We start from the raw sequence: 288,358 nt of genomic DNA, 5'->3' as shown, positions 1-288,358 counted from the left end.
GATGGACAAATGGTCGGACGGACAAATGGTCCGACGGACAAATGGTCAGAGGGACAAATGGTCGGACGGACAAATGTTCGGACGGAGAAATGGTCGGACGGACAAATGTTCGGACGGACAAATCGTCGGACGGACAAAAGGTCGGACGGACAAAAGGTCGGACGGACAAATGGTCAGAGGGACAAATGATCGGACGGACAAATGATGGGACGGACAAATGATCGGACGGAAAGACTGCCGGACAGACAGATGGAAGAAAGTTGGACGAACGGATAGTAAACAAATATACCATGTCCGATTCAAGTTTAAACTCAATTATGAGGCGCCTCCTTTTTTTAGCCGAGCCCGAATAGAGTGCCTCTGTGCGACACTTCTTTGAAGAGAAGTTTTTACAGGGCATGCAAATGCAAATTTTGCCCATGAATATTCCACAAAGGAATAGGGGCAAACTTCCCACATATCAATAAGTGCAGTCCGATTCAAGTTTAAGCCCAATGATAAGGAGCCTCTTTATTATAGCCGAGCCCGAACGGTGTGCCGCAGTTCGACAACTCCTTGGAGGGAAGTTTTTATATATGGCATAGTACCTAACTAATGTTGCCAGCATTAGGAGGGGAAAACCACCAGGGAAAAGTTTTCCAGTGGTCTCGCCAGGATTCGAACCCAGGCATTCAGCATCATAGGCGGTCTCACTAACATCTGCGATACAGTATCTCACAAATGTCGCCACCACCAGGAGGGGATAAAAACCACTGAAAATTTTTATCAGATGTTTTCGCGAAGAGTGGAATCCAGACCTTCAGTGTCAAAGACGGACATGCCAACCTCTGCGCTATGGTGGCATCCGATTGAATAGTCAGACGGACATAAAGGCGAATAGACAGACAGAAGGACATATACCCATACTGACGGGCAGAGAGAAAGAAGGACCTAGGGACATACGGACGAAAAGGAAAATACGAAAACTGGTCCAATGGACAGGTGGTCGGAAGGACAGATAAAAGACCACCAGGTCTTTAAAAGACCACCATGTCTTTATAAGTCCACCAGGTCTTTATAAGACCACCAGGCCTTTATAAGACCACCAGGTCGTTATAAGACCACCAGGTCTTTATAAGACCACCAGGTCTTTATAAGACCACCAGGTCTTTAAAAGACCACCAGGTCTTTAAAAGACCACCAGGTCTTTATAAGACCACCAGATCTTTATAAGACCACCAGGTCTTTATAAGACCACCAGGTCTTCATAAGACCACCAGGTATTTATAAGACATCTAGGTTTTTATAAGACCACCAGGGCTTTATTAGACCACCAGAACTTTGTTTTAGATCACCAGGACTTTATTAGACCACCAGGTCTTTATTGGACCACCAGGACTTTATTAGACCACCAGGTCTTTATTGGATCACCAGGTCTTTATTAGACCACCATATCTTTAAAAGACCTGTCTACTGTTTTACTGTCTACTGTTTGAGAGCCGAAGCTAAAGATATCTTCAATAAACCATATGACAGCTATATCAACACGAAACTGTCTCCGAGTGTGCAGTGGCTACAGAACCTTTTCAAGTGGGACGGCGAAATGGACAGACTGACGCAAAGTTGGATAGATGAAATGGTAGACGGACAGACAGAAAAACAGACAAGGGCGAGAGGAGAGGTGGACGGACTGGGAGGTGAATGGATAGAGAGGTGGACGGGAGAAGATGTGAACGGATGGAGAGGTAGACGGACGGAGAGGAGGACGGACGGAGAGGTGGACGGACGGTGAGGTGGACGGACAGGAGAGGTGGACGAACCGAGAGGTGGACGAACCGAGAGGTTCACGGACGGAGAGGTGGACGGACGGAGAGGTGGACGGACGGAGAGGTGGACGGACGGAGAGGTGGACGGACGGAGAGGTGGACGGACGGAGAGGTGGACGGACGGAGAGGTGGACGGACGGAGGGGACATGTGGACGGACGGGAAAGAGAGGTGGACAGACTGAGAGCAAAGCTGGGGGGACGGAGAGGTGGACCGGCGGACGGATCGACAGACTTACTGACAAATAAGGCGGAAAGACAGGCAGGCGGACATACAATGACACAAACAGACAGACAGGCTGACAAACAGCTTTAAGTCTACGACTGTTTCTTGTGAATTACATTAATTTAAGTCTTCTATATGGAGCCCCTGTTTGGGAGCCGAAGCTAGAGATGTCTTCAAGAAACCATATGACAGTTATAACAAGACGTGACTGTTTCCGAGGCTGTTATTTCTACAAAACCGTTTCAATGGACTGACAAATGGACGGAAGGACGGAACGTTGGATAGACTAAAATGTAGAAGGACTTTCTGTCCGTCCAGACAGACAAATAGCCGAATGGAAAGTTGGACGGACAAACAATCAGGCGAAGAGACGGTCAAACGGCCATTGTCTGGATGACCCTCAGGCACTTGGGCCTTAAAGTGAGTGTCAGAGTTCACATCTACTCCCAACAACACTTTATTTGATCCCCATATTCGGTACTTATGTCATGGGGGCAGGGGGTGGTTAAATTGTCGTATTTGCTGTTTATTGGAGGATTTTGGTATGAGGCTTCCCACTAGACACTTGGCATCAAAAGTGAATATGAAATTTGCGCTCAACTCCCTTTAATTTTGGCACCATATCGCCGTGGTTTTTAAACAGAGAATTTTTATCAGGTATTTTGAGGATGTCGTTTCTCACACTCTTGGGCCCTAAGGTGGATGTTTTCCAATTCCTAAATACCTTTCATTTGAATCAAGGACTGAAAAAATATTCTGTAAAACATATCAGTTAAGGGGTTTCAAATTTTCAAATTCCTACCCATATTCTAGTTTTTTCCCTGAAAAATCTTCTTTCAAATCACTGTGTCACCCATTTAATCTAATTTTCTATGTCCTTGTGCAATGAGTAGTACATACACCAAGTATTTTGTAATATTCCTGCTGAGTTGTTTTGTTTTGTTTTGTATCGCTGTTCGGCGTTTAGCTCCTAATGAATGACAGCATTCTTCTACAATGGAAATAACGCTGTGATATATCCCATACTATAAGCATCACAACCGCCAAGCTATTCCTAGCCATGCCATACATTAGAGGTTTTGTCATCGTCATCATCATCATCAACATTATGTCAGTCTGTCTCTGCATCTGTCTTTCCCCTTAAGCACACACACACACCCACACACACACAGAATCAATGCTTGCATGTTCAATTTGGATCCATACAGCTCTTTGGCGTTGCCATTTGCCCCCTGCCTTATACCGTGTTCCAAAAGTTAATACAATTTCAATGAACTCTAAATAGTTGCCACTCCCACAGAAAAATCTCATTAGAAGTAGTTGGAACAGTAAACACAACTTGGAGAGGCAGGCGAAGAGGATCAATGACAATGGCAACGATGCCATAGTCATCGCTGTTGTAAGCTTTGCCATAACTTTCGCTAAAATATCTCCTATTTTGTTTTTTGCTTTTCGCCCTGCCCTGGTTTGTGTCTCTGGTTTTTGCTTTGTTATAACCCATAAACACCCAATTGAATGAACATCCTTTGGATGGCTGTGGAATTCCTTGGCGAACAGCTAAATGCTATAAGCTTTTCATACATTTGGGGAACATTAATGCATGGTTATGCACTGAGAGAAAAAATGGTGGAGGAATTTAACTTGGAAAAAAAATAAATTATTAACAAAGATGTCTTCCACAAAATAGAAAATGCAATGCAAATGCAAATTGCAAATTTTGCCCATGAACATTCCACTAAGGAACAGGGGTAAACTTCTCACATGTCAAACTTCTCACATATCCTTTTTATAGCCGAGTCCGAACGGCATGCCGCAATGCGACACCTCTTTGGAGAGAAGTTTTACATGGCATAGTACCTCACAAATGTGGCCAGCCTTAAGAGGAGAAAACCACCGCTGAGATATTTTTCTGATGGTCTCGCCAGGATTCGAACCCAGGCGTTCAGCGTCATAGGCGGACATGCTAACATCTGCGCTAAGGTGGCCTCCTCCTCCGCAAAAATTGCTCCTTTAGAAAATGACGGTCAAGAAAAGAGGCTTCTTCTATGAAGTTACATATGCAAGACATATGCTTCAAATGTTTTTTTTTTTCAGTGTGAAATTTAACGAGGGTTAGGAAAGAAAGTTCATTTAACTAAAAAAATTTACAAAATTTTTAAAAACGATTTTTTTGTAGAAAGATTTGACTACTTTTTTTTACTGAAAATTCCGACTCGGACCATAAATGAATTAAATGTGGAAGACTATAGTAGAAGTCATTGGCTAATATTGCAGTCCATTCGGATAATAATTGCGCATTGTAGGGGCTCAAGAAACATAAACGGTACATCGGTTTTTATGGAAGCTGTATCAGGCTATAGACCGATTCAGCCCATAACATAACACATTTGTTGAAGATCATGGGAGAAGCCATTGTACAAAATGTCAGCCAAATCGGATGAGAATTGCGCTCTCTAGTGGCTCAAGAAATCAAGATCCCAGATCGGTTTAAATGTCAGCTATATCAGGTTATTAGCCGATTTGCACAGTTGTCAAGATTGCAGATCGGTTTAAATGTCAGCTATATCAGGTTATTAGCCGATTTGCACAGTTGTTGGAAGCCATAACAAAACACTTCGTGCAAAATTTCAGCCAAATCGGATAAGAATTGCGCCCTCTAGTGGCTCAAGAAGTCAAAATCCAAGATCGGTTTATATATCAGCTATATCAGGTTATTATCCGATTTGAACCACACGTAGCACAGATGTTGGAAGTCATAACAAAACACCTTACGTGAACTTGCAGCCACATCGGATGAGCATTGCGTCCTCCGATGAGCATTGCGCCCTCTAGAGGCCAAAGAAGTCAAGATCCCAGATCGGTTTATATGGCAGCTATATCAGGTTATGGACTGATTTCAACCATACTTAGCACCGTTGTTTGCGAAACGTTTTCCTGAGAGGGACGAATGGAGTGCGGATGGTGTGCTTGAGGAGGATGAGACCTCGATCTACCCAGATGGGTGCAAGATGGATTCAGGGATTGGATTGAGGTCTACTCTGATGCACTCAATATCAGAATGTCTCTAAGACTGCCGGTCGAGTGTACGGTCTTTCAGGCTTACCGCCCTCGAAACTCAGAATTTATGTGGACAATATGGCGGCGCTCAAGGTCTTGGGGTCGAGGATGGTGAGGTCGAGATGCGTGGCGGACTGTTTGGAATCCCTGGAAAGACTCCGGGCCCACGATGTGAGGCTGACATGGGTTCCTGGACATGAGGGGACTCCAAGAAATGAGAGGGCGGAAGAATGCGCCAGGAGGGGTTCGTCTGCGCCGGGCGGACCAGTCATCGGTCTTGCCTACGTGCCATTTGTCGAGCTACTGAACACAGTAGATGGGATGGCCAAGGTGGCGCCGCTGGCGAGGTGGGATACGGTAGATGGTTGCCAAACAGCGAAGGCGCTATGGCCGGTCATCGACCGGAGGAGGACGAGGGAGTTGCTAGCGTTCGATAAGAGGTCGATGATTACTTTGACAGGGGTCATAACCGGACACTGTGCCATAGGCCGCATGGCGGCGCGCATGGGCATACCGCACAATGACTTCTATAGGAGTTGCCTCGATGAGGATTAGAAGGAGACTATTGAGCACTTTCTTGCTCCGTCGTAGGTAGGTCCGTGCTTACGTAGGAAAGGGTGGCTCTTCACCTCCCACTCTGGTTTCTCCACTTCTCCTGTCGTTTTCGAGCGACGCATTCAACTCAACCTAACCTAGCACAGTTGTTGGATGTCATAACAAAACACCTAATGCAAAATTTCAACCATATCGAAAGTCATTTCAGCCAAATGGTGGAAGTCATAACAAACAAGTAAAAGCGTGCTAAGTTCGGCCGGGCCGAATCTTATATACCCTCCACCATGGATCGCATTTGTCGAGTTGTTTTCCCCGCATCTCTTCTTAGGCTAAAAAGGATATAAGAAAAGAGTTGCTCTGCTATTAAAACGATATCAAGATATGGTCCGGTTCGGACCACAATTAAATTATATGTTGGAGACCTGTGTGAAATTTCAGCCAATTCGAATAAGAATTGCGCCCATTGGGGCTGACGAAATAAAATAGAGAGAACGATTTATATTGGATCTGTTTCGGGCTATAGACCGATTCAGAACATAATAAACACGTTTGTTGATGGTCATGAGAGGATCCGTCGTACAAAATTTCAGGCATATCGGATAATAATTACGACCTCTAGGGGTCAAGAAGTCAAGATCCCAGATCGGTTTATATGGCAGCTATATCAGGTTATGAACCGATTTGAACCTTATTTGACACAGTTGTTGAAAGTAAAAATAAAATACGTCATGCAAAATTTCAGCCAAATCGGATAGGAATTGCGCCCTCTAGAAGCTCAAGAAGTCAAATCCCCAGATCTGTTTATATGACAGCTATATCAGGTTATGGACCGATTTCAACCATACTTGGCACAGTTGTTGGATATCATAACGAAATACTTGGTGCCAAAAATTCATTCCAATCGGATAAGAATTGCGCGCTCTACAGGCTCAAGAAGTCAAGACCCAAGATCGGTTTATATGACAGCTATATCAGGTTATGGACCGATTTAAACCATACTTGGCACAGTTGTTGGGTATCATAACAAAACACGTCGTGCGAAATTCCATTTCAATCGGATAAGAATTGCGCCCTCTAGAGGCTCAAGAAGTCAAGACCCAAGATCGGTTTATATGGCAGCTATATCAAAACATGGACCGATATGGCCCATTTACAATACCAACCGACCTACACTAATGAGAAGTATTTGTGCAAAATTTTAAGCGGCTAGCTTTACTCCTTCGGAAGTTAGCGTGCTTTCGACAGACAAACGGAGGGACGGACGGACAGACGGACGGACATGGCTAGATCGACATAAAATGTCACGACGATCAAGAATATATATACTTTGTGGGGTCTCAGACGAATATTTCGAGTAGTTACAATCAGAATGACGAAATTAGTATACCCCCCATCTTATGGTGGAGGGTATAAAAACTTCATGTAAAATTTCAACCAAGTCGGATAAGAATTGCGCCCTCTAGTGGCTCAAGAAGGCAAAATCTCAGATCGGTTTATATTGCAGCTATATCAGGTAATAGACCGACTTCAACTATACTGAGAGCAATTGTTGGAAGTCATAACAAAACACTTCATGCAAAATTTCAGCCAAATATGATGAGAATTGCACCCTCTAGAGGCTCCAAAATTGGTTTATATGACAGCTATATCAGGATATTGACTGATTTGAACCACACTTAGCACAGTTGTTGGAAGCCATAACAAAACACTTCGTGCAAAATTTCAGCCAAATCGGATAAGAATTACGCCCTCTAGTGGCTCTAGAAGTCAAGATTCAAGATCGGTTTATATGGCAGCTATTGGTTGCCCAAAAAGTAATTGCGGATTTTTTTAAAAGAAAGTAAATGCATTTTTAATAAAACTTAGAATGAACTTTAATCAAATATACTTTTTTTACACTTTTTTTCTAAAGCAAGCTAAAAATAACAGCTGATAACTGACAGAAGAAAGAATGCAATTACAGAGTCACAAGCTGTGAAAAAATTTGTCAACGCCGACTTTATGAAAAATCCGCAATTACTTTTTGGGCAACCCAATATATCAAAACATGGACCGAAATGGCCCATTTACAATCCCAACCGACCTACACTGATAAGGAATTTTTCAAAGTGATCCCGTGATGAAAATAGGGTACCACATTTTTTAATACCTAAAGGGGGGCCGACCCTCCCCCTTACCCTAATTTTAAGAAACGCCACATCTCGGAGATTGGTATTGTGATTTAAGCGAAATTTTGTAGGCCCTCTTATAGTAAGCTAAAAACAAAAATTTGGTATCCTAGGGGGGCGGCCCCCAAAACCCACCGAATATACACAATCGCGACAATTTTGAACTAAAATTAAAAGTAGTTACGAGTATAAAAAGTATCCGATATCCAATTGTGGTAGCAAGTATTTGGGGGACCACCCCTAGCCTTCAAACACGCCTAAGTCGGACATATTTATCGACCATGGCAATGTGGGGAGGTCACCGCCTCCCCATGTCCGCCTATGACGCTCAACGCCTGGGATCGAATCCTGGCGAGACCATCAGAAAAAAATTTTCAGCGGTGGTTTTCCCCTCCTAATGCTGGCAACATTTGTGAGGTACTATGCCATGTAAAACTTCTCTCCAAAGAGGTGTCGCACTGCGGACTAGGCTATACAAAGGAGGCCCCTTATCATTGAGCTTAAACTTGAGTCGGACTGCACTTATTGATATGTGAGAAGTTTACTCCTGTTCCTTAATGGAATGTTCATGGGCTAAATTTGCAAATTTCCAAAAGAAGGCGCAACGAAGCGGGCCCTGTCCAGCTATTTTTCTATAACAAAAATTTTTCAGCAAAGAATTTTGACAAAATTTTCTATAGAAACAAAAATTTTGGAAAATCCTTTCGCAAATATTACAAAAATCATATATCCCCCAAAATGTTACTCATCATACCTCCCCTTGCTAACATGCAAGTTTCCAATATTCGACTAGGATGTGTAGTCAGCATGCAAGCAAAACAACATTTGCCAGTTAGCAATAGTCAACAATGCTTAAGTACTTGCAGGGTGTTTGCTTTCATGTTCCAAGTTCATGACATGGAAACATTCTTTTTGGTGAATGGCGAAAGGAATGCTTTCGACACTAAATATTCATTTCGGCATCTTAATGTAGCTTCGGATTCTTCTTTGTGTAACGTTTGCACTCCAACCCTGGTCGGAGGAAATCATAATTAATGCCAGTAACAAACACACATTCTGAGATCGGAAATGAAGTGCTGAGGAACGCATTATACAAAGCTTTGATGGGCTATCATGATGAGCATGTAATGCCATGAGTATAATGGTCAAGGGAATACCAATAAATTGCACAGGAAAAAAAGGAAAGAAAATGCCATCTATGCAGTATGGAACTTTTGGTAATGGCTAATACAGCCGACACAGCATTGGAAATTTAAAGATGCCCAATGGGATAGAAAAGCATTCTAGCCGATTGAAATAATTCTTAAAAAATACAGGACACTAAAATCCGCCTAAGGAGGATATAGAAAAACTGCAAGAGCGATATAGGAGGGAGTAAAAAAACAGAAAAAAGTTCGATGGAAATCCACTTTTTATACCCACCACCATAGGATGGGGGGTATATTCATTTAGTCATACTGTTTGTCACACATCGAAATATCCATTTCCGACCCTTCCTATATATTCTTGATCAGCGTAAAAATCTAAGACGATCTAGCCATGTCCGTCCGTCTGTCTGTTAATATTACGCTGCAGTCTTTAAAAATAGAAATATTGAGCTGAAATTTTGCATAGATTCTTTTTTTGTCCGTAAGCAGGTTAAGTTCGAAGATGGGCTAAATCGGACTATATTTTGATATAGCCCCCATATAGACCGATCCGCCGATTTAGGGTCGAAGGCCCATAAAAGCCACATTTATCATCCGATTTTGCTGAAATTTGGAACAGTGAGTTGTGTTAGGCCACTCGACATCCCTATTCAATTTGGCCAAGATCGGTCCAGATTTGGATATAGCTGCCATATAGACCGATCCGCCGATTAAGGGTCTTAGGCCCATAAAAGCCACATTTATTATCCGATGTTGCTGAAATTTGGAACAGTGAGTTGTGTTAGGCCACCCGACATCTCTATTCAATTTGGCCTAGATCGGTCCAGATTTGGATATAGCTGCCATATAGACCGATCCGCCGATTAAGGGTCTTAGGCCCATAAAAGCCACATTTATTATCCGATTTTGTTGAAATTTTAAACAGTGAGTTGTGTTCGGCCACTCGACATCCCTATTCAATTTGGCCAAGATCGGTCCAGATTTGGATATAGCTGCCATATAGACCGATCTTTCGATTTAAGGTTTTGGGCCCATCAAAGGCGCATTTATTGTCCTATGTCGCCGAAATTTGGGACAGTGAGTTGTGTTAGGCCCTTCGACATCTTTCTTCAATTTGGCCCAGATCGGTCCAGATTTGGATATAGCTGTCATATAGACCGATCCGCCGATTAAGAGTCTTAAGCCCATAAAAGCCACATTTATTATCCGATTTTGTTGAAATTTGGGACAGTGAGTTGTGTTAGGCCCTTCAACATAGTTCTTTAATTTGGCCCAGATCGATCAAGATTTGCATATAGCTGCCATATAGACCGATCTCTTGATTTAAGGTTTTGGGCCCATAAAAGGCCCATTTATTGTCCAATTTTGCCAAAATTTGAGACAGGGCGTTATGTTAGGCCCTTCGATATCTTTTTTCAATTTGGCTCAGATCGATCCAGATTTAGATATAGCTGCCATTTAGACCGATCTCTCGATTTAAGGTTTTGGGCTTATCAAAGGTGTATTTATTGTCCTATGTCGGCGAAATTTGGGACAGTGATTTAAGTTAAGACCCTCAACATACTTCCGCAATATGGCACAGATCGGTCCAGATTTGGATGTAGCTGCCATATAGACCGATCTCTCGATTTAAGGTCTTGCGCCCATAAAAGGCGCATTTATTATCCGATTTTGCCAAAATTTAAGACAGTGAGTTGTGATAGGCCCGACATCTTTCCTCAATTTGGCTCAAATCGGTCCAGATTTGGATATAGCTGCCATCCATGTCATTTATGGTTCAGATCGGTTTATTTTTAGATATAGCTACTAAAAAGATCAATATTTTGGAATACACAATTGAGCAATGACATGTACTTAGTATTTGGTCCAAATCGGAACATATGTCGATATAGCTGCTATGGGGTATAAGGTACACATTTTTCACCGGATTTTTGGGCGTAAAAATTCAAAATCGTTTTCAAGGCCCACAACGCTGTAACTCCTTCATTTTTTCGAATTTTTAAAATTTTTAATCATTCCGCAGTTCGAAATTCGAAGACAATTCGTATAGTGAACAGAATTACTTGCAATTTCACATTTTATTTTTTTTTGCATTTTTTTTTTTAGCAAAGGCTAACCCCTTATGAAAATTTGCAATTTTTGATGCGAAAAAATTTTTTGAGTTGAGTATACAGTATTGAAGCTAATGGCAAAAAAATCGGTTTAGAGCAACTCCTATGTTTCTTCTTCAAAAAACAAGCTCAAAATCGCATAATTAATATTCGAAAAATGCTGAGAAAGTCAAAGTGAGTTTGAAATTGCTGTAAAATCTTATGTTTTTCGAATTTCAAAATTCTGAGAACACCGTTGGATTCGTGAAGAAAATCTCTTTCCGTAATGGTGATGGTTGAAGCAATACTTTTTTCTATTTCCTTGAAAACTTTTCGAGTATTGCTTCAAAATCGCATAATTAAATCCAAAAAATTCAAAAAACCAACGTGGGTTTGCAATTGCTGTAACTTCCTTAGTTTTGCAACCTTCACAATTTTTTAAGAAACCGTTGGATTTGTGAGGAAAATCTCTTTCCGTTTACAATACTGCAAAATTTTCTATGAAAAACATCGCAAAAACCAATTTTTTTTGGCGTAAAAATTCAAGGTCATTTTCAAGGTCAAAATTGCTCTAACTCCTTAATTTTTTCGAATTTTGATAATTTTCCAGCATTCCGCAGTTCGAAATTGGAAAACGATACGTATAATAAACAAAATTGCGTAAAATTTTACATTTTATTTTTTTGGGATTTTTTTAGCAAAGGCTAACCCCTTATGAAAATTTTCAATTTTTGTTGCGAAAAAATTTTTCCAGTTTAGAGCAACTCTCATGTTACTTTTTCAAAAAACAAGTTCAAAATAGCATAATTAATATTCAAAAATGCTAAAAAAATCAAGGTGAGTGAAGAAAATCTCTTCCCGTAATGGTGCTGGACGAAGCAATACTCCTTACTGTTTCCTTAAAAACTTTAGAGTATTCCTTCAAAATCGCATAATTCATATCCAAACGAGCAAATATGTTTAAACTGTATACATCTTAATCTGGGAGCTACATCTTAATCTGAATCGATTTTGATCAAACTTCTTAGTTATTGTGGTAGGCATCGAGGAAAGTGTTGCATTATTACTGTAAATCAGACGAAAATATATATGGGAGCTATATCTTAATCTGAACCGATTTAGAGCAAACATTATTAATATAGTAAAAATCGTCTAAAAGAGCAAGATGGGTCAATAAATGCGCTTGCAGTGGCTGCAGGAGTGAAAATCGCGAGATATATACACATGAGAGCTATATCCAAAACTGAACCAATTTCTATGAAATTCATCAGTAATGTCGAGTGTCATAAGAATATCCTTGCTGCCAAATTTCGAGAGAATCGGACGAAGATATATATGGGAGCTACATCAAAATCTAAATCGATTATTGCCAAATTCAAAAGGATTCGTCTCTAGGCCGAAAAACATGTCTGAACCAAATTTGAAGATGATCGAATGAAAACTGCCATCTGTAGTTTGTACACAAAATAAGATGGACAGACAGACGAACAGACAGACAGACGGACATAGCTAAATCGAATCAGAAAATAATTCTGAATCGACCTATATACTTATCATTGGATCTATCTCTCTTCCTTCTGGGTGTTGCAAACAAATGCACTAAGTTATAATACCCTGTAACACAGTAGTGGTATAACCAATAAAACGTGTTAAGTGCAGAACTTTGGATACCCACCACCATGGATTTATAAATCATCCTAATTTATTCTAACTCCACTACGATATCCATAGTTATATCTAGCAAATAAAAAAGCGTAAAGTTCGATCGGGCCGAACTTTGGATACCCACCACCTCGGGTATATATGTAAACCACCTTTTGTCATAATCCGGTGAAAAATGCATAATTTATGCCCCCATTTCAGCTTTAGCGAAACCTGGGCCGATTTTGACCACATTCGACACGAATATTGAGTGGTCTAATAGGTACAAGTCATTGTTCAATTTTTCAGAACAAAATATTGCTCCTTTTGGTAGCCATATCCGAATATAGACCTATTTGAACCATATACGAACACAGATGTCGAAAAGCCCAACATAAGTCACTGTGTCAAATTTGAGAGAAATCGGATTATAAATGTGCCTTTTATGGGACCAAGACATTAAATCGATACATCGGTCTATATGGCCGCTATATCCACATCTGAACCGATCTGGGCCAGATTGAAGAAGGATGTCGCAGGCTCTAACACAACTCACTGTCCCAAATTTCGGCAAAATCGGACAATAAATGCGCCTTTTATGGGCCCAAGACTTTATATCGAGAGATCGGTCTATATGGCAGCTATATCCAAATCTGGACCTATCTGGCCAAATTGAAGAAGAATGTCGAAGGGCCTAACACAACTCACGTTCCCAAATTTCGGCCACATCGGATAATAAATGCGTCAATTATGGGCCCAAAACCTTAAATCGAGATATCGGTCTATATAGCAGCTATATCCAAATCTGGACCGATCTGGGCCATATTGGAGAAGAATGTCGAAGGATCTAGCTTAACTCACTGTCCCAAATTTCGACGACATCGGACAATAAATTCATCAATTATGAGCCCAAACCCTTAATTTGAGAGGTCAGTCTATATGGCAGCTATATCCAAATCTGAACCGATCTAAGCCAAACTCAAGAATAATGTTGAACGGCCTAACACAACTCACTGTCCCAAATTTCGGTGACTTTGAATAATAAATGCGCTAATTATGAGCATAAAACCTTAAATCAAGAGATCGGTCTATATGGCAGCTATATCCAAATCTGAAATGATCTGGGCCATATTGAAAAAAAAAATGTCGAAGGACTTAACTTAACTCACTTTCCTAAATTTCGGCAAAATTGGACAATAAATGCGCCTTTTATGAACACAAGGCCTTTAATCGAGAGATCGGTCTATATGACAGCTACATCGAAATCTGGACCGATCTGAGACAAATTGAAGTATAATGTTGAACGGCCTAACACAACTCACTGTCCCAAATTTCGGATAATAAATGCGGCTTTTACGGGCCCAAAACCTTAAATCGAGAGATAGGTCTATATGGCAGCTATATCCAAATCTAGATCGATCTGGGCCATATTGAAGAAAGATATCGAAGGGCCTTACTTAAATCAATGCCCCAAATTTCGACAACATCGGAGAATATATGCGCCTTTTATGGGCCCAGGACCTTAAACCGAGAGATCGGTCTATATGGCAGCTATATGCAAATCTGGACCGATCAGGGCCAAATTAAAGAAGGATGTCGAAGGACCTTACACAACTCACTGTCCCAAACTTCGGCGAAATTGGACAATAAATGCTCCTTTTATGGGCCAATGACCTCAAATCGAGAGATCGGTCTATATGGCAGCTATATCAAGATATAGTCCAATATAGCCCATCTTCGAACATAACAACATATAGACATAAAAAGAATCTGTGCAAAGTTTCAGCTCAATATCTCTATTTTTAAAGACAGATTTCAACAGACAGACAGACGGACGGACATGGCTAGATCGTCTTAGATTTTAACGCTGATCAAGAATATATATTTTACAGGGTTGCAAATGGATATTTCGATGTGTTGCAAACGGAATGACTAAATGAATATACCCCCTATCCCATGGTGGTGGGTATAAAAAGGGGCTGGTCTGGATCATATTTTATTCAGGTCCCGAGAACTCTTATACAAGAACAGTTTCAACGAAATCAAGCAATGAATCCGCTTTTGTTGGAATAAAGACCCTAAACAGCAACATCGGTCTATATGGCAGCTATGTCTATATAGTCTGATCTAGATCATATATGGGTGGGATGTCAGGAGGCTTAAAACAACTCTCTGATTAAAATTTTAGTGAAATTGAGAAATAATTAAAGCTTTAATGGGCTTCAAACCCTTTATCGGCAGCTATACCCAAATATAGTACGATCTGAACCATATTCGAGTCAGATTGCGGGAGTCTTAACAACTCTCTGATTAAAATTTGAACGAAATCAGATAATTAGTAAAGTTTTTTGACCCTTAATCGGTAGATCGGTCTATGTGACAGCTATATCTCAATATAGTCGGATCTGAACCATGCATGAGTAGAATGTCGCGTCGCATAAAACAACTCACTGTTTTAAATTTCAGCGAAATCGGGTAATAAAAATAAAGCTTTTAGGGGCCTCAGACCCGAAAAAGACAGATAGATCAGCTTTTATGGGCTTTAGGCCCTTTATCGGCAGATCAGTCTATATGACAGCTATATCTAAATATAGTCCGATCTGAACCATCTTGATATCGGATATCGGAAGGCTTCAAATAAATCACAGTTTCAAAATTTTGCGAAATCGGGTCATAAATAAAGCTTTCATGGGCTTAAGACCCTTTATCGGCAGATCGGTCTATATGGCAGCTGTATCCAAATATGGTCCGAACTGAACCATACATGAGTCGAATGTCGCGAGACTTAAAACAACTCAATGTTTCAAATTTCAGCGGAAACGGATGATATATACAGCTTTTATGCGCTTCAGACCCTTTACCGGCAGACCGGTCTATATGGCAGCTACATCTAAATATAGTCCCATCTGAACCATATTTGGATTAGATATCGAAAGGTTTAAAATAACTCACTGTATCGAGTTTCAGCGAAATCAGGTCATAAATAAAGCTTTCATGGGATTTAGACCCTTTATCGGCAGATCGGTCTATATGGCAGCTATATCTTACTATAATCCGATCTCAACCATATTTAGGTACGATATTGGGAGTCTTAAACTAACTCACTTTTTCAAATTGCAGCGAAATCTGATAATAAATAAAGCTTTTATGGGCTTTAGACCTATACCCGGCAGGTCGGTCTATATGGTCCGATTTGGTCCGTTCAAGAACTTTACCTGCGCGCTGTAAAGAGACGTATCTGTGCCAATTTCAACTCAATATCTCAATTTTTGAAGGCTGTAGTGTGATTACAACAGACGGACGGACAGAAACAAGGACGTCGTTAAATTGCCTTAGAATTTTACGACGATCCGAAATATATATACTTTATAGGATTGGAAATGAATTTTTCGAGGTGTTGAAAACGGAATGACTAAATGAATATACCCCCTATCCCATGGTGGTGGGTACAAAAATTTTTTTTTACCAAAAATTTGAAAACATGTAGCAGTTGCTTAGAAAATTCCAAATTTTTTTTAATAACGCAGTCCTTTCATACTCACCACCATAGCATGGGGGCTTACTGATCTAGTCATTCCGTTTGTAACACCTCCAAATATATGTCTAAAACCCCATAAAGTATATATCTTGATCGTCTTGACGTTCCGAGTCGATTTAGCAATGTCCGTTCGTTTGTCAAAATTACGATAGCAGTCGAACGCGTACAGCTAGCCGCTTGAAATTTCGTACAGATACTTAGTATTGATGTAGATCATTGGGGATTGCAAATGCGTCATATCGGTTCAGATTTAGATGTAGCTCTCATATAAACCGATCTCCTGATTTGACTTCCTGAGCCCCTGGAAGCCGCAATTTTTGTCCAATTTGGCTGAAATTTGGCACATAGTGCTCTGCTATGACTTCCAACAATTGCGCAAAGTACGGTTGAAATCGGTCCATAATCTGATACTGCTCCCATATACAGCGATCACCCGATTTGACTTCCTGAGCCTTTTCAAGCAGCAATTTTTGGCCGATTTGGCTAAAATTTGGCACATAGTGTTCTGCTATGACTTCCAACAACTGAGCTAAGTACGATTTAAATCGGTCAAGAATCTGATGTAGTTTCCATGTAAACCCATCTCTCGATTTGACTTCTTGAGCCCCTAAAAGCCTCCATTTTCATACGATTTAGCCGAAATAACTTCCAACAACTGTGCCAAGTACAGTTTAAAACCAATCTTCCGATTTGACTTCTTGAGCCGCTGTAAGCGTCAATTTGGATCTGTTTTGGCTGAATTTTGCATATTGCGCTCTGTTGCGACTTCCAACACCTGTGCCAAGTACAGTTCAGTTCTCGCGATTTGACTTCTTGAGCCCTTACAAGCCGTAATTTTTGTCCGATGTAGCTAAAATTTTGAACGTAGTGTTCTGTTACGACTTTCAACAACTGTGCCAAGTACGGCCAAAATCGGTCTATAACCTGATATAGCTCCCATATAAACCGATAGCCCGATTTGACTTCCTGAGCCCCTGGAAGCCACAATTTTTGTCTGATTTTGCTGAAATCTTGCATGTAGTGGTCTGTTACGACTTCCAACAACTGTGCCAAGTACGGTCGAAATCGGGCTATAGCCTGATATAGCTCCCATTTAACGGATCTCCCGATTTGACTTCTTGCCTTCCTTACAAGCCACAATTTTTCTCCGATTTTGCTGAAATCTTGCATGTAGTGACTTTCAACAACTTTGCTAAGTACAGTCCGAATCGGTCCATAACCTGATATAGCTCCCATATGAACCGATCTTCCAAGCCGATCTACAAGCCCCAAGTTTTGTCTGATTTGGCTGAAATTTTACATGCGGTGTTCTGTTACGACTTCCAACAACTGTGCCATATGCAGGCCAAATCGGTCATGAAAACCGATTTCTCGATTATCCTTGTTCGGTTCCTAGAAGCTTTAATTTTTGTTAGTTTGACAGATGTTTGGCATGTATAATCCTAGTGGTGGGTTCCCAAAATTCAGCCCGGCCGAACTTACCACGATTTTACTTTTTAAATTTAAGGGATATTTTGGGACCACCTTCCCTTGCTGACCAAAGTGCATGGGAAATGTCTCCCAAAAGTCAAACTACAATGGTCATTCGTTCAAAAACACACACTCTACCCTTTTTTCATAAACCAAAAAACTTCAAACCAAAAGCATACAAACAGACAGCAGCAACAACAACAACAACACCAATAGCATTACCACTTAAGCCAACCACCATGGGGAGAATTAATCCGACATCGTTTGTCGTTGTTTTCTGTAGTGTAAATTAACCATCTATTAAAGCCAAGTCAACAAGGCAAGCAAACAGCAGACATTAAAATTTTATTGAAGCTCAGCATACAAGCCATTGAAGGATTCATATAAACACAAACACACGCACACACACACACACGCACACACACATAATATAAGATTTCATACATGTATGGAATGGCCATGGGAAAGAAAAGTCAGGCCAGTCAAAAAGGCAATTGTAGGAGGAGAAGAAACGAAACGAGGAATGAAAAAAATTATCTGAAACGGAAACATAAAGTAAGTACACACATAAAGTTTAAGGCAACACCCGTGATTTTTGTTCTCATCCATGGCACGATTACTTCCACTATCATCATTGCCACCATTTCCGTATCCGCATATTCGCCTTAAAGGCGAGTTAAGTTTGCTTAAGCATCAAAGGTTTGTATGTGTGTGTGCGTGGCGGTATCAGACATTCCAAAAGAAAAAAGGATGAAATTAACAAAATGAGAGATAGGCGAACAGAGAATTCGATTATGTAACATTTTAAACACCTAAAGGAAAAATCAATTATTGTATCAAGGAGATGAGCCAGCAGCTGAGTTTGTAGGTTGGGTAAGAGTGGCAGTCCTTTATAGACTCACTTAGACACATTTAAGTCCATTGTGATACCACAGTAGCGACAGACCAAGGCTTCTGGCGGGAATCGAACCCACGACCCCTGCACTGGTAATCCAAGCACCCTACCAACTCTGCTACTGGGGCACCTAAGCTGAGTTTGCAGCGAGCCAGTAATAACAGAGAGGGGGGAAACGGATTCACTATGGACAAAATCACTATGGACAAAATCTGCCTAAATGTGTCGGATTTTGGACTAGCACTATAACCTAAAGGTTCTTAGGAACCTTTCATAAGAGCCTTCCTTATGAACCTTAATACCTTTCATAAGAAATAGCCCATATGACATAACATATATATATCTATGTATTAACGCATTCACAATATATGTATAAGAGTGTGTATGTGTGCTAGAGCGTACGTCTTCCAGGATGCTGCGTTGAGCGTTTCCGCCCACCACTATGCAAGTCAAGAATACTAAATGTCTCAATACTCGTACACCATTTATTTGTTGGCTCTTTATCTCTTGCCATGTACGTATGTATGTCTATAGCTTCCTCACTCTCTCTCTCTCTCTCTCTCTCGCCCCCAGTCTCTCGACAAATGATTCCAACAGATATGGGTGGCATTGTGGTGCTTTTTATTATTGTATCGGAACCTAATCCCAATGGTAACATAATAAAATTACTTATCTATTGATTGGATTTATTGTATTACCCACTTCCCAAAAAGGAAGCTAATGCTTGGAGGCTGTAACGCTTCGCTTGGCAATGACATCCCAGAAGGGGTTGAGAAAACATTGAAAAAAATATATACATGCCTAATATGTCGATTGAAATATGAATGAGTTAAATGTTGTGTGTCTTAAAACCATTAACCATAAACAAACTGCCCTCTATGTTGTTTAGGACCCCAAAAAAAAAGGGGCTGATGTTATTGATGTCCCCTCTCAAGCGCATAGTCTTCTTTTGGCTTTTGATTGCTGTAACGACCGAACTACTTTGCTTCGTGTTAATGGGCCAACTCTTAATTCTCCCAAGAAAAGATGGCAAAATTGTCGTACAGAGAGGCTAAAGAAATAAGGGCTAAGACATAAGGCGGCTTACGGCATTACACCCCAAATTTATACTTCAGAAAATTCAGGAGGAGGGGAAATATTTTAGGTGGGGTTACAAACAATTTCAACAGATTTCATGAATTTCATGAAATTTTCTATTAAAATAAAATTTTAACAAAAAGAAGCCAAAGCATGCTAAGTTCGGTCGTACCGAATCTTGCGAACCCACTACCACGAATTCTGCTAAACATTAATACAAAACAAGTAAAAAGGCGTTAAGTTCGGGTATATATGTAAACCACCTTTCGTCAAAATACGGCGAAAAATGCATAAATAATGCCCCATTTAAGCTATATCGAAATATGTTCCGATTTTGACCAAATACTAATTAGTAAAAGACATTGTTCAATTGTGTATAACAAAATATTGGTCTTTTTAGTAGCTATATCTCAAAAAAAACCGATCTGAACCATATACGACGCAGATGTCGAAAAGCCTAACATAATTCACTGTGTCAAACTTCAGTCGGATTATAAATGCGCCTTTTATGACACCAAAACCTTAAACCGAGAGTTCGGTCTATATGGCAGCTATATCCAAATATGGACTGATCTGTGCCATATTGCAGAAGTATGTCGAGGGGCTTAATTTAACTCACTGTCCCAAATTTCGGCGACCTCAGACAATAAATGCATCTTTTATGGGCCCAAAACCTTAAATCGAGTGATCGGTCTATATGACAGCTATATTCAAACCTGAACCGATTAGGGCCAAATTAAAGAAACATGTCGAAGGGCCAAACGCAACTCATTGTTCCAAATTTCAGCAAAATCGGATAATAAATGTGGTTTTTATGGGCCTAAGACACAAAATCGGCAGATCGGTCTATATGACAGCTATATCAAGATATAGTCCGATATAGCCCATCTTCGAACTTAACCTGCTTATAGATAAAAAAAATTGTTGAAGGGCATAATTGTATTCTACATACCAAACTTCTGCCAAACCAGCATAAATTAAAAATTCTGGGAACCGAACAAGGATGATCCGCAAACCGGTTTACAGGAGAGCTATATCAGGTTATAGACTATTTTGGCTGACACGGGATAACTACGAGCACCACATAGGCTGGAACTTTGAGCTCCGACTTGCGGGCGCGTCCACAAGTTGCGGATGGTGGAAAGCTCTGTTTCTATACGGAGTAGCTGCAAATGCGGCCGCGGGCAGTGAGCGATTTTCGAGAGGAGAGTCTGAGTGAGGAGTCAGGTGGCACTGGCTCTTAATTAAATACTCAGTGCCAATGATACTCGAGATGACAAGGCGAGTTATTGGCGCCTTCAAATAACCAATGGCCAACATCAGCGTCTGTCCCCAGGTTAGGGGTGGCTGGAGGCGAGAGTTAGATCTTAAAGCAAGTGGCTCACCACAACAAGGGAGACATGTGCAACCCATGCGGTTGGGGCGCTGGGCCAGTAACCCGCCCCGGAAAACTATGAGAACTACTATGAGAAACAAAGGAATAGTAAAAACGAACCACCACCGCATAAAAGCCAAATTCTTCAACATCAGCCTTATTTGTGCCCATGGCCCGACGGAAGACAAAGACGAGCAGACCAAGGATATTTTCTACGAGCCCCTAGAGAGGGAATATAACCGTTGCCCCGCCCATGATATTAAAATCCTTCTGGATGATTTTAATGCGAAGATAGGGAAGGAAGACATTTTTGGTTCAACAGTCTGAAAGTTTAGCCTCCACGAGATAACGTCCAGCAATGGGTTGAGTCGCATAGATTTCGCCGCGGCAAAAAACATGGTAGTTAGTAGCACCAGATTTCAACATAAAAATATTCTCAAAGCAACACGGCTGTCACTCGATCAAAACACCAGAAACCAAATTGATCCCGTTGTGATAGATAGAAGGCATTCATCCATCGTGTTAGATGTACGATCTATCCGTGGCGCGAATATAGATTCGGATCATACCTTGTTGCAGCAAAGGTTCGCACACGTTTGAACATGGCGAGGAAAGTACGATCTGACACTGCACGAAAGCTGGACATTGAAAAGCTGTAAACACAACAGATGGCAGCGGCATACTCCACTCAACTAAGCCAACTGCTTGATGAAAGCACTCCTTGTTCCGATGATATAATGGCGCAATGGCACTCCATGGGTACCGGAAGCCTCCTCCAAGAAACCCATAGGACGACCAAGAGTATCGAGATGCTACTGAAGCCAAGAATGCGGCATATAGACCAACCCTGCAATCAGACGCAACGCGACGCAATCTGGCTAGAGAAACGCATACCCGATGATTGGAACCCCAACATTTTATGTTCCGTACACAAGAAAGGAGACACGACGGAATGTGCCAGCTACAGAGGAATAAGTCTGCTCCCCATCGCATACAAGATACTCTCGAGCGTACTGTGTGAAAGATTAAAACCTAAAGTCAATGAGATAATTGGGCACTATCAATGTGGCGTTAGACCGGGTAAATCTCCCCTGGACCAGATATTCACACTGCGAAAAAGTCCCGAGAAGGACAAATCAACACATACCTTTTTTTGTTGACTACAAAGCCGCCTTCGATACTCATTTACGTTCAAAGTTATTTCAAGCCATGTCTGAATTTGGTATCCCTCGAAAATTAATAAGACTCTGCAGGATGACACTTGCTGATACGCGTTCCTCAGTAAGAATAGGAAAGAATCTCTTCGAACCATTTAATACCAAACGAGGTTTCAGACAAGGAGACAGCTTTTCGTGCAATCTCTTCAATATCCTGCTGGAGAAGATTATACGAGATGCAGATGTGAATAGATATGGAACACTAAACACAAGCTACTCGCCTATGCCGACGACATCGACATCATAGGTTCACCAGAAGTAGTAACTGCAGCCTTTGAAAGAATCGAAAGAGAGTCAATGAAAATGGGTCTGTCAGTAAATGGAGATAAGACGAAATGGATGGTACAATCGAGCAGATAAAGAAAATGGAGAAAGTTGCGAACCACAACTTTGAGATAGCCAGTAACTTTATCTACCTCGGCTCTGCCGTAACCGAAACGAATGACACCAGGTTTGAGGTAAAGCCAAGAGTAATACTGTCAAATAGCTGCTACTTTGGACTAAGTAAGCAGTTTAGAAACAAGGCCAACTCTCGACAGACGAAGATTACACTATACAAGACACTGATACTTGTGAAAGCAGATAAAACCGTGCTAGGAGTATTTGACAGAAAGATTCTTCGTAAAATATATGAACCAGTTTGCGATAATGGAGAATATAGGCTACGTATGAACCACGAGCTATATGACGACGATAGTCGAAGATAGACGACTATAGTTATACGCATCAAAATACATCGGCTGCGTTGGCTAGGTCATGTTGTTAGAATGGATGAAGAAGCTCCAGCAAAGAAGTCTTTTGTAGGCAAACACGGTGGTACACGCAAATCGGGAAGACCAAAAGCCCGATGGAAAGATCAAGTGCTGGGAGACACCTCGAATCTTGTTGTTAGAGATTTTAGAATGAGCGCAGAAGATCGGGGCGCTTCGAACGCTATTCTACGTTCGGCTAGTGAAACAAATATTCTGTCATAACCAATTAAAGTAAAGTAAGACTGTTTTGGACAGTATTTAGCACAATTGTTAGAAGTCGTAACAGAACACTTCATGCAAAACTTCAGTAAAATCGGATGAAAATTGCGGCTTCAAGGGGCTCAATAAGTCAAATCGGGAGATCGGTTTAAATGGGAGCTATATCATGTTAAAGACCGATTTGGACCGTACTTGACCCAGTAGTTGGAAGTCATGCAAAATTTTACCCAAATCGGACAAAAATTGTAGCTTCCAGGGGTTCAAGAAGTCAAATCGCGCGATCGGTTTAAATTGGAGCTCTACCCAAATCTGGACCGATATGGCCCATTTGCAATCCCCAACGAATTACATAGGCTAGCTTTACGCGTTCGACCGCTATTGCGATTTCGACAGACGGACGGACATGGCTATTTCGACTCAGAATGTCGAGACGATCAAGAATACAGATACTTTATGGGGACCTAGATCAATATTTCGTAGTGTTACAAACAGAATGACTAGTTTAGTATACCCCCATCCTATGGTGGTGGGTATAAAAAGGACTGATAATCGGACCGCACTCATGATATGATAGAAGTAGCCCCTGTTCCTTAATGGAACGATCATGGGAAATTTAGTATAGTTAGAATCTTAATCACCACCATTAGCGAAGCCACCCCAGATTACTGGGGGAAGGGGGGCTAAATACCTCTGCATATCACTAAAATGAGAAAAATTTATCAAAAACAAGGAAATTTTTTAATTTTTGGGGGTGGGCTTAATCTATACCTGGGGGGAGCTAAGACCACTCTCAGGGTCCTTCTACGGTTATAAACACCATTGTACTTAAAGGCTGGGAATGAACATAGCACATTCCTTGTTTATTTGTGGCATTCTTGTTTGTTAGTCTAGCAACTGGTTTACCGTTTGAAGCATTACTTTCGACTACAATTGCTAAGATACCTACACCTGCTGAAGTGGGTTGAGGTTTGATGGATCTCGACGGCTCATGACTCATGGGTTATAACACTCATGATTACTTGCAATGATTTTTATACCCACCACCGAAGGATGGGGGTATATTCATTTTGTCATTCCGTTTGCAACACATCGAAATATCCATTTCCGACCCTATAAAGTATATATATTCTTGATCAGCGTAAAAATCTAAGACGATCTAGACATGTCCGTCCGTCTGTCCGTCTGTCTGTTGAAATCACGCTACAGTCTTTAAAAATAGAGATAATGAGCTGAAATTTTGCACAGATCCTTTTTTTGTCCATAAGCAGCATAAGTTCGAAGATGGGCTATATCGGACTATATCTTGATATAGCCCCCATATAGACCGATCCGCCGATTTAGGGTCTTAGGCCCATAAAAGCCACATTTATTATCCGATTTTGCTGAAATTTGGGACAGTGAGTTGTGTTAGGTCCTTCGATATCCTTCGTCAATTTGGCTCAGATCGGTCCAAATTTGGATATAGCTGCCATATAGACCGATCCTCAGATTTAGGGTCTTAGGCCCATAAAAGCCACATTTTATATCCGATTTGGATGAAATTTGGGACAATGAGTTGTCTTAGGCCCTTCGACTTCCTTCGTTAAATTGGCCCAGATCGGTTCAGATTTAGATATAGCTGCCATATAGGCCGATCCTCCGGTTAAGGGTCTTAGGCCCACAAAAGCCACATTTATTATCCGATTTTGATTAAATTCGGGACAGCGAATTGTGTAAGGCCCACCGACATCCTTCGTTAATTTGGCTCAAGTCGGTCCAGATTTGGATATAGCTGCCATATAGATCGGTCCTCCGATTTAAGGTGTAAGGCCCATAAAAGCCACATTCATTATCCGATTTTGCTGAAATTTGGGACAGTGAGTTTTGTTAGGCCCTTTGACATATTTATTTAATTTGGTCCACATCGGTTCAGATTTAGATATAGCTGTCATATAGACCGATTTCTTGATTTATGGTTTTGGGCCCATAAAATGCTCATTTATTGTCTGATGTCGCCGAAATTTGGAACAGTGAGTTAAGTTTAGCCCCTTGACATACTTCTGCAATATCGCACAGATCGGTCCAGATTTGGATATAGCTGCCATATAGACCAAAATCTATGTTTTAGGTTTTGGGGCGATAAAAGACGCATTTATTGTCCGATGTCGCTGAAATTTGACACAGTGAGTTTGGTTAGGCTCTTCGACGTCCTTCTTCAATTTTGCCCAGATCGGTCCAGATTTGCATATAACTGCCATATAGACCGATCTCTCGATTTAAGATTTAGGGCCCATAAAAGAGGCATTTTTTGTCCGATTTCGCCGAAATTTGGGACAGTGCTTTGTGTTAAGCTTTTCGACATGTTTATGCAACTTGGCCTAAATCGGTCCAGATTTGGATATAGCTGCCATGTAGACCGATATCTCGATTTACAGTCTTGGCCCCATAAAAGGCGCGTCTATAATCCGATTTCACTGAAATTTGATATAGTGACTTATGTTCGGCTTTTCGACATCGTGTCCTATATAGTTCAGATCGGTATGAGGTATATGAGTATAAGGTATGAAATTTTCACCGAATTTTGATGAAAGGTGGTTTACATATATACCCGAGGTGGTGGGTATCCAAAGTTCGGCCCGGCCGAACTTAACGTCTTTTTACTTGTTTTTTAAATTTTAGTTCATGGGCAATACCAAATTACCTAAGGAAACAAGCATGCCACACTATCTCCGCCCAAGCAAGCTAGGCCAGTTCATCTTCTTCCCATAACCTCCATTTGGCAACGCACAAACTTAGAGATTGGCTACTCCTTTATTATGAAATTAAAACTAGGAAAATTTTTTTATTTCTATTAAATTTTGACTAATCGCTCTTCCAAAATTTTCTAAAGAAATGCCAACTCATTATTTATTTCTCCAGCACCAACATTTCCTTTTTCCATAATGAATAAATTTTTCTTTAAAAATTTCCTAAGGTAACTGACCTCCTGCTTTTCCCTATACACCCATCCACCTCCACATTTCATTATGCAAATTTGTAATGATCCTTGACTCCAATTTCTGCTAAGGATATGATGATGATGATGAACCAAAACACACACACACACACGCAAAAAACACGAAGCGAAAGTGGCAAAACAGTTTCTTTTGTTATTCAAAAGTTTGTCATTGTTTGTGGTAAACGATGCAGTGGTAATTAACGTCATCATATTCAAGATGCACTTGTGTTCAACAGGCCATGACACAGTGCCATGTTCGCAGAATGATTGCAACATATCTGCAGTCAGCAAGACTACTCCACCAACCTTCTTCCAACTACTATGGGAGGTGCCAGCCAGCCAGCCAACTGAGTACTGCTTTTGCACCAGGATATGAGAGTAGAAGTAGGCATATTTGCCAAGGTCTGATGCGAGTTGGTTGTTGCTCAAGGAATTGGCAAAGAAAAAACACAAACAAGAGAACAAGCGAATGGGAAACACCTGCAGCAATCACAGTTTCACATTTGTGCTGGGTACTGCTGGGTCCTTTGTATTTGCCATGCACACACACACACACACGCACAGCCGCATATATATAAGCGTGGATACATTGTTTGCCTTGGTCTTTCATAATTAAGGGAAACTTTTTGCAACAAAACATTCTTCTCAAAGTCATCCGTATTGTTTTCATGACATAAGGTGATTGCTTGCCACAGTGTAGCAGTTCAGCGAAGAGCAGGTGATGATACGAGTACACTTGTAGGTGGTGGTGGTAGTGGTATTTTAAACGGTATTGCCACCAAACATCAAGGCAAGGTGAAGATTTTGCTGCATTAAGCATCAAACAGGCGATTTCACTGTATTTTGGAATTGTCCCCAGCAAATATGGACCATGTGAATCGATGCTTCGGTTTTCCTTTTAATTGTTTGGTGACCTGGACAGTATCCATGATTCCCAAGCCAAACTTAGTAAGTTTCTCCCAGCGTTTCAAAATTTCTCATCTCTTCGATAACTTTCAAAATGCCTTTCAAAATTTCATATTTTTCCTCTTAGACTCCATAAAAGAACAGCGGGAAGACTTCACGCACATCAAGGAATGCTATTTGATTGATTTTTGCGGGCCAGACATGGGACCCAAATTCCATAGCAGAGCCCGAACATCATGCCGCTGAGCGACTTTTCTTTGTAGAGAAGTTGTAAGCCTCCCAAATAACTCCATCATAAGTGAGGGGAAAACCATGGCTGAGAAATTTCCTCTAATGCTCCCACCAGGACTCGAACCCATGTACTCATACTCATAGAGGGACATGCTAACCTCTACACAGGCAGGTTGGAGTTCAAATGAAATTATTATACCATCCCCCAAAATTTGTTTCAAAACTTTTCACCATGGCAACCCTGTTCAATAAACCATCAGAAGATGTTGGTGATGCTTAAACATTGGACTTCTTATGAAATTGCTGACAATGTCACATACAAACCCCTACTCCCTCCCCCACTTCAACTGCGACAATCAGCAAATCTGCAAAGACAACATTGGCAACAGCTGCAACCTCAAGTTTTGCGACCACCCAGCCAGCGTTGATGATGAAGTTGAATCTTCTCTATGCCATGAAACTTCTCTCCATCTGTGCGACCATATGAATTTGTGTACGCAGCCAGAAACATGACAAATAGAATGCAACAATGAGGAAGATTTTAATTAGACACACACACACACACACACACACACACTCAAACACACACTCAAACATACAAAGCTGCCTTGTTGTCTCTGACTTTTTCTAAGGCAGCGTATTGCAGTCTTGTTTCATACCTCCTTTATGAGTTGCAACAGTTGGTGTTTTGAGCGAGGTCACAGTTGACTTTCACTCTTTGGTGGTGGTGGTTGCCCTGGGGGGAGGTGAGCCTAAGTTGCATCGCCTAGCATGCAGGTTAATGAAGCTAATTCTGATGTGGATGCTAATGATGATGTGTTGATGGTACTGTAAATGTTTTCATAACTAATGTGTCCTGTGGTGAATGCATAATTTCAGGCAGGAGGTCATTTGAACTCAGTAGGCGGGCATGTCACGGCATTTAAGCACATCGGCTAGATGTAATTCATGCAAGGACAAAAAAAAACGAAAAGTCAAGGATGATAGTTTGGGCTAATCATAATTGTTATGCATTGTTTGGCAATGGAAAACCCGCAAACAAATGGGAATTTCTTTTCATGCCCACCACCATGGAATTGAGGGTATACTAATCAAGGCATTCCGTTTGTAACACCTCAATATATTGATCTGCGACCCCATAAAGTATATATTGGGTTGCCCAAAAAGTAATTGCGGATTTTTTAAAAGAAAGTAAATGCATTTTTAATAATACTTAGAATGAACTTTAATCAAATATACTTTTTTTACACTTTTTTTCTAAAGCAAGCTAAAGGTAACAGCTGATAACTGACAGAAGAAAGAATGCAAATACAGAGTCACAAGCTGTGACAAAATTTGTCAACGCCGACTATATGAAAAATACGCAATTACTTTTTGGGCAACCCAATATATTCTTGATTCTTGTCTTGACATTTTAAATCGATCTGTCCGTGATGCTGATGCTATAGCAGACTTCCATAGGTGAGAATCCACCAAACAACCGACACCCATTGTAGAGCACTTGGACTAAGCCTCTAACTCCTTCCTATCGAATTGAGGCAGGACTAGAGCCTATTTAGTCCTCTTTTCACCCTCTCTTCAATGTTTTTTTCTTCAGCTTTGTTTCTTATCAAAAATCACTCCCAAGTACTTGGCCTCCGGGGACCCAGGTCCCCTAAAAAACACCCAGCTTTCTATTCCTGGTCGTTCTGGGGTTGGCCTTCGCCCATCCAGATAGCTTTTTCAACGCCCTCTAAAGTGGCAAATAGCCACCAATAATGATAAGGACTACGCTCGAACTAAGCCTCTAACTCCTTCCTATTGAAATACGACAGGACTAGAGCCAATTCAGTCGTATTTTCACTCTTCTCAACGTTCCTTCTTCCGCTGAGTTTCTTGCCAAAGATAACTCTCAAGTACTTGGCCTCCGGGGAAAGCGGCAGCTCCAACCCATCCAGTACTGGTCCCCTAAAAAACGCCTAGCATTCTATTCTTGGTCTTTCTGGGGTTGGCCTTCGCCCATCCAGATAGCTTTCTCAACGCCATCTGAAAAGCACATAGCCAGCCATCAGGATAAGGACAGCATCCGATTTCCTGTTGCAGTGTTTTTTTCGCAGATACTGCATCAAGTGCAACAATTCTCAATCCCACCGCTGGTGGAGAAGCTGCGACTTCATGGACCCCATTCTCCGACTCCACCACAGCAGGAAAAGCGCTGGCCATCAATCGTCCTCTAAGGTGGAAGTAGATCAAGGAGTTCAATCTCTTCTCTAGGTCAGGGTAAGTCCTCTCATGTCAAAGAATCGCTCCCTAGTTGAGTCTGATTAGTCCACTCTCACTCTGTGCCGAATTCGCTCTTACCGACAAACATATGACAGGCTTTCTTGACTTGGCTATGACTTGTTCTTAGCTCGCGGGTGCTCTTCACTTGGCTCATCAAGACTTAAGGTCCAGGTTCATTATCTTCTCTGGTTCGGGGTAAGTTCTCTCGTATAGAAGAATCTGTCCCTAGTTGGTTCTGATCAGTCCAATATCCCTCTGTGTGGGATTCGCTCTTACCGAAAAACCTTTGATAGGCTGTCTTGAGCTATGCCTTTTTCTTACCTCGCGGGTGCCCAACACTCACATCAAATCCAGGGCTCAGATTCAATCTCTTCTATAGATCAGGGCAAATCCTCTCTCCCTCTGTGTCGGATTCGCTCTTACCCACAAATCTATTACAGGCTTTCCTGCCTTGACTATGACTTGTTCTTACGTCGCGGGTGCCCTTCACTTGGCACATGAAGATCCAGGGTCCAGGTTCAATCTCATCTCTAGGTCAGGGTAAGTCCTGACCTAGTCATGTCGCAGTACCGACAATCCCATAACAGGCTTTCTGTGGCTATGACTTGTTGTTACCTCGCGGTTGCCCTTCACTTGGCGCATCAAAATCCAGGGTCCATGTTCAATATTTTCTCTAGGTCAAGGTAAGACCTCTTTATTCGAACAATCACTCCCTAGTTGAGTCTGATTAATCCACTCTCCCTATGTGTCGGATTCGCGTTTACCGACAAACCTTTGACAGGCTTTCTTGACTTGGCTATGACTTGTTCTTACCTCGTGGGTGCCCTTCACTTGGCGCATCAAGGTCCAAGGTTCAGGTTCAATCTCTTCTCTAGGTCCGGGTAAGCCCTCTCATGTCGAAGAATTGCTCCCCAGTTGAGTCTGATTAGTCCACATTCCCTTTGTATCGGATCCGCTCTTGCCGACAAACCTTTGACAGGCTTTCTTGAGTTATGAGTTGGTCTTACCTCGCGACTGCCCTTTACTTTGCACATCAAGATCCAGCGTCCACGTACAATCTCTTCTCTAGGTCAGGGTAAGCCCTCTCATGTCGAAGAATCACTCCCCAGTTGAGTCTGATTAGTACACAATCCCTCGCCCAACAAACCTATGACAGGCTTTCTTGACTTGACTATGACTTGTTCTTCCTGGGCTATGTAGGTCCATGTTTTTATATAGCTGCCGTACAAACCGATCCTGGATCTTGTCTTCTTGCCTCTAGCCTTCTTGACTTGGCTATGACTTGTTCTTACCTCGCGGGTGCCCTTCACATGGCACATCAGGATCCAGGGTCCAGGTTCATTATCTTCTCTAGGTCGGGGTAAGTCCTTTCGTATAGATGATTCTCTCCCTAGTTGAGTCTGATTAGTACACTCCCCCTCTGTGTCGGATTCGCTCTTACCGAGAAACCTATGACTGGCTTTCTTCACTTGACTATGACTTGTTCTTAACTCGTGGGTGCCCCTCAGTTGGGACATCAAGATCAAGGGTACTTTGCCATGTGAGAACTGAACCTCCATGATCATGTGGACATTCTAACACGATTTAGCCCTGTCCGTTCTGCTGTGGAAAGCACACTAACTGTCGAAGGAATAAAGCTATGTGCTTGAAATTTTGCACAAATACTTCCTGGGCTATATAGGTCCATGTTTTTATATAGCTGCCGTACAAACCGATCCCGGATCTTGTCTTCTTGCCTCTAGCCTCTAAAGGGCATAATTCTTATCCAATATTGGCTGAAATTTTGCACCAAGTGTTTTGTTTTCGACTTCCAACAACTGTGCTAAGTATGGTCCAAATCGGTTCATAACCGGATATAGCTCCCATATAAAAAGATCTCGGATTTTGACTTCTTGAGCCTCTAGAGGGCGCAATTTTCAACCGAATTGGCGTGTTTTTTTTTCTAACTTCTAAACAACTGTGCTAAGTATAGTCCAAATCGGTTCAAACCTGATATAGCTCCCATATAATCCGATCTCGGAACTTGATTTCTTGAGCCTCTAGAGGGCGCAATAATCATCCGATTTGGCTAAAATTTAGCATCAAGTGTTTTGGTTTGACCATAAAAAACTGTGCCATGTATGGTCTAAATCGGTTTACAACCTGATACAGCTCCCATATAAACCAATCTGGGATCTTGATTTCTTGAGCCGCTAGAGGGCGCAATTATTAACCAATTTGGCTGAAATTTTGCATGAGATGTTTTGTTCTAGCTTCTAACAACTGCTGCAATTATGGCCTAAATCGGTTCATTACCGGATATAGCTCCCACACAAACCGATTTCGAATCTTGATTTCTTGAGCCGCTAGAGGGCGCAATTATTATACGATTTGGCAGAAATTTTGCATGACGTGGTTTTTTGGCTTCCAATAACTGTGCCAAGTATTGTTCAAATCGGTTCGTAACCTGATATAGCTCCCATATAAACCGATTTTGGATCTTGAATTCTTTAACCGCTAGAGGGCGCAATTATTAACCGATTTAGCTGAAACTTTGCATGATGTGCTCGGTTTTGATATCCAACAACTGTGTTAATTTGGATCTAAATCAGTACACAACCTGATATGGCTCCCATATAAAACGATTTCGGATCTTCAACTCTAGAGGGCGCAATCATCATCATCCGATTTGGTTGAAATTTTGCATGAAGTGCTTTGTTCTAATATTTTGGCGAAATAGAAAAGCACATCCGCTTTAATCAACATTAAAATGGTTGTCATCCGCAGCTGTGTTACCTATGCACACTAAGCCAATCCCTTCCGTACTACAAAGGCCTTGTATGTTTCTTTTTAAAATTTAAAAGCTTATATGTCTTAAGTCCCCCAGAACAATGTAAATCGTACAATATCAACTTCTTCCTTTTAATTGGGCTCTTAACACCTCTTCAACAGATTTACTCTGTTTCGATTACATCGAATTTTAATCTGCCAAATTCCCAGAGAAAGATTTGCACATGCAGAGATACAGATTATCTTTTGGCCCTTAAAGGAATTTCTGGTTGTTGCAAATTTTTGGCATTCTTTTATTTCGTATATTCCTATGGCTAACATCTCACTGGAATGTAATCTACATTTTTTCTCCTTTGATGCTGATGCTGATGCTGTTGTTGTCTTGTTCAAGATTCCTTTAGAAAATTGTAAAAAAAAAGGCCAACAAATATTGCAAAAGGTCTGAAGTGCAATTGAAAGCTAAAGGCAATCAGGACAATGGTGATGATGATGACGTTGACGATGTCGATGATGAACATGATGATGATAATGTTATAGTAAATTCAGCAATGAAGATTTTCGTTTTTTTTTCAACTCCTTTTTCCAAAAGTCCGAATTAAATGTAAAGATTATTTTTCTTCAACTTCAAGTTGACTCAGACACTTATGCCAAGTGTACTGGCGAAATGGATAAATGGAAAGACCAATGGACAGAGCACTGCCGAACGAACTCTCAACTCTAACCATTTGCCCTCGTATGGCTATGGAGGAGCTGCACTAGGGCACTTATTCTCAGTAACAACCAACAGAACATTCACTCAAAAGGCAACAACTAACTTTGAAGGGTTCTTCTCATGTAAAAAAGAATTTTAAATGTTTTTTTTTTTTTTGGTGAAAATGGGCTTACAAAAGTTTTTTTTTGCTACTTTCATGCAATGGTCACGGCACTAGAAGTTGGGTTAGTATATTTGGTGAATTAAAGGATTTGTAAAATCAGGAGTTAAAAAAATCCGTATAGTTAATCAGAATCAAAAGCATATGACCCTAAAGTAAGCAATACAAAGTTTGCCTCTATATCACTACCAATACCGCAATATACTACCAACACCGCAATTACTTTCTGGGCAACCCAATATTTAGGATTAAAGGACTTCGACGAAATTAGGAAATTTTCCGAGTTTGTTCTTTTGGGTGCAGCCCATTACGTTTCTTCAGTATACCCCGTGCCGGCGATATAAATGTAAAAAGATGTCGAGTTTGCAGCACTAGGCACCACACCCTGCTTCATGGTGTTCCCCAGTTGGTGGGCGCGCCAGGTAGAGTAGTGCCGATAAAGGTTGACTGACTCAGACAGGCAGTAGATGGTTACAAAGTCCGGGAGGCTGATTTAGCATACCGTCAGGAGACGTTTAGTGAGCCCCCGGTGATAGTCCGGATTTATTAGACTCAACATTGACGGGTATCACAACAACGCTCGCAACAGAAGGTCTGCTTCCCGCACTCATAGAAAAAAGTTTGCTGAAAATGGCAAACACTGTCTGCTGAACATTGGTTGTTAATTTTGCTGCTATTGTAACAGTAGTTCTGCTATTACAACAGTAGTACTACAATTTCTGAGTAGCAGGCTGAAAATGCTGCTTCTTAATTATGAAGGGGATGTTGGAAGAAACAAGTAAAAAGGCCGAATCTTGGAAACCCACCACCATGGATTCTGCTAACAATGGATGGACGGATGGACGGACGGATGGACGGACTGACGGATGGATGGACGGACGGACGGATGGATGAATGGACGGACGGACAGACATATGGACGGACGTATGAACGGACGGACGGACGTATGTACGGACGGATGGACGGACGGATGGACGGACGGATGGATGGACGGACGGATGGACAGACGGACGGATGCACGGACGGATGCACGGACGGATGGACGGACGGATGGACGGACGGATGGACGGACGGACGGACGGACGGATGGATGGATGGACGGACTGACAGACGTATGGACGGACGTATGGACGGACGTATGGACGTATGGACGGACGGACGTATGTACGGACGGATGGACGGACGTATGTACGGACGGATGGACGGACGTATGTACGGACGGATGGACGGACGTATGTACGGACGGATGGACGGACGGATGGACGGACGGATGGACGGACGGATGGACGGACGGATGGACGGACGGACGGACGGACGGACGGATGGACGGATGGACGGACGGACGGACGGATGGACGGATGGACGGACGGACGGACGGACGGACGGACGGACGGATGGACTGATGGACGGATGGACGGACGGACGGACGGATGGACGGATGGACGGACTGATGGACGGACGGATGGACGGACGGATGGACGGACGGATGGACGGACGGATGGACGGACGGATGGACGGACGGATGGACGGACGGATGGACGGACGGATGGACGGACGGATGGACGGACGTATGTACGGACGGATGGACGGACGTATGTACGGACGGATGGACGGACGTATGTACGGACGGATGGACGGACGTATGTACGGACGGATGGACGGACGTATGTACGGACGGATGGACGGACGGATGGACGGACGGATGGACGGACGGATGGACGGACGGATGGACGGACGGATGGACGGACGGACGGACGGATGGACGGATGGATGGATGGACGGATGGACGGACGGACGGACGGACGGACGGATGGACGGATGGACGGATGGACGGACGGATGGACGGACGGATGGACGGACGGATGGACGGACGGATGGACGGACGGATGGACGGACGGATGGACGGATGGACGGACGGATGGACGGACGGATGGACGGACGGATGGACGGACGGATGGACGGACGGATGGACGGATGGACGGACGGATGGACGGACGGATGGACGGACGGATGGACGGACGGATGGACGGACGGATGGACGGACGGATGGACGGACGGATGGACGGACGGATGGACGGACGGATGGACGGACGGATGGACGGACGGATGGACGGACGGATGGACGGACGGATGGACGGACGGATGGACGGACGGATGGACGGACGGATGGACGGACGGATGGACGGACGGATGGACGGACGGATGGACGGACGGATGGACGGACGGATGGACGGACGGATGGACGGACGGATGGACGGACGGATGGACGGACGGATGGACGGACGGATGGACGGACGGATGGACGGACGGATGGACGGACGGATGGACGGACGGATGGACGGACGGATGGACGGACGGATGGACGGACGGATGGACGGACGGATGGACGGACGGATGGACGGACGGACGGATGAACGGACGGATGGACGGACTGACGGATGGATGGACGGACGGACGGATGGATGAATGGACGGACGGACAGACATATGGACGGACGTATGAACGGACGGACGGACGTATGTACGGACGGATGGACGGACGGACGGACGGACGTATGTACGGACGGATGGACGGACGGATGGACGGATGGACGGACGGATGGACGGACGGATGGACGGACGGATGGACGGACGGATGGACGGACGGATGGACGGACGGATGGACGGACGGATGGACGGACGGATGGACGGACGGATGGACGGACGGATGGACGGACGGATGGACGGACGGACGGATGGACGGATGGACGGATGGACGGACGGACGGACGGACGGATGGACGGATGGACGGACGGATGGACGGATGGACGGACGGATGGACGGACGGATGGACGGACGGATGGACGACGGATGGACGGACGGATGGACGGACGGATGGACGGACGGATGGACGACGGATGGATGGACGGATGGATGGACGGATGGACGGATGGACGGATGGACGGACGGATGGACGGACGGATGGACGGACGGACGGACGGACGGATGGACGGATGGACGGATGGACGGACGGACGGACGGACGGACGGACGGACGGACGGACGGACGGACGGACGGACGGATGGACGGACGGACGGATGGACGGACGGACGGACGGATGGATGGACGGACGGATGGACGGACGGATGGACGGACGGATGGACGAACGGAAGGATGGACGGACGGACGAATGGACGGACGGACGGATGGACGGACATGGCTAAATCGACTCAGAACGTCGAGAGAATCAATGATATATACACTTTAAACAAGTAAGAGCGTGCTAAGTTGGGCCGGGTCGAATCTTACATACCCTCCACCAAGGATCGCATTTGTCGAGTGCGCGGTATCTCTTTTTAGGCAAACAAAGAATATTGAATAAGAACTGTTATGCTATTGGAGCTATATCAAGTTATAGTCCGATTCGGACCACAAATAAATGCTGAACATTGTAGAAGTCATTGTGTAATATTTCAGTTCATTTGGATAAAAATTGAGCCCCTACTCAAGAAGCAAAATCGGAAGATCGATTTATATGGGAGCTGTATCAAGCTATTGATCGATTCAGACCGTATTAAACACGTATGTTGAAGGTCATGAGAGAAGCTGTTGTACAAAATTTCAGTCAAATCGGATGAGAATTGCGCCCTCTAGAGGCTGAAGAATTCAAGACCCAAGATCGGTTTATATGGCAGCTATATCAAAACATAGACCGATTTGAACCATACTTAGCCCAGTTGTTGGAAGTAATACCAAAACAGCACGTGCAAAATTTCAGTCAAATCGGATGAGAATTGCGCCCTCTAGAGGCTCAAGAAGTCAAGACCCAAGATCGGTTTATATGACAGCTATATCAAAACATAGACCGATTTAAACATACTCAGCGCAGTTGTTGGAAGTGATACCAAAACACGTCGTGCAAAATTTCAATCAAATCGGATGAGAATTCGCCCTCTAGAGGCTCAAGAAGTCAAGATCCAAGATCGGTTTGTATTTTTTTAGTGATCGCTCCTTTTAGTTCGGTTCCACAAAAGGAACTAGTTCCGTCCCACAAAAGGAACTAGTTCCTTTTTCATTTTAATTTTAATTCTTTCATGGAACTAGTTCCGAAAGTTCTTTACTTGGATAAGTTCCAATGAAATAGTTCCATCAGGTACTACCCAACTCCAGTCAGCGAAGTTTTTTTGGGCCCACGGCGATGGTCCGTACTTTTGAGGTGGATTTCGAACGATGGCATGAAAAACGGGCCCCAATCTTTGCCAATATGTTACCATCTCCCAAATAGAGCACTCGATGGAGATGAGGTTTAGGTTTTCCATCCTACGACGAAGAGAACACTGATTCGCAGAATTTTGCTACAGTCCCATAACGACAACCCATCGATCCTGTAACAAATCGATGCTTTTGTGACCCACGACCTCACCAGATATGTGTGTGTGTTCTGATCCAATTATTGAAAACCCCATAATCGGATTCCCGTATCCTATGGCCGATCGGGATGTAAGGTCAAATGAACTGATCGATTTGAAAATTGCAGGTGACGTCTTCGTTTACCTAAGGAAAAAAACTGGTAAAATATCTACCATTTGAGATCGCGTTGGGATATATCTTTGAACAGTTGCCTCCCTCTCAGCATTTCGAAATTAGTTCGCGCTGTCAAGTCTTGTGATCCGATTTTCAATTTCCTACAAAAAAAGTGCGCTCGAGGTCTACAACATCTCTTCTGGTTTCGAAGATTTTGCTACTTCTATTTTTTTTTGTTTTTTTGATTTTTGGACGATATAGGCTCTGTAGTTTACGATTAACGATTTCTACAACATCACATAGCTTTGAAACTTCAAATGCCAACAAAAGGAGATATTTAATTTGTTTTTATTGAATCAATATTTTTTGCCTCTTGGCACTCTATAAAATTAAAGTTGAAACGCATTTGCATATCGCCCTCATCACCTTTAGTTGAATATTTGGATATTTGCATACAAAATGGACTGTGATTCCCATTAAAAAAAAAAGCAAAATAGAACCTCAGCAGTCGACTTTGTCGACCCATAGTCTTTCACTTACTTGTTTTTAATTGTATTAATTCAATTTAACTGCATAAAAAAACGACGCTCCTTTTGTAATATTTACACTTGAATGTTTTTTGTGATTTCGGCAAATTGTTTGCTTCAGCAGCAGCAGCAGCAGCTCTAGGACCACTCAGCCGGCAACATAACAAAAAACCATCCACTGTTTACTTTAGTTTCAACATTCTGCTGCACTTGGTTTTCAACTCAAACGGAACGAGGCAAAGTGAATAGTTTAACAGCATGCCACCATTAGGGCAAATGAATTGCATTTACATCTCAACACTAGCCAAAAAATTTTTGAAAGCAAAAATATTTAGCAAAATGTTAAATGGCCGAACAAAGCATTGCATAGACGAAAGCCCTTAAAACGAGGCATATCATGTGAAAGTTATTCGGTCAAAAAAAATGTCAGACCCACTGAGCTATATATAAACGTGTGTAGGCCATAGAACAGCAATGCCCTGTACAGCACTGTACACTACACAGCGGCGGAATTCAAAAACGTTATATGGGGCCTTGTAAAGCCCAACCACAAAACCAGATTACAAGGGTAGCAAGAGAGCACCAGCAAAATTTCTTTGTTGTGAGTGGGCTTAAACTTTAATAGGACTGCACTCATTGATATGAGAGAAGTATCCCCTGTTCCTTAATGGCATGTTCATGAGAAATTTAGTAGTAGTAAAGTGAACATGGACATATTGTAATGTCCCAGAAATTCTAGCAAGGGATTTCTGTAATTTTGCTCAAATAATTTCTAAATGAACACAAGTGTCAAATGAGAACAACAGAAGTGTAGGTAGATAAACTACCACTTTCTCTAGGAAAGGATACTAAAACTAACCATTCCACGAGCGAAGAGTGCTAAAACTAACCCTTGAAGGGGGAAGGGGACTAAAACAACCCTCTCTATGAGGGAAGGATAACATATACACTTTCACCGTGGGCAGAGCACTAAAATTACCCTTTCCCCTAGGGAAGAGTATTAAACTATCTTTCCCCGGGGAAAGCGTAAAACAACTACCCTTTACCCTTGGGAAAGATACTAAAATTACCCTTTCTCCGAGGGAAGGGTACTAAAAATACCCTTTCCCCTAGAGAAGGGTACTAAAACTGCCCTTTCCCCTAAGAAAGGGTACTAAAACTACCCTTTCCCCTAAAGAAGGGTACTAAAACTGCCCTTTCCCCTAGATAAGGGTTCTTAAAGTACCCTTTCCCCTAAGAAAGGGTACTAAAACTACCCTTTCCTCTAGGGAAAGGTACTAAAACTGCCCTTTTCCCTAGGGAAGGATACTTAAAGTGCCCTTTTCCCTAAGTAAGAAAACTAAATGTACCCTTTCCCCGAAGGAAGGGTACTAAAACTACCCTTTCCCCTAGAGAAGGGTACTAAAACTGCCCTTTTCCCTAGAGAAGGGTACTTAAAGTATCCTTTCCCCTAAGAAAGGGTACTAAAACTACCCTTTCGCCGAGGAAAGGGTACTAATACTACACTTTCTCGAGGGAAGGGTATTGAAACTACTCTTTCCCCGAGCGAAGAGTACTAAAACTACCCTTTCCCCGAAGGAATGGTACTAAAACTTCCTCTTTCACAGGGGGTATGGTACTTAAACTACCCTTTCCCATGGTAAGGGCACAAAAACTACGCTTTCCTGAAGGAAGGGTACTAACCCTACCCTTTTCCCGGCGGAAGGGCAATAAAACAATTCTTTCCGCGAGGGAAGGGTGCTAAAACTACCCTTCTTACGAGGAAAGGATACTAAAATTACCCTTTCCACGATGAAAGGATACTAGACTACCCATTCCACAAGGGAAGGGGACTTAAACTAACCTTTCCTCAGGCAATGTTAGTAAAAATATCCTCTCCCAGAGGGAAGGGTACTAAAATTACCCTTTCGGTGCGGGAAGGGTACCAAAACTAATCTTTCCCCGAAGGAAAGGGTTTAGTTCCCTTTTTCCGCGAGGAAATGGTACTTAAACCACCCTTTCTTCGAGTAAAGGGAATTTAAACTAACCTTTCCACGAGGAAAGGATATTATAACTACCCTTTCCAGAGGAAAGAGTAAAAAAACTAGCCTTTCTCCGACGGAAGGGTACTAAAACTATCTTTTCCCCGAGGAAACGGTACTTAAACGACCCTTTTCCCCGAGGAAACGGTACTTAAACGACCCTTTTCCCGAGGAAAAGGTACTAAAACAAACCATTCAACGATAGAAGGGTACTAAAACTACCTTTCCCTAAGGGAAGAGTACTAAAACTAAACTTTCTCCGATTGAAGGGAACAAATACTACATTTTCTCCGATTGAAGGATACTAAAGTTACCTTTCCAAGGGGGAAGGGTAATAAAACTACCCTTTTCCAAAGGAAAGGGCACTAAATAAAATAATAATAATAAAACAAACCATTTCACAATGGAAGGGTACCAAAACTACCTTTTCGCGAGGGAAGAGTACTAAAACTACCCTTTCCCCGTGGGGAAAAAACTAAAACTACCCTTTCCCAGAGGGGAAGGTACAAAACTGTCCTTTCCCCAAGGAAAGGGTACTAAAACTACACTTTCCCCGAGGGAACGGTACTAAAACTACGCTTTTGCCGAGGTAATGGTACAAGGCTACTCTTTTCCCCGAGGAAAGGGTACAAAAACTACCCTTTGCCCGGGCGAAGGGTAAAAAACCTGGTCCTTTTCAAGGGAAAGGTATAAAAACTATCCTTTCTGCAAGGATACTAAAACTACGATTTGCTCAAGGGAAGGGTATTTAAACAGCTGACCTTTTTTCCGGGGGAAGGGTAATAAAACTGTCCACTACCAAAGGAAAGGGTACAAACACTACCCTTTTCCAAAGGAAAAGGAACAAAATTCATCCTTTTTCAAAGAAAGTTTACAAAATTTATGCTTTGTCTGTCCTAAAGGAAAAGGTACTCTAACTAACCTTTCCTTTATGATTTAATTCAGTTTAAATGCACGATTACTGGTTTAAGTGTTTGTCCATATTGACATGGAGCGGATTAATAACCGTACTCTTTTTTCAAACTGAACGATTTTTCAAACTACCCGCTATGCAAAGTATGGCCAATCCACATTTTACAGTAGCGCAGTTGTTGTTTCGCTATCGATGGTAAAACAACAGTGTAAAAACTGTCAATAAGAAACTAACGATAAGAAAGAGGGGGATTGTAACGCAACCGCGATGTAAATACGAACAGCGAAAAATACGAACAGTGTAAAACGACCAAATTTCTGGTGTGAGAACGACCAAAATCAACGAGGCGCCAGTCTTTTTACACCCTGCGGTAACTAAGTTAAGAGTGCCGACGACGAGAGTGTTGAATTGTATGATCGTGGTATGAAGACAACCGTCAACCAACAACTGATGATGAAGGTAACAAGTTGCGGTATGAGAACGACCAGCAACATCGATGATGTGAATGTTGTACATCAATGTTCAGCGACCACGGTGTAATAACGACCAGCGGCGGCAGCGGTTTTACATCCGATGACGGTAGAAGGTAAGCATTGCAGTGTAAAGACTGTCAGCAACTTCCCCCTAGACTAAAACGTTATAACTATCTAACGAGATTGTGAGAATTATTAGAATATAGAATATTCAATCAGGCAAACTCTGATAAGAGCCTTCCTGATTCACGTTCTAGGTGCGTCTTTTGACTAATGTGTAGCCATATACTTTCTTTCAAACCTTTGGTTGCCAATTACTCGTTATCTCCACATACCATAAGTGGAGGTATGGAATGGCGCTATCTATTGGGTTGCCCAAAAAGTAATTGCGGATTTTTTAAAAGAAAGTAAATGCATTTTTAATAAACTTAGAATGAACTTTAATCAAATATACTTTTTTTACACTTTTTTCTAAAGCAAGCTTAAAGTAACAGCTGATAACTGACAGAAGAAAGAATGCAATTACAGAGTCACAAGCTGCAATCCGCAATTACTTTTTGGGCAACCAATGTCTCTTCGAAAACTTCGAATAATCTCCACCAAATACTCCGGCATTCTGAAATTTCTCTTGAAAACCTGCAATACATCACTGTTTTCTTTGAGTCCTCTACAACGTACGGCATGCTATTGGGTCAGCAAACAGAAGGAATAAAAATGAAGTTGTTATGGTTAAGAATTACAAAAAAAAAACTGGCCCAAACACTGGCTTTTATGGTTACAGAGACGTGACTCATTCACGGCGTGTAGAGGCATTAGGACAAATGTGTGCAAATAGATGCAAAAGTACACGCAACAATGGGCAACAAGCTTGCTGGTATGGTTTCACTACCGCGATTTACTTACGGCGTAACGGAGGCACTTGCGTATCGTAACGTTTGTTTAAATAAACGAAAAGTAGGCGAAAAAATGGTTTAAAGGCTCCCGTGTCGGCGAAACCCCGGCAAAATATGGGCTTTAATGGTTACAGAGAGGTGACTGCATCATTGTAGCACTAGAATAAAGCGTGTGCGTCGACGGACAGAAAATACGTCCAACAATATTTCAGCTCTTGCCTGTGAGCATCTCCAGAAAAATCGCTAGCTGTTATGGTTACAGATACGTGATTCAGTCACAGAGTGATAGATGCACTAGGATAACGGGATGTTTGTAGACAGACGAGAAGTACAAGCAAACATGTGTGTAGACGAACGAAGATCAGCCGAAAAAAATCGTTCAGGGGTCCCCAAACACTAGCTAATATGGTTACAGAGACGTGATTCAAACACGGCGTGACAAAGGCACTTGCGTTTCAGGACGTATGTTCAAATAAAAGAAAGGTACGCCAAAAAAATGGTTCCGCGGCTCCAGTGTCGTAGGAAACCATACAAAACCCTGCCTTTAATGGTTACAGAGAAATGACTGGATCACAGCGTGATTGAAGCACTAGAATAAAGGGACGTATGTGTCGACGGACAGAAAAAACGCGAAAACATCAGTTCAGTGGTTGTTACGTGTGAGCATCTCTGAAAAACGCCAGCTGTTATGGTCGCAGAGACATGATTCACTCACGGAGTGATAGATGCAGTAGGATAACGGGATGTTTGTAGACAGGCGGGAAGTACAAACAAAAATGTGTGTAGACGGACGAAGATCAGGAGAAAATAATCGTTCAGGGGTCCCCAAACACTGGCTAATATGGTTACAGAGACGTGATTCAATCATGGCGGATAACGGGATGTTTGTAGACAGACGGGAAGTACAAGCAAAAATGTGTGTAGGCGGACGAAGATCAGGCGAAAGAATCGTTCTGGGGTCCCCAAATACTGGCTAATATGGTTACAGAGACGTGATTCAATCACGGCTTGGTAGAGGCATTACGACAACGGACGTGTGTTTAGACAGATAGAAATTACATGAAAAAATGTCTTCTGGATCGAAAGGATAAATGCACTAGAATAACGGGATGTTTGTAGACAGACGGGAAGTACAAACAAAATTGTGTGTAGACGAACGACGATCAGGCAAAAATAATCATTCAGGGGCCCCCAAACACTGGCTTATATGGTTACAGAGACGTGATTCAATCACGGCGTGACATAGGCACTTGCATATTGGGACGTGTGTTGAAACAAACGTAAAGTACGCACAAAAAATGGTTCAGCGGCTCGTGGAACACCGGGAAAAACGCTTGCTGACATGGTTACAGGGACGTGATTCAATTACGGCGTGACAGAGGCACTTGCATATTGGGACGTGTGTTAAAACAAATGTAAAGTACGCGCAAAAAATGGTTTAGCGGCTCGTATGTCGGAGGACACCTTGCAAAGCCCTGGCTTTAATGGTTACAGAGACGTGACTGGATCACCGCGTAATTGCAGCACTGGAATGAAGTGAGGTATGTGTCGACAAAAGTTCAGGGGTTCTTGTGTATGAGTCTCTCTGAGAAAAACGCTAGCTGCTATGGTTACAGAAACGTGATTGACTCACGGAGTGATAGATGCACTAGTATAACGGGATGTATGTTACAGACGGGTAGTACAAATAAGAATGGCTCAGTGGTTTCTGTGCGAAAGGGATAACGGGCTTGTTATGGTTACGGAAACGTGAGCCATTCAAAACATGGTTCGGTGGCTCGTTTGTAAAAGGAACACTGAGCAAAGCACTAGCTTTTATGGTTATAGAGCCGTTATTCACTCACGGCGTGATAAAGGCGCTCAGCAACTTTTGTTCTCGCAATGTTTATAGTGAGCTGCTCTATGTATAGTAGGAAGCTACTGCAAGTTACTCGTTATCTCCACATACCATAAGTGGAGGTATGGCATAGCGCAACCTATCTCTTGGAAAGCTTAGCGTAATCTCCATCAAATTCCTCAAATTGAAATTCCTCCTTGAAATTCCTCACGAAAGCCTGCAATATATCACTGTTTACTTTGAGTCCTCTGTAACATAAGGCATGCTTGTGGGCCATCATATAGAAGAAATAAAAATGAATCATGTCGCATTTTGGGAAAATCATATTTTCTATAAAACCAGAACGTATTGTAAATGTTTTCAAGGCCTTAGGGTGTGAGTCCCGTTAGTTGTTTTGTTGGTCAGCTGCATCATGTCCCAGTATGCATGTGGCCAGAGAGCATCATATATGGTTAGAGTTTTACCATTTCCGCACTCGAGACCACTCATAGAGGCAAACAAATGAAAGAACGCAGGGGAATGGAACAAAAAATGTGCATTGGACAGTAGCAGTCAGCAAGCACGGCAAACATCCATCTGCGATAATTGTGCAACGCCAACAAAATGTTTACCACCAAACCAAGCCTCCCCTCCACTCTTCAAAAAAAAAACGAAAAAAAAACAACACCAGCAGTGAGCTGTTGTTGTTTTTTTTTTTTTTTGTATTATTTTATGCCAAATATTTTGTTGCCTATCCCATTGAAAATTCGTTATTTTCTCTCCATTCCTCACTGGGGAAAAGCAAACTCGAGGTCTTAATTAAATTGAAATTTATCACATAACGTTGCAATGGAAAACAGCTTACAAATGTATGCGTGCAAGTTGTATGGGCGCAACGGCTGCATAAAATGGGAATTATAGCCGGATATTGGGCAGCTGTGGAAATGTTACATTCCAATGAACACAAGGCGTGTAACAAAAGCAATGCTGATTGTTTGTTTAAAAAAATTAATCCAATTTTGTTTTCCTCAGCTTGATTTTAAAACTTGCATGGCTGCTTCTCCTTGGATGCTGAGAGAGCTGCAGGTGCCAAGAATAAATAAAATTTTCATTTGCTTAATGAAATAAGAGACAAATATTTGATTTACTCATGAAACCCTTCGACTTTTGTAACCGCCAAGGATACAAAATATATATGAAAAATGTTGGCTAAAGCGAAAGTGCGGTAATGCTAATGTTAAACAAGGTATGGCAACACTAGACAATAGGAGTTGGTTGCGAGGGTAGTCGCATAGCTATTTCGTTTGAAAGCGCACGGGGTTATTGTCATGTAGGCGTGGATCCATGCTATTGGAATGGAATGTGGGTCAGTCTGTATGGCCTAAATAACACCTATCAGGCAGTTGCCAAAATCCCGTTTACGACTGCACATACATGCAAGGTCCGTAATAGTAATTTGTTTTTTCTACTGACAATGATTTGAAGAGGATGAAATTCAATTTCTAGTATATTTTTATTGAAGGAGAGCAGTTGGGAGTCGGGACAAACGTGCTCAACTCCTAACCGAACTCCGACTGCGGCCTCAAAACCTCTTCTCCGCAGACCGGACTTATACAAGGAACGCCCGACAACAAGGCGCCCGCTATATATCCCAAACACCATTCGTTGTCCGCACCGAAAACTGACCACCAACGCCCATCAGAAGTTCCCGATCAACTATAAATCGACTACCGTGGGTAACAGCTCCGACTAAAAGTACCAACAAGGGGGCCTGGACTAGCGAGGGACTCGCCATCGTGATTACTCCAACCGAGCCCGCTTCAACGCCCACCAAAAGTTCGTTATCAACTATAAATCTACTGCCGTTGGCAACTGCCCCCACCAAAAGCTACAACAAGGAGCTTTGAAATTACAAGGGCTCTCCGTCTCTCTCCGGCTCTACAGCCGAACGCTCATAAGCACGATCATACTCCCCCTACTTCACATTATTATACCCATATTGGGTTGCCCAAAAAGTAATTGCGGATTTTTTAAAAGAAAGTAAATGCATTTTTAATAAAACTCAGAATGAACTTTAATCAAAAATACTTTTTTTCTAAAGCAAGCTAAAAGTAACAGCTGATAACTGACAGAAGAAAGAATGCAATTACAGAGTCACAAGCTGTGAAAAAAATTGTCAACGCCGACTATATGAAAAATCCGCAATTACTTTTTGGGCAACCCAATACATACACAAATACATTATTATCAACTCTCGATTGTAATTAACTTGAGTAAACACTTAAGGTTTGCTGGTCCTTAAGTTGACCCTGGAGACGACCAATATTACCTCAGCTTTCGACAAAACTACGTTACAAGTGGCGCCCGAGCAAGAACCCGACGCGAATACGCACTGCGGAAATTCCGAACCTGGAGGATCCGAGTTTGAGGGGTCATACAGACCGATCACGCTCTCTCACCAGTAGCGAAAACGCTTGAGGCATTACTCCTCCCGAGCCTCGTAGGAGAATTTCCATTCGCCAAGCATCGACATGGATTTCGAAGATTGCATGGCACAACAACTGCTTTGCATGCCATTACCGCAGACATTTGCCGTAGCTTCAATCAGCCCAGGCCATGTGATAGGATGGTCCCCGTGGCACTGGACCTATCGAAGGCATTCGACACGGTCCGCCATTCCAAACTATTTGAGGACATCGCCAACACGTCCCTCCAACCAGGCCTGAAACGCTGGGTCGCGAATTATCAGTGTGGTCGCCAGTCATTTGTGAAATTTAGCGATAAGAAGTCGAAGCACCGTAGTGTGTAACAGGGAGTTCCCCATAGCGGGGTGATATCTCCGGCACTGTTTAAGCTCTTCCTATCCTCGTATAAGCCGGAACGAGCTTGCTTGCCTATAAGAGCTTGACGAGAACGACAACAACAACAACCCGATCCTGCCGCCAACAAGGGAAGGTCGATAGTGGCAAAACCGAACCTTATTCATGTTTAGGCCCAGAAACACTCAACTGAATTTAATTACTCAAACGCAAGCAAATCCTTGAAAAGAGACGAGAATTAGGATTGGCCACAGAAGGTTTTTACATATCCGAGCCAAAAGAATTCGAGCGCCCTCCGAAAAGTTACTACGAGACTTGGAAGATGAAGTAGAAACTGTGAAAATTATTGTGATGGACGTAAGAAGCATCCCAGAAAGACAGAAATATCGTCCCGGCACGGGATAAATATGAGCACCACTCAGGCTGGAACTTTGAACTCCGATCTGTGTGGTGTTCATTAGTACCACGAGAAGCTTAGGTTCGACCTGCAGGGCGCGTCCGGAGGTAGGTGATAGTGAAATGCTATATAAGGAGTAGCTGCAACTGCAGTCGCGGACAATCAGCGATATGAAGCGGAGAGTCTCAGTGAGAAGCCGTGCAGCACGAGCATGATGCTCGCTATGACAAGGTGCCTTTAAATAACCAATGGCAATCATGTGTAACGTGGTTTTGTCTTCGGCTGAGCTGGACCAGTAGTCGTCCAGGGTTTAACCTTAAAGACCCACAAACCTTAAATAATAACACCCTTAAATATTCCTTTCGGTATACGCAATCTAGGTTTTATTAATAATATTCTTCAGTTTGCACGATGGTGTACTAAGCTCTTAGTTGCAGTGCGTTGACTGGTGTCAGCCAGTGCGGCGCTACTGGCCGTAGGTGTCAATTTCTGGAGTTGAACCACTGGGTCGGGTCGTCTTGTTATTCGGTAGATTTCTTGGGCGTGAACCTCGGCCAGCACAACTATTCTGGTTGGGCACTGTAAAGAAAAGAGCAGAATTAGGATGGAAGCGAATGAGACGCGTAGGAAAGCGGACGAGTCGCGTTGGGAATCGGATCGCGTTATGAAGCGAACGAGTCGCGTAAGGAAGCGAATGGATCGCGTAACAAAGCGAACGAATCGCGTTGTGAAGCGAACGGATCGCATTACGAAACGAACGAGTCATGTAAGGAAGCGAACGAGTAGCGTTGGGAAGCCAACGGATCGCGTACGAAGCGAACGAGTAGCGTTGGGAAGCGAACAGATCGCATTACGAAACGAATAAGTCACGTAAGGAAACGAATGGATCGCTTTACGAAGCGAACGGGTAGCGTTGGGAAGCCAACGGATCGCGTACGAAGCGAACTAGTCGCATAAGGAAGCGAACGGATCGCATTACGAAGCGAATAAGTCACGCAAGGAAACGAACGAATCGCTTTACGAAGCGAACTAGTCGCTTTGGGAAGCGAACGGATCGCATTATGAAGCGAACGAGTCACGTAAGGAAGTGAACGGATCGCTTTACGAAGTGAACGAGTCGCTTTGGGAAGCGAACGGTTCGCGTACGAAGCGAACTAGACGCGTTAGGAAGCGTACAGATCGCGTTAGGAAGCGAACGAGTCGCGTAGGGAAGCGAACGAGTCGCGTTGGGAAGCGAACGGATCGCATTACGAAGCGAACAAGTCGCATAAGGAACCGAACGAAACGCGTTACGAAGCGAGCGAGTCGCGTTGGGATGCGAACGAATCGCGTTAGGAAGCGAACGAGCCCGTTGGGAAGCGAACGAATCGGGTTGGCTGATGAGATCTCAAGGACTTCGGAGTGAGCGAGTGGCATGCGAACCATGCCACAATTCTAATGATTTCGACAGCTCGAGCGTCCACATCCTCAGAAAGGAGTGACATTAAGTACAGACTGTCCAATGAACCAAGTGAGAAATATATTCCACTTGTCTTGTTAAAAAAAAAGTCGAATAACGACATTCAATGTGATCACCTGTGCCAAGATATAAATGCCCAAATTCTCCCTTCACTGGTCACGATTCATGAGGGAATGCATTGAAGTGGCTTAGAATGAAAAGGTCGAGGATGTCTACACGGTACGAATTCCGTTCCGAGGCAGAGAAATTTGTCCTTTTTAAGCGTCATGCACGCGAGCTCAAATTCAACCGAAGACAACACAAGTTGATAAAGTAGGATGAATTCCAACTAGAAAAGCCGCATACATGTCATATGACATATGAGAGTAAAGAAGCGTACTCCCGTTCCATTCACTGTTGGCGATGCAAGCAAAAAGGGTCCTACCGATGGCAAATCCGGGCAAGTAATGAGTATGTGGCTCCTGTGTCAGAAGGACGCAGCAGGAAGAGCACGCGATGATACCGAGATAAACATATATGCAGGCTATGAGAAAATCAACAAAGCAAAACTGCTTTGTTGATTTGCGCATGGCCTGCATATATGTTTATCTCGGTGTCATCGCGTGCTCTTCACGCCGTGTGTAAATCACCAAAACAGTCAGCGAACGAGGACACAGTGGCCCTTGTATCTGGGGGACACTGGGAAAATGTCTGCTGTTATGGTTTCTACACGCGGTACGATCACACGCAACGTAATGAAGACACTACGTGACCAAGAGGGTCACGTAGTGGTCTCCTATCGCTGAGAGACACCCACACTCGCAGAAGTTAGTCCACGTTTGCTGGATCTGGATGATTCGTGGACTGACCACGCGCCGTTACAAGGATTTTTTACTCCTTGCACTGTAGCTTTAGATATTTCCTACCACTTGGCATTGCATACGAATGTTAACAATAGCTCTGCAGACGCCAGAGGAGAGTCCACAGCCAAGACGAAGAAGAAGCCAAAATTTACCTGATCTGTGGCAAGTTAAAAACAACTCCAAACCGTTACTTTGAATCGTTCGTCCCCTTAACTTGGCGTCATCATCACCCTCCTTCAAATCCATCATCAAGTAGAGCAACTGATTCGTTTTTTTTCATTTATTTAAAAGTTCATCAAAAATATATTTCAAGGATACTAAACTCAACTCCTTATGTCCAGGCCACACGTTTTCGACCAAATTTCGGCCTCTCTGCTGTCTCCGAGGTAACCACCCGCAATGAACGTTGAGCATCTACACGCTGATTGACCAAATCTCTTGGTGAGTTAGGCATGCTCTCCCAAACATCCAAATTCAAATCTTTGAAAGTATTGGAGATGTTATGCTCGTATCGTTTCTTTTGGGAAGCATTTAAATTGCAAGTATCATTGGGCAACTTCAAAGCACTATGAGACTCATGACATATGCGGGAGGGAGGAGCACAGCTACGTGATGAGTCCACGGTATCACAAGTCGATGAGTGACAACTGCGTGGTGAACAAGCCGTGGTGGCATGACAGCATTCGGTTATATGATCAGCTTGAGAGACAATGCAAGCACGTGGTGACTCCTCTTCCTCCTTGATCAACTGTTTTAATTTTTCCCCTGTATTTTCAATTGCATTCAAATGGGTGGAACGTATGTCAAGCAATTCACTTTCGCGCTGCAATACATCATTTAACACTTTGCCCTTGGAATTGCGTTCCAGATTCAGCAAGTCCTTGAGTTCTTTATAACGCTCAGAAGTTTGAGTTTGCCAAAGATCCTCACAGCGATGTAGATTATATTTGGCCTCAGACTCATACATGGCATCAATCTGGGTTAGGGTGTACATCTCCGAGTCCAACTGCTTGGAGAGTTTCTCCTTGAAGTCCAGCAAAGTCTCGGGTTTGCAGGCCTCCGGCAACATTCTCTCCAAAATGCTGATACACAATTTTATTTGATTGCGAAAGACCTCGGAGCGTTTGCGCATGAACACCTTAATTTTGGTCAAATTATAGGCTCCTCCAAAATCGGCCTTTTGTTGCATGACGGCATAACTCTCATCCAATAGCTCGATTTCCTTTTCCAATTCCTCTATGTTTTCGCGCAACTTGTGCTCACTCTCCTTTAGAGTTTCACTTTCCTTTTGACGCTCCTGCAATTGTTCCATATGCATTTCCTGCAAGGCACGGATTTCTCGTATCTCCTTTTCACGTATCTGCTGGCGTTGCTTGTGCAACTCCTCGGCACGATTTTGTTCGGCCTGCAGGCGAAGATCTCTCTCCTTGGCCTCGATTTCATCTTTTTCCTTCTCCAGCTGATTCTCCACCTGCTTGTCCAACCAACTTAGTTTGGCTATAACCTCATGGTCATTTTTCGATTCAAATATGAGATTGGCATCATCCACTCCATGGCGCCATTTGCCATAGAGTTTGGCTTCAAGTTCCAATTTTCTGCGAATGGCTTGTTGCTCTTTAAGATTCACATTGATCTTCTCTAAGGTTGAGGTGCTAAGAGCTCGAGTTTTGCGTGATCTTTGTTTTTCTCTCAATTCCACATCGTATTGCTCTTTTTCTTGGTCGAAAAGCAAGGCTAGTTTTTCCTTGCGTTCGCTTAGTTGTTTTTGCTTCTCTTTTTCCTGTTTGGAGCGCTGCAGCTTTTCCTCTGCCTGTTTGTAATACTCAGGCGTAGTCCAATTCTCAAAACGCGAGGTGACTTTACCCCAATGATCGAAGTATTTATTGACGGCTTGGGTACGTTCAATGTGCATGTGCTCCATTTCGCGGCGCCGAGCGAACATGGCCTGTAAATGTTGGGCTTTCATGGTTGAGGAGGGGTTCTGAAAAGGGGAAAAAGAGGGAAAATGACGATAAATAAAAACAACAAAATTTTTTCAAAAAAAAAAATTTTAAATTACGACAAAAATTTAATAGGGCGAACTTTCCCTGCAACAGGGAAAATACCCCAACATCCCATAACCGGTTCAGGGAACAAGTTATAGATATTACGCTCATGATGAATACTAACTTAGGTAAAATCTCAAACAGTGCTCCTTCTCCGACCATTGCATGATACGATTTTAGATTGACCACGAGATTGGAAGCAAGAAGTTCAGGGAATACATGAAAATTTGAGGTGCTCTGGGGTCCTATATCGCAAAAGCACTGGAGTCAGACGTGGATCTCATAGAATTCCTGAACGAAGCCTTTCGGAAGGCATTTTGAGAACGGGCACCACCGCATAAGATCAGGTGGTCAACAGAAATGAAAACAAACAAAACAAAGGACTGGGATGAATATCGCAAAACCCTGAGCAGGTTTCAGAAGGAGACGAAAATCAGTCCCTGTATGGAAGTGGAAGCCACTAGCGTCACATCTGCGCTATGTTCTAATATAACTAGAGGCTGTTGAGCACGAAATAGGAAGGAGCAGGCCTTAAAACCGGCAGAAGTTCCGGAAACATATGCAGAAGTGGGGATCTATATTGGACGCAAGGGAACTGGAGTCCGAAGTGGATCTCATAGAATTTCTGAACGAAGCCTTTGGAAAGGCATGTTGAGTAAGGGGACCGCCGCATAAGATCAACCAGTCATAGTGCTCAACAGAACTGAAGGGAAAAGAACAAGGCAGAGGACTGGGACGAATATCGAAAAACCCTGGTCAGATTCAAGAAGGAGACGAAAATAGTTTCGGGACCAAATTCTGTGGAGAATTGTAAGCCATTTGTGCAACATCTGCTCAATGTTCTCACTAAGGCAACTAGGAGATGAGCATCTGATAGGAAGGGGGAAACCTTGCAACTGGCAGAAGTTCAGGGGGCATATACAAAGGTCCCCTATCGGACGCAAGGGTAGTGGAGGCCGAAATGCATGCCATAGAATTCTTGTACGATGCCTATCAGAAGGAAGGCGTATGAGAGCGGAAACCGCCGCAAAAGTAATGATGGTCAACAGAACAAGGCAAATGACTGCGACGAATATCGTGAAACCCTGGGCAGGTTCAAGAAGGAGACAAAAAGCCCTTCCTAGGCGAAATTCTGTGAAGAATTGTAAGCCGCAGTGAATCCCATAGAATTCCTAAACGAAGCCTTTCGGAAGCTAATGGGACAAATGTTCTGTCACAGCCAATTAAAGTAAGTAAAGTAGGCATTCGGAAGGCATGTTGAGAACGGGAACCGCCGCATAATACTCGTATCTACAAGTTATGGTGGGCAATAGAACTAAAGGAAATAGAACATGGTAGAAGACTGGAACGAATGTTGCGAAACCCTGGCCAGGTTCAAGATGGAGACAAATAGGCTAATATAAGACGTTTGAGCACGAGATAGAAAGGAGAAGGCCTTACAACTGACAGAAGTTCAGTGAACATATACGTACAAAACCTTGTGTCCTCTACGGTCCTGTATCGGACGCAATGGTACTGGAGTCCGAAGTGGATCTCGAAGCACGAAGCCTTTCGGAAGGAAAACATGTTGAGAACGGAAACCGCCACAACCATTCATGGTGGTCACCAGAACTGAAGGAACTCAAGAAGGAAAAGAGAACAAGGGAGAGGACTGGGTCGTATATGAGAAGTTCCTGAGCAAATTTCTATAGGGAATTGACATTTGCTCAACGTTCTCTCTAAGGTTCCCGCCAAGCTCCCTGAGGGGGGAAGATGGGACTTACACCGAGAGCAAAACAAGATATGAAGAAGGAGGCCGTATCATAATAAGGGAAAGACCAACTGGGAAAAGTTCAGGGAACATATGCAAAAGCAGGAGTTCACTTTGGGTCCTTTATCGGACGCAAGGAACTGGAGTCGACCGGCCCCCATCAGGAAAAAACACAAGACAGAATACTGGGTCGTATGCCCTGAAATCCTTGTCAGGTTCAAGAAGGTCACAAAGAGAAGTTCCTGGGCGAAATTCTGTAGGGATTTGGCATCTGCTAAATGTTCTCCCAAAGGTTCCTACCAAGCTCTCTGAGGAAGGAAGGTGGGACTTACAACAGGAGCAACTAGAAGGCGGTTGCACATGATATGAAGCAGAAGGCTGTATATAAATCAAGGAAAGACCAACTGGGAGAAGTTCAAGGAACATATGCAAAAGCAAAAGTCCACTGGGAGCCTTTTATCGGACGCAAAGGAACTGGAGTCGCCTGTGGATCTTGTTACGGATTGCCTGAATGAAATCATTCGGTTGGTATGTCCTGAATGGATACCACCACATAAGACCAAAAATTTATGGTTAATACCGAAACTAAAAGTACTCTAGAAGGAAAACAGGGGGGTTTTCAAAAAGGCGAAGAGACAACGCCGAAAAAGGGCAGGGAAGAATATCATAAAGCCTTGGGTAGGTTCAAAAAGGAGACGAACGGCAGTTCTTGGGCAAAATTTGATGGGAAATTGGAAGCCAATAGTGTGGCATCTGCGCAATGTTCTCTCCAAGGTATACACCGAGTGCAATTAGAGTACGAGATAGGAAGGAGACCGTATATAAATCAGGGGAAGACCAATGGGGAGAAGTTGAGAGAACATATGCAAAAGCAGGAGTCCACATGGGACGCAAGAAAACTGGAGTCTTCTGTCGATCTTGTTACGAAGTGCCTGAACGAAACCATTTGGATGGTACGTTCTGAATGGACACCGACATATAAGACCGAAACGTCATGGCAGATACTGAAACTGAGAGCCCTCAAGAAGGAAAACAGCAGGATTTTAAAAGGTGAAGAGACAACTCTGCCCAAATCTGGGATGAATGTCGTGGAGCCCTAGGTAGGTTCAAGAAGGGGAGTGGAGAGGAGTTCCTATGCGAAATTCTGTGGAGGGTTGGAACGCACTAATGGGGCATTAGATTGCGAAAAGTGTTCTCTAAGGATCCCAGCACACCAAGTGAAAATGGGTCCTAAGGTCATGTGGGAGAATTTCAGGGAACTTATGCAGAAGCGGAGGGACGCAGTAGATCTTGTTACGGAGTGCTGAAAGAAGCCTATCGGAAGAAATGTCCACAAGGTATAGCGCCTCGTAAGACCAACCAGTCATGTTAGACACCGAAACTAAAGTTACTCAGAAAGGAAAGCAGAGGGTTTTTAATGAGACGAAGGGAGAGAGAAGACAAGTCCGTTGTGGACCTTGTTGCGGAATGCTTGTGGGGTGGGGCGAATATTGTAACCCCTGACAAGATTCAAAAAGAAGACTAGGAGAACGAAGAGGATTTCTTGTGCGAAAATCTGAGGAGAATTAAAAGGCACTAGTGTGGCATTTGGGTTGCGCAAGGGGCTTTTTAAAGCCCCTTTAAAGCTCCCCTAGAAGGGAGGATGGAACCTACATCAAAAACAATCAGTAGACGATGGAACTATTGTTAGAGATAAATCTTCCAGGCAGTCAGGATAAAGTTGGCCATTAAAGCAAGCAATACCCACAGGAGCTGTTTCTATGGAAAATCTCATAAGGAAAAATTTAGCCTCGGCCAAAGAAATCATACCGACACTATGGCACGAATCCCTTGGTTACTCTGCCTGTAAAGAAAATTCCTGGCAAGTCTATCATGCTTCCACATCCAAGGTTATGGAAAGAAGTCAGAAAGTTTCAAAGTGCCCTCTACCAGAACGCCAAGCTTAATGAATAGGAAAAGAGGGACTTACACCTAGCACTTGGTGTAAGAGACCGAGACGGTAGAATTGTTGATGAATACGAATTTTTAGACAGCTGCGTTTAGTTTAGCGAGCAAAATTTCGCAATGCTTGCAAGAGATGCTTCTTCGAAAGATAGTGTGGGCAATACAAACTCTCCAGCCATTTTAATTGGCCAGAGCGGTCGAAAAAAACCCAGTACTTCCACACGTTCTCCTTGGAATTACTCAGCCATGACCGGAACGAGTTTTAAGGACAAGCCTATCATGGTTCCACACACCAAGGCCATGGAAAGACGTCAGAGTGGTCTTTATCCCAAGAATAGAAAAATAAACCAACCACGACAAAGGATTATAGGCAACGTCATCGCCAGTGTGTTGAGTAACACTGGAAAGACTGATAGACCTGAAGGAGACGGAGGGACTGACACCGAAGAACTTCAATGGGGCACAAAATACATACCTCAAGGGTAGGTCGGGGAAAACGGCCCTAACGAAACCATCCCGGCATTACTGCAGGAATCCTTCAGAGTTACTTTGTCATGACTGAAAGGAATTTCATGGCAAACCTGTCGTGGTTCCAAGACCATGAATTCTTTAACCCCCCCAGGAAGGACAAAAGAAAAGAATTATGAAAACCCTGGAACGAGTGATGAACCTGAAGGAGAGAGAGGGACTGACGCTGAAGAACTTCAATGGGGCACAATATGCATACCTCAAGGGTAGGTCGGGGGAAACGGCCCTCCACGAAGTTGTACGTGCATTCAAGATGTCTCTCCGCCTGAAATAATACCTAACAGCGATCATTCGTAGGAGTTTTCAACAACGTGGATATAGGTTCCATAGTAACCGGTCTAATCCGCACGTGGGTAAGGCCGGGTTATCAACACGCAATTGGGACATTGTGTGATCTTTTGGGTTGCCCAAAAAGTAATTGCGGATTTTTTTAAAAGAAAGTAAATGCATTTTTAATTAAACTTAGAATGAACTTTAATCAAATATACTTTTTTTACACTTTTTTTCTAAAGCAAGCTAAAAGTAACAGCTGATAACTGACAGAAGAAAGAATGCAATTACAGAGTCACAAGCTGTGAAAAAAATTGTCAACGCCGACTATATGAAAAATCCGCAATTACTTTTTGAGCAACCCAATACTTCTACACGAAGTTGTGCGTGACCTCAGTATGTGTCTCCGTCTGAAAGAATACTTCACTGTTGTCTTTCTGGATTGTGTAGGAGATTTCAAAAACATGGATATAGGATCGATAGTAACCGGTCTGATCCGCACGTGGATCAGGCCGAGTTAACAACACGCAGTTGGGACAAAGTTGTCGAAGAACCCGAAGTACTTAGGCCTAGCTGAACTTGAAGAGAAATGCGGAGGAAGGAATCCGGAGACACTGTAAATCTACTACTGCAGGTGGATATTAGGTAGAAATTGGGCGGTTAACCCCACATAGCCATTGCGAGAACTGTGCTGACGAAATACCAAGGTATAGTCCTTGATTAGAAACTTTGCTGAAAGAGGAATGCGGAGAAAACAAGTAAAAAGGCGTTAAGTTCGGCTGGGCCGAACCACCTTTCATCGGGTGAAAAATGCATCATTTATGCACCCATAGCCGCTTTTCGAAATATGGTTCGATCCAAATTCGGCACGGATATTAAGAGGTCTAATATATAGACCAAGTCACTGTACAACCAAATATTGATCTATTTATATTCAGCTATTTATATTCAAATATAGACCGATCTAAACCACATATGACACGTATGTCGAAAAGCCTAACATAAGTCGCTGAGTTCAATTTCGGCGCAATTGGATAATAAATGCGTCTTTAATGTGCGCAAGCCCTTAAATCTTGAAATCGGTCCAACTATATCCCAGTCTGGACCGATCTGGGTCAAATTGAAGAAGTATGTCGAAGGGCCTTACACAACTCACTGTCCCAAATTTCGGCGAAATCGGACAATAAATGCGCCTTTTATGGACCCAAGACCTTTAATCGAGAGATCGGTCTTTATGGCAGCTATATCCAAATATGGACCGATCTGGGCCAAATTGCAGAAAGATGTCAAAGGGAAATCAGACAATAAATGCGTCTTTTATGGGCCCAAGACCTTAAATCAAGAGATCGGTCTATATGGCCGATATATACAAATTTTGACCGATCTTGGCCAAATTGAAGAAAGATGTCAAAGAGCTTATCATAACTCATTGTCCTAATTTCAGCGAAATCGGATAATAGATGTGGCTTTTATGGGCCTAAGACCTTAAATTGGAGATTGGACAACAAATACGACCTGACTTTGATACATCGACTCACAGACGGACGGACGTGACTAAATCGAATCAGAATGTGATTCTGAGTCGATCGGTATACTTATCAATGGGTCTAGCTCTTCTCCTTCTTAGCGTTGCAAACAAATGCTCTAACTTATAATACCCGGTACCACAGTGGTGGTGTAGGGTACAATTATCCATTCCAAAATTTTCTAGAAAAAACAAAATATTGCTTAAATTTTCATGAAAAAAAGTTTTTGACAAAATTTTCTAGAAAAACCTTTTTCAAAACCAAAAGCCTGCCACACCATCTACATAATCGCAGTGATTACGCAACATCAAGAATTATTTCCATATGTAAAAACAAAGCAACCGTTCTTATGCTCTCAAATTTCCAAACCTTTTATTCAAAACTTCATCTAAGCCAAAATTGTATTCCTTAAAAAAATGTTACTTAAGCCTTCCAGTTGGACCATTTCTTGATTTCGGCATACAACTTGTTGCCAGGGCATTCAGTGGAACCCACTTGACGATGACCATACAAAGTGTAGTTGGAGGCAACATAGCCTTGGGAAACCAACCAGGCAATCAATTCCTTGGCCTTGGACACTTGAGTGGCAGTGGGAGTGTAGTCGTTGTAGTTGCCAATGAACATAATGCCATAGGATTTGCTGTTCCAGTTGGTGGCATGGGCACCCATAACACCGGCACCACGACCCTCATAGATGTTGCCATCGGCACCAATGCCATAGTTATAGCCAATATCGGCCCAGCCCAAAGAGTTCATGTGGTAGTCTTGCATGTTGCGCATCTGAGCGGAGCAGGTGGCCTTGGTGTTGCAGTAGGCTCCAGCAGAGTGATGGATGACGACATAGCCCAAGCCCTTGGCTAGGTAAGACTTGGAGGTGGCAGCACGACCGCCCCATTCGGATTTGGAGACAATGCTAATGCCCGAAATGCCAGAGGCAACTGTTGAGAAAAGCACAGAATTTATAACAGAATTCAAATTTCAACACATCCAACTTACAGCAGAAAAGAGCCAAAACAGCCAAGAAAGTCTTCATTGTTTTTTAGTGAATGCTAAAATCAATATGATCCTCAGTTTGGCAAATGCCACAACTTAAATACCTTAGATATGCTGGCCAAATTATCAAGAAATTGCCCAGAGTTCTGAAGATTGTGATTTCGGAATTTTTATTTTAATTAATCCTTGACAAAAACAGTCAATTTATCGCTAACAGTTTCTACTTTAATCTTATTTTGCTTTTTCAAAACAAGTTACGAAGACAGCCCTCCTTTCAATGTGAGTGAGTGAGAGCCAAGCAGCAGGTGTAAAAGTGAACGTCATTACACTTTCCTCTTATCTCAGCGCTTCATCAGTTAATTTGGCCAAGTGTTCATTGTCTAATGAATGGATTGAGTGGTTATCTTAGTATAGCCAATATCTTCCATACTAATAGTACTACTATTCATATTGGACTTTGTCATAGCAGTTTAGTGGAAATAAAAATTCCTACGCCTTCTGCCAAGCAATATGACAACAATAGCTTTTAAATTGGGAAGATAAAAAATTGGTCGCATGCCGACAACTTTTAGAGATTTTGTGGCAGTACTACTGCACGAATATCTGATAGAACTATCTGTAGTACAGCTAGTTTTAGCCCATAGTCTTTGATATCCGCAAACTAACATAAAAATATTGGTAATTTCTTTTCTATTGCATTCAAATACTACGGCTCATTTAAAGCAGCCTAAAAGTATGCTATAAGTTCTTCATTGTATACACTAGTAAAACAAATACCTATTTAATACAAAATTTGAAAAAAAATTTTCTCTAAAGACAACATTTTGGAGAAATTTTCTTTAAAAGCTAAAAAAAAATTAAGACTTAATATTGAAAGAAATTTTCCATCTAAGCAAAATTTCCGAGCAAACTTTCAAAAAAATATTTTCTAAAGAAAAAATTGTCTTTGACGTCTTTGACGAAAGTTCCAAAAAGTTTAAAAAGCAATTTTCTACAAAGACAACATTTTCAAGAAATTTTCTTTAAAGACAAGGTTTTTATAAAATTTTCTTTAACAATTTTTTTTTTATTAATTTCTCAGCTATATCTACATACCGTTGGATCTGTGCTATATTGTTGAACGACCTTAAGACCCTTTGTCGTGAAATAGGTCTATATGGCAGCTATACCTACAGTCCTCTGATATGGACTGCGTTCGGTACGGATGTCGAGTGGAATAATACAGACCGCTGTTAACTAATTCATTTAAATTGGGTAATAAATGCGACATTTATGGGCTTCAGACCGTAATCGAAGTTTCATCTATATGGCACCTATGTCTAAATATAATGGGATACGTTCCATTTTCAACAACAACATCAAGTTGAATTTTCCTTTCTTAAGGGTAAGGGAAAAGAATCTACCTTCTCTCAAGGGAAAGGATAATAAAACCAGGGAAAAGGGTTATAAAACTACCCTTTCTCAAGGGAAAATATAATAAAACTACCCTTTCTCACGCCAAAAGGTAATAAAACTAACATTTATTTAGGGAAAGGGCAATAAAACTACACTTTCTTAAGGGAAAGGGTAACAAAGTACCCTTTCTCAAGGGAAAAGGTTACAAAACTACCCTTTCTTTAGGGAAGGGTAACAAAACTACCCTTTCTTTAGGGAAGGGTAACAAAACTACCCTTTCCTTAGGGAAGGATAACAAAACTACCGTTTCTTTGGGGAAAGGGTAACAAAACTACCCTTTCTTTAAGGAAAGGGTAATAAAACTACTCTTTCTTTTCGGAAAGGGTAGTAAAACTACCCTTTCTTCAGGGAAAGGGTAATAACTCCACCCTTTTTTCAGGGAAAAGATAATAAATCCACGCTTTCTTTAGGGAATGGGTAATAAAACTACACTTTATTTAGGGAAAGGGTAATAAAACTAACCTTTTTTGGGAATGGGGAAAAATTACTATTTTTTTTTGGGAAAGGGTAATAAAACTACCCCTTTCTTTAGGGAAGGGTAATGAAACTACACTTTCTTTAGAAAAAAGGGTAATAAAACTACCCTTTCTTTAGGGAAAGGGTAATAAAACTACCCTTTCTCAAAGGAACAGCTATTAAAACAAACATTTGACTAGGGAAAGAGTAATAAACCTACCCTTTCTTTAAGGAAAGTGTAGTAAAACTACCCTTTCTTCAGGGAAAGGATAATAAATCCACGCTTTCTTTAGGGAAGGGTAATGAAACTACACTTTCTTTAGGGAAACGGTAATAAAACTACCCCTTCTTTTGGGAAAGGGTAATAAAACTACCCTTTCTTTACGGAAAGGGTAATAAAACTACCCTTTCTCAAAGGAACAGCTATTAAAACTAACATTTGACTAGTGAAAGAGTAATAAACCTACCCTTTCTTCAGGGAAAAGATAATAAATCCACGTTTTCTTTAGGGAAAGGGTAATGAAACTATACTTTCTTTAGGGAAAGGGTAATAAAACTACCCTTTCTTTAGGGAAAGGGTAATAAAACTACCCTTTCTTCAGGGAAAGGGTAATAAATCCACGCTTTCTTTAGGGAAGGGTAATGAAACTACACTTTCTTTAGGGAAAGGGTAATAAAACTACCCTTTCTTTACGGAAAGGGTAATAAAACTACCCTTTCTTTACGGAAAGGGTAATAAAACTACCCTTTCTCAAAGGAACAGCTATTAAGACTAACATTTGACTAGTGAAAGAGTAATAAACCTACCCTTTCTTCAGGGAAAGGATAATAAATCCACACTTTCTTCAGGGAAAAGATCATAAATCCACGTTTTCTTTAGGGAAAGGGTAATGAAACTATACTTTCTTTAGGGAAAGGGTAATAAAACTACCCTTTCTTTAGGGAAAGGGTAATTTAACTACCCTTTCTTTACGGAAAGGGTAATTAAACTACCCTTTCTTTACGGAAAGGGTAATAAAACTACCCTTTCTCAAAGGAACAGCTATTAAAACTAACATTTGACTAGGGAAAGGGTAATAAACCTACCCTTTCTTTAAGGAAAGCTAAGGATACCAAAAATAAATCTTTCTTGAGGGAAAGGGTAATACAACTTATTTGGCGAAAGGGTAATAAAACTAACATCGCTCAAGAGAAACGGTAATAAAACTACCCTTTCTTTACAAAATGAGTAATAAAACTACAATTTCTCAACGAAAAGGGTATAAAACTACCCTGTCTCAAGGGAAAGGGTACTAAAACTACCCTTTCTTTAGGGAAAGAATGATAAAACTTTCCTTTCTTAAGCGAAAGGGTAATAAAACGATCCTTTCTTTTGGAAAAGTGTAATAAAATTACCCTTTAACTACTCTTTCTTCAGGGAAAGTATAATAAAACTACCCATTCTTTAGGGAAAGGTTATAAACAACCCTTTATTTAGAAAAAAGGGTAATAAAATTACCATTTTTTATGGGAAGGGTAATAAAACTACCCTTTCTTTAGGGTAATAGAACTAACCATTTTGTAGGGAAAGGGGTATTAAAAAAATACACTTTCTTTAGGGAAAGGATAATTAAATAAAACTCTAATTTCTTTATGGAAGGGTAATGAGACTACCCTTTCTTTAGGGAAAGGGTAATAAAACTACTCTTTCTTTGAGGAAAGGATAGGTAAACTAAACTTTGTTTAGGGAAAGGGGAATAAAACTACCCTTTCTTTAGGAAAAGGGTAATAAAACTACCCTTCCATTAGGGAAAGCGTACTATAACTATCCATTTTGTAGGGAAAGGGTAAAAAACAACTCTTTCTTTAGGGAAAGAGTGATAGAACTTAGGGAAGGACAATAAAACTACCCTTTTTAAAGGGAAAGGGTAATAAAACTACCCTTTTTAAGGGAAATGGTAATAGCACTATCCTTGGCCATGGGCAAGGGCTAGTAAAAGTACCCTCTTTCAAGTGTAAGTCTAATTAAACAAACCTTTCAGGAGCGAAAGGTAACAAAATTATCGTTCTATTCCTGTTGTAACTATCATGTTCGAAGTTCCCTTTCCATTTTCTTTTTTCTGTTTTAGATTTTCCCCTAGGTACTTGACCTTTTGAGAAAGCGCCAGAACCGGTGACCTGGAAATGACAAATTGCCTTCTTATGGTGAACATTACCAGCCCTGGCTTTCTGGGAATTTTTGCAAAATTCTATGAAAATGGCAATGAATGAAAATGACTCAAACAATGTCGATTTCCATGGAAAATGAACAATAGGGGACTTTTTCAAGAGTGTCACTCGGACAACAATATCTAGGAAACTGATGCTATTGAGGTCAACATTTAATCTATGAGTAATATAGAGCAGCATGTCAGCAAATATTTTCCTAAAATTTTTTCTTTTATTTTAAGGCATATAAAACCCCCTTTGGTTTTTTTTTTAAATATAGAAAAATTGCACAACAAAAAGAATGTATTGATGACTTAAGTGATTCGTATAGATAAGAAAAAATCGAAAGCCCTCAGGCATCTTATATTGTTCCTGAATATCAAGATATGATGAACATATGATGAAGATTTTAGGTACTCAAGAATTTTAAGAGGGTAACGGGTTTATTTGGGGCCTATGTCTGTTCCTACACTTGCGTGTATTTGGTGTGAGTTTGGAAATCTGTTTATATGGGAACTCTATACACATATGAACCGCGATAAACCTTTTTGCATTTCCCGAAGACCTACATCTATAAGAAGTTGGGCAATATTTGAGGTAGATATCTTGTTTTTTTATTCCCACGTTATAGTGATTTTTTCAGATGGACGGGCGGACCTGGCTAGGTCGTCTGTCAGCATGTCAAGCTGATCAGGAAAATATACACCTATATCTATGATTGGTATGTCATAGTGTTACAATTGAAAAGACGAGATACGTATACTCTCCATTCTATAGTGGTGGGTATACCCAACACCATAACTCTTTCTTGAACCAAATGTTGACGCCAAACCTGATCTTTGTCAGATTTCCCCTCAGTTTTCAAGTTTCAAAAGCTTCTAGGATAGACAAAATACCGTGGCTACCCTTTCACCCCTTCTTCATGGACATTTTTAAATAAATCGTTTTTTTTTGTCTCTAGTTTCTTAAAAAATTTCCATAGTAGATTTTTCATCTGCATTTTGTGTTAACTGACCATGGTGTTCAAGCACTTTCACAAATCACCGATGCATAGCAATCGCTAGGGATTCTTAATATCTGAGTTGGGGTATTAGATAGGGCATTGATTTGTTTAATCAAATCAATTTTTTCCAATGGTCAATTAAAATAAGCACAAACAGCAAAACAGCCCTGCTGCTATCAGTCATTTGTATACAAAAATAAAAATTTTCTTCAACCACTACCAACCAAAGCCCATGGTATTTAAACGGAGGTGCAGCAAAACAGCTCATCAAATTGTCCACAGCATTCTTTAGTAAACAAACAAACATGAAAGCTTTCCTAGCTGTCTTGGCACTATTCTGCTGTAAGTTTGAAAAAAAATCTACAAAATAAAAATCAGAAATTTATTTTTTATTTTTATGTTTCTCTTTTTCAGTGGCCTCTGGCATTTCGGGCATTAGCATTGTCTCCAAATCCGAATGGGGTGGTCGTGCTGCCACCTCCAAGTCTTACTTAGCCAAGGGCTTGGGCTATGTCGTCATCCATCACTCTGCTGGAGCCTACTGCAACACCAAGGCCACCTGCTCCGCTCAGATGCGCAACATGCAAGACTACCACATGAACTCTTTGGGCTGGGCCGATATTGGCTATAACTATGGCATTGGTGCCGACGGCAACATCTATGAGGGTCGTGGTGCCGGTGTTATGGGTGCCCATGCCACCAACTGGAACAGCAAATCCTATGGCATTATGTTCATTGGCAACTACAACGACTACACTCCCACTGCCACTCAAGTGTCCAAGGCCAAGGAATTGATTGCCTGGTTGGTGTCCCAAGGCTATGTTGCCTCCAACTACACTTTGTATGGTCATCGTCAAGTGGGTTCCACTGAATGCCCTGGCAACAAGTTGTATGCCGAGATCAAGAAATGGTCCAACTGGAAGGCTTAAGCTATATATGTACCTGATTTTTTTCTAATATCTTTATGAGATATGAGAGATGATAATAAAAGTATTGAGATATAACGAAATATGTTTATGGGATTAAGGTCATACTTTTATTTATGTGTGGCAGTTGAAAGGGAAAATAGCCTAAAGCGACTGAAGGCAAATTGACATTTCCCCCTATACATTTCATTGAGAAACAAACATAAGCTGCCCAAAATCCCTACCTAAGATCCAAAAATCAAAACAGAAAGTGATTATAATTGCCAATACTTCCAATAATTAAGAAGTTATTATACACAGGGTAGCTGACACGAAATGTTACCAAGTTCACATTGGTATATCTGGCATGCTAGAAACGATAGCTTCATGATATTTGTTTCATTGTCATCTCATTATATTGCTTACAAGCCCACAAAAGAAGATATGCTTGATGGAGTTCAAGTTTGACTGGAAAATCACAACCGGCTATTGTTGGGGAACTCAAACACCTCAAAGTGACAAATCTATAATGATACTAGTAACGTTGCCAAACGCCGTGGTGGCGTTTCACAAAACTGAGACAACAACTGAAATGGTTCGGCGAGAGAAGGCTCAAAGAAATCCACGCTGCACAGTGGGATAGAATCGAAAAAAAATTTAAAAATCTGCCGTTTGAGAGTGGATTGAGATAACTCTTTACTTACTTACTTAAATTGGCTATGACCGAACATTTGTCCCATTAGCCAAACGTAGAATAGCGTTCCAAGGGCCTCGATCTTCTGTGCTCCTTCTAATATTTCCACCACCAAGTTTAGAGGTATCTCCCACTACTTGATCTTTCCATCGGACTCTTGCTCGTCCCGGTTTCAAAAGACTGCTTTGCTGGGGCTTCTTCATCCATTCTGACAAGATGACCTAGTCAACGCAGCAGTTGTGTTTTGAAACTTTTTACTATGCTATCGTCTTCATACAGCTCTTGGTTCATACGACGCCTATACTGCCACATCTCAAATACTGCCACATCAGCTTTAGAGAATACCCAAGCTTCGGAGCCATACAACAGCATGGGTAATATCAGTGTCTTGTAGAGGGTAATTTTCGTCCGTTGAGAGGAGGTTTTACTTCTCAGCTACTTGCTCAATCCAAAGTAGCATCTGTAAGCCAATATTATCCGTCGTTTTATTTCAAAACTGGAGTCATTTGTTGTGGTAACGGCGGTAATGAGGTAGATAAAATTGCTGACTATCACAAAGTTTTAAGCCAAGTTTTCAGGATTAGGCGCGAAAAACAACGAATGATATATGGTAACAAAGAGGGAGCTCTGAACACTCCAAAACTATGTGGCCAAAGGTAGACTTTAAGAGGTCTACCGCTTTGCTGTCACTGACTAAAACAGACATCTCAGTCATTGTGTCCGTCATGGCGGACCACTGTCTAATCGGAAAACATGCTGACAGACTGAAGTTTGCCAGCAACGACTTTTGCAGAAGCTGTGAGGACATCGAAGAAGAAGAGACTATAGAACACCTGTGTGCTTGTGTGTCCCGCACCAGCAGTCAGAAGGTTCTCATTTCTTTGTCTTCTTCTGTTTCTGTGATATCACAATGGACGAAAACGTTTAAGTGAGTCTGATGGCAGACTGCCACTTAAACCTAACCTATCACAAAGTTGTAGTTCCCAACTTTCTCCATTTTCTTTGTCTGCTAGCGTTTACAAACCTTTCTACTCCTCTGTAGTTGGCATACACCATCTTGTCCGCTTTCTTGTATACGGGGCATAGTATGCTGAGGTTCCAATCTGATGCATACGCTTTATCAGCGTGTCGCCCCCGGTCTTAAACAGTTCAACCGGCAACCCAGCAGCTCCTCCTGCTTTACTGTTTTTAGGTGGGTTACTGGACTTCGCTTTGATTAGAACTAGGCGCTTGAAATTTTGCACCAATACTTCTTATTAGTGTAGGTCAGTTGGGATTGTAAATGGACCAAATCGGTCCATGCTTTGATATAGCTGCCATATAAACCGATCTTGGGGTCGTACTTAACACTGTTGTTGGAAGTCATAATGAAACACGTCATGCAAAATTTCAACCAAATCGGATAGGAATTGCGCCCTCTAGTGGCTCAGGAAGTCAACATCCCAGATCGGTTAATATGGCGGCTATATCAGGTTATGGACTGATTTAGACTTCACTTAACAAAGTTCTTGGGAGTCAAACCAGAACACTTCATGCAAAATTTCTGTCAAATCGTTTAATAGTTAAGCCTTCTAGCGGCTCAAAAAGTCCGAGATCCGAGATCGGTTTGTATGGGAGCTATATCAGGTTTTGGACCAATTTGAATCATTTTTGGCACAGTTGTTGGAAGTCTTAAAAATACACGTCATGCGAAAATTTCAAATTGCAAAATTTCAGCCAAATCGTTTGAAATTTGCGCCCTCTAGAGGATCAAGAAGTCAAGATCCAAGATCCCTCCAAATGCTGGCAACATTTGTGAGGTACTGTTCCATGTAAAAACTTTTCTCCAAAGAGGCGTCGCACTGCGGCACGCCGTTCGGACTCGGCTACAAAAAGCAGGCCCCATATCATTGAGCATAAACTTGAATCGGACGTCACTCATCGATATGTGAGAAGTTTGCCCCTGTTCCTTAGTGGAATGTGGAATGGGCAAATTTTGTATTTTTGTGTTTGTATTAGACCAAGCTGTAGATGTTTGATAGTAGAACAAAACATGGCACGCGATAGCTATGAGCACCACACAGGCTGGAACATTGGGGTCCGATCTGTGTGGTGGTCATTGCTGTCACGAGAAGCTTGGCTGCAAGCTATCGGGTGCGTCCACAGATTGCGGATAGTTGAATGCTCCATACGGAGTAGCTGTAACGGCAGTCGCGAACAATCAACGGTATTGAGCGGAGAGTCTCAGTGAGAGGCCGAGCGGCACCGACTCTTGCACAAATATTGAGTGCCTATGATGCTCGATATGACGAGATGGGTTATATTTATTTTCTTGGAATATTTCCTTGGAATATTTATTTTCGACAATTAAAGACCATGCTAACTTGACTAACAGTTTGACAATATAAGTGCCTTTATCTGAATCCCATATGATCTTTATTGGTCTACGAATTTAAGTTTGGATGTAAGGTGTACTCCATTCTTAAAATACTTCATTTCAGCCCGATATTCTCATGATGTCTGATTTAGTGGTGTTTTCGGGGGAGAGGTTGCCCCCCAGATTACTGGCCCTGAAAAAATATCAGCATCGTGCTCTTCTCTCAAATACCATTTATTTAAACCCCATATTGCCATTGGCTTAAGAGTACACAGAATGAGGCGTCCCTCAAACACATGGCCCCAAAATAGGCTATCAAATTCGTTTTCTAATCTCAAATACCATTCATTTGAGCCACATATTGGCATGATCGAAAATTTTTTTCCCTTTGGGGTGTTTTGGGAAAGGGGTGATGCCCTAAATACATGGTCCTACATTTGGATATCAAATTCGTATTCTACTCCCAAACGCCTTTATTTGAGCCCCATATTGCGATGGTCAGCAAAAAAATGCTGATTGTGGGGTATTTTGGGAAGGGGGTAGATCCCCAGAAAATTGGTCCCGAAAGTGGGTATCAATTGTTGCTCTACCCCCCAATACCTTTCATTTAAGCTCCCGGAAAATATATCAGCAACGTGCTCTATTCTCATATATCTATATATCTTTTATTTGAACCCCATATTGCCATTGCCCTCAAAATTGGATATCAAATTCGTTTTCCAATCTCATTTAAACTCCTTATTGCAAAAGTCAGTAAATATGTCCGGTTTGGGGTAGTGGCCCTAAAAACTATGAATATTTAGTTCCACTCTCTTTAAGACCCAAATTGTCTTGGTGAGCAAATACGTCCTATTTGGGGGTTTTTATGGTGGTGGGACGTCCGCTAGACAGTTGGCCCCTAATGTTGATATCAGATACGTGGTCTACTCCCACATACCTTTAATTTGAGCCCCATATTTCCTAGTCGGCAAACATGAACGGCTTGGGGGTTTTTGGGGATGGGCGGCCACTCAGTGAGTTGGCCTTGAAAATATATATCGGATTCGTGTTCCACTTTAAAAACCCTCTTATTTGTGGCTCATATTGCAGTCAAAAAAATACGTACTATTTGGGTGGTGTTGTGGGGGTGTCGTGGCCCACGTGGACACTTTTCCCGAATATTGATATCAAATTCGTGCTTTACTCCCAAAAACCTTTTATCTGAGCCCCATATTGCAATAGTCGTAAATTTTTCTCCTTTGGGGGATGTTTTTGGTGAGAGGCGGCCCCCGAAACATTTGAGCCCATATTTGGATTTCAGATTCGTATTCTACATTCAAATACAATACCTTTTATTTAAGCCCCATATTCCCATGGTCAGTTAATAAGTCTAGTATGGGGGGTGTTTTGGGAAAGGGGTGTACCCCCAAAAACGTGGTCCCACATTTGGATATCAGATTCGTAATCTACTCGCAAATACCTTTCATTTGAGTCCCATATTGCCATGGTCGGTAAATATGTCCGATTTAGGGATGTATTGGTGCTTGGGGTGGTCCCCCTAGCACTTGGTCTGACAATTGGATATCAGATACGTTTTCTTACCTAAATACCTTTCATTTGAGTCCCATATTGTCGTGATTGGTCTAAAGATATGTTTGGCAGGTTTTAGGGTGGGCCAACCCCCCTAGGTACCCCATCCAAAATTTGGATACCAAATTTTTATTTTTAGGGTACTATGTGAGAGAACACAAAATTTCGCTTAAATCGCACCACCAATCTCCGAGATCTGGCGTTCTGAAAATTAGGGTAAGGGGGAGAGTCAACCCCCCCCCCCACCCTTTCCCCCCTTTAGATATTAAAAAATGTAGTACCCCATTTTCACCACGGGGTCATTATGCACCATCTGTGAAAATTTCAAGAAAATCGGTTCAGCCATTTCTGAGTCTATAAGGAACACACAAACATACAAACAAACACAAATTGATTTTTATATATAAGAGGAGGCTACCGTAGCGCAGAGGTTAGCATGTCCGCCTATGACGCTGAACGCCTAGGTTCGAATCCTGGCAAAACCATCAGAAAAAATTTTCATTTGTGAGGTACTATGCCATGTAAAACTTCTCTCCAAAGAGGTGTCGCACTGCGGCACGCCGTTCGGATTTGGCTATAAAAGGGAGTCCCCTTATCATTGAGCTTAAACTTGAATCGGACTGCACTCATTGATATGTGAGAAGTTTGCCCCTGTTCCTTAGTGGAATGTTCATGGGCAAAATTTGCATATAAGAGATGTCCAATAAGACGAACAGACAGGCGATCACAATAACGATTCACAAAGCTATTTCTAAGGTAGTTTTATTACGCCTTACACACAATGATGATACTAACGCGTTGATGATGTTCGTTACAAAATTTATTTATAACGTAACAACCGATTCTAGCTTTCTTTTTTTAATTAATTAAAAAACAAAAATGAATTAATTCAAGTACTGAGTGGTTAATTAAAATGCCAATTATGTTAAAAGAAAATCGCAATACAAGTCGCATAAGCCTTATCAAGTAGTAGGTAAGGTAGGTCGCTCAATCACGTAATTAAGACATTGACATGACATTGCCAATGTCATGCCAATTGTGTTATGTGAAAAACAAGAAACAAACAATAGCCTAGTCCGTTTAAATGTGTCTGGGCATGATATGACGACAAGTTTGTGGGAATTTTCCGATTATTTATGAATGTTTCTGGGGAACCACCGTGAATAAAAAATCATACCACCCACAAGAATGTCAAAAAAAGAATATCAAACAAAATTGTCAACAAAGAGTACTTTTGTTTCGTAAAATTTGATAAAACGTTTATATAAATACATTTTGTTGAAATCTTTTCCAAATTTTAGGGTTTTTAAAAATATGTTTGTTTTTCAGCGGTGGTTATCGCCTCCTAATGCTAGCGACATTTGTCAGGTACTTTGACATTTAAAAACTTCTCCCCAAAGAGGTGTAGCACAGTGGCACGCCGCTCAAACTTGGCTATAAAAAGGAGGGTCGTTTAGCTTAAACTTGAATCGAACAACAATCATTGATAAGTAAGAAGTTTGCCCATGTTCATTAATGGGATTCATGGTCAAATTTCGCATTTATTTGTTTTCAAAAACAATTTTGAGTGGAAAATGAATTAAGAAATACATTTTTATAAAAACTTTGTCTACAATATGGTTATTTGCCTATGCTACTAACAATGATTACACTCGTAAGCATTCACTTTCTGGAAAATATGATCGCCATCTAGCGATCCATAGCTGAAATGGAGTACATTTATCTGTGAAGATAAACCAAGCAACTAAAGTCTAGCCATACACTTCTTCTCAAACTGTGTACACAAAACACATAGAAGCCATTCGAGTGTGTTCGAAAACAACACTAGACAACACAAAATTTTACTTCTAGAGAAAAAAAATGTTAAAAATGTCTTGTGAGGATACACATTTCCCGGAAAACTCATCAAAGTACAATGCACAGTGGGAGAAGATAAAAAAAACTATTAAATGTCAAAGAGATATCCCTCTCTTTGAAATTTGGAATCGTTAGAGCTGAAGTGTGGAGGCCACCGTGGCGCAGGAGTTAGCATGTCCGCCTATGACGTTGAACGCCTGGGTTCAAATCCCGGCGTGAACGTCAACAAAATTTTCAGCAGTGGTTATGCCCTTACTAATGCTGGCTACATTTGTGAGGTATCCTGCCATGTAAAAACTTCTCTATTTAGTGGTGTCGCTATGCGACAGGCCATTCAGACTTGGCATAAAAAAAGGAGACCCCTTATCATTGAGCTTAAACTTTAATCGGACTGCACTCATTGACATGAAAGTAGTATCCCCCCCCCCCCTGTTCCTAAATGGAATGTTCAGTGGAAGGATTTCTGTAGTACCATTTCTTGAAATTGAAGGTGCTTTCCATGATGTAAAACCAACGTCAATCATGAGGGGGATGGAGTTATTAGCCAATACTAACTTAGGAAAATGTAATGTTGGGATCTGTTGATCTTAAAAGATAGGTCAGCAGAGTAACACCTCAAGAAGGTGTACTGTCTGCTCTACTTTGGAACATAGCCATTAACAATATAAAGATTATTGTTTCTAAAGAAAAAGGTGTAAAAATGGTATTGTATCCTGATGGTGTCGCTATTGCGATAAGAAAAAAGTTTCCCTGCGCACTTAGATGTACACTTCAGGAAGCTCTACGTGCGACAGTGATTTAGTGGTCTAATCATAAGTCTGTTTAAGACGGAAGTTGTTCTTTTTCGGCAGGAAATACAAGTTACCAACAGTGGCGCCTGTCTTCTTGGGAAGAGAGAATGATCCATTTACTGAAAACGCAAAACATTTTGGTAAAGGTTGTTCTACTACTGTTCAATACTCAGCCGGATCCAAAGGATGACTTGTTTGTACACAATAGCCGCACTGAGAACGACACCATCCAATGCATTGAGTTTAATGCCACACTTAATGCCTCTGGACATTGTGTTAAGACAAATTGCTGCTTACCAGAACCTAACCTAAACATAACCTAAACCCAAACCTAAACCTAAACCTAAACCTAAACCTAAACCTAAACCTAAACCTAAACCTAAACCTAAACCTAAACCTAAACCTAAACCTAAACCTAAACCTAAACCTAAACCTAAACCTAAACCTAAACCTAAACCTAAACCTAAACCTAAACCTAAACCTAAACCTAAACCTAAACCTAAACCTAAACCTAAACCTAAACCTAAACCTAAACCTAAACCTAAACCTAAACCTAAACCTAAACCTAAACCTAAACCTAAACCTAAACCTAAACCTTAACCTTAACCTTAACCATAACCTTAACCTTAACCTTAACTTTAACCTTAACCTTAACCTTAACCTTAACCTTAACCTTAACCTTAACCTTAACCTTAACCTTAACCTTAACCTTAACCTTAACCTTAACCTTAACCTTAACCTTAACCTTAACCTTAACCTTAACCTTAACCTTAACCTTAACCTAAACGTTACCTACACCTAACCTAAACCTAAACATAACCTAAATATAAACTAAACCTAACCTAAATATAAACTAAACCTAACCTAAATATAAACTAAACCTAACCTAAATATAAACTAAACCTAACCTAAATATAAACCTTTTGCAAAAATTTTATTTTGATTGATCATTATATGCAAAAAATTCAAATTTGCCCATGAACATTAATTTAAGAACCAGGAGCAAACTTCTCACATATCAACGAAAGCTTTCCTATTCAAGTTTAAGCTCAATGATAAGGGGCCTCTTTTCTATAGCCGAGTCTAAACGGTTTGTCGCAATGCGACACCTCTTTGGGGAGATGCTTTTACATGGCATAGTACCTCACAACTGTCGCCAGCATTAGGAGAGGATAACCACAACTGAAAAAAATTTTTTCGTCTGATGTTCTCGCCAGGATTCGAACCCAAGCGTTCAGTGTCATAGGTAGCCATGCTAACCTTTACGCTACGATGGCCTCCCATTATATTGCCATGGTTGGTTAATAGGTCCTGTTTTGAATGAGGACATTTTACCCCGAATATGGATATTAAATTCGTTCTCTACTTCCAAAAAATTTTCCTTTAAATCCTTCATTGCCAAGGCCGTAAAATAGGTACGGTTTGGGGGTATTTTGTGGATAGGGTATTTTATGGATAACCAGACACCTACCCCTTAAAGCAAATATATGAGCCCCATGTTAGCATCGTCGGTGAAAATAGTCCCATTTGGGACTTTTCCCAAATAGCTATCTCTTGAGCCCTATCTTATAAAGGTCGGTAAATATTCGGTTATGAATCCCATTTTGTCGTGACTGGTATATTTACCCATTTGGCTACTTACGAGGATAGGACGACCCCCTAGGCACCCCATCCGAACAATGGATATAAACTCTTTGGATATTAGGGTATTGGGAAGTGGGATGGACTCTCAGACGCTTCCACCCACATATGGATATCAAATTCGTACTCTACTCCCAAATACTTTTCATTTGAGTCCTATATTGGTCATGGCCATGGTCGGTAAATATCAGGGATTCGGAACAGGCCGGGGCGGAGCAAAGCGGGAGCGTAAACGGAAGCTGGGTGGCCGGGGCGGGATTGAGACTGGAAAACGTTGCAGTGCGAATCTTTAGCCCCGGCCTCCGCTCCGGTTTCTTCGAATCTCTGGTAAATATGTACGGTTTCGGAGTTGTTTTGCGTCTGGGGCGGGCAACCCGACGGTTTGCCCTGAAACTATGTAAATATTAAATTCGTTCTTTACTCCCAAATGCTTCCATTTGAACCTCATATTGTCATGGTAGGAAAATAAGTTATATCGTAACATGTAATATTTTCAATGCGATATTTCTCTCATTTCAATGAGTGCAGACCGATACAAGTTTAAGTTCAATGTTAAGGACTAGGCATTAAAAAGGGGGCCTCTTTAATGCCTAGTCCAAACGGTGTACCACAGAGTAGAAGTTTTAACCTGTCAGGATACCTCGCAAATGCAACCAGCGTTAGTAAAATAAGTTCACTGTACCTAAAATTTGGATATCAGATTCGTTTGCCACTCATAAATTCCTTTCATTTGAGTCCCATATTATCATGATGGGCAAAGTAACCTAAATACCTGGATACACATTTTGGTGTCATATTCATATTCTACCCCCAAGTACCATTCACTTGAGTCCAATATAGTCATAATTGTCTAATATGCCCATTTGTGAGTTTTTTAGGATGAGGCCATCCCCATGGTATCTACTACCCCATCGTAATCTACTACTGAATACCTTTCATTTGAGTCCCATATTAACATGAATTTCCAATATGTCTGTAGGAGGATTTTGGGACCAACTTTTTTAATATCGTATTCACGTTCTACTACTCAATACCTCTCATTTGATACCCATGTTGTCGGTATTGATTCTCTTTCGATTTTTGGTGTTGTTTTTGTGGTAAGGGGGAGGGTCCTCCCCCTTCCGATATCAAACAATTTATATAGCCTATATTTACCTCCGGAGGCCACCGTAGCGCATAGGTAACCAAGTCCGCTTATGACGCTGAACGCGTAGGTTCGAATCCTGGTGAGAACATCAGAAAAATGTTCAGCAGTTGTTATCCCCTCCTAAAGCTGGCGACATTTGTGAGTTACTTTGCCATGTAAAAACTTCTCTTCAAAGAGATTTCGCACACCGTTCGGACTCGGCTTTAAAAAGGAGGTCCCTTATCATTGAGATTAAACTTGAAACAGATAGCACTCATTGATATGTGAAAAGTTTGCCCCTCACTGAAATGTTCATGGATAAATTTCCAGATTTATGTTTCCTTTCAGACCAGCCGACACAATTTGTGAAAATTTCAAGAAATACGGTTCAGCCGTTTTGGATTCTATATGAAACAATTAAACTTACAAACAAACAATAAATCAAAAAACACCGATTAATTTTTATATATTGGGTTGCCCAAAAAGTAATTGCGGATTTTTTAAAAGAATGCAAATGCATTTTTAATAAAACTTAGAATGAACTTTAATTAAATACACTTTTTTTACACTTTTTTTCTAAAGCAAGCTAAAAGTAACAGCTGATAAGTGATAGAAGAAAGAATACAATTACGGAGTCACAAGCTGTGAAAAAATTTGTCAACGCCGACTATATGAAAAATCCGCAATTACTTTTTGGGCAACCCAATATATATATATATATATATACTTAGATAAGATTTCAAAATTTCTTAAGAAAATTTTGTCAAAATCTATTTTCTATTGAATTTGAATTTTATTTCAATAGAAAATTTTATCAACATTTCGACAAAAACAGTTTTCTTGTTTTGTTCTTCTTTATAGTTAGGGGCTTTCCCTTTCTACTTATTATCTAACCCCCTTACCTTGGTGGTGTTGTTCCTTATGCCACTTTATGTCTTAGAGTGGCTTTCTTGGAATTGATGTTTTCTGAGGAAGCCCCCTGAATGAATGTATTTATGCGTTTTTCAAAAATTCGTCGCATGTTTTTTGTATTCTTTTCTTTTGTGATTCAATTCACCCCAAGGTATTACGATTTGACCACTGCGCTTTTGTCAACATCAAAAAAACAAAACAAGTAAAAAGGCATTAAGTTTGGCCAGGTCGAACTTTGGATACCCACCACCTTGGGTGGTGGGTAAATGGAGGATGGTGGGTGGGTAGTGAAAAAATGCATAATTTATGCACTTATAGCAGCTATATCGAAATATGGTCCGATTTGAACCAAATTTGGCACAGATATTGGGTGGTCTTATAAATACAAAACAAGTCACTGTTCAAATTTGGTCTTTTTAGCAGCTATATCCATATACAGGCCGATCTGAACCATATAAAACACGGATGTCGTAAAGCCTAACATAAGTCTCTGTGTCAAATTTCAGCGAAATCGGAAAAGAAATACGTTCTTTATGGGCCCAAGACCTTATATCGAGAGGTCGGTCTATATGGCAGCTATATCCTAATCTGGACCGATCTGGGCCAAATTGCAGAAAGACGCGGAGGGGCCTAACTCAACTCACTGTCCCAAATTTCGACGACATCGGACAATAAATGCGCCTTTATGGGTCAAAAACCTTAAATCGAGAGATCGGTCTATATGAAATCCATATTCAAATCTGGCTCGATCTGAGCCAAATTGTAGAAGGATGTCAAAGGGCCTAACACAACTCACTGTCCCAAGTTTCAGCAAAATCAGAAAATAAGTGTGCCTTTTATGGGCCTAAGACCCTAAATCGACGGATCGGTATATATGGCAGCTATATCCAAATCTGGATCGATCTGAGCCAAATTGTAGAAAAATGTTGAAGGGCTTAATACAACTCACTGTCCCAAATTTCGTCGAAATCGGACAATAAATGCGCCTTTTATGGGTCAAAAACCTTAAATCAAGAGATCGGTCTAAATGGCAGCTATATCCAAATCTGAATCGATCTGGGCCAAATTGAAGAAGGATGTCGAAGGGCCTAACACAACTCACTGTCCCAAATTTCAGCAAAATCAGATAATAAGTGTGCCTTTTATGGGCCTAAGACCCTAAATCGACGGATCGGTATATATGACAGCTATATCCAAATCTGGACCGGTGTAGGCCATATTGCGGAAAGATGTCGAGGGGCCTAACTTAACTCACTGTCCCAAATTTTGGCGAAATCGGACAATAAAGACCCCTTTTCTGGGCCCAAAATCTTAAATCGAGTCTATATGACAGCTATATCCAAATCTGGACCGATCTAGGCCAAATTGCAGTAAGTTCTTGAAGAGCCTAACGCAACTCGCTGTCCCAAATTTCGGCGACATCGGACAATAAATGCGCCTTTTATGGGTCAAAAACCTTAAATCGAGAGATCGGTCTATATGGCAGCTATATCCAATTGTGGACCCATCTAGTCCAAACTGAAGAAGGATATAGCCCATCCCCGAACTTAACCTGCCTAGGGATAAAAAAAGAATCTATGCAAAGTTTCAGAACAACATCTTTAATTTTAAAGACTCTAGCGTGATTTGAACAGACAGACGAACGGTAGGACATGGCTAGATAGTCTTAGATTTTTACGCTCATCAAGAATATATATTCTTTGTAAGGTCGGAAAGGGTATAAAACAAGTAAAAACGAGCTAAGTTCGCTAAGTTCCGAATCTTGGGAATCCACTCAAGAAGTCAAGTCGGGAGATCGGTTTATATGGGAACTATATCAGGTTAAAGACCGATTCGGGCCGTACTTAACACAGTTGTTGGAAGTCACACCGGAACACCACATGCGAAATTTCTGCCAAATCGGACAAACATGGTGGCTGAGAGGTGGCTAGAAGTCAAATTCGGTGATCGGTTTATATGGGAGCTATATCAGGTCATAGACCGATTTGGACCGTACTAGGCACAATTGTCGGAAGTCATACCAAAATACGATGTGAGAAATTTCAGCCGAATCGAACAAAAATTACGGCTGGTAAGGGATCAAGAAGTCCAATCCGGAGATCGGTTTATATGGGAGCTATATCTAGTTTTAGACCGATTTGAACAGTACTAGGCACAGTTATTGCAAGTCATAACAGAACACCACATGCGAAATTTCAGCCAAATCGGACAAAAATTGTGGCTTATAAGGGCTTAAGAAATCAAATCGGGAGATCGGTTTATATGGAAGCTATATCTGAATCTAAACCGATAAAGCCCATTTGCAATCCCCAATGATTTACATCAATATTAAGTATCTGTGCAAAATTTCAAGCGACTAGGGAAGCGACGGAGGGAAGGACGGACATCGCTAGATCGATTCAGAATGACGAGACGATCAAGAGTACATATACTTTATGGGGTCTTAGACAAATATTTCGAGGTGTTACAAACGGAATGACTAGATTACTATACCCCCATGCTATGGTGATGAGTATAAAAAAAAACAATGCCCATGCCAGCATTTAGTTTCTTGTTGTTCGGCTCATAGTGTCAAGCTTGCGGACATTTGTTCGATAAACAGCAAAACAAGTTAAGTCTATGGTGATTTTTGAATTCATTCATCAAAAGAGTCCAACAAAACAAAAATCACCATTTCATTCAATAATCTATGCAGATTTAACACACACACATACATATGTATGTATATGAGTTTTGTTGAAAAACACAGCCTGTGTTATTAAAAACGATCAAAAATTAATTCTGCTTGAATTTTAATTAACAAAATATCGAGGAAAACAACAAAAACAAGTGAGTAGAGGCAATTGCTATGGTGACGGAATTTAAAATGCTTTGGTAAAGACAAAAAAGATTACAATAACTAGCATAGGGGGGTCATTATTTGGGTCAATAATCCAGAAGGGAATGTCATTTAATCTGGGGAAAAAATTCCCCTTTAAAGTTGCAGCAACGTTTATTTAATTGGTGCCATGTAATAATGGCTCGAGGGAAAGAAAAAAAAACACAGAGAATTTTTTTTCATTTATAGGCAATTATATATAATGATGGAATGCAAGGGGAAAAAACTACACCGAAAGAAATATAAGAGACTATTATTTAAATTTAGTATCCTCTGTTTCTAAATGTAATGTTCGTGGGCAATTTAGTTAGTTAGTAGTATTATTTAAAAGTGTTTTTGTATTTATGTTAAGTCGTCTAAAGGTTCATTCCCTGCAAACATTTTTGATCGCCAAACAATCTTCCATGAATCTTCTAGAAGAGGATTACCATCGCGGACGAGCTGGTCTAAGCGTCGTAGACGATTCCCCCGCCGTGAGGAGTTGTGTCATCAGGACGTATCTTCTGAAAGAGCGTTCCGCTAAACTTCCATATGAGTTGCCAAAGAGTAAGTCAGAAGAGTCTTGGAAGATCTTAGAATCTCGTAGTATTCGTGTGGGCGATTGTTTTGGAAGAATAAATAAATTCCTCTTCTAAAAGAGTTGCGCATTACTCGCCTGGACGAGTAACACATAAGTGTTTTGGAATATTTATTAATTATTGTTCCAAAAGCATTGTGAGTTATTCGCTTAGAAGATCTAAAAACGCATATCAAGATTAGTTGTTCATCAAAAACGTAACAACTACGAAAAAAACTCATAACAAGTAAAAGCATGCTAAGTTCGGCCAGGCCTAATCTTGAGCACCCACCACCGTGGATTCCCCTAAAAATGTACCCTTAATAACTGAATTATTATACCCACTACCATAGGATGGGGATATACTAATCTAGTCATTCCGTTTGTAACACCTCGAAATATTGATCTAGGACCCCATAAAGTATATATATTCTTGATCGTCTCGACATTCTGAATCAAACTACCCATGTCCGTCCGTCCGTACGCTCCAATTCAGTCTATAACTAGATATAGCTCCCATATTTGAGCAGAATCCATGGTGGTGGGTTCCCAAGATTCGGCCCGGGCGAATGTTTTGGTCACAAAAAGTCATATCAGGACTAAGGGAGGCCTTTAGCCACCATATTGACCGATTCGGATAAAACTTGTCACTGTTGTTATAAGTCATAAGATAGATTTTTGGCCCATATTTAAGCCAAATCAGGTGAACATTTTGGCTTCTAACGGCTGAAGAAGTAAAATCCAGGGATCGGTTCATATGCGGGATATGCCCGTTTATAGACCGATTCGAATCATACTCAGCATTATTGTTGAAAGTCTTAACCCATGTCTTTGATCCAAATTTCAGCCAAATCGGATGAAAATTGAGGCTTCTAAGGGCTCAAAAAGTCAAATCCGGGAATCGGTTTAAATGGGGGCTATATCCGTTTGTAAACCGTTTCAGATCATATTAAGCATGGATATTGGAAGTCATAACACAAGTCTTTGTTCCCAATTTCAGCCAAATCAGGTGAAAATTGAGGCATATAAGGGCGCAAGAAGTCAAATCCGGGGATCGATTTATATGGGGGCTATGTCTGTTTATAGACCGATTCAGATAATACTTAGCATAGATGTTGGAAGTAAAAACACAAGACTTTGTTCCAAGTTTCATACAAATCGGATGAAAATTGCTCCAGAAGTCAAATCCGGGGATCGGTTTAAATGGGGGCTATATCCATTTGTAAACCGCTCCAGATCATATTAAACATGGATGTTGGAAGTAAAAACACAAGAATTTGTTCCAAGTTTCATACAAATCGGATGAAAATTGAGGATTCTAGGGGCTCAAGAAGTCAAATCCCGGGATCGGTTTATATGGGGGCTATATCTGTTTGTGGACCGATTCAGATCATACGATTTTCATCCGATTTGACTGAAATTTTGTGCATAGTGTTCTGTTATGACTTCCAGCAACTATGCCAAGTAGGGTCCAAATCGGGCGAGCACATGATATAACTCCCAAATTGGTCAAGAACCTGATATAGCTCCCATATAAACCGATCTCCCGATCTGACTTCTTTAGCCCTTACAAGCCTCAATTTTTGCCCGATATGGCTGAAATTTTACACATAGTGTTCTATTATGAATCCCAACAACTGTGCGGGACCAAATCGGTCGAGAACATGATGTAGCTCCCATATTAACCAATCTCCTGATCTGACTTCTTGAGCCCTTACAAGCCACGATTTTTATTCGATTTGGCTGAAATTTTGCATATAGTGTTCTGTTATGACTCTCAACCACTGAGTCAAGTACGGTCCAATTCGGTCTGTAACCCAGGACTTCCACATTTTAGCAGAATCCATCGGTGGTGGGTTCCTAAGATTCGGTCCGGCCCAACTCAGCACGCTTTTACTTGTGTTTTGATATAGCTGCCATATAAACCGATCTTCAGATTTGACTTCTTGAACCTCTAGAAAACGCAATTACCACCCAATTTGATTAACATTTTGCACGAGATGTTTTAGTATGACTTCCAACAATTGTGCCAAGTATGGCTCAAATCGGTCTATAACCTGATATAGCTGGTCGATCTACCGATTCGACTTCTTGAGCTTCTAGAGGGCGCAATTCTTATCCGATTTAAATGAAATTTCGCACGTGGTATTCTGGGATGACTTCCAACAAATGTGCCAAGTATGGTTCAAATATCTTTCTATGACTTCCAACAGCCATGACAAGTATGCTCCAGATCGGTTTATATTCGAAAAAGTCATTCAAAGAAATTGCCCTAATCTCATATTAATATTTTCGTATTTTTTCCTAATCAAAATTTTTTCAGTGTATAAAAAAATCTGTTTACATTGGATGATGAAAGCAACAATAAAATCAGCAACACAAAAGTAAATCACCCATTTATCTGTAGCGAGATGCATGTATAGATTGGATTGGTCTTTTTCATGATGACCATCCATTTTAGTTTTTCCCCTTTTGAATGAAACTTATGGCTCGTTTCTTCGGCTCTTCATGCCACACCTCTGTAAACAAATGAAAATATTTGAAACATTTTAAATAAACAAAAATATTAATAAACAATTTGTTGCCGGGATTCACCAGATCTTATGAAACGCAATTGTGTCTATATATTAGCTTAAGGGGTTTAGCAAGGGGAATATTGAAACAAGTTTGGATACCCACCACCTGTTGTATATATTTTTAAACACCTGCCTCGATGGATATGTTCCGATACAGACCACACTCTGCACGGACCTCGAGTGGTCTTGTATATATAATTCACGGTTCAAGTTTGTAAAACAGAATATTGATCTTTATGGCAGCTAAGTCCAAATATAGACCGATCTAAGCCATATAGGGCACGGAAAGCCTAACTTAGGTCACTATAACAAATTTCCGCTAAATCGAATAAGAACTCCCATTTAATGGGCTCAACGCTTTTAATCGGGAGATCGGTCTCTAAGGCATCTATATCCAGATATAGACCCATGCACAGTGGGATATAATCGGAAAAAAATAGTAAAAAAAAAAACAAGTAAAAGCGTGTTAAGTTCGACCGGGCCGAATCTTATATACCCTCCACCATGGATTGCATTTGTCGAGTTCTATGCGCGGTATCTCTTTTTAGGCAAACAAAGATTATTGAATAATAACTGTTATGCTATTGGAGCTATATCAAGTTATAGTCCGATTCGGACCATAAAATTGCGCCCTCTAGAGCCTCAAGAAGTCAAGATCCCAGATCGGTTTATATGGTAGCTATATTAGGTTATGTACCGATTTGCGCTATACTTAGCACAGATATTGGAAGTCATAACAAGACACCTCAGCCAAATCGGACGAGAATTGCGCCCTCTAGAGGCTCAAGAAGTCAAGACCCGAAATCGGTTTGTATGCCAGCTATATCAAAACATGGACCGAATTGAACCATACTTAGTGCAGTTGTTGGAAGTGATACCAAAACACCACATGCAAAATTTCAGTTAAATCGGACGAGAATTTCGCCCTCTAGAGGCTAGAGACAAGAAGTCAAGACCGAAGATCGGTTTGTATGCCAACTATATCAAAACATGGACCGATTTGTACCACACTTAGCGTAGTTGTTGGAAGTGATACCAAAGCACCACATGCAAAATTTCATTCAAATCGGACGAGAATTGTGCCCTCTAGAGACTGAAGAAGTCAAGACCCAAGATCGGTTTGTATGCCAGCTATATCAAAACATGGACCGATTTGTACCACACTAAGCGTAGTTGTTGGAAGTGATACCAAAACACCACATGCAAAATTTCAGTCAAATCGGACGAGAATTGCGCCCTCTAGAGGCTAGAGACAAGAAGTCAAGACCCAAGATCGGTTTATATGGCAGTTATATCAAAACATGGACCGATTTGGCCTATTTACAACCAACCGACCTACACTAATAAAAAGTATTTGTGCAAAATTTCAAACGCCCAGCTTTGCTCCTTCGAAAGTTGGCGGGCTTTCGACAAACAGACGGACGGACGGACATGGCTAGATCGACTTAAAATGACATGAATATATATACTTTATGGGGTCTTAAACGCATATTTCTAGGTGTTACAAACAGAATGACGAAATTAGTATACCCCCATCCTATGGTGGAGGGTATAACAAGTAAAAGGGTGCCGAATCTTGGGAATGCGAATCTTGGGAGCCCACCACCATGGATTCTGCTACAATATGGAAGCTATATCTGGTTATAGACCGATGCGAACCGCACTTGACACAGTTGTAGGAAGTCATAATAGAACACTATGTGCATAATTTTTGCTAAATCGCATAAAAATCGCTGCTTGTAATGGCTCAAGAAGTCAATTCGGAAGATCAGTTTATATGGGAGCTATATCAGGTTATGGACCGATTTGGACAGTACTTGGCACAGTTGTTGACAATCATAACAGAACACTATATTCAAAATTTCAGCCAAATCGGATAAAAATCGCTGCTTGTAATGGTTCAAGAAGTCCAATCGGAAGATCGGTTTATATGGGAGTTATATCAGGTTATGGACCGATTGGGACCGTACTAAGCACAGATGTTAGAAGCCATAACAGAACACTATGTGCATAATTTCAGCTAAATTGGATAAAAATCGCTGCTTGTAATGGCTCAAGAAGTCAATTCGGATGATCGGTTTATATGGAATGATTTGGATTGTACTAAGCACAGTTGTTGGAAGCCATAACAGAATACTATATTCAAAATTTCAGCCAAATCGGATAAAAATCGCGGCTTGTAATGGCTCAAAAAGTTTAATCGGAAGATCGGTTTATATTGGAGCTATATCAGGTTATGGACCGATTTGGACCGTACTAAGCGCAGTTGTTAGAAGCCATAACAGAACACTATGTGCATAATTTCTGCTAAATTGGATAAAAATCGCTGCTTGTAGATCTGAACCGATATGGCCCATTTCCAATCCCCAACGACTTACATCAATAGTAAGTATCTGTGCAAAATTTCAAGCGGCTAGCTTTACGCGTTCGACCGCTATCGTGATATCGACAGACGGACGGACGGACATGGCTAGTTCAACTCGGAATGTCGAGACGATCAAGAATATTTATACTTTGTGGGGTCCTACAGGGTGGCTGATGAATATTGCTACAATGATGAATATTGCTACATTTTTTTTTCGGTGTATGGAATACATTTTTCTTTTATTCATGTTAAATTAAATTATTAAATTAATTATTAAATTATTATTAATTAAATTAATTAATTAATTAATTAAATTAATTATTAAATTATTATTATTAAATAGAAAAAAAGTTATTACATTTTTTTTTGGTAGCGGCTTTCATCAGCCACCCTGTAGATCAATATTTCGAGGTGTTACAAACGGAATGATTAGATTAGTATACCCATCCTATGGTGGTGAGCATAATAAGCCATTTGAGAGCTGACAGAGATAACTCTTTGACCTTGAAATGTTTAAAGCTAAGTTGTTATCAAGATCATGTGCAAAATTTCAAGGCCTTAGGTGCCGTAGCGCCTATTGGCAGAGCCCTAGATTAGGCCACATCAGCATTTCGCAAAATTGTTTAGGCTGCCAAATCGTCATTTGTCTTTTTTTGCTGGATAGTGCTCAAACTCTATAAACTATAACAGTGGGATTTAGGCCCAACAGCTAAGTCCTTGAACCAACACTTGCCTGATATTTCAAATGTGTTTCAGTAAATTTAACCCAAATCACTCTGAAACTTTTTGGTTAATTTCTAGTTTACCGATTTCTCATGATTTATTATACCCTCTACCATAAGATGGGGGGTTTACTAATTTCGTCATTCTGTTTGTAACTACTCGAAATATTCGTCTGAGACCCCATAAAGTATATATATTCTTGATCGTCGTGACATTTTATGTCGATCTAGCCATGTCCGTCCGTCTGTCCGTCTGTCCGTCCGTCCGTCCGTCCGTCCGTCCGTCTGTCTGTCGAAAGCACGCTAACTTCCGAAGGAGTAAAGCTAGCCGCTTGAAATTTTGCAAAAATACTTCTTATTTGTGTGGTATTGTAAATGGGCCATATCGGTCCATAACCTGATATAGCTGCCATATAAACCGATCTTGGGTCTTGACTTCTTGAGCCTCTAGAGTGCGCAATTCTTATCCGATTGAAATGAAATTTTGCACGACGTGTTTTCTTATTATATCCAACAACTGTGCCAAGTATGGTTCAAATCGGTTCATAACCTGATATAGCTACCATATAAACCGATCTTGGGTCTTGACTTCTTGACCCTCTAGAGGGCGCAATTCTTATCCGATTGGAATGGAATTTCGCACGACGTGTTTTGTTATGATACCCAACCACTGTGCCAAGTATGGTTCAAATTGGTCCATAACCTGATATGGCTACCATATAAACCGATCTTGGGTCTTGACTTCTTGACCCTCTAGAGGGCACAATTCTTATCAGATTTGAATGAATTTTTGCACGAAGTATTTCGTTATGATATCCAACAACTGTGCCAAGTATGGTTCAAATCGGTTCATAACCTGATATAGCTGTCATATAAACAGATCTGGGGATTTGATTTCTTGAGCTTCTAGAGGGCGCAATTCCTATCCGATTTGGCTGAAATTTTGCATGACGTATTTTATTTTTACTTTCAACAACTGTGTCAAATAAGGTTCAAATCGGTTCATAACCTGATATAGCTGCCATATAAACCGATCTGGGATCTTGACTTCTTGACCCCTAGATGTCGCAATTATTATCCGATATGCCTGAAATTTTGTACGATGGATACTCTCACCACCATCAACAAACGTGTTTATTATGGTCTGAATCGGTCTATAGCCCGATACAGATCCCATATAAATCGTTCTCTCTATTTTACTTCGTGAGCCCCAATGGGCCCAATTCTTATACGAATTGGCTGAAATTTTACACAGGTCTCCAACATATAATTTAATTGTGGTCCGAACCAGACCATATCATGATATCGTTTTAATAGCAGAGTAACTCTTTTCTTATATCCTTTTTTGCCTAAGAAGAGATGACGGGAAAAGAACTCGACAAATGCGATCCATGGTGGAGGGTATATAAGATTTGGCCCGGCCGAACTTAGCACGCTTTTACTTGTTTTTCTCATATTAACGATGCCAAAAGTGACAAACGGCCCTTTGTAGGAAATAATCGCTTACACGTTCAAAAACGTGCAGATTTAATCCTTAATGTCAAGAAGCTGCAATGTTATAGCTTAAATACTGGACTCCTTTTCATCTGGATGTAACAAACAAAATCCCCTTTGTTTTAATTCCGTATACTTTTGTCATAGTATTGGTGTAGCTTACAAAACCACCTCTCATGTCATAGTGGCTGCAAGCAAGATTTCTCTTCACCCATGCGTAAAATTCATTGCCTAATATGGATAATAACCTACTAACTCTTGAAGCTGTTTTAAAAAAATCCCCTTAAATTCTGTCAAAAAAGTTAATAATTGTTTTTTATTTAGTTTTTTAATAAAAGAAAAAACACTATAAGCATACTTTCCGCTCCTCAAATTGGCCACGAAATTCAGCAAAAACAACCTAAGGTTTCGCTGCATGGATACTGTTAAGGTTCATGTTTATCAACAAAATCAAAAGCATTGTCATAATGATGATGATGATAATGATCATCATCATCATGTGAACTAAATACTTTTGCAAAAAAAATATTCCAAAGCTCATTTAAAAAAAAACACGGCCGGGATTCACATATTGGTAATGCGTTTTTTCTCGATTTTTTTCGCACTCCTATTTGTACGAGCCCAAGAGTTCTTCCCCGTTTATTTTGAAAGTAATTAGCCTTTACACCAGGTGATAAACGACGAGTCAAAAGACACCATTCACACAGAGATACAATAGCCGTTTGGATTGGTCGTTTCATGATAAGCGCCAAGGAATGTATGCATGTGTGCGAATAGTTGGAGAGGTTGTGTGATTAAAAACTAAACATTCGCTATGTATGAACACAGCATGCAAACGTGAGTATCACCACAACAACAACAAACGTTGGTTCTCAATATTTTCTTTAATGTTTGATGCACACTCTCTTTTTCTTTGAGTAAATTCTTAGCTCTCAGAGACATACATTTTTTTCTCTTTCATCATGGGTATTTATCGATATCGATAACTTGTATGGTTGCCAGCATTTAGGTATAAGAATGATTGAGTGGCTGAAGTTAAGTCGAAATGAGAAATATAACAGACCAATTTGCTTTGTTATATTATATTATTAGCTGGATAGGGCCCGCTCCGCTGCGCATTTTTTCACTCTTTCATTTACACGGTCAGAAAATATGTCCTGCTTGGAGGTGCTAGTACGGCCTTTCTGATATTTGGCCCCAATGTCGATATCATATTGGTGCTCTACTCCGCAATACCTTTCATTTGAGCTTTGTATTGCAATGGTTGGTAAATATGTATGGTAGGGGATATTTTTGGGGGTGAGGTGGAGCCTCATATATCAGATTCGTGCTCTAGTCTCAAACCATTTTCATTTGTGCCCCATATTGTCATTATTGGTTTATATTTCCATTTGGCGGGCTTTGGAGACGACCACACTAAATATGGCTTTCTGTTTCTGTCTTGATTTAAACTTCAAACTCGAGGCCAAGGGTTAATTAGATTTTTTTAAATCGTTTTATTTAAATCAATATTTTGTCCTTTTTCATTGAAGGACATCATCGGGCATAGAGAACGTAAAAATATTAAAACAAAATCGTGGAGTCTATCTTTGTGCCGATTGTCGCCTTAACAGTTGACTTTGTACGTTGTATTGCTGTCCTATTCTATCCTGATCGGCCTTCACATATTTTTTTTAAAACCTTTTTCTTTTTTTGGTATGGCGACTTTCTGTGTACTTAGACCAAATTTTATTACCATATTCATATTCTATTCTTCAATACCTTTCATTTGATACCTATATTGTTTCGATTGGTCCACTTTGGAATTTGGGTGGAGTTTTTGGGGTAACGGGGGAGGGTAGACCCCCTTCCGATATCAACAAATTATAACGAATATTTCTCCCTCCTGACCATATTCGTAATTTACTCCCGAATACCTTTCATTTGAGTCCCATATTGTCATAATCGTCCAATAAATCTATTTTAGGGGGTTTTTGGGTTTGGGGCGGCCCCCCAGTCACTTGGACCCAATTTTTAATATGAAATTCGTACTCTACTCCTAAAAACTTTTCATTTGGGTCTCATTTTGTCCCGTTCAGTGCACTTTAATTTTTGGATAGTACTTTTAGAGTAAGGGGGAGGGTCCGTCCCCCTTCCGATATCAAAAAATTATATAGCCTATGTTTCCTTCCAGACCAACCTACACAATCTGGGAGGGGGAGTGCCTCTGACACATCCTTTCATTTAAGTACAATATATTATCGGTCGTCCTATGTGACAGTTTGGTATTGTTTTTATTGGGAGGAGAGGGTCGGTCCCCCCGACGCTAAGACCCTAAAGACAATTTATTTTAGTTTTTTATTGTCGCGATCTACATGTGCTGCTGAACGACAGGACGTTACCCAGATACTTGAATCATTATACCAACAGAAGATTCGAGCTCTACTAACATACTCTACCCGTTTGAACAGCACGTTCCATTGAAGGGTATTTAGTTAGTGCGCCTGTCCCAAATGAGTATACCAGATTCGTAGTCAACTCCCAAAGACCTTTCATTTGATGCCCATTTGGTGACGTTGGACATGCATGCCCGTTTTGGGTTTTTTTTTAAAGTTGGGCAGGCCCATGGGTGACATTTTAATGCCAAGTTCGTACTCTACTCCTAAAAAACTTTCATTAAATACCCATATTGTCCCAATCGGTAAACATGTCCATTCGGGTGGGTTATTAGACCCCAAAATTGTATACCATTATCGTGTTTTTGGGGTACCATAAGGTGGCATGCAAAATTTCGCTTAAATCTGTGCACCCATCTCCGAGATCTGGCGTTTTTGAAAATGGGGGTATGGGGGAGGTTCCGCCCCCACTTCGGATATCAAAAAATGTGGTGACCCTTTTTCAATCGAGGGCTCAACCTCTACCATCTGCGAAAATTTTATGAACATCGAAAGGTATAACGAATCTGACATAGAAATGTGGCTTCATGTACCTAGGGGTCATCCCAGCCTCTAAAACCAATGATCAAGATAAGTTAGCACTCGATTGCGAGGGTTTTAGAAGAATGGTATCAACCAAACTTTTAAGAATTGAGGACTAAACATCCTAGATCAAGCATCAGTAAAGTAAGAATTCGAGAAGTGGTTTACGATTAGCCATAAAAATTTATAAGAATGTGGACCAAAATAAGTAGGACATCCAGCGAGCTGTTCAAATACAAACAGAATGCCTATGTCAAGGGAAGATCGGTGGAGACTGCCCTGCACGAGGTTGTGCAAAAAATAGAAGAATCCTTCGGTGCCAAAGCGTACACCCTGGCGGTATGCATTGACATCAAGGGGGCTTTAAACAATGTGGGACCGACACACTGATCCAATCCTTAGACCAGTACAGGGTTGACCCGGTCCTTAGAGACTGGATAAACCATATGCTAAAGAACAGGTGGATAAATTATGTGTCCCATGGCATAAATATAGGAGAGAAAGTGGCACAAGGCACGCCACAGGGGGCCATTTTATCGTCACTACTATGGGTGAACACCATAAATGACCTATTACGGATGCTGACGGAGGAGGGAATTGAACTCGTTTGCTACGCAGACGATGTTATAATACTTCTAAGGGGTAAGGATCCGAATGAGCTATGCAGAAGGACCGAAAGGGTCTTGCATATGGCATATGACTGGGCTAGACTCAGAGGTCTCAATGTTAACCCAGAGAAGACTGAAATATGGTTGTTCACGAGGAAGACGAAGTTGGGCCAATTTAACGCACCATGTTGCCTCAATAAGACGATTTCGATAAGGTCAAATCCTTAGGTATGATCTTGGTTAGGAAACTGAATTGGAAGTGTCACATTCAGGAGAGTACTGAGAAGGCTCAAAGATGTTGGGCACTATGTAGCGGGGCCGTAGGCTCGAAATGGGGTCTGAATCCGAGGATAGTCCACTGGCTCTACAGGAGCGTGTTTGGACCAATAATTACTTACGCCTCAGTAGTTTGGTGGACTGCTAAAGAGAAAAAGTGCAACATAAGGACCATACAACAGGTTCAGAGAACATGTTGTCTTGGCATAGGCGAAGCGATAAGGACCACGCCCACTAGGGCACTGGAGACTATTCTACATATTCGACTCTTTGACATACAGATTAAGTGTGAAGGAGCCACTGCGGCTATGAGACTTAAGGCGATGGGAGAATGGATTGAGGTTAAGAGCATACCATCGCGGTATAATCGAGGCGACGATAGGCACCCTGGAAGGAAGGGAAGAGGTTTCCGATCGGATACTTGAGATGAACCTTGAAGTCGAATGCGAGGCACTGCTACCATCGACAGAGTCTTGGATTGACGGAACCCTAGTATTGCCATCTTAAAGATCATGTTACACGGATGGATCAAAGCTAGAGGACAGAGTGGGCCTGGGGGTCTATATTGAGAACCCAGGGACTGAGATCTGTTTTAGACAGCCTGACCATAATACGGTTCTGCAGGCGGAAATCCGGGCTATCACGGAATGCGTGAAGTGGTGTGGTGCTAACGCGAGGACGTCGAGTGTGAACATCATTACCGACAGTAAAATTGCCACAAGGGCAATAACAACCAGGACGGTAAGGTCACAAACAGTCTTGCAGTGTAAGAAGGAGATTAACGCCTTCTCTGAGGATGGCAAAATCCATATCGTTTGGGTGCCGGGCCATAACGGAGTAAGGGGAAATGAAAGGGCAGACGATTTGGCGGTGAAGGCCAGAGGACGTTAATAAATATGGTTAACCTGAAGCCTTTCTGGTCGATGGTCGTCCGAGTTAAGAGAGTGGGCGACGAATGCGCATGCAACATTGTGGAACAGCGAAAGGGTCGGTAGGACGGCGAAAATTCTATGGGGGGATTCAGATCGTGAAAAGACGAGGCTATTACTGAAAGAAGTAAGAAGGAGGTCAGTATAACTTTTGGTATCAAAACGGAACGCATAGGACTACGAGGTCACTTATGTAAAATCGGTGCCGCTAGTGCTAGCATGTGTAGGGCATGCGGGGAAGATGATGAGACGTTGGAGTATTTCCTTTGTGGAAAAACGGTCAGTAGGAAGGTGAAAATCCTTTGGGGGGATCCAGATCGTGAAAAGACGAGGCTATTACTGAAAGAACTAAGGAGGTCAGTATAGCTTTTGGTATCAAAACGGAACGCATAGGACTACGAGGTCACTTATGTAAAATCGGTGCCGCTAGTGCTAGCATGTGTAGGGCATGCGGGGAAGATGATGAAACGTTGGAGTATTTCCTTTGTCATTGCCCGGCTTTCGCGTTTAACAGATACCGGCACTTAGGTGGAGACAATACCAGACAAGAACCAACTTTGGGGAGTGGTATTGAAAACAATTAAGGATTTTGTTAGTAGCACGGAATTCCTAACGCAAAATTTTCTTTTCTTTTATCTATACCCTCTTTTCAACCTAACCTAACCTACCCAGATTTTCCAAAGTTCGGAAAAGATATTTTAAAATTCATACCACTTACAGTCAATATCAGAACTTGTACAGAACTTAGTGGGATCACTTTGTAACATTATTTAGTCCCTTGACATCCATGGTTATGTTCTGCACTCTTAAAGAATACACAGAAACGAATTTTGAGTTATCAACGGCTATTTATTCAGTAATTAACTTGGTATTTGTATATTGGAAGAACCTACTAAAAATTTAGGTCAGCCCACCAACCTACCTAGAAAATGAAAACCTTCCAATTTTGGTGAGAACCTACCAAAAACGGCTTAACTTGTGGTTTTACTTTATCATTCTTTGGATATGTTTTGAAATTTTTATTTTTGTGTACAAGCAAATCGGCACACTCTCATTCACACTTTTCTCCAACATATTCAAAGTTCCTAAAAAAAAGCAACACCAAAGCAAGCTTGTCACATTTAAGCAATTGTAGTCAGTCCCCAGTATATAGCACACCCCAATTTGAAAAAAAAATCAAACTAATTGATCCATTAACACCTTTCATAATAAAGGGGATTCTTGAACTTTAGTTAATTTAATGCTAATGAGTTTCCCATTGGAAACAATTTTTTGGTTATCGGGTGGTGCGGGTACGGGGTCTTTTCCTATATTTAGCATAATTTATGGAACAGTTAACACGTGTAGAGCAAGAACTACAAAATCAATTAAACAAATTTATGATAACGAGCTAGAATAAACAGCCAACGCGATGAGGAACACAGGCTTGCAAATTTATAAATTGGTGATATTTTGGAGTCAATTCATAAGGCAATTCATGTACAAAGTCGAAACTTTATATGGTTGCGGAAAACGGCTGGCAGACTTTTCTTCTTTGTTCGCGAAATTTGTCATCGCTTACATTGTTTAGATAATAGATTTTAAAGTAAAGCAAGTCAAAACGCATTAAGTTCGGCCGTGCCGAACTTTTGATACCCACCACCTTGGATATATTAATTATCAAAATTTATTGTAACACTACTATTGGATTGCCCAAAAAGTAATTGCGGATTTTTTTAAAAGAAAGTAAATTTTTAATAAATCTTAGAATGAACTTTAATCAAATATACTTTTTTACACTTTTTTTCTAAAGCAATCTAAAAGTAGCAGCTGATAACTGACAGGAGAAAGAATGCAATTACAGAGTCACAAGCTGTGAAAAAATTTGTCAACGCCGACTATATGAAAAATCCGCAATTACTTTTTGGGCAACCCAATACATCCCAATAGTCCGATCTTAATCATATTTGGTTCAGGTGCCGAGAAGCTCTATACCAAGATTATATTTCGGACAGCCCTTGTATTGCATCTGCCAACTGACAGCTCCATCGTTACCCTTGCCATTTTTGAGGTTATACGTACTCAGAATGTTTTGACATACGAGCGCAATTTGCGTTGTTTACAGTAACTTGAAAGATTGATCTCGCCCAAAAAAATAGAATTAAATCGTAAAAACTTTCCTCCGATTATTTTTACAACTATTGACGTGGATTAACTCAACAACAGTGCATCTGTGAACTCAAATCAATTTTTGCCGATGAAACTCCATCAAGGACCATTGATGCTGTGCGATAACTGTGACCTCTCGTGAGATTGAGACAATCTTAAGCATTAGTGGGACCAGCATAAATTCAATATTGCATGAACATTTGGCTGTCAAAAAAAATTTGTTCGCGTTGGCTCTCACACAATTTGTCAATCGCTCAAAAAAGGCTCGTATCGATTGGTTGAAAGAAATGTTCCAAAAATACGATCGCGGTGCTTCGAAACATGTCTATGACATCGTGACAGGTGATGAATCACGGATTTACGCGTATGAGCCCGAAATTAAACAAGAACTTCCAAGCAAATGATCGCCTGTTTTTTCGGAAAAAACTGGACTGGTCGCAATCGTGCCACTAGAACAACGCAAAACAGTCAATTCTGGGTGGTACACAACAACACATACACAAGACGGATCACTCTTCACCACGACAATGCGAACTCTCACACATCGGCTCAAACAACTGCATTTTTGAGCACTCAAAACCTAGATTTGATGAGTCTACCGCCGTATAGTCCTGACTTGACACCGAATGACTTCTTTTTATTCCCGTACGTAAAGTAAAATGTGAGTTGAAGGTTTTTCTACACCCGAAGAAGCGGTTAATGCGTTCAGAATGCATGTTTTGGAGATACCCCAATCAGAGAGGCAAAGGTGCTTCGACAATTGGTTCAACGCGTGTATAGATCTTAAAGGGGGCTTATTGTAAAAACAATAAAGCGATTTTCGATGATTAATATTAGTTTTTGTGTTCTCTAACACCGAAATACAAAAGGCAACCTCCGTGCAAGTAACAGTTCGAAATTTCAGCGAAATCGGTTTAAAAGTGCGCCGCTCATGTGATTAAGCCCTAATATGGATGATCGATCTTTATGACAGCTGATCTGGATGTCGGGAGTCTTAAAGCAACTCACTGTTTCAAATTTCAGCAAAATCGGAGAATAAATAAGCCTTTTATGGTCTTTGGATCCCAAAGCTGAAGACTGATCTCTATGGCAGCAATATCTAAATATGGATCATTTTCGGGACAGATGTTGGGAGTCCTGATACAACTCACTGTTCGAAATATCAGCGAAGAGGGGTAATAAATACGCCTGTTATATGCCTAAGACCTAAAATCGACAGATCGGTCTATATGGAAGCTGTATTCACATATCTTCTGATCTGGACTATTTTTGGTTCGGATATCGACCGGTCTAATAAAACTCACTGTTCTGAATTGCAGCGAAATCCGGTAATAAATGCGCCTTTTGTGGTATTTAGAACCTAAGGCTAATGATCGGTCTCTAAAAATAGCCAGATCTGGACTATTTTTGATTCGTATATCGGCGGGCCTAATAAAATTCACTATGCCAAATTTCAACGAAATCTCATAATAAATGCGCATGTTATAGGCTTAGGAACTTAAATCGGCATATGGCAGCTATATGTAAATATGGTCCGATATGCACCATATTCGTGTCGGATATCGAGTCTCCTAGTACAAAGCACTGTTTAAAATTTCAGCAAAATCGGAGAAAAAATGGGACTTTTATGTTCTTTAGGCCCTTAAGCTGAAGATCGTTCTCTATGGCAGTTATATCTGAATACTGCCTGGTCTGGATCATTTTCGGGACAGATATTGGGAGTCTTAATACAACTCACTGATCCAACATTCAGCGAAGTCCATTCTTTCCGACGCAAGTCCGAAGTCCAACTTTCCGACCTGGACCATTTTTGGTTCGGATGTCGATGGGCCTGATAAAATTGAAATTCTCTACGCCGAATTTCAGCGAAATCGGGTAATAAATGCGCATGTCATAAGCCGATATTGAGTCTTGACTTCTTGAGCTTCTAGAGGGCGCAATTCTCGCCCGATTTGACTCAAATTTTGTACGTAGTGTTTTGATATCAATTCTTTTCTAAGCTCTTAGAGACATTCAATAATCTTTTTGTCATTCTGGACTTCTGTAAGGGCTTGGTGTGGCTGGTAAGGTGGAACTGAGTAGAGCTGGCAAATTATCGATAATAATAAATATCGATAGTATCGATGTTATCGCTAATTTCCCATCACCTATATTTCAAACCAAAACGAGAATAAAAATCAGGAGATCGATTTATGTAGAAGCAATTTAAATGCACAGACCGAATAAAACCAAATTAAATAAAGTCATGAAGAAATCATGGTACAAAATTTTAGCCCAATCGGATGAAAATTGCGCCCTCTACAGGCGCAATGTACATTATAAGATACATTCAGTGTCGAATCGCGTATTCGTATTCAGTTTTACAAAAACTTAAGCTTTGCCGATAGTATCGATAGGAAAAACATCAATCGATATTCAGACAAAACTAACAAGTAAAAGTGTGCTAAGTTGGGCCAGGTAGAACCTTGGGAACCCAAAATTTATACAAAATAAATTTAGTTGAAGGGCATAATTTTATTCTACATACCCAACTTCTGTCAATCCAGCAAAAATTAAAGCTCTAGGAACCGAACCAGGATGATCGAGAGACCGGTTTACATGGGAGCTATATCAGGTTCTTGACTGATTTGAACTGTACTTGACGCAATTGTTGGAAGTCATAACAGAACACTATGTGCAAAATTTCAGCCAAATTGGATGAAACTTGAGGCTTCCAGGGACTCAAGAAATCAAATCTGGATTTCGGTGTATATGGGAGCTCTATCAGGTTATTGACCGATTCGGAACGCACTTGGCACAATTTTTGGAACTCCTAACAGAACACTGTGTGTAAAATTTCAGCCAAATCGGATAAAAATTGCTGCTTCCAGGGTCTCAAGAAGTCAAATCGGGAGATCGGTTTATATGGGAGCTATATCAGGTTACAGACCGATTTGGACCGTACTTGACACAGCTTTTGGAAGTCATAACAGAACACTGTGTGTAAAATTTCAGCCAAATCGGATGAAAATTTCTGCTTCCAAGGGCTCAAAAAGTCAAATCGGGAGATCGGTTTATATGGGAGCTATATCAGGTTATAAACCAATTTGGACCTACTTGACACAATTTTTGGGAGTCATAACAGAACACCATGTGTAAAATTTCAGCCAAATCAGATGAAAATTGCTGCTTCCAGGGGCTCAAGAAATCAAATCGGGAGATCGGTTTATATGGCAGCTTACTCCAAATCTGAACTGATATGGCCCGTTTGCAATCCCCATCGACCTACATCAATATTAAGTATCTGTGCAAAATTACAAGCGGCTAGCTTTACGCGTTCGACCGCTCTTGTGATTTCGACAGACGGATGGACTGACATGGCTTGATCGACTCAGAATGTCGAGACGATCAAGAATATACACTTTAGGATCCTAGATCAATATTTCGAGGTGTTACAAACGGAATGACTTGGTTAGTATACCCCCATCCTATGTTGGTGGGTATAAAAATCGATAGTGCCACTGATATTTTGCCAAATCTAGAACTAATTCGATGGGCCCTAGTCTAGTTTATGTGACGTGTTCGCCCCATTTTGGTTCTCTCTATCCCTCTCTTTCTCCCTCTCTCTGACCCTCTCTCTGACCCTCTCTCCGTCCCTCTCTTGCTCCCTCTCTCTGTCCCTTTCTTTCTCTCTCTCTTTCTCCCTCTTTTTCTCCCTCTCTCTGTCCCTCTCTTTCGCCCTCTCTTTCTCCCTCTCTTTCTCCCTCACTCTCTTCCATCTTCATGAGCACGTACTTTGTCCACATTTCAAAGTTCTCTATCTCTACTTTCATTTTCACTCTCTCCTGTTTCATTTCTGTTTCCAAGCCAGGTATTATATATACAGCGGGTCACGCTTGTTGTGACGCCTCTCCCAATCCATTACTCCCTCTCTTCCTCCCTCTTTTTCTCCCCCTCTCTCTCTCTTTCATCTTCATGAGCACGTGCTTTGTCCACATCTCACACTCATCTCTCTACTTTCTCTACTTTCGTTTTCACTTATTCTTATTTCATCTCTCTCTCAATCCATTGCACTTCATGTAAGATGATAATATCGATCTTGTTCTCTTCCATTGAATCCGCAAGTGCATCTTTTTTTAATAAAAGTTGGACATTCAAGATGCAGATTTTTAATTTATTTGCGGTGGTCATCAACTTTGAAAGAGACCGTTTTTATCCTTCTTGGTTTTCTCAGAATAATTGAAATTTCTAGCCCAGCGTTTTGGGTTTGCAAATATATTTTTTTATATTGTGTGCGTCGCTCTCCTCAAGATCTGACGCTCACATCCTGCCGACGCTATCCAGCCAAACAACAACCCGGCCAAAGAATAACAAGGCAGCATTATACTGTTACTGTCTGCTGGATTTTCCTGTATACTGCATTCGTAGACTCAGTAACACTATGTCACTCCAGACCGCAGGATGGATTGCTTGACGTGCAACTTCTGATAACAAACAATCTTGGGAACCTACCATAGATTCTGCTAAAAATTTACACAAATGGACTTAGTTGAATGGCTTGACATGTGCCCTTTACGTTAGGTTAGGTTGAATGGGTTGCCCACCAAAAGTAAGTTCACTCGGAGGCCAGTTGGGCCCATTGTGGTACCCTAGAGAGAGAAAGGGAAGAGAAAGAAAATGTGAGACCTCATACTAGAGGTTATACACGAATAAAAGGAAAAGACAGGAGGAGGAGGAGAGAACCCGGGCGGGGGTGAAGAACCGCCCGTTCCTACGCAAGCACGGATCCACCTACGTCGGAGCTTGTGGCTGCCCCCGTAGGAACCATTTTGTTCCCTCAACAAACCTCAGGAGACATACCAGAGGTACGTTTGCAAGTTCACCCAGATCACAGAGGAAACGGCTCCCCAGAAAGGAGAACCTACGTCTCTCGGAGCTTGTAGCTCCCCCCGTAGGAACCATCCTGTTCCCTCAACAAGCCTCAGGAGACATACCAGAGGTACGTTTGCAAGTTTACCCAGATCACAGAGGAAACGACTCCCCAGAAAGGAGAGCCTACGTCTCATCCTCATCAAGACAACTCCTACTGAAGTCATTGTGCGGTATCCCCATGCGCGCCGCCATGCGGCCTATGGCAATGTACTCATCGACCTCTTATCGAACGCCAGCAACTCCTTCGTCCCTTTGTGTACTAAAGGGTGATTTTTTTAGCTATTATCTTTTTGGAAACACTGGTTTAAACAGCTCACGCACGTTCCGAGTTTTGTTTCACTGTCAAATATCTTCAGTTTGGTCTATAATTTAACCATGAATCGTCTTACCAACGAACAACGTTTGCAAATTATTGATTTTTTTTTTAACAAAAAGCGTGCTCTTTTAGAAAGTTCATCGTGCGCTTCTTCCATTTAACGGCGAAGTTCATTTTTGGTTCAATGGGTTCGTATATAAGCAGAATTTTCGATTTTGGAATGAAGCATTGCAAGAGCTACCAATGCATCCAGAAAAAGTCACACTTTGGTGCGGTTCATGGGCTGGTGACATCATTGGACCGTACTTCTTCAAAGATGATGCGAATCGTAGCGTAACTATGAATGATGTGCGCTATCGTGAGTTGATATTCAACTTTTTTTGGCCAAACTGCAAGAGCTTGACTTGCATGACAGGTGGTTTCAACAAGACGGTGCCACATGCCACACAGTACGCGTAACAATGGTCTTATTGAGAGACGAGTTCGGCGAACATTTTATTTCATGTTCGGGACCGGTCAATAGGCCGCCTAAGTCGTGTGTTTTGACGTCTTTAGACTATTTTTTGTGGGGCTATGTTAAAGCTCATGTCTATACAGACAAGCCCGCTTCAATTGACGCATTGGAAGACATTATGGAAGCATTTATACGTGAGATACCGGCCGAAATGTTGGAAAGAGTATGTCAAAATTAGATGGACCGTCACGGTCAATATTTGCATGAAATAATCTTCAAACATTAAATTATAAGGACCGTACTATCGATCCAAATAAAGATTTCATGCATTTTTTTGAATTTTCTTATTTTTGAAAAACTTTCCTATAGCTCTTTAAAAACCACCCTTTACTTGTTTTTTATTGTTTTCGACACAAGATAATGACTTTAGTTAATACTACGAGTATGCTTGACTTCAATGATTATTCCTAAATCAAACACTCTTTAGTTTACTCAAAAAATCACTCACTCACTCAAAACATACTCAATGGGGGGATGGACTTATCTCTAGTTAGATGGCTGCTTATAATGAAAAAATTATCGTTTGCGGAGACTTCTCTCGAGCAAGATTAATGATAATATGTATCGTTAGTGGAAAGAAATCCCCTTTTTAGCAAGGCCTTGACATTAGATGAAAATGACCACAATGTTATTCTTGAGACCAAACAGAACATGGTAGGCCTGTGCAATAAACAACAACTAAAAACAACAGCGACTATCTTCATTTCATTTAGCCTGTTGTTGGCGAATCAAAACAAAGCAGAGCAAAGAGCATAGTAACGTAACTAGCAAATGCCTATCATTTAACGTAAACGACGATAACGCCGCTGCCATATGCCATAGCCGATATGAGAGCCACTGGCGTACCCACCTACCTACCTACCCATCTTTAGCAACAGCATTTTTATAAATATTTGAATTTCCGACTCATACCAAACATTTTACTTCCGAATTCGCAAGCAAACACAGTTTCGTTTTCAGTTTCGGAATCAATATACAACACGCCGATCGACATCGTCCGTGAACGCAGTATTAACATCAGAACCGATTTCGATTTGTCTTTAGTTTGTTGTTTGTTTCTCGCCTCGTCGTGTATCAGTATCATTTTAAGTACGCTCACTGGCGCTCTCGAGTACCAGAGTGTCTGCCAGCCTGCTTGCCTCCCTGCCAATGCTAGACTGGTTTAGTTTAATTAATCAAATGACATAGCGATTAACAACAGTGATTTTTAGAATATTGTTTCAATTTTATAAAAGGAAAAAAAAAAGAAATAAAACAAAAATAATTGCCATTATGTATGTAAATTAAATTAAAACAAAAGAAAAAACAGACAACTGCGCCACCAAAGATAAAAACAACGCCATTGTATTGCCTTTCAAATAAGCTGAGAGCCCAAACAGTACAAAAAAAAACAAAGCAAAACCAATTGCACACAGCACTTTATATAAAAGGAAGTCAAAACACCATTCTCAGAGATCCTTATCTCTCACAAAACTATACTTACCATATTAAAGCACTGACAGTGTGAGAGAGAGAGAGAAAGAGAACCAAACAACGAATTTATAAAATAGTTCCTAATTTAACAAAACTACCTACAACAAATCCTCTTTATCAAAATAACGGCTTTTAACGCCTTTCAAGTAGTTCCTATTAAAATCGCGCTATAGAAAAACGTGTTTTTCATAATAGAAATCACATTTGATGTGTCAATAGTTTATTAACAGCAACAATTTGCAAAACAAGCCAGTGAAAACTCACAACTATTGCACACATACACACATTAACAATTGCAACAGCTGTAGCAGCAGCAGCAGCAGTGCACAACAATAACAACAACTGCGACCACCATTCATTAAAGTGCGCGTAGTAATATGTCAGGCTTGGGCTTAATTCTGTTATCGATGATGGGTAAGTTGAAAATAAATACTCATAACAACAACAACCAGCAACACTCTGTCAAAATCGTTATCAGTTTAAATACCTCTAACAATAACAACAACTAGAAAATAAAACTATGGTGATTAAACGACTGCATGTTACTATCAAATGTTATACTACAATAAAAAAACAAAAATTTTAGGGAAAATTCCATAGAGTCTAGAATAATTGAGTAGTGCTTTACCTACGTCAATATATTATTTGTTAATTGATAATCATATTCGGTGGCTTTTTATGGCATAAAATTACGGCAAATCCATGAGTAAAGGATAATTTGGTAAACAATTAACAATTAGAGAATAAATATCAAATTGCATGACAACATTATGTAAGTTAGAGTAGGTTTAACTGGCAGTCTGCCAACAGATTCACTTAAACGTTTTCGTCCATTGTGGTACCACAGGAACAGAAGAAGGAAGATGCCTTCTAGTTCCTACCGTTGAACCATCCAGATCGCTTTAAAAAGCCCAATAACTTGCGAATGTTCACATCCGCTAAATCAGACAGGTTCTTAAAGAAAAGATTTTCGGCTCAGACACAATTTCCCTAATGGCCTCCGACGAATGCATATCAGTGACAACCTTTTCTGGCGCCACATTGTCCATTGGATACTTTCCCAGGAAATGTGTATCAACGAATAGTTCTAGTGTTTCCTCACTAGACATTGTCCATACATTCTCTGACTTCTGAATATACCCCACCGTAATAGGTCTCAAGAACAGAATCTTCCTTAGCCTAGAGGCCACAGATGTATCCTCCAAGAAGCTGCAGAATTCTACCCAGCATTTGTTCTGAGCCTTTCTAAGCTCGCCCTTATATTTTTGTAGCTTAGCCTTATAGATGTCCCAATCGTGTGGTACTCTTGTGGCTATTGCTCTGTTGAAGAATTTTGTGCAGTCCTTCCTTAGACCAACCTGCTCTGGAGACCACAGTGGCGGTCGCTGTTTGGATAGACATGCAGAATTTGTGCCGAAATTTATCCTTATCCGCCTTTTTTCTGTTTAGCCGAGGGACCACTACTTCGGTATTTTCCCCAAGGCTAAAACTTATATAACGATGATCAGAGAAGCTGTGGTCATCCAACACTTCTCAGTCGCATATTCTTCCTCTTATATCTTCCGATACAAAATGCAAAATTTGCCCATGAACATTACATTAAGGAACAGGGGCAAACTTCTCACATATCAATCAGTGCAGTCCAATTCCAGTTTAAGCTTAATGATAAGGGCCTCCTTTCTATAGCCGAATCCGAACGGCGTGCCACAGTGCGACACCTCTTTGGAGACAAGTTTTACATGGCATAGTACCTCTCAAATGTTACCAGCATTAGGAGGGGGTCTGATGTCAGACAAATCTGCACAAATTCTGAAGTCTGCCGACAAGATCTTACCGAATTCTGTTCGACATTCTGAGGGAATTTTTGTTCCGACAGTTCTGAGAGAATTCTGTACGATTTCTGACCGTCTTTTCATATGGGTTTTTTTTATTTTTTCCGACAATTTTTTATAAAATATGTTACTGTTCTTTAGCCTTGACTCTTTCGATTCAATATTGGGAATCTCTGATTTTTACCACCACCAAAATTTATTTGCAATCATTTCTGTTTGTACAATATCTTATCAGAGTGTTAATTAATACTGGTAACTATGCTGAAATACAAATAAAATTTGTCGTTGCTTGAGATAAGAAAGTGCGTGAATAAATAATAGTATGAACGCATAATTGTCAATACGCGCAACAATTAGAAAAAAAGGCAATGTATGACATGTTGAATTTTGGGAATGTCAATGTCGACTTAAACCAATATACAACAAGGGATGGGTAAAAAGTTCAAATTTTTCGCCATTCGAATAGTTCTGTTTGTCAATCGCACATATCACAAAACTATACGATCCACTTGTGCCAAAAACTACCAGCTAGCAGTTTTAATTGTCTACAAAAGTTGAGTCAATATTTCTTGACCATAATGTTTTGTTTACATTTATCGCTAGTACTTTAATGTTTTTGTTTGCCATAAGGCAACAAATTGTTACTTTGTAATTTTAGCAAGCAAATATCAAGAACTTACTCATGGGAATTAGTGGTATATATTTATATGAAAATAAATTAGGATTTAATTGCATAATTTTTAATTTTGCGAAAACGTTGTACATGCATTATTGATAAAAAAAAATCTTTCGACTTATCTTAAGGTGTAAACGACCCATTAATTTTATGTGGGCACCTGATATGTAGCTATCACAAATTATGCTGAGAGCATGTTAGACAACAAGCAATTACAGATACCTTGCACAAACAAAGTAAACAAAATTTAACAAGTAAAAGCGTTTTAAGTTCGTGCGTGGTAGTTGAAGGGCATAATTGTATTCTAATATACCAAACTTCTGTAAAACCAGCTAAAATTTAAGCTTCTAGGAACCGAACAAAGGTGATCGAGAGACCGGTTTACATGGGAGCTATATCAGGTTATAGACTGATTTTGACCGTACTTGGCACAATTGTTGGAAGTCGTAACAGAACACCGCATGCAACATTTGAGCCAAATCGGACAAAACTTGCCGCTTGTAACGACTCATGAAGTCAAATCGGAAGATCGGTTTATATGGGAGCTATATCAGGTTATAGACCGATTCGGACTGTACTTAGCACAGTTCTTGGAAGCCATAAAGCAACACCGAATGCAAAATTACAAACTTACATCACTAAGACGTATTTGTGCCAATACGATCAAGAATATATATATATATATATATATATATATATATATATATATATATTGTACTTTTGGGGGTCAAGCTTAATATTTCAAGGTGTTACAAACGGAACTACTAAATAAGTATACCCCCATTCTACGATGGTGGGTATAACAATGCCTTAAAAATTATTATTAAACGATAAATGCCTGCATTTTCTTCGATATGTGTAAAAAGTCATCAATATCAAAAATGTCTCGGGCCGATAATAAAATATCGAATTTTATACACGGATGAAGCTACTTATTACGTTAGTGGGAAGCAAACAAAAACTGGGATCACGGGATTCAAGAATGGTGGCCTGTTTGGCATGGCATGACATATTTCTTGCCATTTCATTGGGCACAAAAGTCAAGGGGATTTTCTCTTATCGTTTACACTTCAATTCTCACCGTGCCTTACTTGTATCGGCGTTTGTTTTGATGGCTATAAAACTCAACATTAAAGGCTAAGCAAATAAACAAAAACACACAAACAAACTCACATGCATACGGTATGTACATAGGTACAGGTGTATGGTAAATACAAGCCCCCATAATATAAATCATCTTATGATAAAGAGTAGTCAGTCTAAGGTGATTAAAATACTAAGGAGGAGCAAGAGAGAGCGAGAGAGAGAGATAGAGAGTGACACTGCGGAAGAATACCTAAAGTGGGGAAAGAGAGTATAAGTGAATTAAAGTAAACAAATGCCATTTTCATCGTAGGGAAACGCCACTATAAACTGCACATCGCTTAATAAGGTAAGAAAAAATTAACTTGCTGCACAAAAAACGGTAGCAAATTTGTTGTATGTTACTGATAAAACAAATGTCCCAAGTCTCAATAAAAAGAACAAACATCATAAATTCTATCGCAATTGCAATGAAAACATACGATTGATGGCTTATCTCGATTGATGGCTTATCTCTTGCTCTTCACTCCAAATGCGGCAATTTTGCTTATTTACGTAGCCATTCAACCAGAAATGAGCCTCATCGCTGAACAAAATTTGTCAAAATTTTAACACATTTCGAACCGAACACTGATTTTGGTAATAAAATTCAATGATTTGCAAGCGTTGCTCGTTAGTAAGTCTATTCATGATGAAATGTCAAAGCATACTGAGCATCTTTCTCTTTGACACCATGTCTGAAATCCCACGTGATCTGTCAAATACTAATGCATGAAAATCCTAACCTCAAAAAAATCACCCTTTATTTATGTTAATACAAGTGACACATTAGATTGCAGCTCAAGTAGTGGTAGGTCGCCACCTGCACATCAACTACACATCGTGACATAAGGTAAATACCCTTTCTGCAGTTTAAATTCAGCAAAAACAAAAAATAAATCGATAGCAAATGCGTATATTACCACAAATTCAAGTGGCTATAATCTCAATAAAATAAACAAACATCATAAAATGTACTGCCATTGGGATGTTCAGATAAGATTGGGTGATCAGTAGAAGTGACGCATTAGAGTTGGGCTCAAGTATTTGTAGTACAACAACAATTGTGTTTTCTATAAGAAAACTTCAATTCAGCCTAGCTGAATTGTGTTTTTTATAGGAAAACTTCAATTGTATAGGAAAACTTCAATTCAGTCTCGCTGAATTAGTAACACTTTGCGTCAGCTTAACTGTACTTACTGATTTTAAAATGCAATTATCAACCCTCATGGTATATAAGCGCATAAAAACTTACACTGTATCACGATTCTACAATGCGTGATGTATTACAATTAAACTTTAATGTGTTTAAGAGATAAACCAGTTTTAATTACCATCAACTAATAGTAAACAAGTAAAAGCGTGCTAAGTTCGGCCGGGCCGAATCTTATATACCCTCCACCATGGATCGCATTTGTCGAGTTCTTTTCCCGGCATCTCTTCTTAGGCAAAAAAAGGATGTAAGAAAAGATTTGCTCTGCTGTTAGAGCGGTATCAAGATATGGTCCGGTTTGGACCACAATTAAATTATGTGTTGGAGACCTGTGTAAAATGTCAGCCAATTCGAATAAGAATTGCGCCCTTTGTGGGCTCAAGAAGTAAAATAGAGAGATCGATTTATATGGGAGCTGTATCGGCCTATAGACCGATTCAGACCATAATAAACACGTATATTAATGGTCATGAGAGAACCCGTCGCACAAAATTTCAGGCATATCGGTAATAATAATTGCGACTTCTAGGGGTCAAGAAGTCAAGATCCCAGATCGGTTTATATGGCAGCTATATCAGGTTATGAACCGATTTGAACCTTATTTGACACAGTTGTTGAAAGTAAAAATAAAATACGTCATGCAAAATTTCAGCCAAATCGGATAGGAATTGCGCCCTCTAGAAGCTCAAGAAGTCAAATCCCCAGATCTGTTTATATGACAGCTATATCAGGTTATGGACCGATTTCAACCATACTTGGCACAGTTGTTGGATATCATAACGAAATACTTGGTGCCAAAAATTCATTCCAATCGGATAAGAATTGTGCACTCTAGAGGCTCAAGAAGTCAAGACCCAAGATCGGTTTATATGGCAGCTATATCAGGTTATGAACCGATTTAAACCATACTTGGCACAGTTGGTGGGTATCATAACAAAACACGTCGTGCGAAATTCCATTTCAATCGGATAAGAATTGCGCCCTCTAGAGGCTCAAGAAGTCAAGACCCAAGATCGGTTTATATGGCAGCTATATCAGGTTATGAACCGATTTGAACCATACTTGGCACAGTTGTTGAATATAATAACAAAACACGTCGTGCTAAATTTCATTTCAATCGGATAAGAATTGCGGACTGTAGAGGCTCAAGAAGTCAAGACCCAAGATCGGTTTATATGGCAGCTATATCAGGTTATGGACCGATTTGAACCATACTTGGCACAGTTGTTGGATATCATAACAAAACACGTCGTGCAAAATTCCATTTCAATCGGATAAGAATTGCGCCCTCTAGAGGCTCAAGAAGTCAAGACCCAAGATCGGTTTATATGGCAGCTATATCAGGTTATGAACCGATTTGAACCATACTTGGCACAGTTGTTGGATATCATAAAAAAACACGCCGTACAAAATTTTATTCGAATCGGATAAGAAGTGCGCACTCTAGAGGCTCAAGAAGTCAAGACCCAAGATCGGTTTATATGGCAGCTATATCAAAACATGGACCGATATGGCCCATTTACAATACCAACCGACCTACACTAATAAGAAGTATTTGTGCAAAATTTCAAGCGGCTAGCTTTACTCCTTCGGAAGTTAGCGTGCTTTCGACAGACAGACGGACGGACGGACGGACGGACGGACGGACGGACAGACGGACGGACATGGCTAGATCGACATAAAATGTCACGACGATCAAGAATATATATACTTTATGGGGTCTCAGACGAATATTTCGAGTAGTTACAAACAGAATGACGAAATTAGTATACCCCCCATCTTATGGTGGAGGGTATAAAAATATACAAATGGTAATTTAATACTGTTAATTATGTCATGATATTGATTTCGCACATAAGATAAACCTCATTCAATGAAAACCAATAGCAGTTTTCTTTTAAAGGATATCTGTTTAAAGGGGAAGAGTGAAAGCAATGGCAGTTACAAATATGTTTGTAATAGACTATCATTCAACTTTTTTTAAATATAAAAAACATAAAACATATCAAAAAACATGCTATTAAATGGAGGCCTTTTTTGAAACAATTAAACCACAAATTTATTATAAAGTGGCCATAACTCACCTAAGTCTTGTTTTTTGGTTTTTCATTGAAAACCACATACAGCGGTCAAAAAAAGTATTCATCATTAGCAAAATTGATAATAAATTCACTTATTTTGGGTAATTGAAGAAAATTTAAAGTAAACAAATAATGCAGTTTTATGCAATAGTTTATTTTTCGTAATATGTTTTAAAATAAATTCAAAAAATAAATTTAATTAGCGCACAAAATGCAATTTTATATAATAACACCAAAAACAGAACAAAAAAAGTATTCATCATTGATGTGCTATCATCAAAGTCAAATTCAAATATTATTTGGGAATCCCCCTTTTCTGTTTTATTTAGTAAAGGAGGCTTTGCCCTTGACAGCAAATATTTAATTTCATTGAAAATATAGTTTTTGTCAAAATGGGTCGTAAGCAAAACGAGGTTTCTGATGAGGTAAAAGTTTTGATAATAAAACACCACAGGAATGGTTTAACTCAAAAAACTATCAGTGAAATATTAAATAGACCATGATCTACTATACAATCCATCATTAGAAAGAGGACAGAAACGAAAACTGTTGACAATAAACCAAGATCTGGTCGACCAAAAGCACTTTCAGTTGGAGATGTGCGTTGGCTAGTGCGGCAAGTTCAGAAAACTCCGAAGACAAATGCGACCATTCTTTGTAAAAACACTATGGAATATTTAGGGAAGGAAGTTACTACACAAACAATTCGAAATACACTCAAAAGGCATAGTTACAGAGGAAGAACTGCACGTAAGAAGCCCTTTATAAATAAAATAAACCGAGTGAAAAGGCTAAACTTCGCAAAAATGTATGTAAAACAGCCCGAATCATTTTGGAAAACAGTAATTTTTGCAGACGAGAGCAAGTTTAATCTTTTTGGGTGCGATGGAAAGGTCATAGTGTACAGAAAACCAAATACAGAGCTTGAAGAACGAAACACAGTTGCTACTGTAAAACATGCTGGAGGTGGTTTAATGGTTTGGGGGTGTATGGCGGCTTCAGGAGCGGGAAATCTTGAAATTATTAATGGAGTAATGGATCATAAGTATTACATTGACATTTTAAAGAGGAATTTAAAAGATAGTGCTGTAAAACTTGGGCTTGGTAATAACTTTCAATATTATCAAGATAATGACCCCAAACATTCTGCTTTAAATACCAAGATGTGGATGCTGTATAACTGCCCCAAAGTCATTAAAACTCCTCCTCAAAGTCCCGACTTGAACCCAATTGAACATCTTTGGGAACATCTCGAACGCAAATTGAGAACGCGCAATTTTTCGAGCAAGAGTCAAATGCAACAGGTGATAATGGAGGAATGGACTAATATAGACCAAAATATAACCGCTAAATTAGTCCAATCGATGTCAAACCGTTTAAAAGAAGTTATAAGACGCGGTGGTCGAATAACAAAGTATTAATTTTTTTAAATTATGTTATTTATTTTTTTGTTTTTTTGCAATGATGAATACTTTTTTTGTTTAATTTTTTGTGTTCAGCTGTAAAATGGCCCTTTTTGTTCCAATAAATACTATTTTTTTCTTTAAAAACAATGAAATTGTGTACATATATATCACACAAGCACTACTGCATCATTAGTTTAATATGTTTTTATTCCAATTGTCTTTTGTAGACTTATTAAAAAAAAAAACATTGAATGATGAATACTTTTTTTGACCGCTGTACATAGTTGTGTGGTCATATTATTTTAAGTTGACAATTGAACATAAAAATTGCAAGGCATGACAAACATATCTTGAAATCAAACCTTATAACGACCGGTTTAACTTCGTTTGACATTTAGCAAATAAAAAAAAAAAAAAACCAAAAAAAAAATCCCCCTTTGAAAAATCACCTCATTTGATGTGCCGTCTAAACAAATATTTTTATATATAAACAAAAACATTTATATAATTTTATATTAAATATATAAACAAAAAGAAAATATAACAACAAAAGATTAATGTGACAAAAATAAATGCAAATAAGAATCACACAGATAGCATGTTGTGTTGGTCAGTGAACTGATATGATCACCATGAATTTCTGCAAATCATTCTAACTTAAACTCATAAAATATATCTTAACGATGAGCAGTAGAAGAGGTCCAGACACTCAAATTATTATACAGTTATGGTTTTGGCGCCAGCTGTCAATGAAATACTTTCCATTTAGCTGATGGCTAATATATTCAAATTGATATTGAATATATGTATAAATTATAAATTTATATTATATTTTTTTCTTTTTCATTCATGAAAAAATTACTGAAAATTTTAAGACGTCTAGGAAACGTCTACCTAGGACGTTTTTAGGAAATTACTATTTTTTGACATAAAGTGAGTTATGAAATTAAAATAATATCAAAGCGAAAGAAGGTAAGGTTAGGTAAGAGTGGCAGCCCTTTAGTGGCACAGTAGCGACAGATCAAGGCTTCTGTCGGGAATCGAACCCACGACCCCTGTACTGGTTGTTGTAGTTGTAGCAGTGTGTTATACACTGAGGCGGCAGCCCTTGCCGATGAAGATGTCCATCGGGTCAATCCGGTACGTACAACCGCCTGCCATGGGATTGCCCCTGTACTGGTAATCCAAGCACTCTACTAATTCGGCTACCGGGGCGCGAAGGAAAGAATTTGACCTTTTGTATACGAAAGGCAAAAAAGATCCCATTTTGTAGTCCTCAAAGGGATAAAGAAAAAAATTTTTTAACCATGTTCTAACTGGTATATCCATGAAGCTAAATAGAATTGACAGTTACATGATATTTGTTTTTTGACAGCTCATTAAATTGTTTTCAAACCGCCAAATGATGTTGGTGTTGATTTTACTTAAAACTATGGTTATTCATGAAGGTTATGGTCATGGTAATTCATGAAGTTCAAGCTTAATGGTGTGATTGCATAATATTTGGCTGAACAATAACAACGTGATATTGTTGGCGAACTCAAACACCTCAAAGTGAACTAAATGTTTGTTTATCGCACTATAAATCGTTACAGTATTACCAAACGTCGTTGCCAAACGTCAAGACTAAATCGACTTAGAATTTCAAGACGGTTAAAACCTTCTATTGTTGGCGAACTCAAATACCTTAAAGTGAACAAAATGTTTGTTGAACGCGCTGTAAATGGTTACAATAATAAAGGTATCGTTGCCAAACGCCAAGGCTAGATAGACTTAGAATTTCAAGATGATGCGAAATATCGCAGATCAATATTTCGAGGTGTCACAAACGGAATGACTAGATTAGTATGGCCCCCTATGATGGTGGCTATAAAAAATATGACAATATGGATGCGCTGAAGAAAGCCAAAATACAGGCAGATATCAGTCGTGCAGCTTGCAATTCGTTTTCCGAGGGAAACAAACCAATTGCCACGGCAAACGGTGATCATATCGAGCAAAAGAGGGTTTATTCTGAAATTGAGATGGCTTCCCTATTTCTGAATACAAAAACCACCCTCGACTGTCGCAGATCTCTCAACGAGATGGCTGAACAGTTCAAAATCCACCTGTTCTAGGTGCCGGGCCATAGAAATATCCTTGAGAATTGTAAAGCGGATGAGCTTGCGAGACTAGGAACAATCCTACACACTCCAGGGATACTGGAATCTGTGGGTATGCCTCCAGCCCCGAAGGACAACGAATGATAGAAGGTCACAAAGAGGGGGCTGTGCACATTCCAAAACTATATGGCCTAATCTAGCCTAGAGGAGTTCTACTGCTTTGCTGTCTTTGGCTAGAACAGATGTCTCAGTGATTGTGTCTGTCACGGACACAATGTCTCAGTCATTGTGTCCGTGACAGATTGAAGGTTGCCTGTAACGACTTTTGCCGAAGCTGTGAAGGCGTCGAAGAAAGAGTCTATAGAATATCTGCTGTCTGTGTGTGCCCCGACTGGCAGTCAGAAAGAGTTCCACATTAGGTTCTCATTTCTTTGAGAATTCGTCTGATTTAGCAGATGTGAACATTCATCCTGACAAACTGAAGATTGCAAGTAACGACTTTTGCAGAAGCTGTGAGGACTTAGAGGAAGTATAAACTATAGAACACGTACTGGCAGTCTGAAGAAGTTCCACTTTAGGTTCTCATTTCTTTGAGAACTTGTTTGATTTATCGGATGTGAACATTTGCATATTATTGGGATTTTCAAAGTGTTCTGGATGGTTCAACGGTAAAAACTAGAAGGCATCTTCCTTTTTCTGTTCCTGTGATATCACAATGGACGCAAACGTCTATGTGAGCCTGATGGCAGACTGCCACTTTAACCCAACCCAACCTAAGATTACTTAAACACATTTTATCGTTTGAATTAACGAACATATTACACTATCGACTATCTTTAAAATACCATACACCAACCCTATAAGTGGAAATTGCCCATTACCACTATATGGACGCTAAATATAATTCTGAACCAATTTTAACAGACTTTGGCAAAGGTTTTTAGCTGCACACATGAACATACTTTACATTTTCCTTAAGTAGGAATTATGAGGAAATATCAAATACTTTTAACTTTCCTATAACAATTCGTTTAACAATTTTCTGAAACCTCTTTTACCAAAACTAACAAGAAAAATATACGAATTGATTTCAAGAAGCTTTAAACACTACATGATTTCTCAAAGCTCATATTTGCATATGACATATGACTAGTTTATGAGTGCAGTTTGCGAAAAGTATAACTATATTTTTGGAAAAAATATACGAAAACTTTACCGTAAAGCTGCACACATAAACCTTACTTAAATTTTGTAGAAGAAGAAGATAAAAGAAAAGAAATGATGTTTGTAGTTCCCCTATATCAATTCGTTTCACATTTCTGAAGGACTATTACATAATCACCAACAATATATTTTTTATTTCGGGAAAAATTTGGCAAATGCCAGTCCATTAAGCTGCACACATAAACATGTTTTACATTTGGCGTAAGTAGAAGTGAATAAGAATATAATGACTCTTAAAGCTCTTTTGTATCAATTCGTTGAACATTTTTTTTAAGTCATATTTTTGTGGAAGTAAACTGGTTGTGGAAGAAAACTGGTAGTTAAAGTTGCACACATAGACCTAACTTACATTTGGTAGATGTAGAAGGTAAGTGAAAACAAATTCTGCTTATATTTTCCCCACATCAATTCGTTTTTCATTTTTGATAAGCTATTAAATTGACATCAGATATTAATACAAATAAAAAAATACGAATTGATTTTGAGAAGCTATAAGCATTACCTGTTTTCTCAAGGCTCATTTTTGCACATGAAGTATGATTTGTTTATGTGTGCGGCTTTTCCGAAAAGAGTTACAATATTTTTAGAAAAATTTGCAAAAACTAGTAGCTAAATCTGCACACATTAACTTAACTTACATTCGGTAGAAGAAGATTAGGGAAAACAAATGCTGCCTATATTTTTCCTATATCAATTCGTATGCCATTTTTTGGTATGCTCTTAAATATTAATCAAAAATTATTTCTTTATTTAACCAAAATTTCAGCAAATGCCAGTCTACTGAGCTGCACACATAAACAATTGCTACATTTGACGTGAGTTAAAGTCATGCTGCATTTAATGGTGCTTATCATTCTTTCATATCAATTCGTTTAAAATTTTTCAAAATAATTATTTATGGAATTTGCAAAAAATGTTAACGAATTGATTTTTCGAAACTATTAACACCAACCTTCCATTTACACCACATGTATTATTTGTTAATGTGTGCAGCTTTTTTCACAAATTTTGCAATATTTTGAGGAAAAAATAAGCAAAACTAGTCATTAAAGCTGCAATTTGCTTAAATTTGGCATAAATAGAAGTTATGAGGAAATATCACATACTTAAAGAAGCTCCATATCAATTCATATAACACTTTTAAAAAATCTATTTGAATGGAAATAAAATATATAATAAGAATTGATTTTGAGAAGCTATTAGAATTTAGGGTTTTCTCGAAGCTCATTTTTGTATATGACGTATGATTGGTTTATGTGTGCAGCTTCTGTGAAAAGTATTACCATATTTTTGGAAAAAAAACTTACGAAAACTTGACATTAAAGCACACATAGACCTTACTTACATACACTTGGTAGAAGTAGAAGATAAACAATAATAAAATAAAGCTTATAGTTTCTCTATATCAATTTGTTTGTCTTTTTTGAAGGACTATAAAATAGTCATAAAAAAAATAATTTTTTATTTCGGGAAAATGTTGGCAAATTCCAGGCGATTTAGTTGCACACACAAACATACTTAACATTTGAAGCTAGTGGAAATTATGAGGAATTCAATAGTGCTTATAGTTTCCTTACATCAATTCGTTTACCATTTTTTTTTTAACTATTCTTGAGCAATGTTAAAATTGTCTTTAAAAATGCATGGTTTAATTTTGGTTAATGCGGACTAATACTTTTCGATAAAGCTGCACACATCAACATATTTTACATCTAACGTAAATAGAAGTTATGGGAAATTAAATAATGCTAATAGTTTACCTATATCAATTCGTAAAACACTTTTTCAACGTTTATGTAGATGAATTGATTTAAGAAAACTATAAGGTTTATATGTTGTCTTAAAGCATATACTAACACACAATGCATGATTTTTTCATGTGTGCAACTGTTTGCGAAGAGATTCACATTATTATAGAGAGACCGTCATATATGCATTTAATTTTGGTTAATGCGGACTAATACTTGTTGATAAAGCTGCACACATCAACATATTTTACATCTAATGTAAATAGAATTTATGAGCAATTAAATAATGCTAATAGTTTACCTATATCAATTCATTAAAAACTTTTTTTAAAATTTATGTGGATGAATTGATTTAAGGAAACTGTAAGGTTTATATTTTGTCTTAAAGCATATACTAACACACGATGCATGATTTATTCATGTGTGCAATTGTTTGCGAAGAGATTCTCATTATTATAGAGAGACCGTCACATGTATTGCATTTTCAAATATTTTCTATACTGTTAATAAAATATATTTATATATTGTATTGAATAACTTTGCCTTTGCCTGGCAAAAGTATAATGCCATAAGTATTTAACTTCAACACTTAAACAATAAGATCATTTAAAAACATGTGTAAATAAATATATTTTTATTTTGTGTAAATGTCAGAAAGCGTTCAACCCTATAATTAATCCATGTGTTTTCAATTGCCTTTTTTTATCAAAATAAAATAATGTTTGGGTAATTCAAGAACACATGTGAGTACTTGTAAATAGGAAACGGTTTTAAGCTGAAATTTTTCGATTGATCCAAGGGGCAAATCTAATCACGTTCTATAACTTTGTTAGCAATTTTCCATAGAATAGTTAGTTTTTTAAAAACCTTTAACAAAGCCATTAACCTTTGTCATTTTTTTTTTTGAATTCTAAGAAAAAAAACAACATATCACCTGAAAAGTGATGTTGTTGGTTAAGTTGTATAATTACAACTCATAGATTATTGTTGTAAACTAAAACTATTAAGGCATGACTATGATGTGGCATGGCATAGCATTACTTTTCGTGGAATAGAATGGAATAGTATCAAACTAATTTCTATCAATAAATAGTTATTCCCCCCATCGAGAAAGGGGAAATACTATAGAAATAGCAATTTTTGAGTTTAAACTAAGCAACACTGAACAACGTTAAACACACAATGGCCTTTTGAAAACATTACTCAACAAACTAAATTTTGTAAAGAATTTATAAAAAAAAAATGTTTTCATACCTACGTTACCTAATAGTCCAAATTTTCTAAAGCATTTATAACAAAAAAAAATTGTTTCCATACCTACCTTTGGTCAACACCACAATAGATTTAGATTTGATATTCAAATTGAAATATGCTCGAGTTTTGATTGTCTGTCTGTCTGTCCTTTTATCAAAACAAAACTCCATAAACTCTGGCTGTTAATGGATGGAGGTGAGAATGACGTTGCTGATGATGATAAATGTCCCCGGTGTTCTCACTTATACAATCTATGAAAAAATAGTAGAAACCAAAGAAAAAAAAAACCAGTAGTTAAAATGCTAGAATTAATGTTTATACAGTCAACGGTCAATTTGAATGTTTTGAATGTGTCGTTTATTTATTCAAATCTCCCAAATCTGCATTAAATCTGCTTTGGAAAAAAAAATAACTTGGTAATTGTTTATGACACAACAAACCAAAGCAAAGCAAACCAAAAGTATAAATAAAATTGTTATTTGTTATAAATATTCAACAACTTTTTGAATATTTCCATAAATATGCCATTATTAAAACCATAAGCATAGAGATATCTTGGTATGTATGTAAATTTGTGAACAACGTATGTATGTTAATACTGACGTCAAAACAAATGACACATAAATTGTTTTATACTACATTCAAAAAAGCAGTCAGTAGTTGGTTGATTATTAAGAATACAGGGTGTTAAAAGTGTCATTAGTCATACACCTGCTTTCGTGGATGGTGGTTTAAGAGTGGCGTTGGATTTTTTTTCTGTGCAAAAATCATTTTGTTAAAACATAGAGCCATGTGATGGACGTGTGAAATATCGAATCATAAAGGAATTGTTATTAAGAAAATATACAAAATTGCAATTTTCAAACAATCAAACCGAAAGTAGTGTTTATACTTCATTACAACTGTAAGTATCAAACACAATGAAATATAGTGTGAAATCAAATAAAAATAGAGACTTCTTAGGGCTCAGTGTACTAGTCGTTGAAGCTGCACACCTAATCACATTTTACACTTGCCATAAGCAGAGGATGACAGGACAATCTTAAAAAACATTTTTTTCAGATTTACAAAAATTGGCTGACATATTGATTTAGAGAAAATACTAGCATTTCATCTTTATCAAAGCTTCTTTTTTACAGAATGTATGTTAGGAAGAAAAACTAGTCGTTAAGTTGCACACATAAACAGTTCTTACAATTGGCGTAAGTTAAAGTTAGGATGACACAAATGGTGCTTCTTCCTCTTCTATATCATTTCGCTTACCAATTTTCGAAATTTTCTTAAGTGAATTTTTAAAAGATAGGAAAGAATTGATTATTAAAAACCACAAGCATTTTACCTTTTCCCAAAGCAACCTTTTTCATATAATATATGTTTGGTTCGTGTGTACATCCTCTTTGACCAGTATTGCCACATTTGGAAGGAAATGTTAGCAAAAACTCGCCTTTTCAATTGCACTCATAAACACTATCGTACACTTGGCATAATGAGAAGTTATGAGGAAACAAATGCTGCTTATAGTTCTTCTATATCAATTCGTTTACCAAATTCGAAATTATCTTTTGTGAATTTAGAAAAGATTTAAACGAATTGATTTTGAGAAATCACAAGCATTCTACATTTTCCCAAAGCTTCTTTTTACACATAATGTGTGTTTGATTCATGTGTGCATCTTATTCGGCCAGTATTGCCACATTTGGGAAGAAAGTAAGCAAAATCTATTGTATTAGTTGCACACATAAACTTATCTTACTCTTGGCATAATAAGAGATCAGGAGGAAACAAATGGTGCTTATAGTTCTTCTATATCAATTCGTTTACCACATTTCGAAACTATCTTTTGTGAATTCATAAAAGGTTTAAATGAATTGATTTTGAGAAACCACAAGCATTCTACATTTTCCCAAAGCTTCGTTTTACACATAATGTAAGTTCGGTTCATGTGTGCACCTTTTTTGGCCAGTATTGCCACATTTGGGAAGAAAAGTAAGCGAAATCTAGTCGTTTATGTTGCACACATAAACTTATCTTACTCTTGGCATAATGAAAAGTTATGAGAAAATAAATGCTGCTTATAGTTCTTCTATATCAATTCGTTTACAACATTTCGGAATTATATTTTGTGAATTTATAAAAGATTTAAACGAACTGATTTTGAGAAACCACAAGAATTCTACATTTTCCCAAAGCTTCTTTTTACACATGATGTATGTTTGGTTCATGTGTTCACCTTATTCGGCCAGTATTGCCACATTTGAGAAGAAAAGCAAGCAAAATCTAGTCGTTTTAGTTGCACACATACTCTTGTCATAATTAGAAATCAAGAGGAAACAAATACTGCTTATAATTCTTCTATATCAATTCATTTATCACTTTTCGAAATTATATGTAGTGAATTTATAAATATTAAACGAATTGATTTTGAGAATCTGTTAGAACTAAAGTTTATCTCAAAGCTTCTTATTGCACATAATGCATGTATGGCTAATGTGTGCAGCTTTTTCAACTTTAAGTGTCATATTTGTAAAGAAAAATAAGTTAAAACTGGATTTAATGTTGCACACATAAACATACTTTGCAACCGCCATTAGTAGAAAGCAAGATAAAACCAATTCTGCTTATAGTTTCTCCACATCAATTCTTTGACAACTTTTCTAAAACATTTTTTACCTAGTATCTTATAAACTAGTCAAACGAATTGACCTTAAGAAACAGTGAAGACTAAATTTTTTCCCAAGGCTTCTATTTCCGCAGAATGTATGCTTTGTTCATGTGTGCAGCTTCTTGGACTAGTATTGCCACATTTGGGAGGATAAGTAGGCAAAAAAGTAGTCGTTTGAGATAACTAAACAAAAACTAGTAGTTCAAATTGCACACATAAACATATCATACACTTGACATAGCAAAAAGCCAAGAGGAAACAGGTTTTGTTCATATTTTCTCTATATCGATTCGTATAATAATTTTCGAAATTATGGTTAGCTAATGTATAAAACAAAATTTAAACGAATTGATTTTACGAAACTATTAGCATTAAATTTCTCTCGAGGCCCCCCAATTACTCAAAATGAACATTTGGTTCATGTGTGCAGCTTTTTTGACTAGTAATTTACCCATATTGTCATTGTTGAGAAAAAATAAAGCAACGACTGGACATTAAAAGTGCACACATAAACATATTTACAATTGGCGTAAGTAGAAGCCAAGAGGAGACAAATTGTGCATAAAGTTTCTTCATATAAATTCGTTTACCACTTTTTCTATTTATCCTAAGAAAATTTATAAAAAAAAATTTAAACCAGTTGATTTTAATAAACTTTAAACAACAAAGTTTTTCTCAAGGCCTCCATTGGCATGAAATGTATGCTTGGTTCATGGGTGCAGCTTCTTCGGCTAGTTTTGCAATATTTTGGGAAAAGTAAGCATAAATAGTCTTTAAAGTTTGCACACATAAACATAACTTACACTTGGCATAAAAAGAAGCTAAGAGGAAACCAATTTTGCATATAATTTCTCTATATCAATTCGTTTGCTACTTTTCTACATTATGTTTTACAAATTTATAAAAAAAAATATATAATAATTGATTTTATTAAACTGTAAGCAATACAGAATTTCTCAAGACCTCCATTGCCACTAAATGTATGTTTGCTTCTTGGGTGCAGCTTCTTCGACAAGTTTTGCAATATTTTGGGAAAAGTAAGCATAAATAGTCTTTTAAGTTTGCACACATGAACCTAACTTCCACTTGGCATAAATAGAAGATAAGAGGAAAGAAATTTTGAATATAGTTTCTCTATATCAATTCGTTTACCACTTTTCCACATTATGTTTAACAAATTTATAAAAAAATAGAAGAATTGATTTTATTAAACTGTAAGCAATAAAGAATTTCTCAAGACCTCCATTGCCACTAAATGTATGTTTGCTTCTTGGGTGCAGCTTCTTCGACAAGTTTTATCAATTTATCAAAAATTTAAACCAATTGATTTTAATAAACTGTAAACAATAAAGTTTTTCTCAAGGCCTCCATTGGCATGAAATGTATGCTTGGTTCTTGGGTGCAGCTTTTTCGACAAGTTTTGCAATATTTTGGGAAAAGTGTGCATAAATAGTCTTTTAAGTGTGCACACATAAACATAACTCACACTTGGCATAAGTAGAAGCTAAGGGGAAACAATTTTGCATATAGTTTCTCTATATCAATTCTTTTACTACTTTTTTAAATTATCATTAACGAATTTATCAAAAATATAAACGAATTGATTATATTAAACTGTAGGCAATAAAGTTTTTCTCAAGGCCTCCACTGACACAAAATGTATGTTTGCTTCTTGGGTGCAGCTTCTTCGACAAGTTTTGCAATATTTTGGGAAAAGTAAGCATAAATAGTCTTTCAAGTTTGCACACATAAACATAACTTACACTTGGCATAAATAGAAGATAAGAGGAAAGCAATTTTGCATATAGTTTCTCTATATCAATTCGTTTACTACTTTTCTAAATTATCATTAACGAATTTATCAAAAATTTAAACGAATTGATTTTATTAAACTGTAGGCAATAAAGTTTTTCTCAAGGCCTCCACTGACACAAAATGTATGTTTGCTTCTTGGGTGCAGCTTCTTCAACAAGTTTTGCAATATTATGGGAAAAGTAAGCAAAAATAGTTGTTAAGGTTGCACACATAAACATAACTTACACTTAGCATAAAAAGAAGCCAAGAGGAAACAAACTTTGATTAAAGTTAAAGATTAAATCGATATTTCAAGGTGTTACAAACGGAATGACTAGAGTTGTATACCCTCCATCCTATGCTGGTGGGTATAAAAATATTGTTTTCTTAAATTTCTCTGGTACTTTCTTGTAATTTAGCTGTATAAAAAATCTTGCTCAACAGCATTGTATATACTTTGTGCCAAAATTATATTTTAAATGCATAGATAAGGTGATTGTTGACATTTTTTCCAAACAGTTTATTGGTTTATTTCATTATAAACTCTCGCTTTTGTATATTAGTGTCATAAAGTTTTTTTTTCCCATTTTTCAATCTTTTAATCGACCAATCAATAAAAAAAATAAACATTATTTACAATGGAATTGTTGTGGTCTAAACAAAAAACAAATGCCATTCAAATAACAAACCATCTTTTATTGATAACCACAGATTTAGCGCCAAATTTAAATTTTTCCATTGTTAAGGGCTTCCAGCATGATTTGTCGGTTTTTATTTTTAAACTTGTTTGGCTTATGCGTTTTTTTGTTGTTGTTGTTGTTTGAACAACAGCACATTAGACTAAAAATAGCTATGTCAGCTTTAAATTTTGAGTGACATGTGTGCACTAGTTTTTGTTTAACGTGAATATTTAAATTAATGAGTTTATTTTTGGCATATGCAAAATATCTTCAGATTATAGGCTACATGGGTTATGGCAGCATGTTTTTCTATTGGATTATTGAATGTTTTTGGTTTTTTTTTTCCTTCCTCTTGAACTCTTATGTTAAATGAAGATGGATTTGTAATGTGTTTATGGTAGGTTGTTGACATTATACATATTCACCTTCAACCCTGCGCAAATTTGAATTCAAGCTTTGAAAATATAGACAGTTTCATTTTGCAAAAAAAAAAAATTAACAAAAAATAAAAAAACCAAATCCAGTTATAACTGGCTAAGGGGAATATGAGAATTGGTTTTAACTGGTTATGGATCTTGGAGATAAATGTGAGGAGGTCTGCCAACGATGATAATTTAGCGCATTAGACGTTGTATATATGAGGAAATGATGACATGATGACTGGGATTGCATCAACACAAACAAAAAACTTAGAATTTCAAGCTTTCAAAGATGATTTCTCCAATTCTTTCCAGTAATGTGTAAATGAAGGTATTTTATTGAATATTTATACTAATTGAAAACAAAAAATGATAAAAAAGTTTATCAAAATTTCTATAAAAAAAATAAAAATAAATTAAAAAAAAAAAAAATTTTTTATAAAAATAAAATATTGGAAAAAAATTTTTTTAAAGACAATTTTTTCTAACATTTTTTTATGAAAAATTTAGTCAAAATTTTTTTTTTATAGAAAATTTTGAAAAAAAAAATTTTTCTATGGAAAATTTTGAAAAAAAAATTTTTTCTATAGAAAATTAAAAAAAAAAAAATTTCAATAGAAAATTTAAAAAAAAAAATTTCTATAAAAAATTGAAAAAAAATTTTTTTTTCTATGGAAAATTTAAAAAAAAAAAAATTTATACAAAATAGCTGGACAGGACCCCCTCCGCTGCGCCTTCTTTCACTCTCTTATTTTATCTGAGCCCCTTACTGGCACAGTCAGGAAATAAGTCCTGTTTGGGAGATATTCTGCTCCAATGTGGATATTATTTTCGTGCTCTACCCCCAAATACCATTCATTTGAGCCTTATATTGCTGTGGTCGCTAAATATATCAGATAAATGCAAATTTTGCCCATGAACATTCCACTAAGGAACAGGGCCAAACTTCTCACATATCAATGAGTGCAGTCCGATTCAAGTTTTAAGCTCAATGATAAGGGGTCTCCTTTTTAAAGCCGAGTCCGAACGGCGTGCCGCAGTACGACACCTCTTTGAAGAGAAGTTTTACATGGCATATTACCTCACAAATGTTGCCAGCATTAGGAGGGGAAAACCACCGTTGAAAATTTTTTCTGATGGTCTTGCCAGGATTCGAACCCAGGCGTTCAGCGTCATTGGCGGACATGCTAACCTCTGCGGTACGGTGGCCGCCATATATCAGATTCGCGATCTAGTCTCAAATACCTTTCATTTGAGCCCCATATTGTCATTATTGGTTTATATTTCCATTTGTCGGGTTTTAAAGGTGGGCGCGGCCCCCCCCTAGATATACCACCTTAAATAGGGATACCAATTTTCCGTTTTGGAGTTTTTATAAACAAACTAAATTTGGCTTAAATCGCCTCACACATCTCCTAGATGTCCCAGAAACACTTGGCCTTAAAACAGATACCAGATTTGAGCCCCTTTTTCTCATAATCGAAAAATATGTCCAGTTTGAGTGGTATGTAGAGTGGGGTGGCCACCCACGCACTTGCAAATTGCAAATTTTGCCCATGAACATTCCACTAAGGAATAGGGGCAAACTTCTCACCTAGGTAGGGGGTTTTGGGGGGTGTGAATGTCAGATTTGTACAAACCCAATCGGTAAACATCTCCGTCCGGGTGGGTTTTGGGATGGGGCGTCCCCCCAGGTTATTTGACCCCCAAATGTTAAACCATTTTTATGTTTTTGGGCTACCATAAGGTGGCATACAAAATTTCGCTTAAATCGGTGCACTCATCTCCGAGATCTAGCGTTTTTGAAAATTGCAGTATGGGGGAGGGCCCGCCCCCCCTTCGTTTACTTGGTCAAAATTGTATTACTCAAGAAAATTTTTTATAAAAAAATATTGTCAACATCAACACGAAGGAATAAATTTTTATATCAGATTTGTACTCTACTTTTTAATACCTTTCATTTGATACCCATATTGCCCAAAGCGGTGAAAGACTCCTGTTGGGTGTTTTTGGGGTTGGGGGACCCCCCGAACACTTTGGGCGAAATTTGTATACCAAGTTCGTACCGTACTCCTTAATACCTTTCATTTGATACCCATATTGTCCCAATCTGTAAACATGTCCGCCCGGGTGGGTTTTGGGATAGGGCGTCCCCCTTTATTAACCTCAAGATGTTATATCATTTTCATGTTTTTAGGGTACCAAAAGGTGGCATACAAAATTTGGCTTAAAATGGTGCACTCATCTCCGAGATCTAGCGTTTTTGAAAATTGCGTTATGGGGGAGGGTCCGCCCCCCTTCGTTTACTTGGTCAAAATTGTATTACTACAATATATAAAATTTTTTATAAAAAATTTTGTCAACATTTTCTTTCAATTAAAAATTATTTTTATAGAAAATTTTGTAAAATTTTTATTTTTTTTTTTGTTTCCATAGCTTTGTTATGTGCAAAGATAACATCAAAGATTCCCCCTCAAAATTGAAATAGCCTTCGATTATGTTTAAAATCGATAACGACAAACATTTAAGATATTTAATGCAGTAACATATGATAAAATAAACTTTAGTCTTATCGTTGTTCCACACATATCAAACCATTTGCCAAGCAACATCAATAAAAGGGGATTTTAAGTGAATTTTCTTAGAATTTTTTGAAAACTTAACGGAACCATATCGACCATTATTGACAAGGGAAGATTTATATTGTTGTTAGGTGGCAAATAGCAAGTTTGTTGTTTGTAGGAAATGACAAGTTTTGTTGCCTTTTATCTTAATCTATTTATGCTTTAAGTTATTTATATACACGGTATGTATTTCTCTCTGAGGTGGCCGGCCTTGCTTATAGGGGGATTTTTTGTTTGTTTGTTTTTTATTTCCCTAGAAATGTTGTGCATGCTGTTGATCAATGAATAATAAATGAATCGCTAATCGTTAGAATCTTAGTTTACAATAACGGTTATTTGTTTGAAGGCGTCTAAAATTATTTAATTGGTATTAAATTTAACACAACTAGTGCATAGCAATAGAACGGGGGATTTTTATTCATCAAAAGAGCTATTAAATTTAATCATTGCATTTTAATGAAACAGAAGCATTTTCTAAAACAACGTTCAAACTTAGATATTAGATGAGATTGTTTAATAGCTGTCATTATTGAAATCAAACTGCTGTATTTATAATGTGGATTAAAATTGGAAATGATGACAATTAGTTTTAAGGTTTAAAAAAAACAAAATTTGCCAAAAAAAAACTTCGACGAAATTTAAAATAAAATTTTCACATCATTTTTTTTCGACAAAATTAAAAAAAAAAATTTTTAAATAATTTTTTATTAAAAAAAGTTTCACAAACTTTTTGAGAAAATCAAAATTCGACCAAATTTACACAAACCGTAGTTGAAGTTGAAAGGCATAGTCTTACTTTACGTACCAAGCAAAATTCAAGCTTCTAGTAGCATTAGAAGGCTAATCGAGAGATGGGTTTATATGGAAGCTATATCAGGTTATAGACCGATTTGAACCATACTGGGAACAATTGTTGCAAGTCATGACAAAACAATATGTGCAAAATTTTAGCAAAATCGGAAAACAATTGCTGCTTCTAGGGGCTCAAGACCCCAAAACGGGAAATCAGTTTATATGGGAGCTATATCAGATTATTAACCGATTTGGACTATACTTACTACGAAGTTTGGAAGTCATGAAAATCAAATTTACACAAACCGTAGTTGAAGTTGAAAGGCATAGTCTTACTTTACGTACCAAGCAAAATTCAAGCTTCTAGTAGCATTAGAAGGCTAATCGAGAGATGGGTTTATATGGAAGCTATATCAGGTTATAGACCGATTTGAGCCATACTGGGAACAATTGTTGCAAGTCATGACAAAACACTATGTGCGAAATTTCACCCAAATCGGATAACAATTGCGGCTTCTAGGGGCTCAAGACCCCAAATCGGGTAATCAGTTTATATGGGAGCTATATCAGATTATGCACCGATTTATATCATATCAGGCATATTTGTTGAAAGTCATGACAAAACCCTATATGCAAAATTTCAGCCAAATCGGGTAACAATAGCGGCTTCTAGGGGTTCAGGACCCCAAAACGGGAGATCGGTTTATACGGGAGCTATATCAGGTTATACAGCGATTTGAACCATATTTGGTGCAATTGTTGCAAGTTATGACAAAACACTATGTGCAAAATTTCAGCCAAATCGGAAAACAATTTCGGCTTCTAGGGGCTCAGGACCCCAAATCGGGTAAACAGTTTATATGGGAGCTATATCAGATTATACACCGATTTATATTATATTTGACATAATTGTTGGAAGTCATGACGAAACCCTATGTGCAAAATTTCAGCCAAATCGGATAACAATTGCGGCTTATAGGGGCTCAGGACCCCAAAACGGGAGATGGGTTTATACGGGAGCTATATCAGGTTATACAGCGATTTGAACCATATTCGGTGCAATTGTTGGAAGTCATGACAAAACACTATGTGCAAAATTGTAGCCAAATCGGACCACAATTGCGGCTTCCAGGGGCTCAAGACCCCATATCGGAAGATCGGGTTATATGGAAGCTATATCATATTATACACCGATTTGAACCTTACTGGGCATAATTGTTGCAAGTCATGACAAAACACTATGTGCGCAATTTCAGCCACATCGGATAACAATTGCGGCTTATAGGGGCTCAAGACCCCAAATCGGGTAATCAGTTTATATGGGAGCTATATTAGATTATACACCGATTTATATCATATCAGGCATAATTGTTGAAAGTCATGACAAAACCCTATATGCAAAATTTCAGCCAAATCGGGTAACAATAGCGGCTTCTAGGGGTTCAGGACTCCAAAACGGGAGATCGGTTTATACGGGAGCTATACCAGGTTATACAGCGATTTGAACCATATTCGGTGCAATTGTTGGAAGTCATGGCAAAACACTATGTCCAAAATTGTAGCCAAATCGGACCACAATTGCGGCTTCCAGGGGCTCAAGACCCCAAATCGGAAAATCGGTTTATATGGGAGCTATATCAGGTTATACACCGATTTGAACCATACTTGGCAAAACTGTTGGAAGTTATGAAAAAACACTATGTGCAAAATTTCAGCCAAATCGGAAAACAATTGCGGCTTCTAGGGAATCAAGACCCCAAATCGGGAAATCAGTTTATATGGGAGCTATATCAGGTTATGCAAAGATTTTCACTATACTTAATACAATTGTTGAAAGTCATGAAAAAACATTTCATGCAAAATTTCAGCCAAATCGGACAACAATTGCGGCTTATAGGGGCTCAAGACCTCAAATCGCGCGAACGGTTTATATGGATGCTATACCAGGTTGTAGACCGATTTGAACCATACTTGGCACAATTATTGGAAGTCATGACAAAACACTATGTGCAAAATTTCAGCCAAATCGGATAACAATTGTGGCTTCCAGGGTATTAAGATGTCAAATCGGGATATCGGTTTCCATGGGTTATAGACCGATTTGGACTATACTTACCACGAAGCTTGGAAGTGCTAAAAAACACTACAGGGAAAATTTCAGCCAAATCGGATAGCAATTGCGGCTTCTAGAAGTCCGTGAAGTCAAGTGGAGTGACCATTTTATATGAGAGCTATGTCCAAAACCAAAGCCCATATGGCCCATTTGCAATCCAAAACGACCTACACCTGCAGCCTGCACAGTTGTCTCGGATACCATGTGCTATTGAAAGATCACTTATGGAGTGGTGGTGAGGAATTGGCCTTCGTGATACCCTAATTTCGTGCAATATAGACCCATCTCGTTTTCTTCTGGCGCTAGTGACCTCTACATGGAATGTATGGGAATAACAGTCAAGTCCGGTACTGTAATCCGCAACGACCTAAACCTGCAGCCTGCACAGTTGTCTTGGATACCATGTGCTATGTAAGGATCACTTAAGGAGTGGTAGTGGGGGATTGGCCTTAGTGATACCGTGATTGCATGCATATAGACCCATCTCGCCTAGCGCCTGGTGCTAGTGACCTCTACATGAAATGTTTGGGGATAGCAGTCAAGTCCGGTGCTGTCGAGATAGAGCTATACAACGGGTACATACCGCCAGTTGGTTATATCTCAAATTAACAGGACCGACACCACTAATATCGGCCATAATCTCCTGGTTCTAGGGACTTTAATGCGCATCACGTTTCAAGCATTCTCCCCTATGTAACGACCAGCGGGGATAGCTTTGCCAGAGCCGATTGAAGGCTCCACGTTTTGCAAGATGCCCCCACTAGGATTAAGAAGAATTGAAGCAGCTTGCCTCACATTTCCATTGCATCCCCTTATCGCCTGAGTAACGTGTCCTGATAAACCGTCATTTCTTTGGAATCAGTTCACCTCCCCATAATACTCACCATTGACCAACCACCCGACTTCATAATCTCTAAACGCCGGACGTTTATCAATCAGAAGTAGGCCGATTAGGTTGGCTTCAGAGAATACACTAATCGCCGCTTCAGTGAGCTGACATCCCTCTCAAATATGCTAATTGGCAAGAGGAGATTCCGCGGCACCGTTAAAGCAGCAGCCGCTGCGGCCCGATTTCCCAGCGCAGGCAACGATACTAGCAGAAGTATCGACCATCAGACAAATGTCACCTGTTTAACTGTCCAGCAAGACCTACTCGACTCAGACCATGATCCCTGTGGATGCACCCCACCTTAGTCGCAAGGTTCCTGGAGTTGGATATTCAACAGAACCAAGCAGACGAATGATAGAACATACTACACTGCTACAACAACAATTTACCACAAGAGTTTTCACACTGCGGCACAGCGTTCAGAGTTGTCTATAAAAAGGAGCTTCCGTATAATTGAGCTAAAAATAGAATCAGGCAGCACTCATTGATATGTGAGAAATTTGGACATTGTTCCTAAATGCAAATTTTTGGGTTTCCTCAACAGTCGTTATAACTTATCGCTGGCATTGATGCCAAGGAGTTGATAGGCAGGTAAACTGACGCCGTTTAGGATTTTTAGTTCCCTATTCAATTTTCTTATACGAGATTTAGTTTAACAATCAAATCCCTATTGATTCCTACTCGATTCCTTCAATACCTCGAAATCAGATTTTTTTTTTTCATAAAATCAGTTAATTTCGCTAAATTTAGCACACGGTTAATCCATTTTTTCTATATAAATGTTAGCGTCTAAAAGTATGCTTTAAAAATTAAAATAAGCGTATACTAACCATTTTTAAATCACCAAAGCCCACAATCAATTTTCCCACCACACTTCACAAATGGTTATCGGTTATTGTGGTGTATTTACAAAATGAAGCGAATAATTGAAAATTATCGAATGGTTTATATTTCTTTCGTTTTTCGCAATGAAAATCCGTATTCTTTCGTGGTTACTTTTTTTAGATAATAGATTTTGAGACAAAAAAACTTGCTGATGTCATTTAAAAAAAAATCTCAAACTACATATGGTAAAGTTTTAACAAAGACATTATGTTATCATTGCATAGGGTTTAAAAACATTAACCACCGTAAACATGCAGTTTTCCACTGTGAATCACCAACATAGTACAAGCTTTATGTCTTAAAAAAAACAATTCTCAACATTTTTACCCACCAATGCTTTAATTTTTCATTCTCCATCATTCATTTATTTTCAGGTCTTGGCCACCAAATGCAACCACAACATTCAGGCATAGTCACAAGGGCAGAATGGGGTGCCCGTAGCCCCAAGTTAGTGGAACATTTTCCGGGACCAGCACCATTTGTGATAATACATCATTCATATCAGCCGGCTGCATGTAACACAAATGAAGATTGTCGCAAAGCCATGCGTGCCATGCAGGACTATCATCAATTGACTCATGACTGGAATGACATTGGCTATAGTTTTGCCATTGGTGGTGATGGCATGATTTATGTGGGTAGAGGTTTCAATGTCATTGGAGCACATGCACCCAAGTACAATGATAAGAGTGTGGGAATTTGTCTAATTGGTGATTGGAGAAGTAAGTAGAAATGGAATTTTCCACATGCAAACATTGGCTAACATATTTTTCTTTCGTTTTCTTCTTGCAGCTGAAATGCCTCCCCCACAAATGTTGCAGGCTGCCAAAGATTTGATAGCTTTCGGTGTGGCCAAGGGCTATATACACCCCCAATTTAAATTGATGGGTCATCGTCAGGTACGAGACACAGAGTGCCCGGGTACTCGTCTTTTCAATGAGATATCAACGTGGGATCATTTTAGCCCCAAGCCCAATACCACCGAAAATGAAGTCAATTAATTTTTTTTAATTGCACTAAGCCAACACCCACCTCCCAAATATATATTATTAATTAATTATTGTATTAGTTAAAAAAATTTGTAATTATTGTATGTAAGATCTTGTTTTTTAAGTTAGACAATACATGAATTAATTCAATAATTCATGTTAATATACCAACATGCACAGATGTCTGCAATGTTTTGGGATGTGTGCATGATGGAAAGAAAATATATGTATGATTTGTAAAATAGAAAATTTTAAAAAAAATTGCTTGGAAAATTTTTTTATCTTTGCAATAAGGACGACATTTTTTATTCTACTAAAAAAATTTTCAAATTTTTCTGTTCAATCGAAAAATTTTCCTAAATTATTCTCTTGGGGCCTCTAATCAATTGGCGGAACCATAATTCCTTACAGTCGGAGGAGTTTTAAGGTTACAGCGATCCAAGAAACAAAGCTGAATGAAAAGTTGTTGTTAGTTGTCAGGATTGTAATGTGCGGTTACGTTAGGGGAGGTTGAAAAAGAGGGTGCGGGATTTAGACCGAGAATTAAAAAACGCATTTGCCATGTTCGACTTCCGAAGTCTAAGAGAGAACGCCAAAACCCTTGGGAGTATTTTGACGAGTGACGGAACCTGGACATTCTAACTGCTAAAGGATGCAACGCACTTCACAAGGCTGCAGAGTTTGATCCTCGACTGGCCCTAGTTCCGGAGTGGAATTCCGTTTTGGAGTGAAAATCCCTTTGGGAGTGAAAGTCCGATTGGGAGTGAAAGTCCAGTTGGGAGTAAACGTCGGATTCGGAGTGAAAATTTGATTCGGTGTGGAAACCTGGTTCGGTGTTGAAATCTGATTCAGGGTAGATTCGGATTGGTAGGCTGGTTCATAGTGGGAGTATAGTTCTGAATGGGAGTCCGGTTCGGAGTGCATGTCCGATTCAAAATGGTAATCCGGTTCGGAGTGGAAATTCGGTTCGGAGTAAAAGTCCAATTTGGAGTGGAAGCCAAGTTCGAAATGGAAGTCCGGTTCGGAGTTCAAGTGCTGTTGGAAGTGAAAGCCCGGTTCGAAATGGTAATCCGGTTAGGAGTGGAAGTTCGGTTGGGAGTGGAAGTTCGGTTCGGAGTGGGAGTTCGGTTCGGAGTAAGAGTCCGGTTCGGAGTGCAAGTCCAGTTCGGAGTGCAACTCCGGCTCGGAGTGCAATGCCGGTTCGGAGTGCAAGTCCGGTTCGGAGTGCAAGTCCGGTTCGAAATGGTAATCCGGTTCGGAGTGGAAATTCGGTTCGGAGTAAAAGGCCAATTTTGGGTGGAAGTCAAGTTCGGAATGGAAGTCCGGTTCGGAGTGCAAGTGCTGTTGGAAGTGAAAGTCTGGTTCGAAATGATAATCCGGTTCGGAATGGGAGTCCTGCTCGGAGTGGGAGTTCGGTTCGGAGTGCGAGTCCGGTTCGGAATGCGAGTCTGGTTCGAAGGCGAAGTCGCTACGTAGCTACGTCTAAGTCCCCAGAGAAATGCAAGGGAGGCGGGGTCAAAGTTTTTAAATTGGAGAATTTATCAAAGGATGGTTCGAAATAGGAGCAAGCTTGCTCAAACCCAGTTGAGTGTGAGTATATTTCGGATTGGGAGCCCGATTCTGAGTGGAAGATCAATTCGGAGTGAAAGTCGGGGTGGAAGTAAAAGTCCGACTTGGAATGATTGGTTCGGTGTGGAAGTCCGATTCAGTGTGGAAGTTCGGTCAGGTTTGGAATGGAAGTCCGCTTCGGGTTGGTAATCCGATTCGGAGTTGGAATCTGCTTCGGAATGGGAGTCCGGTTCTATATGCCATGGCACTGTCTGTGGATGTGGACATGGTAACAGAAGGAATGATCGTCTATGCGGTGAATTCATTTGAATTCTACACGTAGACGGGACCAGATGGCATACTGCATGCTACGATACAAAGCCGTAATCTATGCCACTCCTAGAGGTGGTATTTAGCAGATACTTTTTGCTGAACTATGTACCGATTTGATGGCGGGAGGTTAGAATGTTTTTCGTCCCGAGTGGCGAAACCGTGCCACTATTTGCCCAAGAACTGCAGACCAATAAGTATCTCACCTTTCCAATCTTTCACTGGTATACACAGAACTGGTACTTCCCTATAAAAAATCGAAATCTGGATATTTTCAGGTAACCTGTCTTGGTTGGCTTTGCTGCTTCTAGACTGAAAAAAGAATGTAGAAAAAGGGTCAGAGAGGTAAAAGAAAGGTTATATTCCTGTCGCAACTTGATACGAAGTGTTGTGTACTAAGAACGGGGACTGTACAATGGATGTTTATGGCGGTGGTTCGGCCGATTCTCACTTATGAATGTTTAGCAAGGCATCATGCTTTGGACAACTGTGCCTTCCGCAGAATTATCGAGCCTCCAATACAATATACATGGAAAGTCAATCGGAGCTGAAGGTCCTGGAGTTTTAGGGTGAGACTGGTAAGGAAATGAAAAGAGTTTCTTCGAACCAAGGAGAAGGTGTCGGGCTCTGTTGGGTCCGGGGCCTGCAAGAAGTGGCATGGAACGTGGTGACCAATAAGCTAGAAAGAAATGTATCAGTAATTAGTGTCAATGGTGATACTCCACTGTGCGGAGCTATTTGCTAGGGTGGACGCTTTCAATGATTACCACGAGAATTAAGCGTGTAGCAACAGCTACCAGTTGCCTTTTCTTGTTGTTGTAGCAGTGTGTTGCACACTATGGCAACAGCCCTTGCCGATGAAGGACATCATCGGTTCATTCCGGTACGTACAACCGGCTGCCATGGGATTGTCGCGATAGGGTTCTGCCGTCGATTAATGCATCAGTGTTTCGCACTCGATCCCAATTGACCTCTGAGGCATTCAATCCGAAACCTCTAGAGTTCTGTATCATTCATCTGTGGTCACATCGATTATCCGCACAACCTGAACTTATCTTCAATCCATTCCCCTATTGTCTTAAGTCTCTTATGATTGTTTAGGGCAGTCTTTTTAAATGTGCTTTTGATATTATCCACTTCCCTTAGCAAGCAGGCAGAACGGCGTGCCGCAGAGTGACACTTCTTTGGTGAGAAGTTTTCAAATGGCAAAGTACCTCACAAATATCGCCGCTGAAAAATTTCCTGATGTTTCTGATGAATTTATTATTTACGTTATTATTCCTCGCAAAGGGGGGGAATTGTAATTAGATTTTTTTTTTATAATTTTTTAGCTGTATCACCCTGTTAGGCAATTAAAAAAATCTATAAGCACCTAAAAGTGTGCTTTGATTTTTTTTTTTTTTATTTACACCACTTAAATGCACTTTAAAGCCCCACACTTAATTTCCCCCTCAAAAAAAAACTTTAACAATGGTTATCGGATTATCAATTGTGATTTGAATCAACAGATTGTGTGGTGTGTTTATAACCAAATTATTCCTTTACAGTTAGGACATAGGGTGGGGGTGGGCAGGCAGGTTAACAAAAAAAATCAAAACAAAAAACAAACGAACAATGTATAAATGAATTTTACCGCCCCAGCATAACAAAACAACTCATTTGCATTCACAGTGTGTGTGTGTGTGAGTGAATGAGCGTGAAAAATAAACAAAGAATAATCGTTTTTTTTATCTGTTTGGGTTGACTACTACTGCTGACTTCAGATGAAATAAATCGATATATCGATGATGCGAGCGGCGGCCGCGACGTTGAATTGCGGCAGTGAGATTTTTTCTATGCAAATAGGATATTGGTGCCATTGAATACTTTTTGCCATTAGCTGCTGCTGCTGCTATTGCTGCCACTGCCACTTGTATAAAATGTCAAATGCAAAAAAGATACGAAGACAAAATACACCGCAGATGATAATAAAGGGGAGATGGATGGATGGCGATGGTTTGGCTGCTGTGTTGCCAGACAAAAGAGACATTCAGGCAATCGACAATCAGACAGGCGGCGGACGGACGGACAGGCAGATGAAAGCACAAACGATCAGATATGCAGACATCGGAGATATTCAATACGAAGAAATAAAAAACAAGTGCCATAGGAACAAATCAATCGAAAAAAGAATATAAACCGAACGAAATTGAAAAGCATAGACGGACGACTTTGTTGAAATGTCCAATATTCGAGCCGTGTCTATATAGCTGTTCCTATTCTGCTTTCGCTAAACACATTTTAATCACAAAATATTGGCAAAAAAAATTGGAGAAGAATATTTGCCTAAAAGTGTATAAAATTGGAAATAAATAAACCAAGGCATCATCAACTTCATTAACTTCACCACAAACGTCAAAGCCTACGCGAACGCCTTCGCTTGCAGCCATCAAAATGGGAATGGATTTTTTGGATGAATGGTTTTTATCACAAGGCAAGTATGTATGAATGTGCCACAACGAATGCTGGCGAAGGTTAGCACAACAATTTATCAGCAATAGGCCAACAAGTTCCCCCCTCAAATGAGCCGCCTGCTCAAGAGTCGTAATAAACACCTTACCCACCTCTCGTAAGGAATTGCCGAGAAAAAGCCCAGGGTTCATGGTTCATGTGGCGGTATCTTGGATATCTATCTTAGAAGCAGAAAGATGGTGATAAAATGTTAATGCGCATAATTTGTATGAATTGCTGCTTTTCTTTTTATAAGAGCATTGTTGGGGGTGTGGGAAGGTGTCTCTATCAATCAGTATTCAAATTTTGCTCCGAGAGGAGTGAGGGGGGAATTTTTCTTTGTAAAGAAAATTGAAATGAAAATAAATCGGCTTGCGTAATTGAAATCGAATTTGAAAATTTTTTTTGCAGTAATTGGCAGTCATTTCTTATTGATTTGTTAGAAAATTTGCATTCAACTCAAAAAAAAGAGAAAGCAACAAAGCAATAATAAAAAAAAACAAAGTGCTTATAAAAAAGGTCTTTTGACAAAGGAATAGGCTGTTGACTTGAGACCTTAAAGTGGCAACTGCGCTGACATCTATTGTGGGATTTGTAAACAACAAGAAGGGAAAATACGCCTACACTCCTATCTATACATGTGTACATACATACATACATAGGCTGGCGAAAACAACAAATCACATTGGCCTACACAGTTTGTTGATGCAAATAAAGGTAATAAAATAATTAATGCTAATTGGAAAAGTGAAAGTTAAAGACGACAGCATATAAAAACAAAACGGAACCCAGTCCTAACATAACCTTCAACGAAAACAAAGAGCATTAGCAACAAATAATGGATGCTTGGTATATAGAAATTCGCAAGAAATGTATATCGAAAATGAATATTGAATGCCAGTATCATATTGAGTTAGTATGTAAGTAAAATTACAATTTCTTTCATCATAACTGGGACAATTTACTTTACCTAACGCCTTTGCCTCTTTAATTTGTCTCCAAACGTATAAGAAATGTCTGACTCTCATAACAAAGAGTTTATTGAGCTAAAATTATATCAGTAAAAAACCCTTAATACATTTGCAAATTATCTCAAAGCCCGCGGTCTTATATTCCATGTGCATACACAATAATACGCAATAAGGTGTGTGTGTGTGTATTTATTCATGATGCATAGCTGCTTCGCACTTTTGTCTCAACTGTGGATTAGTTGTTGCTGTATATACCTCAATGCATATTAAAAACAAAGTTAAAGAGTTCCTCTTTCTTTCTCTATCTCTCTCGCTCTCAAGAGGAGTGAGAGAGGGTGAATGAGTGACGTTGGGCTCAAAAATCACAATATGCTGCTTGTTAGGATTTCGTGGTATATTAAGGTGAGTTTTCTGTTAAAACTTCTATGGTAGGACTTCATACAGAGGTGAAGTAAGTGAAGCCAACAACCATTGATATGCTCATTCTACAAGACGACACAGTGTTGCCAAATCGAAAAATCTTGGAAATAATTCTGGAACTTTTGAGCGGATAAATTTAATGTACTTGGGTGGTTATTCGATTAATATGTTAGGTTAGGTTCAGTGGGATGCCCACAACCAAAGGTGAGTTCACTCGGAGGCCAGACTGGCTCATTGTGGTGCCCCAGAAAGAAAGGAAAGTGAAAGAGGATGTGAGACCTCGTACTAGAGGTTATACACGAATAAAACAAAACAAGTAAAAGCGTGCTATCGTTGGAACCACCACCATAGATTCATCTAAAAAATTATACAAACTTAATTTAGTTGACGGGCATGATTTTATTCTATTGTACATACCAAACTTCTGTCAAACTAGCAAAACTAATGCTTCTTGGAACCGAACAAGGATAATCCAGAGACCGTTTTACATGGGAGCTATATCACTGATTTGGACCGTACTTGACACAGTTGTTGAAAGTCGTCACAGAACACCGCATGCAAAATTTCAGCTAAATCGGACAAAAATTGCGGCTTGTAAGGGCTAAAGAAGTCAAATCGGGAGATCGGATAATATGGGAGCTATATCAGGTTATAAACCGATTTGAACCGTACAGTTGTTGGAAATCATAGCAAAATTGTAGCTAAATTGGACAAAAAATCAGTGTTGTTATGGCTCAAGAAGTCAAATCGGAACACCGGTTTATATGGGAGCTATATCAGGTTATTGACCGATTTGGACCGTACTTGGCACAGTTGTTGAAAGTCATAGCAAAATTGTAGCTAAATTGGACAAAAAATTAGTGTTGTTATAGCTCAAGAAGACAAATCGGGACACCGGTTTATATGGGAGCTATATCAGGTTATTGACCGATTTGGACCGTACTTGGCACAGTTGTTAGAAGTCATAACAAAACACTATGTGCAAAATTTTAGCTAAATTGGACACAAATTGCAGGTTGTAAGAGCCCAAGAAGTCAAATCGGGAGATCGGTTTTTATGAGAGCTATATCAGGTTATGTTGAGCTTATCATTGAGTTTTAATTTAAAACGGGCAGCACTCAATTGATATTGTGAGAAGTTAGTTTCCCTCTAATTTGTTCCGCTCAACTCGTGAGATCGGTTTATATGGGAGCAAAATCTGAACCGAAATGGCCTATTTGCAATCCCCAACGACCTACATCAATATTAGGTATCTGTCCAAAATTTTAAGCGCCTAGCTTTTGCGCGTTCGACCGCTATAGTGATTTCGACAGACGGACGGACGTATGGACATGGCTAGATCGAATCAGAATGTCGAGACGATCCAGAATATATATATATACTTCATGGGGTCGCAGATCAATATTTCGAGGTGTTACAAACGGAATGACTACATTATTATACCCCCATCCTATGGTGTTGGTTAAAAAAAATAGGTGGAATGGAGAACCCCAGCGGGGGGTGAAGAAACACCTATCCCCACGCAAGCACGGATGTACCTACGCCGGAGCTTATGGCACCCAGCGACGGAACCATCCTGTTCCTTCAACAAATCTAAGGAGAACTACCAGAGTTACGTTCGCAAGTTCACCCAGATCACAGAAGAAACGGCTCCTCAGAAAGGAGAGCCTACGTCTCTGCAGACCCGGACATGAACACAGCAAGTGCTCAATAGTCTCCACTTTATACTCATCGAGGCAACTCCTACAGAAGTAATTGTGCGGTATTCCCATACAGTCCAGAGCGCCTTTGCGGTATGGCAACCATCCACCGAGTCCCATCTCGCCATCGACGCCGCCCTGGCCTTTCCCACTACTGTCTTCAGTAGCTCGACAAAAGGCACGTAGGCAAGACCGGTGACTGGTCCGCCACAGTGCCCGGTTATGACCCCTGTTAAGGTTCTCATCGACCTCTTATCGAACGCCAGCAAATCCCTCGTTCTCCTTCGGTCGGGCAACCATCCACTGAGTTTCATCTCGACGCCCTCCTGGCCATCCCCTCTACTGTGTTCGGTAGCTCGACAAATGGCACGTAGGCAAGACCGGTGACTGATCCGCCCGGCACAGATGAACCCCTCCTGGTGCGCTTCCATTTCCTAGAATCCCATAAGTCGTCACATCGTGGGCCCGGAGCCTACCCAGGGATTCCAAACAATCCGCCACACATCTCGACCTCAACATCTTCGACCCCAAGACCTTGAGCGACGCCATACTGTCAATATAAATTCTGAGTTTTGAGGGCGGTAAATCTCTTACCAGAATTTCCCTTGCAGCCACTGGAATGGCACAGACCTCTGCCTGAAAGATCGCACATTCGTCTGGAAGTCTCAGAGATATACCGATATTGAGTGCGTCATAGTAGACCCCCAATCCAGTGCCTGTCTCCATCTTGGAGCCATCGAAGTCTCCTCCTCCTTAAGTACAGCATTCTCCCTCCATTCATTTCTACCAGGAAAACGAATCGCGAATGCCCTCACTATAATCGGCTCTGGTGCCAGATAGTCGGAGATCCTGCACAATCTACCCTCCTCATCCATAACACCCCGAACTGTGGCCGCAACCATCCACCTTCAGCATGACGAGCTCCCTCAGCCTATTTCTGGTAGCCAATCGTGAAAACCTCTTAGTGACCCGTCCATTATCTCGCTGAACGTCGACAGAAACCTGTCTCGGACCAACAGCACGACGTCGTCCGCATAAGCGATAATCCTCGTGCCGTCCCCACCGAGATCCATCAGGATTTCTTTAATCACGAGGTTCCATATAATCGGCGAGAACACCATTCCTTGGAGCGTTTCTCTGGTCACCCGCCTTCTGACCACACTTAAGCCCAGGTTAACATTAATAATACTGCCGTTAAGCATTTTTTGGGTCCACTGCGAGATTATGGGGTTAATCCCCGTGAGGTCCAGTGCGGCGACTATTGATCCTAGAAGGCCGCCAAAGTGTACTCCTTCTGTTGACTACCTCGTGAAGGTTTTTCACCGACCTACCTTTGTGCGTTGTGCCCTACTGAAGTTTTCCAGTGTCAGTCCCCCTCTCACCTTCAGGTCAAAAAGTTACAGAATTATTTCCAAGGAAATTGTTGTTGTTTTACATTTTATTCAATGCATATTAAAAACGCAGAGTCATTATTTCTCTTTTTCTCTCTAGAGAAGACAACAATTGGATGAGTAGTCAAGTTTTGCTTAAAAATCACAGTATGGTGAGTTTTAAGGTGGCGTGGTATATTTTAATATATACAATTTGTGGTTAGCTTTCTGTGGTAGGGTTTCATATGAAAGTGAGGTAAATTAAGCCAACATAAATTAATATGATCCTTCTGCCACAAGAAAATTGTTGTTGCTTTACTCTTTGGTTTCAAGTGTGTATTATTTGTTGCTGAGCATTCAATTCATATTACAGTTAAAGAGTTTCTCTCTCTCTCTTTCCCTCTCAAGGGGAGGTCACAATAAAATGACTAGTGTGCTTGTGCTTAACAATCACCGCATTGTTGGAGTTAGGGTGTATGGCACGGAACTATATATAGGTGAGTTTTTGTTAAACTTTCGATGGTAGTCTTTTATGCGGAGGTACTCCATTAACTGTTAACTAATATTAAGATGACAAGATTAAGTGACAAAAAAATGTTAGTGGTCCAGGTAGTTAGTTCTTTAAATAATTTTTTTAATGGAATCGGAAACTTTTTAGACCCATCAGCACTGTTATGACTGTCCGTTTTTGAAAAAGTCTAGCCTCTGAAAATTTAGTACATATTTTATATAAAGGGTGATTTTTAAGAGCTATAGGAAAGTTTTTCGAAAAAAACACATAATATTCAGAAAAATGCATGAAATCTATATTTGAATCGATCGACCGTACTGTCCATATAATTTAATGTTTGAAGATTATTTTATGCAACTGTTGACCTTGACTGCGTTTCAAATGATCGATCAGCTGAGTTTAAATTTGTCATACTCCTTCCAACATTGCGGCCGGTATCTCACGAATAAATGCTTCAATACTGTCTTCCATTGCGTCAATTGAAGCGGGCTTGTCCATATAGACATGAGCTTTAACATAGCCCCACAAAAAATAGTCTAAAGGCATTAAATCGCTCGATCTAGGCGCCCAATTGACCGATCCCGAACGTGAAATAAAATGTTCATTGAACTCGCCTCTCAATAAGTCCATTGTTAGGCGTGGTGTGCGGCATGTGGCACCTTCTTCTTGAAACCACATGTCATGCAAGTCAAGATCTTCCAATTTGGCCTCGATGGAAGAACCGCGCGATGAACTTTCTTAATAGAGCATGAGTTTTGATAATAAAATTCAATAATTTGCAAACGTTGTTCGTTTGTAAGACGATTCATGGTTAAATTATAGACCAAACTGAAAATGTTTGACAGTGAAACAAAACACGAAACGTGCGTGAGCTGTTTCAACTAGTGTTGCCAAAAAGAGACGAGGGTTGCCTTTTTTGTATTTCAGGATTAGAAAACATAAACCAATATTAATTATCGAAAATCGTTTTTGCATTTTGCCAATCTGATTGAAGTATCTCCAAAATATGCATTCTGAACGCATCAATCGCTTCTTCAGGTGTAGAAAAACGTTGACCCCTCATTTTATATTTTACGCACAGGTATAAAAAGAAGTCATTCGGTGCCATGTCTGGACTATACGGCGGATGACTCATCAAATCGATGTTTTGAGTGCTCAAAAATGCAGTTATTTGAGCCGATGTGTGAGAGGTGGCATTGTCGTGGTGAGATGGCATTGTTGTCGTGAGGTGGCATTATCGTGGTGAGTTGGCATTGTCGTGGTGAGATGGCATTGTCGTGGTGAGGTGGCATTGTTGTGGTCTTGGGCGGTTGGTTTTCCTGATTTCTTGAAAGACAACTTGCAAACAAATGATTGTGTACAACTCAGAATTGACTGTTCTGCGTTGTTCTAGTGGTACGATTGTGACCAGTCCCATTTTTCTGAAAAAACAGGCTATCATTTGCTTGGAAGTGCTTCGTGGGCTAGCAACTTTTGTTGGATTTGGCTAATCTTGAAACACCCATACAGTCGGCTGCTGTTTATTTTCGGACACAAACGCGTAAATCCACGATTCATCACATGCTACGAAGGCACAGACGTGTTTCAAAGCATCGCGATCGTATTTTTGGAGCATTTCTTTCGACCAAACGATACGAGCCCTTTTTTGAGAGATTGACAAATTGTGTGGGATCCAACGAGAACAAATTTTTGTGAAATATTGAATGTATGCTGGTCCCACTAACGCCTTAGGTTGTCTTAATCTCACGTTAGGTCACATGACAATCTTGCAATAGCAGTTGTCGGCATCAATGGTTTTTGGAACAACAACTGATTTTGGAAGACCACCACGAATTTCATTTTGGGGTGAACTACGACATCGGTTGAATTCACCATACCATCGATTAACACTGGTCCTTGTTGCAGCTCCATCGCCAAAAATTGAATTAAGTTCATCCACGAAAATGTTCACCATTAAATTCCATTTTTTGGGCGAGATGAATCTTTTAAGTTACTGTTAACAACACAAATAGCGTTCGTTTGTCAAAACGTTCTGAGTACGTATAACCTCAAAAATGTCAAGCTTTACAATAGAACTGTCCGTTGGCAGAGTTGTCCAATCCCTAAATATAAGAGGCAAACCTCGTATTACAGTGATCAAGAATATACATATGTACTTTGCAAGGTCAAAATGTGTTCTAAACTGACTATTCCATCCTATTATGGTGGGTATACAAATCTGCGGCACGATTAATGATCTTTTCTTTCGAATTCCTGTTGAAATAAAAAGCAAAACCAAATTCTTCAGGAATTGAAACTGGTATGTATGGTATTTAATTCAAACAAAGAAAATAATAGCGATGATAGTCTTAATAATATTTTATGCCAATGAGCTTTTAAATCATTTTTCTATAGTTAAATATTTCAGGTGGCCATAGGTTATAAATGCTTATAAAGACAGTGACAACAGAAAAAAAAGGAAAATTATATTTATTTTATCCTAAAAGAAATTTCTTTCGTATTTGGCGGTAAAGAAATTGTTTCCCCTAATAAATTACCTTCAAACCAATAAAGGTTTAATACAAAATTTCTATGACATCATATCACAAACTATTAATTAAGAAAGAAAAAAAAATTAATTCATTCTATAAAATTTTCAGCAAAAATATTTTTTTTTTTCAAAAACTAGGTCACTGTCAACACCTGCTTTGTGCTCCGTGAACAATAAAATCTAAACAAGAACGATACAAAATTTCATTCCAATCCAAATGAGAATTTGGTAGTCTTCAGCTCGATACTTATGCAGTGTGGCGTAGTGTTTATCTTGCAGCAAGAAATTAAAGAAGATGGGCTGGGGGGAGGAAGTGGGCGAAATACAAAGTTTCCTTGTTAATGAAAATTTTCAAAAACGAAATAATTTAAAGAAAACAAATGCGATTATTTCAAATAAACAATGTGAGGCTATTTTCAAAGTTTTCACAAACTAAAGCAATACCAGCAACAACAAAGAGCAAGATTTTTTCCAAAAACTATTTATCCAGACTACAAGTACTACATGTACCAGAAGAAGGATGTTTGAAAAAAACAATCACAAACTCGTACATTTTAAAACTGGCACTATATTTTCTTGAATACATGTAGAAACAGACAAATGTATGTACAAATGTATTAAAAATGAATTATAAGGTTGTGCTGGAAAATAACACCGGTATTCACAAAACTTAATGTAGATTTCAAATAGGTTTATTCGACAGATTTTCTTTATAGAACTTTCAAATAGACCTATTTTAAGGCTTCAATCGGTTTTTTGAATACGGCCGTAAGACTCTTTTGGAAACATTGTATTAAAGGAGTGAATATACCCACCACCGAAGTATGGGGGTATATTTATTTTGTCATTCCGTTTGCAACACATCGAAATATCCATTTCCGACCCCATAAAGTATATACATGCAGCGTAAAAATTTAAAACGATCTAACCATGTCCGTCCGTCTGTCTGTTGGAATCACGCTAAAGTCTTTAAAAATAGAGATAATGAGTTGAAACTTTATATACATAGATTATTTTTTTGTCCATAAGCAGGTTAAGTTCGAAGTTGCGCTATATCGGACTATATCTTGATGTAGCCCCCACTATAGATCGATCGGCCGACTTAGGGTCTTAGGCCCATAAATGCCACATTTTTTATCCGATTTTGCTGAAATTTGGGACAGTGAGTTGTGTAAGGCCCTTCGACATACTTCTTAAATTTGGCCCAGATCGATCCAGATTTGGATATAGCTGTCATATAGACCGATCCGCCGATTTAGGGTCTTAGATCCATAAAAGCCACATTTATTATCCTTGTTGAAATTTGAGACAGTGAGTTGTGTTAGGCCCTTCGACATCTTTCTTCAATTCGGCCCAGATCGATCCAGATTTAGATATAGCTGCCATATATACCGACCTCTCGATTTAAGTTCTTGCGACCATAAAAGGCGCATTTATTATCCGATTTTGCCAAAACTTGGGACAGTGAGTTGTGATAGGCTCTTCGACATCTTTCCTCAATTTGGCCCAGATCGGTCCGGATTTGGATATATCTGCCATATAGACCGATCTCTCGATTTAAGGTTTTGGGCCCATCAAATGCGTATTTATTGTCCTATGTCGTCGAAATTCAGGACAGTGAGTTGTGTTAGGACCTTCGACATACTTCTTCAATTTGGCCCAGATCGGTCCAGATTTGGATATAGCTGCCATATAGACCGATCTCTTGATTTAAGGTTTTGGGCCCATAAAAGCCACATTTAATATCCGATTTTGTTGAAATTTGGGACAGTGAGTTGTGTTAGGCCCTTCAACATAGTTCTTTAATTTGGCCCAGATCGGTCAAGATTTGCATATAGCTGCCATATGGACCGATCGCTCGATTTAAGGTTTTGGGCCCATAAAAGGCGTATTTATTGTCCGATGTCGCCGAAATTTTGGACAGTGAGTTAAGTTAAGCCCCTCGACTTATTTCTGCAATTTGGCCCAGATCGGTCCAGATTTGGATATAGATGGATCTCTCGATTTAAGATTTTGGGCCCATAAAAAGCGCATTTATTGCCCGATGTCGCCGAAATATGGGACAGTGAGTTGTGTTAGGCCCATCGACATTCTTTGGCTCAGATCGGACCAGATTTGGATATATTGGGTTGCCCAAAAAGTAATAGCTGACTTTTTAAAAGAAAGTAAATGCATTTTTAATAAAACTTTGAATGAACTTTAATCAAATATACTTTTTTACACTTTTTTTCTAAAGCAAGCTAAAAGTTACAGCTGATAACTGACAGAAGAAAGAATACAATTACAGAGTCACAAGCTGTGAATAAATTTGTCAACGCCGACTATATGAAAAATCCGCAATTACTTTTTGGGCAAGCCAATAATTACAGGGACATTTCAATTCTGAATGCTATTCCGAAGCTATTAGAGAAAATTCTAACTGACACTATTTCACATCAAGTCTCTTCTATATTGTCTCCCTACCAACATGGTTTCGGAAATCGAAATCGACGATAACAAATATTTTGGAATTTACTTGTTTGGTCAACGATGGCTTTAGGGAACGCTACCAAACGGATTCTATATATACCGATTTTAGTAAAGCATTTTATAAAGTCAATCACAACCTTCTGTTAAAAATAGATGTTAAATAGATCTTATTGGTTTCAGTCCATCTTTACTAAAGTGGATCAGATCATATCTGACTGGACGTACTCAAAGTGTTAAATTTGGTACTGCAGTTTCCAAATCAATTGTTGTCTCTTCTGGTGTTCCACAGGGTAGTCATCTTGGCTTTGTGCTGTTTTGTTTGTTCATAAACGATCTCCCTTTAACTTTAAAGCACTCGAATATTTTGATGTATGCAGATGATGTAAAGATCTTCAGATCAACGAGAGACTCTGATGAACAGTGTTATCTTCAGTATGACCTTGATACTCTTTACGAATGGTGCAACCAGAACTTTATGGAACTTAATATTTCCAACTGGAAACACATATAATTTTCAAGAATAACCTCTCTTAAAACTAGCTACTTTTTGGGTTCCTATCAACTTGAAGTAGTCTATAGCTTTAAAGAACTTGGATTTCTTCTAGACCAACGCTGAAACTTCCGTCAACACATCTCAATGGTTGTAAACAAAGCATGTAGTGCACTTGGCTTCATGAAACGCTGGAGTAAATAACTTAATGATTTCTCTGTGATGAAAAACTTATATACGTCGCTAGTCAGAAGTAATCTCGAATACTGTTCAGTGGTATGGGATCCGTACTACAATATTCATTCTGATTTGATAGAATCGGTTCAAAAACAACTTCTATTATTTTGTCTCCGTCGAAATGGGTGGCACAGAAATTCATTACCTTCGTATGAGTACCGATTAAATCTTATAAAGCTTCCTACATTAAAAGATCGTAAAACCATGCTAAACATTACGTTTTTGACTAAATTAATTCATGGTCAAATAGATTTCTGCTTTCTTTTGAGTCGAATATTCTTAAGCGTTCCTATCAGACCTACCAGATATTTAGATCTTTTAAAAATTTCTTATTATAAAACCAACTATGCCAATAATGATCCTTTTCGGCACCAATGTTATGAATTTAATCAAATGAAAGATTTAATAGACCTATCTGAGAATCGAGAAAGTTTACAGAGGTAAATTAAATTATTTTTAAATTCTTAGGTTAATACATTTGTAAATATATTGTTATTAGTCTGTTAGGGTATTTATTATCTATAGTCTTAAATAAAAAAAGAGCTTATTGGTTTGCAACAAAATAATAGCTTATAGAACTCACTATTTAAAATTTCATTCAAATATAATCAAGATGGAGAATAAAACCATTTCTTTTAATACAAATGTGAATGAACTTCGTTACACCCCAATATTATCGTAGTGCTTAGAAATGGCATGCCAGAAGGCTACAACCGCCAAATATTTGCATTGGAAAAACAAATGCCATTCTTCTTCTCCTTCGTATGGCACAAACCAAATTTTCTTCTTCTTATAGAGACCATACGGCAAAAATAAAACACAGTTGCATCAAACAAACAAAAACTCAGAGAACTTTTAAGAGAAACCAAGAGATCATATACACACACGACAATCGTCGACAAAGAGTAGCACAAAGACCAATAAAAAATTCCGGAAAATCTCTGGGACGGAAATATAGAATTTTTTCAGCAACAATCAAACACACTCTATGCTGATGCCCAACTATACTGGTGAGATGAGAAAGAAAATTAAGCACACAAGAATCCAACGTTGGCCATTTGTTGATTGTGGCGGCTGTGGCTGCTGACGATGTTGGCCAATTTTTCACTTCAGTTGATTTTAGATCGTGGAACGAATTTGTCTAAACACAAATCTATGTATTTATTAAACGTTAGTGCGTAAGGTCGAAAATTAGAAGAAAGAAAAAATGGAGAAAAATCAAATAGGAAACCGAAGAAGAAGAAAAAGATATAAAGAAGATAAAGAAAAAAGAAGAATAAAATGAGGAATAACAGCAAAGTTTTATTGAAGAAAAACCAAGTGATCATATGTGCAAATTAAATAAATGGAAAATTCAAAGAAAAGTGCTATGCAATGAATAGTTGAATAAATGGAACAAACTTCTGAAAGATTGGAACAAATTTTCAATGAAAGAAGAACAAAATTCAACAAGATTTTACATATATATAGAAACACCCAAGAATTTCAAAACCAAAAATAAAAATAATTTTTTGAGTTCCAAAAGCAAAAAAGTTGAAAATCTCAAGGATAACAATCACAGATTAATGACCATGATTGGAATAAAAATTGTCAAAAATCCAAAAAAAACAGCAACAACAACAAAAACAAAATTATCAAGAAAATCAAAAACAACATACAGCGCAGAATGATCTCGAATATATGAATTGGGTGGGTGACCATGTAGGCTGTTATAATAAAAGAGAAATTACAAAAATTTGCATATATGAAATATCAAGGATTTTCCCTGAACCTGGTGAATGACCATCATCAGTTTTTGTATTTTGTATACAGAAGTCCCACAACATTTATTATATATACAAAAAAAAATTACAAATGAATTACAAATAGTCATAACACTCAGAAAAAATGGTTGCTTGGTAATCATAGGCATTACAATAGACTTTTAGTTCGATCGAACTTATATAAGTTTGTAAATCAAAATTGAATATCGTTAGCTTAGTTTGAGCCAAATCGGATATTAGGCCACTTAACATATGATCCCAAAAGGTTAAATCGTACTAACTGGGTGTCATGTTGAAAGATGGACCTACATATGTGAACCTTACTTGTTGCATATGTTAAAGGGGACAATATAACATGTTATTCTTCAAAAACTAAAGACGGTCACCTTGTTTCCAATGATATAGAATAGATTTATACGTACATATCCTGATCCTTTTTCCGCGACTCTATATATTGGGTTGCCCAAAAAGTAATTGCGGATTTTTTAAAAGAAAGTAAATGCATTTTTAATAAAACTTAGAATGAACTTTAATCAAATATACTTTTTTTACACTTTTTTTCTAAAGCAAGCTAAAAGTAACAGCTGATAACTGACAGAAGAAAGAATGCAATTACAGAGTCACAAGCTGTGAAAAAATTTGTCAACGCCGACTATATGAAAAATTCGCAATTACTTTTTGGACAACCCAATAAAATATGTATATTACCCACATATTACAAATTCATTGCTTTCAGATGAAAACTGCGATCAATATGGACAATCAAGACGTAACAATATATAATTTAAATTAGTCGATATAAAAACAAGTAAAAGCGTGCTAAGTTCGGCCGGGCCCTGTATCTCAATGGAATGTTCATGGCCAAATTTCTATTTGCCCTTTGGCTTAAGTGACACTTCACACTCATTTGGCTTACTTTCAATAAATTTTTCAATATACTGGCTTGAAAAATTGGTCCACACAGTTTAAATGCCGCACTAAAGTTCAATTCAATTATTTGGAGCACTCTCACTGGCAGGATTGTTTATGCCGTTTGCTCTTCTAATCATTTTAAACGTGCCATTTCTCAAGGGTTTTTATTGGAAAGCGTAATACTATTTTGCATCATTTTTATAGCCACCACCGAAGGATGAGGGTATATTAATTTTGTCATTCCGTTTGCAACACATCGAAATATCCATTTCCAACCCTATAAAGTATATATATTTTTGATCGTCGTAAAGATCTAAGACGATCTAGCCATGTCCGTCCGTCTATCTGTTCAAATGATGCTAAAGTATTTAAAAAAAAAGAGATATTGAGTCGAAACTTTGCATAGATTCTTTTTTTTGTCGATAAGCAGGTTAAGTTCGAAGATGGGATATATCGGACTGTATCTTAATATAGCCCCCATATATACCGATCTGCCGATTGAAGGTCTTAGGCCCATTAAAGCCACATTTATTATTCGATTTCGCTGAAATTCGGAACAGTGGGTTGTGTTAGGCCTCTCGAAATCCTTGTTCAATATGGCCCAAATTGGTCCAGCTTTAGATATATTGGGCTGCCCAAAAAGTAATTGCAGATTTTTTAAAAGAAAGTAAATGCATTTTTAATAAAACTTAGAATGAACTTTAATCAAATATACTTTTTTTACACTTTTTTTCTAAAGCAAGCTAAAAGTAACAGCTGATAACTGACAAAAGAAAGAATGCAATTACAGAGTCACAAGCTGTGAAAATTTTTTCAACGCCGACTATATGAAAAATCCGCAATTACTTTTTGAGCAACCCTGCCATAGCTGCCATATAGACTGATCTCTCGATTTAGGGTCTTGGGCCCATAAATGGCGCATTTATTGTCCGATTTCGCTGAAATGTGGGACCTTGTCCAGATTTGGATATATCTGCCATATATACCGCTCCCTCGATTTGGTATAGCGAGTTCTGTTACGCTCCTCGACAACCCTGTTCAATACGGCCCAGATTTGGATATAGCTGTCATACACACCGATCTGGCGATTTAGGGTTTTAGGCCCATAAAAGGTGAATTTAGTAACCGATTTTGCTGAAATTAAGCACAATGAGTTGCGTTAGGCCCCTCGACATTCGAACCGAATATGGTTAAGATCGGTCTATATTTCGATATAAATGCCATATATATCATCTCTCAATTTAAGGTATTGGGCTGTAAATTGACACAGTGGCCTGTGTCATTATAGTACAGATCGGCCTATATTTTGATATAGCTCTCATATACATATACCAATCTCCCGATTTAAGTTCGTAGGTCCATAAAAGCTGAATTTTTATACCATAAGCCACTACTGTGGTACAGGGTATTATAACTTAGTGCATTTTTTTGCAATACCCAGAAGGAAGAGAGATAGACCCATTGAAAAGTATACTGATCGACTCAGAATCACTTTCTGAATCGATTTAGCTATGTCCGTCTGTCTATCATTTCGTCTGTATATCTGTCCGTCTGTCTATCTGTCCATCTGTCCGTCTGTCCATTTTGATTTGTGTACAAACTACAGGTCGCAATTATTGTTCGATCGTCTTCAAATTTGGCACATATATTTTTTTTTTTTTGGCGTAGAGATCAAGAAGACGAAACAATTGGCTCAGATTTGGATATAGCTCTTAAATAAATGTAGTCCTGATTTGCAGTAATAATGCAATGAAATGGTTATTTGTTAACCGATTCTCTCGAAACTTGGCAGAAAGGATTTTCTCTTGACTCTCGACATTACTGGTAAATTTCATAGAAATCGGGTCAGATTTAGATATAGCTCTCATATATATATATATATATATATATATATATATATATATATATATATATATATATATATATATATATATATATATATATATATATATATATATATATATATATATATATATATATATATATATATATATATATATATATATATATATATATATATATATATATATATATATATATATATATATATATTCACTTCTAGAGCCACTGCTAGCACATTTATTAAACAACGCTTTCCTCGACGACTTCCACAATACCTATGAAGTTTACTCGAAATCGGTTCAGATTTAGATATAGCTTCCATATATAAGTTCGCCCGATTTTGAGAAATATTGCAATGAAGTGTTCATTTGTTAATCGATTCTCTTGAAATTTAGAAGAAAGGATTTTCTCTTGACTCTCGACATTACTGGTAGATATCATTAAAATCGGTTCAGATATAGATTTAACTACCATGTATGTATATCACCCGATTTACACCTCTAGAGCCACTGCAAGCGCATTTATTGACCAATGTTGCCAAAATGTACAACGCTCTCTTCGATGACTACAACAATATCTAAGAAGTTTGCTCGAAATCGGTTCAGATTTAGATATAGCTCCCACATATATGTTCATCAGATTTTGGGTAAATTGCAATAATTTCGTCATTTATCAACCGTCTTCATTACAGTTTGAATATATTTGCTCGAAATTTTATGTGTGTTGTTTAATAACTCATCTGAAAACATCCACCGAAGTCCATCAAAACTGGTTCAGAATTAGATATAGCTCCCACTTTGTACTTATAGGGTATATGTGGTGTATTCTAAAGTCGGCACCGCCCGACTTTTGTCTTTCCTCACTGGTTAATCGATAAATTTGGTACAATTAGTTGTTTTAGACACTAACATAGCCTGAATATGGTGGAGATCGGACCATATTTAGATATAGCTGCTATGGGTTCATATATGAAGCATTTTACACCGCATTATGACGAAAGGTGGTTAATATATATATCCGAGGTGGTGGGTATCCAAAGTTCGGCCCGGCCGAAGATTATGCCTTTGACTCATTCTCACTTCTATTCGCAATGGATATGAGTGAAAAGAACACAGTATAATCTTAATCAATGCACAATTTATATTATTAAATAACAAGTTAATAGGTACAATTAAAAACTGTTCAACGCATGCCTTGTTTATCAATCACTTGCCGAGATACAAAAGAAAATTGAATTTCTATGTCAAAAATTATTAAAGCAATTAACACCTGGTTTAAAAAAAAAATTTATAATTCAATACCATATTTAATCGGTAAAATATAGGTCTATATTTTTTCTGTAACAAGTAAAAAGGGATTAAGTTCAGCCGGGACGATCTTTGGTGGGTTTCCAAAGAGCATATCTGCAGATTAGATTATTGCAGCTTTGCAACTCTTTTCTTGACCGACTTAGAGGAATAGTTAAGACAAAGGTCATACCGAGCAAAAGTCAATGGATTCTGAAATTTTGAATACTTCCACACATTTTCGTCATTTGTTCACACAAAAAAAGAATTTGCTAGTAAGAATGTTAACACTTCGTGTCATCCACACCCTGTAGTTTCAAACACAGATGACGTTGCTATTATTATACCCACCACCATAGGATGGGGGCATACTAATCATAGTCACTCCGTTTGTAACACCTCGAAATATTCGTCCAAGACCCCATAAAGTATATATATTCTTGATTGTCTCGACATTCTGAGTCTGTATAGCCATGTTCGTCCATCCGTCTGTCGAAATTACAATAGCGGTCGAACGCGTAAAGCTAGCCGCTTGAAATTTTGACAGATACTAAGTATTGATGTAGGTCGTTGGGGATTGCAAATGGGCCATATCGGTTCAGATTAAGATATAGCTTCCATATAAACAGATTTCCCGATTTGACTTCTTGTGATCCTGGAAGCCGCAATTTTTTGTCCGATTTGACCCAAATTTTGCATATAGTGTTCTGTTATGACCACTAACAACTGTGCCAAATACGTTCCAAATCGGTCTATAACCTGATATAGCTTCCATATAAAGCGATCTCCCGATTTGACTTCTTCCGTCTTTACAAGCCGTAATTTTTGACAGATTTGGCTGAAATTGAGCATGTAGTGTTCTGTTATGACTTCCAACAACTGTCTCAAGTACGGTCCAAGTCGGTCTTTAACCTGATAAAGCTCCCATATAAACCCATCTGCCGATTTGACTTTTTGAGCCCCTGGAAGCCGCAATTTCTGTCCGATTTTGCTTAAATTTTGCGTATATAGTTCTGTTATGACTTTCAACAACTTTGTCAAGTACGTATCAAATCGGTCAAGAACCTGATATATCTCCCATATAAAACGATCTCCCTATTTGATTTCTCGAGCCCTTACAAGCCTCAATTTTCATTCAATTTGGCTGAAATTTTGCATGTAGTGTTCTGTTATGACTTCCAACAACTGTGTCAAGTACGGTCCAAGCCGGTCCATAACCTGATAAAGCTCCCATATGAACCCATCTGCCGATTTGACTTCTTGAGCCCCTGGAAGCCGCAATTTCTGTCCGATTTTGCTAAAATTTTGCACATATTGTTCTGTTGTGACTTTCAACAACTTTGTCAAGTACGACAGGTGTGTGATTCTATTACAGCTTCTCGCCTACAAAAGGATCTGCCAAACCAATTTCATCTTGTGAGCAGATCGTTCGCCTATTGTCTAGGACATTTCTTTCATATGGGTTCCTTGCTACTACTCTATGAGTCCCGTAATAAATCGTCAAGAACAGCCTTCATTCAATTCATAGGTAAGGGGACACATAGATATCTTATCATTGAGGCAATAAAAAGGAGGTCCCTTATCATTGAGCCAAAATTGGAGCTTGAATAGGACTGCAAACTTTGATAGTGAAGAATTATCCCAGTTTTCCAGTTTTTTCCATGGGGGGTGGGCTAAAAACACCCCCAGAGAAGTTTTAGCCGCCCCTCCCCAGAATTTTTTGCTAATTTAATTGCTATTCAAAGGGATTTATTTTTGTCATTTCTCTTTCTTCGAGTGAACCTTTCATTCTGGGTGAATATACATTGCATGAATAATTTCTTTTTTTCTGATTTTTGCACAGAAAAAAAAACTGAGAATATATAAAATTTTATAATTAAAACAAATATAAAATGCTGATGACTCGCAGCCAACAGTTGAACAGCGAGCATATGGGCCACAAACAAAAGTGACAAAGAAAGAGGGCAGGGGAATGAGAATGAAATATTGAAAATCTGAAAACATATCTACGTATGTTCCAAATGGATTTTATTTTTCAATAAAAATGGCACAAAAATGAATGATCGTTTCCAATTTTTTGTTTTTTTTTTCTGATACTCCTTCGTTACCGTTGCTAATGCGGCTGATGCTACGGCTGCTGCTCAAAAGTTATATTCACAAATTTCAAATATATTGCGTTATAACGCCTCCATAAATTTATTTTTGTACAAATTTGTATCGCACATTTTCGTTTGAAAATAAACTTTGCTTTTTTCTAAATTGTTTTTTTTTTGTTTTTTGCTTTCAAAAAAATGTTTGCTTTTATACCAAAGCTACGCTACACATGCCAACGGCTATGCCAAGCAATGCGAGTATTCACCATACGTTTAGAAATGTTGCAGAGTCCAAAGAAATGTCTGTATAACAAAGACTTGTACACTCTCAACACACAAGAAGAATAGACGGGGAGCGTAAAGTAACAGCACTCACGAATGCCTAACATGTCTGAGTGTCGTTGCATTTACATGCAAACGAGGGCAGATCAATGGATATGGGTTGTGTGACAAATTAGCATGCCAAACACAGGGACATTCAATGAAATTGCAGCAACGAGATGTGAGAGTTGACACATAACCTTCGTATAGTGATGATCTCAGAGAAATATGACAAACTGGAGGAAAATATAGACAAAGCCATAGGAAAAAAAGTTGTTAAATTTTTTATAAATTTTTAGAGCAAAAAACAGTGACAAAATATAAATAAAATTTTGACAAAACTTTCCATAAACACCTTTTTAGATAAAATTAGTTATTTTTATAAAAAATAACTAATTTTATCAAAATTGTTTATAGTAAAACCATTAACAAATCTTTCCATAAAACAAAAAATTGAACATTTTTTACACAAACAAATTTTGACAAAAAATATTTTTTTATACAAAAAATCTTTGGAATAATTTAAAAAAAAAATGTTTTCTTACAAAAAATATTTTACAAATTTTTTTATAAAAAATTTACAAAATTTTTCTATAAAAAAATTTACAAAATTTTCTATAAAAAAATTTGCAAAATTTTCAAAAGAAAAAAATGTTGACTAAATTTTTTATAGAAAACAAATTTGGCAAATTTTCTTTTCTATAAACAAAATTTTGACACAATTGTCTATACAAAAATTGATAAAATTTTCCAAAAAAAATTATTTTACCGAAATTTTCTATAGAAAATAATTTTTTAAAAATTTTCTATGGAAAAAATTGATAATATTTTCTATTAAAAAAATTTTCTACAGAAAATAATTTTGAAATAAGATTTTGACAAAAAATTTTTACGGAAAATTTTTTAAAAAATAGGTTTTCTATAGAAAATAATTTTTTCAAAATTTTCTATGGAAAAAATTGATAAAATTTTCTATTAAAAAATTTTACCAAAATTTTCTACAGAAAATAATTTTGAAATAAGATTTTGACAAAAATTTTCTACGGAAAATTTTTTAAAAAATAGGTTTGAAAAATTAAGTAAGAGCGTGCTAAGTTCGGCCGGCCCAAATCTTACATACCCTCCACCATGGATCCCATTTGTCGAGTTCTTTGCGCGGTATCTCTTTTCAGCCAAACAAAGAATAATGAACAAGAACTGTTATGCTATTAGAGCTATATCAAGTTATAGTCCGATTCAGACCATAAATGAATTGAATGCTGAACATTGTAAAAGTCATTGTTTAATATTTCAGTCCATTCGGATAAGAATTGCTCCTCCTCAAAATCAGATGAAAATTGCACCCTGTAGTGGCTCAAGAAGTCAAGATCCCAGATCTGTTTATATGGGAGCTATATCAGGTTATGGACCGATTTGAACCACACTTAGCACAGTTGTTGAAAGTGACATCAGAACACCACGTGCAAAATTACAGTCAAATCGGATAAGAATTGCGCCCTCTAAAAGCTTAAAAGCCATACTTAGCATAGTTGCTAGAAGTTATAAGAAAACAACTCATGTAAAATTTCAGCCAAAGCGGCTCAAGAAGTCAAGGTCCCAGATCGGTTTATTTGGCAGCTATACCAGGTTATTAACCGACTTCAACAATACTAAGCACAGTTGTTGGAAGTGATACTAAAACACCACGTGCAAAATTTCAGTCATATCGGACGAGAATTGCGCCCTTAAGAGGCTCAAGAAGTCAAGACCCAGGATCGGTTTATATGCCAGCTATATCAGGTTATTAACCGACTTCAACAATACTAAGCACAGTTGTTGGAAGGGATACTAAAACACCAAGTGCAAAATTTCAGTCAAATCAGGCGAGAATTTCGCCCTGTAGGGGCTCAAAAAATCAGGACCAAATATCGGTTTATATGGCAGCTATATCAAAACATGGGCCGATTTGGCCTATATACTATCCCAACCCACCAACACTAATAAAAAGTATTTGTTCAAAATTTCAAGCACCTAGCTTTGCTCCTTCGAAAGTTCGCGTGCTTCCGACAGACACAGGGACGGACATGGCTAGTTCGAATCAAAATGTCATGACGATCAAGAATATATATACTTTATGGGGTCTTGGACGAATATTTCGAGGAGTTACAAACAGAATGACGAAATTAATATACCCCCATCCTATGGTAGAGGGTATAAAAAAAGTACTAAAATTTCGGACCCTCCCCCTTATCCTAACTTCAAGAAACGCCAGATCTCGCAGATGGGTGGTGCGATTTAAGCTAAATTTTGTGTACTCTCTTATAGTAAACTAAAATCAAAAATTTGATATTCAAATTTCGGACAGGGTACCTAGGAGGGCCGCCCCACCTCAAAAAACCACCAAATATATTTATAGACCAATCACGACAACATGGGATTCAAATGAAAGATATTTGAAAGTGGAAAACGAAACTGATATTCAAATAAGGAGTCAAGTGTTTGGGGGGCCTCCCCACCCACCAAATACACACCGCTAAATCGGACATATTTACCGACCATGACGATATGGGGCTCAAATAATAGGTATTTCGGAGTAGAGCACGAAATTGATATGCATTTTCGGGACAAAGTGTCTGGGGGTCCTACCCTTCCCCAAAACAAACCCCAAACAGGACTTATTTACTGACCATTGCAATATGGGGCTTAAATAAAAGGTATTTGAGAGAAGAATTCGAGTATGATATCCAGAAGTGATTCAAGTGTTTGGGGGGGGGTCCCCTCCCCCAGTAATGTCAAAAGTCATAAGAAAATCCTTCCTGCCAAATTTCAAGAGAATCGGTAAATAATTGACCATTTTATTGCAAGGCGGACGAACATATATTTTGGAAACAATATTCAAATCTGAACCGATTTTTTTCAATTTCAATAGGCTTCGTCTCCAAGCCGAAAAACATGCCTATAGCAAATTTTAAGACGATCGGCTAAAAATTATGACCTGTACATTGTACACAAATTAACATGGACGGACGGACAGACAGACGGACATAGCTAAATCGAATCAGAAAGTGATTGTTAGTCGATCGGTTTACTTATCAATGGGTCTATCTCTCTTCCTTCTAAGTGTTACAAATAAACTCTTATGTTCTTTCATTAGTCAAGAAGAGACTATAGAACTTCTGCTGTGTGTGTTTGTCCCGCACTGGCAGTCCGAAGGAGTTCCACTTTAGGTTCTTATTTCTTTGAGAACTTGTCTGATTTAGTAGATGTGAACATTCGAAAGCCGTATGGTTTTTTAAAGCGATCTGGATGGTTCAACAGTAGGAACTAAAAGACATCCTCCTTCTCCTGTTCCTGTGGTATCACAATGAACGGAAACGTCGAAGTGAATCTGATGGCAGACTACCACTTTAACCTAACCTAACCTTCGTTGGTCTGTTCTTTTGCTTTCAATCTAACAACCCACCTCGTTAAAGTTATCACTTACATACATACTCATATTTATAGACTTTAGCTTCCGTCACAACCATTCAACACCCATCACCCACCTCGATTTTTTGCCATCGCCATCGCCACAGCCACTGTCTGTGTTAATGTGTTGTATAAACACTCATAAAGATGATTTTTCACAATTTTTTGTTTTACCTAAATTAAGTTTTACACAAAAAAGAACCGAAAACAACAACGACAAAAACACCAAGAAACGACAAATTCGATGATGTTATTATTGTTCGGTGATGGTATTCACATCACAAAATGAGGAAAAGACAATTTTTCCTCGTTCCCACTTACAATAGACTGCTGAGGCTGATGATAAGGAAAAATTGTTGCCAAAAAATATAGAGAAAATCCACTAAAATGGGGAGAATGCAGCAAGGCATGTCTACCACCAACAACAAACAACAACAGCCCCCATTTATTATGGACAAAGGAAATACATACCACCAAAGGCAATGAAATTTTTATGATCAATGATATGATGGCAGGCCAAAAGTCAGAAAAATGCAGGAAAATGCAATTCATTTCATGTCGATGAGAAAACATTGCACTCACCCACACTAACACCAATACATGTGGCCTATATATAGGGTAGGCTAATTGAGATAGTATTTTGCAAATTTTGACATGTATTTAGTTTTTACATTTCAATGGAAAAATTGTCTGAAATGGTGAATTTAAACTAGTCCAAAGTTGTATGAATGTCTTAGAATGTAATTCGTAAACAAAGTACAAGTTTAGCTGGACTTTACCATTAAAACTCGAACTGTACCCCGCACTAATACTGTGACAGTGATGCAGTGTACCGCTTAATTCAGAAACACTTTCTGATTTCCTTGGATATACACATCTATCTATGTTCCCCTTCGGACTGAAAACTCATTAAATCTTTCAAGAATATATTTCCGAATTCAAAAACTATCCGTGGCTCCCGCAATTCTTTCACCGAGAGGGCTGAATAACCCAATATTCATGCATTCTGCGTGCCGAGCTCCAAAGATATGTCAGGGATTAGTATAGCAAACAAGCTTGTAAGACCAGAAACTACCTTACACATATAAGGGGGAATAGGATCTGAACAATATTTGGTTCGGATGTCGGGAGGCCTAAAACTACTCACTGTTTCAAATTTCAGCGAAATCGGATAAAAATAAAGCTTAATCGGCAGATCGGTCTATGTGGCAGTTATATGTAAATAAAGTGCTATCTGAACCATATTTAGGTCCGAACCATATTTCGGTCATATATCGGGAGGCCTAAAGCTACCCACTGTTTTAAATTTCAGCGAAATCGGATTAAAAACAACGCTTTTACGGGCTTCAGACCCTTTATCAGCAGATCGGTTTATATGACAGCTACATCTAAATATAGTCCGATCCGAGCCATATTTGGGTCAGATGTCGGGAGGCCTAAAGCTACCCACTGTTTCAAATTTCAGCGAAATCGGATAAAAAATAAAGATTTTATGGGCTTCAGACCCTTTATCGGTAGATCGGTCTATATAGCAGCTATATCCAAATATGGTCCGATTTGGCCCGTTCAAGAACTAAACCTGCGTGCCTCAAAAAGACGTATATGTGCCAAATTTCAGCTCAATATCTCAGTTCAGCCTGATCGTACTTGGCACAATTTTCGAAAGTCATAACAGAACACTACATGCAAAATTTCAGCCAAATCGGACAAAAATTGCGGCTTGTAAGGGCTCAAGAAGTAAAATCTGGAGATCGGTTTATATGGGAGCTATATCAGGTTATAGACTGATTTGGACCGTACTTAGCACATTTGTTGGAAGTCATGACAGAACATCATATGCAAAATTTCACCAAAATCGGACAAAAATTGCGGCTTGTAAGGGCTCAAGAAGTCAAATCGGGAGATTGATTGATATGGGAGCTATATCTAAATCTGAACCGATATGTCCCATTTGCAATCTTCAACGACCTACGTCGATATTAAGTATTTCAAGCGGCTAGCTTTACGCGTTCGACCGCTATCGTGATTTCAACAAACGGACGGACTAGATCGACTCAGAGTATCGAGACGATCAAGAATATATATACCTTAAGGGGTCTTAGAAGATATTTCGAGGTGCTACAAACGGAATGACTAGATTAGTATACCCCCATCCTATGGAAGTGGGTATAAAAATCGAACCACAAATGCTTTGGTAAATTGAAAAAAAAGGAAGCCAATCTGGGCCAAAATTTCAACCCGTGAAGATATTGTACTACTCAAGCGGTTAGGGAGTTTTGAGCACTATCCAGCAAAAATCGGACCACAAATGAAGATTTCGCTGCCCGAACAATTTTTCAAAATACCTAGGTGACCAACTTTGGGCGGCCGGACAACCTAGGGCCTTGAAACTTTGCACAACGCCTCATCTCTAACCATTTCAAATTTCAAAGAGATATCTCTACCCGTTCTCACACGACATATATTTTACTATTTTTTTCGATTTTCTCCCACTTTGTTTCGGAAGGTGGCTCTGGTGCAGCCATATCCTCCTGCAGAGACAAAGAAGCAAATCTGGTAACTGACACAGATAGCATGCTGAGGATATGGAAAGAACATTTTATACAACTGCTACTGTGCGACGTTGAGGATACGGCAGAACCAATCAATGATGATGGTATAGAATGTTTACCTCCTAGTCAAAATGAGGCCCAAGCAGTGACCCGACTAAAGAACAACAAGGCAGCAGAATCCGACGGGTTACCTAATGAACTTTTTAAGACTTGAGGCGGCACGCTGATAAGGCGTATGCATCAGCTTATCTGGCTAGAAGAACGCATACCCGATGATTGGAACCTCAGCATACTATGTCCCATACACAAGAAAGGAGACAAGACGGAATGTGCCAACCACAGAGGAAAAAGTCTCCTCCCCATCGTATACAAAATACTCTCGAGCGTACTGTGTGAAAGATTAAAACCTAAAATCAATGAGATAGTTGGGCCCTTTCAATGTGGCTTTAGACCTGGTAAATCCACCCAGTACCAGATATTCACACTGCGCCAAATCCTGGAACAGACCCGAGAAGAACAAATCAACACATACCATCTCTTTGTTGACTACAAAGCCGGCTTTGATACCACTTTACGTTCAAAGGTATTTCAAGCCATGTGTGAGTTTGGTTATGCAAATGCAAATTTTGTCCATGACCATTCCACTAAGGAACAGGGGCAAACTTCTCACATATCAATGAGTGCAGACCGATTCAAGTTTAAGCTCATGATAAGGGGCCTCCTTTTTATAGCCGAGTCCGAACGGCGTACCGCAGTGCGACACCTCTTTGGAGAGAAGTTTTACATGGCATAGTACCTCACAAATGTTGCCAGCATTAGGAGGGGAAAACCACCGCTGAAAATTTTTTTCTGATGGTCCCGCCAGGATTCGACCCAGGCGTTCAGCGTCATAAGCGGACATGCTAACCTCTGCGCTACGGTGGCCTCCTGAGTTTGGTATCCATGCAAAATTAATAAGACTCTGCAGGATGACACTTGCTGATACCCGTTCCTCAGTAAGAATAGGAAAGAATCTCTCCGAACCATTTAATACCAAACAAGGTTTCAGACAAGGAGATCTCTTTAATATCCTGCTGGATCTCTTTAATATCCTGCTGGAGAAGATTATACGAGATGCAGATGTGAATAGATATGGAACATTAAACACAAGAGACAAGAAATCGACATCATAGGTCGGTCACCGGAAGTAGTAACTGCAGCCTTTGAAAGAATCGAAAGAGAGTCAATGAAAATGGGTCTGGCAGTAAATGGAGATAAAACGAAATGGATGGTTTCAACTCCCAAAACGCCTTGTACAATCGAGCAGATAAAGAAAATGGAGAAAGTTGGGAACCACAACTTGGAGATAGTCAGCAACTTTATGAACCTCGGTACCGCTGTAACGGGAAAGAATGACACCTGGTTTGAGGTAAAGCGAAGAATAATACTGACAAGCAAATGCCACTTTGGACTAAGTAAGCAGTTAGAAATAAGGTCACCTCTCGACAGACGAAGACTACACTATACAAGACATTGATACTACCCGTGTTGTTATATGGTTCTGAGGTATGGGTACTTGCGAAAGCAGATGAGGCAGTTTTTGGAGTATTTGAGAGAAAGATTCTTCGTAAAATATATGGACCAGTTTGCGTTAATGGCGGATATAGGCGACGTATAAACCACGAGCTGTATGAGCTGTATGACGACGATAGCATTGTTACACGCATCAAAATACAACGGCTGCTTTGGCTAGGTCATGTTGTCAGAATGAATGAAGAAGCTCCAGCAAGGAAGGTGGTATACGCAAACTGGGAAGACCAAAAGGCCGATGGAAAGATCAAGTGCTGGGAGACACCTCGAAACTTGGTGTCAGAGATTTTAGAATGAGCGCAGAAGTTCGAGGCGCTTGAAACGCTATTCTACGTTCGGCTAGTGGAACAAATGTTCTGTCATAGCTAAGTAAGTGTTTCGAGAGGATCTGACAAACACCAATCTTGGAGGCTTGGCTCGAACTATTATCAAATAACTTGTTCTGTCTGGAACTTTGTTTTTCAAATGGCTAAATTAAAGAAGAAAAAAAAAACAAATAAAGAAATTCAAAAATAAATACAAAAATGACATCTGTGAACTCTTCTACCGGAAGACATTAATTTTTAATGTTTTTATTTCTTATTTTTTTTTTTTTCTTATTTTTATTTTTTTTTTCTCTTTTTCATTCCAAAATAATGCAGAAACCGAATGGCGATGAAACATAAAATCGTCTTGTTCGCATTTGAGAGATAGGTGAAACACCCCCCATTTAAATTTATATACCCACCATTAGAGTATAGGAACCAACGTATGTATGTATGTATGTAGAATATATATATTCTTTGGTTTATATATAAAAAGATGAGCAATTATTTGCATATCAATGAACAGTGGTGGTGTGGTGATATTCAACTCTCGTACATATAGACAGTTCAACGTCATGACTATAGAAATCGCTTAAGGCTACAGGCATATATATATATATAATAGATGGATAAAAAGATAGAATATATAGGCGAAATTTTATATATATGTAGGCTGTATATATATATACGTGTAGATGTGCTTAATTTTGTTGTTTTTGTTTTTGGTCTAAGTAAACAAATTCGTCTCGTTTTCTGGTCTGTGCCAAGAAATGTGTTTGTGGGCTAAATATTTGATGCTAATATTTTTCATATTCACCGCCTAAAAATAGATGCGAATCGAGTCACACACAGCGCATCCATGGGAAATACATTCGACAACAGTTGTTGTCTTTTGAATGCGCTCAGTACAACAACTTTTCTTCCTTGAGATTTTCACTTTTTCACATAAAGACGACAACGATTAGGGAAATATTTTTACAAAAAAATCATACGAAAAAATCGAAAAATTATTTCAATAAAAAACTGTTTTATGTTTTTTTTAATTAGAAAAATCGGTGAAAATAGTAACGAAACGACAATAAAACAAATTTTACGAAAAACTTTCGAATGTTAATTGTGAATTAAAACATCATCATCATTACAATGTGTTAAAAAAAAGAATATTTTGAACAACTACTACAAAAAAAAAACCAGTGATACGAATTTAAAAAAAAAAGAGTAACGACATTTTGAAATTTTGAAAAACCAAAATTCAACCACCGATTCGAAAAGCAACATTATGCCTTTTGTTACACCCAAAAGCACAAGTTCGACACCCGCTTCAACCCGCACCACATTTCGACCACCATGGGTTAAAGACGATGGTGCGGCAAGTGCCCTAAAGCCAGTGGCCAAAACCTCAGTGCCCTGGGCCAAGAAGAACAATGAGCCTGCTGCTAATGCCAACAACAATGAGAAAACAACACCCAGCACCAACAGTATTTTGAAAAAACCCACCACATCCACCACCGCAAATGCCACCGCCACCAACTCCAAAACAAATGCCGAACCCAAAAAACCCTTAACTACTCCAGCCAAGAATGAAGCGGTGTCGGCTTTGAAAAAACCCTCAACTACCACCAACACAGTGGCCAACAATAAGGCAGCGGCAGCGGGTAAGGCAACACCCAATAAGACTGTGGTCAAGAAAAAAGAACCCACTCCACCACCGTCCTCCTCGGAAGAGGAAGAAACTGAGGAGGAAACCGAGGAAGAGGAATCCGAGGAAGAGGAATCCGAAGAAGAAGAAACCGAGGAAGAAGAGTCCGAAGAAGAAGAATCCGAGGAAGATCAGAAGCAAACAAATCAAAAGAAATCCACCACCCCCACACCAGCTGCCAAAGCCCCTGGCACAGCAGCCGCAGCAGCAGCAGCCAAGAAGACCCCAGCAGCGGCCACTCCCAAGGGGGCTGCCGCCAAAAAGCCGGAACCCGAAGAAAGTGAGTTGAAACGACGCTTCTCATTAGAAAAGCCCAAGCTTAGGCCGGTTGTTGTTAAACGCGACAAATCAATGAAAAAAATCGAAGATGACGAGGAGGCTGATGAAGGTGAAACCGAAGAGGATCGCGACCGTAGATTGCGTTTTAAATTAGAAAAACCCAAGCTTAGGCATGTTAAGCGCGAAGAGAAACCCTTGCCCAGTAAGAGTAGTGAGAATGTGATAAACAAAATTCGGCCCGTTCTCAAAAAAGTCCCCAAAGTAGATGAAATCCTTAAGGAAAACAAAGAGGAGGCCAAGCCGGAATTTAAAACCAAAACTCTGCGTAAAACGCCTTCCATAAAACGTGAGCCAAGTATCAAAAATGGTGAGTTCATAACGGTTCCATTTCTATTATCAACAACAAAGTTCTTTGCCTCGCCTAGCCTTTCCTCTCCAAAACCACTACTACTACTACTACTACAAGAGATGAGAATGAATGAATGTCCAATGTTAAACAAACGAAAAATACAATAATGCCTATCAATTAATGCTGTTTTGATTTATTTTCTCTCTCTCTCTCTCTCTCTCGCTCACACTCTCACTCTCTAAACCCTGTTACATTTTTGTCCAAGCTAAGTTATATTTTTATGGACAAAGAAAGGATGTTGATGCCCTAACTACCTAAAACCAAACATTTTTTTCAACTGCTTTAAATATTGCGCTGCAAATTTGTTCATTTGCTTTTTTATTTATATATATTATTATGCCTTTTATTTATTTTTAATAACAATTATTTAAACAAAATTGTTATACATAAAGAAAATGGGCTGTGGCCTGTTGCAATCTGATGGACTTTGACTGCCAACCGAATTTGACCACAAAAAATAACAGATGTTATCAATTATTAAACACCTACAACAAATGGACATACAAAACTACCACTACTACTACTACTCTACACTAGTAAATGGGTCATGCCATTAATAGGATTTTTGCCATGGTGTATAAAGTGTCCGATTTTTATTTTTTTTTTTTTGGTTTTATTCCAGAAAAACATTTTCACTTACCACCTAGTAATGTTTATATCCATACATTTATACATACATATGTATGGAAATTCACACTTCATTTGGAATTCCGGGCATGTTTTATAGGCAAATTTGCCAATAAAAACCAATCACATGTCGCACAGTGGGAGAAAATCAAAAAAGAAAAAAAAAACAAGTAAAAAGGCGTTAAGTTCGGCCAGCCCGAACTTCGGATACCCTCCACCTCGGGTATATAAAGGGTGATTTTTTTGAAGTTAGGATTTTCATGCATTAGTATTTGACAGATCACGTGGGATTTCAGACATGGTGTCAAAGAGAAAGATGCTCAGTATGCTTTGACATTTCATCATGAATAGACTTACTAACGAGCAACGCTTGCAAATCATTGAATTTTATTACCAAAATCAGTGTTCGGTTCGAAATGTGTTCATTCACCGTAACGTTGCGTCCAACAGCATCTTTGAAAAAATACGGTCCAATGATTCCACCAGCGTACAAACCACACCAAACAGTGCATTTTTCGGGATGCATGGGCAGTTCTTGAACGGCTTCTGGTTGCTCTTCACTCCAAATGCGGCAATTTTGCTTATTTACGTAGCCATTCAACCAGAAATGAGCCTCATCGCTGAACAAAATTTGTCGATAAAAAAGCGGATTTTCTGCCAACTTTTCTAGGGCCCATTCACTGAAAATGATTTGCAAGCGTTGCTCGTTAGTAAGTCTATTCATGATGAAATGTCAAAGCATACTGAGCATCTTTCTCTTTGACACCATGTCTGAAATCCCACGTGATCTGTCAAATACTAATGCATGAAAATCCTAACCTCAAAAAAATCACCCTTTATGTAAACTACCTTTCGTCAAAATCCAATGAAAAATGCATACCTTATGCCCCATAGCAGATATATCGAAATGAGTTCCCATTTGGGCCAAAAACTTATAAGTTACAAGTCATTGTTCAATTGTGTATAACAAAATATTGGTCATTTAAGTAGCTATATCTAAAAATAAACCGATCTGATCCATATACGTCACGGATGTCGAAAAGCCTAACATAAGTCACTGTGTCAAATTTCAGTGAAATCGAATTATAAATGCGCCTTTTATGGGGCCAAGACTTTAAATTGAGATATCGGTCTATATGACAGCTATATTCAAATCTAGACCGATCTGGGTCAAATTGAAGAAAGTCCCAAATTTCGGCGAAATCGGACAATAAATGCGCCTTTTATGGGCCCAAAACCTTAAATCGAGAGATCGGTCTATATGGCAGCTATATTAAAATCTGGACCGATCTGAGCCAAATTGAAGAGGGATATCGAAGAGCCTAACACAACTCACTGTCCCAAATTTCGGCGAAATCGGACAATAAATGCACCTTAAATGGCCCCAAAACCTTAAATCGAGAGATCGGTCTATATGGCAGCTATATCCAAATCTGAACCGATCTGAGCCAAATTAAAGAGGGATATCGAAGAGCCTAACACAACTCACTGTCCCAAATTTTGGCGAAATCGGATAATAAATGCACCTTTTATGGCTCTAAAACCTTAAATCGAGAGATCGGTCTATATGGCAGCTATATCCAAATCTGAACCGATCTGGGCCAAATTGAAGAGGGATGTCAAGGAGCCTAACACAACTCATTGTCCCAAATTTTGGATAAATCGGACAATAAATGAGCCTTTTATGGGCCCAAAACCTTAAATCGAGAGATCGGTCTATATGGCAGCTATATTCAAATCTGGACCGATATGAGCCAAATTGATGTCGAAGGGCCTAACACAACTCACTGTCCCAAATTTTGGCGACATCGGACAATAAATGCGCTTTTTACGGGCCCAGAACCGTAAATCGAGAGATCGGTCTATATGGCAGCTATATCCAAATCTGGACCGATCTGAGCCAAATCGAAGAGAGATGTCAAGGGGCCTAACGCAACTTATTGTCCCAAATTTGGAATAAATCGGGCAATAAATGCGCCATTTATGGGCGCAAGACCTTAAATCAAGAGATCGGTCTATAGCCAGCTATATCCAAATCTGGACCGATCTAGGCCAAATTGCAAAAAGATGTCGAGGGGCCCAACACAACTCACTGTCAGCAAAATCGGGTAATAAGTGTGGCTTTTATAGCCGTAAGACCCTAAATCGGCGGATCGGTCTATATGGGGGCTATATGAAGATATAGTCCGATATAGCCCATCTTAGAACTTAACCTGCTTATAGAAAAGAAAATAATCTTTGCAAAGTTTCAGCTCAATATCTCTATTTTTAAAGACTGTAGCGTGATTTCAACATACAGACGGACGGACATGGCTAGATCGTCGTAGATTTTGACCCTGTTCAAGAATATATATATATATATATATATATATATATATATATATATATATATATATATATATATATATATATATATATATATATATATATATATATATATGGATATTTCGATGTGTTGCAAACGAAATGACAAAATGAATATACCCCCATCCTTCGGTGGTGGGTATAACTAGTAAAAAACATGGCGTGTGAGAATGGTTAGGGAAATATGGAATGATTAGAGCTGAGGTATTACCGAGTACGTGTGGAAAATTTTCAAGGCCCTAGGTTATCGGGGCGCCTTTTGGTAGGGCCCTAAAATTGGTCATCTCGGTATTTGGAAATTTTGTGGTTCGATTTCCAAAAGTTTTTGCTGGATAGTGCTCAAAAAACAAACTCGTCTGCTCTGCCGTGTTTTTAGACGTGGGACAAGCATTTGACAAAGTTTGGCACCAAGGGCTCTTAACCAAACTTCATAACGATCTCCCAAAGGAATTTTATGAAATCTTGGAATCATACTTAACCAACAGACACTTTCGAGTAAAAATAGAAAATAATTATTCAAAACTGAAACCAATAAAGGCTGGAGTACCTCAGGGGAGTGTCCTAGGCCCTGTTTTATACCTTCTTTACACCAGAGATATACCAAACCCGCCTGATGCAACAATTGCAACATTTGCCGATGACACTGCAATTCTTACGACTGCCAATAGTGAAATTGAAGCTACAAATAAACTTCAAGCAGCTCTGTCGGACATTTTACTTTGGATAAACAAATGGAGGATGAATCTAAATGAAAACAAGTCAATCCACATACTTTTCACAAACAAAGAGCTTCGTTATTTACCATTATATCTAAATGGTAAAGTAATACCATTCGCAAACACAGCAAAATATTTGGGAATGACCCTAGACACTAAAATTAAATGGAAAGAGCACGTGAAGAAAAAAAATAAGGAAATAAAAATAAAATTCTCAGAGCTGTACTGGATGCTAGTGGACAATAGAATATCGATTCAAAACAAACTTCTTTTGTATAATCAAATGATTAAACCAATATGGACCTACGGAATACAACTTTGGGGTTGCGCTGCCAAGAATGAAGTAGAAAAGATTCAAAAAACCCAAAATTTAATCCTTCGTACCATTGCTAATGCACCTTGGTACATACGAAACACCGATCTGCACAGAGACTTGGGAGTGAGGACAATATCAGAGGAAATATCCATTCACGCCCTGAAACATGCGAACAAGTTACATAGTCACGTTAACTCTGACTTAAATAATATTGTTCGAAACTATCCAGCCACCAGAAGACTTCAAAGAACTATACCAATGGATCTAGTCCCTTAAGAGGCCCTAAATCCCAAGAACTAGGATGTAGTTACTGAACTATTTCCACAAAATGAATTCGAACTAGGCTAAATTCTCTAGTTTGTATTATTTATCTATACGCTATCTTAAAATTACTAGATGAGTGTAACTCAGTTGTAATGAAAATAAATAAAAAAAAAAAAAAAAAAAAAAAAAAGTGCTCAAAAATCCCTACAAAAAAGTCCGCTTGAGGTCTATAATATCTGCACTAGTTTCTGAAATATTCGACCTTAAATTTTTTTTGCAATTTTGATCGATACTTCGCATTTACGAAGGCATTTATGGTTCGATTTTCATTTGTATACCCTACACCACTACTGGGGTATAGGGTATCATAACATTGTGCATTTGTTTGTAACACCCAGAAGAAAGAGAGATAGACCCATTGATAAGTATACCGATCGACTCATAATCACTTTCTGATTCGATTAAGCTATGTCCGTCTGTCTGTCTGTCTTTCTGTCCGTCTGTCCATGTTAATTTGTGTACAAGTACAGGTCGACCGTCTTAAAATTTGGTACAGGCATGTTTTTCGCCCTAAAGACAAAGCCTATTGAAATTGGAGAAAATCGGTTCGGATTTGGATATAGCTCCCATATATATGTTCGTCCGATTTGCATTAATTATGCAATAAAATTGCCATTTGTTAACCGATTCTCTCGAAATTTGGCAGGAAGGACTTTCGTGCATAATTTCAGCCAAATCGGATAAGAATTACGCCCTCTAGAGGCTAAAGAAGTTAAAACCCAAAATCGGTTTATATGGCAGCTATATGAAAACATGAACCGATGTGGCCCATTTACAATCCCAACCGACTTACACTAATAAGAAGTATTTGTGCAAAATTTCAAGCGCCTAGCTTGACTCCTTCGAAAGTTAGCGTCGAAGAGACGGACGGACGGACAGACAAACAGACATACGGAGGGACGGACAGGCATACGGACGGCCAGACGAATGGATGGACGTGGCGTAAATCGGTCTTAGACGCATATTTCGAGGTGTTACAAACGGATTGACGAAATATTATGCCCCCATCCTATAATGAAGGGTATAAAAAAGTGTATTTTTGGCATTTTTTGGTCAAAAAAAGTATTTTCATTGATTGGTCTTTATTGAAAAACTTGCTTTTTATACCCACCACCGTAGTCTAAGGGGGTATATTCATTTTGTCATTCCGTTTGCAACACATCGCAATATAAATTTCCGATCCTACAAAGTATATATATTTCAGATCGTCGTAATATTTTAAGACGATTTAACGATGTCCGCCTTTCCGTCCTTTTGTTGTAACCACTCTACAGTCTTCAAAAATTGAGATATTGAGCTCAAATATGGCACAGATACATCTTTTTCTGCATGCTGGTTAAGTTCTTGAATGGGCCAAATGGGACCATATTTCGATACAGCTGCTATATAGACCGATCTGCTGATAAAGGGTCTAATGCCCATAAATGCCTTCTTTTTTATCTGATTTTGCTGAAATTTTAAACAGCGAGGAGTTTAAGGCTTCCCGACATATGACCTAAATATTCTTCAGATCGGACTATATTTAGATATAGCTGCCATATAGACCGATCTGCCGATAAAGGGTCTGAAGCCCATAAAAGCTCTATTTATTACCCGATTTCGATGAAATTTGAAGCAGTGGGTTATTTAAAGCCTCCCAACATCTGACTTAAATATGGTTCAGATCGGACTATACTTAGATATAGCTGCCATATAGACCGATCTCCTGATAAAGGGTCTGAAGCCCACAAAAGCTTTATTTTTCAGCCGAGTTCGCTGAAATTTAAAACAGTGAGTATTTTTAGGCTTCCCAACATAAGACCCAAATATGGTTCAGATCGGACAATATTTATATATAGCTGCCATATAGACCTATCTGCCGATAAAGGGTCTGAAGCCCATAAAAGCTTTATTTATTAGCAGATTTCGATGAAATTTGAAACAGTAGGTTATTTAAAGCCTCCCAACATAAGACCCAAATATGGTTCAGTTCGGACTATATTTGGATATATCTGCCATATAGACCAATCTGCCGATAAAGGATCTGAAGCCCATAAAAGCCTTATTTATTACCCGATTTCACTGAAATTTGAAACAGTGGGTTACTTTAAGCCTCACGACATCTGACCTAAATATGGATTACATCGGTCTATATTTAGATATAAAGGGTGATTTTTTTGAGGTTAGGATTTTCATGCATTAGTATTTGACAGATCACGTGGGATTTCAGACATGGTGTCAAAGAGAAAGATGCTCAGTATGCTTTGACATTTCATCATGAATAGACTTACTAACGAGCAACGCTTGCAAATCATTGAATTTTATTACCAAAATCAGTGTTCGGTTCGAAATGTGTTCAAATTTTGACAAATTTTGTTCAGCGATGAGGCTCATTTCTGGTTGAATGGCTACGTAAATAAGCAAAATTGCCGCATTTGGAGTGAAGAGCAACCAGAAGCCGTTCAAGAACTGCCCATGCATCCCGAAAAATGCACTGTTTGGTGTGGTTTGTACGCTGGTGGAATCATTGGACCGTATTTTTTCAAAGATGCTGTTGGACGCAACGTTACGGTGAATGAACACATTTCGAACCGAACACTGATTTTGGTAATAAAATTCAATGATTTGCAAGCGTTGCTCGTTAGTAAGTCTATTCATAATAAAATGTCAAAGCATACTGAGCATCTTTCTCTTTGACACCATGTCTGAAATCCCACGTGATCTGTCAAATACTAATGCATGAAAATCCTAACCTCAAAAAAATCACCCTTTAGCAGCCATATAGACCGATCTCCCGATAAAGGGTCTGAAGCCCATAAAAACTTTATTTTTATCCGATTTCAATGAAATTTGAAACAGTGGGTTATTTAAAGCCTCCTAACATATGGCTCAGATCGGACTATATTAAGATATAGCTGTCAGATAGACCGATCCCCCGATATGACTTCTTGAGCCCTTAGTAGCCTATATTTTCATGCGATTTGGCTGAAATTTTAAACAAAAACTTAAGTTATGACTTCCACCATACATGCCAAGTACGATCTGAATCGGTCTATAAACACATATAGCCTCCATATAAACCGATCCTCGGATTTGACTTCTTACGCCCTTAGAAGCCTAAATTTCCCTCCGATATGACTGAAATTTAACCCAAGATTCGGCTTGGCCCGATCGGCTTAGAATCATTTCTGATTCGATTTAGCTATGTCCGTCTGTCTGTCCATGTATTCTTGTGATCAAGTTACAGGTCGCATTTGTTGTCCGATTTCGCCCATGGACAAACGCAATTGATTTTTAACAAAATAGGTTCAAATTAAGATATAGCTTCCATATAAAGGGTGATTTTTTTGAGGTTAGGATTTTCATGCATTAGTATTTGACAGATCACGTGGGATTTCAGACATGGTGTCAAAGAGAAAGATGCTCAGTATGCTTTGACATTTCATCATGAATAGACTTACTAACGAGCAACGCTTGCAAATCATTGAATTTTATTACCAAAATCTGTGTTCGGTTCGAAATGTGTTCATTCACCGTAACGTTGCGTCCAACAGCATCTTTGAAAAAATACGGTCCAATGATTCCACCAGCGTACAAACCACACCAAACAGTGCATTTTTCGGGATGCATGGGCAGTTCTTGAACGGCTTCTGGTTGCTCTTCACTCCAAATGCGGCAATTTTGCTTATTTACGTAGCCATTCAACCAGAAATGAGCCTCATCGCTGAACAAAATTTGTCAAAATTTCGAACCGAACACTGATTTTGGTAATAAAATTCAATGATTTGCAAGCGTTGCTCGTTAGTAAGTCTATTCATGATGAAATGTCAAAGCATACTGAGCATCTTTCTCTTTGACACCATGTCTGAAATCCCACGTGATCTGTCAAATACTAATGCATGAAAATCCTAACCTCAAAAAAATCACCCTTTATATCTTTCATTCGATATGGGTTTTTAAGGCTGTAGACGCCACAATGTTGGTTCGATGTTTACAAAATTCGGCAAGAGGTGCTTTATTTGAAATCTTCATATGTGTGCAAAATTTCATAAAAATCGTGCCAGGTTTAGATATAGCACCCATATATATCTTTCATCCGATATGGGCTTTTAAGGCTGTAGAAGCCACAATTACAAAATTTAGCATGAGGTGCTTTATTTCACGTCTAGATATGTGTGCAAAATTTCACAGAAATCGGTTCAGATTTAGATATAGCCCCCATATATATATTTTATCCGATATGGAGTTTAAAGGCTGTAGCAGCCACAATTTTGGTCCGAACTTTACAAAATTTGACATGGGGTGTTTTATTTAACGTCTTCATATGTGTGAAAATTTCATAAAAATCGGTCCTGATTTAGATACAGCTGCAATGTGTATATTTCATCCGATGTGAACTTTAAAGGCAGTAAAAGCTGCAATTTTGGTCACATCTTTACGTGGGATGTTCTATTTGAGGTCCCAGTATGTGTCATCAAAATTGGCACAGGTTTCCACATAACTTCCATATAATCTTTTATCCGATATGGCCTTTTAGGATGTGGAAATCCAAATTTGTTGTCCTATCGTAAGAAAATCTTACAAGGTTCTATTTAATATTCCAATAGGTATCCAAATTAAAGTGACTAAATTTCGAGATAAGTTCTACAGATAACAAGTAAGAGCGCGCTAAGTTCGGCCGGGCCGAATCTTATATACCCTCCACCAAGGATCGCATTTGTCTAGTTCTTTGCGCGGTATCTTTTTTAGTCAAATAAAGAATAATGAATAAGAATTGTTAGGCTATTGGAGATATATCAAGTTATACTCCGATTCGGGCCATAAGTGAATTGAATTTTGAAGACCATAGTAGAAGTCATAGCGTAATATTTCAGTCCCTTTGGATAAGAATTGGGCCTTCGGTTTATATGGGAACTGTATCAGGCTAAAGATCGATAAAGACCATATTGAACATGCATCGTAAAGGTCATGGGTGAAGCCGTTGTACAAAGTTTCTACTAAATCGGATGAGAATTGCGCCCTCCAGCGGCTCAAGAAGTCAAGGTCCAAGATCGGTTTATATGGCAACTATACCAGGTTATAAACCGATTTAAATCACACTTAGCAAAGTTGTTGCAAGTGATACCAAACCACCACGTGCAAATTCGGATAAGAATTGTGCCCTCTAGAAGCTGAAGAAGTCAAGACCCAAGATCTGTTTATATGGCAGCTATATCAGGTTATGAACCGATTTAAACTATACTTAGCGCAGTTATTGCGCGGACGGACGAGAATTGCGGGCTCTAGAGGCCTTAAGAAGTCAAGACCCAAGATCGGTTTATATGGCAGCTATATCAAAACATGGACCGATTTTGCCCATTTACAATCCCAACCGACCTACAGTATTTGCGCAAAATTTCAAGGGCCTATCTTTACTCCCTCGAAAGTTAGCGTGCTTTCGACAAACAAACGGACGGACAAGAACATGGCTAGATCGAGTTAAATGACATGACGATCAAGAATATATGTACTTTATGGGGTCTTAGACGCATATAGGTGTTACAAACAGAATGACGAAATTAGTATACCCCCATCCTATGGTGAAGGGTATAAAAAGTATTACCTATACTGGGTGGTGTAGGGTATTATATAGTATTTTGCCTTTTCTTATTGGTTTTTTTTTATAAATTAAAAAAAAAAAAATTAAAAAAAAAAAATTAAAAGAAAAAATATTAAAATTTTAAGTGCTTGGAATTGGCTTCGGAGTCTGAGTCGAGCAATCTTCCCGGAGTCGGAGTCGAGTCAAAATTCCCCGACTCTGCAGCCCTGGAACAGCTGCAATGTGAATATTTCATCCTGGAACAGGCGTTTCAGTTTCAATGCTGACAGACTAAAGGTTGCAAGTAACGACTTTTGCAGATGTCGAGATTCTATAGAACATCAACTGAGTGTGTGTGCCCCGCACTGGCAATCAGAAGGAGTTCCACTTTAGGTTCTCATTCTATGAAACTTATCCAATTTCGGGGATGTGAACATTCGCAAGTTGTTGGGCTTTTTAAAGCAATTTGGATGATTCAGTGGTAGAAACTAGAAGGCATCCTCCTTCTTCTGTTCCTGTGGTATCACAATGGACGAAAACATCTTTGTGAGTCTGAGGCCAGACTGCCACTTTAACCTAAGCAAACCAACTTTAGCTTATAAATAGAAATCGTACAAAGAATTGGAAAAACGCGATCCATTTATTTTGCCTACATGCTTTTTACTCTTCTCAGAGGAAATGCTTTGTGTGATTTTTGAAAAGAAACATAAACTTAAGAATTTTATGTTTCTGCAAACGAAATGAAACATACTTTAAAAAAAATATGTTTGGTTTTGTTATGATTCCGATGATTCAGTAAGGTTTTTAAATCACCACATTCGCCGAAATTATAAAATAAAATAATAATTTATGTTTAATTTTCAAAAAAAAAAAATATGTATATAGACTATAAGTGATAATGAACAAATATAACAAATTAATTTTGCTTTTTTCAAAAATAATTAAAATAAAAAAAAAAATAAATAAGCTTTCTAAATATTTGGATTTTGTAAAAATGCAAAAAAATTATGACAAATGCCAATAATTATACTAAGTATTGTATAAAGATATATAAGATTTTACATATACATATATACGGATATGAATGGTTGAATGTGAAGACGACTACCAATTAACGCTATATGTAAATATGCCTGAATCTAGTATAAGTATGTATGTATGTATATATTTCTAAGCATTTATTCATACTAAGAAAAAGAGCAGCTAAGTTTCGGTGATCAGAAAATGTCCATCCATTTGAATTTGGTGTGAATTGACCAACGGTTGACGGATTTGCGATCATCATCAACAGCATTCGTTCAATTGATTGATTTCTAACGCAAGTTTTTCTTCTCCTTTTTTCTAATTTCTTTGTCAATTGTTATTGTAATAGTTCCTGCACCACCACCATTGCCCTCACTGGTGCCCAAGGCTCCTCCACCACCACCACCGCCATTGGGAAAACAAGGTGAAAAACGTGCACTTAGTGAAGCTCAAAAGCAGGCCTTGGAAAAACTAAAGTAAGTCATAACATTCATGAAACCTCCCTTCAAATACTTATGTGTGTTGATTTTGTAGAACTCGACCTCGCCGTCGTCCTGATTGGTCCGAAATGATGAAGGAGGTGGAAAGTGGCCGCAAACTGCGACATGTAGAATGCAATGACAGGTAGAATAAGTTCGCACATGCTAATGCCATACCATAATTATGCTTGCTTGAGTGACATGACAACTTTGTTGGTTCGTTCGTTCGTTTCTTCATTCATTTGTTTATAATTTTAGATCTCAACCCATACTCACTTGCAAATCAATGACCAAGGTGGACAATAAATTCATTTACGAAACCGAAAAACAAAATTCCCACAATAAATTGTTGAAACAAATTCAATCGGGTGTACGTCTAAAGCCAACCCAAACAAATGATCGCAGCAAACCCATCATTGAGGGTCTGCGTAAATTCCGCCGGCAAATGACCATTGAAGAGCAATTGCAAAAATCCCAATCGAAAGTGAATATGTTGGCAGCAGCCATAGCGGCAGCTGATACCGCCGCGGCTTCAGCAGATGTAAGCAAAACTATAACATCCTTAGCAAAACATAACTTTTTGTTTATCCACCTAGACTACGGATGGTGCCGCCTCAACCACAACAACGGCCAATGCTTTATCCCGAGCTGGCAGCATTGTCTCCGCCTTGGTGGATGTCTCCAGTTCTGATGAATTGGATGATATTGATTTGCTGCGCGAAGATCTACAGAGTACCAAACAAATGCTGGCCTTTGAATTGCGCAATCGTGAGGCCCAAGATAGAGAAAATAAAAAACTTCTAGCCAAAATTGCTACTCTGGAAGCTGAGCTGGAACGCGAAAAATCCCGCGATAAAACTCTTGAGTATGGCTCTCGCATTATTGTGGCCACCATGGAGACCACTCCCGATGCCGAAGAATCTTTTGTCAATTCACTGAAAAAGGAATCCGAAGAATCCCGCAGACATGCCAAAGATTTGGAAGCTAAATATTTGGTAACAGGTGAACTGCTGGATCAGGCCAAAACCCAAATTGAAGAGCAAAAGAGACTTATACAATCCCTGGAAAGAAAATTGGCTTTGGCCTTACAGGTATGTGCAATTGTAAAAATAATTGTGGCCTATGTTTTTCTCACTAACTCTCGCCCAGTGCTATTTTGCTGCTACTGCTTAACTATGAAATGCTTTTCTTCTTATGCTTTACATTCAAGGGCATATGCACCCTACATGGCCATGCTAATAGTTCAACGCAAAACAATTATTATTATGGTTATGATGAAGACGATTATGATCCACAAACATTTAATCATTGCAATGGCCGACATAAGGTAGATATCTAATCGATCAACTGTGTGTGTTTGTCCCCTGAAAACATATGTGTGTATGTATGTATATGTGTTCACCTTATTCAAAACTAAGCAGAGAGCATTGGGTAAAAATTTTGTTGCACATAAACTGTACCCGGTAAATTCTAAATTGGTCATCGGTTTCCTCTCCATGCACATATTTATTCATCCTGGCAATGGCATATGGATCTAAGAAAACTCCGAACCCTGGTGCGTGTTTTCGTATGTCAAAACCAGTGTTGCCACTCAAAAAAAATATTTCCTACCGCAATTAAAAAAAATCTACCAAATGTTCTTGAAAACAAAAATTAGGTTAATTTTTGTATTCCCATCACCGAAGAGTTGGGCCTACAAAGTATACATGATGTTTGTCTGCCTTTTGAAATCGAGTTACATGCTATAAAACAAATAGCATGGTTCAAAGATGGCCTATATCTTTTTGTCCTCAGACGCAGAAAGAAAAATGTTCATGATATAAATGATTTTGTCATAACATTTATGAAAATAATGTTTAAATACGTCCCAATGAAACTTTTCATAACATTTATGAAACACGTTTCATAAATCTGTTTCATAAATGAAACATGTCATAATATTTATGAAAATCAAACAAATAGTTTATGAAAAGTTGTCATAACATTTATGAAAAACTTTCATAACATTTATGAGTATTTTTCATAATATTTAAGAAAAAATTTCATAAAATTTAAAATAATATTTATTATAATAATGGAACCCTGTTTTACTGTTTATAAAATGTTTTCATTACATCTATGAAAAAGAACAAGTTCGGCCGGGATACCCACCACCTCGGGTACATATGTAAATCACCTTTCGTCAAAATCCGGTGAAAAATGCATACCTTAGGCCACATAGCAGCTGTATCGAAATATGTTCCGATTTGGACCAAATACAAATAAGTACAAGTCTTTATTCAATTGTACATAACAAAATATTGATCTTTTTAGTAGATTTATCTAAAAATAAACCGATCTGGACCATATGCGATACGGATGTCGAAAAGCCTAACATAACATAAGTCACGCATCTAACTGTACATGTTGTCATGTTGTGCATGGTTGTAATGTAAAACATGCATACTGGTATGCGTGTGTGTGTGAGCAAAAATGGACAACAAACAAACGAGAAATAGTGGCAAAATGCTGAACCTCTTCCAAGTATACATTAACACCGATATTCACAAAACTTAAAACAGCTTTCTGGTAGATTTATTTGGCAGTTCTATAAAGGAAATCTGTCAAATAAGGTTACATTAACACCACTTTAAGTTTTGTGAATATGGACATAAGCATACAGCTGCATACGAGCACGGTTTGCCATTGGGTTTCTATACGTTCCACCCTCGTAAAATGTAATATATGCAACGGCTGGAGCCACATCCTGAGTAGGAATAACTGCTCTGGCCTGAGCAGCTATAATGAATGGAGATCGACGTTTGTGGCAGCGGAATAAACACATCGAAGTCCATGATCCCGATGACAATTCCACCTCCTCCACCTTTACAGAAAATGAAACAGACATCACCTCGACTAGCCCAAAGATCACAGATTACAACTCCATCTGCGAGGACCCCAACCCAACATAGAAGTCTGACACCCCACCCCGACTTGTCCGTCATAACCACCACTCCAAATCATCCTCCCTCCCTGCAGTGCACACCATCTCAAGAACCACAGCTACGACGAGCCCTAAATAGCATGGCAACCGGTGGTGCGTACCGGATTGACCTGATGGAGAATTTCATCGGCAAGGGCTGCCGCATTAGTGTACACCACCAAGGGCTGCCGCATTAGTGTACACAAAAACACCAACGAGCACTGCCACAATCCAAAATCCCAAAATGACGTGATTAACATGGACGTACATACTGAAGATAACACAGAGGAATATGAAAACGGACAACAGCCAATCTCATGGCAGTCGGTTGTAGGTACGCTTGACCCGATGGAGTCCTTCATCGGCAAGGGCTGCCGCCGCAGTGTACACTACAACAACAAAGGTACAGCATTAAGGCAGCTCCGATTCAAGAAACGAAATTCAACGACAATCTAATTCGCGATAACTTTAAGTGGTAGTCAATTTTTCGAGTATTCATTAAGCAACAAGGCAAAAAGGATCATTATCCGGAAGGCAACGAAGCGCCCAGTCATTGCTATTTGGAGCCGAAGATGTGGCCTAAGGCATAAGGAGGACCAACCTGGAATATCGATGCTTATGCTCAAACATGGGGACGAATGAAGAGTCAAATACATGACGGGAACAACTCATTCTATCTATCTCTATCCTAGTAATACCTGACATATGGAATATGAGAAACAAGGGAAACATTCCGAACAAGGCGAGTCATACAGACGGAATTCCTCCTGTCCCACGTCGCAGACACTTGAGAAGCTATCCCTGCAAATGCAAATTTGGCCATGAGCATTCCAATAAGGAACAGGGGCAAACTTTTCACATATCAATGAGTGCAGTCCGATTCCAGTTTAAGCTCAATGGTAAGAGGCCTACTTTTTATAGCCGAGTTCGAACGGCGTGACGCAGTGCGACATCTCTTTTGAGAAGAAGTTTTTACATGGCCAGTACCTTGTCGCCAGCATTAGGTGGGGATAACCACCATTGAACATTTTATGATGGTCTCGCCAGTATTTAAAACCAGGCGTTCAGCCTGGCTGACATGCTAACCACTGCGCTACGTTGGCCTCCAGACCCAGTTTAAATAGTTCCCTACTGTCAGCAGACAACCAGCATGGATTCAGGAAAACGTACAGCACGACAACGGCACTTGCCGCTATTATCATATATATGGCACGGGATTGCTGTAAATACTACGCAGGCTGGAACTTTCAGGTCCGATCTATGTGGAGTTCATTGCTGTCACGAGAAGCTTAGCTGCGATCCACCGGAGGCCTCCACAGATTGCGGATGGTGAATTGTTCCATATGGAGTAGCTGCAACGGCAGTCGTGGACAAACAGCAACATACAGCGGAGAGTCTCAGTGAGAGGCCGGGCGCAACGGTGATGAACTATGATGTTCGATATGACAAGGCAAGTTATTGGCGTCTTTAAATAACCAATGGCCACCCTTTTCTCGCGGCGCTATCAGCTATCACCTGTACCAAAAAGACACAGTGCACAAAACCTCCTCGTGGCCCTAGGTCTTTCAAAATTTGATCATTTGATACGATCTAGCAGACGGCACTCATAAATGATATCATCGAGTGTGATCTCCCAAACTCGACGAAGTGGTGGATTGTGTGCTTGTGCGGTCGCCAGTCATTCGTAGAGTTTAGAAACACGTAGTCGAAGCCCTGTCGATTTAAGCTGAGAGTTCCCAAGGGGTTGTTCTCTCCTTGCTCCTGTTTAGCCTCTGGCTGGCTCTCACAGCTCCCTCCACTTCCTACTGGTTTGGCGATAATATCATACGTGGAAGACTGATCTATCCAGGCGAAGATGTGAACGAATAAACATTTATCTCCAAGACCCTAGTTGAATTTTTCAGGGGTCTTGAAAATCTCTCCCACGAAATCGTCAGCCACAATATTCACCACAATAGCGAAATAGGTTTCAATGGAACTGAAGTCATAATCGATAGATAGAGAAATCAATAAGTAAACCACCCATAAGTCCTAGAGATACAACATGTACACCGTCATTTTATGGAGAATCCCGAGAGTGACAATGCTCTCCTTATATTGGAGAGCCATTCGTCAATGAACAACCATCACAATTTGCCTAGTACGAAGTCGCAAATGGCTTCACAAACTTAAACCCATGTCTAGACGGAATATCTACACTGATGCTGAAGAACTTGGATGCACCGGGAGTCGAGTTCAAGACCCAGATACCCAACTTGTCTCTGAATGCTCTCACAGTTCTCGATGTCCTGAAAGTGGGCTATTGAAGCCGAAAGTGGACCCCGTGTTAAGGAGAGTCATATAGACCGATATCTGTACTCTCATCAGTAGCCAAGATCAAGATAAATGCTTGACGGACATCTCCTTCCGAGCCTAGTTGGATAATTTCCGTTCGCTAGGCACCAGTACGGATTCTGTATATTGCATAGGATGACGACTGCTTTGCACACCATCACTACACTTATTAGCCATATGATAGTAGGTTCCTCGTGGCTCTGAACCACTCGAAGGCTTTCTATACAGTCAGTCTTGCTACACTTTTTGTAGACATCACAAACACTTTCCTACGGGCAGACCTAAAATTTTGGATGGATAATTATTTATGTTGTAGCAGTGTGTTGTATACTGTGGCGGTAGCCTTTGCCGATGAAGAACTTCATCGGTTCAATTCGCATAAGAAGTCAAAGAAGCCCTTCAGAGTAAAACAGATATCCCAAGGCTGGTATGAAATCTATGGTACAGTTAAATTCCTACCTATCCTCTTTTCCACTAACTCCAGGCCTTATTAAGATCGTACCACCGCATTTCGCTGCAAGAAATGTTATTACATCGGCCGGGAAATCTTAATAAGGCCATTGTTCACTACACGGACCGCGATTGGACGTGAGTCAGCCGCGTAACAATTCTGACCACCAACTATCCTATAATATTTGGTTCCACATTTGGTGACATTACATGTCATCCACACATGCCACTGCAATTTGTGACAAGGTCAGAAGAAGAAACAAGGTCCTCATGTTGCTTTTCGGTAGCATTTGGGGTGGACACAAAGAATCCTTGATGAATACAAAAAAAAAATTGGATAATTAGTGATAAACTATGCAGCGCAGGTGTGGAAAAACCAGCTAAGCGGCACGCAGCGTAATAACATTCAGACCTGTCAAAATGCTTCCCTACGTACTACGACTGGCCGTCTCCTCAGTTCTCTTTTGATTTACCTCCATCAGGCCACGAGTAAATTACCAGTGCGAAGGCACAACTACACTATCTACGGGGGTGCTATAGCAAAGACCACCCCAATCACCCCGCCAGAGATATCTGGGATGTTCCTATGATCTAGAGCGAAAGGTTTAGCGCTGCTATAGGCAGACTCTAGATCAAGCAGCGTATCCGGCGGGTTACGTTATATTGCATTCCTGATGATATGGTAGCGTAAGCGATGAACAGCTACCGAGTAAATGAAATTCTTGAATACCGTCTGCCTCTCATAGCATCTCCCGGAACAATGTATCGATCCCCAGTGTATTCGGGTTTATGTTTCCCTGCGCAAATCCGCGGATCAACGACAAAAAGCTCAATTCCTATTAGGCCAGTTGGTGTTGTAACCACATTTTCATGTGGAGGTGACGATCGTCGCCAAGCTCCTCTAGTTGAGCAAGCCCGTTCCGGTCCAAAGGCCGCGGGAACAGGGTGGCCATTGATTATTTAAAAGCGCCAATAAGTCGCCTTGTCGTAACAGGCATCGTAGGCACTCAGTATTTGTGGAAGAGCCGGTGCCATCCGACCTCTCACTGAGACTTTCCTCTCGATATCGCTGATTGTCCGCGACTGCAGTTACAGCTACTCCGGATGGAGCATTCCACTATCCGCAACCTGTGGGCTCGCTCGGTAGCTCGGAGATATGCTTCTTGTGACAGCAATGCACACCACACGGATCGGATCTTAATGTTCCAGCTTATGTGGTACTCACAGTACTACTACTTTATCAATACCGGTTGTTTAGAGCATACCCGAAAATCCACATGGTCTTCTTGTCTGGAACCATTCGTATAAAAGTCAAAGATTCCTCTATCATCATTAATATTGCCAAATAGCGGCAATGATTTCTAGCCACAGCCAGAGGCACAAAGTGCCACTTAAAAATAAGTGCATGAGATGATTTTGTTGTTGTTATCGTAACAACATATTTGCGTGGCTACGACGGTGTTGTTGCTCTCAGTGCTTGTGAGATGCTCGGACCAGTCATGCCTTGAATATTGTGGGATTTTATAAGTAGCATCCTTAGACCACATATCATACTGCGTTTCAATTTGGTGGTCTCTTTTTAGAGGCAAACCACTAAAGTTGCAAAGTTCCTAGAAATAGATGCACATTGACAGACACGATTAAAAAATAATAAAAACACAACGCAGTTAAACGAACAAGAACTTGCCTTATATGATGGTATACTCCTTGAATTGATGACTAAGGAAATTCAAAGGAATTTTTAGACATCCAATACAATCCACACATATGCATTAAAAAGTTAATCGGTATATGTCTATAGTGGCATGGGGCAGATTAATATCAGCGCCCTCTTTTCAACCTAACCTAATCGGAAAACCCTCCACGTGCAATGTTTTAACGAAATTTTAAAGAATTTTAGTTCGAAAAGAGTTCTATTCACACCTATCGAAGAGTGCTGCTCGATTCAAGTTTAGGTTGAAAGCTTAAAATGGTGAAAACAACACCAAATATTGCCAGGATTAGCGAAGGGATAACCAACGCGTCCTCAAGTGAGTTGTGAAGAGAAAGTTGGGCGGCATCGTATTAATTTAAAACAGTGGCGGTTAAATACAAACACATATTTGTGTACGAGTGCAAGAACATAAGCCTATGCGTGCGCTTAGTAATATTGTGCACACTAGCACAAGTGCCCAATACGGATTTAAAAGGTCACACCCAGGCTGCTTTGTCGGAACGCACGAATCGGAATTAAAGACATTGGGAATATAAACTTGCCACGACGCCTAACCTGACTAGGACTCAAGGTAAACTCTAAGACTCCTACTCGGACTTAAAACTACGACACCCGTCGACTCCGCAGCGTTGATTACAAAGACCCAGAGGATGGGTTGCCAGTTTTATGCTTCGATGTGTTACAAACAGAATTCCAAATGGTTCCCACAAAGTTGGAAGGTGTAAAATCTTTACATAAGCCTTTAGTGAATGCTCGTTTCAATGTAATCTTTTAAAGCTTCTGTCAGATGGAGCGACACCTACATCCCCATAAATGCATTAGGTTCAATAATTCCTGTTTGTCTACTTAGGCGCTTCGCTTATAAAAACCCAATGTCTTTTTCATCAAGCCCCAAAAGTTTTGTTGTTAAATCATTTATACAATTTGAAAAAAGTTAATAAATCCTCTTAAAATTTTGTTTGCCAGGGTGACTATGATGGCAGAAGAGCTAGTGAAGGCTTTAATGGCGCCGATAATGCATCAGACTTTGAACCAGAGAGTGAAAGTGATCCCGATGAGCCTGAGGAAAAGAAGATTGCCAGACGTGAACGTCGACTGAACAAGGAGGTGAAAATATTACGCGGCAAGCTCACAAAGGTCAAGGTGAAACAGGAAGCAGCCAAGAAGGAAAAGGCCGCCCTGAAGGAAGCCATGAAAAAGAATCATGTCATTCTTAAGTAACTGGAAACAGACACAAAATATGCAAATGAAGACAAAATTTATGGTGTTAACTTTTTACCATTTCAGGCAAGAAAAGAAGAAATTCAAAAAATTGGAAAAGGAAGTACACAAAATGGCTGCATCCATGAAAGATATGGATTTGGATGAAGAAAATGAAGAAGAAGAAAAGGAAGAGAAGGAAGAAGAGGAAGAAGAAGAATCCGAAGAAGAGTCTGAGGAAGAATCTGAAGAATCCGAATCCGAGGAGAGTGGAAATGAGACAGAAAGTGAATCAGAAGCAGAGGTAAGGGGAACCACAACAAAAAAAAATGTTTTCTACATAACTGTTAAAAAAGTTTGGTAGAAACCCATTAAATGTACTGCATGTATATACATACATATGCGCATGTATTGTTAATTAAATGTTTTTCTTATTTCAATCAGGATGCCACAAATGCCGCCAAGAAGGATAACCTGGAACCCAGACTCAAGAAACACGAGAGTCGCTTGCTTGCCATGAAGAAATGCAATGTTTTGTTGCAATCCAACGTTGACAATTTGCAAGATGAAATTCATCAATATCGTTCCAAGGCATCCAATCTCCAAAATGAACTGGACGCAGTTTTAGCAGATTTAGGATTCTAGTTTCTACTCCCCTCAAAACACTCAACAACACAAAGCCACAAACACACACACACACACACGAGTACACACACGTAAACCGCAAAGCAAAAAACAATACCTAATTTAATGACAAATTTTATTGTTTTTATATAAGCTACATACTTACGTACGTATATCATTATATATATGGTAACATACACAATAAAGAATTTAATTCTTACCCCCAAAAATAGTTTCAGTAAAACGTTTTTAATTCTAAAAATAATGTTTGATAAGGCTTGATAACCATGTATTTGCATACAAAACGTTCAATTAGGCACATTTATTTCAGTATTTTTTTCTATTTTTAAACAATTATATTAATTTTAGTCAGTTTATTTATCAACTGGAGTTTTGTTGTATGACAGGACTAATCAAAATAGAATTGTGCCGGCAGGTGTGAAGTGAACAGAGTTGCCACTACAGAAAAAATGTTTCAAAAAAAAACCTGCCAAATCCTGAACTAGCGGGCCAAAATGTTTAAACCTATTAAAGTTTCAAATAATTATGAGTTATTCATGTTCCAAATTTTGAAAAGGTCTTATAATTAAATGAAAAAATCTTGGAAATTGCTTTATAATATTTGTTAATAAATCTTGCTTTAGCTTTATAAGACAATTAAAGGCTCTATATTGTTGTCTTATGACATGTACAGGTAGTTGTCTTATGACATGTTGAATGTTACATGACGTGTGATACAAACGAAACTAATATATGAAAATCACTTTTCAAAATAGCACATGACAAAAACATAAAGAAATCAGCTGTTTTGTTGTCAGTCGAATGAAAGCAATCAATTTTTTTCACAAATTTATGATTTAATCAGCTTCCTTACAACTTTAACAATTATTACGCATAAAAAAAAATTGGCTTTTGCTCAAATTTGTAGGTTATGTCATACGAAAATAACATACAGGTGTGATAGCAAAAATGATCGATGATCGAATCGAATCGAATGTAAATTGACAATTTTGACAAACATGCTCAATTACATGTGAATACAAAAAAGACATGTCATAAGACATCTACCTGCCGTGTAATAGCGCTTTAAGATTGACATATAGGTATACATACTGCAGGGTCCAAAAGACCGATCTCCACGGGAACAGGGTGGCCATTGGTTATTTAAAGGCGCCAATAACCCGCCTTGTCATATCGAGCATCATAGGCACTCAGTATTTGTGCAAGAGCCTGTGCCGCCCGTCCTCTCACTAAGACTCCACGCTCGATGATTGTCCGCAACTACCGATACAACTACTCCGTATAGAGCATTCCGCTTTTCGCAACCTGTGAAGCAAATTTGTTAAAGATCGGTTGAAAAATATCCAAATTACTTCAATGTTATGACATCGTTGTTATTATTTTTTAAATGCCTATGTATATGAAATTGAAATAAATTGACGAAAATATTGCATATATACCAAATTCCATTATACCAAAATTGAATATTATTTCGAATATACCAAATTCCAATTCCGAACAATTTTGATAGAAAAAGCCGAATACGGCAACAATGGAAGTGAAGTTGTTTTGATTCGTACTATCTCTCTCTCTCGCTCTCTTTTGAAGACAGCTGACAACGGATGACAATTCCAGTTGTGAGTAATTTTGAAGTTTCATAATGCCTAGAATAGCTAATTCACCAACCATTAGCATAGAGGGCACTCTACTAAACGAAAATTAGATACTCAAATAAGCAACTGTAGGTTTTGTGTATATATGAATGTCCGTTAATTACCAATAAGACAATTAATTGAAAGGTAAACAGAAATGGTATTAAGTAGAAGAGGGTTGTCTTTACAGAGCATGTGTTACGAAGCTGAAATTTAATATAAGATTGTTGTTGTTGTTGTAGCAGTGTGTTGTACACTGAGGCAGCAGACCTTGCCAATGAAAGACACCATCGGGCCAATCCGGTACATACAACCGACTGCCATGGGATTGTAACATAAGGTCAATGACTTTGAATCATTCCCGCAGCCCAAAATAAATCAGCTACCATCACAACAACAACACAATTATAATTAAATTTCAAAACTTAAAAATGAAAGTCCACGTAAGAATAAATTTTAAACAAAATATGTTAAAAAAAACATGCATTTTCTATAAAAAAGATTTTGTCAACATTTTCTACAGAATTTAAGAGATGACCAAATTTTTTAAAGGCGATAGAAAATAAAAATAATTTTTATGAAAACTAAATTTCGACAAAATGTTCTATAGAAACTAGGTTAGGTAAGAGTGGCAGTCCTTTACAGACTCACTTAGGCAATTTTAAGTCCATTGTGAGTAGCGACAGCCCAAGGCACGCTACCAACTCGGCTACCGGGGCGCCCTCTATAGAAACTAAACTTTAATAAAAATTTCCACAGAAATAAAATGTTGACTAAATTTTCATTATATATAATTAAAATTCGGACTAAATTTTCTACAGATAGATGGATTCGGTCTTGAATTCTTTCATACAATCGCATATTTTAGGGTAGACCGTAGGACCACCCGCTACTCACAAGTCCATTGTGAGGCACCAACTACGCTACCAACTCGACTATCGGGGCGCCCTCTATAAAAACTAAACTTTAATAAAAATTTCCACATAAATAAATTGTTGACTAAATTTTCTACAAAAAGAAAAGAAATGAGACCAAATATTCATAAATAAACATTTCTTAATTTTTTTATTTCTACAAATAGATAAATTCGGTTTTGAATACTTTCATACAATTATTACAAATATTCTATTACAAATAGAACCCGTAAGGAAAGGCAAAAGTCGGGCGGAGCCGACTATATAATACCATACACCATCGAGTTTTTGTACTACTTTTAATACATAGAACCTATATTGAAATCTAGTCAGATTTTAATTTTGCATGCCTATCGAAATACGGGTACGAACCTTTGCTGCAACAAGGTAATGATCCGAAATTATAGTTGCTCCGCCGATTGATTGTATCACAACTTGATCAATATGGATTCTCGTGTTTTTATCCGGTGACAGCCATGTAGCTATGAGAATTTTTTCATGTTGAAATGTGGTGCTGCTAACAACCATGTTTTTAGCCGCAGAGACCTCTTTTAGCGTCAACCCATTATCGGGCATTATCTCGTGGAGGCTAAATTTTCCGACTGTTGAACCAAAGATGTCTTCCTTCCCTACCTTTGCATTAAAATCTCCCAGAACGATTTCAAGATCATGGGCGGAGCAGCAGTCCTTATCTCTCTCTTATAATATCTGTCGTTATCTCTCGGTAATATCTGCCTTGTACTTCTCCAATATATCCGCCAATGCGGATACTGCATCTTCTTTATAAAGAGCCCGAACTTTTAAGGTGCAGATCCGCAAATCATGGTCCTTTTTTCGTTTGCGTAGGCCATCAAAGTTAGGGATGTCCGTTCTTTCTTTTCTTTTGTTTCTCAAAGTAATTCTTATAATTTTCCTAGGGCAGGTTACTGGCCCAGCGCCCGGCATGGGTTTTGTGGGGTCGCACATGTATCCCTGTGTCGCGAACCGCTTGCTCCAAGCCGCCCCTAACCTGGGAACTGACGCTGGTATTGGCCATTGGTTATTTGAAGGCGCCAATAACTCGCCTTTTCATCTCGAGTATCATTGGCACTCAGTATTTAAATAAGAGTCAGTGCCACCTGATACTAAAACTCCTGGGACTCTCCTCTCGAAATTGCTGACTGCCGCATTTTCGGCTACTCCGCATAAAAACGAAGCTTGAGACCTTACAAGCCGTAATTTATGTCCGATTTGGCTGAAATTCTGCATGTAGTGTTCTGTTATGACTTTCAACAATTGTGCTTAGTACGATCCAAATCGACTAATAACCTGATATAATAGCTACCATATAAACCGATCTCCCGATTTGACTTCTTGAGCCCCTGGAAGCCGCAATTTTTTACCGATTTGGCTGAAATTTTGCATGTAGTGTTCCATTATGTGTCTAGTACGGTCCAAATACGTATAAAACCTGATATAACTCCTATATAAACCGATCTCCCGATTTGACTTCTTAAGCCCTTACAAGCCGCAATTTATGTCCGATTTGGCTGAAATTTACCATGTAGTGTTCTGTTATGACTTCCAATAACTGTGCCAAGTACGTTTCAAATCGGTCTATAACCTGATATAGCTACCATATAAACTGATCTCCCGATTTGACTTCTTGAGCCCCCGGAAGCCGCAAATTTTGTCCGATTTGGGTCAAATTTTGCATATAGTGTTCTGTTATCACTTCTAATAAATGTGCCAAGTACGGTCTAAAACCTGATATAGCCCCCATATAAACCGATCGCCCGATTTGACTTCTTGAGCCCTTACAACCCGCAAATTTTGTCCGATTTGGCTGAAATTTTGCGTGCGGTGTTCTGTTATAACTTCCAACAATTATGCCAAATACGGTCGATATCAGTTTATAACCTGATATATTGGGTTGCCCAAAAAGTAATTGCGGATTTTTAAAAGAAAGTAAATGCATTTTTAATAAAACTTAGAATGAACTTTAATCAAATATACTTTTTTTACACTTTTTTCTAAAGCAAGCTAAAAGTAACAGCTGATAACTGACAGAAGAAAGAATGCAATTACAGAGTCACAAGCTGTGAAAAAATTTGTCAACGCCGACTATATGAAAAATCCGCAATTACTTTTAGGGCAACCCAATAGCTCCCATGTAAACCGGTCTCTCGATCGTCCTTGTTCGGTTCCTAGAAGCTTTAATTTTTGCTGGTTTGACAGAAGTTTGGTATGTAAAATAAAATTCACCCCTAAAATAAAATTTATTTTGTATAAATTTTTAGCAGAATCCATGGTGGTGGGTTCCCAAGATTCGGTCCGGCAGAACTTAGCACGCTTTTACTTGTTTTATTTGAGCTTTTCCCTATGAGTGTAATTCCCATTATAGGTAAACGTAAGTATTTTTTGTGTAACCACTAATAAACAAGTCTAACAATGTAAACACACCTTTAACTGTCATTGTTTTAATAACGGTTATTTTTTTATATTTCTCTCTGAGTGTACTTCCAGTTATGCTCAACTGGTGGAATTTTAGTGGTTGTTTTTGTCTGTTTTTTTATATATGTTTAAACATTCAAAGTGAGTTAGTATTGCAAAACGTTCAAAGTGAGGCATTAATAAGAATTTAAATAAATAAATGTTTGTCAAAATTGCCAATTTACATCAGATTCATTATTTTTGCTATCACACCTGTATATTATTTTCGTATGACATTACCTAAAAATTTGAGCAAAAGCAGAAAGCTGGTTAAATCAATCAATTTTTTTTTGAATTTGTGAAAACGATTTAATTTGTAGTTGTTTTTATTCGACTGACAACAAAAACAGCTGATTTCTTAAAGTTTTTGTCAGAAGGAATAGAGCACACTTTAATCGAAAAAATTGCATGTGCTATTTTGAAAAGTGATTTTCACATGTTAGTTGCGTTTGTATTACACGATATGTACAACTCAACATGTGCTAAATTTGACATGTCATAAGACAACTACATGCCGTGTAATAGAGCCTTTAGCACGCTCTTACTTGTTTTGGATGCTTACATCTGTTTCTTATATCATTAGAACACACACTTTCCTTTGTCATTGATTAGAATATCATTTGTAGCAGCCCATGTGACTTTAAGGTGCAATGTGTGCGATGCGCAAGTGTCTGCGCAAGAAGGAATAAAAAATAGCCATTATTTCTTCTTAATTTTGTTTTGTTAATAACTGTCTCATACACCTGTTGCGGTTGTGGTGGATTGCGCGGCATATTTTTCCTCTTTAAGGGAAACCACCACTTGCAAATGTCCAAAAGATGTGGACAAGCTAACCCCTAAAAAGAAGATCTTCTTGTGCTCATTAGTATTAGGGCTCGTGTTATAGAATTGAAAATTGTAATCACAAAACACCTGACATTCCCTAATGACAAGAAGGCAAAACGAACCGCTTATGCAAGTGTGTATATTCTTTAATATGTGTGTGGAGGTGAGTCAAGTAGCAGCGCCGGTATATCTTCAACCGACAGCAACAACACTACTACCACCGTCACTAAGGTATTGATCAGCTTGGTTAGCGCGAACGGCTAGCACAGCGAGCCAGTGCAAATCGCTTGGTGCCTCTTGAATGGCAAGGCATTTGGGTTTTGCCGTGCTGTTGCTTTTTTCCATTCCCCATTTCGTATTCTTAATTTAAAACTCAATTCAGAATGTTGAGTCAGTCTTGGAACAAACTTCAAACGGTTAAAGCGCGTTTACAACGCTCCTTATAAAAATTATTCATCTGGGATTTTTTATATAAGTGCAGAAAAAAGTTGTGTGATAAATGCAAAAAAAAAAAAGGAATGAAAGAAATATTTATAAAAATTTTTTAAACGATAAACACAATTGTGGTTATATCTTGTGAATGTGTGCAGTGTTTGTGTGATTGGTTTACCATTAAATAAACTGATACTACATGACAATAAATTAAATGTCATTCATTGCTGTTTGTGGTTTTTGTTGTTGTTGTTTACTCACAAAGTTCCATGATAAAGTAACAATCATAGGCCAAAAAAAGAGAATTTCTTCATTTTGAAATATAAAAATACCGGCCTTCTTCTATTGTGTCATCATCGCATTAAATAGATCATTCAAATCTGGCATCTTTATCTTATCACACACACCCCAAGCCGAGAAAACTGAGCGACATCGAAAGGCTACTCGCCACAACTTGTATCTGGCCATCAGAAGACGTTAAATTGTTCCTATTAGCCTTTACACCAATTACTAACGTATCAGCATTGATTGAACACAGTTCTACATTAAATTTAGTTCGTTATAATTGTTTTCAACTTTGAACATCGTCTCAATTAAATTAAACCGCTTTGTACGCTCGTTTTGTTGATAATTCGCGTTGTTTGTTTTTTGCTAGCTATTCAAGTTACACTACTTCAACGTTTTATGTTACAGGTGAGTTCAATCAGCTGAATTGTCATTCCAATCATGAACATCAATATCATCATCGTTGTCGTTGTTAAGCATGATTCATTCATTTATTGTTAATTTAACATTTTTATTATTTCATATTCTTATAAATTTCCGACTTTGAACCTTTACAATACACACATTGAATGTTTAAACAAATAAAATAAAAACTCAAAAATACTTCCCAAATGCCACCAGTTAAGCATAACGGAGAGTACACTCAGAGAGAAATGCCAAATGATAACCGTTAGTTAAAACACCGACAATTAAAGGTGTATTCACACTGTGTACATCCAAAACGTTAATCTTTGGGTTTGAGCGTCGCATTGCAAAAAATGCAACTCTGCACACAAATTCCACAAAAGCAACGCGGAAAAGTTGAAAAATTTTGAATTTTGACGCTCGAAAGAGAGGTTTACTGTTCAAAAATTGTTTTGCAGTCCGTAAATTAGAGAAATTATGGAAATCATATTGAACCACATCCTTGCCAATTTCCAATGAAATTAACTTTGGAAATGACATAAATAAGATGGTTTTAGAAATTCGTGCGCAGCAAAAGGTGCTTGGTATGAAACTCAACCAAAAGAACGCATGTGGGCGCATTAGATTGCTCAAGTACGCATGGGTGCTGCGCGTGGTATGCAACATCAGCTTTAGAAATTCGTGCGCAGAAGAAGGCGCATGGTATGTAACTCAACCAAAAGAACGCATATAGGCGCATTAGATTGCTCAAGTTCGCATGGGTTCTGCGCTTAGTATGCAATTCCAGCTTCAGAAACTCGTGCGCAGCAAAAGGCGCATGGTATGTAACTCAACCAAAAGAACGCATATAGGACCATTAGATTGCATAGAGGTTAGCATGTCCGCCTATGACGCTGAACGCCTGGGTTCAAATCCTGGCGAGACCATCAGAAAAATGTTTCAGCTGTGGTTTTCCCCTTCTAAAGATGGCAACATTTGTGAGGTACTATGCCATGTAAAACTTATCTCTAAAGAGGTGTCTTACTGCGGCACGCCGTTCGGACTCGGCTATAAAAAGGAGGCCCCGTATCATTGAGCTTAAACTTGAATCGGACTGCACTCATTGATATGTGAGAAGTTTGCCCCTGTACCTTAGTGGAATGTTCAGGATAAAATTTGCATTTGCCATGGCATTTTAACTTAAATTTTAGAATTTATAAATGCTGAAAATTATAAAAAACAACTACTACCTATTCCAAAATGTACTTAGCTCGGTCGTGCCGAATTTTGGATATCCACCATCAAGCATTCGAAAAGTTAACATAATTTAATGGACCTATCTGGGCGACATTTGGCGTTTTGCTACGTATGCATATAAGACATAAGTAGAAAACGTCGTAAACCTTACCAAAAAAAAAATTAGTTTCTGACAGAGTTAAAAAAAATTCAGGAAATTGTACAACTAATTTAAACTTTCGTTAACTTATGATTATGGCCACCGATCAGTCAACATAAAAGTTAAGCGATCAGTCGACATAAATTTTTTTTCTTTGTTTACGTTTTCTCCCATATGATGACATTTTCAATCGGCAGATTTGACATACTTAATGATGCTCATGGGGCCTATACACTTTATATTTTCGCACGTGACCTAACCTTCTATTCTGTTATTCTTTTCTATTCTATTCCTTCTGTTTAAAATTGAACATGTGTAAAACTTAAAATTTCAATTCAAATTTCAATAAAGTTTGACAATTTTCCTTGAGTGTATTACGTGTTACTAACCACCCCTCTATGCATTACTCATCTACAATAACTAATGTCATTTCCCTTGAAACATTTTTGGCATATCTTTTTTAGCTTAACTGACATTCCATTAACATTCATACGTACAAACATCATCGTCATCATCATAAGCTCAATCATCATCAACACCACCTTCCATCCAATAACGATCAATAAAACTTTCAACATGTTGCTTCAAACATTCCATCAATCTATTGCCCATCTCAATGATTCCAGCAATTTTGAATCGAGCTTTGAGTTCAAGTACATACCAAATACTGCTCAAAATTGCAAGGATCAACGCTGCCTAAGTCAAAGTGATCGTGAAGCCTTGTGGAAATTTGTACAGGAATTTGAAGCTTTACAAACGTGCAGCAGTAGTGCCAAATCGACACCCAAAAAAACTCCACCCAGAAGTAGAGCTGATAGTGCGAATGCCAATACAACAGCAGCGACAACGACATATGATAACATAATATCGGGCAATTGTACAACAAGGAGCCTAACCCAATCACCCGAGATTATACGAAACTACATTGGCAATTTGTGGTCATCGCAGAGCGATGACATTTTTCTGGATCACAGAAATAACATTAGCCTAAATTCGTCTCAACGTTCGCATTCACCCATATTTTTCACATCTAATAATATGGGTTGCAAGCCGCTGACTTGTTGGGATTACGAAGATTGTTCTACACGAAGTGAGGAGGCTGCAGAGCTAATGGACTGTAATCAAAATAGTTCAGCTGATTCCTCGTTCGATATGCATCCACCCTTGTTGCCCTCTTTCAATGTGACACCACCCAAGCAAAATCGCAATGCTGCCTACGAGCTGGCAAGATTTCTGCGAGGCTCGTTTCATGTAAAGCGTGCCAAGATCACACATTTACAGCGTTCCGTGAGTGTGAATGACAGTTTCCAGTGTAACGATAACGGCGAAGAATTGCAAGCGACAACAACCACTGGCATACCAAAAAATGCCAAAGGGAAGGCGAAAAAACAGATATTGGAGGATGCTACGAATCGTAGTAATGTAAGTATAATTTATAAATGAATATTATATATGTATATGTATGTTATATTCATTTAAATTTATATTTTCTGCCCAATGAAAGTCTTTCCAAGCTTTTTATAGAACTTTATGCATACAAATTTTTAGGTATTAATTTATAAGAGAAAGAGGAAGGGGGTTTGCGAACATCGTTATTTAAAATTGAATTGAACCTCATCACCTTAACTTAATTAAAAACAAGTAAAAGCGTGCTAAGATCGGCCGGGCCGAATCTTATATACCCTCCACCATGGATCGCATTTGTCGAGTTCTTTTTCCGGCATCTCTTCTTAGGCAAAAAAGGATATAAGAAAAGATTTGCTCTGCTATTAGAGCGATATTAAGATATGGTCCGGTTTGGTCCCCAATTAAATTATATGTTGGAGACCTGTGTAAAATGTCTGCCAATTCGAATAAGAATTGCGCCCTTTGGGGGCTCAAGAAGTAAAATAGAGAGACCGATTTATATGGGAGCTGTATCAAGCTATAGACCGATTCATACCATAATAAACACGTATGTTGATGGTCATGAAAGGATCCGTCGTACAAAATTTCAGACAAATCGGATAATAATTGCGACCTCTAGAGGCTCAAGGAGTCAAGATCCCAGATCGGTTTATATGGCAGCTATATCAGGCTATGAACCGATTTGAACCTTATTTGACACAAATGTTGAAAGTAGGAATAAAATACGTCAAGGAATTGCGCTCTCTAGAAGCTCAAGAAGTCAAGTCCCCAGATCTGTTTATATGACAGCTATATTAGGTTATGGACCGATTTGAACCATACTTGGCACAGTTGTTGGATATCATAACAAAATACTTCGTGCAAAAATTCATTCAAATCGGATAAGAATTGCGCACTCTAGAGGCTCAAGAAGTCGCGACCCAAGATCGGTTTATACGGCAGCTATATCAGGTTATGAACCGATTTGAACCATGCTTGGCACAGTTGTTGGATATCATAACAAAACACGTCGTGCAAAATTTCATTCCAATCGGATTAGAATTGCGCTTGACTCAAGAAGTCAAGACCCAAGATCGGTTGATATGGCTGCTATATCAAAACATGAACCGTCCTACACTAATAAGAAGTATTTGTGCAAAATTTCAAGTGGCTAGCTTTACTCCTTCGAAAGTTAGCGTGCTTTCGACAGACAGATGGACGGACAAACGGACGGACATGGCTAGATCGACATAAAATGTCTCGACGATCAAGAACATATATACTTTATGGGGTCTCAGACGAATATTTCGAGTAGTTACAAACAGAATGACGAAATTAGTATACCCCCATCCTATGGTGGAGGGTATAATAAATCACATGATATTTTTTTGAGTACTAAAGTGGATGTCAGATCCAGCAGACGTGTTGTCTTGGCAAAAGCGGGACGAGGAGAATCACGCTTACTAGGGCACTGAAGACAATTTTGGATTAAGCTTGAAACAGTCACTGCGGCCTTGACATTTAAGGCGATGGGAGAGTGAAAAGAAGATATGAGCAGGTCATATGATTGCGGTATAATCTAGGCAACGATAGCCAATCTGTATGGCGAAACAATTAAAGGTGGTCTCATTTGTACAACAACCACAAATTATATGGTGCAATCTGCCATCAAGCTGATCGTAGTTTTGCAAAGAAATTTGTGTGCGTGTGTGTGTACGTGTGCGTACATGAGCAGAGAATATGGGAGAAGGAAGATAACAGCGTTAAACCTGGCCAGCCGTTAACGGCTGTTCGCGTGAGACCACCTTTTTAAATCCGCCTTGGCCAATCTGTTTGGATTGGAAAAGGTTTCGGATTGGATAACAGAGTCCGCTTTTGAGGTCGAATGCGAGCCACTGATATCAGCGGCACAGTCTTGGTGTAATGAAACTTTAGTAATGCTATCTATTGCTACACGTACGGCTCAAAGAAGAAGAGGGGAGAACAAGTCTGGGCGTCTATAATAAAGACGCCGAGTCCGATGTCTGCTAACGGCTACCTGATTATAACACGGTCCTTCAGGCGGAAATCTGGCCGATCATGAAATGCATGAGATAGTACAGTGTCAAAACCAGGACGTCGATTGTAAACATCTTTAATGACAGTCATGGCGGCTGTTAACAGCTGTTCTCGTGAGAACACCTTTTTAAATCCGCCTTGAATGACAGTAAAGCTGCCATTAGACGATAAAGCTAAGTATTCTGTTCAGCTTTTCAGGCGGAATTCTGTCAAACGTCATATAAAAAAACGTCGGCGAAACGCTGGAGGAAAATAGGCGAAAAAGTAGTACTCTGTTTACAGTAAGGAACATGGCAAAAAGAACATTAAGTGGCAACGTGGTTGACAGATAGTTGCATTTTATAAAGATTTCTCTCAAATATTCCCAGTACTCCTTTGTTTATCTACGCAAGATGCATGCTTCGGAACCGTATGACAGCATGAATAGTATCAGTGTCTTTTATAGTGTAAGTTTTGATTTGCGGGGGGACTATGTTCCCATTCTGGCTAATTAGTCTAAAATATGGGAGGTTCTATCCTATTGAGGAAAGCGTGAAAGCCGGTGTCTTCCTGCCAGTCGACGCAAATATGTTAAATGTCGATCTGTCTCTCTTGTCTGTTTTTCGACATTTGGAGTAGTGTGAATATCTGATCTATGGTGGATTAACCAGACCTAAGTCGCATTGATAAGGCCTAAGATTAATAAGATGTAGGTTAACTTATTCCTTTGTAGTTGCATCCTTTTTTGTATACGGGATATAGTATGCTGAGGTTCCAATCATCGGGAATGCATACTTCTAGCCAGATTGTAGTTCACGAACTGATGCCACTCATCGGCTCCTGCTGCCTTTGCGTTCTTCTGTCGGGTTAGGTAAGATCTATACCTTCATCATGAATTGTTTCGATTGAAATTCTGAAAATTTTTCGCTCCACCCTTTTTTATCTGTTACCAAAATTTCTTAGCACACTTATTTTTCTGTTACCAAAAATCATTATTTATCTCTGCAGGAGGATTTGTCAGTACGAAAGCCATCGGCCTAATTTAATTATTTTTCCAATTTATTCTGACTCCTGAACATTTCCATTCGCTCACACTCATGTCTTTCTTTTCTCTCCAGTTCCTAAGGAGTAGACGTTTTTCTTATCGCCCGCCAAAAACCCTCACCTGACGCGATGGTAGATTATCGGCAAAAAGCGTTTGCCATTCGTGCCGCTTTCTTTGCTTCAGTAGCACCTCTACACTCTTAGTGGTACAATGGGTTCTTTTAGGGGAAGGTTTTGGTACTAAACTACCAAGGGGGCAATGATTTCCATCGCTTTATTATCGTAAGTGATTTCTTCAAGCAATTGTGAAAGTGGAGTGGATTATGCCTTTATCAACTGTTGTATACTCAGCTTTCCCTAGGGAAAGGGTAGTTTAATTACCTTTTTCCTATGGAAAGGGTAGTTTTATTACCCTTTTCCTAGGTAAAGGGTTGTTTTATTACCCTTTTTCTAGGGAAAAGTTAGTTTTATTACCCTTTTCCTAGGGAAAGAGTAGTTTTATTAACCGTTTCTTAGAGAAAGGGTAGTTTTATTACCCTTTTCCTAGGGAAAGAGTAGTTTTGTTACCCTTTTCCTAGGAAAAGGGTAGTTTTTTCCATTTTACTAGGGAAAGGTCTTTTTATTATTCTTATCTTTGGAAAAGAGCAGTTTTATTACCCTTTTCTTAGGTAAAGAGTAGTTTTATTACCTTTTTCCTAGGGAAGGAGAAGTTCTTTTACCCTTTTTCCTAGTAAAAGAGTAGTTTTATTACCCTTTTCTAGGGAAAGGATAGTCAAAGGAAAAATACTTTAGTACCCTTTCTCAATGGAAAGGAAAGTTTTAGCGCCCTTTCTAAGAGGAAAGGGTAGTTTTTGTATCTATTCCCAGAGAAAAGGGCATTTTAAGTATTTTTCCCAAAAAAAAAGTATATTTTGAATATGTTTTCTGATTAGTATTTTTATTGCCCTTTCACAAGGGAAATAATAGTCTAAGAACCCTTTCCAAAGAGATATAAGTTTAGGCAAGGAAAGGTTACTATGAGTACCATTTTGCAATGGAATGGTTAGTTTTAGTACCCTTTCCCAAGTAAAAGAGCAGTTTTATAACCCTTTTACTTGGGAAAGGTTAGCTTTCCCAAGGGAAAGGTTAGCTTAGTTATAGAAACCTCTCCCAAGGTAAAGGTTAGTTTCAGTACCCTTTCCCAAGCAAAAATTCAGTTTTAGAAACCTTTCCCAAAAGAAAGGTTAGTGTTAGTATCCTTTCCCTAAGGAAAAAATTAATTTTAATACACCTTCACAAAAAAGGGAAGGAGGAACATTTCCCGTGGGTAAGGTTACTTTAAGTGCCCTTTCTCAAGGTAAGGGTTAAATTCAGTACCCTTTCCACAGGGAAAGGTTAGTTTTATTACCCTTTCCACAGGGAAAGGTTAGTTTTAGTACCCCTTCCCAAGGGAAAGGTTAGTTTTAGAACCCTTTCGCAAGGGAAAGGGTAATTTTTGAACCTTTTCGCAAGGGAAATGGTAGTTTTAGTACCTTCTTCCAAGCAGCAAGTTTCTTTGTGTGGACACCAATGTCACTTGGGAAAATAAATCAGTTTGATGATGAGATGGCGGTTTATAGTAAATACGGTCTTAATCCATCTTTTACAGTTAATTCCGTAATGAAAATTTAAGTTCTTGTGCACAATAAAAAATAAAACGCATCTATTATATGTTGGTTGTTCTTGAAAGTTTCTTGTTTTGAGGATACTAATACTGTACACTAGAATCCACAAGTGGTTGGGAGCACCTGTATATTGGTTTCGCTTGAATTGTAGCAAGCTAGGCGTTTAGAGGGTTCCAACTGCAAGACGCTTATTTTTCACACAGGCATGTTTAGTCTGTTACAAGTTGGTGGCTTTGCTTGTATGGTGGATGATTTTGAAAAGTTAGTTATCTGACATGTATAAGAATTTGGGAATTATTTAAATGCACTTGACAACAGTTATTTGCCACAACTTGCAGAGATCGTTTTAAAAATTATCTCAGTTATGGAAATACGCCTTATCACAACCTTTCCAAAAGATGTTCATATGGGATGACAGCTTTTGAGCGTAAACAAATGCTACATTATGTTGAACAATGTTCCCCTTTTCTTTTGGATTATGTCCCTAAATGACAAAGTACTTTTCTAACCTCATGCAAAAATAACCTATTAACTTCGCTATGTAGACTACTTAATTGAAAAACATACAAACTCTCTACAACATATACATGTATGTACATAAAAGAAATTCCAAATTAATTGTTATCGCTTTTGAAAAGTAAACACTCCATAAGATTTCAATTTAATAGATTTTTATCTTATCATATTTTTCTTATATCAGCTTATTATTGTTACTTTTTGTTCCACTGTTGAGAGCTTCGCTCATCTTCTTCGTTGCATGAATGAAGCTATGATCGTTTGTATGTATGTGCTCATGAGAATATTATGTCAACAAACTATATGGACGGACAAACACACAAAAAGATCTCAAAGATTCACAACTTAAATGGGACTCGCCCATATACAAAGCACATCACATACTAGAATGTTGTCTATGCATACATCATAGTTAATTGCATACTTGTGTACTCTTTCACATTCCCATGCTCTTCTTTGTATCTCACGCTCAATTATAAGAGCTCATTTTCCCAAACATATAAAGGTTGCCATCGTGTAAATATAACAGTCCATATTGGAGGCCATCGTAGCACAGAGGTTAAAATGTCTGCCTATGCCGCTGAACGCTTAGGTTCGAATCCTAACGAGAAGAGCTGGTAAAATGACACTATCGATATTTTATTTTTTTTGTCTAAATATCGATTGATATATTTCCTACCAATACTATCGGCCAAATTTAACAAAAATAAGCGATCCGACATCCTATAAGATACACTGCATCTATAGAGGGTGCAATTTGCGCCTATAAAAATCGATTTTTAACTTCTCATTTTCGTTTGAAATGTGGGTTGTAGAAAATTAACGATAGTACCCTTATTTAATATTAAAAATATCGATTGTTGCTATTGTTGCCAGCCCTAGTCCGGACTCGACTATAAAAAGGAGACAACTTATCATCGAGTTTAGACCTGAATTGAAAACCACTCATTGGTACTGTTCCTTAATGCAATGGTTATAGGCAAATTTGCATTTGCTCATATTATTCTTGTTTTCTATAAACAACACACGGAATGAAAGGTGGCGATTATGGCTTCTACGCACTCAAGATTGGAGCGTAATTAGTATGGAATTTGATTCAAATTAAATAAGAGTCGAAGCTTCTAGGGGCTCAAGAAATCAATACAAGTAATCAGTTTATATGACTAATTTATGTTTTTCAAGACCTTACCTTACCACGTCAATATGCGATTTTGGTAAAGTTGAAAAGAGGGTGAGAATATTATACTATGGTATGCCACTGCGGACATACACCTAATCCAATTATCGGCTTGTTTTGAGCTTTAAATAATGAGAAGTAACATCGAAAAAATAGGTAAAGAATTCCCTAATTGTTCTTTACTCCATGTCCCTAAGTTGGTTTATCGGTATTGTGTATCCACCTAAATTCCGGTATTTGTTAGCCGCGAAAGCCAGGTAATGACATAGGAAAAACTCCAGTGTCTCATCAACTTCCTCATATGCCCTACACATGCTATGGCTTGCAGCACCTTTTCTCCTTAAATGTCCTATGTGACCTGGTATTATACCTGAAGTTATACTGATCTCCTCTTTAATTCCTTTAAGTGATAGCCTCGTCTTCTCACGAACCGGATCTCTCCATAGAATTTTCGTCATCATACCAACCGTTTCACTGTTCCACAATACTCCTTATTCGGTCATGACCCGGCACCCAAATAATGGGGATCGTGCCATCCTTAGAGAAGTCGTTAATATCCTTCTTACACTACAAGACTGTTCGTGACCTTACCGTCCAGGTTGTTATAGGCCTATATATGGGATTTAAATTATAGGTATTTAGGAATAAGGAACGAATATGGCATCTATGTTTGGATCAAGCAACGAGGATAAAAATATCAGAACTATTTTTGTGCTCTTAAAATTTTACAGCAAATTTGAAGCTTATAGGTGTCGGTAATTATTTTTCTTCAAAGCAAGCAGCGGCGCCGAAAGAAAATCTAATTTACAGAAAGAAAGATACACATATTGGAAGCTACGATTGGCGAAACCCTATATAAGTACATTACGCCATAGTTTCCTTCACGGTAGAGGTGGGATAAGATAAATATATACATATAAATAAAGAATTTTAACTTTGCACATAGACTATTTTGTGGCGCTTGTGAATGTAGATAATCTAAGAACAAGCCGCAAGCAGAATTCTGCTCTCAATGGCATGCAGTTTGCGTCGTTTGCATTTTCTAAACACAGTTGAAACTCAATTATCCGGGCCTCATTAATCGGTTACCCCTGTTAACTGGCATACTGTACCTTTAGTTTTTTTACCTCTATTAACCGTGGTTTACCTCTATTATCCGTGATATAAAATTCTGGGATTCCCCTTTTTATTTTAAGTTAAAGTTGAGTATATTGAGTGGCATGGGGCGGATTAATATCTGCACCCTCCTTTCAACCTAGCCTAACCTAACCTATTCAAAAGAAGCAAATAATTTACAAATATGCTTCTAGAAATTCTAAAAAACGTTTGCTTTTTATAATGAGTGCAAAGTGCTTTTGCTTCTAGGTAAGCAGTGATATCTGTAACATTTCTTATGTTATAGTAACATTTCTTCCACATGCTTAATTCGGCCTATTGTTCAAGGGACAATCCGAAACTTCCACAACCGTAAATGAATCATCCAAAAACTTTTGTTTGCAGAAATCTCGATGTGGTATGCGGTAATTCGGCCCAGGTTTATTGCGCAGGGTGTAGCCTATTTATGTATTTTGAGTTCACGACTTCGTTCCACACCTAATCCCCCTTCTTCTGATGACTTTTCACTAAGTTTCCCATATATTGTTTATTTTACCTTGGCAACTCTGCCAACAAATTAACAAATACAAATGCCAATTTCTCTCTTTGTTGAATTTTTGTTTTTTTTTTGTTTGTCAATTAAAGTACCCACTTCACTTTTTCACTTCCACTCATCAGACGTAACTAAACTAGTGGCTCTGTTGGAGAATACACAAAGTTACACTTCGTAAATACCAACGAAATACTACCGCCACCATTGTTGGGGCGAAGGGATCGCCGCCACCACCACCATAATATGCATGCCAATCACGTTGATGAGGGGGCATGAATGAAAGAAGAAGTGTCTATGTGTGTGTATAAACCGACCAAACCGACAGACTGTTGAATGGACGTACATACAACAAATCTATTTTTCTTTCTTTACTTTTGCGAAAAAATTTCAGTTGTATTTTGAGCGTTGAAGTTTGGTGATATTACAAATATGGCGGTGGTGTGTGCGCGAGTGAAGAGATTGCTGCGCTAACAAATTAAAAGAAATTTCGCAATACTACAAAACATTGAACAACGAAAAAAGTGATGTCTCTCAATGTCCAAATGTGAGCGTATGAGTACAAAAAAAAGTCCAATTTAAAAAATTACAAAAAAAAACTAAAAAACCTATTAATAAAATCAAAGTTCACCTTCACTACTTATACAACACCATCAACCCCGGCTAAACAACAACTACGGACTGCAACAACACGACTTCAGCTATAACAAAAATGTAAGAGTAAGCAAATGTTTATTAATTTTTTTCAATAGAAAATGTACCAACGTATCAACAATCCATGAATCGATACTTCGACGTTTTCTCTTTTGTACAATGTATTTGAATAATGCCAATCTGGGTTCCAGCATAAGCAGTTAGTCAATCCATCAATCAGTTGAGTTTTCTTTATCATCGTCCCTTGTCATTTTCCAGGTTAGCATGATGTCTATGGTATGTGGTCAAGTGTCTTTTTTTTTGTTGATTTGTTTATCTATAGTACATTGCAATGATTAAAATACCACGCCTCCATTGTATTTAATCTAAATTAGACGCAAAATCGTATCTTAATGAAATTTTCAACCCTTTGAGCGGAAACGGATATGCGGGGGTATATACCCTTTTAAATGTAGTCGAGAAATAAATGCCATTACCAAATTCGTTTATTTTAGAATGTTATATGGTATGGATTTTATGTTTTGGAATCCACAGGTACTATTGTAATTCGACTTTAACCCGCTTAACACTGCTCTTTAAATCCGGTTTTAATGGCTCGATCATATGTTTTCCCTTTATAAAATCAGCTGACGAGAGCCTTTAATCCGGATTTAATGAGCTGTGTAAATGGGGTTTTTGTCGATTGTCGAATAAAATGCCCCTTGGAAACTTGTGTGCAGATATTTCAATGAAATTGTCACCACGACCTTTTGAACTCGGTCCTGAACTCGGCGCGCTCCGCTGCGCCTTCAATATATGGAACAAAACTATCATTTGAATATTTATTTTCGGCAATTAAAGAGATTCTAGTGAATATATGTGGTATATATGTCACTTGACTAACAGTATAACAATATAAATGCCTTTATTTGAATCCCAGAAGGTGTTCTATAGTCTCTTCTTCCTCGATGTCCATACAGCTTCTGCAAAAGTCGTTGCAAGCAACCTTCAGTCTGTCAGCATGTTTGCCGATTATACAGTGACTTGTCGTGACGGACACAATGACTGAGACGTCTGTTCTAGCCAATGACAGCAAAGCAGTCGACCTCTTCAAGTCTAGATGAGCCCACATAGTTTTGGAATGCTCACAGCTCCCTATTTGTGACCATCTATCATTTGTTGACCTTCGGGCCTGGTCCTGAAAACTTAGCTTACATGTCGCTAGAGGCATACCCGCAGATTCCAATGTCCTTGGAGAGTGTAAGGTAGTTCCTAGTCTTGCAAGCTCGTCTGCTTTAGAATTCCCTGGGGTATCTCTGTGGCCCGGCACGCCAGACGATAAATATACCCGATTTAGAAGTGTTTTGGAGGCGGTCGCCCAAATACTTGGTCCCACATTTGGATATCAGATACGTTTTGTACTTTTAAATACCGAATTTAAATTTTGCCGAAATTTGGGACAGTGTGTTAAGTTAAGCCCCTCGACATACTTCTTCAGTTTGGCTCAGATCGGTCCAGATTTCAATATAGATGCCATAAAGACCAATCTCTCGATTTAAAGTTTTGGGCCAATAAAAGGCCCATTTATTGTCCGATGTCGCCGAAATTTGGGACAGTGTGTTAAGTAAAGCCCCTCGACATACTTCTGTAATGTAGCACAGATCGGTCCAGATTTGGATATAGCTGCCATATAGACCGATCTCTCAATTTAAGGTTTTGAGCCCATAAAAGTCGCATTTGTTGTCCAATGTCGCCGAAATTTGGGACAGTAAATTGTGTTAAGCCCTTCGACATTCTTCTTCAATTTGGCTCAGATCGATCCAGATTTAAATACAGCTGTCATATAGACCAATCACTCGATTTAAGGTTTTGGGCCCATAAAAGGCGCATTTATTTTCCGGTGACGCCGAAATTTGGACAGTGTGTTAAGCCCCCCGACATACTTCTGCAATATACTTGTTATGTATTTTTACTTGTTATGTATACGATTTTTTATCTGACATGCAAAATAACGTGCAACCCATGTGTAATTCGTTTTTTTTTCGTAAATTTTCCATGGTTAATTTTTACTTCAACAATTTTAGATTTGATATTTTTTTGGCGTTCACTGCTTTAACAATTGCTATCTTATTGAAGGGTAACATAATCCCCCTTATTCCGGTTGGCGAAGGAGTAGTTGACTGTCAAAATTTGTACAAAATGGTATTATGGTTGTTGAAGAGGAAAATTCGTTTACATTTTTGGTATCACGTAAGCCGAATTCGACTTCAAATTTGACGAAAACGACCGATATATACGTTTATTGCATTCTAAACTACATCGGGCCTGTTTGTCGAAAGAGTATACTTTTATATAATTTTTAGTTTATTTATTTTTTTTTCGACTACGACTGCTGTCGATTTTCGCCTTCGACAACGCCTTCGATTTATAAGATTTTTTATCTGACATGCAAAATAAGGTGCATCCCATGTGTATTTGGTTTTTTTTTTTTAATTTTCAATTATCAATTTCATGTGATATTTTTACTTCATCAATTTTAGATTTGATATTTTTTGACGCCTACTGCTTTAACAATTGCTATCTTATTGAAGGGTAAAATAATATTATTGCTCTTTATTGTTATCGCAAGAGGATTAACGTATTAGCTATTGGTTTTTTATTTAGTTCCTCACTCAGCTGTTAGTTGTTTGAATTTGTTTAGCTATCAACGCTGTTAGCCAAATAATATGGTGTTTGCATTGAAAACTTCCATTATTTTCTTAGCCGAAATGCAGATTTTGTGACTCTTTAGCTTTTTCTTAATCTCTGCAACATTTTTGTATTTCCTTACATTTTTCGACAATTATTGTTAACCAAAGAGAGATATGACGTTTACGTTGGCTCTTATTAAAAAGATCTGCCGAAAATTGAAAGATAGACACATACAGGGTGGCTGATGAAAGCCGCTACCAAAAAAAAATGTAATAACTTTTGTTCTATTTAATAATAATAATTTAATAATTAATTTAATTAATTAATTAATTAATTTAATTAATAATAATTTAATAATTAATTTAATAATTTAATTTAACATGAATAAAAGAAAAATGTATTCCATACACCGAAAAAAAAATGTAGCAATATTCATCATTGTAGCAATATTCATCAGCCACCCTGTATATAAAAATATTTTAGAGATTAAGTAAAAGGTAAAGAGTCACATATTTTTAATAAGAGCCCACGTAAATGTGATATCTCTCTTTCTCTCGTTGGTTACCAATCAATGTTACCATATTGGCAGTTAACATCCTTAATATTTGATAGAAAAATAACAGTACTTGGCATATTGATATGTGACTGACACATAAACTGCTTAAAAAACAGCAAGCTATGCCACAAGCTGTATCGTTACAATACATTATTTTTGTTAAGAGTTTAATCTAATATTGGTTTAGCCACAGCTCGGACAATCCATAGTTACGTCAAACCTTAGACAAAAGATACTAGGTATTGCGTAGTTCCCAAGTACGTATATATATATATATATATATATATATATGTACTATTGTTTTGTCTTGGAAAAAACATCAGCAATTAATTTACTCATTAGTCACCCTATTGTAGTCTATTTTTCTATTCATGCATCATTCATTGAACCGATATGATCAAAATGAAAAATACCACAATAAGCGTATACCTACATATATAGAAAGACTATGCATTAATGGAATAATTCTAAAGAAACAAATTAAACATTGTGGTGTTAAAAATAAATTTAAAACACTTCCTCCAATTTTTGTGAGAAAACGTCGCATATCGTTAAAGGTAATAACGGAAAGGAACATTTAGATTGGCAACGTTATTTACAGTGTTACCGACTTGACTCGTAAAGTTGCTAATGCTATAAGCCTAGTACTGACCTCGCGCGTGAAACCAGAGCATTTCTGGCACGGTCAAAAGCCTATATGATTCCTTGTTTTACGGAATACAAAAGCTCTCGGGGAGGGAGAGGTACCACCATCTCCGAGTTCTCTTTTCGGGAAAATGACTTTTTCACTGTTAACAAGGAAGGACATCCTGCCTAGATCGGCGATGGCCAATGGGTTTGGCATAGAACATAGAAAGGCAGAGCTGGTGTTGTTCACTGGAAGGAGGAAGTATGGCGAATTCAGGCGACCGAACCTGGAAGGAGGAAGTATGGCGAATTCAGGGGACCGAACCTGGAACGAAAGGCCGTTGGAGTGGAACGATTACCTGGCTTTGGACTGTAGGTGCGCTTGTGCGCTGGAATTAATATGCATATACATTTAAAATCTACGAAATTTGACTATGTTGTTGCAACATGTTGAAATCATTTCGTAAAATGAAATTAGTACAACTTATTTGAACAACTTTCATAGTCGTTTCGCAAAAGTTTTTTTATACGGACTTTTGACAGTTGTTCGGACGAAAACTTGAAGTCAGTACAAGGCATAAGCATTGAAATAAAAGAAATTTTTGTGCTCTCAAAATGCTGTAGCAAATGTCAAGCTTATAGGTGTAGGTAATTATTTTATTTTCCTTCAAGGCAAGCAGCTCTGCCGAAAAAAAACCAAATTTACAGCAAAAAGAAAAGAAAGAAATATACACATATTTGAAGCTACGACTGCCGAAACCAACCCTTAGGTTTGGTACTCCATCGGCATTTCGCGTAAACAACTGTCAAACTCCAAAAAATTGTAAATAAAAAATGTGTGAAAAATTAAAATGTTAATTGCTACTAAAAGTAGCAATTAGGGAAATTGTTTTCACAGATGTCAAGCTCCATAAAAAAAGTCGGCGAAACGTTAGCTAAAAATGGGCGAAAAAGTAGTACTCTGCTTTCAGTGAGGAAAATGGCAAAAAACTATTATGGTGGCAACACTTGAAACTATTGCCGGCATAATTTTTGTTTTTTTTTATTGGTTTCAGTGGTTATTTTTTCTTTATTTATTTGAGAAAAAGTACATAAAATAGAGAAAACAATAAGTGCAGATAAGGAAATGTGTTTTCATATGGAAACAAAAACACTTGACTGCTGTCAAATTTCGCTCGCGAAACAATTAAAAATGTCAGTGTCTATTCCGAAAGCAAAATAGAATACCAACCCATAGTCGCTGAAATTTTTAATCGTTCAAGCTGAGTAATCTGTTCAGCTTTTCAGGCGGAATGCTGTCAAACTCAACTGGAGGAAAATAGGTGAAAAAGTAGTACTCTGTTTATAGTGATGAAAATGGCAAAAAGAAATTTTAGTGGCAACGCTTGTCATCATTGTCGGCATCATTTTTTAAATAGTTAGTTTTTTGTTTTTTGTTTTTTTTTTTATTTATTTACGAAAAAAAATAAAACCATAAGTGCAGATAAAAAAACGCCTTTTGGTATGAAATTAAAAATAAAACATAACTGCCAAATTCCGTTCGCGGAACAATTAAAGATTTCCGCGACTATTCCGAAAACAGAATAGAATACCAATTCTAACGAGGGAAATTATAAAGTTATCATTTGTTTTTGTGTCCATACCGGAAGACGTAGCTATAATGTTTTAATCGTGGTCAATGTAATTTTTTGACATTTTCCTCCTACTCCGCTTAAAGTGAAAGCGGAGAACTACTTTTTCGGCTATTTTTCCCCAACGTTTTTTAAATGTAGTTTGACAGCATTCCGCGTGAAAAGCTCCTGCAGGAGATAGCTGTGAGCACCACACAGACTGGACATTGAGGTCCGATCTGTGTGGTGTTCATTGCTGTCACGAGAAATTGTGCTGCGTGCTACCGGGCGCGTCCACAGGTTGCGGATAGTGGAATGCTCCATAAGTAGTAGCTGCAACGGCAGTCACGGACAATGAGCGGTATCAGTGAGAGGCCGTGCGGCACCGGCTCTTGCACAAATACTGAGTGCCTTTGATGCTCGATATGACAAGGCGAGTTATTGCCGCCTTTAACTAACCAATGGCCACACTGTTACCACGGCGATCGGTACTTTGGACAAAAACGAGTCTGCTCTCCCACTAGAGCTTGACGAGGATCGCCACCTCCACATAAAAATGTGACTACACCAACAACAACCAGTTTTATTGGCTCAATCATCTGTTTTCCCTTTATTAAATCAGCTGACGAGAACCTTAAATCTGGTTTTAATTAACATTTTAAAGGAGGTTAATTATGTTATTCCGATGACCCCAAGTAACAAAGGTCACTATTGCTGTTCACTATGTTGAAGATTTTTAGACTGAAAATGGTGGTTAATTCAAAAAATATCAGCTACCTTGCTTTGCATCGGTACACTGAAAGAAAATTTTGAAACCATACAGTATTGATAGTGAATTAAAACCGTTATTTGTGACAAAAATACAGTATGGCATGGATGGTAAAAAAAGGGAATTAATTAACTATCAATACCTTATGGTGTAAATTTTTCTTCCGGTGTAATATGGTGGACATAAGGTAACCATAGGAGGTTAATGATATACTCGCACGCTAAGGCACTACACATGATTCTAAGTCTATCAACATTTTAAAGTTTCCCTATGAACATATATATATATGACTCTCAATCAATGAGAGCTGTCTGTCAAAATAGGGATCGAACTGGTTGTCGTTTTCTTAAACTTAAGGGAGCAAACATTCTACCTTCTTTTGGATTATTCTCTATGTACCAAACAGCAATAGATACGTTTATTTTTGAATTGCCCCATTAGGCCCATTGTTATTTTAGTTTAAAATGGACATTATGTAGACAAATTTTAACAAACATTGTGAGCCATAGTCACAGTCGTATTTGACAACATTATGTGCATTTAAAAAGAAATTATGGTTTCCTGTATGCAGCAGCAATGCTCTTATGGAGGCACAATCACGTCGAGTTCGTTTCAAGCAAATGTCATTGTTCTACATTCAAATGTGTAGACGACAACTGCAACAGAAACAACAGGTTAGAAAGTAAAATCACGCCGATTGTTTTACTTATTTCGCATGTTTGGTTGAGTAGAGGTAACGACTAAATATTTAAACGACTGATATTTCCATTTTCCTATATTCATCGTGAAAAGGCCATTGTTTTAATGATTTTTTTCTCTCTTTTCACTTTTTTGTTTTCATTTTAGACTCGCATATTTTCCAATAGTACATCATCATTCCGCCGTGTGTGGGAACAGTCGTCATTGCGTTCTCCACGTTCGGACAAATACACGAGTAAACATTGCGGGAAACAGTGTTCAACTTCCATGATTGCTTCGGAAAATGATGTCTTTCTGGCAGCAACTGGCAAAGACGCAACATCCACCAAGCGCCATCAACTCCTACCCATGCGAAACACACACTCCGAAAAGATGACCCCAGCCACAAAGACACCACGTGTTTCGGCTTGGGCCATATCGTTTGAACATTTGTTAGAGGACACCGCTGGCCTGGCTACATTTGCGGCATTTTTGAAAATGGAATTTTCGGCGGAAAATATCTACTTTTGGACTTCCTGCGAACGTTACAAAAATACCGAAAATCTCCTAGACAGACAGATTCAAGCCAAACATATTTATGGCCAATATCTCTCAAGCAATAGTTCAGAGCCGGTTAATTTGGACTCACAAACCCGCAATCTCTCTGAGGAGGCTTTGCAACAGGCCGATAAGGACCTGCTGGTAAAGGCTCAAAAACAGATATTCCATTTAATGAAATTCGATAGCTATCAAAGGTTTATACGTTCAGAGCTATACAAAAATTGCCTAAATGCTGAGGAGAAAAATCTAACTCTACCATATGGCGATGATAATTTGGATGATATGCTGAAGACAAATTTTTCTCAATGTGCCTCGCCAAAGGTTGGTTACTTTTATTAAAAGAAAAAAAACTGAAAGTGTTGCTAAACTATAGAATGTTTTTTTTTTAAATTTCAGTTAAAAAAATCAGCCAGCAATGCGGAAGATCGTCGCCGTAAAATACTTTTGCCCTGGCATCGCAAAACCAGAAGTAAGTCCCGTGATCGCATGGATGTAGCTTGTGATGAGAGTCATGAAACTTCAAATGGCAGTAGTCCTGCTTTAAACACACTCGTGGTGCCTTCCACTAAAATTACCTCGGCAAAGTCCACGGAAAGCTGTGACACACAACGTTCCTCTCTGCCGTCATCTCTGAAATCCATTAACTCCACCTGTTCCCTGTGTCGAGTGAAATTCTCAGATGATGCTACAACTATAGTCCAAATAAAGCCCAATGAAACTGTTGGTCAACTGGTTGAAAGATTATTGGAAAAACGTGGCCTACGCTACAGGCTCTACGAAGTCCTATTGAAATCTCACAACAAAAGCATAGATCCTCAAACCTCATCTCAGACAATTGCAGGCGAAGAAGTCGAAATAGAGCAACGTGTCACCTTTAAGCTTTATCTGCCTGATCCCAAAGCTATATCCGTTAAAAGTAAACCAAAGAAATATCTACATGAAGTTGTTATGCCCATTCTACAAAAATACAACTATGACATGGACAGCGTTGACGTTTTGCGAGGGGATACCATGGAGACCCTGGATCTCGCGAAATTGGTGACAACAGTCGATGATCAACGTTTATATGTGGTGCTAAGGCCTACAACCCTCATGCACTCGGCTAGTAACAAAAAACTTAAAAATGGTGCTGCAGATTATCAAAATGACAGCATATCTTTACATTATATCAAATCCAAGGAGTTGGCTAGCGAATTTATAGCCCGAAATAGTAAGAGCAACATTAAAAGCAGCTCCGTCGGTAGTAGTTCAGAGGGGAATCTAATTGAAGCTACAAATATTATATTTGAAAATATCATAAAGGAGAAAACACAACCAGGAAAACAATCTCAAAGCATCGATCAATATTCGTTAAAGGTAATTTTAAGGCTAAACTCCATAGATATTACACTATAAAAATAAATTTTCGAAAACCTACGCACGTACTTAACTGAACAAGGCAAAATCTATGATTCCAAGAGTAAACAAAGTACATTTTTTCTTCAATATCTAACTCTCAGCTTTCCCTACTTCAGGATACATTGATAGAATGTATAGTCACTTGCCACGAACAGTAAGTGGAAAGGCCCCCTTGAACATTAGGAATGTAAAAATACTTATGTATGTCCATTGAAAATATCACAAATGAAATAAAACGTAAACTTTGGTATACATTCTAACCTATGCACCACGGTGGTCTGGCTTCGGTCGTGCGTCCAATACATTGAATACATGCCTATCTTCAATCACAACATGATCGATTAGGTTTCACATTGTTCTGGCGACGGAACCGTCGCTTCTCACTATGTACCTACACCTAAGCCAGCAATCGACTTTTTGTGCGCTTTAAATACCGAAGAGCGCAGAAGTTGGCATGTCAGCCTATGATACTGAATACGTGAGTTCGCTTCCTGGCTAGAATATCATCTTCCAGCTGTTGAGTTTAACAGTTTACAAATTATCGCATTCACAATAACTATACTCATTGTTAGGAACAGAACCTACGTTGCAAGTGCAACCTAAAAAAGCTCTGCCTCGTAAAAGCCTATCCGGTATATAGGGACATGCTCTTACGAGAGCCTATCCAAATGCCTATCCAGGGGCCGAATTACCGCAAACGTGAACAAGTCGTTTGAAATCTCTCTATTATAAATTATGCATTTCATTATTGAACGAGGATTTTTGAAATTTAAGAACCCAAATGTTTAAATCGATCATAATTTGTAAAAAAAAAATTAAATTAAAATGTCCATAAAAGTTGTACAACAACCATTAAAATCGAGATGAAGTTTCATTCGATACGACAGCACACTCGATCACGTATGCGGTAATTCGGACCCATTTCCATGGGGTAGTAGTTATCGGATCGACCCCGGGAGATTTCTTGTTGTTGTTGTAGCCATGTCTGCAAGTGGTGGTGGCGATCCTCGTCAAGCACTTATAGGCGAGCAAGCTCGTTCCTGTTGCCGCGGGAGCATGATGGCCATTGGTTATTTAAAGGCGCCATTAACTCGCCATGTCGTATCGAGCATCATAGGCACTCAGTATTTAAGTAAGAACCGGTGCCACTCGGCCTCCCACTGAGACTCTCCACTCGATACCGCTGATTATACGCGACTGCAGTTACAGCTACTCCGTATGGAGCATTCCACTATACACAACCTGCTGTTGTTTTTGTTGTAGCCACCTATATGTGGAGGTGGCGATCCTCGTCTAGCTCTTATAGATGAGCAAGCTCGGGAACATGATCGCCGCGGGAACATGATGGTCATTGGTTATTTAAAGGCACCAATAACTCACCACCGTAGCGCAGAGGGTAGCATGCCCGCCTATGATGCTGAACGCCTGGTTTCGAATCCTTGCAGGAAAATTTTTCAGCGGTGGTATCCCCTCCTAATGCTGGCGACATTTGTGAAGTACTTTGCCATGTAAACACTTCTCCCCAAAGATATGCCTCTCTGTGGCACGCTGTTCCGACTCGGCTATAAAAAGAAGGTCCTTTTCGTTGAGCTTAAAATTGAATCGGACAACACTCATTGATTTGTGTGAAGTTTGCCCCAGCTCCTTAATGGAATGTTCATGGGCAAATTTGCAATAAACCACCTTGTCATAGCGAGCATCATAGGCATAACAATGAACACCACACAAATGGGAGCTCAAAGATCCAGCCTGTGTGGTGCTCATAGTTATCCCGTGCCGGGATCCGCAACCTGTGGACGCGTCTGGTAGGCCCCAGCTAAGCTTTTCGTGATAAGGAAGAACACCACACAGATTGGAGCTCAATATTCCGGCCTGCGTGATGCTGCTGTTGTTGTTGTAGCCACATTTTCATGTGGAGTTGCCGATGCTCTTCATACTCCTAATTTGAGCAAGCTCATTCCGGTCCAAAGGACCGATCGCCGCGGGAACAAGGTGGCCATTGGTTATTTAGAGATACCAAAAACTCACCTTGTCTTATAGAGCAAAGTGAGGCTTTTAAGTTACCCCGTGCCTGGGGGCAGGTGGGGTCCTTCATCGGCAAGGCATTTGAATGAAATTTTGATTCAAATAACATATCTACTAACATGTTATTTTAAACTTTTTCATTTTTTACAGTCTGATGAGTTCGGATCGGAAATTTCCGTGTATTATGATACGCTGAACAATAGCAAAGGTTCTTCGACGAATTTAAGACCAAGAATAAAAACTGCAATTAAGCCACATTCCAGTGAGGGTAATATTGCAGCAGGCGATTTTAATAAGCCGATTATAGCGAAACTCAAAGCAGGAGTCAAATTACAAGTCACCGAAAGAGTGGCAGAAAAGCAAGGTATGTCTACAATACATATAGTCCCGCAAAAAACAACGAAATAAAAACATATTTTCCCTTACCTACTTTAGATGAGTTACTCATAAGCCTCAAATCGCGTCTAGACAATCCACCTTCAAGCGTTATGAATGCCAATGAACTGCTCGATAATGCCAGAAATAAGGACAATCAAAATGATACTGCTTTAGTTCTACGCCATATACGTTCAACTTTAAGCCCCATCAACAAAACCTATAGCCCAACATCTTTAAATCATGAATCTGTGCCTTCGCCAACGCTGGACAAACCTTCTAGTTTGACTAACCGAACGTCATTAATACGCAACTCACTTTTGTCAAACAGTGAAGAAACTTCTAATCATTCCGAAACAGATGAAACTAGTGCAGCTTGTAAAGGGCCCCCACCTTTACCACCTAAACCAAAGGTTTTACCAACTAAACCCTCAAATTGGGGTGCTACAAACTCAGATTAAATTAAAAAAAAGACGAAATAGAGGAAAAACTCCCATCAGAGAAAATATTTAAAAGAAAAATTGAGCTAAAGAAATTCATTCAAAAAAAAATAATATTTTTAAAAGTTTATTTTCTAAAAATAAGCTTATTTTGTATTAAAAACAAAAATCCATGTTATTGTATATATTTATTTTAAACAGTTTTGTTACTAATTTTAAGAAGTATTATTAAAATTCAATATATATCTTATTGCATTTAAACGAATGCATACATATCGTGAGTTTTTGCAGTCATTCGATCAAAATTTTTTGATGATAGATTGTATTCTGATGTTAATTTGGAAGTGAATAGGTAACTATTGTTTAAACGGAAGCAGAATTACGAGCTTTAGCTTGGTGATTCCGTGATTCGATACAAGAGAGATATTTTAGATGTGGGTTATTGAGTCAGAATAAATAGAGATATCAAGGGCTGACGGGTGTGAGTCAAGGCAAGCTTGCTCAACTCCGAACCGAACTCCGCCTAACTATTCCGGCTACGGTTTTAAAACCTCGACTACGTTGACTCCATAGAGATTAAAAATTGAGATTGTACTCCAATATTGAATTTGTACATTTACGTGCTCTTAATGTCTCTTAACTTTGAGGCAGTTTGTTGCGCCGAACTCTCTGACCTTCATTTGAGGTGGAGAGATGAAAGGATCATCTCCATTTGTCCGATTTGCCCTTTTTGGCTGTGGTAGCCACAATTTTGGTCCGATCATTACAAAGTTTGGTACGAGGAAATCTTTTTGATGTCTTAATACGTGTCAAATTTTATTAAAATCGGCTCAAATTTATATAAAGCTCTCATATATATCTTTCCTCCACTATGCCCCTTTTTGGCCATTAAATAGTATAAAGTTACTTAGAAATTTGCAAATATGTGCAGGCAAAATTGACACCAAGTAAAACTAAACACTCACACGAACAATAAACAGTGGAAATTATAAGTAACAAATGTTAACATTTCTAGATCTACTCCAAATAAAATAGAGTGTTACAATTTTCACAAAAAAGGCAGTATAACACAGCATAAACCGCAAACACAACTATCAAAACAAAAATATATTGAGAATGTATACCACATTTTTTAAGTACTCACCTCTACCATTAAAAACAACATAAAAAGATAATTGAAATTCAAACTCCTTAAAGGAATATATAACCAACGAAATACTTGAAATTTCAACTCGGTTTGCTGCTTACCGTTTGTTTAAATTTTGTAAACATTGTCAACTGTTTGCTAGTATCAGGGTTGCCAAATTTCATAATTACTTGTGATTCTTACTCTCCAGGCTGTTGTACAAGGCGGATTTAAAAGGGTGGTCTCAGGCGAACAGCTGTTAGCAGTCGGCCAGGTTTGACGGTATTAAGATGACAGATTTTAGTTTGCATTCTCTTTTTTGTTATCTTCTTTCTCGCATTTTCTCTGCTCATGTACGCGCTCCTGCTGCCTTGTTGTTCTTCAGACGAGTCACTGCTACTTGGACCTCATTCTGACTAGGAGGTAAACATTCTATACCATCATCAGGAATTGGTTCTGCAATATCCTCTTCGCCGCAATTGTCCTCAGCATGCTATATGTGTCAGTTACCAGATTTCCTTATTTGTCTCTGCAGGAGGATGTGCCTGTACCAATGCCGGACTTCATTCTGACTCCTGTACATCTCGATTCGCTCACACTCACGTCTTTTCATTTTTTTTTTCTTTCTGCGGAATAGACGTTTTTCCTCTCTGCTTTTCTCCCCATACCTTTCCTTCATCTGGTGTGTTGCTACTGATTGCAGGGTTGCTCTTTATGCTGCATTCTCGGTTTTAACAGCATCTCGAGACTCTTGGTTGTACCATGGGATTCTTGGGGAGGCTTCCGGTGTCCAAGTACGGATTTAGGGGCATCTTCGATGGAGTGGGCAATGGTTTGCCACTGCGCCATTATTTCATCGGAACAAGGATTGCTTTCATCAAGCATTTAGGTCAGCTTCTCCATACGGAGTAGCTGCAACGGCAGTCGCGGACATTAAGCGATATCGAGCTTACTGATATATACTGAGTTTCTATTATGCTCGATATGACAAGGCGAGTTGTTGGCGCCTTTAAACAACCAATGGCCATCTTGTCCCCGCGGCGATCGGTCCTTTCGGACCGGAACTAACTTACTCACCTATAACAGCTAGACGAGGATCGCCACCTCCACATATAGACATGTGGCTACAACAACAACAACTAATGGTAAATAATTCATTCATAATTCATATTACAGTACAAAAAAAAGCATTTGAATTTTCCATAGGGCAGGGCTCACTCATGGGTGAACAAACCTAATCTGGCAGTGCCGCATACTCCCATCTCTGATGCTTGTACTCACTACCCAAATTCATAATAGTAGCTGTCTTATTTTAGTACTATATTGTGCAGTACAATGTATCCAAGTAGTGCCAAAAATTAAAAAAAAATTATGTCGCTTGTCTTAACCTTATTCAGCGAATCCGAATTCATGTTTGTGTTTTTCTTTCTCTCATTTTACTTACACACGAGCGCAAGATGGCGGATTGCTCCAAATGATTTGTGGTTGTTGTACACATGAGACAACCTGTAATTGTTTTGACATGAACTTCGTTGTTCTGGATAAAAGTAATTTTCATACAAATTTCATTACATTGCCCTATATAGTACTAAAATAAAACACAGCATATATTTGCCGTTCACGGGTTTTCTATTCAGTACTAAAATAAAACACAGCAAGTATAGCAAACAGCTGTTTTTGCTTAGTAAAAAGTCAAGAGTTGTAGTTTTCATTTTGTTGGAAAAAAAACTAAATAAAATCTGGAAGAAAGGAAATTGACTAAAAATGAATGTTATTACTAGCATAAAGCTTTACATAGAGAAAATGTGTTCGGAGTCAGGACCAGGCATGAAGACCATGCTATTAGATAAGGAAACGGTAAGTGGGGGTGGTTTAATAGGTTGGCCAATTAGGGTCATCCTAATACAATTAAAGAAATGAATATGCCACTTATTTGTCTTTTCTTCCATTGCAGACAAGTATTATTTCAATGGCTTTTGCCCAATCAGATATGTTGCAACGTGAGGTCTTCCTATTTGAGCGCATCGATTCTGGGCGCTCCAATGAAAGAATGAAATATTTAAAGTGCATTGTTTTTATACGCCCTACCAAACAGAATGTGCAATTGCTAGCCCAGGAACTACGAAGTCCAAAATATGGATCATATTTTCTATGTAGGTTACTTATACCTCCTAATTGTTCACTAGTTGGGATATTTGTTTGATTGAGAACATGGGCAGAAACTAACAGCTGTCTCTTTTACAGATTTCAGCAACATTATACCCAGAACAGATATCAAATTTTTAGCGGAATGCGATGAAAGTGAATCTGTTAGAGAAGTCAAGGAACTCTATGCCGATTACCTTGCTGTCAATCCTAATTTGTTTTCCCTAAACATACCAACTTGTATGCAAAGGCTCAATTGGCTGCCCGACGCTCTTACCCGTTCTGTACATGGTGTAGTTTCGGTATTACTTTCCCTCAAATTAAATCCAGTTATTCGTTATAGATCCGGCTCTACGGTGGCTCAAACATTAGCCAAACAAATATTTGAACAAATAACCAAAGAGTCTTCGCTCTTTGACTTTCGCACTCATGAGAATGGTGCTGCTCCTCCTCTACTTTTGATACTTGATCGTCGTGATGATCCGGTGACACCTCTATTACATCAATGGACCTACCAGGCTATGGTTCATGAGCTCCTTTCAATAAGAAACAATCGTGTGGATCTCTCTGGCATACAGGGTATACCCAAAGACTACAAAGAATTGGTGCTTTCTGGAGATCAAGATGAATTTTATGGCAAAAATATGTATGCAAATTTCGGAGAAATTGGTTCTACCATTAAAGGTTTAATGGAAGAGTTTCAGCGTAAAGCTAAAGATCAGAAAAAGGTTGAAAGTATTGCAGATATGAAAAATTTCATTGAAACCTATCCACAATTCAAGAAAATGTCGGGCACTGTGCAAAAGCATTTGTGCATCATGGGCGAATTGTCTTCACTAACAACCAAACGCAACCTATTCGAGGTCTCAGAACTGGAACAGGAAATTGCCTGCAGAGCAGAACATTCGCAACAATTGCAAAGGATAAAAAAGATCATTGGCGACGAACGTACTTCAATAAACGATGTCATCAAATTGGTTGCCTTGTACGCATTACGCTATGAAAGACATGCAAATTGTGACACATCGGGCTTACTGCAAATGATAAAGTCCAGAGGAGGTCAAACTCACATTATACCTAGTCTCATAGAATATGCCGGAACACACATGCGTCAAGGGGAATTATTCAATTTGGTACGCATAGCCGGCGCTATAAAGTTGACGCGTAACTTTATCATAGGTCTAAAGGGTGTCGAGAATGTATTCACTCAACACACACCGCTGTTAAAGGAAACACTTGAAGAAGTTTTCAAAGGACGCGAGTTGGATTCCATGTATCCAGCTATCAATTCCGAACTGGTACCTTTCCGAAGGCCACCACAAGAGGTGGTTGTCTTCATGGTTGGCGGTGCCACCTATGAAGAAGCTTTAGCTGTTCATCAATTGAATAATGCCGGTTATCGAGTCATACTGGGGGGTACCTACATACACAATTCCACGAGCTTTATAGATGAAGTATTAGCCGCTACAGAAAATATGCAATTTAAGCATACAAAATCAATGCTGCGACACTATGCCTCCTCAGACAATTATTAACTAAAATTGCAAATTATAATTCAATGTGTTACTACTACATGTTTATCTACATTATATTATTGAAAATATTGTAAATTATCCTCTAGATGTAATATGTATACTTTTAATAATGCGCCTATTTCAAATGGAACATACAAATTAATAAAATAGCTATCAGTGTTATGTGTGTGTGTGCATCAATGCTATAAAAATTCAAATAGCTAACAAATTGTGGTTACCACAAGCATAAAGAAAGCATTAGGTTCCATGTACCATAACAAGCCAATATTCTCACTGAAGCCCGGCCAGGGATAGCTGTGAGCACCACACAGGTTGAAACATTGAGGTCAGATCTGTGAGGTGTTCAGCTGCGAGCTACCGGGCGGGTCCACAGGTTGCTAGTGGAATGCTCCATACAGAGTAGCTGCAACGGCAGTTGTGGGCAATCAGCGGTATCGAGCGGAGAGTCTCAGTGAGAGGCCGGGCGGCACCGGCTCTTACACAAATACTGAGTGCTCATGATGCTCGATATGAAAGGGCGAGTTATTGGCGCCTTTAAATATCCAATGGCCACCTTGTTCCTGCGGCGATCGGTCCTTTGAACCGCAACGAGCTTGCTCACACAGGAGCTTGACGAGGATCGCCACCTCCAAATGTGGGAAATGTGGCTACAACAACAACAACCCGCCAAAGCTGGTCAGGAGTGGTGTTTTCTCGATTATAGCGCAATAGTATGACATGCTCCCATCCCTTACCCATTCTTCCATCGCCTTAAGTCTCATAAACTCCTCATATATAATCGGTATGTCTATGTGCCGTATATCTAGAAAAGTCTCCAATACCCTGTTCAGTTTAGTTTCCTGTCCAAGATAGCTTCTAAGTATGTGATTTTGCTGTGTAGGGAAGACCTTCCGTTAAGAAACGTTGCACTTCAATTTTGCTCACCTTCGTCTACCTCGCGTACCGGCAAATTTCAGTTCAATCTGCGTTAGCCCAGTCGTATGCCATCTCCAAGACCCTTTTGGCCTTTCTGCCTCTTAGAAGTATCATAATATCGTCTTCGGCTTCAAAATTCTCCCCAGTCAGTTTATTTATGGTGGTCATCCATAGGAGAGGTAATAAAATGCCCCCCTGTGCCTCTTTCTACCTTATCTTTATGTCATGGGACTCATAGTTTATCCACCTGTTCCTAAGCACATGGTTCATTCAGTCTCTAAGCACCCGGTCCGCCTAGTACTGGTCTTAGGATTGATTCAGTGTGTCGATTTTCACATTGTTAGAAGGCTCCTCATTGTCAATGCATACCGCCAACATATACATTTAGGCGTTAAAAAGACTCGTCTGTTTTGTGCAAAACGTTTTGCAGAGCGGTCTCCATTGAACTCATATTCACATAAGCATTCTGCTTGTATCCGAGCAATATCTTGGGTGTCCTACTCTTTATCATGGTTGTTGTTGTTGTAGCAGTGTGTTCTACCCTGAAGCGGCAGCCCTTGCCGAAGAAGGAATCTACCGGGTCAATCCGGTATGTAAAACCGGCTGCAATGGTGTCCACTATATGGTCTATGGTTTTGAGTAGATTATAAGATTATAAAAGAGGTAAAGGGATGAAAACACAACACACTATGACAACAAAAGGAAGGAAGTGGAAACTACGGAGGATATAGACATAGTGGTCAAGCGGATCACAAAGGCCTTGAATGACTCGCTTGTGTCAGCATGCCCTAGTGCCAAGCCAAGGGGCAAACAGCGACCACCATGGTGGACCCCAGAGCGACCACCATGGTGGACCCCACCCCATGGTGGTTGGTGACTGCTGAAAACTCTTCAACAGAGGAAAAGACACAAGAGCCCCACACGATTGGGACATCTATAAGGCTGAGCTAAGAAAATATAAGGGCGAGCTTAGAAAGGCTCAGAACAAATCCTGGGTAGAATTATGCAGCTCCGTGGAGGACATTTGAGGCCTCTAGGCTAAGGAAGATTCTGTCGACGAGACCTATTATGGTGGGGTATATCCAGAAGTCAGAGAATGTATGGACAATGTCTAGTGAGGAAACACTAGAACTACTCGTTGATACACATTTCTTGGGAAATTCTCCAACGGACAACGTGGCTCCAGAAGCGGTTGTCACTGATATACATTCGTCGGAGGCCATTGGGGAAATTGTGTCTGAGCCGAAAATCCTTTAGGCGATAATGATGATGTATCACCGGTTGAATTACAAGCTGTGTTTGATAGGGCTTAGGGAGATATACTCTGCTTGTATCAGAATGTCATGTCATGTCACGAAGGTCATTTTCATTCCGAAAGCAATAAAAGCCTACCACACGAAGGCAAAAGATTTTCGTCCTATTAGTCTGTCATCCATTATGCTGAAGACTCTTGAGAGGTTAATATAAACATATCTTAGGGCAAATATCCCTGGAGATCGCCTGTCGCGGCAGTAGCATGCATATAGTTAAGCAAATCTACTGAAACAACCCTTTACGACCTAGTCGGCTACATAGAGGGTTATCTCGCTGTCAAGGAATATACAATGGTAGCATTTCTTGATATATTATTGTCTCTGGATGACGTTGCAATTGCCGTTAGGGGAATGGCTAAGATAAAATGTCATTCCGACGATTGGCATAAATATCTTCTCAGACAGCCAGGTAGCCATTAAATGATGTAACTCAATTTCAATTTTCTCTCGACTGTCGCAGATCTCTCAACGAGATGGCTGAACAGTTCAAAATTCACCTATTCTGAGTGCCGGGCCAAAGAGATATCCCAGGGAATTCTAAAGCGGACGAGCTTGCGAGACTAGGGACTACCTTACACACTCCAAGGACACTGGAATCTGTGGGAATGCCTTAAGCGACATGTAAGCTAAGTTTTTAGGACCAGGCCTGAAGGCAAACGATACCTTGGTTGAACGATAACCTTGGTTGAACGATAACCTTGGTTGAAGGGATGCTAAAGTTAATATGAGATTTGTGAGTTAAGTATAAAAGAAGAAACGCCTTGAAAAAATGGAATCATAAATTCTGTTTTTGGACTACGTATAGTCGAATGTATTATTTCCTCCACCAGAGGATTAGATCCTCTCCATTGAATCCACTGCCTCCATTGTGGGCTCGGGCTCTTTACCAACTCGTTTGACATTTCTAGCAGTGCTGTCAAACATATGACTTCAAATGAAATAAACAAAAATAACGGTAACTATAAATTGATTGACGCTACCGAAATGTCAAATAAGCTCGTTTCGTACATATGTTTTGTGTCAAGACGATACAAACATTGAATAAATAGGCTATGTAGTTTAATTGCTATGTTTCCTAAATAAATGTCAACAAAATGTATGAAAATACCTATAGTTTCCGGAATCAGTGTCGCACCTGCTTAAATCAAATAAAAGGCTTGCAAGCACTATCAACATTTACAGTTGTCGAGCAACTCAAGGAAATGACTTATGCCGAAATACTAAAGGAAGTTGCAAACATAAATGTAAGTAGCAAAAACAATCCGCTAGTTTTGGCAATATCTTTAAAAAACTTTAATTTAAAGATCACAGAGGAACAAAATTTAGAAATGCCACAGTACATTTGTAGCTGTTGTTCCCGAAAATTGATGTCCTCCCATGCGTTCATCAGACAGGCCAAGGAAACAAATGCAAAATGTTTGGCAATGCTGAAGGGCGGCAGGTTGATGGTGGGCAACAACGATGGGCGAAAGTTGGACTGTCTGCAGGAGTCTGAAATTGAGTTACATCAATGTGTTGAAATAAAGATAGAAAAAGATGAAAGCGGACAAAAAGTTATTGAGGATATGGCAGATATTGTTGAACATTCTGTGAGTCAAATGGTGCTTAAGAAAGAGTTTTCCAATGAGACTGCTCTAAAAGGGCAACTTAATGCTGACGACCTCCACGAAACGAACGTTATGGAAAGCTCAAATACACAAGCGTACGTATTATCTTTAAAACATCAAAGTTGGCATTATCTTAAAAATGAAAACTTTTTATATATAAAGGAAGATGTCAGACCATGATAACGAAGATTCCGACGCATCTAGAAAATGTGATGAGTATGTCTCTGAAACAGAGATAGAAGAATATATCATATCCAACGATTCAAGCTGTTCGAAGAAAACCTGCCGCAATTCCCTGGAAAAAGAAACAAAAAAATCTCTATCTAAGTCCTATGAAGACAAGGAAGACGATGATATTGCTGTTCCTTGCACGCAGTGCAATAAAATTTTCAGCAATTCCAGGGAATTAGCACGCCATTTACGCAATACTCATGTACCAGAGGAACAAAAATGTACATGTCCCATATGTGGTGCCAAATTTACGCGTTCCTGTAATATGTACAAGCACATGCGAACATTGCATGATCCAGAATCAGTGAAAGTGTTATTGCCAGCAAGAGAAAAAGTCCATCAATGCGATAAATGTCCCAGAAAATATACAAAAAAGAAACATTTAAATTTTCACATAAGGGCTAAACACAATGGTGTCGAAAACCAAGAGAAATCTGAAATGGTGGAGGTGGCGACGACAAGCGCTGTGGATTCTAAGAGAAAATCTGAACTTCGTCCATTGTGCTTTATATGCGGCGGTTCATTTTCCAACAAAGCCCATTTGATTGTTCACATGCGTCGGCACACTGGAGAAAAACCATTCAAATGTGATTTGTGTGATAAGGCCTTTCCTCGTATTTCCGAACTGACTTGCCATCGCCGCATACACACTGGCGAGAAGCCTTATAAATGCAAAATATGTGAGAAAACTTTCCGGGTCTCAACCAAATTAGCTACCCACATGCGATCTCATACAAATGAGAGACCATATAAGTGTAAACAGTGTGAGCGTAGTTTTAAATACTCCAAGGATTTGAATATCCACCATCGAATACATACAGGAGAACGGCCGTATCTGTGTACTATCTGTGGCAGTACTTTTACTCAAAGCAATTCACTTAAGGCCCATCGTATGAAATTGGGACATATGGAAGATAATGTTTAAATATTTTTGTTCTGGCTTAGATATAAAATCCTTTTGTATATAAAATATTCATGATTTGTAATGTATAGTTGACCTTTGCAAGCGAGGTTACTAAGCAATTCCGATATAAATTGAGCTTTAAGGTCTACACGAAAAATCTTTTACATTTTTGGTATCAATGCAAATTTTGTCCATGAACATTCCACTAAGGAACAAGGGCAAACTTCTCACATATCAACGAGTGCAGTCCGATTCAAGTTTAAGCCCAATAATAAGGTACCTCCTTTTTATAGCCGAGTCCGAAGGGCGTGTCTCAGTGCGACACCTCTTTGGAGAGAAGTTTAACATGACATAGTACCTCACAAATGTTGCCAGCTTTAGGAGGGGGAAACCACCGCTGAAAATTTTTTCTGATGGTCTCGCCAGGATTCGAACCCAGGCGTTCAGCGTCATAGGCTGACATGCTAACCTCTGCACTACGGTGGCCTCCACATTTTTGGTATCACCTAAGTCTAATTCAACTTTTACGAAAACGATCGATATATAAGTTAATTGCTTCAAAGCTACATAACACCTGTTTGTCAAAAGAGTACGGAGACTACTTTAGATAATATATTACCAAAGTATATTTCTATTACCAAACACTAATCTTCTTTTGGGTCACAAAAAAAATAAATCTAAACGTTTTTTCCAAGTACCCTATAAACCCCTTATATAAATAGTGAGTGCCTATGATGATCGATATGGTTGGCGAGTTATTGGCGCTTTTAAATAACCAACGTTGGAGCATTTTTATGCCATTGACCGGCTTTCGCGGCTAACAGACACCAGTATGTAGGTGACGACACAATACCAGACATGAACCAATTTAGGGGTGTGTTATGGAAAACAATTAGGGATTTTGTAAGTAGCTCGGAGTTCCTAACATAGATTTTCTTTTCGAGTTTACTTTATAGTATTAAGAGCACACAACAAGCCGAATACTGGCTTAGGTGTATACCCATAGTGGCATGGGGCGGATTAATATCCGTACCCTTTTTTAAACCTAGCCTAAATAACCAACAACCAAAATAACCAATAACTACAACGTCCCGTGGCGGTCGGTTCTTTGGTCCGGAAGGAGCTTGCTCACCTGTAGGAGCTTGTCAGAATTATTATCCTCCACAATACAAATCAATCCCATGGCAGCCGGTTGTACGCACCAGATTGACCCGATGGAACCCTCATCGGCAAGGGCTGCCGCCTCGGCGTACGTGTTCGTCTTTTTTTGTCATGGGAGAAGCACATCCCGGAGTGCCTTTCCGCACGCTTCTGGTCCGTGCCAGGATTGAAAAGAACCCCGGACCCTGGTCCTGTTCGGTGTGTCAGAACCGCCTCCATCATCGGTCGGTGTCGGTGAGGTGTAACCGGTGTATGGAGTGGGTACATTTCCGATCTTGCTCTGGCCTCACTTCACGACGGGAGTATAATCTTACTGAATATGTCGCAAGGTGCTGTGCGAACATAGCATAGCCATCAGTGGGTCACAAGCGTCGTCGTCGTCGGACTATCAACTCCTACATAGCAAGGATTGAAGCCGGCGTGCAAGATGTATGTCCCGATTGTAACCAGGGGCCGCACGATACACGTCACCTGTTTAACTGCCCGGCCAGACCCACTCGACTCAGACCCAGATCCCTGTGGACGCACCCCATCTTAGTCGCAAAGTTTCTGGGTCTTTACACTCTACAGAATCAAGCAGACAAAAGATAGAACACAATAAACTGCTACAACAACAACTTAGAAATGGTTATCTTTCCAGTACACCTGGATTGGATTTATCGCTGTCCATATTTAACAACTTCAAAAAATCCATATTCGTGAATTCACGTGACACATATCCTAAGATGGTTTGGTCGCCAGTTGAAAATATTTTTGTCAAAGAAATTAATTATATTTTCTTTATTTAAAAACCCTTTCAAATTGGGGATTTTTATCGGGGATATTCACTTTCATTTAGAAATTTTTGGAGACACAGGATTCGAAATTTGGGGACAAAGGACTGGCAACCCAGCTGGATGTGTTTTTCCCCAGCAGAAATTCGTAACATCAAAAACCAGCTGTTTAATTCAAATAAATAGCAAAAGAAAGCAAAGGCTACGCTTACTCTCCAGCACATTTTTTACTGCAAAAGTACACGAACAGACTTAATAAAAGCCCAATTGTTGATTCTCACTGTATATTGCCAAAATAAAACACTGCAACTATTGCATTGCTGTATTTTATTTTAGTCCTATCCAGTGCAATTAAGATGTTCTGTATAAAATATCAGTGCAAAGTTGTAGAGGTAAGTTATCGATAACCTGCAATAAAAGATAATAAATGTATTCGAGCATTCAAAAATTTGTGATAATTTGAACAAACTGTTACTGTTACGTTCGCGAACACACATATTATCTGTTATCGTATGATATCAATAACTTGCCAGCACAAGCACTATTCAGAACTTTTGGCTTGCACTGGATAGCACTAAACACAGCAAGTATTTACTTTTTCATCTCTGTTGACAAACGAAAACATCAGAATTGTAGCTCACACATTCATACATAGCAGCTTCAATCAAAGGAGAAACATAAGACAAAAATTAAAAGATTGGATGCATGAGTCCTTAAGATGTCTGTAGATAACTATAGTTTGCAGAATCAGTGTCGTACCTGTTTGTGCCGAATAATGGGCTTGAAATCCCTTTCACAATTTGTGATAGAAGAGAAGCCTAAAGAAATGACATATGCCCAACTGCTTAAAGAAGTTACAAACATCAATGTAAGTAATATCAGTTTCCTTTTTGTGAACAAAATATACAAAGATCTTTATATTGAAGGCCATGGAGGACCAAGATTTGGAAATGCCTCAATTCATTTGCTGCTCATGTTCAGATAAATTGGTGTCATGTCATGCTTTCATAAAGCAAGCTAAGGAAACCAATGACAAATGCATGGCATTGCTTAATGGGAAAAAGTTGATTGTGGCCAACAACAATAAACGAAACCTGGAGTGGATGGAAGAAACTGGAACAGATTCACCACTACAATGTTTTGAAATAAAAAAAGAAATAGATGATATGGATCAAGAATTTCTTGATGATATGAGAAAGGAGAATGTCGAATCCTCTTTGGATCAATTTTTACTCAAAAACGAGTGTCTCGATGAGACAATTATAAAGGAAGAATTTATTGCAGAAGATTCTTACGCGAATGTGGAAACTCCATATACCCAAGAGTAAGTTTTTCTAATATATGACATTTTATAAATAATTATATATGCAATTTTTTGTAAGAAAAGGAAGCTGACCGATGACGGCTTAAATTCCGATTCATCGCAAAAAGATGATTTAGAAGTCTCACAAACAGAAAGCGAAGAAGAAATAAAACATGAGCTTAGAAGTAAGAACTGCGGAAAGTCTTCTCAAAGGGAAACCAAAAATTCTGTTACTAAGACCTGTGAAGACGAAAAAGATGCTGATATTGCTGTTACTTGCCTATCAGCATATCAGCAAAACCATATGCGAACATTGCATGACAAGATATCGCCGAATGGGTTATTGCCCGCTAGAGAAAAAAACAATCAATGCGATCTATGTCCTCGAAAATATGCAAATAAGAAACATTTGACTGCTCACATAAGAGAAAAACACTCTGGAGAAGAGTGTAATGCTGCGGTTGCGAAAACTCGTTCATTGTGCTTTGTATGTGGCGCTTCCTTCTCAAAGACTTCCCATTTGAATTCTCATTTGCGTCGGCACAATGGGGAAACCCCATTTAAATGCGATATGTGTGAAAAAGCTTTCACTCAGAGGTTCGATTTGAACAGCCATCGCCGTGTACACACGGGAGAGAAGCCATACAAATGCGAAATATGTTCAAAAACTTTTAGAGACTCACACCATTTGTGCTCCCATAGGTGGTACCACAAAAATGAAAGGCCTCATAAATGTAAACAATGTGAGCTTAGTTTCAGAGATCGCAAGCATTTGAAAAGTCACATTCGAGTACACACTGGGGAACGTCCATATACGTGTACTGTCTGTGGCCGTACGTATAAACATAGTAATTCACTTAAGATCCATCGTAAGAATTTGGGCCATATGGGCGATAATAATAGTTAAATCCTTTTTCTGACAAAATATATTTAAATAAAACAAATAAACCTTTCTTTTTATATATGTAAAATATTGTTAAAAAAAATTGTTCCGGAAAAAATAACAACAAATGCCACAGCTTCGAATACTCGTACCAGGACTCGTCGTAATACATGTCAGTCCTCCAGAGGATGATGCATCAACAAGATTGAAACGACAGTAATCAAAGCCGATATTAACATACCAAGGAGCTACCAGACATATAGTAGGCAACAGCTTCCGCGGCTAACAGACCCCGGCACTTAGGTTGGGACACAAAAACAGACATAAACAATCCCATGGCAGACGGTTGTACGTACCGGATTGACCGGATGAAGTCCTCCATGGGGAAGAACTGCCGCCTCAGTGTACAACTGATACAACAACAACTAACTAAGGGGCGTGGGTTGAAAAACAACTATGGATTTTGTAAGTAGCACGGAATTTCTAACATAGATTTTCTTTTTGAAGGTTACTTTTTAGTATTTATGTCCATGTCCGTAGTGACATAAGACAGATTAATATCCGCATCCTCTTTTAAAACTTACCTTACCTAAGTTCAAACTACAAGGCTGTTTACTGATGGAAGGCTTCGATTGAGAAATGCAGAAGAAACTGTAAAAAAAACTTACGTAGAATAGCGTTCCAAGCACCTCGATCTTTTGCTCTCTCTCTCTCTCTCTTTGCTCTCTCTTTGGCCTCTCCAACCACTTGATCTTTTCATCGGGCTTTTGGTCTTCCCGGTTTGCGTGTACCACAGTGTTTGCCTTCAAAAGACTTCTTTGCTGGAGCTTCTTCATCCATTCTGCCAACATGACCTAGCCAACGCAGACGTTGTATTTTGATGCGTGGCGTGTAACTATGCTATCGTCATCATACAGCTCGTGGTTCATACGACGCCTATATTCTCCATTAACGCAAACTGGTCCATATATTCTACGAAGATTCTTTTTCTCAAACACTCCAAGCACTGCCTCGCTTGCTTTCACAAGTTCCCATGCCTCGGAAACGTACAACAACACGGGTAGTATCAGTGTCTTGTATAGGGTAGGCTTCGCCTGTCGAGAGTGACCTCGCTGCTGCTTACTTAATCCAAAGTAGCATCTGTTTGCCAGTATAATTCTTCGCTTTATTTCAAAACTTTCGGTTGCGGCGGTACTGATGTAGATAAAGTTGCTGATTATCTCAAATTTGTGGTTCCCAACTTTCTTTATCTGTCTTATCTCCATTTACTGTCAGACCCATTTTCACTGACTTTAGATTCTTTCAAAGGCATTCCGATGTCGTCGGCACAGGCGAGTAGTATGTGTTCTATTATGATTAGTGTATCATATCTTTTCACATCTTTATCTCGTATAATCTTCTCCAGCAGGATATAAAGGAGATCACACGACAGGTTGTTTCCTTGTCTGAAACATCGTTTGGTATTAAATGGTTCCGAGAGATTCTTTCCCATTCTTACTGAGGAACGCGTATCAGCAAATTTCATCCTGCAGAGTCTTATTAATTTTGCAGGGATACCAAACTCAGACACTGCTTGAAATTCCTTTGAACGTAAAGGGGTATCGAAAACGGCTTTATAGTCAACAAAGAGATGGTAAGTGTTGATTTGTCCTTCTCGGGTCTTTTCCTGGATTTGGCGCAGTGTGAATATCTGGCCTAGGGTGGAGGTACCAGGTGTAAAGCTGGATTGATAGGGTCCAATTATCTCATTGACTTTGGGTTTTAATCTTTTACACAGTACGCTCGAGAGTATCTTGTATGGGATGGGGAGGATACTTATTCCTCTGCAGTTGACACATTTCGTCTTGGCTCGTTACTTGTGTACGAAACATAGTATGTTGTGGTTCCAATCATCGGTTATTAGTTCTTCTAGCCAGATTTCGCAGACAAGCTGATGCATACGCCTTATCAGCATGTCGCCTCTTGTATTAAATAGTTCAGCGGGTAACCCGTCGGCTCCTGCGGCTTAGTTGTTCTTCAGTTGGGTCACTGCTACTTGGACGCCTATCTGACTAGGAGGTAAACATTCTGTATCATCATCATGGATTGGTTTTGCGGTATCCTCTTCGTCGCCATCGTCGGACACTAGTAGTAGTAGGGTAAAATGTTCCTTCTATATCCTCAACAAGAAAGTACGGATTTCGCGGCATGGTTTGCCACTGCGGCATTGTATCATCGAAACCAGGAATGTTTTCATCAAGTAGTTGGGTCGAGTGGAGTATGCCGTTGCCATCTATTGTGTTTGCAGCTTTTCAATTTACAGCTTCCGTGCACTGTCAGATCGTACTTTCCTCTCCATGTTCAAACGGTTGCAAACCTTTAATAAAACAAGGTAGTGAACCGAATTTATATTCGCTCCACGGAGCGATCGTACATCTAACACGCTGGATGAATGCCTTCCATCGATCACAACGTGATCAGTTTCGTGTTTTAATCGAGTGACAGCCATGTGGCTTTGTGAATATTTTTGTGTTGAAATCTGGTGCTACTAACTACCATGTTTTTTGGCGCGGCGAAAACTATTAGCCTCAACCCAATACCGGACGTTGTCTGGTTGATGCTAAACTTTCCGACAGTTGGATCAAAGATGTCTTCCTTACCTATCTTCGCATTAAAATCACACAGAACGATTTTAATATTAAGGTCGGGGCGGCGGTCATATTCTCTCTCGTAGAAAATATTCTTGATCTGTTAGTCCTTGTCTTCCATAGAGCCATGGGCACAAATAACCCTGAAGTTGAAAATTGGGCTTTTATGCGGATTTATGGCTCGTCACCGTTTGGTGTTGTTGTGACGCCATTCCCAGTCCATCGAACTTCCTTTAAAACTGTAATATTTATTGCTCCAACATCCGACGCTTGCCTCCAGCCACCCCTAACCTGGGAACAGACGCTGAAGTTGGTCATTGGTTACTTGAAGGCGCCAATAACTCGCTTTGTCATCTCGAGTATTACTGGCACTCAGTATTTAATAGCCAGTGCCACCTGACTCCTCACTGAGACTGTCCTCTCGAAAATCGCTGACTGCCCGCGGCCACATTTGCAGCTACTCCGCATAAAAACAGAGCTTTCCACCATCTCTCTTTCGCTTTCAATCTTTATTAAATATGCAAATGACGTTTTTAATGGCCGGGCGGGCGACCCTCGAAATAATTTTTTAGGGCAAAATTTCAATACATTTTTTTTCGGTTTGGAACCACAGTGAAAAATTCCTATACCAAGTGGTGTCGCTCTACGGCCCGACGACCGGACTCGGCAATAAAAAGGAGGTCTCTCATCATTGAGATTAAATTTGTATCGACCATCTCTATCCCATCGTTTCCTTTATCGAATGGTCATGGACGAATTTTATTTATTTAATTATTTGTAACAAACTCAGTTATACTAAGCCTACTCGGTCTGAAATTCGAATTACACAGTATAATAAAGCTAAATGTATAAATACTAATACATAAAAATAAAGAATACGTTATGAAAGAGTCGAAGTCAAAGATTTTTCATACTAGTCGTACGTGGATTTTAGGGATAAGTCTACGGAGCCCTGTAAAGGGAAACAGGGCGTTCCTTAAGGTAAGATGATAACTTTTTCACTTTTTAATTTATACACATCCTCCAGACGGCATCGAGATTGTATTATATGAGGACGATTGTACGATCATAGCTTTAGGGCATTACTTTGATATCTGCCAAAAGTAAATGTCAAGATATTTGGTCTCGCCATTTTTTTTTTTTTTTTTTGCTGAAAGAAATTTTAAGATTTCTGCTAAAACATCTTCAGCATATTGTTCGCTACATGAACAGCGGATGTACTTCGGATACTGAGTGTCGTACACGATGGCGCTATGCTTCCGTCTACAACAAATTTGACCATGAAGCAATAGGGCCAAACTTCTCACATATCAATGAGTGCTGTCCGATTCAAGCGTAAGGATGAAAAGAAAGTGGAAAGAAATTTCGAAATCATCATCTTATGGATAGGTTCGGAGAAGCGGTAAACATCTATCGAATAAATGATGCTTTGGAGACCATACGCTTCTTGAAATTAACCTCCCTGTGCCATCCAAGATAATTCTGCCTTAACTAAGATAAGACAAATGCCTTAACTAAGATAATCGGCTAGAATTGATGCCAAGGTTTTAGGTACGTGTACTGCTTGTATATACGATAAGCTTTATACGTTCCTCTGCCCAGCCAAACCCAATCGACTTACAAAAAATTCACTTTGGACGTAACTTAACCAAATTTCAAGTTTCTTGATGTGGATATTCAAAATACGGTTACAATAACACAAATAACTTCTACCGAGTAATTAGCATTCTTGGAGGCAATCCACAGCATCTCTGGCAGTGGTCTGAGCTATATTCCAATTTATACACACATCATTTTGATTGTTTAGTCTCATTCTGACATAGCTTTTATTGGCGTTGGTTTAGTGTTTGACTTATTCGCATTTTTGTTGAAACGGATCCTTTTCCAGATTTTTGTTTTATTTGAAATTGATATTGAAGTCCTTGTTCGCCGCTGTATAAAACCGCCGTCAATATTGTTTGTAAAATTAACTATTTTCAATATTTAGTCCCTCCCATTTAAATCTACTAGTAGTTTGCATACTTTCCTCAATATGGCCCAACTTCATACGGTGAGTCTTGAGTGAATTGCTTTGTGTAAAAGTGACGCCACACACATTACAGCTGTATGGTCTTTCGCCCGTATGAGTGCGCATGTGGATATTTAAATCTTTGGAATATTTAAAACTTTTTTCACACTCTTTACATTTATACGGCCGTTCGTCGGTGTGGGATCGCATATGAGATGACAATTTTGAGGAAACTCGAAAGGTTTTTTCACATATACTACATTTATATGGTTTTTCTCCAGTATGCACGCGAGTATGGTATCTAAGTTCTGATATTCGGGGAAAGGCTCTATCGCACAGATCACATTTGAAAGGCATATCTCCTGTATGTCGCCGCATGTGCACTGTCAGTTGAGTCTTATTGGGAAATGAACTGCCACATATGGAGCACAGAGGTCGACGAGCTTCCGTCTTTTTCTTTGCCGGTGCAGGAATTTTTTCACCATCTGGGACATCAGACTGTTCGTCTTTACCCTCATGCTTTACTTTGAGGTGATATTTTAAATATTTTAGTTTTGAATATTTTCGGGGGCATTTATCACATTGATGGGGTTTTTCCCTTTTGGGAAGTAATGATGTAACAGTTTCTGGTCCATGTATGGTACGCATATGATAATACATGCTGTAAGAACGAGAAAATGTAGCACCACACAAAGGACAGGCACACTTTTCAGCATCCGGAATGTGGGCATTTTTTAGATGACATTTTAATTCCTTGGAGTTTTTGAAAATCTTATCGCACTGCGAACAGGGTGCAGCAATATCCTCAATATCTTTAGGATCACATTTTTCCCAGGCAGAAGTTTTACTTCCATTTTTCTTTTTATGTACGTTCATGCTAGGGCTTTTAGCGGCTTCTTCGCTGCTAAAATTCGAGGAATCTGCTTCACTTTCAGTATCCCTTTCTTCTCCAGACCAATCACTATCACTCACATTGTTGAAAATTAACCTTTATGAAGAAATATATAAACAAATTGAAATTAATGTTTCACAGCTAAAAGGAACCTACTGTTTGGTATTGTTTTGCTCCTGATTACTTGTGCTTACAAAATCTTCCAAAGGATTTTCCATGGAACAGTCTTCGTTCGTAGCAATCTCCTCTTTTATTTCAGGTATGCTTTGCTCTGTATATTCCACATCTTCTGTTTCTATTTTAATATCTAAGAATGATGGCTTTATATCTATTTCGGTCTCATTCATGCAATTCTCCATCATTCTTTCTCTTAACATGGACAAACATTTATCATCGGCTTCTTTGGCCTGTCTGATAAATGCATGTGATGATTTTAGCTTTCGCAAACAAGCTGGGCAAAGGTATTGTGGCATTTCAGATGTGTTCAGGTCTTTTGATATCTGAAAAAAATAATCTTCTGAAGGAGGAGTAGTTCTGAATAGTTGTGGCGGACTTACATTTATGTTGGTTACTTCGTAAAGTAAATCGGCAAATGTTCTTTGTTGCTGGGGCAAATCAAATGCCATTTTGGTGAGAAGTTGTAAACCTTTTGTTTGACTTAAACAAGTTCGACATCGTTTACTAAAATCCGACGGGTTATTCATTGTTAACTCTCCTTAAAGTGTTTGTTTTTTCTATAACTCTTCCTTTAGCGCAGACAATAAATAAATAATTTATATTATAATTTATCGTCTGTGAGTGACCTTTAGTAACTGTCTAAAAATCGAAATTGATTTCACAATAGGGATGATAAATAGAATAGTTGAAATGGTACCAAATTGATAGCAGTGTTTTATTTTAGTACTATATAGGGTAATGCAATGAAGTTTGTATGAAAGTTACATATATCCTGGAAAACGAATTTCTGGTTAAATAAGCTGCCATGTCATATGTAATTTCAAAAAGAAAAACAAAAACTCTGTAAGTTGTACACATCGTATGATACGTACAAAAAATAATATAACAAATGAATTTTGGATTAAATATGCAACTTTTTCGATTAAATCCCGCTTTGATTTCATCGAACATAGATGTAGATACAGTATATAAAAAAGTGCAATACATATGAGATTACATGCCGATTAGAGCTCGCTCTATTCGTATTCGAAATACATAATACAAGTCTTATGAAAACTGAAAGGCTGGAGTTACATACCACTTATACGTGCTTAAGCAATCAGATGCGCCCTGATGCGTTCTTTGGGTCGCGTCTTTTATATCATTTCTAAAGTTAATATCAATGGAAATTGGCAATGATGTGGTTCGATATGATTTTAATTAAATAATTTCTCTAATTTACGATCTGCAAAACAAATTTGAACAGTAATCACCTTCAAATCATAACTGTTGCGCCTTGTGCTCTGCGCATAAGTGCTGCGCGAGGTATGTAACTCCACCTTTACCGACACCTATAAGCTTGACATTTGTTGTCAATTTTTTTTTTGAGAGTATAAACATTTCTCTGTAATTTCAATCCTCTTTGTATAACATTGTGAAGTGTTACCAGATTGATTTGCATTTTATTTTTTAGTATTGCAGAGTGTAAATTGCGTTTTAATTTTGTATTTTACTTTAAACTAGCCGAACCGGACCCGTTTCGCTGCGCATTCTTTAACTCTCTAATATCTTTTTAGGGTGGGGACACTTCACCCTGAATGCGGATATCGAATTCGTGCCATTGTAGCGTATGATGTTGAACGCGTTCGAATCCTGGCGGGAACATCGGACAAAGCGGTGTTTATCCCCTCTTCATGTTGGCGACATTTGCGAGCTACAATGCCATGCATGGTCATTTAATGATATCTGTGAAAGGGTAAATGTCTAAATATTTGGTCTTGTCGTTTATTTTGCTGGAAGAAATCTAAAGATGTATTTCGGTTACTAAGGGTGAAACACGATGGCGTTATGCTTCAGACACCTAACCGATGAAAAGGAAATGAAAAGAAATTTCGAAATCATCTTGTGGATAGGCAAGTACCGCCCAAAGATGTCAACTCGGCCCGTATCAGCCAGGCCCGAATCGTATTCACGAAGTTTTGTAAGATTTCGAAGCGGTAAACATATACCATGGGAAAACCAGGATAATTCTACCTTAACTACGATTACTCAGATACAGTGGTTTGAATTCCACCTGGCCTATGATAAGCATTATATTTTATTCTGCACCGCCACACTTACTCGTCCTACAGATAGCTTTGGAAACAAATTAACAAAATGTCAGTTTCTAAATTATGGATATTAGACACAAAATACTGTTACAATAAAAAACACGTACACTTCACGTACACGAAATATCAGGCAGGTCTAGACAGCATTCATGCAAACACGGTAGGAGATGCGGTAAATGTAGTCCTTGGAGAACGACTGCCTCCCTTTGCACCTGAACAAATTGATCTCCCCCGTCAAACAAGAGTGGTTCTGGCTCAATTACGTTCCGGCAGATGCAGCCGCCTCGACTCCTACAGAGCAAGGATTGATGCCGACGTGCAAGATGTATGTCCCGATTGTAACCAGGGACCGCACGACCATACGTCACCTGTTTAACTGCCCAGCCAGATCCATTCGACTCAGACCCAGATCCCTGTGGACGCACCCCCTCAACAGAATCAAGCAGACGAAAGATAGAACACAATAAACTGCTACAACTACTACTACAACAAAAAACAGCTCTCGAGTGAATAGCATTCTTGGAGACAATCCAAAACATATCTGACAGTGGTCTGGGATATATTCCTTTTCTGATATAGGATTGACGCCAACTTCTTAGATTTTGCCAATTGATAAACACATCATTTTAATTGTTTAATTTCCTTCTGAATAAGTTTTTATTGATGTTGGCTTAGAGTTTGACTTATTCGCATTTTTGTTGAAACGGATCCTTTTCCAGATTTTTGTTTTATTTGAAATTGATATTGATGTCCTTGTTCGCCGCTATAAAAAACCGTAGTCAATGTTGTTTGTAAAATTAACTATTTTCAATATTTATTCCCTCCCATTTAAATCTACTGGTAGTTTGCATACTTTCCTCAATATGGCCCAACTTCATACGGTGAGTCTTGAGTGAATTGCTTTGTGTAAAAGTAACGCCACACACATTACAGCTGTATGGTCTTTCGCCCGTATGAGTGCGCATGTGGATATTTAAATCTTTGGAATACTTAAAACTTTTTTCACACTCTTTACATTTATACGGCCGTTCGTCGGTGTGGGATCGCATATGGGATGACAATTTTGAGGAAACTCGAAAGGCCATTTCACATACACTACATTTATATGGTTTTTCTCCAGTATGCACGCGAGTATGGTATCTAAGTTCTGATATTCGGGGAAAGGCTCTATCGCACAGATCACATTTGAAAGGCATTTCTCCTGTATGTCGCCGCATGTGTACTGTCAGATGAGTCTTATTGGGAAATGAACTGCCACATATGGAGCACAAAGGCCGACGAGCTTCCGTCTTTTTCTTTGCCGGTGCGGGAATTTTTTCACCATCTGGGACATCAGACTGTTCGTCTTTACCTTCATGCTTTTCTTTGATGTGACTTTTTAAATATTTCAGTTTTGAATATTTTCGGGGACATTTATCACATTGATGGGTTCGTTCTCTTTTGGGAAGTAATGATGTAACCGTTTCTGGTCCTTGTATGGTACGCATATGATAATACATGTTGCAAGAACGAGTAAATGTAGCACCACACAAAGGACAGGCACACTTTTCATCATCCGGAATGTGGGCATTTTTCAGGTGACATTTTAATTCCTTGGAGTTTTTGAAAATCTTATCGCACTGCGAACATGGTGCCGCAATATCCTGATTCTCATCTTTCAGATCACATTTTTCCCAGGCCGATGTCTTACTTTTAGGTTTCTTTTTATGTGCGTACATGCTAGGGCTTTTAAAGGCTTCTTCGCTGCTAAAATTTGAGGAATCTGCTTCACTATCAGCATCCCTTTCTTCTTTAGACCAATCACTATCACTCATGTCGTTAAAATCTTGCCTTTATGAAGAAATATATACAAATTTTAAATTATTGTTTCACAGCTATAAGAAACGTACTGTTTGGTATTGTTTTGATCCTGATTACTTATGCTAGCATCATCTTCTAAAGAATTATCCATGGGACAGTCCTGGTTCTCCTCTTTTATTTCATGTATGTGTTGATCTGTATATTCCACATCTTCTGTTTCTATTTTAATTTCCAAGGATGATGGCTTTATATCTATTTCGGTTTCGTTCATGCAATTCTCCATCATTCTTTCTCTTAACATGGACAAACATTTATCATCGGCTTCTTTAGCCTGTTTTATAAATGCATGTGATGATTTTAGCTTTCGCAAACAAGCAGGGCAAAGGTATTGTGGCATTTCAGATGTGTCCAGGTCTTTGGATATCTGAAAAAAATTAATCTTCTGAAGGAGGAGTAGTTCTGAATAGTTGTAGCGGACTTGCATTTATGTTGGTTACTTCGTAAAGTAAATCGGCAAATGTTCTTTGTTGCTGAGGCAAATCAAATACCATTTTGGTGAGAAGTTGTAAACCTTTTGTTTGACTTAAACAAGTTCGACATCGTTTACTAAAATCGCACGGTTTGTTCATTTTTAACTCTCCTTAAAGTGTTTGTTTTTCTACAACTCTACGTTTGATAACTGTCTAAATAAAGATTGATTTTACACCAGGGATGATAAATAAAATTGTTAAAATGGTACCAAGCTGAAAAGAAAACAGTACTTTCTCAAATACCAACTCGAGAACCAGCCATAAAAATGGTCAACAGAGTACTCTGCTGAACTGATTGAAAGTATTTGTTCCGTTATGAACGCGTTACTGTCCAATCGATGCTTTGCTATTTCACTAATTCGATTTAGTTTGACATTTTTTTGCGCAGTCGTTGTGAAAATTAAAAACGCGGTAGTTTTAAAGCATTGCGCACAAAAGTAAGCAAATATATTATTAAAAAATTGTTAACTATTCATGGAATATTGTGTACCTTTCGAACTCAGTTCCTATACAAGGGGTAAGTTTTCAAGGAATTTTAAAACAATTTCCATTTTATTGTGTTTTTCCCATTTCTTTTTCATTATAATTTTTTTTCGAATTTTGTACCGTATATATTTTTCACAAAATTTCGGTAGTGGAATGGATTTTCTTAATGCAGATTCTTTCTAAGTAAGATGTATTTAATTTTTGTTTAATAGGAATACATGCTCCGAATACATTGCGGCATTTGCGCAAAAATTGCAAAATGTCTCGAACATTCTACTGAACGGTAAAACTACACATGTTATTGTTGTTGTTGCTGCACTATTCCTGTCTGATTCAATTTTTAGCTTAATATTAATCGCATGCGTACAAAAACACAGCGAGGCGATTTTTTTTAATAGATGTTTAGAAGGTGTTTTTGTGAAGTCAATATCACTTTAAATTCGCTTATATATCCGACGTATACCTATGTACTATATTTGTAAAAACCTTTATTCTATATTATAACATTCGCATTTGACTCCACCTACCTATTACGAAAAGAAGCGCCATATATGTGTGTGTCGGCGTAACCATAGATGATAGGTATAGAATTCCACGAAAATGGATAAAGATTTGGCTACTCGAAAACATCACATTCTCGCACCAACGTATTTATATAGAACAGCTGGGAAACTCCTCATAACAATGGGTGCTTCTCGATTTAAGTATTAGCTTAAAGATAAGTCCTTACAATTTGAGGTTGAATATACAATTTGAGGTTGAATATGTAAAATACGGGTAGTTCGCAAAAAAAAAATCTATTTTTTTGCATACCCCCTAATTTTGGTCCCAGGAACTCGAATATGAAGTCCGTTTTTGGGGCTCGGGCCCGTGGACCCCCCTAGGGGCCAAACCCCCTGCTGTTCATTAATATCTGTGTCGAAACTTACCTTGAATCTGACTCAAAAAAACTCTTTTTCTTACTCCTACTTTGAAATCATATGCGGACATTATGTCATAGGCGGACATGTGCACTACTTTGCATTCTGATTTTATATATAGGTATATCCGATGTATTGGTGACGAATTTCTGTAAGATAGCCCTAATTTGGCTATAATCACTGTAAGGGGTATATTTTATAAAAATATGTTTGGGATATTTATTGTTTTTAGACGAATATTGTTAGGATGAAGATGGCAGCAAAAATCCTCACAATTTCAATACAAGAAAATGGCTGTATCCGTCCGACTTATTCATTGGATGTATCTAATAATAATAAGAAAGAATTAGAGGGACACAAGCCGTTATCATCGAATAGGGCGTAGTCATCATTTTTTTTTACATACTTTCGTCATACCACTTGTAACAGCTTGAAATATTGTTCTGTATAAATTAATATATTGTTATAAGTATATACTCTCCTGGACCTTCTTAGTGGATCTAGTTATGTCTGTTTATCAGCTATATCAGCTTGGTACATTGTTCCCATATAAACCATAAATATAACCCTTATTTTATATTATAAATCGATACAACGACTTCTCTTTTCTACCCAACTGGCCACAATTTAAATCCTAGCCAAGTTGAAACTTATAGCATACAACATAATGCGTCACTGATAGGTTCATAAATAGGTATAGCGCTAATTTAATGATCCCCGATTTGTCTTTTTGAACTCTTGGACTTGAATATTCATCCGATTTGGTTGAAATTTGGTACGTGAATTATATTTATGCCTTCCAATATTCAAACAAAATGTCGCGAACATCTCCTACATATAAAAATAATTTATTTGTTTGTTATATATATTTGTTTGTTGTATATATTTGTCGTATATATTTGTTTGTTCCATATTGACTCAAAAACGGCTAAACCGATTTTCACTGAAGGCGCAGTATATATCTGAAGGGGGAGCGGACTCTCCCCCTTACCCCATTTTCCAAAAAAATGAGTAGTAGGATTTTAGCAAAATTTTGGTCGCATTTTTCTAGTAATTTAAAAAAAAATCTTTGGTGTCCAAATTTGGGTTTGGGTATCTGGGGGGACCGCCCACACCAATACCCTTCTAACGGGATATAAATACCAATCATGGCAATATGGGACTCAATGAAGGGTATTTAAGAGTAGAAAACGAATTTGTTAACTATTTTCAGAGTTGCCTCCCCACCACCAAAACACAATTAAACCAGACATATTTACCTACCATGGTAAATGTGTCTGGTTTCCATATCCACAATCAGGGCAAAACATCTGAGGGGCCATTCTACCCCTCGAAACACTCCCAACTATGACTTATTTACCAACTATGGCAATATAGAGCTCAAATAAAAGATAGGGGTAAAACAAGTAAGGGGCCCTGCCCGTAGTAGTAGGTGTATGTCCATAGTCGCATGGGGCGGATTAATTCGGAAACCCTCGTTTCAACCATACCTAAGCTACTTGGCCAAACCACAAAACACCAATAATGAATATATAGAATAATCAGGACAATATAGGACTCAAATTAAAGAAATTCGCGAGAAGAGAACGAATATGAGATTAAAGTTGGAATTGTTTCCCAAAAATCCCCGTATAGACGCAAAAGTTTAATCGAGATTCGAGTTGAAGGTATTTGACTGAAGGAAATTTTATTCCAAAAGTTATTAAAGAGGGAGCAGCGGTGCAGGCCGATCTCAACTAGTTAATGAAAAAGTTCAGTTAAGCATTTATATTCGACATATCTCCTATAATTAGACAATTTTTCAGCTCAATAAGGCTTAGCCGCAAACTTGAAAAAAAATGTATTTCGTTAACCTTTTCTCTTTTTCAATTTTAGATATCCCAATAATAATAACGATTTGTAGTATTAGTTTTATTCTTTTATGGAACATGCCATATTCAAATGGCTTAACTTATAAAATGCATTAACGATGATGGCTCTTCATCCATATGACCCAATTTCGTACGATGTGCCTTTAGAGAATTACTTTGTGTAAATGTGCTGCCACACACTGTGCAGCAATATGGCCTCTCACCCGTATGAACCCTGTTGTGTATATTCAAATCCTTGGAATATTTAAAAGTGCGTTCGCATTGTTTACATTTATAAGGCCTTTCGTTGGTATGTGAACGCATGTGAGTGGCTAACTTTGTGGACACTCTAAAGGCCTTTTCGCATAGCTTACATTTAAACGGTTTTTCGCCTGTGTGTATTCGCCGGTGGCAGGTCAAGTCTGATATACGAGGAAACGCTCTGTCACATAAATCGCATTGAAAAGGTTTTTCGCCAGTATGGCGGGTCATGTGTACAATTAGATGTGCTTTGTTTGAGAATGAACTGCCACATACAAAACAAAGTGGTCTTACTTCAGATTTCTTTTTTGTATCACTTGGTGTGCTTTTGAAAGATTCGTTTTTCGACTCCTCTCCGTTTTTGTGTTTGTCCTTGATGTGACAATTCAATTGTCTTTTTTGTGTATATCTACGGGGACATTTTTCACATTGAAAGGGTTTCTCCTTTCCAGGCAATAATGGCCTAACTTGTTCTGGGTCATGCAGCGTACGCATATGTTTGTACATATTGCAGGGACGAGTAAATTTTATGCCACATAATGGACATGCACATTTCTGATCTTCAGGCAGGTGGGTATTTCGCAGGTGTCGTGTTAGCTCTTTTGAATTATTAAAAATTTTATTGCACTTTAAGCATGGCACTGCTATATTATCTTCATCTTTTGTAATATGTTTTTTCTTATAAGTTTTTGCTGGTTCTTCATAATCATTTGGCAATGCATCTTGAAAGGGTTCATCATCCAATTGCTCTTCTGATGAATCAGAATCCTGATAGGGCCCACAGTGAAGATCTATCTGTAATTGTAACTCATTTTCTTCAGAAGTTTGAATTGCATGCACTTGTTGTCCATGTATACTTTCTGGCGTTGGAGCATTATCATGTTCATGTTTGCTTTCTTCTGAAATTGCCGCCTTTTCATTTTCCAATTTTATCTCTAGACACGCATTAATGTCTATTTCGGATTCTTGTAAGCAATCCAAGGATTGATTGTGGCTGTGCAGTGAGCATAGTTGCTCATTAGCATTTTTAGCTTGCCGTATGAAAGCATAGGCAGATTTTAATTTTTGTATGCAGCAATTACAAATGGAATGAGGCATTTCATTTCTCATATCTTCATCTAATGAAACCTGAAAGTAGACATTTATTTTTAATAAAAATTTCCCTTGATGGATTTAAGTCTTACATTTATTTTAGCCACTTCGTTTAATACAAATGCATACGATATGTTTTGCGCTGTTTCAATTTGAGTCATTTCTTCAAGAGATTGCAAATTATGGCCTCTATTCAGACATGTACGACATTGGTTGAAATTATGTGTTAAGACTATTTTATCCATTATTGAGGAAGGATTATAAATTAAAAAAGGATTTATCTATTCATAACTTTTGTATCTCTGAATTTGTTTGTTGGTATAATTTTGTTTGCAATGGTGCTTCTTCTTATTCTTACTGTGCAACATATGTTCAACCGCCTTTCAACCCTCTCTTGTGAAACTGAATGCTATTAAAACTTAGTGCATTTACCTATGTCTACTGCAAGCAAAGCCATAACGAACCTTTTTTAATTTTTAAATTTGAAATTAGAATTTAGTGCCAGATTCAGTTTCAAGTCCAAATTTTTAAATATAAAAGCAAAAGAATTTTTAAACATAGCTACACACTACTACATTTAAGCCGGTGAAGAATACCTATGCCCTAAAAGTCGGGATTACGAACCAAGATCAGTCAACCCCCGCAAACCCTTTTAAATATACCCTACACCATGGAACAGGATATTGTAACTTATTGCATTTGTTTGAGACACCTGAAATGTAAAGAGAGACCCATTGATAAGTATGCGAATGGACTCGGAATCAGAATGTCCCTCTGTCTGTCCTTTTTAATTTGTAATCAAAGTACAGATCGCAATTTGCAACGATAGTCTTTTAATGTGATCTGCAGAACCACCGCATAAAATTTGTATGCCCTCTATCATAGGATGGGTGTAAAATAACTTTGTCATTCGCTTGTAGCGATCTGGCGATGCCCATCCGTACGTCTGTCTGTCTGTGAAAAGCACGCTGGTTTTCGAAGGTGTAAAACTAGGTGATTAAAATGTTGCACAAATAATTTCTATTACTGTAGTTCTCTTGGATTGCAAATGGACCATATTGGTCCATGTTTTGAAATAGCTCTTATATAAATCAATCTCCCAAAAAATACATCTTGAGCCACGAGGGAATGCAGTTCTTATCCTATTTGGCATACATTTTTCTACTGACGTCTTCTATGAAATTCAACAGATGTATGTTTGGAATCGGTCTAGAACCTTGAAGAGCTCTCATATAAAATGATAACTTTCGAAGGTGTAAAGCTAGGCGATTAAAATTTTGCACAAATAATTTCTATTACTGTAGGTCTTTTGGGATTGCTAATGGGTCATATTGGTCCAAGCTTTGAAATAGCTCTTATATAAACCAATCTTCCAAAAAAATACATCTTGAGCCACAGGAGAATGCAGTCTTATCCTATTTGGCATAAATTTTGAACTGATGTCTTCTATGAAATTCAACAGAAGTATGTTTCGAATCGGTCTAAAACCTTATAGAGCTGTCATATAAAATGATCATCCGATTGCCTTTTAAAAGAGATGCCGGGCAAAGAACTTAACATATGCTATCCATGGTGGAGGGTATACAAGATTCAGCCCGGTCGAACTTAATATGCTTTTACTTGTTTCTGATGTTTTCGCCATAATTCGAACCTCTTCGCTGCAATAACAGCATTCGATCTATACGAAATTTGGCATTATCTTTGATATTACGTTATCTTCACCAAATTTTTAATTATTTTATGCTCCTTGATATTTTCTGTCAATGTTGCTACCAGATAGATAATCGCCTGATTTTTACTTGTACAGCCGTAAACAATACAATTTTAAGGAATTTACCCAAAATTTAGTACGGATTACCCTAGTGAACACCTACGCAGTTCATCTAAATCGGTTGAGATTAAGATATAGCATTCATATAATTATATAGTCGGCGCCGCTCGGCTTTTGTCTTTCCTTAAGAAGTGGAATGGCATTTAGCTAATTTTTAGAGAAACGCATGGTGGTATGTAAGGGACAATGTTTGGTCATGTTTCTTTAATCAAGCCTTGTCCTGTCTTTCTAAAAACCATATACATACAAATGTATAAATAATTAAAAATTAAGTTAATAAATGCGTTGCTGTTGGTGGGTGTGGTGGTGGTTGTGGCGGTGCTGCAGCTGCTTGTGCATTATCTTCCATATGGCCCAGTTTCATGCGATGAGCCTTCAATGAGTTACTCTGTGTGAAAGTGCTGCCACAGACAGTGCAGCAATACGGTCTCTCGCCCGTATGTATTCTATGGTGAATATTCAAATCCTTGGAATATTTGAAACTCCTTTCACATTGATTGCACTTGTACGGCCGCTCGTCGGTATGCGATCGCATATGAGTGGCCAACTTTTTATAAACGCGGAATGCTTTTTCGCATAGCTTACATTTATATGGTTTTTCTCCGGTGTGAATGCGCCGGTGACATTTCAACTCCGAATTATGAGGAAATGCTCTGTCACATAAATCACATTTAAATGGTCTTTCGCCAGTGTGTCGTCTCATATGAACAATAAGATAGGCTTTCTTGGAAAATGAACAGCCGCATATTGAACATAAGGAGCGATCTTCAGCCTTGGCTTTGGAATCTTCACTTGTTTTTTCACCAGTTTCCGATTCATTAGCGTGTTTAGCTTTTATGTGATTATTTAAATGTTTCTTCTTGGTATATTTCTGTGGACACTTGTCGCATTGATGCATTTTTTCACTGGCTGGAAGCAAAGTTTTGACTGTATCTGGATCGTGCTGAGTACGCATGTGTTTGAACATATTACAAGTTCTGGTAAATTTGACTCCACACAAGGGGCAAGTACATTTTTGTTCTTCCGGTACATGGGTATTACGCAGGTGTCGTGATAGTACTTTGGAATTTTTAAAAATTTTATTGCATTTCAAACAAGGAACAGCAATTGCCAAGTCTGTAGAAGAGTCGTCTTTGGAAGAATTTCTCTTTCTTTCCCCACGATTGCCTTTGTGTGTAGATGCTTCGTTTTCTGTTTGCCAACTTGGGTCGGTGGTAGTAAAATCCTCATTATCCGATTCACCGCCACTACCATCAGAGAAATCAGCATCCCTCTTGGATGAATTTGAATCGAATTCAAAATCATTATCAGGTGTCAACGGTCTAATGTAGAGAATAGTTTGTAAACTAGTGAATGCTATATTTAATGTGAAGATGATGCTTACAATTCATCTAAAGCTTCCTCCAATGTTTCCTTTGTATCTTTGTCACTTGCTTTTTCAGTTTCTAAGGCTATTTTGTCTTCCATACTTTTGTCCTCTAAATCCATTGGCTTATCTTTTTCCAAATTCACTTGCTTATTTGCCTTTTCTTCATTCTCATCGCCACTTTCCATTTTAATCTCTAGACATGTTTCTATGTCTATCTGAGATTCTTGTAAACAATCCAAAGGAGGAGGTTTATCAGGCGGTATTTCTGCGGTAATCATGGCCAGCAGTTTGTCATTGGATTCCCTAGCTTGTGTGATAAACGCATGGGAAGATTTTAATTTACGCGAGCAGCAGGCGCATATAAATTGAGGCATTTCGAAACTTCTATCGTCCTCTAACTGCAGGAGAGCAAAAGAAAGTCAAACTTACTTAAAGGAAATAGATTTTTCTGAAGAAATTAAGAGAAACCTACATTAATATTTGTTATTTCTCTAAGCAGCTGAGCGTAGGATATTTTTCTTGTTGAATCCTCAATGGCCATTTTTTCCAGTGAATGCATACCCTTATTTTTGTTTAAACACGTTCGACATTTGTTGTAAACATTTTTTTGTTTATCCATACTTGCACTTTTATATATGCACAACAAGAATATTTAGCTATGGTGTTTGGCGGCGTTGCCACATTGCTACCCGATTTGTGAGACAATCCAGCTGAAATATGTCAAAAAGTTAGATGAGGAAGGGTTAGTTTTTGAGTTTGCAACAGCTGGTGATTAATGTTGCAATTAATGCAAAATGTTATGCCCTACACCACTATTGTGCTATAGGGTTTCTTATTTAAGATTGTAGTGTTCGTCTGAAATCATATTCAATTAGATTATTGTTTTTATATATACCGCCGAAAGATGGGGTTTATTCATTTTGACATTCTGTTTGCAACACATCGAAATTCCGACCCTATAAACTATATATTCTTGATCAGCGTAAAAATCTCAGATGATCTAGCCATGCCCGTCGGTCTGTTGAAATCACGCTACAGTCTTTAAAAATAATAAAAATGAGCTGAAACTTTGCACAGATTCTTTTTTTGTCCATAAGGAGGTTAAATTCGAAGATGGGCTATAACGGAATATATCTTGATAAATCACCCATATAGACCGATCCGCCGATTAGGGTCTTAGGCCCGTAAAAGCCACATTTATTATCCAATTTTGCTGAAATTTGGAACAGTGAGTTGCGTTAGGCCACTCGACATCCGTCTTCAATTTGGCCCCGATCGGTTCATATTTGAATATGGTTAGGTTAGGTTGAAAAGAGGGTGCATATATTAATCCGTCCCATGCCACTATGGACATACACCTAAGCCAGTAATCGGTTTGTTGTGCTCTTAAAAAATTATAAAGTAACCTCTAAAAAGAAAATTTTAAGATAGAAATTCCGTCCTAGACCGATCTCTCGATTTGAGGTTTTGGGCCCATAAAAAGGCCTATTTATTGTCCGATGTCGTCGAAATTTGGGACAGTGAGTTAAGTTCGACCCAAGACATCTTTCTGCAATATGGCCCAGATCGGTCCAGATTTGGATATAGCTGCCATAAGGACCGATCTTTCGATTTAAGGTCTTGGGCCCATAAAAGTCGTATTTATTATCCGATTTCGTCGTAATTTGCGACAGTGAGTTGTGTTAGGTCCCTCGACATCTTTATGCAATTTAGCCCAGACCGGTCCATGTTTGGATATAGCTGCCATATAGACAGATCTCTCGATTTAAGGTATTGGACCCATAAATGGCGCATTTATTGTCCGATTTCGCCGAAATTTGGGACAGTGTTTTGTGTTAGGGCCTTCGACATCCTTCCTCAATTTGGTCCATCTCGGTAAAGATATAATATATATATATAATCCGATTTCGCAGAAATTTGACACAGTGAATTATATTAGGCTTTTCGACATCTGTGTTGTATATGGTTCAGATCGGTCTACAAAATTGTTGTGTATTGTGACTTGTACTTATTAGACCACTCAATGTCCGTGTCGAAATTAGTCAAAATCTGACCAACCCAAAAATCCAAAGGCCCGGCACCCAGAACAGGTGAATTTTGAACTGTTTAGCCACCTCGTTAAGAGATCTGCGACAGTCGAGGGCGGTTTTTGTGTTCAGAAATGCGTTCTCCAGGGATTTAATGGCTGCCTGACAGTCTGAGAAGATATTTATGCCAATCGTCGTTATGACATTATATCTTTACCATTCCACCACTTCCGTAATTGAAAGGATCTGTGCTTGACACACACTGCATTGGTCGGGTAACCTTCTCGATATGACCTGTGCTAGATCTTTGGAGTACACCCCAAAGCCAACCTGGTCGTCTAGTTTGGAACCATCCGTAAAGAATCTATGTTACTTCTATTACCAGGGATATCATAGTTCCAATCGGTTCTATCAGGAATGGTGGTACAGTACTTTCAAGTACTGCATGTTACCTTACAGGTAACGCACCCACAAAGTGCGTCCTATTTGGCAAATACATATAAAGAAGCTTGCAGGCGCTTCTACCAAATCCATAAATATTCGAAAATTATGGGATGAGCATTAAATAGTGTATTTTATCAAATGCCTTTTCCAGATCTAATCATAGTAGAAGACACGGTTTAAGGTTAGTGAGGCTACTCCCAATGGAATCTGTCAAGCCGGGTGGGATTGATTCGAGAAACCTTCCAACCCTCTGGAAAAGTCGAACTCATTATAATCGTGTTAATTAAATGCAAGATGCAATAACTCGCCTTGTTATATCGAGCATCATAGGCACTCAGTATTTGTACAAGAGCCGGTGCCGCCCGACCAATCACTAAGACTCTCCGCTCGATACCGCTGATTGTCCGCGACTGCCGTTGCAGCTACTCCGTATGGAGCATTCCACTATCCGCAACCTGTGGACGCGTCCGACAGCTCGCAGCTAAGCTTCTCGTGACAGCATTGAACACCACACAGAATGATTCGGGTTTTGTTTTACTGTCAAACATCTTCAGTATCCTTACATCTGTGTAAATCACGATAGTGGTCGAACGCGTATAGCTAGCCGTTTGAAATTTTGCAGAGATACTTCTTATGTACAATATGTTAAACGTTGGGGATTGCAAATGGCCATATCGGTTCAGATTTCAATATATGTAGCTCTCATATATAGTAGTCGTTCGACTTGAATTCTTGAGCCCTAGAAGCTGCAATTATTAACCAATTGCGCTAAAATTTTGCACACAGTGTTTCTGTTAGGACTTCATCATACCAAGTATGGTTCAAATTGGTGTTTAACCTGATAAAAAGCTCCCATATAAACTAGTCATCGGATTTGACTTCTTGAGCCCCTAAACGACTCAATTTTCCTTTGATTAAGCTGAAATTTGGCACAATTATTTGTATTATGAATTCCAACATCAAGATAAAGTGTGGTCGGAATCGGTCGATAAACTGATGTCCGGATTTCACTTTTTGAGCCCCTAGAAACATTATTTTTTATTCGATTTAGCTGAAGTTGGTAAGTGAAGTATTTTACCTACAATGAATCCTACCCCAAAAGGTTCATAAATAATCTCCGGATTTGACTTGTTGGACTCTTAGAACTTCACTTCTTACATTTCCCAAACTTTATTAGCGACCGACTATTATTAATAACAGAAATAATGATCAATTAACCAGTGTTTATTTGAAAGCAATGCATTTCTGTTGATGCTTAACAATTTGGAATTCTACATGCTCTCGGGGTTTAGGTTCTCATCCATTAATACGAACCAGTCTTCTTCTAAACATTTTCTTTCTGCAGTACATTTAAATATTTTGAAATGTCCGAATTCTCCTTGCACTTATACATCTTTTGTTTTTATTTTGCTTCTAATTGCTCTTCACAAATATATTAATGCCATGGGATATTTCATTATTTTCATCTTCCTCTGCAAAATGTTTTTTCTTCTTTTGATGTAATTTCAACGAATTCTTTTGGCTAAATGCGAAATTGCAAACATTGCATGTATAGGGTCTTTCTTCTGTAGGCGTTCGTCGGATTTGACTTGTTGGACTCTTAAAACTTCACTTCGCAAACTTTATTAGCGACCACCTGGTATTGATAACAGAAATAATGATCAATTAACCAGTGTTTATTTCAAAGCAATGCATTTCTGTTGATGCTTAACAATTTGGAATTCTGCATGCTCTCGGGGTTTAGGTTCTCATCCATTAATACGAACCAGTCTTCTTCTAAACATGCTAAAGATTTTCTTTCTGCAATACATTAATTTTCAAATGTTCGAATTCTCCATGCACTTACACATCTTTTGTGTTTATTTTGCTTCTAATTGCTCTTCAGAAATATATTAATGCCATGGGATATTTCATTATTTTCACCTTCCTCTGCAAAATGTTTTTTCTTCTTTTGATGTAATTTTAACGAATTCTTTTGGGTAAATGCGAAATTGCAAACATTACATGTATAGGGTCTTTCTCCTGTATGCGTTCGTCGATGTACATTTAAATCCGTGGATTCCCTAAATGCCTTATGACATTCAGTGCATTTATACGGCTTTTCATTTGTATGAATACGCATGTGAATTTTCAATTTGTTTGATCTCTTAAAGGCTTTCTCACAGATGCTACACTTATAAGGAGCCTCGCCCGTATGCGTTCGGTGATGAAGTTTAACTTCATAAGCTCGTGTGAAGCAACGTTCACAAAAGTCACATTTGAATGGTTTTTCTCCAGTGTGCTTGCGTCGGTAGTGTATTTCTAGATTGGATTTATTAGTACAAGTTAGGCCACAAAGTGTGCAAAGATATTGTTTGCGAGGTCGTTTTGGTTTTTTTGGCACACTGCCGGGCCCATGCTTATTTTTGATGTGGGCCATTAGTTTGTATTTATCACTATAGGAGCGTTGACATTGATCACACACATCGGTTTTGGTTAATTTTCTTGGTTGTATTTGATGTTCTGTGACGGTTTCGGCTTTATGAAATGTCCTCATATGGGCATACATGTTATAACGGCGACTAAATTTCACCGGACAACTGGGACATTGAATTTTAAGCTCATCCGGCAGGTGGGTGTCTTTTTTATGGCGACTTAATAATAGGGAGTTTGCAAAAACCCTTTTGCATTCATCACAACGCACCGGAAGCATTTCATCTTCTATGGATATGGGTGCTTCGTCCTTATTTGCCTCATTATCTAAAGGGTCCATATGGCTACTCTCACTTGCAGTGCTTTGATTATCGGAGTGAACAGATAATTCATCCAATTCCATTGGATTTGTCACAATTTCTGAATGCCTTTAAGATTAAAAAATTAAGGCTACTTTTTTATAAGAGATTTATAATTTTGGGTCTTTTTAAACTTACAATAAATTTGAATGCCTTTTTGTTTCCATTTCCGTTTTGATGACATCCACATTAGACCCATCTAAATTATTTGTTGAGCTATTAGTATTAATAGTTGGTGGTGTACTTTCAGAGATTTCTTTCTCTTCCTCCTTTGAAACATCTAACACTCCGCTTTCGATTTCTGGTTTGATGTAATAAACATCTTCCAAACTATCCAAGCGGTCTTCCGTAATTGTAAGGAAATGTTGATAGGATTTATGGATTTGTTCAATGAATGTATAAGCGTCTCGTATTTTCTTGCTACACACGTTGCATATACTCTGTGGTAATTTATATTCCTCCTGGGGATTCATCTAAAAAACAAATAGTTAGTAGTATAAAAGCCGTTAAGTAAAAGGATATATTTGCTAACCTGTATTCGTGCTATGTACTTTATAAGATCCATATAGGTTTTATCTATTTTTAATACTTTTGGTTTGCTTTCAAGGGAAATCGTTTTTACTTTTACATTTGAACAACAAGTCCGGCATTTTACATTTTTAATTGCACTCATAATTGTCGAACTTTTGCTTAGACTCTAAACTTTAGTGCATTCAGCAGCTGTTTACTTTGCATTTATTTACATATGTATGTTTGTTATGGTTTTTTAACCATAGACTCTCTATTTAATAGATGACTTATGGTTCTCAGAGAAAAATGGGTATGAGTTGCAAACAGACATTGAATGAATAATAGAGACCTTAAAGAGGCACCAAGCATATACAGTTATTTCAAAGTAGATGTCTTATTCGACTATTTACAAAGATGCCAGTTGCAACGAATACAAATAAATGAGAAAATTTGAGCAACAGGATAATTGTGAATGGACAAAGAAGATGTTGTGAATGAAGAAAATAGTTGATATAGAAATCATTCAACCAATTTTGTAATTTTTGTTTTGCTTTTGAAAACAATCGCAGGCGATATTACTTTTAGTCTAATTAGTATCGCCGTAAGGTAGGAAACGTGCCACTTGGGGATATATCCCCACGAAAAACTAATAGGGAATAAAAAAGTTTAACTGTTGTTGTTTTTTTACTCCATTGCCAGTGAAAATTAAAATAAAATTAAATCAGTGCGAAATCCGACTGACTATTCTTCGCAAACACAAACAAAAGTCAAACAACAACTCACAACAAATACTACAGTGGTTGTTGTTGTAGCAGTGTGTTGTACACCGAGTTGGCAGCTGTTGCCGATGAAGGATTCAATCGGTACGTACAACCGGCTGCCATGGGATAGCACAAAGGTTGTGTTTTATTTTAGTACTTAGTGCAGTGCAATTAAGTTTGCATGAAAACGACATATATCCAGGACAACAAAGTTCTGGATAGATTTAATTTTCATACAAATTTCATTGCACTGCGCATAGAAGCAGAGTTGATGGGTGTCCATTTCGTGAGTATTTTAATACATATGCAATTATTTGAAGCGAAATTTATGCGGAAATTTATCATAGAACGCAGTTCTACGGAATATGTACGCGTTTTCTTCGTCTCATTTTTGTTATAATGAGTTGTTCGGACGAAAACTCGAAGCCAGGGTCCGAATTACCGCAAACGTGAACGAGTAAAATCGTTCGAAATATTTCTATTGTGAATTATCTATCTCTTTATTAAACGGAAATTTTTGAAATTCAGGAATGCGATTGTTTAAATCGATGATTATTTATATTTATTTATTTGACATAAATATGTGTATACAAATGGCATAACATCCATTAAATACGAGATGAAATTTCATTCGATACGAAAGCGCACACGATCACGTATGCGGTAATTCGGCCCAGTACTAGGCTTTATAGTCGAATAAAATTAGGTCGATCCCATGGCACATACCGGATGGACCCGATGGAGTCCATCATAGGCAATGGCTGCCGCCACAGTGTACAACACACACTGCTACGACGACAACAACAACAGCAAGAAAGTTAGGTCAAATAGACGTGGTGCTCACCTCTGATACATTTTCCTCGCAAATCACAGATTTAAATAGTCAAACATGACTTTGAATTTAAATTAACATATTGTATTTTTTTTTAATGAAATATTAACATGCGAAAAGGATAATTACAATATGTTTTATTCATACTTTCTATACGAATTATTCCAAATTAGATCAACTAACAATAATGTGCTTTCGAATCCCAAATAATTGCAAATTTCTCAAAATAGAAATATGTAAATATTTCTTTGCACTTTTTAAAGTAGCCACATATTAAGAAACTTAAATCAAGCCATTAAAAAGCAAATGACGTCCATTCCAAAGGCAACTGCCGCCCTACTTAAGCCATATTTGTTATATCTGTAAATTCCGGTTCCTGTGTTTGAATTACTTCATGATGTTTTGTTTTTGTTTGATGGAGTCTCAATGAATTACTCTGAGTAAAAGTACTATTGCAAACATTACATTTATATGGTCTCTCGCCGGTATGCGTTCGCTTGTGTATATTCAAATCCTTGGATTGTTTGAATGCCTTTTCGCATTGAGTGCATTTGTAGGGGCGTTCGTTTGTATGGGTACGCATGTGTATTTTCAATTTATTTGATCTTTTAAAGGCTTTTTCGCATATCGTGCATTTAAAAGGTGTCTCCCCCGTGTGGATGCGGCGGTGAACTTGAACATCATATAGCCGTGCATAGGCTCTACCGCAAAAATCACATTTAAAGGGCTTTTCTCCCGTATGCCGTCGATAGTGTATATCCAGATTGGATTGACTGCTACAGGTCAAGCCACATAGAGTACACAGATAACGTTTCGGTGGTTGTTTTTCTTTTTTGGGCTTACTATCTGGCCCATGCTTATTTTTGATGTGGGCCATAAGTTTGTATTTATCGCTGTAAGCTCGATTGCATTGATCACAAACATCGGTTTTGGCTAGTTTCCTAGGTTGCAGTTGATGCTCTCTGACAGTCTCCGCTTTGTGGAATGTTCTCATATGGGCATACATGTTATAGCGGCGACTAAACTTCACTGGACAATTGGGACATTGTATTTTCAGTTCATCCGGTATATGGGTGTCCTTTTTGTGACGATTCAATAGAATTGAATTGGGGAAAACTCGTTCACACTCGTCACATCGCACGGGCAATAGTTTGTCGTCAATAGGCTCGGGAGTCTGCCTTTCTTCCTCCTCATTCACCTCATTGTTGTCTAAGGGATCATAAGAGGACTCATCAGGCTTTTTACTTGGATCACTATCAGAATTTAAATTTTCTTCCACAAAGGCGGGTTCCCTCAAAGGACTCTCGGCAAGGCTTAAAAGGAAAATATTTTAGAAAAAATAATTTTGAAATAGAATTTAATAAGAAAACTTACAATTCTTCCTTGACCTTGGTATTTTCTAATTCCGATTTAATCGAGACATCGAGATAGGCAGTTGTTTCTTTATATTCTGATTGTTGGGTGTCATTGTCACTGTCACTTAAATCGCCCACGGGAAATTGATTATTAAAATTATCATTTGAGTCTGAACTGTTGCCATCCTGCACTGCCTGTTCCTCTACTTTGGGCGGTTCTACCAATGCTTTATCGCTAGGCTCTTCAAGCTTATCATTTTCCTCTTTTATGTAGGGCTTCTCTCCACTCTGACTTGTGCCATCTTCTATTGATAAAAATGTATAGTGGTCGATTTGTTCATTCTCGCCAGATGCCTTCAAGAACTGTTTATTACATTTGCGGACTTGTTTAATAAATGTATACGAATCTCTTATTTTCTTGCAACAGGTACAACATATACCCTGTGGAGGACTAGACTTGTTGCCTTTTGCATCTCCTGGATCGACCTGCACAAGATAGATTTTGAATGTATCTTATAAGAATGTCTGGATTATTATTGCATTGCTCCATCTTACCTCAATATTGGCTACGAATTTCAGTAGCTCCACATATGTTTTATCAACTTTTAAAACTTTCGGTTTGGTGTTAAGATGTTTAAGATTCACATTCGTTTTTAAACAAGTTCGACATTTTTTGTTTTTATTGAAACTCATCCTGGTGCAGGATATTTTTTGTTATTTGAGTTAATTGTTGTTCTGTTTTCCTCGGTATTGTATTTATTTATTTGTTGTTGACATTTCTTGTAGCATTCACTATGAATGGTAACATGAAAATACACAAAGAAAAATATTTTCACTGAAAAAAATTTACTGCATAAAAGGCGACGACGAAGATTATCGTTCGTTTAAGAATTTTTTCCAATTCGGGAACAATGCAATGAACGTCACGAATGCACCCATATCAAGGGTCGTGGGTTCAATTCTGTCTGTCGCTACTGTGATATCATAATGGGCAAAATATCTGAGTCTGATTCAGTTTTCGCTACGATGGAACTCGGCTATAAAAAGAATGCCCCTTGTCATTGAGCTTAAAACTTGAATCGGACAGCATTCATTGATATGTGAGAAGTTTGCCCCTGTTCCTAGATGGAATGTTAATGGGCAAATAGTTTCTGTCTCAAGGGCAGGATGAACCTCGTTGCCATGAAAAACACTTGCTTTGATTACCTTTTTGCGTCACGTTATAGATTTATTTATACAAAATAACGCTTAATTTTAATAAATGCGTACATTACCACCAAAAAGGGTGGCATTTCTAGCTCAATTACGATACGGCAGATGCGGCGCCTTAGCTCCAACAGTGCAAGGATTACTGCCGACGTGCAAGATGTATGTCCCGATTGTGAACAGGAACCTCACGACATATGTCTCCTGTTTAACTGCCCAACCAGACCCACTCGACATAGACCCAGATCCTTCTGGACGCATCCCATCTTAGTCGCAGAATTCCTGGATCTGGACACTCAACAGAATCAAACAGACGAAAGATAGAACACAAAAAACTGCTACAACAACAACAACCATGTGCTTACGGAGCAATAACGAGAGCCGATGCCGTTGTCTAGCGTTCTAAGCCATCAATACAACTTCCAACAGATGCACAGAATCATGTGTACCACGGAAGTAGTGTATTGGTCGCAGAAAAAAGACTCATTACACAAAAACACATGCATTGGGAAAAAGTAAAGCTACTGAACAGGGTTGTCGAGAGTGGTTAATGTGGTAATTGTATCATAGAGGCATTTTCGGGATTAATACGATTCAAATACAACATACCAACGCACGGCCGTTGAAACCGTCACACCTAATATGGTTCAAAAGTTTTCTAACCAAAGACGAAACGCGTCCCATAGTGGTTGGTGTGTGTTGCAATCTCTGGCTTTCCTATTCCTTCGACCATTTCCCGCGTTTCGAAAGAGAAACAAACAAATATTGTAATGGACTATTGTTGTTTCTATTAAATTGAATCAACGCCCTAGGCACATTATTCTTCAAATAAGATGTAAGCATTTGTATTATAATTGTGGTATCCTTTAGCTTTTTAATTTTGTCTTGAATACAGTAGATACTTTTAAACTGAGGTGTAGAAATATTTAATACTTTGCAGATATCATCGAATATTTTGCACAAATTTTCGGATTCATTATACGGGATGCCATTAACGCGCAGATCGCATGTAAAATATGAATTATCCTTCCTCTGTATCTGCGACTTTAATGAAATTATTTCCTCTCTCATGCTTTTTATTTTATTGCATTCCATCTCTACCACAGACATTCTTTCACACAAAGTTTTTATTGTTTCTTCAACTTGTTGTTGACGGACTTGCATGCTTACAAACTTAGCCTCAATTTCATGAACTCTCTTGTTGATGTGTGAGACAACTCTCTTGTCGCTTTCCTTTAGCATTATTTTTATGTGTTGAATGTGTTCTATGCATATTAGTGAAGCGGGTGTTGGCAACTTCGGTGTTTTGGGATATTCTCCGACAAACATGAAATCTTCTCTCGCCCTTTTGGCCGATTCCGTTAGTTTTTCCATGATTTCTTCATGTAGCTTATTTTTGTTTGTTCTCATTAATTTCAGTGAGTATTTGGTTGTGCTTCTCACTCTCTAGTTGATTTGACATCTTATTTATGGAAGAGTAATGCTTTATTTAAATTGGGTGTGTGTGTTGGTGTTACTTAGAAAACAGCAGATTTGTTTACAATAATCGCCTGTGCCTTCAAGTAACTTTTCTGCTTTTAATCAGAAAAACAAGTGTTTTAAAAAAAGATATTGCTCGCACCGTTATGCAGATAGATAATGTTTTAAAATAGTTCCAAAAGTTCGCGATAAATTTTATAATTCACTGATAAATTAAATGAAAATGCAGAGCAAACAAAAAAAAAACACGTCTGTCTCTCTTAAATAATGATCTTAATTCGTTTTTAATGGTTTTTATTGGAGGAGTAAGTGAGGGGTTATGCTAATCGATATGGACTAACGATGAATACACACAACTAAAAAATATGTAATGCTTTTGGCAGGATCGAATCCAGGTGTTCGGTTTCATAGGCAGACAAGTTAATCTACACGCAACCCCCTGGCAGCCGGCTGTACATACCGGATTGACTCGATGAAATTTTTCATCGGCATGGGATGACCCCTCAATGCACAACACACAACAACTTATACGTCATGGTAGTAAATTCAGTAATACGAGGCTATTGCACATGAAATATTGAAAATGTTACCAAAGAAAAAACCTTCCGACTGATTGATGGTACAAGCAAAGGGAGAAATTAATCTGGGAAAAGGAAAAGATAATTTAATGTGGATATTGAGGGCATAGTGAGCGCGCCGCAGAAGCCAATATAGGATTCACAAATTATACAGCTATGCCTTTTGACGCCAGTAGATAAGATGCTTGAGGTAATTTTCCTCCCCAGTCGCATATATTAGCCAAAGTCTCAAGCAGTCCTAGTCGTACCATAGGACACTCCTCGGGGCTTTTGGCCTATTCATTCATTACGGTCAGCCATGCTAGACTTCTTTAGCGACATCGCCAACATGTCCCTTCAGCAGGGCCTAAAACAGAGGATTGCGGTCGCCAGCTATACTCGTATGTGGAATTGGCAGATAAGAAGTCGAGGCTCCGTTCCCCAAGTTATGTTGATATCTCCAGCACTGTTTAGCCTCTACTTATACTATGTTTATCCACTACTTACCCCCTTTGGACCACATTGAAATCTTTAGCGATATCGCCAACAAGTCCCTCCACCAGGGCCTAAAACCGAGGATCGCGGTCGCCAGTTATACTCGTATGTGGAATTGACAGATAAGAAGTCGAGGACCCGTCCCCAAGTTATGTTGATATCTCCAGCACTGTTTAGCCTCTACTTATACTATATTTATCCACAACTTACCCCCTTTGGACCACATTGAAATCATGCGGGCGATTTAACGATCATGAATCGGGTTCCTACCTAATTTTCGATGGGTTAAACATCTAGTGTGCTAAAATTGATATGCCAACCATGATCTTAAAAGGTCCATTATCTAATATAGCTTCCATATAAATAATCTTCCGATATGAGTTTATGGTTGCAATTTTTCTTCGTGATTCGTGATAATCCCAAATAGCACTAATTTAATCCGGTACCAATCATGCATTTTTTGACGAAAAACGTTTCGTTATGAAGAAGTTGGACTTTAACAAGCAATTCAAGAATTCTTAAGCTCAAGTTTAGCAACTCCAGAACACGAAAGAGTTTAAATACATTCCCTTTTTTATAAAACCATTCCATGTGAGAAATTTGCTCCTATTCCTTTATGAAATGTACGTGGGCACTTAGAGAAGTGACTGTGGTCAACAGGTGCCCTTTAAAGTATAAAAGGAATTGCTGAATGTTAATAAATGTGTCATCAATAAATAATACACATAAGTTATTATCCACAAAAAAACAGCACGCGACCCCTAATGATAAACATATACTCTACATCATCGTTTTATTTCATATAAAATATACACATTATGGCTTCCTCATTGAAAAATGTTGCGGCGCCACCTTTTCTTTGTTTTTGTTTGCTGATGGAACCTCGTCGTCGTCGGCTACTATAATGTGGATATAAATATAAGCTACTATATATGTCTAATGTTATTTTGGACATATTAAACTAAAAACTCATAGCCAAAATGTGACAGCTAATTAAAGTAAGGACAACATTTTTGGTCTATTTTTAATCGTTAACACCACACGACAGTGCCACTTTCTTGACTTATTAGACTATAAATCTTAAATGAGCAGAGCAGAGCAGATAGGTGTAGATAGATGATGTTGGCTGGTGTGTAAATAGCATGTCGGGGACCACATGTGGAGCAAACAAAATGATTTAGTAAATGCGAATCTTTCTTACCGCGTGGAAGCTATTATGTATATCTTTATTGATCAACAATTGTTTGTTGTTACGTTTGAACCTGCAAAGTCATCAAAGTGAAAATAATATGAGTGTTGCAAACAGTTTGAAAATTTTGACGATATTCAGCATAGTGTTGTTTTTGATTGCGGAAATTTGGACCAGACCAATAAATAATCAAGCAACGTTTTTGGAACACAATCATCAAAATAATGGCACAAAATATGGTTCGTGATTTTCTCAAAATGTTTCTACTAAGGGACATCATTAATATGCTGCCGATCTCTTCCAGAATCTTTTAACGAGACAAGCATTACTCAGACCCCAATGGAAGAGAGTGAAGATTCTTCAAGTCCCAGTGAAGTGCAAAAGGCCGTTTGTACGGTGACAGCAGGTGATGTGAGAGCAAGTGCTGAAGCGGTGACAACAAAGGCCTTAAAGGGTGTTTGTGGCTCTAAGGAAATGCACAGTGCATTTAATAGTTTAGAGAATAAATTTGTCAAGCAATTAGAAGATGTGGAAAGTCGATTGGCCAAGGAATTAGAAATAATCAAAAATCTCATATCCACAAGTCTGACGGCATGCAATAAATCCACCAGTGTTGTTGAAGCGGTGGTACCCACAAAATCAATTGTTCTACTACAACCCATACCTGGCAGCAATAATGACAATAGCCATAACAATAATCACAAATTAAAAGCAAAAATTCCTACAAATAAGCACTCATATCGTGCGAAAGAATTTTCAATTGCCCCTAATAATCTACACAATGAGAAGGATCAAAAGATATTTACCTATTATTGGAAAATTGAAAATTTTACAAGAAAACTGGAAAATGGTACCATGGGCATTTCCACACAAACTAGTCCAACATTCTCAATAAAAGGTGATAGTTTTTTTTAGCTTTATTTAAAGCGCTCAGTGATAAACCATACAAAGACACTTTTTAATTGCAGATAAAACACTACGGGTTAAGGCTTCCTTCCAACATATGCATCGTGACTTTCTATTCCTGCAGCTTGTTGATATTTCCGCCTCGCTTCACACTTCGTCATCGGGAAATAGTGTTATTTTGGATACTGGGGGACTTTTTAAAGAAATACAAAATGGCAATTTGAAATATAAAATGTCCGTTATTGATCAGGTAAAGCGACACCAACTTTTTATTGACTTTGCAATTGCCTTTTTTAATGAGCAATTTCCATATCATTTGTAGAATGCTCAGCGTGGTGTTGGTGGTGGTAAAGATCTAGTATCGCAAGAATTCGATAACCACGAATCTGGATTTTTGATACCCAATAGTGCTCTTAGTCCATTTGTCAAAGACGATTCTTTATTAATAAAGATTTTTTTCTATCTATAAACGGTTGGATCAATTATTTGTAGAGTGTGGATAAAAAGTCACCGTAGTGCAGAGTTTAGCATGTCCGCCAATGTCGTTGAACGCCTGGATTCGAATCCTGGCGAGAAATTATCAGCGGTGATTTATACCCTCCTAATGCTGCTGACATTTGTGAGGTACTTTGCCATTTGAAAAAAATAGTATGACAGCCATATAAAAACTTGTCTCCAGAGAGATGTCGCCATGCGGCACGCCTTTCGGGCTCGGCAATAAAAAGGAGACCCATTATCATTGATCTTAGAACTTGAATCGGACAGCACTCATTGATATGTGAGAAGTTTGCAAATTTGCATTTATCCAAGCAATACCTTCTGATATCGCGGACAGCGTTGCCGTTTTGGACTTTTTCTACTAAATTTGGTAGGAATCACTTTAAATTTTAAGGGTTTAGTTGGATGGACGGCCCATTTCGATTTTGGTGGATTTTTAGCGAAGTTGTATTTCTACACTCATTTACATAGGATAGGCGGGGATATATTCATTAGGATTAGAGGTTAGGTTGAAAAGAGAGTGCAGATATTAATCCGCCCAATGCCACTATGGACATACACCTAAGCCAGTAATCGGCTGGCTGTGCGCTCTAAAAACTATAAAGTAACCTCTAAAAAGAAAATTTTAAGTTAAGAATTCCGTGCTACTTACAAAATCCTTAATGGTTTTCAATACCACTCCCCTAAGTTGGTTGATGTCTGTTATTGTGTCTCCACCTAAGTGCCGGTATCTGTTAGACGCGAAAGCCGGGCAATGACAAAGGAAATGGTCCAACGTTTCATCATCTTCCCCGCATGCCCTACACATGCTAAAACTTGCCGCACCGATTTTACATAAGTGAGCTCGTAGTCCTATGTGTCCCGTTATGATACCAATAGCTTTACTGACCTCCTTCTTGGTTATTTTCTGTAATAGCCTCGTCTACTCACGATCTGGATCCCCTCATAGGATTTTCGCCGTCTTACCGACCGTTTCGCTGTTCCACAATGTAGCATGCGCCATCGTCGCCCACTCCCTTAACTCGGACTGCGTCGACCCGAAAGGCTTCGGGTTAACCAAGACGGCAGTCCTCTAGCCTTCACCGTCAAATCGTCTGCCCTTTCATTTCCCCTTACTCCGTTACTCTGCACCCAGCCGATACGGATTTTGCCATCCTCAGAGAAGGCGTTAATATCCTTCTTACACTGCATGACTGTTCGTGACTTTACCGTCCTGGTTTTTATTGCCCTTATGGAAATTTTACTGTCGGTAAAGATGTTCACACTCGACGTCCTCGCGTTAGCACCACACCACTTCACGCATTCCGTGATCGCCCGGATCTCCGCCTGCAGGACCGTATTATGGTCAGACAGTCTAAACAGATTTCAGTCCCTGGGTTCTCCCAATCTGGCCTCTAGCTTTGATCCATCCGTGTAACATGATCTTCCAGATGGCAATACTAGGGTTCCGTCAATCTAAGACTGTGCCGATGGTAGCAGTGCCTCGCACTCGACTTCAAGCTTCATCTCAGGTATCCGATCGGAAACCTCTTTCCTTCCTTCCAGGTTTTCTATCGTCGCTTCGATTATACCGCGATGGTATGAGTTACTCCCATCCTCAATCCATTCTCCCATCGCTCCCAGGGGGAGGGTCCGCCCCCCACCGGAAGCTCAAACTCTACCATGTGCCAAAATTTCATGAAAATTGGTTCAGCCGTTTTTGAGTCTATACGGAACAGACAAACAAAGCGCAACAATTTAATTTTTATATATCGTAATATATTGGTGATCCCTGGTTATATATAAATGTCCCTTAAAAATGTTGGCCTAAACACGCAAAAACGTTCGGATCTACTTATCTCATAGCAAAACTTCTGTTCTACTGTGCTATAAGTGTTCACATTTTTATCCATATAAATAATTAATAGAAATCAAATTTTTCTTGATTTTTATGAATTTATTTTACGATTTCTAATATTATAATTACGCTCCACTTCGTTTAGTATGTATACTTAGCATCCAGTACTTTAAAGCGGAATAAAATAATTTTGTCATATCAGTATAATAGTGGAGTGTACACGAATAAGAGGAAAGTTGTTAAACAGTTTTCTAAAATCGCGGGTAATACTAAACATTTTCTGCATCTTGGAAACAGTGTTTTAGTATGATGGCAACCCAAAGAATGTAACAAATTATACCATTAATATTCGAAAGCATTGAAAATTGCCTTATTTTATAGTGATGTAATATCTTAACAAAAAAACATTTTTGTGGCGAAAAGGTTTTCCAATGTGACATTATGCGAGTTGATTTAAATACTTATTTCTGCAAGCGACTTGTATATTCGAAGATTTTTTTTCTCGCTTTCCTGATAAAAATCAAGCTTATGGTCTAGATTATGTGGTAAAAGTGTATATGAATACATATCACCATGGACAATACAAATAAAAACGCTTGGCACAAAATATTAACAATTAATTAAATAAATAAAGACAAAATCATGTTAAACTATAAAACAAAATAAAATTTTTTTAAAATAATATTCCTAGAAAAAACGTCAAACATACATCGCTTAGGATGCAATTTTAATTAATAAATTAAATAAAATTAGGTCGTGAAGGAAAATTTTAAAATCATAATGCTCACAGTAAAAATTTAAAAAAGCGGTGCCTTTCTGTTTTGGTTCTCATTCACTTGTTGGATTGGCACTTTCTTTTTTAGAATAAAATTTATGCAGGTTGCGTTGCCTTGTATTAAGGGTAACGGTACATTCTATGTGGGGACAAAGTGTGTACATAAAACCTCTTATACTACCACACATATACAGTTTTTAACGTAATATGTATTTCTCATATTGAACTAAGACTTTCTGCAACATAATCTAAACCGCCAGCTTGATTTTCAAATACATATGTAATTAAATTAAATGTTTTTTAAACCTATTATTACAAAAAATTGCATACACATATATGTATGTATCTTAAAATCTACAGCAGTTTGTTCATAATGATGTCGCTAAATTTTGTTTCCTCATGGCTATCGCCACTGCTTACATTATTTGTTGCATTATTCGCAGTCGTATTTGTATTTGTATTTAACGGCAAATTGGTATTTAGAGATGAATTGGAATTTGTAGTTGGATTCGAATTTAAAATCGTATTTGCATTGGGAATAACAACACAATTTGAGTTATTTAGAAGAAGAGTGTTATTGGTGTTATTTGTATTGTTTATACTGTTCGTATCGAAATGTTTTGTCTTGGTTTGATGTAATCTCAGTGAATTACTCTGTATGAAAGTACTTTCACAAACATTGCACTTATAAGGCCTTTCTCCGGTGTGTATTCGCCTGTGGACCGTCAAGTCTTTCGATTGTTTGAAGGCTTTTTCACATTCTGTACATTTATAGGGACGTTCATTGGTATGTGTTCTCATATGAATCTTCAGTTTACTCGATCTTCTAAAAGCTTTCTCACACACGGTGCATTTAAATGGCCTTTCACCTGTGTGACTGAGGTTATGCATTTGAACATCGTACATGCGATAAAAACGACGATCACAATGGTCACACTTAAATGGTCTCTCGCCGGTGTGTCTTCTATAGTGAACATCCAGATTGGGTTGACTGTTGCAGGTGAAACCGCACAATGCGCACAGAAAACGTTTGGCTGGTTGTTTGATTTTCTCCGGTTTTGGAATATTACTTTCCGGTCCATGTTTATTCTTAACGTGGGCCATCAACTTGTATTTATTGCAATAGCTTTTCTGGCAAATTTCACATGTAACCGATTTTCTGATTTTTCCAGTTTGAACTTTTGGTTCCAATACCGGCTCGATTTTGTGCAAAGTTCTCATGTGTGTATACATGTTATGACGTCTACTAAATTTGGCCGGACAGTTGGGACACTGCACCTTCAATTCATCCGGTAAATGGGTGTCCTTTTTGTGGCGCTTGAGTTGGCTGGCATTTTGGAAAACGCGGTCACAATCTTCACAGGGCACTGGTAAATTTTTGTCATCGTCCACCAAATCTTTTGATCTCTTCTTTGTTTTACTTTCCAAAGGATCGTAAGATGGATCATTTTCCGATTTAACGGAAACCATGTCGCTTAAAGAATCATCATCGGAAAATGCGGTTTCATTCAAAAACTCTGGAAATCTGCAAATATAAAACAAATGAAATGAAAGGCCAATGAGATGCGAATTCTTCAAATCATACAATTCAGCTTGTTCGCTCTTTGTTTTTTCAATTGTCTCCTCTTTTACGGGAAGTTCGGTTGGTTCCTGTGAAAGTTTTGTAGGCTCCTTTGTTTCTGCATCGCTGGTGTCATCAGGTGGCATGGGCTCAAAATTGTCAACCGAACTGTCTGAAGAATCTGAATCTAATTCTTCCTTAGGCTCATTTATTTTCATTTCCTCCTCATCGAAGGGATTAACCTCTTGCTTTATGCTTGTCTCATCGACGCAATCCTCTAAAACGATGCTCTCTGTTGCAAAACTGGCCAACGGTCGATCATCATCCGCAATGTGTATGGTATTCTTTAGGAAAAACATATTGCACTTTCTCACTTGCTTGATGAACATATACGACTCGCGTATCTTTTTAGTGCATATGGAACATATTCCTTGTGGCATTTTGTGTTCGTCATCTGTATCAAACTGATAGGGAGTAGAAAGAAGAACAGAACAGGTCGCCGACATTAAAGCGCTTTGTTGCACACACAGGAATCAATTCACTTCAACTTTTGATTTATTAAGTGGCAAGCAGCAAAGCCTTGCCGCTGCTACTACTACTACTTACCTCAACTTGGGCGATGTGATTTATCAGTTCCATATATGTTTTATCCAATTTCACCTTTTTGGGTTTAGTATTAATTAACGTTAATTTTGTGTTGCCTTTAAGGCATGTTCGACATTTACTATTTTTATTTAGGCTCATTATTTTCAAGCTAAATTCTCCCCATCAAGCGCAGAAATACACAATTTTTTATTTATTACGAATTGACAGCTTGGTGAGTATTCACAAATGATTGCTAACATAGCTGAGAGTAAATATTGGGAGTGTTCGCTTACTTATTATTTTCTCTCCTTGTTATGGTTCATTTGAAAGGGTGGATTTAGTAAATGGAAAAACTAATGGTTATATTGCAATTTTTAGCACGCTATTCCGATTTCTATGAACTTTGATAGGTAGTAGTGGTTTGACTCTAGGAAAACGAAACCGAAGTCTGTCCTTGGGGCAAAGGGGAAGGCTCCAACCTATCTCATATGGATATCAAATTAAAGGCAATAACGAGTCGATTATCAATAAAGTATAAAAATTTTACCCAACAAGGAGGTATGGGTCCTTGAAAATATCGAAGCCCCTAACATAGCCAATAGAGGCATCAAATTAAAGCTATTGGCAATATTTCTAATAACGAAAAAACTTAACCTATAAACCTACCATAAAAGAACTTAAACTATACTTAAAAAAATACAAAAAGAACGGGTGACATTTTTTAATTTTCTCCAAATCCCTTGTTTGGGTTTATTAAAATTTCATATCTATTTATTATTACGCCAGAATTGATATTGGAAGATCCATTTATATTGGAGCTTTATTAGATTGTTGACCGATACCTGGTACCATGCTGAAGATCATAACTGAACACAACATGCCAAATTTCAGCCAAGTCGGATAGTAATTCTGCCCTCTAGGTTCTCAAAATTTTATCGCTGGTGATCGCATTTTGGTAAGAACTATATCAGGTTAATAGACCGATGCAGACCATGCTTGGAAGGGAAAGGTTACAGCAGAAGCCCATATACAAAATTTGATCTTTTGACATCATGAAATTGCATGTTACTTGCATGCAATAAATAGAGATCTGTATAACATAAATTCGAACAACAAAATTTAAAATTAAAAAATAGTATTTATAGTTCTATAAATTGATAAATAATATTTTGTGGAAGTTTTCAAAAAAAAAAAACACTAAAAAAATTATAGCAAAATGTCTTCTCATTTCCTTGAGCATTCTTTTAAGATTTCACCATTCCACCGGAAGACTAGCTTTCTGTTCCTTTGCATGAGTTCGTTTATGCACCGATAAATTGTATTCTTGGGTAAATCCTTTTCCACATATTGCACACTTGAATGGTCTTTCACCGGAATGCACTCGTTTGTGTTTTGTTAATTTTGAACTGACTCGAAATGTCTTTGGACATAAGGGACACTTGTATGGTTTTTCACCTGTATGCAAATAACTATGCTTTTTCAGATCATACGAGGTCAAAAATGAATTACCACAAATTTCACAAACGTATGGTTTTTCACCAGTATGATGGCGTCTTATATGAAGTTTTAAATGGGTGCTAGTAGTCGTTGAGTAATCACAGTCGGGACATTGAAATCGTTTATCTGGAACTTCTGAAGGAACTTGAAGAAACGTTTCTGTTACTTGTTGATCGGAATGTACATGTGCTATGTGATTTTTTAGATCTTTACTTCGCTTGTACTTTTTGCCACAATGTAGACAGACGCTATACATATCCTCGCTCATATGTACGAAACGCTTGTGGGCATACAGCGAGGGAAAATCCTTGTAGACCTTATCACATTGGTCGCATTTTCTAGCCAAAGAATTGTAGGGTTTACCATCAACATAATTAAATTTCAATATTTTTCTGTCTTCTTTTATCATTTCTCTTATAAATTCCTCATCATCATCGCTTCCTTGGTTGAGAGCAAAATTTGCTTTCGCATTGCCATTGCTGATATAGTCTGAATCCTCCGAATCATTTGTTATATTTCTAAAAAAACATAAAACATTTATGTTTGCTGATCTTAAACTGTATAACAAAATCATATCTTACCTATCAACATTGCGTATGAGAGCCTTAATGTGGGATTTGTGCTCGCCTTTTATATGATCCACTAAGTCTAATTTTTTTAAGCAATCAAAAGCGCAAAACTTGCACTTAAATTTGTCATTTTCCGTGGTGTGTTTTGTGCGTTTATGATAATTCATGCCCGCTTTACTTTTGGCCATATAATCGCATAGTTCACATTTAAAAGTTTTCTTAGCAGAGCTTTCTTCTTTTGTAGCATTTTTAGGCTTTTGTTGCATTTTTAGGTAAATACTTGGAGTGGCAATCTCATGCATTTTGCGTAAATGTTTTAATAGATATGCCTTTTTCAATGGTTTAAAACATACGGGGCAGGAAACTTGTGATTTTATAGGGATTGCATCACCACTTAGCGAAACGAATTTTTGTTCAGGGGGTTCAAGATGATCTCTAAAAAAATATATAGCAATGAATTGTTAACACCATAGATGAAAATTTATAAGGGTAAAACTCAAGGTGTTCACCACAACATAAAATTGGTCTATTGGTCCGTTGTTTTTGTTCAATATTTTTGAGAATAATGAAAGAATTGTAGGGGAATATGAGACAAATAAAGAGCTAGCCAGGAATGTGTCGCTGATGAATGTTGACCATGCAACGACGATATCAGTGAACCCACTACCTGTTTGGTAGGTAGGATAGGCGCTTTCCACGATGCTTACGCGAATAAAGCATGGACTGATGATGAGGAAAACAGCAAACCTTTTAAGGGTGAGTAAGCATGACCTAGTGACAGGAGTCATGACTAATAAATTCAAGGTAAGGTTATTGACCTCACGCTAGACACGGGGAGTGGGACTTTTGCAGAGTTTATGGACATGGGGAAAATTACAGGGGGTCAATTATTCTGTCATTGCCCAGCAATAGCGAGATTGTCTGGGAAATCCTCATTTCTTGTCTGTATTCTTTTCTCATAGCCTTCTCATCTTCTTCTACACAATTGTAGGGGCTCGAAATGTCTGACTAGAGGGAACTCTCCGATTGGAGCACCTTCTCATCTTCTTCTACACAATTGTAGGGGCTCGAAATGGCTGACTAGAGGGAACTCTCCGATTGGAGCACAACGATTAGTCTCCCTTGCTTCTTCTCTTAAGTATTTACACTTACATTTCATCAGTATCAGACTTTAATGAAGTATCGCCCATTTGATTCAACAACTCGTCCTCCTTGTTTCTTTCGTTATCAGTTATTATTTTTTTGCGTTTGTTGTTGTTTAACGATTGTTCTCTTAGATCACTTGCGCCTTTGAAAGGATTCACATCTTCAAGATTATATTCGTTTTTCATTTCCGACTCCTCCATGGGCAAATCTATGGATTCTTCCCGCAAGCAATCTACTTTAATACTGGTAACCATTTTCATAAGTTTATTATTACTTTCTTGGGCCTGACTAATAAACTTATAAGTGCGAGTGAGTTGGCGACAGCATTTTGTACATAGGCCTTGAGGCATTTTTGTTTCATGTTCATTGGAAAACTATAAAGATGTACAAAACATACAGATAACATTAGAAGGTAGTTCAACCAACATGATGGACCTACCTCTAATTGTGCATATTCTGCTAGCAGTTGGCCATAAGTCTTCTGTGCGGCGTTAACCAAATTTAAAAGCGGCATTAACTTTTCCTGGGATTTTAAACAAGTACGACAGGTTCTATATTTAATATTTGTACCACCAACATCTTCATCCATGGTTTTATTGTGTTTTCCTATTAAATGATTTGTTTAATTACAATTCACTGTGCCTTAATAACACAACTGACATTAGGTTTTTATTTATTGAGAGAGCGAGGGAGAGGTCTAACGGTCAATAATAATTGAAAAGTAAAGGTACATAACGGGATTCCAATTTAAAAAATGATATTGTAATTGTTAACAATGTATTAAGTTACCATTCTTAATTTATTAGACGCAAATGCAAATTTTTCCCAGGAATATTCGTTTAAGGAACAATGGGCAATGCCTCAAACATCAGAAGGGAATTTAGTCCGTACGAATCTTCATTATTCGAAACTTTCTGACCTCAATAGGAAGCCGCTCCGCCCAATTTCTGGACATGAGGCACTATGAGTGCTCAAAAACAGGTTCTCGTCTTTGGTCCGATACTCGATATATTCACGGTATATCGAAATGTTTCAGCATTAGTGCAGATATTTCGTCTGGGTCTAGTGCCTTAGACGATTGGACGTTACCAGTGACAGAACCCAGGCGTTCGAACCCAGGCGTTCAGCGTCTATTACACTTGGGAAAATGACTGAAATCCTATTATCCCTTCAAACCGCGGCTGAAATGTGCCTTGACTAAAGACCACAACTTACCTTATCCAGCTCTTTAGTTACAATGCTTGAAGTGATATAGCCATAAATTCTATTCATGTTCGCTGATTACCTTTTGTTTTCTGGTTTAGTTTCCTGATGCTAAGTACGACGTATCCCACAATGTTCGTTTACGTCGTACTAGCTCCGGGAATCTACGCCCCGAGAGTCTTTTCCCACCAAAATTATTACACCCTTTATTAGTAACAAAAATAAAACTTTTGTATAACAATATTATATACATTGGCTTTAAATTTACATTTAAATTCAAACAACTTTTTAAAATTATTCCAATAGATAACTACTCCACCTCCTCGTGATGATTTTCATTCATTTGATGGACATTTAATAGTGCTCTATCTGCGAAAAATTTACCACACACTAAGCATTTGATTTTTTGCTCCTTCTTCATATGCGTTCGTTTGTGTATTTTCAGATTATAGTTTTTGGAAAACCCTTTTCCACACTCTGTGCAATTGTAGGGTTTGATTTCACTGTGTATACGTTTGTGACGTTTCATGCCATTCAAATTACGAAAACCTTTTTCGCAAACTGGACATTGGTAAGGTCTTTCGCCGGTGTGCAGATACCGATGAGTTTTCAAATCGGCCGGCACCACAAAGGCCTTTGAACAAAATTCACATTTATACGGTTTCTCCCCGGTGTGGTGACGATGTGTGTGAATGGTCAAACAGGTTATTGTGGTGCAGACATAAGAGCACTGGGTACACATGAAACGTTTTTCACGTTCCTGCTTTTTGCGAATGTATTTAGGCGTCGTGTCATTGTCTGCATCATCTAATTTATTGGGATGCTTCGCTAGTATATGCAGTTTTAGATCATATGACCTTTTATATTTTCTCTCACAATGTGGACATTTGCTATATTCACGCTCTTTGTGCACCAAACGTCTGTGAACTCTTAGGGCTAAGGAATTATTATAGACATTGCCACACTCTTCACAGCGTCTAGCGAAAGAACTAGTTGACAATGATTTTGGTATTCTTTTTTTCATTTGTAAAATATCGCGAATTGTTTCTTCGTCGCCACTGGAAGCTTGTAAATTTTGTTCGTCAACTTCATCGCATACAAAGGCGGAATAATTTTGATATTCCTGAACTATGCTTTCCATATCGGCAGAGGATCTCGAATCTGCAGTTTCTCTGAAAACATTTTTTTGTTTTTTAGTTGGGTCGTTTAATTTGAAAATACTATACTTACGTCTTTGTTTGTTCAATTTGGTCGGCTTTCTTTCTTATACTTTTAACTATGGCCAAGTGGACTCGTTTTGTGTGGTGCAATAAATCGAATTTTTTAATACAGGTATACGAACAAAATCGACATTTGATTTTGTCACTTTCTTTTCCATGTTTAGATTTTGTATGATAGTTTAGGCCTGCATAAGACTTTGTTGTGTAATCGCATAAGCGGCATTTTATCACCTTTGATTTTCTGGCCAAAGTAGAATTTTCTTCATCTTTACCTGAGCATTTTGTTGTGTGTTCTGGATGTTGGTCTTTGATATGATCTCTTAAATTTCTGTTATTATTGAAATTCGAGGAACAATAATTGCATGCAAGTTCTTCATTATCCGTTTCAGTACAATTATCTGTTGTGGAGCATTCTTCCTTATGTTCCAAAAACATATGCATCATAAGTTCGTCATTATTTATGAAGACTATTTCGCAACAAGAACATGAATTGGCCTCAAGCTCTTCTGTTGGTGTAGTTGCTCCTAAAGCGTTTTGTCCATTAATTATTTTTGTTTTTGAGTTTCTTCGCCGTTGAGATGACTTGGGCAGCCGCTTTTTTATATGTAATATGTCTCTAATATATTCCTCATCGCCACTCGTACAAATGTTTTTGCCTTTACTGACTATATCGCTCTTCTTTTCAAGTGGGTCATTATTATCGTTATCAATGGCATTATGAGGACCATCATTCGAAACTTCGTTTTCTTCCTCAGAGGCTTGGCTAGAAAAAAAAAATAAAACAATTAACAGGTAAATTACAAAAGAAAGGTACAAAAGAAAGGATTAGATGCTTTTCATTATTCCTGTTTTGTTTTCAATTGGCTGGGGAGCCTATAATAACCATTTCTTTTTTTTTGTAATCAAATAAGAATAGTTCATAATTTAGATTTTAGTGAGAGTTAAGTTTTATTTTTGTACTTGGGCATATTGTTACATATGCAATGCGAATTTTTGGCCAAATAGGCTTAGTGTTGCAAAGATGCGAATAAATAAATAAATAAATAAATAAATAAATTACGTTAATCTGGGTAAGTTTGCCAAGTTAGTCAACATTTTATTTTTTTTTTTTAGAAAAAACATAGCTACCTCATATTATTTTCTTCATCCTCCATATTCTGCTTAAGCGCTTTGATCTCCGATAAATGTTGTTTCTTGATGTGCAAAAACATATCAAATTTTTTAATATTTTTATACGAACAAAATTTACATTTAATTCGATCCTCTTCAGTTCCATGCTTAGAACGTTTGTGAAAATATAAGGCGGTATAAGTTCCAACTGTGTAATCGCACAAATTGCATTGAAATGAAATATTATCTATTTCAAGATTTGTTCCCTTTTCGCTTGCATCTTCATCCACCAAATGGTCACTAATGCTTGGCAAGTTTTTGTAATTTCTCGTTTTTCCCTCTTGTTTGTGTTTAAGTATATGGATTTTCATTTGCTGCCGGTTGTTAAAGACTGTTTCACAAATTTTGCAAGAGTAACCTCGTTTTGGACGAGTAGATTCATCTGATACTTCTATTTTTTCATTTGCCAAGTCGTCATCATCATTTTCTGCAGCATTATTATCACTATCGTCCTGCAGACTCTCTTCAAATGCCTCTCCATAGTCTGAGTCTTCTAACACACCTTTTGATATATTTTCAACGGTTCGATCATCATCACATTCATCTGCACCATCAGAATTACCTTCTTCTGTGACTGCATCCGCTAGTTCATGATAGTCCGTCGTTTCAAAAGATGTTGTGTGTTCTTCAGACTCCTCGCCTCTGTGTAATTCATTTTTTATGTCAAATGTTTGGGGAAATTCAAGCATTCCCTCTCTAAGACACTTGGTCAGCTTGTCATGACACGATTGAATTTGCTTCACAAAGAGGTACGTTTTTTGTATTTGTTCACAACAGACCGAACATAAATGTTGGGGCATCTTCTCCTCATCATCTTCAATAATCTACAATTGATGAAACAAGTGTTAGAATGGAAGCTACAAATACCCATGGTACCCAATTACTTTCATATTGGCAAATTCTATTAGAATTTCCGCATAACTTTTTCTTTGATGTTTGGAATAACTTGTGATATTCATCATGTGAACTAAATCCTCATTTTGACTGCGACGAAGACATGTGCGGCATATTTCTTGGATATTCTCCATGTTTTCACATTTGAAATATTTTTATTTTGTTGCAATGTTTACAATAGACGATAACAAGGCCGATGCGAATATTTTAACGGCGTCGCAATGTCATCTGTTTAACAGCAGTGTGCCAAGAGTTTTCCGTCCCTTGTCCCCAAAAATCCCCAAACAATTTTGAAAGGCTTTTTACAAAATATACAACATTAGCGTTGGCGTAGTTATTTCATGGCCAAATGATTCTTCAACTGGGCTGAAGTGATGGGATACCGAAAACAAAATATACAACATTTTTTATTCGTATATAAGAATTAATTTAATTGTCATATTTTTATTGACGCCCAAACCCACTAAGGATGTGTGCCACGCGAAGGCATGGATATACAATTTTTGAAGTTGTAAGTAATGTATAGCGATGTAGGGTGTACTGGAGCGGTGTCCAGTCACAAGTTGGACAGTCGATAACACATGTTTTGTACTGAATTGTTAAAAAACGACATAATTTCTCATTGGTACATGTGTTGTTGTACTTCGATGGAAGTTTTAGCTCAATGATAAGGGGCCTCTTTTTTTATAGTCAATCTAAATGGCGTGCCGCAGTGCGACACCTTTTTGGGGAGAGGTTTTTATATGGCATAGTTCCTTATACATGTTGCCAGCATTAGGAGGGGATAGGATAACCACTGCTGATATTTTTTTTCGACGTTCTCACCAGGTTTCGAACTCAGGCGTTCAGCGTCATAGGCGGACATGTTAACCTCTACGCTACGGTGGGCTCCCTTAACGTATGTATAGTTATATCTTCGCACGGGTAATATATCTGTCTCCTAATGAAGGTGATCCACGTAAGAACTGAGGAGAAAACCCGTCGCAGATGGAAGAGCGTCATTCTGACAGATCTGAATATAAAGGGAGATTTTTTTAGCTTTCATCTTTTTGGCAACACTGGTTTAAGCGAGAGAAGGAAGATCGTTCTGTGCGACTTCCCCCAGCTTGGGTCTTTTCCAGGCTTCAGTAGCGTTATCACTCTGCCCATTTTTCAGACATGGGCATCTATGAGAGTGCTCAGAGACAGGTTGTGGATCTATATTATATACTCGACTCTCGGTACATCAAAGTACTTCAGCGGCGATTCCGTCTGGGTCGAGCGCCTTGAACGACTTGGCGCTGCAGATGACATTTGTATCTTCATCCACGGCAAAGTGTGATGGTTGTTCACCGGCTCGGAGATGACGAATGAGTCTCCCTTACCCTGCCATTGTCGGGATGCTCACTAAATTGGGGATTGAATAAGCGGGCACTTCTCTTCGAATCAGTCACTCTTACTTGGACAAATGTGAAAAAACATAGTCTTTATTCATTATATTCATGACATACGCATTAAAATAGGTTCGGTGTTGAGAGCCGCTTTGGCAAAACAAATTTTTGAATGTGTGCTATTGTGAATTGATTTTCCTCTCTATGTATGTATGTTAGTATGGCAATGCAATTCCGGGTTAGGCTAATGACTCTGGTATTCTTGTAAAACAAAAAATAAAAGAAATACAAAGAAAATACAAAATCAATTGTAAGTTACTTACAATTAAACAATAAGAGACGTTGGGCAAATTATCTACATTTTGGAGTAAGACAGCACATAACCAAGATGACTTCTCAAACGGCAAGTGATGATAATGTTACCGAACAAGATATGACTTTTACAAAAGAATTAAGAGCTGCAACAAAAGAGGTTCATAAAATAAGTGACGTTTTAGTTAATGCAAAATTTGCCTTTGGTAAGTTAAAAGATGTGCTCAATTACTAATTTGTAAATCAAATAAATGCGTTTAATTTGCAGCCTTATCTGACGATGCTGTATGGTATGATGGCCTGCTTAGTTTTTATGAGATCTATAAATTTTTAGAACGCAATTTACCCCAAGAGCTATTGCCAAAAGAATTGCATCGCACGCAGTCATTTGAAAAGGATTTTGATTTCTTCTATGGCGAAAACTGGAGAGATACCTATGAAATACGGCCTGCAGTGCGTAAATACTTGGACCATTTGGAAGAAGTGAACAAAAAGGATAAGCTACTATTGTTTGCCTATGCCTATCAAATGTATATGGCATTAATGTCCGGTGGCCAATTGTTACAGAAGAAACGCATGATAGCTCGTAAATTGTGGCCTGGCTCAAATGGAGTGACCGAAGAAGAGGAGAAGCAGCCGTTATCCGAGGAGCCTTCAAATCCGGATGATTTAACAACAAGACCCATGCCTGTACAAGTGTCAATTTGTCCCGAAGGTTGCTCAGCAACATATTTTACGGAAAAAATCACTGTCTTAAAAGGGAAATTGCGTAAAGTTCTTAACGATAACTATGGGAAATTTGATGAACAGATGAAAGCTGCTTTTATAGAGGAAAGCAAAAATGTTTTTCTCTTCAATAGTGATGTAGTGCGTTCCATAAAGGGGGTCAATCGTGCAAATATACGCAAATTGGCTATTGTTGTTGTCTTCTTTGTTAGTATATATTTTGCCATTAAACTAGCCAGACGTTAAGGAGGAACAAAATTTAATCTTTTTTTAAATTCCCAAAATTGTTGTGTCTTTAATTATTAAGATAATTATGACAATGACACTTATTTTAAAAATTCATATAATAGCATTGCATATACATTTTAGAAAATAAATTAAAAATAATTAGACTATTTATTTTTGTTTGTTTCGTACTTCCTTTTATTTGTTCTCGGTACTGATTTTTTTCAATCTATAAAATGTAATTTGTTTTTCTGACTTCTATTGAATAAGGTATATCAAAGTCAAGCCAGTGCTTTTATTATTTTTTTTTAAGCATGAAACAAAAATTGCTTATAATTTGGCAATATTCTATTTTGTTAATTGATTTTATTTCTATTCTCATTTTGCATTAGGAAATACTTTTTTTAAACTTCATATAAGATCCCTTCTCCTGAAATGCCCTCACATATATTTTTGCTGTTTTTATTTTATTTAAATAAAAAACCATTAAAAAAATACTGATATGAATAGGTTTGTATAATTTTGTTTTCAGTTTATGTCAGAACACTAAAGCAGTCTCTTGCAGAGCATGAAACTTGTCTGTCGAAAAGGAGTTTAGTTCTTAAACATCTAACTTAGTCCTCTGTACCATCAATTGGCTAATATTCGGGGGTGTTAGAAATTTAGCTTTGCTTTTTAACCCTTGAAACGACTTGTTAATGCCCCAAGAAAATAATTTTAGCTTTTTACCATCCTTGTTGTTGCTGTAGCAGTGTGTTGTGTTTTATCCACTCGTCTGCTATGTTCTGTTAAGTATCCAGAACTAGGAACTCGGCAACTAAGTTGAGATGCGTCCAGGGAGATTTAATCCTAAGTTGAGTAGGATTGGCTTGGCAGTTAAACAGGTGTGGTCCCAGGTTACAATCGCTGCCATCAATTCTAGCTCTGTAAGAGTTGGGACGGCTACATCTGCTGGAACGTAGAAACAGCCCATAAGGTTTTGCTTAAACAGCATGTAGTTATGTCTTTTCTCTAGAAGGATCTTTGTCTCCTGTTGGAGGTGGTCCACATGAGAACTGAGGACACAACCCGTCAACAAGGTTTCTTTGTCTGCACCCCAAGTGCTGCCGGCAAGTGACTTGAGGACCTTGTTTCTACGTTTGACTTTGTCGCAAATTAACATGGCATATGGGGGAGAGAAGGTGACGCCAAGTATGTCAACAATGGGTGGGGGGCCTGATGCTATGATCATACAATCGTCCGCATATGATACGATCTCTATGCCGTCTGAAGGCGGTGGAATGGAGGATAGGTAGAGGTTAAACAGTGCCGGAGATATCACCGCATCTTGGGGAACTCCCTGTTTCACTCTACGGTGCTTCGACTTCTTATCCCTAAATTCCACAAATGACTAGCGACCACACAGATAATTCGCTACCCAGCGGAGGACGTGTTGGCGATGTCCTCAAATAATTTGGCATGGCTGACCGTGACAAATGCCTTCGATAGGTCCAGTGCCACGAGGACCGTCCTATCACATGGCCCTGGCTGATTGAAGCCACGGCAAATGTGTGCGGTGATGGCATGCAAAGTTGGTGTTGTGCTATGCAGTCTTCGAAATCCATTTTGATGTTCGGCGAATGAAAATTCTCTTACGAGGCTCGGGAGGTGTAATGCCTCAAGCGTCTTTGCTGCTGGTGAGAGAAGGGAGATCGGTCTGTACGATTCCCCCATTTTCCAGACATCGGGAAATGAGGGAGTCGTGTTCAAATACAGGTTGAGGACAGTAGTAAGGTACTTAACTCCAGGTGGATCCAGATTCTTCAACACCAATGTAGAGATTCCGTCGAGGCCCAACGTCTTATATGATTTGGCGCCACGGATGACATTCGTAACTTCGCCCACGGTAAATTGTGATGGCTGTTCATCGGCTCGGAGACCACGAATACGGCGAATGGCTCTCCTCCTTGCCCTTGTGCTAGCTACCGGGTGCGTCCACAGGTTGCGGATAGTGGAATGCTGCAACGGCAGTCGTGGACAATCATCGGTATCGAGCGGAGAGTCTCAGCGGCACCGGCTCTTGCACAAATACTGAGTGCCTACGATGCTCTCGATATGACAAGGCGAATTAATGGCGCCTTTAAATAACTAATGGCCATACCGTTCCCGCGGTGATCCTTTATATTTTTTTTCAAATACTTTTATATTTATAAAAAAAAGTAATCACGAAAAAATTTCGCAAAAAACATAGTACCAACCATAAGTTTTATTTTATTTTCATATCTAAGTTGTATATCACTTAAAAGCAATCACTGCTTCGGTAAAAACGTCTATCAAATAATACAAAATAATGAGAGAATATAAAATATTACGTTTTATACGTACAACATACGTAAACCATAAAAGTCACGCCGTTTGTACACTAACTATGAACTGTTTTTTGTCAGGAATGCATGTGTGTTAATCATTTTCAATGAATATCTAAACATTCGAAGAAGGAGAAGATTAGTTCTCCTTGGGAAGCAATAAAGATCTGGAGCAAGATTTTGTGTAATTAATTGACTTTAACAACCGGAAGCTGGGTACTGTAAAAGCTAACGTTTGGTAAAATTTAAAAGGTATTCGAAATACTAAGAGATACTGCATGTTCATGGTGATTTTGTTATTTGAATAATTTCTTTGTGCATACATTTGCAAGAAATTTCTGCTGGCATTTTTTGGTCATAATTTTAATTTATATATTTTTTTCTTTTTCTAAAAAACCTATATGATATTACAGCTTTTAATACCATACAAACAAAATGCAAAACTTCTGTTTCATTTGGTCCCATATCCTATAAATCTCTCTACATCTCTACCAAATGATCACCTGAACAACTCCTACTATCCACAAACAAAAAAAAAAACAACTTCCACCACCACAACAAGCTACTTCCATCTGTATAAACAAAAAACCACAACACTCCCAATTCCAATATCTTGATTTTTGGTATTTTCGGTTTCTGTGCTCTTGGTTTGATATTGGTTATATTCTGTAGTTTAATTTGCACCTATTCTTACAAATTTGCTATTGTTTTTTATTATATACATATTTATATATAGTAAATGTTTAACAAATTGTAAATACCAAAGGTTTTGGGCATTTTCAAAGTAATACATACATTTATCCAACAAAATGTCGGATATTTTTAATAGTTTTGATAGTAACGGTGCAGGTGGTGACGATTCTCAGGACATAATAATGGCATCACCCTCCCAAAGTAGCCCTATGGCAAATAATTCCAATTCAAACTCGACTGGTGTGCTGGGTGCGTCGTCGCAGACAGCATCTAACAATGCCACATCAGCCGCCTCAGGCAGCAGTTCCACAAATACAAATACAAAAGCCTCTTCAGGAGCCGAAAGTCAACCGGTAAGAATTTCACTACACTTCTGTTTTGGTTTAATGTTGAATATTATTTTTTTTTTTAGATATTGACCAAACCCCGCCTTTTGGAATTGGTGAGAGAAGTTGATACCACAGCCCAACTAGATGAAGATGTGGAGGAATTGTTACTGCAAATCGCTGATGACTTTGTTGAAGATGCTGTTAAGGCCACTTGTGCCTTTGCTAAACATCGTAAAGTTTCCAAAGTCGAGGTACGTGATGTCCAGCTACATTTGGAGCGTAAATGGAATATGTGGATTCCGGGCTTCGGCACCGATGAACTGAGACCTTACAAGCGTGCAGCCATCACGGAGGCCCACAAGCAGCGTTTGGCTTTGATAAGGAAAACTATTAAGAAATATTGAATTGTTTTCACAGCCACTGCCTCAATGTTCAAGGATTGATAGAATGTATTTTTTTAGTTTCTAAGTAATTAGGATTAGTAATAATAAAAATATTCGTAAACTATAATTTTTATATAATAAAGAAATTTAACTAATGGATAGAAAACAAAAGCTGGAACACCGAATTAAAAAAAACTAAACATTTTAACAAAACGCTTCCCTACCTACAGTTGATCCCAGCGAGAACGAATTTCAAAAGCTTAATAACCTCAGACAAGTCCTCAAAATCAAAATAAATTAAAAAACAACAGTTGTGCTAAAGTTTTCTCGGCGTTGTTGTTGTGTTAACCATATGTTTGCGTTGGGAGATAGCATATTCGTCTAGCTGGTGAGGTGAGCAAGTTCGTTCCGGTCCATGGGATCGATTTTCATGTTATGGTCAATTTGTTCTTCTCGGGTTTTGCAATATTTGGGACAGTGTAAATATCTGGTGGATTTATCAGGGTTAAAACCCATATATTCTCTGACTTTACATTAAAATTGTTCACACAGTTCACTTGAAAGTATCTAGTATGTGATGACGAGGAGACCTATCCTCTGTAGTTAGCTAACACTGTCTTCCCCCTTACTTGTGTACTGGACATAACATTGTTTGCTGAGGTTTCAATGTTCTGTATGGTGGATTCTTGGCTTCAGCAGCATTTCGACACCTCTGTTCGTGCCATGGATTTTTTTGGGGACTTTGTAACTCTCTCTAGGCGCTCGTAGTAAATTTCTCTAGTCTGATCGTCCTTGTCTTCTGTCGGTGCATGCGCACCAACAAGGCTGATGTTGAAGAATTTGGTCTTTATGCGAGTTGTGGCATGCCTCTCATCAACCGGAATAAATCTAAAGACAATGTGTTTTAGTCTACGACTAACCACAAATCCACATCCAAATTCATGCCTTGTATCATGACAGCTATAATATAGGGAGTCACATTTCGGTATTTCCCAAGTCATCGCACTTCGTGTATGGCAGTTATAACGCTCCTGTAGCTTTCAGTTAGAACCGCCAGAACATGTACTGCACCTTCTATGTCCCAACATAACATGGGTTTGCGGGCGGAGATCCGGGCCATTACAGAATGTGTGAAGTGATATGATATTAAAGCGGGGACGTCGAATGTCGTTCTCCAAGGACTACATTCACTCGGTAGCCATTTACCGCATCTGCTACCGTGTCTGCATGAATGTTGTCTAGACCTGCTTGATATGCCGCTTGATCTAGAGGTTCTCTCTTGTAGCGCTGAATGTCACGCTCTTCATCATGTAGATCTACCTTAAGGCTTCTAGGCAGTGGATATCTATCCACACACATCGTCTGACGACGAGGAGGCATAAGGCGACGACGCTTGTGGCCCACTGCTGGCTATGTTCGCGCAGCACCTTGCAACAGGCCACCGTAGCGCAGAGGTTAGCATGCCCGCCTATGAAGCTGAACGCCTGGGTTCGAATCCTGGCGAGACCATCAGAAACAATTTTCAGCGGTGGTTGTCCCCTCCTAATGCTGGCAACATTTGTGAGGTACTATGCCATGTAAAACTTTTCTTCAAAAAGATGTCGCACTGCGGCACGCCGTTCGGACTCGGCTATAAAAAGTAGGTCCTTATCATTGAGCTTAAACTTAAATCGCACTGCACTCATATTGTGTCCTCACCTAAGTAACGGTGTCTGTTAGTCGCGAAAGAAGCAGGAAGTGCTCCAACGTCTCATCATCTTCCCTACATGTCCTACATATGCTATCACCTGCCGCACCGATTTCGCATAAGTGAGCTCGTAGTCCTATGTGTGCCGTTATGATACCAACAGCTATACTGACCTCCTTTTTGCTTCCTTTCAGTAATAGTTTTGTCTTCTATATATAGTTATGTAATAGGGTATAATATATTTTTATACCCTACACCAATACTGTGGTACAGGGTATTATAACTTTGTGAATTTGTTTGTAACACCCAGAAGGGTGAGAGATAGACCCTTTGATAAGTATACCGATTGACTCAGAGTTACTTTCTGATTCGATTTAACTATGTCCGTCTGTCCATGTTCATTTGTGTACAAAGTACAGGTTGCAATTTTCATCCGATCATCTTCAAATTTGGTACAAGCATCCAGAAGGAAGAGAGATAGACCCTTTGATAAGTATACCGATTGTCTCAGAGTCACTTTCTGATTCGATTTAGCTATGGCCATCTGTCTGTCCGTTTATCCGTCTGTCCATGTTCATTTTTGTACAAAGTACTGGTCGCAATTTTCATCCGATCATCTTCAAATTTGGTGCAAGCATTTTCTTTGGCCTAGAGGCTAACCCTATAGAAATTGGAAAAAATCGGGTCAGATTTGGATATAGCTGCCATAAATATGTTCCTCCGATTTAGATTAAAATTGCAATTATATTGCATTTGTAAACCGATTTTCACGATATTTTGCACGAGGGATTCTCTTATAAGTCTCGACATTACTGATGAATTTCAAAGAAATTGGTTCAGATTTAGATATAGCTCCCATATATATGTTCCCCCGATTAGGACTTGTTAACGGATTCACACGAAAATTGGCACAAAGGATTCCCTTATGACTCCTGATATTGCTATTTAATTTAATAGAATTTGGTTTAGGTTTAGATGTAGCTCCCTAATATATTTCCGTCCGATTATGAATAATACTTAATAATTTAGTAATTAGTTAACAGATCTTCACAAAATTTGGCAAGAAGGTTTCTTCGGTGACTGATGAATTTCATAGAAATTTGTTCAGTTTTAGGTATAGCTCCCATATATAAACATCTCCCGATTATCACTTTTAAGGCCTTTGCTAAAGCATTTATCAATCGATCTTCCTAAAAATTTGCACAACGATATGTACTGATTTTAATCGAAATTCTACATATCAAATATAAGCAAATTTTAATTTCGACGACTTAGCCTGCATAGTATATCCACACAATTATTTTCTTTAACTGAACAGAATGCAATAAGAATACATTTTGCATACGAACTGTATTGTAATTATAATATTTGTCACACACTCCAAAACCGACCTACATGTCAAGTAGGGTCACACACATCACACCACCCTAACACCCTCACCTAAATAGTTATACACTTTCTCACACTCATCTAAAGGGTGATTTTTTTGAGGTTAGGATTTTCATGCATTAGTATTTGACAGATCACGTGGGAATTCAGACATGGTGTCAAAGAGAAAGCTCAGTATGCTTTGACATTTCATCATGAATAGACTTACTAACGAGCAACGCTTGCAAATCATTGAATTTTATTACCAAAATCAGTGTTCGGTTCGAAATGTGTTCATTCACCGTAACGTTGCGTCCAACAGCATCTTTGAAAAAATACGGTCCAATGATTCCACCAGCGTACAAACTACACCAAACAGTGCATTTTTCGGGATGCATGGGCAGTTCTTGAACGGCTTCTGGTTGCTCTTCACTCCAAATGCGGCAATTTTGCTTATTTACGTAGCCATTCAACCAGAAATGAGCCTCATCGCTGAACGGTGAATGAACACATTTCGAACCGAACACTGATTTTGGTAATAAAATTCAATGATTTGCAAGCGTTGCTCGTTAGTAAGTCTATTCATGATGAAATGTCAAAGCATACTGAGCATCTTTCTCTTTGACACCATGTCTGAAATCGAACGTGATCTGTCAAATACTAATGCATGAAAATCCGAACCTCAAAAAAATCACCCTTTACAAGTTGCTTCTCTTACTCTCACTTTTCTCATGCTACCACAATAAGGAATTGCATTCACACACAAATAACGGATGCTTTAGTAAAAAGCAACAACAACTCTTCTGATGACTGATGAATTTCATAGAAATTTTTTCCGTTTTAGATATAGCTCCATATATATACAGGGTGGCTGATGAATATTGCTACAATGATGAATATTGCTACATTTTTTTTTCGGTGTATGGAATACATTTTTCTTTTATTCATGTTAAATTAAATTATTAAATTAATTATTAAATTATTATTAATTAAATTAATTATTAAATTATTATTAATTAAATTAATTAATTAATTAATTAAATTAATTATTAAATTATTATTATTAAATAGAAAAAAAGTTATTACATTTTTTTTTGGTAGCGGCTTTCATCAGCCACCCTGTATGTATATATCCAGCTTATTTTTCGATTTTTGAATAATCTAAACACTGAAAACAGTTTTATAGTTGCTACTCAAGAACAGAAGCTAAATATCTATAGAGGAAATTCATAAATGACTAGATGCCATTAGATTAGATAATCAAGTTGAGTAGGGAACCTTGGGAAACATCTATAAAGAGTAGGAGCCTCTCGCAAACATACATATTGTGAAACATCTATAAAATTGTTTTGGAATCAAAGAATCTATGACCTACATAGAATTAGGTATTTTGCCACTTAAGTTAGTTTAATATGCCAAAAATCAATGGTACATATATTTTTCCGCTTATCAGTTTTAGTCCATAACAAAAAATGAGTACCAAAAAAAAAAAAATCTACCACACCTTACAAGGTGGAAGTCATTAGGCAACATATGTACAGTATGTTTTACACGTGTAGTTTCTTTTCTTCAAATTAAAATTGACCAAAATCGAAGAAAAAAATTAATTCCTTTCTCATGGAGAAGTCATTTAAAAATTGTACAAGAAAAAGAAAAGAACACCTTGCAACAATCTTTGTATGTGTGTTATGTTATGTACTACGTGTTTATTTATGACCAATTGTTTGTACGGCTGAATGTTACAAAAACATAATGCTCTTATCGTTGCGAGTATCAATCAGCTAGCTCAAGAACGAAACAGTCCGCCAGTTTAGCTTTTAACTGTGTTTAATAATTGGGAACAGAAAAATGTCTTGGAGGTGAAGTAACCCTTTATTGATTTAGGTTTATTTAGTTCAATGGAAATTATTCTTCATAGCTATTTATAGATAAGATCTAATAAAATCTATTCTCTAGATTAGATTAAGTCCATGTATTGAAAACAGCAAAGATATTGAATAGTCACCCATAAGCACAGGTTATTTTTTTGTTTGTTCCATGGTAGTTGGCTCTAGTGGCAGATATATCTCTTCCTGAAATTGGGTAAAACCAAATTGTGACTGTAGCTTTTTCGGCGAACATTAAAAAAGGCTCTTTTCCCCTTATACATATGTGGAAGAATGCTATTGATGTATTCTAACCTTGCCATGCTATTATCTCGCCTAGATAATATTAATGGAACCTAAATTCGATTTAAAACAAGTAAAGAAATGCAAAAGTCGACGATGTCATCTATATAATATTCTACAACTTTAAGTGTAAATACACAGAACATAATACCAGGCATGGGCCTACTTACATCCAGAGAAAAGTTGATACAAAACGTTTTCATTTTAGTACCATACGGAATTGATAGTAAAGCAACGCCGCATGGTACAAAATGGATGAAACATACAATGATAAGTACCGTTTGGTACTAGCCTTATTACCGAACTGGCATTGGTTTGAATATCAATCTGTATTGGTTTTAGTACCAGACCATTTTTGGTTTTAGTACCAAACCGTTATTGATTATTGCATCCCCTAATGAACCAAAAAAACAAAAAAAAACGTTAAAAATAAAAAACAAAACAAAAACCATTGAAAAAGTAATGTTACACCGTGACCAATCTCAGTTCTTTGTATTCAGCAATTGATCCATATCCATTGATTCCCAGAAGTGGTTTTCAAATCAATACACCAGCACAGCATCGTTTTCCATTCAAGAGACTATCATGTTTTTGATGAAGAATGTCATTCGAATTTGTACTATTTCCATTTTCATCGCTTTCGAATATTTGAACAGGTTTTTACGCACTCACATTGCATTAAAACATTTTATTTATTTATTTGTATAACAAATATTCTATAATGGCGTCAACATTTTAAGTACAAAGCTCAACAACACTTTTGGCGCGATGACAAGAATACAAATGTGACGCCGTCAATTCTTAATAGCCCCCTTTGTCTGGTATTGAATTAATACCAAATGGTATTAAAAATCTTTGCCGATGACGCGAACAAAATAATATCAGGTGGTATTGGTACAGTACTGTAATTTTTTTTATCAGTGTAGGGGCGTGGTATTAAAAACAATTAAGAATTTTATAAGTAACACGCAGTTTTTAACTTAGATTTTCTTTTTCAGTAATTAGAACGCAGAACAAACCGATTACTGGCTTTGGTGTATGTCCATATTGGCATGGAACGGATAAATATCCGCACCCTCTTTCCTTATTCGTAGAATTTTAACAATGAAAGCAGGCCAAAAAACCAAAATAAATAAAAATAAAAATGCTGTTTTTAAATTTAATTTCCTATTTACTAATAGACATGACCAGCGGTTTCAAGTTTAAATCGCCGATTGATTCTTATTTTACTTCACGGATGACGTTCAATTATTAATTATTGATTGAAAATTCTTTTTTATACCCTCCACCATAAGATGAGGGGGTATACTAATTTCGTCATTCCGTTTGTAACACCTCGAAACATGTATCTAAGACTATATATATACTTTATGGGGTGTCCGTCCGTCTGTCTGTCGAAAGCACGCAAACTTTCCGATCTTGATTTCTTGAGTCACTAGAGGGCGCAATTCTTATTCGATTTGGCTGAAATTTTGCATGACAATTTTGACAAGCATTGTGACAACAGGCCACAAAGATGCCAGATTGCTTACTTCATCATTTTATCTAACAAAAAATAGTCAATACTTTTTTGGGCTGGGGTGCTATGATTAATGGGGTGCCAAAATTCGAGCATGAATTGATATTTACATATTATATTTATAACAATCGAATATATGTACAAAATTCCTTAAATGATGAGATATATACAAGTTTATACATAATGTTACGTAAAAACTATTGGTAGGGGTACCATGACTTTTGCTGCTGACTGTATATGGGAGCTATATATTTATTAATATGAAACAATTTCGAAAGAATTCATTAAAAATACCAACAGTGTTATAAGAGAGTGATATGTCAGAATTTTGTTGTTGTTGTAGTAGCCTTTTTTTTCATGTGGAGGTAGCGATCCTTTTCAAGCTCCTACATAGAAAGAAAATGATATGAATGATTTTGTCATAACAAAAATTCGTCGAACAGTGGTTTCAGAAATTCCCATAGCAGAACGCATAGCTGATTGCCTCAGTTTATCGATATTTTCCGGATTTCTGATGATCCGTTAAAGTCCATTTCAGGCTTTAGCGACACGTCCACACTACCGAAATGAGATAACCCACGACAAAATCGAATAACAGCCAGCGACGAGAACACAGCATGATAACAACTGACTGGAGAGGGAAACAAACTTTAACGCTTCCTCCTCCAACTCACCGCTCAGGAGTTAAGCAAGTTTCTCTGCCGCAACCTGTGCATCTTACACTCCAAGACCGTTCGTAACCTTACCGTACTGATTGTTATAGCTCTGATGACCAGTTTACTACCTTCAAATAAGTATACCAAATTTCTGTTTTCGAGTTATTATAAACAAACTAAACTTCGCGTAAATCGGTGCACCCATCTCCGATTTCAAAATAGGGTGAGGGGATATTAGATTTATTTCATTCTCTTGGATATTAGATTTACTTCATTCTTTTGGTTTTTGTGGTGAATTGCAGAAACCAAACCCTTTGCCCCGAAAGTGGATATCAGATTCATACTCGACTCCCAAAAACCACATTTGAGCTACATATTCCTGTAGTCGGTATATATTGGGTTGCCCAAAAAGTAATTGCGAATTTTTCATATAGTCGGCGTTGACAAATTTTTTCAAATTTTTATTTGATTAAAGTTCATTCTAAGTTTTATTAAAAATGCATTTAGTTTCTTTTAAAAAATCCGCAATTACTTTTTGGGCAACCCAATATGTGTGGTTCATGGTGGTTTATGAGATGAGTCGTCACTGAAACACTTGGCCATATAACACATATCAGATTTGAGCCCCTTTTTGCCATAATCCACAAATATATCCATAGGGGGACTTTAGGGGGTGGGCCCCAAAATGATATCAGCATCGTGCTATAGCACGATTTTGTTTGAGCCCCATAATGGCAAGAATTTTGAAGGTGGCGATCAAGACATTCAGGGCTACGAGTCACGATCAGATCTATACTAATTTTTTTGGTATTGTTTATCTACATTCAAAATCTTATTTCAAAGCTACCACTTGGGATACCACATTTTTAAAGATCCGCAGGATCTTTTGTGTCTATCCCAATTTGAGGGTAAAAAGGGTACTCTTCTAACAAAGACCTTTTATTGATGTTCTATTCTATCCTGATCGGCCTTCATTTATTATTATATTTGGATACGCCCCGTAGACACCAACCAGCCAAATTCTTATATACCCATATTGTCCCAACAGGCAAATATGCCCTGTGGAGGGGTTTTTGTGGGGTGGGGACTCCTCAAAAACCAAGGAATAAATTTTTATATTATATTTTGTTATTAAACTTTTATTTTATTTTTTTTATTAAACTTTTATTTTATTTTTTTTATTAAACTTTTATTTTATTTTTTTTTATTAAACTTTTATTTTATTTTTTTTTTTAATTGAACTTTTATTTTATTTTTTTTATTAAACTTTCTATTTTATATCCATATTGTTTCAATCGGCTTAGATGTCCTGCTGGGGTGTTTTGGGGGGTGGGGAGGCCCATCAGTCCCCAAGGAATATATCTTTATGTCAGATTTGCACTCTACTTTTAAATACCTTCATATTGCCCTAAGCGGTAAAAGTGTCCTGTTGGGTGGTGTTTTTGGGGGTGGGGAACCCCCCGACACTAAAGGTAACATTTTTATGCCATGTTCGTACTCTACTCTTAAATACCGTTCATTTGTTGCCCATATTGCCCAAAGCGGTAGAAGTGTCCTATTGGGTGGTGATTTTGTCTTTCGCGTACTTTATTTGCTAGCAGAAGAGAGCAGGAAAGTGCGTAAGAGCAAGCTAAATTTCGGGAGTTTTGTAATTGAGAGCTTGCAGATATCTAATGGAGGGTTTTTTCCTAGCAGAAATTTGCAACATCAA

At 38.7% G+C, this 288,358-nt stretch overlaps 18 protein-coding genes across 39 annotated transcripts; 9 read left to right on the top strand and 9 right to left on the bottom strand.

Moving 5' to 3' along the window:
- Positions 1-50,175: 50,175 nt before the first annotated feature.
- LOC106080680 (trichoplein keratin filament-binding protein) lies at positions 50,176-214,793 on the bottom strand. Of its 6 annotated transcripts, none has more exons than XM_059362954.1 (3): positions 214,695-214,793; positions 115,367-115,550; positions 50,176-51,891 (listed from the first exon to the last, which is right to left on the bottom strand). In XM_059362954.1, the coding sequence occupies exon 3, from the start codon at positions 51,874-51,876 to the stop codon at positions 50,242-50,244; it is 1,635 nt and encodes a 544-aa protein (XP_059218937.1). In that variant the 5' UTR covers positions 51,877-51,891; positions 115,367-115,550; positions 214,695-214,793; the 3' UTR covers positions 50,176-50,241. The 6 variants fall into 6 exon arrangements, with proteins under 6 accessions (XP_059218937.1, XP_059218939.1, XP_059218938.1 ...); XM_059362956.1 differs by lacking the exon at positions 214,695-214,793 and adding an exon at positions 214,516-214,533; XM_059362955.1 differs by lacking the exon at positions 214,695-214,793 and adding an exon at positions 189,936-190,024.
- On the bottom strand, positions 58,335-59,056 carry LOC106080682 (peptidoglycan-recognition protein SC2-like). The gene is made up of 2 exons (XM_013242142.2): positions 58,970-59,056; positions 58,335-58,911 (listed from the first exon to the last, which is right to left on the bottom strand). Exons 1-2 carry the CDS (start codon positions 59,004-59,006, stop codon positions 58,397-58,399), a joined length of 552 nt encoding a protein of 183 aa, XP_013097596.1. The 5' UTR covers positions 59,007-59,056; the 3' UTR covers positions 58,335-58,396.
- Positions 64,373-65,076, top strand: LOC106088788 (peptidoglycan-recognition protein SC2). Its single transcript, XM_059363268.1, has 2 exons — positions 64,373-64,409; positions 64,476-65,076. Exons 1-2 carry the CDS (start codon positions 64,373-64,375, stop codon positions 64,994-64,996), a joined length of 558 nt encoding a protein of 185 aa, XP_059219251.1. The 3' UTR covers positions 64,997-65,076.
- LOC106088801 (peptidoglycan-recognition protein LB) lies at positions 78,486-129,395 on the top strand. 2 transcript variants are annotated; one of them, XM_013254491.2, is made up of 3 exons: positions 78,486-78,528; positions 128,532-128,879; positions 128,950-129,395. In XM_013254491.2, the coding sequence occupies exons 2-3, from the start codon at positions 128,546-128,548 to the stop codon at positions 129,156-129,158; spliced, it is 543 nt and encodes a 180-aa protein (XP_013109945.1). In that variant the 5' UTR covers positions 78,486-78,528; positions 128,532-128,545; the 3' UTR covers positions 129,159-129,395. The 2 variants fall into 2 exon arrangements, with proteins under 2 accessions (XP_013109945.1, XP_013109943.1); XM_013254489.2 differs by lacking the exon at positions 78,486-78,528 and adding an exon at positions 100,079-101,055.
- Positions 133,124-183,611, top strand: LOC106088800 (glutamic acid-rich protein). 9 transcript variants are annotated; one of them, XM_059362945.1, is made up of 10 exons: positions 145,281-145,382; positions 161,350-162,647; positions 173,966-174,092; positions 174,151-174,240; positions 174,354-174,636; positions 174,692-175,186; positions 175,306-175,422; positions 182,522-182,772; positions 182,843-183,059; positions 183,200-183,611. In XM_059362945.1, the coding sequence occupies exons 2-10, from the start codon at positions 161,582-161,584 to the stop codon at positions 183,398-183,400; spliced, it is 2,847 nt and encodes a 948-aa protein (XP_059218928.1). In that variant the 5' UTR covers positions 145,281-145,382; positions 161,350-161,581; the 3' UTR covers positions 183,401-183,611. The 9 variants fall into 9 exon arrangements, with proteins under 9 accessions (XP_013109942.2, XP_059218932.1, XP_059218928.1 ...); XM_059362948.1 differs by having other exon boundaries at positions 145,298-145,369; XM_059362947.1 differs by having other exon boundaries at positions 145,298-145,386.
- Positions 201,331-213,815, top strand: LOC106088804 (regulator of G-protein signaling loco). 3 transcript variants are annotated; one of them, XM_013254495.2, is made up of 5 exons: positions 201,331-201,901; positions 208,920-209,633; positions 209,709-210,668; positions 212,886-213,099; positions 213,171-213,815. In XM_013254495.2, exons 2-5 carry the CDS (start codon positions 209,040-209,042, stop codon positions 213,569-213,571), a joined length of 2,169 nt encoding a protein of 722 aa, XP_013109949.2. In that variant the 5' UTR covers positions 201,331-201,901; positions 208,920-209,039; the 3' UTR covers positions 213,572-213,815. The 3 variants fall into 3 exon arrangements, with proteins under 3 accessions (XP_013109949.2, XP_059218934.1, XP_013109947.2); XM_059362951.1 differs by having other exon boundaries at positions 201,331-201,907; XM_013254493.2 differs by lacking the exon at positions 201,331-201,901 and adding an exon at positions 202,094-202,117.
- A 1,271-nt stretch (positions 214,794-216,064) lies between the features above and the next one.
- On the top strand, positions 216,065-218,518 carry LOC106088784 (vacuolar protein sorting-associated protein 45). The gene is made up of 3 exons (XM_013254464.2): positions 216,065-216,533; positions 216,631-216,829; positions 216,921-218,518. The coding sequence occupies exons 1-3, from the start codon at positions 216,441-216,443 to the stop codon at positions 218,354-218,356; spliced, it is 1,728 nt and encodes a 575-aa protein (XP_013109918.1). The 5' UTR covers positions 216,065-216,440; the 3' UTR covers positions 218,357-218,518.
- A 3,087-nt stretch (positions 218,519-221,605) lies between these two features.
- On the top strand, positions 221,606-227,511 carry LOC106088787 (zinc finger protein 761-like). The gene is made up of 7 exons (XM_013254467.2): positions 221,606-221,828; positions 221,889-222,286; positions 222,354-223,341; positions 225,889-225,892; positions 225,971-226,128; positions 226,187-226,584; positions 226,648-227,511. The coding sequence occupies exons 1-7, from the start codon at positions 221,679-221,681 to the stop codon at positions 227,468-227,470; spliced, it is 2,919 nt and encodes a 972-aa protein (XP_013109921.2). The 5' UTR covers positions 221,606-221,678; the 3' UTR covers positions 227,471-227,511.
- Positions 227,512-230,764: 3,253 nt separating this feature from the next.
- LOC106088783 (zinc finger protein 354A) lies at positions 230,765-234,464 on the bottom strand. Of its 2 annotated transcripts, XM_059362328.1 has the most exons (5): positions 234,404-234,464; positions 234,229-234,297; positions 233,531-233,719; positions 233,130-233,473; positions 230,765-233,069 (listed from the first exon to the last, which is right to left on the bottom strand). In XM_059362328.1, the coding sequence occupies exons 3-5, from the start codon at positions 233,675-233,677 to the stop codon at positions 232,040-232,042; spliced, it is 1,521 nt and encodes a 506-aa protein (XP_059218311.1). In that variant the 5' UTR covers positions 233,678-233,719; positions 234,229-234,297; positions 234,404-234,464; the 3' UTR covers positions 230,765-232,039. The 2 variants fall into 2 exon arrangements, with proteins under 2 accessions (XP_059218311.1, XP_059218312.1); XM_059362329.1 differs by lacking the exon at positions 234,229-234,297 and having other exon boundaries at positions 234,404-234,458.
- A 1,400-nt stretch (positions 234,465-235,864) lies between these two features.
- On the bottom strand, positions 235,865-237,723 carry LOC131994979 (zinc finger protein 391-like). Its single transcript, XM_059362330.1, has 3 exons — positions 237,523-237,723; positions 237,130-237,464; positions 235,865-237,070 (listed from the first exon to the last, which is right to left on the bottom strand). Exons 1-3 carry the CDS (start codon positions 237,667-237,669, stop codon positions 236,038-236,040), a joined length of 1,515 nt encoding a protein of 504 aa, XP_059218313.1. The 5' UTR covers positions 237,670-237,723; the 3' UTR covers positions 235,865-236,037.
- A 273-nt stretch (positions 237,724-237,996) lies between these two features.
- Positions 237,997-279,376, top strand: LOC106088799 (transcription initiation factor TFIID subunit 12). 5 transcript variants are annotated; one of them, XM_013254483.2, is made up of 3 exons: positions 237,997-238,087; positions 278,674-278,890; positions 278,950-279,376. In XM_013254483.2, the coding sequence occupies exons 2-3, from the start codon at positions 278,720-278,722 to the stop codon at positions 279,268-279,270; spliced, it is 492 nt and encodes a 163-aa protein (XP_013109937.1). In that variant the 5' UTR covers positions 237,997-238,087; positions 278,674-278,719; the 3' UTR covers positions 279,271-279,376. The 5 variants fall into 5 exon arrangements, with proteins under 5 accessions (XP_013109937.1, XP_013109938.1, XP_013109936.1 ...); XM_013254484.2 differs by lacking the exon at positions 237,997-238,087 and adding an exon at positions 277,952-278,096 and having other exon boundaries at positions 278,694-278,890; XM_013254482.2 differs by lacking the exon at positions 237,997-238,087 and adding an exon at positions 277,952-278,096 and having other exon boundaries at positions 278,683-278,890.
- LOC131995366 (zinc finger protein 436) lies at positions 240,868-242,515 on the bottom strand. Its single transcript, XM_059364070.1, has 2 exons — positions 242,272-242,515; positions 240,868-242,215 (listed from the first exon to the last, which is right to left on the bottom strand). Exons 1-2 carry the CDS (start codon positions 242,422-242,424, stop codon positions 240,923-240,925), a joined length of 1,446 nt encoding a protein of 481 aa, XP_059220053.1. The 5' UTR covers positions 242,425-242,515; the 3' UTR covers positions 240,868-240,922.
- Positions 244,184-246,023, bottom strand: LOC106088793 (zinc finger protein 239). Its single transcript, XM_013254474.2, has 3 exons — positions 245,852-246,023; positions 245,395-245,777; positions 244,184-245,332 (listed from the first exon to the last, which is right to left on the bottom strand). The coding sequence occupies exons 1-3, from the start codon at positions 245,996-245,998 to the stop codon at positions 244,279-244,281; spliced, it is 1,584 nt and encodes a 527-aa protein (XP_013109928.2). The 5' UTR covers positions 245,999-246,023; the 3' UTR covers positions 244,184-244,278.
- Positions 249,509-251,335, bottom strand: LOC106088795 (zinc finger protein 182). Its single transcript, XM_013254476.2, has 3 exons — positions 251,154-251,335; positions 250,760-251,094; positions 249,509-250,690 (listed from the first exon to the last, which is right to left on the bottom strand). Exons 1-3 carry the CDS (start codon positions 251,292-251,294, stop codon positions 249,721-249,723), a joined length of 1,446 nt encoding a protein of 481 aa, XP_013109930.2. The 5' UTR covers positions 251,295-251,335; the 3' UTR covers positions 249,509-249,720.
- On the bottom strand, positions 252,842-254,857 carry LOC106088794 (zinc finger protein 391). Its single transcript, XM_013254475.2, has 3 exons — positions 254,635-254,857; positions 254,099-254,565; positions 252,842-254,037 (listed from the first exon to the last, which is right to left on the bottom strand). Exons 1-3 carry the CDS (start codon positions 254,770-254,772, stop codon positions 253,065-253,067), a joined length of 1,578 nt encoding a protein of 525 aa, XP_013109929.2. The 5' UTR covers positions 254,773-254,857; the 3' UTR covers positions 252,842-253,064.
- Positions 258,911-260,380, top strand: LOC106088797 (uncharacterized). The gene is made up of 4 exons (XM_013254477.2): positions 258,911-259,244; positions 259,310-259,903; positions 259,974-260,161; positions 260,234-260,380. Exons 1-4 carry the CDS (start codon positions 259,001-259,003, stop codon positions 260,378-260,380), a joined length of 1,173 nt encoding a protein of 390 aa, XP_013109931.2. The 5' UTR covers positions 258,911-259,000.
- LOC106088790 (uncharacterized) lies at positions 262,325-273,148 on the bottom strand. The gene is made up of 13 exons (XM_059361757.1): positions 272,857-273,148; positions 271,931-272,796; positions 270,813-271,565; positions 269,897-270,754; positions 269,834-269,838; positions 269,727-269,786; positions 268,819-268,985; positions 268,386-268,753; positions 267,246-267,668; positions 266,424-267,182; positions 265,189-265,336; positions 264,607-265,046; positions 262,325-264,546 (listed from the first exon to the last, which is right to left on the bottom strand). Exons 1-13 carry the CDS (start codon positions 272,998-273,000, stop codon positions 263,376-263,378), a joined length of 6,162 nt encoding a protein of 2,053 aa, XP_059217740.1. The 5' UTR covers positions 273,001-273,148; the 3' UTR covers positions 262,325-263,375.
- LOC106088798 (heme oxygenase 1) lies at positions 274,456-275,669 on the top strand. The gene is made up of 2 exons (XM_013254478.2): positions 274,456-274,754; positions 274,817-275,669. The coding sequence occupies exons 1-2, from the start codon at positions 274,625-274,627 to the stop codon at positions 275,518-275,520; spliced, it is 834 nt and encodes a 277-aa protein (XP_013109932.2). The 5' UTR covers positions 274,456-274,624; the 3' UTR covers positions 275,521-275,669.
- Positions 279,377-288,358: the final 8,982 nt, after the last annotated feature.

Source organism: Stomoxys calcitrans, chromosome 2 (genome assembly GCF_963082655.1).
Source record: "Stomoxys calcitrans chromosome 2, idStoCalc2.1, whole genome shotgun sequence".
NCBI classification, from domain to species: Eukaryota; Metazoa; Arthropoda; class Insecta; order Diptera; family Muscidae; genus Stomoxys; species Stomoxys calcitrans.
Note: the sequence above shows the minus strand (reverse complement) of the source record. Positions and strands in the feature narration are given on the sequence as shown.

Bases quoted from the DNA above. Each gene is read 5' to 3' on its own strand.
- LOC106088788 (XM_059363268.1), top strand. From the start codon at position 64,373: ATGAAAGCTTTCCTAGCTGTCTTGGCACTATTCTGCT. The intron at 64,410-64,475 runs GTAAGTTTGAAA...TATGTTTCTCTT, and splicing joins TGTCTTGGCACTATTCTGCT to TTTCAGTGGCCTCTGGCATT.
- LOC106088790 (XM_059361757.1), bottom strand. From the start codon at position 273,000: ATGGAGAATATCCAAGAAATATGCCGCACATGTCTTCGTCGCAGTCAA. The intron at 271,566-271,930 runs GTAGCTATGTTT...TTTTTTTTCTAG, and splicing joins GATGAAGAAAATAATATGAG to CCAAGCCTCTGAGGAAGAAA. The intron at 268,986-269,726 runs GTAAACGAACAT...ATCATTTAATAG, and splicing joins ATTCCCGGAGCTAGTACGAC to GAAAACACAATAAAACCATG.
- LOC106080682 (XM_013242142.2), bottom strand. From the start codon at position 59,006: ATGAAGACTTTCTTGGCTGTTTTGGCTCTTTTCTGCT. The intron at 58,912-58,969 runs GTAAGTTGGATG...TTTTCTCAACAG, and splicing joins TGTTTTGGCTCTTTTCTGCT to TTGCCTCTGGCATTTCGGGC.
- LOC106088795 (XM_013254476.2), bottom strand. From the start codon at position 251,294: ATGAGTGCAATTAAAAATGTAAAATGCCGGACTTGTTGTTCAAATGTA. The intron at 251,095-251,153 runs GTTAGCAAATAT...TTTGTTTTTTAG, and splicing joins AGTACATAGCACGAATACAG to ATGAATCCCCAGGAGGAATA. The intron at 250,691-250,759 runs GTAAGTTTAAAA...TTAATCTTAAAG, and splicing joins AAAAGGCATTCAAATTTATT to GCATTCAGAAATTGTGACAA.
- LOC106088784 (XM_013254464.2), top strand. From the start codon at position 216,441: ATGAATGTTATTACTAGCATAAAGCTTTACATAGAGAAAATGTGTTCG. The intron at 216,534-216,630 runs GTAAGTGGGGGT...CTTCCATTGCAG, and splicing joins TGCTATTAGATAAGGAAACG to ACAAGTATTATTTCAATGGC. The intron at 216,830-216,920 runs GTAGGTTACTTA...TCTCTTTTACAG, and splicing joins ATATGGATCATATTTTCTAT to ATTTCAGCAACATTATACCC.
- LOC106088799 (XM_013254479.2), top strand. From the start codon at position 278,654: ATGTCGGATATTTTTAATAGTTTTGATAGTAACGGTGCAGGTGGTGAC. The intron at 278,891-278,949 runs GTAAGAATTTCA...TTTTTTTTTTAG, and splicing joins CAGGAGCCGAAAGTCAACCG to ATATTGACCAAACCCCGCCT.
- LOC106088804 (XM_013254493.2), top strand. The intron at 209,634-209,708 runs GTTGGTTACTTT...TTTAAATTTCAG, and splicing joins CTCAATGTGCCTCGCCAAAG to TTAAAAAAATCAGCCAGCAA. The intron at 213,100-213,170 runs GTATGTCTACAA...TACCTACTTTAG, and splicing joins AAGAGTGGCAGAAAAGCAAG to ATGAGTTACTCATAAGCCTC.
- LOC106088801 (XM_013254489.2), top strand. From the start codon at position 101,019: ATGTCAGGCTTGGGCTTAATTCTGTTATCGATGATGG. The intron at 101,056-128,531 runs GTAAGTTGAAAA...ATTTATTTTCAG, and splicing joins AATTCTGTTATCGATGATGG to GTCTTGGCCACCAAATGCAA. The intron at 128,880-128,949 runs GTAAGTAGAAAT...TTCTTCTTGCAG, and splicing joins TCTAATTGGTGATTGGAGAA to CTGAAATGCCTCCCCCACAA.
- LOC131995366 (XM_059364070.1), bottom strand. From the start codon at position 242,424: ATGGATAAAATAGTCTTAACACATAATTTCAACCAATGTCGTACATGT. The intron at 242,216-242,271 runs GTAAGACTTAAA...GTCTACTTTCAG, and splicing joins ACGAAGTGGCTAAAATAAAT to GTTTCATTAGATGAAGATAT.
- LOC131994979 (XM_059362330.1), bottom strand. From the start codon at position 237,669: ATGAACAAACCGTGCGATTTTAGTAAACGATGTCGAACTTGTTTAAGT. The intron at 237,465-237,522 runs GCAAGTCCGCTA...AATTTTTTTCAG, and splicing joins ACGAAGTAACCAACATAAAT to ATATCCAAAGACCTGGACAC. The intron at 237,071-237,129 runs GTACGTTTCTTA...TTCTTCATAAAG, and splicing joins GATCAAAACAATACCAAACA to GCAAGATTTTAACGACATGA.
- LOC106088797 (XM_013254477.2), top strand. From the start codon at position 259,001: ATGCGAATCTTTCTTACCGCGTGGAAGCTATTATGTATATCTTTATTG. The intron at 259,904-259,973 runs GTGATAGTTTTT...TTTTAATTGCAG, and splicing joins TCCAACATTCTCAATAAAAG to ATAAAACACTACGGGTTAAG. The intron at 260,162-260,233 runs GTAAAGCGACAC...TATCATTTGTAG, and splicing joins AAATGTCCGTTATTGATCAG to AATGCTCAGCGTGGTGTTGG.
- LOC106088787 (XM_013254467.2), top strand. From the start codon at position 221,679: ATGTATGAAAATACCTATAGTTTCCGGAATCAGTGTCGCACCTGCTTA. The intron at 226,129-226,186 runs GTAAGTAATATC...TTTATATTGAAG, and splicing joins AAGAAGTTACAAACATCAAT to GCCATGGAGGACCAAGATTT. The intron at 226,585-226,647 runs GTAAGTTTTTCT...TTGTAAGAAAAG, and splicing joins GAAACTCCATATACCCAAGA to GAAGCTGACCGATGACGGCT.
- LOC106088794 (XM_013254475.2), bottom strand. From the start codon at position 254,772: ATGAGTTTCAATAAAAACAAAAAATGTCGAACTTGTTTAAAAACGAAT. The intron at 254,566-254,634 runs GTAAGATGGAGC...TATCTTGTGCAG, and splicing joins AATTCGTAGCCAATATTGAG to GTCGATCCAGGAGATGCAAA. The intron at 254,038-254,098 runs GTAAGTTTTCTT...TTTCCTTTTAAG, and splicing joins ACCAAGGTCAAGGAAGAATT to CCTTGCCGAGAGTCCTTTGA.
- LOC106088793 (XM_013254474.2), bottom strand. From the start codon at position 245,998: ATGGATAAACAAAAAAATGTTTACAACAAATGTCGAACGTGTTTAAAC. The intron at 245,778-245,851 runs GTAGGTTTCTCT...GCTCTCCTGCAG, and splicing joins GAGAAATAACAAATATTAAT to TTAGAGGACGATAGAAGTTT. The intron at 245,333-245,394 runs GTAAGCATCATC...TCTCTACATTAG, and splicing joins GAGGAAGCTTTAGATGAATT to ACCGTTGACACCTGATAATG.
- LOC106088800 (XM_059362945.1), top strand. From the start codon at position 161,582: ATGCCTTTTGTTACACCCAAAAGCACAAGTTCGACACCCGCTTCAACC. The intron at 174,093-174,150 runs GTAAGTCATAAC...TTGATTTTGTAG, and splicing joins CAGGCCTTGGAAAAACTAAA to AACTCGACCTCGCCGTCGTC. The intron at 175,423-182,521 runs GTAGATATCTAA...TTTGTTTGCCAG, and splicing joins ATTGCAATGGCCGACATAAG to GGTGACTATGATGGCAGAAG.
- LOC106080680 (XM_059362952.1), bottom strand. From the start codon at position 183,678: ATGCAAATACATGGTTATCAAGCCTTATCAAACATTATTTTTAGAATT. The intron at 51,892-183,600 runs GTAAGAATTAAA...TCCCCTTTTCAG, and splicing joins TACTGAAACTATTTTTGGGG to AACCCCTCCTCAACCATGAA.
- LOC106088783 (XM_059362328.1), bottom strand. From the start codon at position 233,677: ATGAATAACCCGTCGGATTTTAGTAAACGATGTCGAACTTGTTTAAGT. The intron at 233,474-233,530 runs GTAAGTCCGCCA...TATTTTTTTCAG, and splicing joins ACGAAGTAACCAACATAAAT to ATATCAAAAGACCTGAACAC. The intron at 233,070-233,129 runs GTAGGTTCCTTT...TTCTTCATAAAG, and splicing joins GAGCAAAACAATACCAAACA to GTTAATTTTCAACAATGTGA.
- LOC106088798 (XM_013254478.2), top strand. From the start codon at position 274,625: ATGACTTCTCAAACGGCAAGTGATGATAATGTTACCGAACAAGATATG. The intron at 274,755-274,816 runs GTAAGTTAAAAG...TTTAATTTGCAG, and splicing joins TAATGCAAAATTTGCCTTTG to CCTTATCTGACGATGCTGTA.